This window comes from Lithobates pipiens, unplaced genomic scaffold (assembly GCF_037356315.1).
Source record: "Lithobates pipiens isolate NorthernLeopardFrog02 unplaced genomic scaffold, aLitPip1_a1.2 Scaffold_18, whole genome shotgun sequence".
NCBI lineage: Eukaryota > Metazoa > Chordata > Amphibia > Anura > Ranidae > Lithobates > Lithobates pipiens.
In genome coordinates, this window is record NW_027507758.1 from 42790860 (window position 1) to 43079217 (window position 288358).

The following is a 288358-nucleotide window of genomic DNA, read 5'->3' on the forward strand; positions in this document are numbered from 1 at the left end:
TTGAAAAGGATGTTGGAGGATTAGAGAAAGACCGTAAGGACCCTGGTGATGAAAAGAAAGTGTCGGAAAACAAGGATGGCAGTGAAGAAGATAAGCAAGCAGAGGACAAAGAAATATTTGGAAATTCCAATGGCGATGGAGAATTTTGCAGCAGAGGACTCTGGGACAGAAGTGGAAGAATACGTTGCCAAACATGTACCACATCCAAGCACACCCGAATTTGAAAGTGGCTTGGAGCACCCTGTGCATAGTGACCTAAAAAATTTGTAGTGACAAGAGAATAGTGAATCAGCCCAAGTTTGATTCGGTTGGTTGAAATCCGCAAAAACCAAACTTAGGCCCCTTTCCCAAAAAAAGTTCCCAAAAACTCCACTTAACTCAGTTTTTTCTCAGCATGGGATCTGTGCTCTGATCACACGTCGAGCTGAGCGGAGTGGCCGAATGACAGGTCCGTGTCCACTATGTAGAGCGGACATGGACACAGCCCGCTGCTCTATGGGCAGTCAGATGTAAATGGACTGGCTGTTCGCTTACACAAAGCTGACTTCTGATCCGATCCAGGCAGACAGACGGGAGAGGGGCTATTTAATGCGACTTCAGGGATGAAATAAAAAAACACCAGTCCAGTAAATGTCTGGAAGATGCTGTATGTGGTATTATACACCTTAGGCTGGCATGTTTTGGATGTAATAATTGATTTTCTTTTTTTACATTTTTACGTTTAGCTTTGCTTGAAAAAAAAAAAAAACTTGTTTAAGTAGTTTGACTGTTATACCTGATTTTTCATCAAATGGTAATATGCCTGAATTGACTGAAGGAAGTAGTAGCTGCAACAGATCTAAAAGCTACAGAATGGTTAAATTAAAAAAAATTAAATAAAAACTATAGCCCTCAATTTCCTGCTGACCAATGGCAAAAAGTGTAACTACTTCCTCTCTGGAGCAAATTTAAAAGTCCCTCACCGGTGCTCCTGGCCCCTCCCTCCTGACGAGTGCCCCCCACAGCAATAAGCTTGCTATGTGGGCACCTGAGCTCTGTGTGTCCATTCAGACACGGATCCGGGGTTCGGCTCTGCCCCCTCTCTCTCCTTATTGGCTCACTGGCTTTGCTGTCTCAGCCAATGAGGAGGGAGTGTCCCGGACAGCCAAGACTCTCCTGCAACATCGCTGGATCAAGATAGGACTCAGGTAAGTATTAGGAGGGCTGCTGCACACAGAAGGCTTGTTATCTTAATGCATATAGTACATTAAAATAAAAAAAAACCTTCTGACTTTAGCACCATTTTAAAATCTGTATTTTTGGCTAGTAAATTTCCTAAAATCTCCAAAGATATTATATTTTATGAAAGCCCTGTTGGCCCTGTAGAATAAGAAGATGGTAATTGCAATTTCTATGTATTAAAATATTTTGGCAACTGTTTATCAAATCTATAATTTTAGGAAAAAAATACACTAAAATGTATTTTAATGCACACAAATACTGTATAAAATTAAAAAAAATGAGATTGTGTTGAGTAAATAGATACAAGATCTGTCAGTCCTTAGTACTATGTGTGCCCATGAAACAAAAAATGACAGTACCCAAAATTATCAAAAGGCAACTCTTAAAAAATACCTTCAAAGCTCACCAATTTAGAATTATCTGTAAATAAACTACCTAGATTATTTTTTTCTCGCTAACTTTGCAATACCAAACATGTGTTGTTCAATTGATGTTTACATACATATGCATGCCCTACGCTTGCAATTTTTAAAATATTTTTTACATTTACCTTAATTAATATCGCAAGGGGCTAACAAGTCCCCTATATGATAGCATTGGTCAGGTAACAGGTTCGCTTTATGGAGATTTTACACCCCTAATTTCTCCCCTGAGCTCTGTTATAGCTGACCGAGCACAGAACTGTGCTAGATCATCTATTTACCCAGCTTTTTTTTATCAGAGTATTGTCAGCAGTGATTAAGAAATGCTCAGAGTGGATTTTGGGGAAGGGGCTTGAATTGGTTTTAAATCTCAGAAGCCGTGATTCACATTATTTAGTTACATAACTGAGGTGAAACTCTCATGACTTCGATATTTCGAACACCAGGTACACAAGTAACATTGATATTGATTGCGTTCTACATGTCCATCTCTTTTTTCTCTCTCCCAGGCCTCTGTGGGATTGTGATTACAATCATCATGTTATGTGAAAGTAAAAACACAAAGGGATGTAGGAGGCACAATGGCTCTGGGGTATCGGATAGTATGACTTGGACACAAAGGGTGGATTCTCAAGTTTAGGGACACTATGTGCTCTATAAGGCAACAAAGAAAAACTAAAAGTCAACAAGGTAGATTGCTTTCCTTGGAAGAAGACATGAACCTTTTACCACCCTTCCACCCCACAGCTGATATCCAGGTATCCTTACAACACACAACAGTATGGGAAGATGAGTGGGCTTATGTAGTGCTGGATGTTACAAGTCCTGTTTACTGGAAGGTACAAATCTGAAAATGTCATGAAAAAGTGATACAGCCCCTGTCCTGCTGTCTTACGGTGATTCTTGATGAATTTGGATAATTATATGGGTAAGTTTCTTAATTCTATGTGTTATTTTTTACTGTGGTTACTTTTTAAAATTGATATCCTTATTCTAGGTTCTTGTATTCACCATTTGTTTTCTTAAAGTGTTTCTGTTACATGCTAAGATGATCACTGTACAATAATTTAATACAATGTGGAAATCCTATTTACATACACATAGTTTTGATGAGGGCTCTCCAATGGAAAAATCAATATTTCTTCTGTCCAAATTCCAAACACTGATGAGATCTACATAGGGGGTTTGAATCCTTCAATATGGACCTGTGTCTGATCTTTAATTAATAATTGATAATTAATTCCCAATCACGATACAGATACTGTTTTTACCATAACGTGATAAAAATTTAAATTGTTAAAAAAAAAATTTGCTCCAGAGGAGAAGTAGCTACACTTTTTGCCATTGGCCAATCTGTAGGAAGTTGAGGGCTATAGTTTTATAAAAAAAAAAAAAGTTAACCATTCTGTAGCTTTTAGATCTGTTGCAGCTGCTACTTCCTTCAGTCATATTACCATTTGATGAAAAATCAGGTATAACAGCCAAACTTCTTTAACATTCCTGGTGGTATGATTATTTTGGATTTTAGGTGCTAAAAGCGGTACAATTATTTTGCATGGAAATTTGGCATTTTATATTGTAGTCCTGTAATTCTTAGGAATAACTTACTTAAATCTGTCCAAACAAGAGTCTAGCATCCCGGGTATGATAAAGTTTGAAAAATGAAATCATAAATTCTAATATAATAAATAACTATAAATAATTATACCAAATAATAATATAACAATAATAAAAATGATTCAATAATGTAATCAAATCAAAAACACTGACATTTGCTCAGTGGCAGAATTGTTACGGTCTTTACTTTTCAATATTTGATGACGGATCTCCCCACAAATTGCTATCGCTCAATTCTGCGAGTGATTACAATTTATTATCGCTGTTTTCTAGCTGGTCTAAAACCATTTTTGATGTAAAGGGACAGTTTTGTTTGCTATGGACAATCTCCAGTTTCCAGGCATAAATAACAGTTTTTATAAGCTAAAACTGCATGCAGGGCACTGGGCAGAACACTAGGGACAATTGGGATGTGAAATAATTACATACAGCAATGTAATCTGTAAGATTACATTATACTGTACATAATGTGTGTGTTTCATTTTTTGAATTTGGCGCTGCTCTCCGTCCCCGTGTGTCGCAACGCTCGCAGGGAACGGAGCTCGGCTCCGTGATGGATCGAGCGAGACACGGCTCGCTCGTACAGCGCAGGGACATCGCTGGATCCAAGGGACAAGGTAAGTAAACCTCTCCCTGCATTCAGCGGTGCGGTCCCGAGTCTGGCTCGGGGGTTACCGCTTTTGGTATAAAAATTCCACCCTGAGCCAGACTCGGGAATACCGCCAGGGGGGTTAAAAAGCTATACTCATCAGTAACATATTATATTATCTCATTAACAAACACCTGCCAGTCTATAATTTTACAGTTAAAATGGAAGGCAGATATATTGAAGCCCCAGCGATAAAATTTCAAAATTAACCACTTCAGCCCCGAGCCTCTTTTTGAGATTTGTTGTTTTCAAGTTAAAATCATTATTTTTTTCTCTTTGCTAGAAAATTACTTAGAACCCCCAAACATTATATTTTTTTGTTCAGACACCCTAGACAATAAAATGGCGGTCATTGCAATAATTTATGTCACACTGTTTTTGCGCAGCAGTCTTACAAGCACAATTTTTTTGAAAAAAATACACTTTTTTTGAGTTAAAAAATTAGACAACAGTAAAGTTAGCCCAATTTTTTTCTATATTGCGAAAGATAATGTTATGCCGAGTAAATTGATAGCCAACATATCACACTTCAAAATTGCGCCCGCTCGTGGAATGGCGACAAACTTTGGCACTTAAAATTCTCCATTCATATATAACGAGGGTTGCGCTAATTTTACTTTCTATTATATTAACATATTTCCAAAGACACATTCGATAGAGTCTAAGCCCTGTGATTCAAATTATGAACCTGTGAATAGGTTAATACCACTACCAAAAACACACCGCTTTTACAAACTATAAACCCAAAAAATGTGATGGTACCACTGCAGGGTATGCCTGTCAACTAGGTCACCAACCTCTGCACTGGTATCAAATATTTAAAAGAATATATATATATAATTTATCCTACTCAGACCACAAATAACTAAAATACCCAAAATTATATAGGGTTGCTGTGAATCAAAGTAATCCACAAAAAACAGCTCCAACAATGTGCAAAAATACTTTTTGTAAACCACATACAGTATAAACCAAACTATAGTATAATATACTATTAAAGTGGGAGTGCGCCGGGAGTTCCGCCATTTTTTTTTTTTTTTAAAAGCCAGCAGCTACGAATACTGCAGCTGCTGACTTTTAAAATAGTGACACTTACCCGCCCAGCGCGCCCACGATGTCGGCACCCGAAGCCGATCTCTCGATCGTCTCTCGGGTGCTGCCGCCGCCATCTTGGCTATGGGAATCAGGAAGTGGAGCCTTTCGGCTTCATTTCCCGGTTCCCTACTGCGTATGCGTGAGTCACGCTGCGCAATAAGGATGGTCCCCGCTGTCTCTGGGATCCGTGTGTTTCCCAGCAGGCAGCGGGGGGACTTTCGGAAAGGGGCGTGGATTCTGCGGAAAGGGGCGTACCTTCTGCAGAATCTACGCCGGAAGTGGGTGCAGATACCTGTAATGTACAGGTACCTGCACCCCCCTCCCCCCTGAAAGGTGCCAATTGTGGCGCAGGAGGGGGGGGGATTCCAATGAGCGGAAGGTCCACTTTAGGGTGGACCTCCGTTTTAATGTCACAAAGTGCATTAATTCCTCCTGTAAAAAAAGTGCATGGTGCATAGATATATATAGTGCATGAATATAAACAGTCCCTTCAGCGCCTACGAATTTCTCAAATGGTGCTTCTGTCTCAACCCAAAGTGCTTTAATACAAACACCGACCGAGTGTTTCTACCACCACCGAATAGAATGGCCATTCACCAGACCTAGTCTGTACTTTTGCCTTTGGTTCATTTATAACCATTCCTTCACTGATCACATCAATGGTTTCTCCTCACGGAAAATGTAAAACCTCTGGTACTAGTTGACTCAAAGAGATATACAAAGGACCATCATAGCGTAGCAAATAAATGCAAATTTATTAAAAATTTGTTTAAAATCAATCAGATGTGCACTCACATAGACCAGTGCCCCGGCCGGCACCAAGCTAGTCCAGCAATGTACGTGGAAGCAAATCTAACTCTCCCTCTGCTCACAGCCTTCAATGGTGACCCGTGGTTTTCCAGGAATATGTCCCAGCCTCTCTTCCAAATTAGATGGGGTTCAGACGGCCGCTACGCGTTTCGCAAATCGGTATTGCGTCATCAGGTGGCCAAACATAAAGGGTGCAATGGAGAAAGATGATAATACCAGTTCACTCAGTATCAGTTATGCTGGCATGCTCAACATGTTTCGCAGATATTCACTGCTTCTTCAGGAGCTTTGTTTGCACAGTATTGTGTTAAAGGAACAGAGACTGTATATAATACTATAGAATGAGAAAGAGAAATAACACATTAATCATATTAGTTGTTATTAAATGAATTATCATTATGGTTAATGTGTTATTTCTCTCATTTTATAGTATTATATACTGTCTCTGTTCCTTTAACACAATACTGTGCAAACAAAGATCCTGAAGATGCTTTGAATATCCGCATTAAAGTCCACTGGGCTCAAATTACAAACCTATGTTGGAATAATGACCAGGTGAATTAAATAAAAACAATTATTATATTTATTCAGTTTAATTATTTAATTACACAACTTAGCAGTGAAAGGGTCCAATGAACGATTTACCCAAGAGTCACCATGAGTTTGCCATTCTCTGTATTTACAAAACACATTCTACATTCTACATCATTATTTGTAGTCACATCCACCCTTTCTAAAAAGATTCCAGATTTATTCCCATTGTTATTAGATGTTACATTTCAATATTTATTACATTTGGTACAAATACTTGCCTATTAGTCATCCATATCGATTTCCTTTTCTATGGAGCCCGGTACTGCTCTTTTGTCTAAATGCAAATTTGGCACAGATTTGCCTAATTCTTCCCTGATTTGTAATCTGTAATATGTTTTTATATATATATATACACACGATTAAAAATAATTCACATCAGCATAGTATAGCCAGGCTATTTGTATTTTTTAATAGAGTGGGAAAGTTTTTTTATCCCAGTGACCATTATCAGTGCAACTGGAGGTGAGGGAAATTCTAATAATCGGAGTTGTCATCGGGGAAGGAATAGAGGAGAAATCTTCCGATGGCAACACTTGTTTAGAAGTCAACAAATCTCACTTCCTGTTGTGTCTTCAAGACATGAAATAAAGGAAAATATCCCCAATTGTGCACAGACAGAAAAAAAAACTTGACGTGGGGTTTAAACATTTCTAAAAAGAACAAGTTTTTGCTTTAAAAATAAAAAGAAGTGCAGCACGGTTTGTTTGCGCTGCACTTCTTATTTTTTAGTTACCCTAAGGTGTTGTGATTACCCCTAAGTGTTCAGCTGGCAAACAATTGTTCTTATTTTTCTATTGTGTATTTGCCCTGATTACTTCTGTTTAGGGATGAGCTTCAAGTTCGAGTCGAACTCATGTTCGACTTGAACATTGCCTGTTCGCCTGTTCAGCGAACAGTGAACAATTTTGGCTGTTCGCAGCAAATTCGAAAAGCCGGAACACCCTATACAAGTCTATGGGAGAAATCTAAAGTGCTCATTTTAAAGGGTAATATGCAGGTTACTGTCCTAAAAAGTGTTTGGGGACCTGGGTCCTGTCCCAGGGGACATGGATCAATGCAAAAAAAAGTTTTAAAAACTGCCGTTTTTTCAGGAGCAGTTATTTTAATAATGATTAAAGTGAAACAATAAAAGTGTAATATTCCTTTAAATTTCATAGCTGGGGGGTATCTATAGTATGCCTGTGAAGGGGCGCATGTTTCTGGTGCTTAGAACTGTCCCTGCACAAAGTGTCATTTGTGCAGGAAAAAAAGTCTTTTAAAATCACTTGCGGCTAAATTATCGGGTCTCCGTAATACAGAGAACACTCAATGAGTGTTCTCTGTATTAGCCGACAATTCATTCATTCATTGATTAAAAAAAAAAAAAGCGTGGGGGTTCCCCTAAATTCAATTACCAGGCCCTTCAGGTCTGATATGGATATTAAGGGGAACCCCGCATCAAATTAAAAAAAAAAAAATTGACGTGGGGGTCCCCCTAAAAATCCATATCAGACCCTTTATCCGAGCACGCAACCTGGCAGGCCGCAGGAAAAGAGGGGGGACGAGAGAGCGGCCCCCCCTCCCTCCTGAACCGTACCAGGCCACATACCCTCAACATTGGGAGGATGCTTTGGGGGTCTGTGACCCCTCAAAGCACCTTGTCCCCATGTTGATGAGGACAAGGGCCTCATCCTCACAACCCTGGCCGTTGGTTGTGAGGGTCTGCGGGCAGGGGGCTTATCAGAATCTGGAAGCCCCCTTTAACAAGGGGACCCCCAGATCCCGCCCCCCCCTGTTTGAAATGGTAAGGGGGTACAAAAGTACCCCTACCATTTCACAAAGAATGTGTCAAAATGGTTAAATAAGACAAACACACTTTTGAAAAATTCCTTTATTAAAAATGAAAAAAATAAAAAAAAAAAGATTCCAGCGGTGCTAATCCACTCTTGCTATCCAGCGACGAATCTCCGGGGTCCAGCGATGGATGATCATATCCAGCGACGGGGGATCTCTCAGTCCAGCGCTGTCCATACATCCTTCTTCTGTCTCCACTCCGGAGACACTGCAGAGAGCCCAGCGCTGACATTTCTTATATTAGGAGGGCGGGGCCACCCGTCACCTGACCCCGCCCCCTCTGACGCTGGTGAAGGGAGCCAGGGGTTCCCCAGTGACGTATGGGTGACCCCGCCCCCTCTGATGTAACGGAAACCTGCGTTACATCAGAGGGGGCGGGGTCACCCACACGTCACTGGGGAACCCCTGGCTTCCCTCTCCAGCGTCAGAGGGGCGGGGTCAGGTGACAGGTGGCCCCGCCCTCTTAATATAAGAAACGTCAGCGCTGGGATCTCTGCAGTGTCTCCGGAGTGGAGACAGAAGGAGGATGTATGGACAGCGCTGGACTGAGAGATCCCCCGTCGCTGGATATGATCATCCATCGCTGGACCCCGGAGATCCGTCGCTGGATAGCAAGAGTGGATTAGCACCGCTGGAATCTTTTTTTAATTTTTTTAATTTTTTATAAAATAATTTTTCAAAAGTGTGTTTGTCTTATTTAACCATTTTGACACTTTCTTTGTGAAATGGTAGGGGTACTTTTGTACCCCCTTACCATTTCAAACAGGGGGGGGGCCGGGATCTGGGGGTCCCCTTGTTAAAGGGGGCTTCCAGATTCTGATAAGCCCCCCGCCCGCAGACCCTCACAACCAACGGCCAGGGTTGTGAGGATGAGGCCCTTGTCCTCATCAACATGGGGACAAGGTGCTTTGAGGGGTCACAGACCCCCAAAGCATCCTCCCAATGTTGAGGGTATGTGGCCTGGTACGGTTCAGGAGGGAGGGGGGCCGCTCTCTCGCCCCCCCCTCTTTTCCTGCGGCCTGCCAGGTTGCGTGCTCGGATAAAGGGTCTGATATGGATTTTTAGGGGGACCCCCACGTCAATTTTTTTTTAATTTGATGCGGGGTTCCCCTTAATATCCATATCAGACCTGAAGGGCCTGGTAATTGAATTTAGGGGAACCCCCACGTTTTTTTTTTTTTTATCAATGAATGAATGAATGAATTGTCGGCTAATACAGAGAACACTCATTGAGTGTTCTCTGTATTACGGGGAGCCGACAATTTAGCCGCAAGTGATTTTAAAAGACTTTTTTTCCTGCACAAATGACACTTTATGCAGGGACAGTTCTAAGCCCCAGAAACATGCGCCCCTTCACAGGCATACTATAGATACCCCCCAGCTACGAAATTTAAAGGAATATTACACTTTTATTGTTTCACTTTAATCATTATTAAAATCACTGCTCCTGAAAAAACGGCCGTTTTTAAAACTTCTTTTTGCATTGATCCATGTCCCCTGGGGCAGGACCCGGGTCCCCAAACACTTTTTAGGACAGTAACCTGCATATTAGCCTTTAAAATGAGCACTTTAGATTGTGAACGTTCGAGCCCCATAGACTTTAATAGGGTTCTAAAGTTCACACGAAGTTTAGGTCTGTTCGCAGGTTCTGGTGCGAACCGAACAGGGGGTGTTCGGCTCATCCCTACTTCTGTTATAAAATGTTTGCTTTAGCCTCAGTTCACATATATGTGATGTGGGAAACGCAGCTAATCCTTGGCATTCATGGGATCTGCTGTAGGTGTCAAAGTTAGATTAATGACACGCCAAAACAGCTGTGCGTTTGCCTGAATCGGATCGCATGGATGTTTACATTAAATTCTGGTGCGGCAAAAAAAAGATCCTACGCCATTTTGGTGCGAAAGCAGTGCGATTTGAGCCATGCAAAATGCATGGCTCAAATCGCACAGACATTGCATGTGATGTCTGTGAATTCATGGCAGTGTGAACCTAGGCTAACGCCTCGTACACACGGTACGATTTTTGGCAGGGGGTTGTCCTAAAATCTTACCGTTAGTATTCTCCTTTTGACAATTGTTGTCCAAATGTTGGAAGACTGGCTAATCGGGGGACAACGATTTGACATCAGATTTTTGTATGATCAGTACACAAATCCGTCACACAAAAGTCGAAAGTACAAACAGATATGCTTGGAATCAATGCTCACCAAACACAGAATTAGCAGAAGGGGCCCAAAGGGTGGCGCTGAAGAGCTAAAATTCCTCGTAGTACGTCACTACATTTGTGTTTGTGGCACAACAATTGTGTACCGTTAATATGCTATACAAGATCCTGGCACCATGGGCGTCTGCAGAACTTTTTTTTGGGGGGGGCGGGCATCATTTTAGCGTCACCCATGCACCGCCCCTTTTCGACAATGTAATTATCACATTATCATGGTCAGAGACTGCAGATGAAGTACCGTCCCTAGGATAAGTAATGGATAATGGCCAACAGACCCTCTTACCAGACCCAGCAAAACTACAGCAGTGATCCCTCCGGCTGGACGATCGCTCACTCTGGTCAGTAGTGTAGAATGTCTGTACCCTGGTAGTGGCTCAGTCTTTCTCTCTCTGGTGGTGCTGGGCAGTGTGTCTCTCTCTCTGGTGGCGCTGGGCAGTGTGGCTCTCTCTCTGGTGGCGCTGGGCAGTGTGGCTCTCTCTCTGGTGGCGCTGGGCAGTGTGGCTCTCTCTCTGGTGGCGCTGGGCAGTGTGGCTCTCTCTCTGGCTACCGCCCAGCACACTCCTTATTCTTTGTCCTGTAGTGCTCTCTCCCTCAGCTTTTTTCCAGGCTGCAGTCTCTCAATCTCTCTCTTGATTGAGCTGTAGCCTCCTCCCTGTGGAAAATGGGGCCGCCAATCTTTGGGACTACATGTCCCATGATGCTCTCCTCTCCTAGTCTCATTTGATTGGCCCTCAGTTATGGCCAATAGGAAAGGAACGAAGCAGGCAGGAAGCTGGGCAGGGGAACCTGGTGAGAACCGCCATCTCTTTTCCCTGACAGGAGAAAGGGGGGGTGAGTGGGGGAAACCTCTGATAGCCTGCAGCTCACCTTTCTCCTGTCACAGTGCCCCCGAGTTCACTACTGGACTGAGCAGGGAAAAGAGCCCAAAGTCACACCACACTGATGGAGGGGCTTGACAGCACCTTAATGGTGACACCACCTGACTGGTGGTTGGCACCCGGGTGCGGGCTGCCCGCTTCCCGATAGCAATGCAACTGTGCTGAATTTAAGATCCGATCCCTGATTCCGGGGGGGGGGGGGCACTTGACCCCCCCTTGCCCCTACCTGGGGACGCCCATGCCTGGCACACGCCCTTTTGACAAAAATCAGACGCTCCGTTGGCCAACAATCGTACTGCGTGTACGAGGCTTTACATGTACTTTAAATATTGTGAGATAAACTGTGGGATTGATTTACTAAAACTGGAGAGTGCAAAATCTAGTACATTTTAACCCAATGTGTTAATCCAAACCATCAAGCAAAATAACTTTTATATGAATTTTTTTTTTTTTTTTTATGTTTTTCTACTTAGATGCAGATACCTGGATTTGGGATAGACACTGATTTATTCTATTTAAGGCTGGTGATACTTTGTGTCAAGCTATCTCTAATCTGATCAATATATACAGTGCCAACGTTCACGTGATAGCATGTCAAGAATGATGTGTCAGTAAGTATACCTATTATTACGGTTTCCTAAATTACATTTTCATTACTTACAGAGTCTCACAGAATCTTAAAGTTGCACTCTGGACATAATAATAGCTACAAATTATATGTACCCTCTTTACTGTATGTGTACCAAAGGCCTTCGCAAACCCAGATAATATGCTTGAAAATTAGTAATGACATGTTCACTCTGCTGCATATAGCTTGTGCTAAGAACAGAGTAGTAGGAGGGACCCAGAAGGCTCTTCCCACTACAGACTGCCTGCAGAAAAATACAGGAAGGGGCGGAGACAAGACCAGTCACCCTGCACAAGCAGAGAAATCAGCAGTGAGCGGTCTTTATTACAGGATGCTCCTACACACAGTCAAAGCTTCACATTGTTATAATGCACAGATCAGGAAAGAATACACAAAGCACACCAAGATTCATGCAAGAATGATGAAAAAAAATAGAAAGTGTAAAAAAATGTTAAATAAATATGGCGCACCCCCTTAGGGGCGGCAGATCAATTGGGATCCCCCACAGAACACAACGAGGCCCACAGATGTATGCTCACCCTTGCAAATACACACAGCCCATGGTAACAAGGTAAAAGGCTACCTGGGCTGTGAATCTGTGCACGGGGGCTTGATTTTACCAAAGGATTGTCAAGGTGAAGCTGTAGTCAGGGATTCCAGAAGTCAGAGTTAACGATAAACAGAGCCAGGGTCAGATGCTGGGGCCAGTCTTGCAACACTGCAACTTGAAACCAAGAACACAGGAACCTTTGGCAATACAAGAAACAATGAACTGACACAGTCCTCAGAGTGAGGCAGTGTTTTATACCCAGCTGATTAGATAAACTGCCTCAGCTGAACCAGGAGTGACAGATAATAATTGCAAAGTAAAATCCAGAATATAGCCCTCAGTGCTGCATGCAGGACAAAGCATAGCTGGAAACCAGGCTGAATAATGAACTGAGGTGTGGCTCAGAGGCAATACAACAGGAGCAGTAAACAGAAAGTTATGGGTTCAATACCTCTTTGAGCCACATGGAGTGTGACCATGCCTGGCCGTTTGCATGGCACAGTGGGAACTGTGACACACCACCAGCCTACTCAGCACTATATCTCCATATTCCACCTGACTGCCCCTGCTGGCCTGGATCATGCCTATTTATGAGGTAAGTCCTGCCCCCTGACAGCCCTTTACTGGAGATTGGCTGGGGGCCCATCCCAGGCAAGCTCCTCCTGCCCACCAGCTCTAGAATATTCTCCAATGTCCCATAAACAGGGGGAGGAGCTCTCAGGATGAGTCATCCAGCCCTGCGCCACTGAATAGGCTTAGCCATGAGCTAATCAAATTTTTCCTGCACTCACTAGTGGGTGCTACATAAAATAAATAAATACAAAACAATACAATCAATAATTATTGACAATCCAGTATAAGCTTAAAGCGGGAGTCCGCCGGGAGTGCGCGTTTTTTTTTTTTTTTTTTTTTTTTAAAGCCAGCAGCTACAAATACTGCAGCTGCTGACTTTTAAAATAGTGACACTTACCTGTCCAGCGCGCCTGCGATGTCGGCACCCCGAAGCCGATCTCTCGATCGTCTCTCGGGTGCTGCCGCCGCCATCTTGGGTATGGGAATCAGGAAGTGGAGCCTTTCGGCTTCATTTCCCGGTTCCCTACTGCGCATGCGCGAGTCGCGCTGCGCAATGAGGATGGACCCGCTGCCTCTGGGATCTGTGTGTTTCCCAGCAGGCAGCGGGGGACTTTCGGGAAAGGGGCGTAATCTACGCCTCTTTCCGCAGAGAGCTATCCAGGAAGTGGGTGCAGATACCTGTACTGTACAGGTACCTGCACCCCCCTCCCCCCTGAAAGGTGCCAATTGTGGCGCCGGAGGGGGGGAGGATTCCAATGAGCGGAAGGTCCACTTTAGGGTGGACCTCCGCTTTAATTGAAAAATCAGATTTGATGCTGTGAATGCTGCCTGTCTACTGTCTCTTTCTGCAACTTTCTGGACTCCCTTTATGCTTTGCTTCTCAATTTCTAAAGACTACATATCCCATGGTACCTTGCTGCCTGCCAGCAGTGATTTCTGCACTGACTCACAGGGCATAGTGAATATGTGTCACAGATTTTAAGAAAGTAAATGTGTGGGGATCTTCACAAAGTAAGTTTACAAATTTCAAGATGGTTCAGATTGATAAGAGTAGGCCGGAAATAAGTGAAATAAAATGTGGAAATTAATATATGATTTTGAATTATGACTATAAATACACTTTAAAAGATCATGTTGACGTTTTGTTAATTTATAGATGAGAATAAGGGGAGTGAGGAGTGCAATATGTTCTATAGAAGCCATTGACCGGAGGCTACCCCATACATCAGATCTCCAAGAATTTATACCCCATTGAAAGTATTTTATACCATGAATAAAACATCAAATACTTGCTTGTTCACCCTGGCAGTGAATACATTTTCTTAATGAATGGTGTGTATTATAAATGTCCTAGTTTTGTTTTGTTACTGAGCAGGCAATTGAAGGCTTATTTACGGAGCTTCCTTTTATTTGTCATAAGAATAAGAAATTGATACACTTGTCACTAAGTATTAAAGTAAAGGGATTCCTTTCATCTGTGCTCCTATGCTACATATAACTGCAATATCATAGAAACCTTTCTCTTTTTTCTTTTTCTTTCAGGTATCCATTATTTCTGCTGACATGGCTGTGGGTGACCGCCAATTACGTCTTTGCACGTAAGGACAAAATCATTTTGTGATTTATACCCCTGTAGTTGCTGTCAGTTGGCTACATAAGAATTTCAAGCTCATTTAATTTCTATTATGTTCCCCTGTTCACTGGGAATTTGCTAATTTTTAAACTCTATTACCAAATTGGAGCAATCCAGTGCGAAGCGTTGGCGGTATGTCACGAGTTAACCTGCATTATGTTAAGGCAGCTTATTCATTTGAATGGGCTGAGAATACACCAAAATGGACTTAAAGTCGGATCTACACTACTTTTTTCCCATGCATGCTGCATTGCTCTGCACTGTGGTGTGCTGCCATGCAGGTGTGTTGTTTTTAAATCCTAACTCCAACTATCACTTTAAATAGTTAATTTGGGCCAAGTTGCCAAAAAGAAATGTTTCCTTAACTAATATTTGCACCCGCTGTCGGTGCTCTATAACTGCAGTGGCAAGTGATGCTCCATTTTTTTTTTTTTTGGGGGGGGGGGCCTTGGCAAACAGCCCCCCCCCCCGCCAGGTCTGCACTTACCCCGTCCAGGTCATGGCTTCCCTGGCTTCTCCTCCCATGCCAACCCGGTCTTAAGATCCGCTTTCTGTCCTGATTCGCCAGCAAAAAGCCTGAAGACAATAGCTAATGTTGATTCGCTAATGTCAAAAGTGGGTGAGCTCAGGGCGTAGTTTTCTGCCCCCCCCGAGCCCAAGCTTTTTGAAGCCAATTAGAGCCTCAGGCTCTAATCATGTGCTTCAAAAAAAAAGAAAAAAACATTGTAGAAATCTATGCGTCTGGCAGCCTACATGGTAATTAGGGGGTGTGCGTATGGAGATTAGGGGCTGCACCCCTGCGCCCCTTATGGCCCAGCCACTGCTGACTGTATGTAGCACCAGCTAAATACAGTATACAGTGCTGTGTTCCAGCAGGGGTACGGGGCTTCTTATCCCATTCCCAAGACAAAAATTAGTCAGGCTGAGTGCTGCTCAGCCATTCATAAGAAGCTTTGTACTTTAGCAATTAATACAAGGCTTCCTCTGATTGTCAGAGGTGGGCAGATAGTGTAAAAAAAACTCTACTTCAGCCAATCAAAAGAAGGAACACAATGTCTCAGGAGAGAAATAGGATAGAATAGAATTCAAATTTTGAATAGAATAAATTTGACTTTGAATAGAATACTGTCGAATAGAATAGAAAATAAGAGAATAGAATTAAACTATAATGGAATAGAAAAAAATAGAACAGACTAAAATAGAATAAAACTGAAATAAATTTGAATTTTGAATGCCGATTACAATTTGAATGCCGAATTCAAATCAAATTCAAACTGAATTTGAAAATGAAGAAAAGAAACAACTTGCAAAAACGAATTAAAGCAGAACTCCAGCTTTTCCTTCTCAAAACAAAAGATGCATTGTGCATGTAAATGAATGACAACCCCACTGTCATTTTATCTGTATCTTATCTCATTTAGCTGTAAAAAGGAAGTTTGTGTGTCTGTGGTGTCACTCCTACTCCTGGCTGAATTTCAAAAGTTATGTGACTTCCTGTTTCCTTTCTTTATCAGTCCTGGTACTACATGTCCCATCATGCTTTGAGCCTCTGTTGTTTTATAGCGGGCTATGGGAGTCACTTGTAGTAGTTCTGGGAGTTGATGTGGGGGGGTCCGAATACAGATCACTCTCCAGTCTGCAAAGCAGGTGTAAATGTGTCATTCCTGGCTTGCAGCATACCAAAGAGTAATGCCTTATTGCAAGTCTACAGAGGAAGGGCTATGGGAGGTTATTATGAAGGTGTTTTCTTCATATGTAAATGAATCAGATCTCAGAGAGCTGGGCGCCAGGAGGGCGGGGTCTGAGGGGCGGGACTCTCTGTGCTTACACTGATTGGCATGTTTGACTGAGCAGGATTGAATTCTAATTGTCATCCATTCCATCCAGCCCAGCAGCAGCACAGCTAGCTTTCAGGATAGTCTGTGTTTGAAGGGGTTTCCTTTTGAATAATGCTGTGATCTGTGGGGTGGGACTTGGGATGTTTGGACTCCTCCTGTATTTATGACTGGGTGAGATTGAAAACTAATTAGAATGTATTCCATCCCACCCACCATCAGAGCTGCGAAGGAAGTTACATAATTTGCAGACTCTGAAAGACTACAGAGGGGTGTGTTCTAGGCTACAAATTGAGCAGGAAGTGGCTGTAATGTCCTCAGTCTACGCCCAGACTATACAGAGTGTCACATGGTACAAAACCGCAACTAAACCCAGAATATCAGAGAATCTGCAAACAACAGAGCAACATGGTACTGAGGTATGGGCTATACTGGTAGTGATAGTGATAGGGGGCACGAGTGAGTTAATTAAACAGCTGTCAAACAACAAGTTGTACTTTTAAACCATATGCAACCTGATAGACTTAATAAAGTGCTCTTCCTGACGTACGTTGAGGCGCATTCCGGTCACGTCACTTCTGGGTCCCAAACTTCCGGTTTATCGTACTGTGGCAGTGCAGCGCACGCTAGCCCATGAGTCCAGGGCAGCCTACAATCCATGCCAAAGTACTACATGCAAGTGTCCTCAGTGCGGGGAGAAGGCACTTTTAAATGTAAGAAGCCAATTGGCATTTGTTATACATGATATTTTTTAATAAATGGTTTTACACTATGGCACTTTTTCCATCTTATTTTTGATGGGTTACCCCGGTGTAGAGGAGGTTGTAGTTTGAAAGGTACCATCTCCAGCTACTACAGAAGCAAGGTTAAAGACCCACAAACAAAAGCCCATTGTGACCTTCTTTTTAGTTAAAGAGGTCATGGTCTTCTGGTGAGTAGGACATTTAATCACACACATCGGGTGCAACTGCCAAGTGTCCGTAAATCCTAATGGTGTTTAGCTTTGAAAATATCACAGAAGTGCCTATGGACTTTGAATCACTTTATTAATTTATGATTTGTACATTGTTGTATCTGTTATTACTTTGCACAGAGCACTTTATTAAGTCTATCAGGTTGCATATGGTTTAAAAGTACCACTTGTTGCTTGACAGTTGTTTAATTACTCAATAGCGCCCCCTATCACTATCACTAATCACAAAATCACATAGCTAGCATTGTCTACACTTTGAGGGGAGCAGATTTTATATATATAGATAGATATATATATATATACATATCTATATATATATATAGATATATCTATCTATCTATCTATCTATCTATATATATATATATATATATATATATATATATATATATATTACATTTTTTTTCACATTATATGTAACACTATTAAATTCACTTAATCCATAGCGCGAGGTCAGTACAAAATTATATATATGAGCTATGTTTTGACTGATCATTCCATTTAGTTCTAGTGAAAAGAAAGTGGGAGTTTAGCAAGATTTAACTAAACAAGATTATTTAAATAATGAATCTAAACAACACGAAATACAATTTAAGAAAATAGGAAGAAAAACAATTGCATATATCCTCCACAATTCTGATTGCGGAGGCAGGGGGAATGTTAAAGTGGAACTAACTTCTTTTTCAGAGTTTAGTTCCACTTTAGTTCCTTCTGTTTCTCTGGGGCCCAACAGTTCAGGAACATATCCTGATGGGACATTGACATCAAAACAGAAAAAAACTTTGGGCTTTACCCATTCCCTAATTTATACAAAGCTAAAAAAAGGTTTTGGCTTAATCTGCACTTTGAAAAGACAGCTGAGTTTATTTTTTTATCAAGTAAGACAGACAGAAAATTATATTTCAATATTTTATTTGACTAGTTGATGTATTCTCTGTTCCAGAGAGCAACATGTGCACATCAAGAGGTCTCCTATGCCATAAAGATGCTGAGTGCATGGGCACAGCCTCTGGAGAATACTTCTGCGTCTGCAAAACTGGATATTCCGGTAATGGAGAAACATGTGTGGACGTTAACGAATGCACCACCTCACTACATCAGTGCCACCAGCAAGCCACGTGTGTGAACACTATCGGTGGCTACAGCTGCCTCTGTAAAAGTGGATACACCGGAAATGGATTTAATTGTACTGACATCAATGAGTGTGCCACCACTAATGGCGGGTGCCATGCTGATGCAACTTGCACCAACACCCCTGGAGATAGGAGCTGCCAGTGTAAAACTGGATTCACAGGAAATGGAGTCAATTGTGTTGATGTAGATGAGTGTAAGAAGGTTAATTTATGCCATTGGAATGCTACTTGCACAAACAGTCCTGGATCTTATGTGTGTACTTGCAATGCTGGTTACAAAGGGAACGGCAACTACTTGTGTCTGGACATAGATGAATGTGCAGAGGCCCCTGGGCTTTGCTCTAGGGCTTTTGGATTCAGTGGGTGTAAAAACTTACCTGGCTCTTACCAATGCACCTGTTCATCTGGCTACCAGAATACGGACAACAAATGTGTGGATATTGACGAATGTGCCGATAAGATCTGCAGCCCATTTTCCATATGTACCAATTCTCCTGGGTCCTACAGCTGCATCTGCAAAGAAGGATTTAATGGGAATGGCTTGACCTGTGTCGATATAAATGAATGCCTTACAGAAAACAGATGCCATGCTCAAGCCAACTGTGCCAATTTCCTTGGTAGTTTTAACTGCACATGCCGAACTGGTTTTACAGGCAACGGATTTGTCTGTTCTGATATTGACGAATGCTTTCAAGTTGGTATCTGTCCTGCAGAGTCCACATGCCGCAATACACAAGGCTCCTATTGGTGTGAATGTGCTTCAGGCTTCACGCTCAACCAAACGAAATGTGTTGACATTGATGAATGCAAAATTGGACGTTGCAGTCCTTATGCGTCTTGTCAGAATTACCAAGGAGGCTTCACATGTTTATGTAAAAATGGGTTTGCAGGAGATGGGTTAACTTGTACAGATATCAATGAATGTACTCAAAACAATGGAGGCTGTCACGCCAACGCACAATGCAGTAACTTACTGGGTGCCTTCAGTTGCTCCTGTGCTAGCGGGTACTCTGGCGATGGGGTAAAACAGTGCCAAGACATAGATGAGTGTGCAGTTAATAATGGGAACTGCTTGTATGGAGCCGTTTGCCTAAATTCACCTGGCTCTTATCGATGCCAGTGTGCCACTGGATTCCAGTCTATCAACAATACCTCATGCCAAGATATTGATGAATGCAAGACTGTAAATGGAATTTGTCCACTTAACGCACAGTGCTTTAATACATTTGGGTCCTTCTATTGCCAATGTAAATCTGGCTTTACCAATAACAATGGACTTAGCTGTAATGACATTGACGAGTGCCAAAGCAACCCTTGCCACTCGCAAGCTGCCTGCACTAATACTTTTGGTTCATATGATTGCACTTGTAACAAAGGATATGAAGGGAATGGTTTCAATTGTACTGATATAAATGAATGCAAGAATGCACTTACCTGCCATCAAAATGCAATTTGCTCCAATTTCCCAGGGACTTACCATTGTCAGTGTTTGCAAGGCTTTGCCGGAGATGGTTTCCAATGTGAAGACCTAAATGAATGTTCATTAAACAATACCTGCATCAACGGCACAGTGTGCATAAACTCTGTTGGTGCTTATGTTTGCTCATGTCTGAACGGAACACTTGCAATCAACGGCAATTGTGTTTCTCCAAGCTCTGCCTGCACGCCATCTTGCCACCCCAACGGCCTTTGTCATAGCACAGGCTATGGATACAAGTGTGTATGTGACGTTGGCTATCAGGGCAGTGGAGTGGCATGTATGGACACTGATGAATGCCAAACTGATGTATGCAAAGACGATAAAACCCTTTGTGTTAACACTCCCGGGTCTTACATGTGTATCTGCAAACCAGGATTCAAGTTTAATGACTCGATCTGTCTAGGTAAGTAATCATCTTAAGCTATTTTAAGTTGTTAAATAGAAAATACAATCATTTTGGTCATTTCTTTTTTTTTTTGGTTAGTAATTCTTTATTTAAAGTTTTCAAAATACAGAAAAATAAAATCAGGGTAGGAAGGAGGATAATAAGTAACAGTAAGCCTACGTCAGTGGCTTATGCCATATAAAACTTATAGTTAAAACGAGACACTATAATAGAAGCCAAAAATGGTAGCTCAAACAGTCTTTCGACGTATGAGTGGTCTAGAAGTTGGGGGAGTCCTCCCCCAATAATCGTGGAAAATATTCAACCAACATGAGTAAAAGAAATCTCAAGAGACACAGGGTTGGCCCATCATTTCTGTGGACTTAATGGAGTTAGACCACATGGCAGGGATAAAATAAATACATTAAGATAAATAAATAATTTGAATAGATGGGGAGAAGCGTGAGGGGGTAGGGATGAGGACTGGATTGGTTGATTGGGAAGTGGAGGGGGGAGAGAAAAGAAAAAAAAATACTTTGCAGTTGGAGCACGGTGGCTCACTGGGTGGCCCACTGGCACCCCAAACCAGCAAAGAGACAGTAAAGTACCTTTTTGTTGCAGCCCCTTTGTTTACCCAAAGGACATCTAAACTTGAGGGTGGAATCAGCAAGTGAGGTCAGCAGAGTAGGCAACAAAAAGTGGAGTCAAACCAGAATAACCAAGTTTTATGAAATTATACTTCCTTATAGCAGGAGGATGCTAGAATTTATTCCAGGGTGCAAATTTCATGAATTTTGAATCACTAAATCCCCACAGGAGGTGGGATCAGCTGTTTCCAGAATAGGGGGTAGGCTTGTGCAATTCGTTTCGTAACGAATCGAAATTCGGCCGAATTTTGCATCTTTCGGACATTCGGATGCATCCGAATGTCCGAATAAAAAAATAACAAATTACAACGAATACGAAAGAAATATAACGAATGAATTCGAATGAATTTGACATGATTCGAAATTATTTCAACCGCATTCAAAATTATTTCAACATGATTCGACATTATTTCAACTGCATTCGAAATGATTTCAACATGATTCGACATTATTTCAACCGCATTCAAAATTATTTCAACATGATTCGACATTATTTCAACCGCATTTGAAAATATTTTGTGACCCGACTTTAGGGCCATGTATCTCGGGGTCACTTGGTGCTAGAAATTTGGATATGTTGTAGAGCTAGTATTATTTTGTTTGCATACCAAATTTGGGGTTTCTAGCTATAAGTGACCCCGAGATATGTGGCCCCAAAATCGGGTCGCAAAATGTCATTCTCTGCTCTATTAACTAATAACATTTTGCGACCCAAATTTGGGGCCACATATCTCGGGGTCACTTATAGCTAGAAACCCCAAATTTGGTATGCAAACACAATAGTACTAGCACTACAACATATCCAAATTTGAAGTGTCTAGCACCAAGTGACCCCGAGATACATGGCCCTAAAGTCGGGTCACAAAATATTTTCGAATGTGGTTGAAATAATGTCGAATCATGTTGAAATCATTTCGAATCCGGTAGAAATATTTTCGAATTTCGTTGAAATATTTTCGAATGTGGCCGATTTTTCGAATTCGGTAAAAAACTAAACGAAATCCGAAAACGAATTTAAGGAAGTTAACGAATATAACTAAACGAAATTAATGAATTAACGAATTAAAACGAAACCAAACTAAACAAATTTTTTCCTTTTGCACATGTCTAATAGGGGGTGGCCAGTTTTATTATTTTCAATTTACACTAATATCGGCTTTTATAAATATATATGCATTCTTTTTCTTATAAATAAACATTTAATACATGAAAAAGGATTCCAGGAGCACTGGGGGTTAAAGTGTGTGCAAACTCCAAATTGTGGGTGTGCAAATGCTAAATTTTTGGTATATAGCAAAACATTTTTTAATATGCCCTCAGAGTTCAAAGTTTTAAATCTCTTTTGTTTGTGTGTGACAATGCTAAATGACAAGCTTCCAATGCAGTGGTTGCATTGTTATCCTACATCATGCGAGTGTCTGCAATGAAATTACAGGCAGCAGAGCCAACACATGGCCTGCCCAATAGTCTCACTGCAATCGCAATCCATGCAGCCCAGCAGTATAATAGAGATTGGAGAAATGGCGGTAAGGTGACCTGGGTAAAGTTGGTATCAGTGGGAGAAATGTCTAGGGATGTATTTGCAAAAATTTACATAGCTACAGTATATGTCCAGCTGCTGGTAAATTCATTCTCTGTGAATGGTCAGGATGAATATTGTTATTCTTCAGGAATAGAGTGATTTAGGAAAATAAGGGCCTCGTTCACACGAGTGTGATCTCAGATGTAACTTGAGTTTTAATAGGATCCTATGACAATAGAAATCACATTGTTTTCAATGGTGGCCATTCAAATCAATGCAACTAAGCACAGTGGGATTTTAGAAAAGGTTCCTGTACTACTTTGGTGTGATTCCAGCACGATTTTGGCATCATAGAATATGAAAATCACATCCACGTAGCATCCAAGGTGCACTACATAATCACACTGAAAATCGGATCAAAATTGCATCTCAGGAGTGAGAACCTAGCCTTGGGCCACTAGATGGAGGTGAAGCTAATAAATACTTATTTCTTATGCTCATAAACTGCCTCGGATAATGCAGTATTTTCATGATTTACCTATTTATATGGTTAAAAAGCATTCGACCTGTAGAGGAAATAGCTTGAGAACACTCAATTGTATTATTATTTTTTTCTAAATGTACAGACAAATAGCTTCTTGGTAACAACTAGACCTGCATTTACATATTAAAATGAAATGAAATTAGATAGAATACGATTGGCAGATCAAGTGTGTCAATTCTATTCTATCAATTTTGAGGAATTTCACGTTTAACCACTTGCCGACCAGCCGCCTTCATTAAACTGTGGCAGATCGTCTTGTTCCTGTGAATCGCGTAGCTGTACGTCGGTCCGTTTTACAACTATAGCAGGCACGCGCGTCCGCCGCACGGCGGGGGAGCTGATGCATGTGGGAGGCTGGCCACGATGTCTGACGGCCACCTGCGATCGCTCCACAGAGAGCCTAAACGGGGATCTGTCAATGTAAACAAACAGATCCCCGTTCTGACAGGGAAGTACAGTGATAATCTCTCTCTGTACTCCCAGTCAGTCCCTTCCCCACACAGTTAGAAACACCTCCCAGGGAACACATTTAACCCCTTGATCACCACTAGTTTTAACCCTTTCCCTGCCAGTGACATTTATACAGTAATCAGTGCATTTTTATAGCACTGATCGCTGTATAAATGTCACTGGTCCCAAAAAAGGGTCAAAAGTGTCCGATCTGTCTGCCGCAATGTTGCAGTCCCACTAAAAATTGCCGTTCTCCGCCATTATAAGTAAAAAAATAAAATCATAATAAAAATGCCATTAATCTATCCCCTATAACTTTTGCGCAAATCAATGTACACTTATTACGATTTTTTTTTTTTTACCAAAAATATGTAAAAGAATACATATTGGCCTAAAGTGATGAAGAAATTATTATTATTATTTTTTTTTTTGCTGATATTTTATTATAGAAAAAAGTAAAAAAAGATTGATTTTGTTTCAAAATTGTCGGTCTTTTTTTGTTTATAGAGCAAAAAATAAAAATCATAGAGGTGATCAAATACCACCAAAAGAAAGCTCTATCTATGGGAAAAATAGGACATAAACTTTGTTTGTGTACAGCGTCGCACGACCGCGCAATTGTCAGTTAAATCAATGCAGTGCCGTATCGCAAACAATGGCCTGGTCATTAAGGGGGAAAATTTTCCGGTCCTTAACCCCCCTGACGGTATTCCCGAGTCTGGCTCTGGGTGGAATTTTTTTACCATTAGCGGTAACCCCGAGCCAGACTCGGGACCGCATCGCTGGATCCAGGAGGAGGTTTACTTACCTTCTCCCTCGGATCCAGCGTTGTCTCCCCGCTGTACGAGCGAGCCGTGTCTCGCTCGATCTATCACGGACCCGATTTCCGTGCCCTGCGAGCGTTGCAACGCATGGGGACGGAGATCGGCGCCAAATTCAAAAAGTGAAACACACAGTATACATACAGTATAATGTAATCTTACAGATTACATTGCTGTATGTAAATATTTCACATCCCCGTTGTCCCTAGTGGTCTGTCCAGTGCATGCAGTTTTATATAATAAAAACTGTTCTTTCTGCCTGGAAACTGGAGATTGTCCATAGCAACCAAACTGTCACTTTACATCAAAAATGGTTTCAGACCAGCTAGAAAACAGCGATAATAAATTGTAATCACTCGCAGAATTGAGGGATAGCGATTTGTGGGGAGATCCGTCATCAAATACTGAAAAGTAATGCCAGTGACAATTCTGCAACTGAGCAAATTTCTGTGTTTTTGATTTGATTACATTATTGAATAATTTTTATTATTGTTATATTATTATTTGGTACAATTATTTATAGTTATTTATTATATTATAATTTATGATTTCATTTTTCAAACTTTTTTATACCCGGGATGTCTGCTAGACTCTGGTTTGGACAGATTTAAGAGAGTTATTCCTAAGAATTGCAGGACTACAATATAAAACGCAAAATTTTCATGCAAAATAATGGTACCGCTTTTAGCACCTAAAATCCGAAATAATCGTACCGCCAGGGAGGTTAAGTGGTTAATATGTAAATACAGATCTATCTGTTACCAAGATGCTATCTGTCTATACATTCAGAAAACCTATATATTTCAGATATATTGTATATCCTACACATAGTTCTATCCTTTCAACCTGAAATCCAAGCAAAACAAAAATTGTCCAATAGATGAGCTAAAGGATTGACAACCATTTTGATGTAATAATTGTATGAATGTTTGATGTGATTATGGCATAACTATATATATAAATAAAGTGTTTATTTCTTACAGATATTGATGAATGTTCCACTGGCAGCCATAATTGTCACCCCTATGCAGATTGTCTCAATACAATGGGCAGTTTTCAATGCAATTGTAAGAGTGGATTTCAAGGGAATGGAACCAGCTGCTCAGGTAAATAAGTTTATATGCTCTGTGTTCTCACTATTACCCTTGAAAGAGGAAGTAAACCATGATGAGTTTACTTCCTCTTTTATTCCCTGCAAAGGCAAAGCATAATGGACTACTATGCATCGCATAGTAGTCCATTATGTGTCACTTACCTGACACAGGAGCCAATGAAGTCTCCGCTGTCACCTGTAGTCCGCCGCATCCATCTTCTTGGTGGGGTCTCGCAGCTCCGCCGTTGTCATTCGGCGAAGCCGTCACTCCCGCGCATGCGCAAGGGAGCCGACACGCGCGGCAGCTCCGACGTTGAGAATGCCGCGCTCAGTGCGTCTGCGCGCCGCTGTCTACGGCGCATGCGCCGTAGACAGCGGTGCCTTTTTTCGGGCAAATATCTCCTAAACCATATAGGTTTAGGAGATATTTCTTGGACCTACAGGTAAGCCTTAATCTAGGCTTACCTGTAGGTCAAATTGGTTTGTAAGGGTTTACAACCACTTTAAAGGCCAACTCCAGGCAAAAAATTTTTTTTTCACATGCAGTGGGGCTGTGCCCACGCTGCACAGGTCAATTGCTTGTTTTGTCTAAGGGTGGGCAGAAAGCATATACTCACCTGATCCTTCAATCGTCCAGAAAACAGCACTCCCAGGGATCAAGTCCTGGTGAAAAAATTGTGGGAACTCCCACCCAAGATCCACTCCCCCACCAAAAAAAATAAAAATAAATCACGCTCATATGCACGAACACTTCAAAAGTGGTATTTTTCATCCAATTTTCGTATTGTGTGTATGAAGCTTGACTGTTAGTACATAAAAAACAAAACAATCCTCAATAAACATAAATACGGTAATTCTCTGAATAATCAGCATTCAATTGTGCTTCCATGCAAATGTGAACATCATGTTCTGATCTTTATTGGGGAATGTTATTTTGTATATAAAGTGTTTATGTGGTGAGTTTACACTTTTCATTGAACAGAGTTTGGATAACACAGGGTTAAAGGGAAAGGTCATAAATGAACTGCACATTATCTGGACAGAATGCTTGGGGAGATAATGATGTGTTCCTGCTTAGGAGATGTATGTTAGCTTGGGGGGCTGAAAACTCTGCAGGGCTCCAACACACACTCACTGCTATTCCAACCCTTCACATATTTCCACATAAACTTCCCTCCTGGCATTAAACTTTGCCAGGTATTGTGCTCAGCTTACCACCCCAAACTGATGTTCCTCCCTCAGCTCACCTCTCTCCCTGCATGTCCTGTGAGCAGAATAGCTGTGCTCCTCCTCTGGGTTCTCTCATCATATGGCACTGAAGATAGAGGAGGGGGGGATTCAGCAGGACACACAGAGCAAGTATGCAGGAGACTGGGGGGGGATGAGGAGACAGGAAATCAGGAGGGGCCAGCGGGGAGGAGCGCATCATGAGAGGTCTGACTAAATACAATCTCTTAGCAGCAGGGACCTGATCTACCCATCAGCTAGCTGTGATTGACAGGTAGATCGAAGAGGAAGCTGTCATGGGTCCCCCTACTGGCAATGCCTGAATGGTCAGTCCACCCCTGGTGTGCGGCACTTACTATTGCGAGCCGTGTCGGCAGCTGCTGGTGTAGCACCTGCTACACAGCTTACATACTTCAAAGTCTTGCAGGACACGGCTGCTAACGGGAACTGAGTTCCTGTTGTGGAAAAAGTACAGGAACTCCGTTCCCATGCGTTCCCGCATGACTTGAGCCCTGGGCACTCCCCCACGGTTAACACATGCAGTGCGGGTACAGCCAAACTGCATGGGGGAAAAAAAATGCCCAGAGTTATGCCCTGTACACATGGTCGGACTTTCCAATGGAAAATGTGCGATCGGACTGTGTTGTCGGAAATTCCGATCGTGTGTGGGCTCCATCTGACTTTTTCTGTCGGAATTTCTGACACACAAAGTTTGAGAGCTGAATCTAAAATTTTCCAACAACAAAATCCAATCGTTTAAATTCCGATTGTGTATATACAATTCCGACACACAAAGTGCCATGCATGCTCTGAATAAATTTACGAGATGAAAGTTATTGGCTTCTGGCCTCTTTATAGTCCCGTCCTACGTGGTTTACGTCACCTCGTATCAGATTTTCCGACAACTTTGTGCGTCCGTGTGTATGCAAGAGAAGTTTGGGCCAAAATCCGTTGCAAAAAATCTGATGGATTTTGTCGTCAGAATGTCCGACCGTGTGTACAGGGCATTAGGCTTTAAAGTTGAAATGCAAGCCAAAAGATAAATAAATACAACCAAAATTATTTTACTTGTATTAATTTGTAATTCTGTGCAGCCAGTGTGTTGTGAGCAAGACACATCTTCATTCTTTAAGAACTTTCTGCAGACTACTCTGCAGTTGAGCAATATAGCCTAGCCTTATGTATTAATTAGCACTACTGATGTACCTCCAACTTTAGAAAAGGTTCCTGTACTACTTCAAAGCGACTTCTATCCAACTTGTGTCTATAGACTTTAATGGAAGTCGCCTCCAAGTTGGATCCTCAATCCTCATCTTAATTGATGTGATTTGGATCCAACATTACAGGAAGATTACCCAGGCATTCCCAGAAGTTGCTTCAAAGTCGCACCAAAGTCACCTCGCAAAGTCGCACTGAAGGTTGCATGACTTTCAGGTCGCTGCAGAGTGAACCAAGCCTTAGTGTTGCGGTCCAAGGGATCACAAAAGGCTGATATCTAATCAGATTTGGGTACTGATGCCAATTGTACATGAAAATACATTTGATAATTTTTCAATGAATATAGAATTGGACTCAATGGTGTGTTTATTTCTAACTGCTATAGATCTGTCAGAAAACATGAAATCAGACCAAGACAGAAGTACAGTTAAATCACACTTGTTTAATAATAAAAGTAAATAGAACAAACGTAGTCAAAACATAGCCAGAGTTCAGGAACCGGAACAGATAGTCAGACAAGCCAAACGTCGGGGAGCCAGAGATGAGCGTAGTAAAACAGCAAGCAGGATCTGGAGCCAGAAGGGATGTCAGCCAAGCAAGTCTTTCAACAGGAATGCAGTAGAGCATCTCTGTGATGTTGACCAAGGCGAAGGCAGAGATCCTCTGCGCTGTATGGCTTAAGTAGGCAGGACTGACGAGCAGGATATCACCAATAGCTGAGTACCTGTGGAGAGATAGGAGCTGGCAGTTAGCCGACAGCTGAGTGGCCAGCTCAGAGAAGGAAGGGCTGAGCCCAACCCTGAAAGGTCCTAATTATTAGGTATGGTTTCGCCTTTAATTCTTCAATAAATAGCTGTGTGCGTAAAGAGTTATTCCACTCAATACCGATATTTCAGGTTTTGGTACATGCTTGTGTTGTGGTGTTGCTGCTCTGTGATAAAAAAAAATAATATATGATACAAGTTTTATTTTTGTCTTCTTCAGCATATCCCACTCTACCCATTTAAAAAAGCTGACTTTGCTGATGCAATTGATGTGCTGTATAAAAGGGATTGGTGCTTTTTACATGCCTATTGGTACGGTATGGTAGGCCTGGGAAGTTCCCCAAAACACAGGAATCCTTGCTTAGATGCAACTATTGGCAGGAGGCTCAGATGATGGAGCAGGAGTGCAGATGGATCCAAGTTGGTGTCACCAGATCCCACAAGTCAGGCAACCAGTGAGGCAGATTTTCTGGCATTGAAGGAATATAATTCAAAAACTGTTGTTAACTGGCAACATTCTAGTAAATTGTCAGTGTTCAATTGAACTAGCTGTTGGGAAGAGACACCAATCTCACAAAAGGGGTTAGATGATCCATTGTAAAATAGACAGACAGTGTTTCAGCATCACTCCAGAGTTCTAGCATTCAGCATCAGAGAGAACAATTGTGGAGAATTCACCAGTGAGTGCAGGGAGGTTCTTTCAAAGGAATCAGTGGGGTTGATTTACTAAAGGCAAGTAGGCTGTTTGCTTTGCACAGGAAAGTTGCACTTTGTAAGGGAATTTTCACCATAGCTTAGTGAATGTGGTAAAATTTCATTTTGCAAAGAATACCCAATCACCTGCTTGCACATGATTGGATGATGAAGGTCAGCAGAGTTTCACTTCATTCACTAAGCTTTTGGGAAATTCCCTTGCAGAGTGAACAGTCTATTTGCCTTTAGTAAATCAACCCCAGTGAGTTCAAGAGAGCTCTGTGTCTTCTTTATCACCTGGTTGCAAAACAGAGAGTGGACTAATTGCTGCGTGTTTCCAGATGGTGAACTGAAATATGCTGGGACTGGTGAGCTGCTGCTGTGGGCATTTACTATTTGCTGCTAGAGAGACTGAGCCCTTTAGGAACTGCCCATAGAGACCTGTGTGAAGGCAACTGCCAGCTTGACCTTTGTCAAAGACATCGCTAAAATCATGCTACTCCTCCGGCAGGGAGGAGAGTGAAGAGGTGCACAGGACCTTGGCCACCCTCTGGAAGCATGTCTTACTGAATTGTGGCGACCAGGAGAGAACCTCAGCACGGAGCCAATCAAAAGAGGGGTTGTGCCTCTGTAACCAACAGCGCCACCTAAGGTCTGTCCGTGACAGGACCTCAAGGTTAGGGCGTTCCCTGGACGAGTAGGACAAGACTTCAAAAAGTGACCTGCCTGGCCACAATAAAGGCACAATCTCTCCCTCCTCCTAAGGGTTCCCTCATCCGCAGAAAGATGCATGAAGCCCTAGTGGGTTCATCTTCACAGACCGACTCGGTACCAGGAGGCATAGGATGGCGAGGGAGCCAAGGGTGGGACTGCAAAGTTCGGAGAGAAATGTACAGGAGGCTTACGCAAGCGCTCCTTAAAAGGAAGTCTTTCTCTGAGTCTGGAGTCAATGAAGATAGCAAACGTGATCAACTTCTCCAGCTCAGTGGGTATATCTCGGGCTGCTATCTCATCCTTGATGGTATCCTAGAGACCATGAGAAAAAGCAGCCATGAGGGCCTCCTTGTTCCAAGCAACCTCTGCTGCCAGAGTACGGAAATCAATGGCGTAGTCGGCAAAAGTTCTCGTACTGTTTGATGGACATGAGGCACTTGGCAGCAAAATCGGAGCGTGCGGGAACATCAAATACCCTTTTAAAGGAGGCCACAAAGTCAGGGTAACTCAAGACAACAGGCTTTTGTGTCTCCCATAGAGGGTTTGCCCAGGCCAGGCTCTCACAAAGCAAAGATATCACGAAACCTACTTTGCTTCTGTTCCTGGAAAACGCCTGGGACAGCATCTCAAAGTAGACTGGAGCAGCAGCAGGGACGACCTACAACACAGGTTGTACTGGAACAGCCACAGTGGGAGATTCCAGGTGAGCCGTGCTACTCTGGAGCGTTTGTAACGCCATGACAAATTGACCCATGCGGTGATCCTGCTCATCCAATCTGGAAAATATATTACCAGCAAGTGGATTGACTGCATCTTCTGAATTCATAGCCTTTGCCTACTGTCAGAAACCATGAATTAGACTGAGACAGAAGTACAGTTAAATCATACTTGTTTAATAATAATAAAAAAGGTAAACAGAGAAACATAGTCAAAACATAGCCAGAGTTCGGGAACCGTAAACAGATAGTCAGACAAGCCAAAGCCAAAGCCAAAAGGTAAACAGAGAAACATAGTCAAAACATAGCCAGAGTTCAGGAACCGGAAACGGATAGTCAGACAAGCCAAAACATCAGGTAGCCAGAGATGAGCGTAGTAGAACAGCAAGTAGGATCTGGAGCCCGAAGGAATGTCAGCCAAGCAAGTCTTTCACAGGAACACAGGAGAACGTCTCTAGAGATGTGACCAAGGTGAGGGCAGAGATCATCTGGGCTGGACAGCTTAAGTAGGAAGGACTGACGAGCAGGATATCATCAACAGGTGAGTCATTGTGGAGAAATAGGAGCTGGCAATTAACCGACAGCTCAACGGCCAGCTTAGAGAAGGAAGGCCTGAGCCCAGCCCTGACAGTGTGGGTGTTTGGTGTGTTCCTTGGCCTTCATGATGCTGTTTGTTCACTAAGGTTCTCTAACAAACCTACGAGGGTTCACAGAACAGCTGTATTTATACTGTGATTAAATTACACACAGGTGGACTCTATTTACTAAATAGGTGACTTCTGAAGGTATATGGATCCACTAGATTTTAGTTAGGGGTATCAGAGTAAAGGGGGCTGAATACAAATGCACGCCACACTTTTCAGATATTTATTTGTAAAAAATTTAGAAAACCATTTATCATTTTCCTTTCACTTCACAATTATGTGCCACTTTGTGTTGGTCTGTCACATAAAATCCCAATAAAATACATTTACGTTTTTGGTTGTAACATGACAAAATGTGGAAAATTTCAAGGAGTGTGAATACTTTTTCAAGGCACTGTAATTCCAGTCTAGTGGTGCATAACTCTGTTCTAAGTTGCCTTAGCATAGTGATTATATGGTCTAGCAGATTGTGTCTGTACCTACCTTCTGTATGCTCATTAATGCTCAAACCACCATTTACTCTCATCCACACCCACTCATTCAGTTCATTTAGCACTAGATGGCCTTGTGTCCCTTTCCTGATACTAGTTCACAGTCAGGGGTAAAGGTATTCATACCCGTGTTCCTTTAAGTGCTTGTAGTAACATTCACTCAACCAGGTGCAGGGGGGGGCTGAAGGTGTTCTTGGAGTAAAGGCACAGAACAGAGAACCCAAATTATCAAGAGGCTCTTTTGGGGTAGCGCTACATACTATACCTTTATTTTTGTGTACTGTCCTCGATTTTTGTCTCTTTATCCCCTAACTATCAATCTACCATCTCAGTCCAAGAATCTGAAGGCACCATGGAGATGCTTCAACCCAGAGAAATTTTGATAGAAGGATTCTATTTTAGTCTTCCTAGCTGTCAGCCTCCCTGTCTAATACAAATTGCTGATGGCACTGATGGTGCAGCAGTGCCAACCCCTGAAACAATTGTTCATAAAATATATTTTTCTTCATTATCTATTGCCATAAATAGCAGCATCCCTGCTTAGTTGGTTTTCCCTATTATCTGAAAACATTTGTAGATTAGTCTTCAGCATAACTACTGGTAAAGTGAAATGTCAGAATGCTAGAAAAACATATTTCCTTTGTTTATCTACAAAAAAATGAACAAAAATCCACAAAAAATTAGTAAAACATTTAATATAGAAATCTGGATTGCAGAGGTGATAAGGGATAAATCAGTTATTTTTTAGCAAAGGCACACAGTAGTGTCAAAGGGACTGTGATGGTTTGGTAACACTGCTTCCAGCACGGGTAAGGTGCTTATACTGCAGAAAGGTTATTCACCATTCAGGATTAGTTTAGGTTAGGGGATCAGTTTAATGTTATGATCATGGGTTAGGGGTTTATTCCAGCGCTAAGGTTTGGTTTAAAGGCGTTAGGTTTTAGGTTTAAATAGATGTAAATCCTAATAGAAAGGGCATGGATTTTCTAATGGGGGTTATTTACGAAAGGCAAGTCCACTGTGCACTACAAGTGCTCTTGAAATTGCTCTGCAAGTGCTTTTGGAAGTGCAGTCGCTGTAAACCTGAGGGGTAGATCTGAAATGAGGGGAAGCTCTGCTGCTTTTATTATCCAATTATGTGCAAGCTAAAATGCTGTTTTTTATTTTCCTCGCATGTCCCCCTAAGATCCACAGCGACTGCACTTCCGAGTGCACTTTCAGTGCAATTTCAAGTGCACGTGCAAAGTGGATTTGCCTTTGGTAAATAACCCCCAATGTTCCATAAAATATTGTCATTTTATTTAAATAAAACAATCAAAACCTGTCTAAATGCACTCATGTAATGGCTGCATGGCATTTCTGGCATTTCTCAGAATGTGTTTCCTAATGATGACAACAGTGAACCGTACCTGCATAATGTGTATTAAAATGGCCTCTTTTAGTCTCTATCGGAAACCTTTGGCAGGGTGACAACACAAGAGCACAGCTATGAGGCAATGTCAAAGTGTGGTCATCTTTTAACAAAAAAGGCCTGAACAAGGAGCTTAATGACAAGATCTCCATTTATTATTTTATAAATATCTGCTGTTCTAAAAATATTAAATTGGGACCTGGTTGAGCGGCGGATGTAACAGGAGGTGTACTCTGCTCTCTCCGCCGAAGATCCTGCTAAGAATCTTTGGGGGGACCTGTTAAAGCACTCGTTTGGCACTTCAACCACAGCGATGGACTGGTGAAACAAAGCGGCATACTTGGGGCAGTAAACTCCAAAAAAGAAGATGGTAAAATGCTTACAGAAGCCCGTTCCTTCCCTGACCTGGCGATCCAAGATGGCGTCCGGACACAGAGCAGGTCAAAAGACAGGTACAAGGAGGCATCGCAAAAGTTTTTCTCCAAATCCACACCGAAGGTACAGCCTGTCTCCTCCTCCTACCGAGAAGACAACTCCAGAGAACAATCTGATGCTGATGACATAGTACCACTGGAAGAGCTTGCTTGGCTGTAGACAGAGTGGGACACAGTAAGTGTACAACACCTCCCTCACACTGCATCATCCCCATCCCCGGGGGAAGACCTGGAGCCCACACTCAGATATTATGGCAGCGGTTACTAACTGCACCACCTCCATTGCTGTACTGACTGAAGAGACAAAAGGGGTGAAAACAGAGGTGTCATTCATCAGGCATGACCTGCAAAAATTAAGGGAGAGAGCAGCAGCCTTAGAGGGATGGGTTAGCACTGTGGAGGATGGCATGGAGCCTTTAATAAGAGATGTAAAATAAAATGAAATGATGACTGCTCAACATGCTGCTCGGTTGGATGATTTAGAGAACAGGAGAAACAACTTATGGGCCATACATATTCCTGAGTGGGCCAAAGGGAAAAACCCTGTTGCTTTTATTGAATCTGGTTACTCACAATGTTTTGGATTGGGAATCGTTCACTCCTATGTTCTCAGTGGAGAGGGCCCACAGAGTGCCCATGCGCCCCTTACAGTCGGTCCATCCTCCTCACACCTTCCTGTTTAAGCTGTTAAACTACAAAGGCAGAGATGTGATTCTTGCAAAAGTATGAAATTTGAGTGGCATGATGGTTATAGATAACACGAAAATGTCTTTATTTCTGAATTATTATGCAGAAGTGCAGAAGCAGGGGGCGAAGTTTACGGATGTAAAGTGATGTCTTAGATCCCTCAATCTGCAATACGTCATGCTTTTTCCAGCCAAGCTGAGAGTCGTGGCCAATGGCACATTTCTTTGAAAAACCTGCAGCTGCGACATAATGGTTAGACAGGGAGGAGAGATCACTGAGGGCGCATACGCCTCCAAGACCTGCTGCGTCATGATTCGCTGCAAGTGCTTTCATCTTTCTTCTGCTATGCTCAAAACTAAAAGGTCACCTACATACATATGGGGAAAAGGCAGAATACAGATGGAAAATTTTCTTTAACTGATATTCAGTTAACATATTCTGCTGTTAGAGGAGTTCAGCACAACACCTTTGAACTCCCACTGTTCCCCTTATGGAAGTCCCAGGAGGACAGTTGAATCCTGAAGTTCAGATGTGGAGGTCTCAATTTGACCACATACAGTTGTTTGCAGTTAATACTTGGTTTTGTTGTTTTTTTTCTTTTTCTGTGCTAACCCGTCTGCAGATACCATGCAGATTTCTAATTACGCACCTAGATGCCTATTCTTCTGCCGTCCATGTGTTGACCGAAAGCTACGGAGAGACTTGATGTGAAAGGAGGACAATAACAACACTCCAGATGCTTTCATCGCTGAATGCTTGGGTGGCATACTTTGGCGCTATCTTTTCTGCTGGCAGCTGCCCGCTATCTCCTTTTTCCTCTCCTCATGGCTAACACTGTACGAATACTCTCCTGGAATGTTCGGGCCTTGGTAGCTCTGTGAAATGGCTGGCTATATTTTGAAATGCAAAAATATGAAATTACTTTTGACATTGATTAACATGGTAAAGTTTCTTGTGTTGGGATTTTAGTGATTTGATTTACATAAACTTTAACAGTTAGTGGGAAGTTAAGAATTAATGACTCATTTTAGAGGTTATAAAATAAGTCATGCTTGGTTTGTTAGAATCTGGACCCCCACTAGTCCTTAATGATAGGCTTGCTATGCAGAAAAACATGTTAAGGTTGTGTTGCTAGAGCCCTGCTGTCAAGAGTTGTTTTTATTTCAGTAAGGACTCCAGTAACCTGGTAAAGGTCACATGTGGACCTTTTCTTTTCTGGATGTGCAAATATTTAAAGTGGTTGTAAAGGCAGAAGGTTTTTTATCTTAAAGCATTCTATGCATTAACCACTTAAGGACCGCCGCATGTAAATGTACGTCGGCACAATGGCACCGACAGGCACAAGCACGTACATGTACGTGCTTGCCTTCCAGCGGGTGGGGGTCCGATCGGACCCCCTCCCGCTGGCTGCGGTGGTCCGTTTCACTTCAGGAGCGATCTGGGATGAGGGGATGGCCGTTGGTTTCTGGCCATCCCCTCTCGATCGCTCCTGGCGAATGAGAAGCTTCCCCCGACTGTGTAGTGTAAACACAGGCAGGGAGGAAGTGATGTCATTCTCCTCGGGGCGGTCTTTTTGACTGGACTGTGAGGAGAACACATAGTAAGTGCACCAATCACTACACTGACATGTAGGTACACATAGGTACACAAATCACCCCCCAATAACCCCCCCGATCGCCCTCTGATCCCCCCCCTCCCAGTCACAGTGTCACTGATTGCAGTGATCATTTATTTACTGATCACTGCATTTAGTGTCAGTTGTGACAGTAAAAAGTGTCAGGGCAGTTAGTGTTAGGTCCAGGGTAGCCCCCTACCACCCCCCAATCAAGGTTTAACCCCCTGATTGCCCCTAGAGTTAACCCTTTCACCCCCTTTTTCCAGTGTCACTAAGCAATCGTTTTTCTGATCGCTGCATTAGTGTCACTGGTGCCGCTAAGTAGCTAGTTATTTTTTTAGGTTCACCGCCAGGTTTTTATAGCATTAGGTACCCCCATATACTACCCAATAAAGGTTTTAACCCCCTGATTGCCCCTAGAGTTAACCCTTTCACCAGCGATCACCGTATAAGTGTCACTGGTGACGCTGGATAGCCAGTTAGTTATTTAGTTATTTAGGTTCCCCGTCAGGTTTTTATATAGCGTCCGGGACCCCCATATACTACCTAATAAAGGTTTTAACCCCCTGATTGCCCCTAGTTAACCCTTTCACCCCCTTTTGCCAGTGTCAATAAGCGATCGTTTTTGTGATCGCTGCATTAGTGTCACTGGTGCCGCTAGGTAGCTAGTTATTTTTTTAGGTTCACCGCCAGGTTTTTATAGCGTTAGGTACCCCCATATACTACCTAATAAAGATTTTAACCCCCTGATTGCCCCTAGAGTTAACCCTTTCACCAGCGATCACCGTATAAGTGTCACCGGTGACGCTGGTTAGCCAGTTAGTTATTTAGGTTCCCCGTCGGGTTTTTATATAGCATCAGGGACCCCCATATACTACCTAATAAAGGTTTTAACCCCCTGATTGCCCCTAGTTAACCCTTTCATCAGTGATCACTGTATAAGTGTTACGGGTGACTCTGGTTTGTTAGTTTGCTTTTTATAGCATCAGGGCATCCACCATTTATTACCCAATAAAGGTTTAACCCCCTGATCACCCGGCGGGTGATATCAATTAGGTTTTAGGGTCAGGGTCTACGTCGCCCCAGGCAGCACTAGGTTAGTGCCAGTACCGCTAACACCCACACGCAAAGCATACACCTCCCATAGTGGTATAGAATCTGAACAGATCAATATCTGATCTGATCAGATCTATACTAGCGTCCCCAGCAGTTTAGGGTTCCAAAAAAATGCATTGTTAGCGGGATCAGCCCAGATACCTGCTAGCACCTGCGTTTTGCCCCTCCGCCCAGCCCACCCAAGTGCAGTATCGATCGATCACTGTCACTTACAAAACACTAAACACATAACTGCAGCGTTCGCAGAGTCAGGCCTGATCCCTGCGATCGCTAACAGTTTTTTTTGGTAGCGTTTTATATTTAAATCCTGAAGGCAGTGCTTGGTTTTCGGGGTCCCGTACGCAGCTAGGCTCCCAAAAAGTCCCCCACATGTGGTATCCGGGAGAAGCAGCAGAATTTATTTTGGGGTGTAATTTCACTTTTGCCCATAGCATGTGTGAGCAATATATCATTTAGTGACAACTTTGTGCAAAAAAAAATAACAAATTGTAATATTCCTGAAACTTGTGGCAAAAAAAAAAAATTCAATGGGCTCAACATGCCCCTCAGCAATTTCCTTGGGGTGTCTACTTTCCAAAATGGGGTCATTTGGGGGGGTTTTGTGTTATTTTGGCATTTTATGGCCTTCGAAACTGTGATAGGTAGTGAGGAGTGAAATCAAAAATTTGCACCCTTAGAAATCCTGAAGGCAGTGATTGGTTTTCGGGGTGCCGTACGTGGCTAGACTCCCAAAAAGTCCCACATACTGTATTTTCTGGCGTATAAGACTACCTTTTACACGTAAAAAAAATGCCCAAAAATTGGGGGTCGTCTTATACACCGGGTATACAATACTGCCCGATGGATGTCAGCCCCCAAATGTCTGATAATACTGTATGTGGCTTCAGCTACAAACAGTATACGCCGCTGAGCCAATCCCGGCGAGCGATGTATTCTATTAATGAATACAGAGCCTGCTTGGATTGGAGTAACAACCTCTGCCAATCCGAGCAGGCTACATAGAGTAGCCTGCTTGGATTGGCTTTGAGAGAGAGGGAGAGAGGCAAGGGCTGATGATGCTACAGCCTCTGCCAATCCAAGCAGGCCTTGTATTCATTAAAAGAATACACCGCTCACCATACTTCCCTGGGTAAATCCATTCACTGATCTCCTACTACTATACATCCTGCTGTTTGCCTTTGAGGTCCCAGGCACCCAAGAGGGACAGGTAAATCTGGGACATATGACAGGGGGGTTATTAAATGCATTTTGGTGGACGATTCCCATAGAATGTAACCCAAAAGTGGTATAGGTTTGGGTAGTGAAAAATTCTACTTTCCAGAGTTGTGGCATTCAATAGATCTCTGTTTGTGTTATTGTTTGATTTACTTTATGACATATCACAGCATGGCGGATGAGTAGTTGGCATTCTTGCTTTGTGTTTTTTAATGGTTCTAATGTTTTTTTTAAATGGTGTTGCCTCAGAAGGGGGGTAGTCTTATACCACGAGTATTGCCCAAAACCTATGTTTTCACTTGAAAAATAGGGGGTCGTCTTATAGGCCCAGTCGCCTTATACGCCGGCAAATACAGTATGTGGTATCCCCGTACTCAGGAGAAGCAGCAGAATATATTTTGGGGTGCAATTCCACATATAACTATGGTATGTGTGAGCAATATATCATTTAGTGACAACTTTTTGTAAACTTTTTTTTTTGTGTCATTATTTAATCACTAAAAAAAAAAATATTCAATGGGCTCAACATGCCCCTCAGCAATTTCCTTGGGGTGTCTACTTTCCAAAATGGGGTCATTTGGGGGGGTTTGTACTGCTCTGACATTTTAGCACCTCAAGAAATTAGATAGGCAGTCATAAATTAAAAGCTGTGTAAATTCCAGAAAATGTACTCTAGTTTGTAGACGCTATAACTTTTGCGCAAACCAATAAATATACGCTTATTGACATTTTTTTTACTAAAGACATGGGGCTGAATAAATTTTGGCCTAAATGTATGACTAAAATTTAGTTTATTTGATTTTTCTTATAACAAAAAGTAGAAAATATCTTTTTTTTTTAAATTTTCAGTCTTTTTCCCTTTATATCGTAAAAAATAAATATCGCAGAGGCAATCAAATACCATCAAAATAAAGCTCTATTTGTGGGAAGAAAAGGACGCAAATTTCGTTTGGGTACAACATTGCATGACCGCGCAATTACCAATTAAAACAGTGCAGTGCGAAATTGTAAAAAGACCTCTGGTCCTTAGGCTGACAATTGGTCCGGGGCTTAAGTGGTTAAGATAAAAAAGCCTTCTGTGTGCAGTACGCCCCTCAGCCCCTCTAATACTTACCTGAGTCCCATCTAGTTCCAGCGATGTTGCAGGAGTGTTTCTGCCGTCCGGAACTCCCCTCCTCATTGGCTGAGACAGCTGTGCAGTACCATTGGCTCCTGTTGCTGTCAAAGTCAGTCAGTCAATGAGGAGAGAAAGGGGGTGAGGTCAGGTTGCGGCTCCGTGTCTGAATTGAAATAGGGGGCTGTGGCTCGGCTCGGGTGCCTACATAGCAAGCTGCTTGCTGTGGGGGCACTCAAATGTAAAATGGAATCCTATTGGTTGCCATAGGCAACATTTGAAATCTAGAGTTCTTTTCTTTTCAAAGATGTGTCTACAAGTTTGGCTTTAGCACCAACAGAGTACAGTCAAAGCCATATACCGGTTAGCATGTATACCAAAAGAACACTTCAGTCATTTTGTTTGGCTATAGAGGCAAGTCAAATAAGCAGAGTGAGTCTTCTGTCTTAAACAAAGACTTTTATTGCAAAATACAGGAACTACTATTACTGATCTTCTCATAAAAATGCTAATTGTCTATATGTTGTGTCAAAATTAAGAAGATGCTCTTGAATTACTTTGAAAAGGAGCTGCAAACTTAATAAAATTCTTAAATGTTTCTAAAGTTCTCTGACTTTTCTCTCATCCCGGGACTGGTCTGTCAGGAGGAAAAGTGTGAACCCTATCATCTCCTACCCTTCAAGGATCTTATCTGGTCATGCTTTAATACTACTTTCACCTTACCCCAGAAAGTTAATTCAAGAACATCCCTCTACCACTTTTCCCTGCCCACACCCACTCTTCCCTTTGTTCATATTATAAATACTTACCACACCTTTACTGATTCTATTATATACTAATAAAATACTTAAAGTGGTTGTAAACCCTTACAACACACTTTGACCTACAGGTAAGCCTAGATTAAGGCTTACCTGTAGGTCCAAGAAATATCTCCTCAACCTACACGGTTTAGGAGATATTTGCCAAAAGAAAGGCACTGCTGTCTATGGCGAATGCACCATAGACAGCGGCGCGCAGGCGCACTGAGCGCGACATCGTCAATGACAAAGATGCCGCGCGCGTCGGCTCCCGTGCGCATGCGCGGGAGTGACGTCATCGCGGCTTCGCCGAATGACAGCGGCGGAGCAGCGAGACCCCACCGAGAAGATGGATGTGCCGGACTACAGGGGACAGCGGTGACATCGCTGGCTCCTGTGTCAGGTAAGTGACACATAATGGACTACTATGCGATGCATAGTAGTCCATTATGCTTTGCCTTTGCAGGGAATGAAAGAGGAAGTAAACTCATCAGGGTTTACTTCCTCTTTAATTGTTTTGTTCTTTACACGATTGCAATCATTTTGTATATGTTATACCACAGTGGTCATCAACCCTATCCTCGGGGGCCCCCCACTAACAGGCCAGGTTTGCAAGATAACTGAAATACATCACAGATGATATCATTTGCTGCTCAGTGATTGCCGTATTCTAGTCTGCATCCCCTCAAGGTAATACATAAAACCTGGCCTGTTAGTGGGCCCTGAGGACAGGGTTGATGACCACTGTTATACCATATACAATGTATGTCTAGGCTGAACTTTTATACGGCAACTCTGCTTTTTGATATAAAATAGAATTTATTAAAAAATATTTGTAAAGTTCCAAGCCATTGTAATACCAGATTCCAATTATAACAAACTGGAGATAACCTTCAAATCTGAAAATTAGAAACCCTGTCATTTTTTTTTTATTGCTGTCTATGCCCTGGTATGTTGATTCATCCCCACTATTTGTCCTGACGACCATTGTCTCCAAAAAAGAAAGTGATGGGAAATTCAAAATGTTAGAGTTGTCACAGGAGGTTAGGAGAAATCCTTCAACAAACCTGTCCATAGAAGGATTGAAATGTGTCTGGCTCAGCAGGGACCAGATTTCAATCCATGTGTGGCCACCTCTGCTCAACAGAAATTGTCTGTTGTATTGACTTCTGTCAAACAGGAATATTGGAAAACTTCTGTCAATCAGCAGCTGCAGCCCTGATCAATGTATTCCGACAGTGGAGAATCCCTGTCCCCATACACTTTTATATTGAGTTCATAGCCTCCTTTGGAGTTTATAATTTATTTCTCACAAATCTCTGCATATTCTTGTAGTGCTGGCATAGTGCAACTGCAATTAGATTGGTATCTATCTTCATAGATTATTTTCTATATTGTGTATTGAACTAACATTAACCAATATGCTTTACATAATTCACAATTTTAACCTGACTCTATACATTGCGATTTTAAATGACTTACTATTTTAGGGTTGATTGCAAAGATTTCATTTATTTATAGTATTGTTGCTAAGAAATATATTTATACAGTATACTGTATATCCTATACATGTATATATGTACATGTCTGCACTACAACTATAACATTAGGGAGTCATTTAAGACTATACAAAAAGCCCTTCATGATGTTATCATACATTGTTTGTATTTGTGAAAATTATGGCATCATTTCCTGACGCTTATTTTGGTAACAAATTATAGACTTTGATGAATGCCAGACAAAAAATGGAGGATGCCACCCATCAGCTACCTGCACAAACACGCCTGGAAGTCACAACTGCACGTGTCTGAATGGATTCACAGGAAATGGCATTGACTGCTGGGACATTGATGAATGCAAAGACAGTAGGAACAACTGCAGTGATTATTCAAAGTGTACCAACAGTGCAGGTTCTTATCAATGTGCTTGTCTTATCGGTTTCCAAGGCAATGGAATCAACTGCACCGATGTGAACGAATGCTCAAATGGTCATATTTGCGGTAACAACTCCCAATGTGACAACACCATTGGCTCTTATTTATGCTTTTGCCACTTTGGATATACATTTGCTCATGGCACCTGTAGAGACTTAGATGAGTGCATTAATCAGACTATATGCCATGATAATGCCAGCTGCATTAACACAGATGGGTCTTTTCAATGTATTTGTAATAGTGGATATTCCGGGAATGGCAGCCATTGTGAAGACATTGATGAGTGCAACTTAGAACCTTTAGTGTGTCCAGAGAACTCCACCTGCTTCAATAGCCTTGGATCTTATATATGCCAGTGCTGGGATGGTTATAATAATAATGGAACAACATGCATAGACATTGATGAATGCTTGGATCCCATCAATTGCCATCATTTCAGCTCATGTTTTAATAGCCCTGGCTCATATTCTTGTATCTGTGGTATTGGTTTTACAGGAAATGGCTCCTATTGTGAAGACATAGATGAATGCATGCAGTACCACCAACCAAGCATCTGCCATAATAACTCTTACTGTGTCAACACAGTTGGTTCATATCTATGTCATTGCGACTTTGGTTTTCATTATACCAAAGGTGTTTGCATAGATATCGATGAATGTGACTTAGGCATATCAACCTGTGATATGCACTACAAATGTATCAATACCGTTGGGTCTTACAGTTGTGAGTGTGATATAGGATTCACCAACAGCAGTGAAAGTTGCATCGACATTGATGAGTGTCTGTATAATTACACAGAGTGCCATGAAAAGGCTTCTTGTTACAACGCACTTGGGACTTATGTCTGTATATGTCTATATGGCTTTACAGGAGATGGTAAGATGTGTCAGGATATTGATGAATGCCTTGACGTTTCCACTTGTTCTGATCACATGGTCTGTGCTAACACACCAGGCTCCTACCATTGTTCTTGTGACAAAGGATATAAAACCCAAGGCAACACCTGTGTAGATATCAATGAATGCCTAAACAAAACTCTCTTTTGTGACACCACTTCCATCTGTGTAAATCTACCTGGATCTTATTATTGTACATGTCCTCCGGGGTATAATCAGAAAGACAACTCATGCATTGACGTAGATGAATGTTCAATGGCTGGAAGCTATTGTGCCAAGCAAGCTGTATGTGTAAACTCTCCAGGATCATACATCTGTAGTTGTGTTGAAGGATTTTTGTCAAGTGGAGATATCTGTACAGACATTAATGAGTGTATGGTAGGAAATGAAGGTTGTCACTCAAATGCCATCTGCAGAAATACAATAGGAAGTTTCTCTTGCGAATGCAAGCCTGGATTTCATGGTGATGGACATCAATGTGACGATATTGATGAATGCGCCACTGCTAACATCTGCCAGGAAAAGTCAGACTGTGTCAACCTACTAGGGTCCTACGAATGCAGAAGTAATCGTAGCCAGAGTTCCCTCCTTAATTCGGTCTCTGGTGTGTGCTTTTAATCTTATATACATGAGTCACTTTTGATCAGAAACCAGATTTCTAGGTATATTGCCTAATATAATATATCGGTCAGGATACAGCTATATCTGATTTATACATGCATAGACCAGAAATGACATGTGGTTAGAGAGTCGTCAATTATTGGAAAATGCAGACTGTGCAGGGACCTGCACATTATTTCTTTACAATTTACTACAATATATGTAGTTAGTGTATGGTAGCACTCCTGTTCCTAAAACAATGCAAAAAAAAAAAAAACATTGCTTATACATATTGCCATGGATATATATTATCTTAAGGTTTCTCTTCAGGGATGGAGTGAACTTTTTCTTTAGGAAAGTTTCTTTGTTAACTAGGCGGTGACATTTATAAAAACATGAGGGATAAGTAGTAGTATTGTTAACACTGTAAATATGAAGACTTTATAACTGATAAGAAAGTTTCTCAATTTTAATAAGATATGTAATCCTTTATAAAAGTTACTTTTTACTGTTTCAGCTGGTTGGATCACCCACTTAAAGCGGAGGTCCACCCTAAAATGGACCTTCCGCTCATCGGATTCCTCCCCCCCTCCAGCGCCACGATTGGCACCTTTCAGGGGGGAGGGGGGTGCAGTTACCTGGATAATCCAGGTAACTGCACCCACTTCCGGGCTAGCTCTCTGCGGAAAGGGGCGTACATTACGCCCCTTTCCGCAAGTGCCCGCCCCCTTCCGCAAGTGCCCCGCTGCCTGCTGGGAAACACACAGATCCCAGAGGCAGCGGGGACCGTTCTCATTGCGCAGCGCGGCTCGCGCATCCGCAGTAGGGAACCGGGAAATGAAGCCGAAAGGCTCCATTTCCTGATTCCCATACCCAAGATGGCGGCGGCAGCACTCGAGTGTCGATCTAGAGATCGGCTTCGGGTGCCGACATTGCGGGCGCGCTGGACAGGTAAGTGTCACTATTTTAAAAGTCAGCAGCTGCAGTATTTATAGCTGTTGACTTTTAAAAAAAAAAAAAACGCGAAGTCCCGGCGGACTCCCGCTTTAAAGACCAGGCCTATTTTTCAGACTCAGCGTTTACAAGTTAAAAACACGTTTTTTTGCTAAAAAATTACTTTAAAACCCCCTAACATTATACATTTTTCCTAACACTCTTGAGAATAAAATGGTGGTCATTGCAATACTTTTTGTCACACCGTATTTGCCCAGTGGACTTACTAGCGCACTTTTTTTGGAAAAAATTCACTTTTTGGAATAAAAAAATAAGACAACAGTAAAGATATCCCATTTTTTTTATATTGGGAAAGATAATGTTATGCCGAGTTTGATACCCAACATGTCACACTTAAAAATTGCGTCCGCACATGGAATGGCGTCAAACTTTTACCCTTAAAAATCTCCATAGGTGACGTTTAATAAATTCTACAGGTTGCATGGTTTGCGTTACAGAGGAGGTCTAGGGCTAGAATTATTGCTCTCGCTCTAACGATTGCGGCGATACGTCGCACGTGTGGTTTGACAATCATTTTCATATGCGGGTGCTGCTCACGTATGCGTTAGCTTCTGTGCGCAAGCTCATCGGGACAGGGTGCTTTTAAAAAAATAAAAATCTTATTTATTTTATTTATTTATTTATTTTATTTTATATAATTTTATTTTATTTTACGCTGTTTATTGTGATAGGAAAAAAGCATGACAGGACCTCTTAAATATGACATTTGGGGTCAAAAAATCCTCAGATCTTATATTTGGACTTAAATGCAAAAAACAAAATTGTAATTTGAAAAAAATTACAACAAAAAAAAATTTTCTTTTAAGAGGTATGGGCGGAAGTAATGTTTTGACGTTGTTTCTGCCCTGCTATGGTATGGAGACGGGTGGGGGCCATCTTAGCTTCACTCGTCTCCATACCAAGGAAGTGATAGGACCCGATAGCTTACCTCTCCCACCATTGATAACGGTGATCTGGTGGCGAATCCGCTGTGGAGACCACCATTATCGTAAACAGAACCCCCGGCTCTAAAGATGGGTACCTCTGTTGTGGCAGCAGCTGCTGCCGTTACCAAGATATCTATCTTCAAACTGCGGACATATATGTACAGGAGTCGGTCGGTAAGTGTTTTACATTATACAATTTTCTTATTCAATTTCCTCTAGATTTACCTTCAACTTTGTAGTGCTTAGGTCTGATCTCATATTATATTGTTCTGGTAAATCTAAAGCAGAATTGTACAAGGAAATTGTATCGTGTATGGCCAGCTTTAGTAAGGAGAAATTATTACCCTGAAACTGTACAGCAGTTAGCATAAGGTGTCAGCTGTTGGTTTAATGCTGGGGCCCTGCAAACATTCAGAACCTGCCAGTAGCAATGTCTATGCCTTGTGGCTAGTGAGTGGCGACCTAGCCTCTCTCAGCCCTCCAGGCAAAGACATGAAAGCCAACATTAGCCCTGAAGCAGGCAAGCCTCCTAGGCTTCCCCTCTGCAACCCATCTGTCTAGCCACTCAGCAGGGAACCGATGCATGGGAAATATGAGGCATGAGAAGTGCTCCTAAGCAAATTGTGGGTGTTCACAAAAATGCAGAGGTAGATTTAGGGGCATGATTATCTACCCCAAACTCTACCCCAAACTCTACCACACTCCCACCACAGCCACCACTTCCAAAAGAGTCTGCAGTACCCGTTCACCGGCAGGTCTTTACAAACTCTTAAAATATCACCCTACTTTCAACCCAGCTGGTCTTCAAATACGATCAAGCAGGTCTTCACAACCCTTCTATCAGTATCCCACTCCAGATGCCCACAGAGTACTTGTCTCTTTTACTCAGTGTTATCACCGGTGGGGTTGTATATGAACAGGAAGGAAGGTTTTCATGTTACAAAAATAGGAGCCAGTGACACAATTGACCTCACCTAACTATAGCAGACACAGATTCTTCAAGCAAGGTGGCCTACCTGTGGTGCTTTTAAATTGTGCTTGTACAATTATATTTACACTTATGCTTATTTCAGGCTCTTGCAATTACACAGGTAAGTAAATATATTTTCAAAAATATTTTCCTTCCCTTTTTTTTATATTCAGTGAATCCGGAAAGTATTCACATCGCTTCACTTTTGCCACATTTTGTTATGTTACAGCCTTATTCCAAAATGGATTCATTTTCTTCAAAATTCTACAATCAATACCCCATAATGACAACGTGAAAAAAGTTTGTTTGAAATCTTTGCAAATTTATTAAAAATTAAAATTGAAAAAAATAACATGTATATAAGTATTCACAGCCTTTGTGCAATATTTTGTTGAAGTACTTTTGGCACCATTTACAGCCTCAAGTCTGATACTACAAGCTTGGCACACCTATTTTTGGGTAGTTTCTCCCATTCTTCTTTGCAGGACCTCTAAAACTCCATCAGTTGGATGAGAAGCGTTGGTGCACAGCCTATTTTCAGATCTTTCCAGAGATGTTCAATTGGGTTGAAGTCTAGGCTCTGGCTAGACCACTCAAGGACGTTCACAGAGTTGTCCCATCTTGGTTGTGTGCTTAGGGTCGTTGTTCTGTTGGAAGATGAACCTTCGCTCCAGTCTGAGGTCCAGAGTGCTCTGAAGCAGGTTTTCATCAAGGATGTCTCTGTACACTGCTGCATTCATCTTTTACTCGATCCTGACTAGTCTCCCAGGTCTTGCCGCTGAAAACATCCCCACAGCATGATGCTGCCACCACCATGCTTCACTGTAGGGATGGCATTGGCCAGGTGATGAGCTGTGCCTGGTTTCCTCCAGACATGATTCTTGCCATTCAGGCCAAAGAGTTCAATCTTTGTTTCATCAGACCAGAGAATTTTGTTTCTCACAGTCTGATGGTCTTTCAGGTGTCTTTTTGCAAACTCCAGGTGAGCTGTCATGTGCTTTTTACTGAGGAGTGGCTTCCGTCTGTCCACTCAACCATTCAGGTCTGATTGGTGGCGTGCTGCAAAGATGGTTGTTCTTCTGGAAGGTTCTTCTTGCTTCACAGAGAAGCACTGGAGCTCTGTTAGAGTGACCATCGTGTTCTTGGACACCTCCCTGACTAAGGCTCTTCTCCCCTGATTGCTCAGTTTGGCTGGGCGGCCCGCTCTAGGAAGAGTCCTGGTGGTTCCAAACTTCTGCCATTAAAAGATGATGGAGGCCACTGTGCTCATTGGGACCTTGAATGTTGCAGTCATTTTTCTGTACCTTTCCTCAGATCTGTACCTTGATACAATCCTGTCTCGGAGGTCTACAGACAATTTCTTAGACTTCATGGCTTGATTTGTGCTCTGACATGCACTGGTAACTGTGGGACCTTATATAGACAGGTTTGTGCCTTCCAAAATCATGTCCAAACAACTGAATTTACCACAGGTGGACTCAATATCAATTTGTAGATACATCACAAGGATGATCAGTGGAAACACGAGGCACCTGAGCTCAATTTTGAGTGTCATGGCAAAAGCTGTGAATACTTATGTACATGTGATTTTTTTCGTTTATTTTTGATAAATTTGCAAAGATTTCAAACAAACTTCTTTCACATTGTCATTTTGGGGCATTGTTCGTATAATTTTGAGGAAAATAATGAATTTAATCCATTTCGGAATAAGGCTATAACATAACAAAATGTGGAAAAAGTGAAGCGTTACGAATACTTTCCAGATTCATTATATATATACAGTATATACATATATATACAATGTATATATATATATATATATATATATATATATATATATATATATATATATATATATATATATTTGTTTATTTAATTTTTTTTTTTTTTTTACAGACAGTTTGCTGTACCCATATGGCAATAATGTTGGGGACAAAAAGGTTAATGCTGATGGGAGAGATGTCAATTCACAGTTTATCATACCACCGATGGGATTCCCATTCCTTGGACAGACATATCATAAAATTTATGTAAGTTTTGTTCGCTTAACTATTACAAATACGGAAACTGTGTAGGCATGATGTACCTCTTTTTAAAAAAAATTATTTTATTTATTCAAACATAGGACATGCATACATAGGAGAGAAAAAAATAAAAATAAAAACTTGACAGATTTAAACATACTTAAATCAAAATTCTATATTGTCAAGCCGTAAATTAAATCAGCCTCTAAAATAACTCTCAGTTAATCTCACTCTCATCTTTGTGCTGAGTGCAAATTATGTTTTTGGAGTTGTTGACTTCTTAGATGATATATTTGTTCATGAAATACGATCATTTATGGTTCCAATTGGATTAACGTAAATAGGCACTGCTACGTTATACTGTTTACTCCCTGATTAACCTAAAAACCACAGACAAACTTGTAAGACACCAGAAATGGTCTCCGCAATTCAGACAGCAAAACGCCAAATAATATAGCCACAATATTTTATTAGATATTTAGCTCACAAAAGAGCCACTGGTCAAAGCCAAATCATTAAAAAAATTGTACGTAGGGCAAGAACCGTGTTCACATACCAGAAAAAGATATCTACAGCTTTTATAGACGTATAGAATTGTCTATCTTATTGCATGGAAATTACGTTTCTCCAAACTGTTTTAACAATATTAAAGCACATTGAATAGATCAGAACCCCTGATTTTCAAAGGAGTCAGTTGAAGTGGTACTGAGATTGTCAACTATGAGCTTCCCCTGTGAACACCCATTTACAAGCTCCAGTGCCAGTCTGGAACACATAGCAGTAGTACTACTTTCATTGGTACTGTAACAGAGTAGTTGGCCCTTTTAGGTTAGTAAAGAATAACCTTCTTGATCCCCTTCAGTTCCGTTCCCCTGGATTATGCCCTCAACACTCCACAGAAACTGCTCTCCTAAAAGTCACAAAGTCAAAAAACAGCAAAAACCAATGGACACTATTCTATACTCCTACTTCTGCACCTTTCGGTTGCCATTAATACAGTTGACCAGCCCCTACTCCTCAAAAATCGTACTCCTTTGGTCTACATGGCTGTGTTCTTTGTTGACTCTCATCCATCCTATCCCACGGCACCTTCAGGGTTACTTACAATTCTACTTCATCCTTTTCCATTCTCCATTGCGCTCCCCCAAGGTTCTGTTCTTCGACCTCTCCTGTTCTCAATCTACACCTCCTCCCTGGATCAGCTGATATCATTTCTACGCTGATGACACCCAAATCTATTTCTCTACCCCTCAGATCACAATATCAGTTTCCTCATGCATCTTCCTTGTCATGCGTCTCCTCATGCATTACTAATTTATTGACCGACATATCAGTCTGGATGTCACACCACTTCCTCAAACTCAACTTATCCAAAACCGGGCTCATAATATTTTCTCCCCCATGTGCCCCTTCCCTGACTTCCCTGTCAAGATCAATGGCACCGCCATCAACCCATTACCGCATGCCATGGTGCTAGCTGTAGTCCTGGACTCTGAACCCTCCTTTCGGCCTTATATCCAGTCACTTTCCAAAGCTTACCGCCTCAGCCTCTGCAACATCTCCACAATACGCCCCTTTCCAACCAATGATGCCACAAAGCTCCTAATCCACTATCTGGTTAGCTCTCACCTCTGACACTCCCTCATCATTGGTGTACCTTTATATAGGCTATCCCCTATTCAGTCCATCATGAATGCTGCTGCCAGACTCATCCGCCTTACAAACCGCTCAATGACTGCTACCCCTCTCTGCTAATCCCTTCAATGGCTGACACTCACCCAATGAATTTAGTTAAAAATACTAACAACTTACAAAGCCATCCACAACTTGGCCCCCAGCTACATCACTAACCTAGTCATAAACTACCAACCTAATTGTTCTCTTCGTTCCTCCCAAGACCTCCTGCTCTCTAGTTCCATTGTCACTTCCTTCAATGCTTGCCTCTGAGACTTTTCCCGAGCCTCTCCAATCCTACACCAATTTGTCTGACTATCTCCAGCTCTATCCACTTTTATGCGATCCCTGAAAACTTTTCTCTTCAGAGTAGCCTATTCTGCCTCCATCTAACAACTGTACTTTTATTTTCTCCATCAGCTCATCTCCCACAGTTATTACCTTTTTATATCACTTGACCCTCCTTTCTAGATTGTAAGCTCTAACGAGCAGGGCCCTTTGATTCCTCCTGTAATGAATTGTATTGTTACTGTAGTGCTGGCCCTATATGAATCCTGTATAATAATAATAATAATGTAGCAAGGTCCCGGGCCTCATTTGGTATAATGAGAACCTCGAGGGCCAGAGATAGCTGATCTCCTTCTGTATATGGTGGGTTGTGAGTCATAGTGGGTGCAAAGTCGTTAAAGTCATTGGGCGCCAGACACTTCTTGAATGCAAAAGATATTTTTATTTCTCTAATTAGAACTTTGGGAAAGAGGGTTAGGGCTAAGACACCCTTAGGTAGTTGCAAGATTAATTGTCAGACTCCGAGACTTCAATAGGAGGACAACCATGCAAGAAAAGGCATCCAGCAAGACGCAACATTGCATGTGTAGGAATGATGTCTCCTATGGCAACAGTCTTTAACAAGTTCCTAACACAAAGTGTAACAGTTCCTTCCCTTCTACTATTACTTCTTGCAGTTCTTCAGATCACTGAGCTCCCAGTCTCTCTCACTAGACTAGATGATTCTCTGCCACAGAATCCCTTGAGCTCCTCTAATCTTCACCGTAGTATCTTCCTCAAGCGTCACCCCCCGCCTCTCTGCTGGGTCCCTAGGTTGGCACTCAAGATACCTCTCAAGCTTCATCCCACTGGCCTGCTCGGTCCCTGGCTTGACACACAAGGCTGCTCTGCAAGTGTCACCTCTGCTGGCTGGGTCCCTGGCTTGATACCTACTGAAGTTTCCAGATTCTTCACTGTCCCAGTTTGGTGAAAATACTGCTCCAGTACTTGCTTCAGTTATTCACTGTGGTCCCTGGTAATAAGGTGGTTGGTCTCTTGGTGGTGACAGCTTCCCCTCTACCTCCAACCATGACAGATTCTCCAGTCAGCAGAACCGTCACTTCTGGTTGGACTGCAAGCCGCAGTCCCAACCCTGTGCTGCTCTCTTGCTTCTGGACAGGCCCTAAGACAGCCTAGCAGCCAGATGTGCCTGGGATAGGCCCAATCTCCAGCCTAGCAGCCCAGGCAATACAACACATGTCCACCCAGACAGCTGCTCAGGTGGCATAGAACACTGATCGCCTGACCCCACAAAATATATAGGTTCTCCCAGCAGGCCAAAGGATCCAAGGAAACCCCTGCCCATTGGCTGAGATACCCAATGCATCCATAATCTTACCTTGCATTGCCCTGCTCTTATCTAATGCCACCAAGTACCTGGCCACCTAGCTGCAAAAAGAGAGTGCAGCAGTGCCAGACTTAGGAAGAAATCAGATGATCCCTAACAATTAACCAAGGTAGCTACTCCTGGCAGGTAAATTTAAGAGTAACCCTACCTAAACTCCAGGGTGCTACAATAAAAATAATAATAGTTAATATCCATCTGAACCATTCAGCTTCCTGCCCCTTGTGTGTCACTCCTAGTCTTATCTTTAAAGAAAGTAGAGGAAGGAGTGCTGAGTTCCAGAACCCTCCAGTACATGTAAAAGGGCTCATTATTTTTCATTATTGAGCCTTTTCAGGAAAGGATAATGTTGCAGTGGGTCAGCTCACCATGAGCTCCCCTGGCGCGATATAGGACTGTGAGAATTACAAATTTTATGGAATCAGTAAATATTAAATGGGCTCCTGCGCTCTATATGGAATTAGGGAGTAATAGTCTGGTTAACTGGATGCCGCAAACACTTACATGAGACACCTACTCATGTAGTCAAACAATGAAGAAAAAGGGGGAGCACTTTAGTTGTGGGTCATATTATTTCTCACGTTGTCCTGGGTTTTTTATATACCGTATATACTCGAGTATAAGCCGAGATTTTCAGCCTCTTTTTTGAGGCTGAAAGTGCCCCCCTCGGCTTATACTCGAGTCATCGCTGTCTGTCTGCCCGATCAGCGTGTCGAGCAGACAGACAGCGGCCATTCTAGGATTCAAAGGCCGCGCCTCCGTCTCCGCCTTCGCCTGTGATAGGCGGAACACTGAATTTCCCAGCAGTCTGTGTTCCGCCTATCACGGACGTCCTCTCATCCTCGTCCGTAGTATGAGGATGAGCGGACGTCCATGATAGGCGGACCACTGACTGCTGGGAAATTGAGTGTTCCGCCTATCACGGACATCCGATAGGCGGAACACTCAATTTCCCAGCAGTCAGTGGGAAATTGAGTGTTCCGCCTATCACCGACGGAGGCGCGGCTTTTGAATCCTAGAATGGCCACCGACGAAGAGCTGCGGGACGGGCCGGGACGCAGGCCGGGCCGGGACGCAGGCCGGGACGGGACGCAGGCCGGGACGCAGGCCGGGACGGGACGCAGGCCGGGACGGGACGCAGGCCGGGACGGGACGCAGGCCGGGACGGACACAGGCTGGACGGACACAGGCTGGACGGACACAGGCAGGCTGGACACAGGTAGGCTGCACGCACACACACACACACACACACACACACGGATGCATGCACACACAGGGATGGATGGACACACACGGATGCATGGACACACACACACACACACACACACACACACGGATGCATGCACACACACAGGGATGGATGGACACACACACACACGGATGCATGGACACACACACACACGGATGCATGGACACACACACACACACACACGGATGCATGGACACACACACACACGGATGCATGGACACACACAGGGATGGACGACACACAGGGATGGACAGGCATGTCTCACCCTCGGCTTATACACGAGTCAATAATTTTTTCCAGTTTTTTGGGGGTAAATTGGGGACCTCGGCTTATATTCGGGTCGGCCTATACTCGAGTATATACGGTATTTGAGTTTAATTTTAACAAAATAGTTTTTTGGGGCTGGTTCTAAGCTTTCTAAGGTGATCACACACCATTAGGTTACACTCTATTAAATTTTAACAATTTAGTTTCCTTTTAGTTTTAATCTAGTACTCCACTCCTTCTGGAAGTGCAACACCACTCCCCCTTTTTCTTAACATTTTATGGAATGTTAGGACATTGTCAGATCAGTGGCGTGGGTACAGATCTCTCTCTTGCCAACTTCTCTTTAATGCCTCAAAGACATTTTCAACATGTTCACTTGTACCATCATCATTTGGTATGACTATTATCCTTTTCCATAGTAAAGTTGGGACCCCTATTATTGAGGAACCTAGTGTGGACTTTTTTATTACACACCAAAGGGGGATAACTCTCAGGCATAGACTTCTTTCTGGGGACAGAGCAGGATGTGATTTTCAGGTTATAGCAAACATAAGGATAGTGGCCCTGAGTTCTGGTCAGGCCAGACTGGACCTATCCCTGGACATCCCAGAGGTGAAATAATGCTGCGTACACACGACCGTACTTTTCCATCAGAATAAACTCTGACGGTCTTTCCGACTGAGTTTCCGACAGAGTTTCCGACCGAACTGACTTGCCTACACACGATTACACCAAAGTCCGTTCCTTTCAAACGTGAAGACGTACAACAGGACTAGAAAAGGAAGTTCAATAGCCAGTAGCCAATAGCTGCCCTTGCGTCGTATTTGGTCCGTCGTACTAGCATACAGACGAACAGTTTTCCCGATAGGAATTGATTGCCTCGGAAAGATTTAAAACGTTCTATTTCTAGGTCCGCCAGACTTTTAAAAAAAAAAAGTCAGCTGAAGCCCACAGACGATTGGAATATCCGATGAAATGATTCCGTTGGACCCTTTCTGCCGGAAATCCGATCGTGTGTGCGGCATAAGTGTATTATTACCCTGTTATAACCAGAGTTCCTGGGAGAGCCTATGCTATGGATATGTAAGGTGCAACAAGGTAGACTGAGAAAGCAAAGAAAACGTTAATTATGTCTGCATGCGCCTCGGTTATACAACAGTACTATTTCTACTATTATTGGTACTATTAGAATTGCTATTACTGCAGCTACTTTAAAGTGCTTGTAAACCCTGACAACACACTTTGACCTACAGGTAAGCCTAGATTAAGGCTTACCTGTAGGTCCAAGAAATATCTCCTAAACCTACACGGTTTAGGAGATATTTGCCGAAAGACAGGCACTGCTGTCTATGGCGCATGAGCCGTAGACAGCGGCACGCAGGCGCACTGAGTGCGGCACCCGTCAACGGCGATATGGCGCTCGTGGTGGCTCCCGTGCGCATGAGCGGCAGTGACGTCATCGCGCCTTCGCCGAATGACAGCGGTGGAGCAGCGAGACCCACCGAGAAGATGGAAGAGCCAGACTACAGGGGACAGCGGTGACATCGCTGGCTCCTGTGTCAGGTAAGTGACACATAATGGACTACTATGCGATGCATAGTAGTCTATTATGCTTTACCTTTGCAGGGAACGAAAGAGGAAGTAAACTCATCAGGGTTTACTTCCTCTTTAAGTATATCTAAATACTGTATATCTAAATAGTTTCTGTTTGAGAAGGTTCGGCTGTACTTTCCCAGTCATTTAATGGAAGACAATTTGGTCCCCTCTAATCTTACAGTTATTAATTTTATTGGTACTAAACATGTTATTACTGGTTATACTGTTACAAAAAAATATTCAGTTTATTGATCCTGCTGCTAGAAATATTATTACAATTATTATTACTATCGTACGTGTTTTATAGAACAAAGAATGCAGGTATAGAATGCCAGGATTCATGGTGTTTCTATATTAGTTTTCAGATAATGGACTGATCCAGTTTCAGCTTTGGAACATCAATGAAAAATATTTATTCCCCAATCCCTTTGATAAAAGGTTCTGGGGAGATGAGAAGGTGGCCATGCTCGCTGTCTTCTGGGATGATGCAGATCTCACGTTAGGAGATGGGGCACTTTGGTACCAGGTATGTGTGTTGATCTAAGAGTGTCACCAAAATATGTTCATGTGTTGAGCGTAGTCACACACATTCAGTTTCAAAACAGTTTCCTTAAATGAATGTATAGCCCAAACTTTTTTTTTTTGAACAGATGTCCCCATTGGAAGATTTCTCTTGACCTCCTGTTCTGTAATAACTATAGCATTTTGTATTTCCCATCACTTTTTGTCTTAGGGAAAATGGCCATTAATAAAGAGGGTAATTTTCTCCAGCGGGGACACAGACAGCAATAAAAGCCTGGGTTTTAACCCTTCCCTATCCAAAATGATAAACAAATGTTCCCCCTGACCCCAGTATGTGTATATATATATATATATATATACACACACACACATCATTACTTTGACATTTAATACCAGGGTTATGGCAGCAGCTATCTGCCATAACCCCAAATCATTTCTTTCTGTGGGCGATTCAGCATCAGATAAAAGTGATCCCTGTGGTGCAATTGCTGCGGGATCACTTTTAGAGGCCATGGGAGAGGTGAAAGAGGCAGTACTGATATGCAGCACTGATGAGCACTGATAGATGTCACTGATGGACACTGATAGGTGGCACTGATGGACACTGACAGGTGGCACTGATGGACACTGACAGGTGGCACTGATGGACACTGACAGGTGGCACTGATGGGCACTGATAGGTGGCATAGATAGGTGGCACTGATGGGAGGCACTGATGGGTGGCACTAATGGGCACTGAAAGGCAGCACTGACTTGCATCACTGATGGGCACAGAATAGCCTCAGTGATGGGCACAAATTAGCATTACTGATAGGCACAGATTGGTGTTACTGATGGGCACAGACTGGCATTACTGCTGGGCACTGGTGGGGCACTGTTGGGGCTGTGCGTGATCATGGTGAGACTGGGCGACATCATATGATGTCGCCCAGAACAAATTGGACTCCCCCCCCCCGCCATTATTTGTCTATACGGTGGGCGGGAGGCAGTTAAAGGATAAGTTCACCATTTGTAACATGTTACATCCATATTCAGGGTGTAACATGTAACATGTTACAAATCCACCAGTCCCTGGTTCCCCGATATCATGTCTCCCTCTGCTCTCTGCCAGAATCTGCAGAGAACGCGGCCGTGCAGGACTCCGCCTACATCACTTATTTCTGTGAGTTGAAAAACTGCAAGATGCCTTTGCGGTTGTCCTCTTGTAGTTCTCAATGAACTACCACAGCACTGTTGAGCGATGTGGTAGTTCATTGAAGCTTCCTGTTAATTTGCAAGTGCTTGGCCATTCAAAGTACAGCCAAAAAGCTTTACACACAGAGCCTGCAATAGCCCTGCATTGCACCCATGATCTATTGATCTTGGATGTAATGCTTTCCAGGCTCCCAAATAAAAAAATAACAAATGCACAGTTTTTTACCTGCAAAAAGATGTGCATTTATTCATATTTTTAAAAAGGTGAACTTATCCCTTAAGCTATGACAAAAAAAAAATCATAGAAGCTGACTGGTTTCTATGCAGCGCTGAACCAGATTTTGCACTCTCCAATTTTAGTAAATCACCCCAACCTGTATTTAAGATTTCAGATAAAAGTGTACAAGCAGTTCAATAGCATACAATATACTGTACAGTATAATGGCATACAACTGGATGGCTATGTTTTATTACAATCCGTTGTGGAATTACTCATCAGAAATTTTAGGTTTTCTTGATATAAGGAGTACAGGCAATGGAGGGAAGAGTTTGATGTGTAAAGCTGCCCACATTGTAATCTCTAATGCCCTGTACACAAGGTTTTTCCGACAGAAATTCTGCTGAAACTGTCTTGCGTACACACTATCACACCAAAGTCCGACCGGCAAGAACGCGGTGACGTACAACACGTATGACGGGACTAGAAAAAGGAAGTTCAATAGCCAGTAGCCAATAGCCTCTGTCTGGTACTTGCTTCAGAGGATGCGTCGTTTTTGGTCCGTCAGAAAAGCATACAGACAAGCGGTTTTCCCGATAGGGATTGGTTCCGTCGTAAATATTTAGAACAGGTTCTATTTCTAGGTCCGTCAGAATTTTCGATGTAAAAAGTCAGATGGGTCATACAAATGATCGGAATATACGATGAAAAGCTTCCGTTTGACTTTTTCTGTTGGACATTCCGCTCGTGTGTACGCGGCATTAGTAGTAGAGGACTTAATAGTATAGGAGGAGAGTCTTAAATGCTATAGTAGTGGCATCATAGACTGTTCACATAATGTAAATAATGAGGGCAATGTATTCCTTTTTTCTTTTCTTCAGCTGCTTCTTATAATTGTTATTCATTATTAATTATTATTAGGGATGCACTTAGGGTTGCCACCTTTTCTTCAAGCCAAACCTGAACACTTTGGACCTGGAGGAGAGCTGGCAAACAGTGGGTGTGGCCAATTTGCGGTTAGTCCGGTCTGAATAATGTGTCCGGATTTTAGGTAGACTGAAAACCAGACACATGATTCAAAACCCGAGCTGTTCAGGTGAATCCCGGACAGGTGCCAATTGTAGGTGTCATAATACAGGGGTCAGTGTCATCCCCCTTTGTAATACAGGGGTTAGTGTTACCCCCTTCATAATATAGGGGTCAGTGCTATGCCCTCCATAATACAGGGGCCCCTCCAAGAGGACCCCCATTAGAACATAATTCCCTTATATCAGAAAAGTACAAGTGGGAGCCAATAATTTTACAAGTTTGTTGTGCCACATCCAAAATTATAGACCAAAATTGGAACACCCCTAGTGGTGGACTTGTTAGGCACGTACAATAGATCAAAATTTTCTGAAGATGCAAAAAAGTTTTTTTTATTGAAAAAATTAAGAAAAGTACATAAAACACGATGTGCATAAATACACTGATACTCTGTATATACACTGATTACTTGAAATACCCTACACGTTTCGGAGAGACTGAATCTCCTTCTTCAGGGGCATGTATAAATGTAAGAGGTGGTCTATTGAAACAAAACATTTAATATATATTAAAAAGAGTTATTTGTCTATAAAAGAACATACATATATTATATATAGTGTATAATTGACTATTGTGATAAACACTTACATATTTAGAACAGTGTGTTGAATAGACATTCCATAAGATTTGTAATTAAAAACATGACAGAAAACCAGGGTGAATGTTGCCGATGGTTATTTTCCCTTTCGAAGCCTTCTAGTGTGGTCGCCCAGGCAGAAATGGCTGAAAGAGCTGCAGGTGTAAAAAATAGACCTCCCTGTAGTGCTAATGGACGTTTGGAGCCGAGAAAGACACTGGGGCAAGGCCGTCGGTCCTAAGTGGAAAATTAAAATGTATTTTAAACTTAAAACGGGAAAGGCAGGGGAAAAGAGAAAGAAAAATCCTCTCTCTCCCGTATAGTTCTATGTACAAGAAATTCCTTTATTATAGAGAAGAATAAATAAATAAATAAATGTATAGACAAAACAGTCTTTTTTTAGACATCCAAAAATAAAGATTTTTTTTTCAAAGAATATCCTACCTGAAATACCGTAGATATTATAGTAGTAATATTAGCAAGCGGGGGTTGCTCCTAAAAAAATTAAATTGATACATTTATTATGAGGTTAATAAATTAATACAGGGTGAGGTAGGACTCTGGGAGCAAGCGGGCACGATTATCCACAGTCCTGCCCCGACTCCTCCGCTGGGCCAATCACAGACCCTCATGTCCGCTACATGACCCATTCAGCCAATCACAGGACACCCGCTGCCCATTGCTGAGCTGGGCTCAGAGTGCACTGATGTTCCAGGCACTGTGGGACAGTGATAGCGGGCATGGGATGTGCAGCGCCCCTCTAGATGTTGCCGGGGCCAGAGATCCGGCTGCCACTAGCCATAGGACGGTGGTATGTGTGCCTGGGTTTCCGGCGGGTGGAAACCCAGGCACATGTGCCAAAACTCGGACTGTCCAGGTCAAAACTGGACAGGTGGCAACCCTAGATGCACCATTACCATTTTTTAACATCGAGAACAAGTACTGATACGAGTACTCGCTGATACCAATTGCCGATACCAATTGCCGATACCTATCGCCTGGGAAGAGTAGGTAGAGGGCTGGTTTGGGAGGTGGGTGGGGGTTTAGGGAGTTGGGTGAGGACAGGCTGGGGAGGTAGAGGGGTAAGTTAGGGCAGGGTGGGGGGGTTAATAGCTGCACAGTGGGGGATTAGATCGCTGGTACACAACATTTTTAACAGAGAATTTCTTAGAGAGAGCAGCAGAAGGGAATGAATCAATAGGTAGGCTGTGCTGTGTTCTCTGCGGGTCTCCTCCAGTATCAGCCTGAAGCTGCATAGCTGAGTTTGTGTCCTGCTCCTTCCTCTGCCTATATTTGTCTGGACTTCGTGTGGTGGGGGTTGAGGGGAGAGAAAACTCCTCTAAACTTGCTGTGTTCGCTGCTGAACACCTCAGAAGCATTGAGCTAAGCGGCCTCTTCTTCGCTGGCCAGACATGCCCCCTGTTGACAGCTGAAATGTCATTGGTTGTTAAGGACATGGCGGCTCCGCTCCTTAACATAATAATTGCTGCCATTCTTTTCTTTACATTTCAGCTGATAGCTGGGAAATCCTGCTGACAGCTGAAAGAACCAAGCCAGAAGGTATCGGTTTTGGGTATTGGTACATTTTCACAAGTGCCGATGCCCGCGCAAATGCCTATTATCAGCACCGATACCGGTATTGGTATCCGTGCAGCCCTATTTATTATTTCCAAATGAACAGCAAAACAACCTAAAAGATTCTACCTATTTAGGGTTTTAAATCTTGTTACATTTACCCTCATCCAAAAATTTTAGGACTACCAGATTTATGTATCGTCACACATCATATCTGGACACATTTCTGCAATGAAAAGCCCAAAAAAAAAAATTTGATAAAACATTACATGGTTTTGTTTTATACTTTCCTTCAGATATATTCGGAGAAAGAGCAGAAAGACTTTTATTCGCAGATAATATTCAACAGAACCAATGAAGAAGTGAACAGATACTTCTACAAGAACATCACCTCCAATTTTACTGCAAAATGGATACTGAAAATAACATGGGACCAAGTACTGGCAGTTTCTTTTCAGAAAGTAATGCTCCAAGAGGTAAAGGACCATTGTCTACAAAATTGTAATAAATATGCTCTCATGCTGGTACATTAGTCATTAAGATCATGGAGAAGAACCAAAACTAGGTACAGACATAGAAGTTCTTATCTGCACTTGCCCTAAAACTCAGAAGCATATCCATTAAAGTGGTTGTAAACTCTCCCTCACAACTGTGCCCTATGTAAATCAGCAAAAAAAAAATCAAATGAACACTGCTTGCAGATATCTCCTTACTTGCTGCTTAGTATTGTTGTAATCCTTTTTGTTGTTTAGAATGACGTCACTGAGCATGCCCAGATCTCCCCTGATTTATGGCACACTCTCTATGTGCTTGTCTATCTGTTATCAGGACTTCCTACGGCACACAACACTGAAGTCCCAGGAGACTGCATAATCGCTCAGAGCTTCCTCCTACACACCATATGACCATGTGACATCACATGCAGTGTAAACCTGGCCATTACTGCAGTCTTATCAGCTGAAGCTGATAAGACTGACAAAGGCAAACATTACACAATCGGCACAAGTAAATACTATGAAATAAAACAAGTCAGCCATGAGCAGGGAAGCAGGGTTGCCATAGAAACGTTGGATTGGGAAGGATGCTTGGTTAACAGTACAGGAAGTGCTCAATGTAAGGGCGGAAATACACTCCACTGTGGACTCAGATAACAATAATTAAGATGGCGCTGCCTAAACCCCTGGAAACAAGTTTCTTTAAACGGTAAGTAATATGCGATTTGGGCTGGATTACAGTGGCTATAGTTTGATAATTACTTATTATAATAAACTAAATGAAAAGAAGCATCAGAGTGGGAGAGTTTACTTCCTCTTTAAGACAGTGCAAAAAGAAATGACCATGGGTGAAATTGTTCCTTTTATCAGTTTGCAGCAGACAGAATAGTAAGGTGATTGCCAGCTGGCTGCCATGGGTTCAGCATGCAGGGTAAGCATGCATTGGGCTTCCTTTTTTTTTTGTTTATTTCACTTTTTTGCTTTATTAAATATTTATGTCCAAATGATAGACCTGTAAGCTGCAATATGTAAATATTTTTGCTTTTGGGTTTTTAGATAAGCTTAAAATTGTAACCCGTCATCTATTTAACATTTATAAAGGAAAAAGCCTTGTATCTGTCCCTTCTGGAATTGGATATTTCAGATTTATAACAAGATCTATGATGAATCTCTCACTTCCTCCCCTAAAATTGCTCTTCTACCTATCATCATGGGCTCAGTAAAATCCCAAAAATCGAATCTCCTAAGATTCTTCCTTTCGGCTACACGTCTGCTTATTACTAAATTTCAGAAGGCTGATGTTACTCCCCCTCTCCATATGTGGGCTGATATACTTAATGACACCATGCTCATGGTAGACATGTGCGCCGTCAATAAATGTGCTTTGTTTCATTCCGTTCCGCTTCGTATTAGCCATTAATTCGTATTTCGTATCCGAAATTCAATTTGGATTCGTACGAAATATGAATTTTCGTTAAATTTTCGTAACAATTACGAACGTTCGTTATGAATTTATCATTATGAGGGGCTTCCACCATCCCTGTGCTGTGCTGACTTCCTGGGTTTTTAACTTCATCATAACGAAAAATCGTAATTAACAAACATTCTTATTTTGTCCGATTCTGAATCTCCCATCTACTACCAGTACCAGTCTCCTACTCCCATATTAAAAAAGGTCATTTTCCCAACGCTCACTCAGCAACAGAAGAAAACCTCTGATTGGTCAACAAAACACCAGTCACGTTTTCGTGTTAACGGAATTTGGATCCGAAATTCATAAAAGAAATTTCCTATTTCATACAAAATTCGGAAGCATAGCAATTCGTATTTTGGATCCTCTCGAATGTATGAATTTACGGAAATTCATACGAAACAAATCGCACTCTCGATTCTAGCTCATGGAGGAGATGCGAACTAGAGAAATGGATACGTGGGAGAGGCATAACAAGTTATGGTATGTGTGGCTTCATTATTCCACCTCTGATAAACTGCAGAAGAGACTCCCTGCCTGACCCAAATATGTCCCACTATGATGCTTTAGGTTGTCAGTTTTTTAGGCGGATCTGAACGGTCACTCCATACAGCTCTATGGAGCATCGGATGTCAGCGGCGACATGTCCGCTGACATCCGATCTGCTCCCCGATCCGATCTGTTCTGCAAAATCCAGACAGCAGGCACGTCTCAGGAATATAACATTTTGGGTTAACATATTCTTTAAATACCTGACCTCTAGGCTAGCACCCTTAGAGCCCGTTCACACAGGGGCAACTCAGGATCCGACTTCAGGTCGCCCCTAGTCGCCTCAAGTTGCGCTACATGTAAAAATCAATGTAAGTGAATGAGAGCGGTCTTAATGCACACTACTGAAGTCGCTCCGACTTCAGAAAAGGTTCCTGTACTACTTCTATCTGACTTCTAGGGGACTGGTACCCATTGATTTCAATGGAAGTCGCCTCCAAGTCGGATCTCCTTCTATATTGAGGCGACTCTCACAGAATAATCAGCTCTCTAGAGGGAACTCCACGCCAAATTTCTTAAAAAAATCGTGGGTCCCCGGGAGCATACCAGGCCCTTAGGTCTGGTATGGATTTTAAGGGAAACCCCCTACGCTGAAAAAACGGCGTGGGGTCCCCCCCAAGATTCATACCAGACCCTTATCCAAGCACGAAGCCTGGCCAGTCAGGAAGGGGGTGGGGACGAGCGAGCGCCCCCCCCCCTCCTGGACCGTACCAGGCCGCGTGCCCTCAACATGGGGGGTTGGTGCTTTGGGGAAGGGGGGCGCCCTGCGGCCCCCTCACCCCAAAGCACCTTGTCCCCATGTTGATGAGGACAAGGGCCTCTTCCCGACAACCCTGGCCGTTGGTTGTCGGGGTCTGCGGGCGGGGGGCTTATCGGAATCCGGGAGCCCCCTTTAATAAGGGGGCCCCCAGATCCCGGCCCCCCACCCTATGTGAATGTGAACATCGTACCCCTACCCATTCACCTGGGGGAAAAGTGTCAATTAAAAACACAACAAAAGTTTTAAAAGTAATTTATTAATCAGCTCCGGGGTCTTCTTCCGACGTTGGGGGGGGGGTCTTCTGACGACTTCTCCGCTCTGTTCGGCCTCTTCTCCTGGTGTCCGGCCTCTTCTCCCGCTCTCCGGTGTCTTCTCCCGGGCTCCTCCGCTGTCTTCTTGGAGCTCTTTTACTAGCGGAGGAGCCCGGTCTCCTCCGTCCTCTGTCCCAGGGCATGCTGGGACTGTGACGTCATAAAGGGCAGGGTCACCGTGTTACATCACTCGGTGGCCGCGCCCTATACCTATATAAGTTGCCACGCACGTCGCACAAGCCAGTACAGCGGAAGACAGCGTCGGGTCAACATCGGAAGAAGAAAGAAGAGAGAAGAGGGAAGAAAGAAGAGGGAAGAAGGAAGAAGGACAGAGGATGGAGGAGACCAGGCTCCTCCGCTAGTAAAAGAGCTCCAAAAAGACAGCGGAGGAGCACGGGAGAAGGAGCCGGAGATCGGGAGAAAAGGCCGGAGAGCGGGAGAAGAGGCCAGACACCGGGAGAAGAGGCCGAACAGAGCGGAGAAGTCGTCAGAAGACCCCCCGACGTCGGAAGAAGACCCCCGGAGCTGATTAATAAATTACTTTTAAAACTTGTGTTGTGTTTTTTATTGACACTTTTTCCCCCGGTGAATGGGTAGGGGTACGATGTACCCCTTACTCATTCACATAGGGTGGGGGGCTGGGATCTGGGGGCCCCCTTAATAAAGGGGCTCTCAGATTCCGATAACCCCCCCTGCCCGCAGACCCTGAAAACTAACAGCAAGGGTTGTTGGGAAGAGGCCCTTGTCCTCATCAACATGGGGACAAGGTGCTTTGGGATGGGGAGGCCGCAGGGCGTCCCCTTCCCCAAAGCACCAACCCCCCCATGTTGAGGGCACGTGGCCTGGTACGGTCCAGGAGGGGGGGTGCTCGCTCGTCCCCACCCCCTTCCTGACCGGTCAGGCTTCGTGCTCGGATAAGGGTCTGGTATGGACCTTGGGGGGGGACCCCACACCGTTTTTTCGGCGTAGGGGGGTTTCCCTTAAAATCCATATCAGACCTAAGGGCCTGGTATGCTCCTGGAGGGGGAACCCATGCCATTTTTTTTTTTATTTGGCGTGGAGATCCCCCTTGAGAGCTCATTCTCTGATTGGCCACGGCCAAAGTCGCCTGGCCTCGGGCGACTTAAAGTCGTGTTGTAAGTCGCCCCAAGTCGTGTTGCCCCTGTGTGAACCGGCTCTGAATAGCTGCTGAAGTGCTCTCACGGGACAGGAGTATGGCAGTGGTGGAAGAATAAGCACTGAAGTGAAAGTTTTTGTTTGGCTAGTGAAGATAATAACTGGAATCTTGTAATATGCATTCTTAGGCAGACCATACACAGGTCAAATTGTGAATTTTCTTTCGTATTTCGTACCATTAGTGGGCTGCAGCAACAGTCGATTTTTGTGCGGCCATCGAATTAGAGTAATCGGACATGTTGGAAATTTTTTGAAAAACAAACAATTTTCTAATCAATGATGGGAGAATCGTGCGAGAAATGTAATCGAAAAAGAAATGCGCATGTACAAGAAAAGAAAATTCCCGGAAATAAGATCTCCTCTTTTCCAGCCACGAAATTTTTTTTTCTGTAGCAACATGAGGTGAAATTGAAGGCTTGGTTGGCCGAATTTCGAAATCAATGGTGGCATCATCAGATCACAAAAAACAAGATTTTTCTGATTTTCAGAGAAAATTCTTTTGAAATTCGACCATGTATGGCAAGCCTAAGATAAGACTTTTGATTTTTTTTTAACTGCCAGCTGATTTTCTTTAACAATATGTGTAAAAAAAAAAAAAAAATGATATTGTTTCTAACTTTATTTCTATGATTTCCTTCTGCTGTGTTCAATAAACATAGACTAACACCTTCCAGTGTATACTGACGACAGACGGGACACAGTCCTTTGCATTCATGAAATATTACAATATGTCATGGAGTCCCGGACAGCGAGTATATCACAGAGCCCTGATTGGGTACACAAACGGTGAAGGTGTCTACTACAATGATCCACAAGCAATGAAGAACAATACGTATGGGCCAGCGGGACGGTACCGGCTTCACAGGGTTTTAGGAAACACGAATAGGACCGGACTGTGGGCCTATCAACTGGACCCCCCAATTAATGTAAACAAGACAAACTACCACAGGAAGTGCTGGAGATGGTATTACTCCGAGCCGGATAGTTCTTTGTGGGAAGATGGACTGCCATCTTGCCCATGCCTGAAATCCCAGACCGCTAAAGACTATAATTTTATTCCTGAGATCCTTCCATCCTTCGGCTCTGATCTGGTGAAGACATTGCGACGGTTACAGGGCAATGGGACAACCTTCCAGTCGACTCTCCCCAACCGGTATGCCGCTGGACACAGATGTGTCTATGACTCGGAAGGATATTTGATAAACGGATTCAAAGACCGATACTTTATATACGACTCAAATCAGGATGGTGTTCAAAATCACATAGGTAGGTCTGTGATATATGCTTTTCTGAATTCTAGAAGAAAATTGCTGAGACTCACATATTATAAGTCCAGAAAAAGATGGATCATACATTTAATTCACGTTTTTAAAAAACAACTTGACAAAAAAATTTGTAAAAAACAACCAGTTCATGCAAAAAGAGGCATTTTCGCCTAACAAGGTTTTTCTCACGAGACTCATTATATATATATATATATATATATATATATATATATATATATATATACATATATATATATATATATATATATATATATATATATATACACACACATATATATATATATATATATATACATATATATATATATATACATATATATATATATATATATATATATATATATATATATATATTAAATGATAAGAAATAGTCAAACAATGTTCAAATATCTCTCCCTCAACGCCCACGGAAAAAATGTTTGCTAATACAATACAATACTCGAAGCAGCTACTATCATAGAACTAAATAATCATAATTATGTCAAAGAGAAAAATATTTCTAAAACATTAGCAGCACTATAAAAAACACTCAGCAGGTGATTAAGAATAACATTGATTGACTTTAACATAAAATCCACTATATGCAGGTGCAATGGAAATAAAACACTCGATCAAAGTTCATTATTGTGCAGAGGTGACTGTGCCATAAATTATCATAGAGAGAAGCTTTAGTAGCAATTCCAATGTGGAACGAACTCCTTCACCACACCACTTGTGCCACAACCCTGCCGGTATTCCACTTACCAGACCCAGCTGGTTTACACATTTGTCAGTCAAATAAACAAACAATCTCAATTCACTGGACGCCTCCCATCTATATTATGCTCATCATCAGCAAGACGATCGCGGATACCCACAATCGTCTCACGGAGCTGAAGAACGGGGAGATGCTAATGTAAACAAGCATCTCTCCTTTCTGCCTAGTGACACTGTCACTGATCACAGCTCCCTGTGATCGGGAGCTATGATCAATGAAGTGTCGTTCGTGGCCCATCCCCCTAACAGTAATAAACACTCCCCAGAACACACTTAACCCCTCCCCCTAGTGGTTAACCCCTTCCCCGCCAGTGTCATTTTACAGTAATCAATGCAATTTTATTGCACTGATCGATGTATAATGACAATGGTCCCAAAAATGTGTAAAAATTGTCTGATATGTCTGCCAAAAAAAAAAAAAATATTAATAAAAATGCCATAAAACTAACCCCTATTTTGTAGACGTTCTAACTTTTGTGCAAACCAATCAATAAACGCTTATTGCGATTTTATTACCAAATATATGTAGAAGAATATGTATCGGTCTAAACTGAGGAAAAAAAAAAAATTTATATATTTTTTGGGGATATTTATTATAGCAAAAAGTTAAAAATAATGCGTTTTTTTTTCAAAATTGTCGCACTATTTTTGTTTATAGAGCAAAAAATAAAAACTGTAGAGGTGTTAAAATACCACCAAAATAAAGCTCTATTTGTGGGAAAAAAAGAACGTCAATTTTGTTTGGGAGCAACGTCGCAGGACCGCGCAATTGTCAGTTAAAGCGATGCAGTGCTGAATCGCAAAAAGTGCTCTGGTCTTTGGCCAGCAAAATGGTCCAGCAGAAGACCAGCTGGTAATCAGCAGAAGATCGCTGGTGCCATGCAGGTCTCCTGCAGACCTGTCAGTGTATCTGTGTGCCTGTACATCATACGGGTAAGACTGATAGGAAGACTCAATGAATTACACACAGCACACTACAGCGTCATGGTAGTTCATTGAATACTTCAAGCTGACAGCGGCAAAGAATGTCGGGACTTGTATTTTTCCATTCACAGAGGACTGTGAATGAGTGACATGTCAGCGCAGACGGAGACCAGCTCAGCCACGTTGTTTTTTTAAATTGTGACAGCTAGCGCGGGAAAGAAGATCCCCACTGGCTGTCAGAGCAGGGGATCGGGGGGAAGTGGGGGCTGGTCTGTTCGTAACATGTTACATGTTACACCCTGAATATGGGTGTTACACATAACATGTTACGAAACGTGAACTTATCCTTTAACCACTTTCAGACCGGACCATTTTGCTGGTAAATGACCAGAGGTCTTTTTACACTTTGGCACTGCGCTGCTTTAACTGGTAATTGCGCGGTCATGCAATGTTGTACCCAAACGAAATTTGCGTCCTTTTCTTCCCACAAATAGAGCTTTCTTTTAAAGGTATTTGACTGACTCTGCGATTTTTATTTTTTGTGATATAAACGTAAAAAGACCGCAAATTTTGAAAAAAAATGATATTTTCTACTTTTTGTTATTAGAAAAATCCAATAAACTCAATTTTAGTCATACATTTAGGCCAAAATGTATTCAGCCACATGTCTTTGGTAAAAAAAAAGTCAATAACTGTATATTTATTGGTTTGCGCAAAAGTTGTCACATCTACAAACTAAGGTACGTTTTCTGGAATTTACGCAGCTTTTAGTTTACGACTGCCTATCTCATTTCTTGAGGTGCTAAAATGGCAGGGCAGTACAAAACCCCCCCAAATGACCCCATTTTGGAAAGTAGACCCCCTAGGGAAATTGATAAGTGGCATGTTGAGCCCATTGAATATTTTATTTTTTTGCCTCAAGCGATTGAATAATGACAAAATTTTTTTTTTTTTTTTTTTTTACACAAAGTTGTCATTAAATGATATATTGCTCACACATGCTATGGGCATATGTGAAATGACACCCCAAAATAAATTCTGCTGCTTCTCCTGAGTACGGGGATACCACATATGTGGTACTTTTTGGGAGCCTAGCCGCGTACGGGGCCCCGAAAACCAAGCACCGCCTTCAGGCTTTCTAAGGGCGTAAATTTTTGATTTCACTTCTCACTACCTATTACAGTTTTGAAGGCCATAAAATGCCAAGATGGCACAAAATCCCCACAAATGACCCCATTTTAGAAAGTAGACACCCCAAGCTATTTGCTGAGAGGCATGTTGAGTCCATGGAATATTTTATATTTTGCCACAAGTTGCGGGAAAATTACAAACTTTTTTTTTTTTTTTTTTTTTTACACAAAGTTGTCATTAAATGATATATTGCTCACACATGCTATGGGCATATGTGAAATGACACCCCAAAATAAATTCTGCTGCTTCTCCTGAGTACGGGGATACCACATATGTGGTACTTTTTGGGAGCCTAGCCGCGTACGGGGCCCCGAAAACCAAGCACCGCCTTCAGGCTTTCTAAGGGCGTAAATTTTTGATTTCACTTCTCACTACCTATTACAGTTTTGAAGGCCATAAAATGCCAAGATGGCACAAAATCCCCACAAATGACCCCATTTTAGAAAGTAGACACCCCAAGCTATTTGCTGAGAGGCATGTTGAGTCCATGGAATATTTTATATTTTGCCACAAGTTGCGGGAAAATTACAAACTTTTTTTTTTTTTTTTTTTTTTTTTTTTTACACAAAGTTGTCACTAAATGATATATTGCTCACGCATGCTATGGGCATATGTGAAATGACACCCCAAAATAAATTTTGCTGCTTCTCCTGAGTACGGGGATACCACATATGTGGGACTTTTTGGGAGCCTAGCCGCGTACGGGGCCCCGAAATCCAAGCACCGCCATCAGGCTTTCTAAGGGCGTAATTTTTTGATTTCACTTCTCACTACCTATTACAGTTTTGAAGGCCATAAAATGCCAAGATGGCACAAAACCCCCACAAATGACCCCATTTTAGAAAGTAGACACCCCAAGCTATTTGCTGAGAGGCATGTTGAGTCCATGGAATATTTTATATTTTGCCACAAGTTGCGGGAAAATTACAAACTTTTTTTTTTTTTTTTTTTTTTTACACAAAGTTGTCACTAAATGATATATTGCTCACGCATGCCATGGGCATATGTGAAATGACACCCCAAAATAAATTCTGCTGCTTCTCCTGAGTATGGGGATACCACATATGTGGGACTTTTTGGGAGCCTAGCCGCGTACGGGGCCCCGAGAACCAAGCACCGCCTTCAGGCTTTCTAAGGGCGTTACAGTTTTGAAGGCCATAAAATGCCAAGATGGCACAAACCCCCCCAAATGACCCCATTTTGGAAAGTAGACACCCCTAAATTTACGGGTACACTAGTGAGACTAGGTAATAAATGGCGGGTGCCCTGAAACTATAAAAAAATAACTAACCAACCAGCGTCACCTGTAACAGTTATATGGTGATCACTGGTGAAAGGGTTAACTAGGGGGCAATCAGGGGGCTTTATGCGGTAGTATATGGGGGTCCCTGGCGCTATAAAAAGCTGCGGCGAACCTAAATACCTACCTGCCTAACTAGCGTCACCTGTGACACTAATACAGCGATCAGAAAAACGATCGCTTATTAGGCTGGGTTCACACTGGAGAGATGCAGGAACGCCACGAATCCGCGGCGGGTTCCCGCATCGCATGCCTCCCGGCGGCAGTTCACACTGCCCTATGCGAACTGCTGGGAGTGTCAGTGAAATGTTAATGACACCCCCAGATCAGTTCGCATATCGCAGTGCGATCTGCAAACTTGGATCGCATGGTGTGAACACCCATGTGATCCGATTCTGCTGCGGACCAAAAAAAGGGTCCCGTGCGAGTTTGCGGCGGGTGCGGCGGGTGCAACGCGAATTCAGCCATACTCTCTGTATGGCTGAACTCGAATCGCACAGAGATCGGATGTGATTTGCACTGCAGTGCGGTGCGAATCACATCCGTTCTCATAAACCGCTGCAATGTGAACCCAGCCTTAGTGACACTGGCGACGGGGGGTGATCACGGGGTTAAACCTTTATTGGGGGGGTTAGGGGGGTACCTTAGAACTAAAGGGGGCTAACCCTAACTGCCCTAACAGTTATTACAGTCACAAATGACACCCGCCGTGTGATCAGGGGGTTAAACCTTTATTAGGTAATAAATGGCGGGTGCCCTGAAACTATAAAAAAATAACTAACCAACCAGCGTCACCTGTAACAGTTATATGGTGATCACTGGTGAAAGGGTTAACTAGGGGGCAATCAGGGGGCTTTATGCAGTAGTATATGGGGGTCCCTGGCGCTATAAAAAGCTGCGGCGAACCTAAATACCTACCTGCCTAACTAGCGTCACCTGTGACACTAATACAGCGATCAGAAAAATGATCGCTTATTAGGCTGGGTTCACACTGGAGTGATGCGGGAACGCCACGAATCTGCGGCGGGTTCCCGCATCGCATGCCTCCCGGCGGCAGTTCACACTGCCCTATGCGAACTGCTAGGAGTGTCAGTGAAATGTTAATGACACCCCCAGATCAGTTTGCATATCGCAGTGCGATCTGCAAACTCGGATCGCATGGTGTGAACACCCATGCGATCCGATTTTGCTGCGGACCAAAAAAAGGGTCCCGTGCGAATTTGCGGCGGGTGCGGCGAATGGCTGAACTCGAATCGCAGAGATCGGATGTGATTTGCACTGCAGTGCGGTGCGAATCACATCCGTTCTCATAAACCGCTGCAATGTGAACCCAGCCTTAGTGACACTGGCGACGGGGGGTGATCACGGGGTTAAACCTTTATTGGGGGGGTTAGGGGGGTACATTAGAACTAAAGGGGGCTAACCCTAACTGCCCTAACAGTTATTACAGTCACAAATGACACCAATGCAAAAAAAAAAAAAAATGCATTGGTGTCACTGTGACTGGGGGGGCAGGGGTAATTGGGGGGGTGATCGGGGGGTAAAGGGGGGGTGTGAGTGTGCCTGGCATGTTCTACTGTGTAGTGTAGTGCTTGTGCAACTCACCGATGCTCTCTCCTCGGTGCCGGAACGAAAAATACCGACACGGAGGAGAGATTACATCACTTCCTCTCCTGTGTTTACGTTACAGGAGAGGAAGTGATGCAATGCTTCACTCCCATTCGTCAGGAGCGATCGCGAGGGGGTGGCCATGAATGAATGGCCGCCTCCTCATCACCGATCGCTCCTGCATGGATACCGACCGCCGCAGGCACCGGGCGGGGGCCCGGTCGGGCCCCCGACCCGCGGGAAGGCAGGGACGTACATGTACGCCCATATGCCTGCCCGTGCCATGCTGTCGACGTACATCGTCGTGCGGCGGTCGGGAAGTGGTTAAAGTAACGCCACTCTTGTTAAGAGAAAAACACTCCCCTCTGGGTGATCTATGTACATTGCAAGGATTTTAACACAATTTGTTTAGGATTCCTACCTTTTGTTATTCTGAAGAAATAGCTGTTTGTTTCTCTGTGTCCGTGTGCTAAGTGAAACTGTATGAGAGCACCTTCACAATTATCAACCAGCTGCTGCACCTGCAGGGCTCTATTGAGGAGAATTGCTGGGTCTGCATCCCTTTAGATTGGATCTTCTTTGGAAGTAAATAACCAAAAAATTTGATTTTTGTTACAAGGGATGCCAAAAATCTGACTTGTATTGTGCAGACTTCTGGGAAAATCAGTGAGCCAATCACACAAGCAGGAAATGACATATCTAGGGGGTGCTGTGTACACTATCTGTATACAAAGCACCTCCAGGTAGCCATATCGCATTTTACAGAAAATTACAGTGCTACAGATTGAAAAGGAAATTTTTATTAACATTTAATTACAATATGACTTGTGTCGCAATTGTATATGCTATATTATTTTATAATGTGCTAATGTTTTTCGCAAAAGTGGAGTTACCCTTTAAATTGATTTTTCTTTTTTTTTTTTTTCTTTCTAGAATGTATATTTAAAGCATTATCATCATGTAATAACTGTCATTTTTTCACAACAGATAAAGATCTGCTCCCTTTCCAGTGGTGCTGTATTAATACCCCTCTGTGCCATTTATTCTATGAGAGAAGACCCCCGGTATCCTGTTCAGACTATACATCACCAGGCCTGGGTACGTCATTTATGGCATGTGTCACAGTCACACTTTGTTCTTTAAGAATTGTAAACATTTTAAGAATTTCAGTTCTTTAACCACTTTAACACCGGACCATTTTGCTGGCTTATGACCAGACCACTTTTTGCAATTCGGCTACTGCGTCGATTTAACTGACAATTGTGCGCACATCCGACGTGGCTTCCAAACAAAATTGACGTTCTTTTTTTCCCACAAATAGAGCTTTCTTTTGGTGGTATTTCATCACCCCTGTGTTTTTTATTTTTTTGCGCTACAAACAAAAAATAGCGACAATTTTGAAAAAAAAAGCGCATTATTTTTAACTTTTTGCTATAATAAATATCCCCCAAAAATATATACAAAACCATTTTTTTCCCTCAGTTTCGGCCTATACGTATTCTTCTACATATTTTTGGTAAAAAAAATCACAATAAGCGATTATTGATTGGTTTGCGCAAAATTTATAGCATTTACAAGATACAGTAGGGTATTGTTTTATGGTATTTTTAATAACAATTTTTTTTTACTAGTAATAGCGGCAATCAGCGATTTTTATTGTTATTGCAACATTATGGCGAACACATCGGACATTTTTGACGCATTTTTGGGACCATTGTCATTTATACAGCAATCAGTGCTATACCAATGCACTGATTCCTGGTAAATGACACTGGCAGTGAAGGAGTTAACCACTAGGTGGCAGTGTAGGGGTTAAGTGTGTCCTAGGGGCGTGTTGCTGACTGTGGGGGGGGCGGGGCTGTGTTGTACACATCACTGATCTCTGATCATAGGGATCATAGGGAGCAGAGATCAGTGTCACTGTTTCTAGGCAAAATGGGGAGATGCTTGTTTACTTCAGCATCTCCCTGTGAGACGATTGCAGGTATCCCTGCGGCGATTGAGTCCATGGGACCACGATCGGACTCACGGAGGTCCCCACCGGTGGCGATCATGCGATCACACGGCAGCAAATTTAAAGGGACGTACCCATATGTCCATTTGCCTGTCCGTGCCATTCTGCCGACGTATATGTGTGTGCGCCGGTCGGGAAGTGGTTAAGAATTTTAGTAGGAAAAACATCCGTGATTTACTAAAAATTGGTGCACAGTCCTGTGGTGGCTCGTCCATTAGGGGCGCCCGGGCGCCTCCCCCTCTCTCCACTCCACCCCCTATATGCAATGCGTAGTATGAATCTATCCACGGCCACCCCTATTCATGCATCTGGCCCCTTTCAGGGCACCGGGCGCATGAATTATAGTGGCCAGGTTTTTCTTTTTTTGAAGCACCTGATTAGAGCCAGTGGCTCTAATCGGCTTCAAAAAAGGGTGGACTCGGGTTGCAGAGCATGCGAAATGAGAGCCCACCCAGGTGTGTTACAACAGCGAATGAATATTAGAATACTGTTTGCGGCCTCCCTCCCCCAATGTTAAATTCCACTGGTGCACACAGAATCTGGTGCAGCTGTGCATAGTACCCAATCAGCTTCTAATTTCAGCTTGTTCAATTAAACTTTGACAATAACACCTGGAAACTGATTGGTTACTATGAGAAAATTGAAAAATGGACTTTAACGGCACGTATATAAAAATATAAGCAATTTTTAATGGTTCACATAAATTACAAATGTATACAGTACACATTTAATAAAACACATCAATTATACATAGAAAAGCACCCATTGATTAGCCCAAGAAAAATGCCACGTGTATACTTCCTGTGGGTAATTTTCTATGTATAATTGATGTGTTTTATTAAATGTGTACTGTATACGTTTGTAATTTATGTGAACCATTAAAACTGTTTTATATTTTTCTATACGTGCCGTTAAAGTCCATTTATCCTACCATTCAATTTTCTCAATTTATTAGGATGTGGCACATGTATACTCGGGCTGTTTTGATTCCCTCCCCAGGGCACAGCACTCACATTATTTTACTGATTGGTTACTATGCACAGCTGCACCAGATTCTGTGTGCACTGGTTTTAGTAAATCTCCCCCACTGTAAGGCCCCTTTCACACCTGAATGTTTTGTAGCTTGAAGCCAGAAGCTACAAAACGCTTGAGGGGAAAAAAAATCCATTATTCTTTATGGAGATGGTTCACATATCCACTCCAAGTCGCCTGAAGCCCTACGCCCAGGGGCGTAGCTATAGGGGTCTCAGGGGTCTCAATTGTGACCGGCCCCATGCAGCTCCCCTGTGCACCTGATAGGAGGGGCAGTGGGGGTGACAGTTTCTCTGTATGTCAACCCCGCCACCCCTCCTATCCAGTCTCTGCAGCCAGGTCTATGCGCAGTGTTTGGCTCACCATGCCTCTACCTTAGGAACTTTTGCTGAGCCATAAACCAGTCATGGGGGGAAGGGGATCCAGAGAAGGCCGAACTACAAGTCCCTGAAGAGGGGGGAGGGGCAGAAGAGCCCATGAGGGTCAACAAAGTATTAATTACACCCAACCACCTACTATAACTGACCTAGGATGCTCTGCCCCTAGATAAATAACAAAAATATAAACCACTGACACCAGTGGCAGTACTGCCAGGGCAGGAAAGGTCTCCCTTGCAACTGTACCCTGGTGTTCTGCCACTGTGGGGTGACCCCATGACAGCAAGAAGGTGGCCCACTGTAGAACATGTGAAAGAATCCCACTACAGGACTGTAAAAAAGGGCTCTGCGACAGAAGTAAAGGGCCTCTGGATCAGCAACAAGGGCCCCGAGCCCAGAGGGAAGGGCCCCAGCTGGGGGTCAGGGGGGGCTCTTCATGGTTTCTTGCACCGGGGGCCCTGAAGGTTCTAGTTATGCCTCTGCCTACGCCTGAAGCTCAAACAAGTTCTGGACCCTTTTTTGTCGCTCGAATCCGGAAGATTTGGAGTAGATGACAAAATTAAAAAATATAGCAACAAATGCTGAAACAGATGATAATATTTCCTATTGGCTAATAAAAAAAATAGCAAAACTCAAAAACGCCAGAAAACGCTGCATGGAAATGCGCAAATACACACGACAAAATGCGCGACAATGTGCCAGAAAAACGCTCAAAACCGCTACGCTCAGTTGTGAATGGGGCCTTAAAGAGGAAGTAAACTCTCCCACTCTGATGCCTCTCTTCATTTAGTCCATTATAATAAGTAATTATCAATGTATAGCCACTGTAATCCAGCCCAAATCGCATATTACTTACTGTTTAAAGAAACTTTAAAAAACTTATTTCCAGGGGTTAGGCAGCACCATCTTAAGTATTGTTTTCTGAGTCCACAGAGGAGTGTATTTCCGCCCTTACATTGAGCCCTTCCTGTACTGTTAACCAAGCCTCCTTCTCAATCCAACGTTTCTATGGCAACCCTGCTTCCCTGTTCATAGCTGACTTGTTTTATTTCATAGTATTTACTTGTGCCGATGTCTAATGTTTCCCTTTGTCAGTCTTATCAACTTCAGCTGATAAGACTTCAGTAATGGCCAGGTTTACATTGTATGTCATGTCACATGGTCACATGGTGTGTAGGAGGAAGCTCTGAATGATTCTGAAGTCTCGTGGGAGTTCAGTGCTGTGTGCCATAGGAAGTCCTGATAACAGAGAGATAAGACATAGAGAGTGTGCCGTAAATCAGGGGAGATCTGGGCATGCTCAGTGACTTCATTCTAAAGAACAAAAAGGATTACAACAATACTAAGCAAGTAAGGAGATATCTACAAGCAGTGTTAATTAGGGGTTTTTATGCTGATTTACATAGGACAAAGTTGTAGGGGGGGGGTTTACAACCACTTTAAGTCTACAGCACGCTGCTTCCTTTACCGTTCCTGTAATATAGTGATTTAAGATTCTGGATGTTTTCTATTCTTTTCAGGGCAAGTGTATGGGACTTTGCATTTCACAATGTTTGATGGACAAGAATACACATTTAAAGGTCTCGGGGAGTTTGTCATTGTCAGGCTTTCATCCGCCAAGGGAGCTAACGTCTTCACTCTTCAGGGTCAGACAGAGAAACGCGAGAATGGATATGGAAACACCACTGCACTTATACGATTGGCCGCTTTCTACCAAGGCACACTCAAGGTAAGTGACTAGCGCCCTCAAACATCTGTAGACGTCTTTCAGCATTTTTCTCGTCCACTGATGTTTATCTCATTGTGTGGGATGCAGGTGGAATGGCGAATCTCTGAAAACAGGAAAGATTTGCTTGCTTTAGTGGATGATAAACAGGTGGAATTCAAGAAAAGTGAGTATTTATCTAAGCGTTATGGGGTAGAATATACTGTATATTCACACTACAAAATAGGCCAGAGGGGGAACATTTTACAAATAATGACAGTACATCAAATTGCATATAGGAACTTTGGTTAATTAGAATCCCTGCTTTCTAATACGTTTATCTTATAGTTCTCAATATGTAAAAGCACACTATATAAAAACATACCCAAATTCACAGCACCACTCCAGGTCCACACCTCTTGCCTTCTGTGAACAACGCGCTATAGCCAGTCTCTTCAATGCCTTGGCTGAGGGAAGGAGGTTCTCACCCAAGATTTGATGGTACATGGCCCCGTCCATCGTCGCTTTAATGCGGTGAAGTTGTCCTGTCTCCTTAGCAGAAAAACACCCCCAAAGCATAATGTTTCCACCTCCATGTTTGATGGTGGAGATGGTGTTCTTGGGGACATAAGCAGCATTCTTCCTCCTCCTCCAAACACGGCAGGTTGACTTGATGCCAAAGAGCTTGATTTTGGTCTCATCTGACCACAACACTTTCACCCAGTTCTCCTCTGAATCATTCATTAGCAGACTTCAGATGGGTCTGTACATGTGCTTTCTTGAGTAGGGTGACCTTTACGGCACTGCAGGATTTCAGTACTTCATGATGTAGTGTGTTACCAATTGTTTTCTTGGTGACTATGGTCCCAGCTGCCTTGAGATCATTGTCAAGATTCCCCCTATGTAGTTCTGGGCTGATTCCTCACCGTTCTCATGATCATTGAAACTTCACAAGGTGAGATCTTGCATGGAGCCCCAGACCAAGAGAGATTGACCATTATTTTGTATTTCTTCCTTTTGCAAAAAATCACAACTCTCGTCACCCTCTCACCAAGCTGCTTGACGGTGGTCTTGTGGCCCATTCCAGCCTTGTGTAGGTCTACAATCTTTCCCCAGACATCCTTGGGCAGCTCTTTGGTCTTGACCATGGTGGAGAGATTGGAATTGATTGCATCTGGGACAGGTGCCTTTTATACAGGCAACAAGCTGAGATTAGGAGCACTCCATTTAAGAGAGTGCTCCTAATCTCAGCTCATTACCTGTATAGAAGACACCTGGGAGCCAGAAATCTTGCTGATTGATAGGGGTTCAAATACTTATTTCACTCATTAAAATGCAAATCAATTTATAACTTTTGAAATGCGTTTTCTGTATATTTTTGTTGTTATTCTGTCTCTCACTGTTAAAATAAACCTACAATTAAAATTATACACTGATCATTTCTTTGTCAGTGGGCAACCATACAAAATCAGCAGGGGATCAAATACTTTTTTCCCTCACTGTAGAAAGATGAAAGCCGCACTCCAGTGTTAGCTCCTTCTGACATTTTTATTCAGTTGGCAACAAAGCAACTGTATTCCAGAGTTAATTTCATAGACTAAGTACAAAGAAGTATAGTAGACTAAAATACAACTAAATCAATTCAGGTGACTAAAATACAACTAGAACTAAAATGGCATTTAAGAGACTGACTAAAACCATGGCTTTTTTTTCAGCTGGAACTAGTGGAACTTAGTTCCACCACCTCTGGCTCAGGCCCTCTACTTACATAAAGGGAGCAAAGATCCCCCCTATTCAAAATAGTAGCACTCAACGAATAGATATCGGGAGGTGTGATGAAAAATTAGACTACATCAACGCAAAAAAATAAAAAACAAATAGATATCCACACACCTGCATGAGTTAAACTACAATTATTTATTTTGCCTAAAATACCAATGTACGTAGACATGTGCACACTGAAATATTTAGCTTCAGAATTTCGCTTTCGTCTGAAAAATACATTTATTTAGTTACTTCCGAAAATCGTTTTTATTTATTTTGTTTAGTTAAAAATGCATTAGTCCGAAAATCCTAAATAATTAAGGTTAAATCTGTCATTGAAGGCTTATCGTGTCTGTCGAATGTTCTAAGAAGATTCGACGGAGCATCTAAACTGTACGTCGAATGTTCCGCCTACAAGCTATAGTAGAATTCAAATGTTGTATGACACGAGTAATAATTATATTTATTGATTATTATTACTTGTCAACCAACATTAGAATTCTTCTATAGCCCATGGGTGGATCATTTGACCATAAATGTCCGCTCGTGGTGACTGCTTCGTCGAATCTTCATGTAGAATCTTTTTTCACTATGTCGAATAATCTTGGACTAATAGAGTTAGGTTAGGCACATTTAACCTTTTTTGCTATTGTCTCTATAATGTCGAATCTTTTCTCTCTATGTAGAATAATCCTGGACTAATAGAGTTAAGGTTAGGATTCGGTTTTTGGATTCTGCACATTCGTTATCGTTTTACCAAAAATACCCGAAATTCGGACGAAAATGCATTTGGATGAAAACTAATGTACATGTCTAGTACATAGAAAAAAACACCAATCCCTATATCCCTCTATATGTTAGGCCAAGGGGAGAGGTCCCCAAGAGAAAAGAGAAAAGGGGGGTTCTCCCTTAGGGTCTAATCCCACCCAACAACTAAAAACACAAACTGCATAAATGGTGTGAATGGAGAAATCCCTCAGAAAAAGGAGGGGGCACACAAATCACACAGTCTACAGACCTTATCCCTCCCCTAGTATAAAATACCCCCATATAGGTCACCCATAGGACAAAGATAATGCAAACATTTCCTAATGTGGGGCAGTGTATTCCCGAAAAAATGGGTTATATGTCACTGTCCCACAATGGAATAAGGCACAGCCTAAGATGCACTGAATGAGACCCACCGAAGGGCTCCCAGTCGTCAGTCAGTCAATAATTAAGTGCATATATTATACATCCTACTAGTAGTCTTATCCTGATGGATAGTGTATAATTAGAGAAGAGGAAGCGTTTTCAAATACTCCAAAGATTGTATGCAATAACAAGTTGTTAAATTTTCACCAAGTGTGACGCAATAGTATTATTTTCATATTTTGTTAGTCTGAGACTATTCCCACAGCCTGCAGGTAATACTCATGATTTTCCTTAGTACACACATGTAGCTTGTCTAATAGCTTCACAGTCACTGGTTTATGCAATTTATCATCAATCGAAATCAGTCTGTTGGTGTATGTCCAATCATCTCCAATTGCCAACCAAATAATAGTTTTCTTGATATTTCAATGTATGTCTGTATATATGATGTTGGCTCTCGCCCTCCTCACATTGAAAGTAAGCTAAGAAAGACACTGTGCAAAAATCTCAGAGTATTACAAGGTATAAAGCAATGTTCATAAATATTGTAGTAAAATATTACTAGTTACTATTAAAATATTACAGTCCCCTTTCAGGAAGTGGAAAACCGCTTGACGTCCATGATGGTCAACGAACAAATGTCTAGTATACTCAAAGACATGTGTAGCACTGACTCCCGAAGGAGTGGCTGATTTGATTTGGGCCTGCACTCTAGTAACAAAACCCCACTAATTTGCTTCAGTCCCATTGACACAGCTGTGGTGCAATACAATACAGTAAAATATAATATATCACAATATACCTATATTGTCCTCTCAGGATCCACTGGCTCCACCTGCTGAGAGAAAATAATACTCCACACAACGAGATACTTAACCAAAGTATATTTTACTATATGTATATTTTCAAATAGGTGATTACAACAATTGTACTGTCATCTAACATAGATTGACAGGACAATGAACTTTGGTAAAACAGTTACAAACAATATATATATATATATATATATATATATATATATGGGAGCACCCCCTACTTTTGTAGCTATGCTTGACATCTCACTCAGTCTTTATCTTCAGATCTTTGCTAGCAAGGGTAACTCCATATAAATTTGTAATCCAAGGTTAAAGCAGTTAAAATTGAATTAAGGTTGATTCTAGTACTGCTTTCACAAATATAATACAGTGCTTGAAGTGTGGTAGTAAGTAGGCCTTATGCCTGCCTAGAGTCAGTTGCTATACTCCTTCTCCGTGGGACTAGGTATCCCAGCGAGGCCTGTATGTAAGTCTGACTAAGTACAATGGTTTAGAAAACAATGAGTAGCAACCCACTCACCAACTGAATCGGGAACCCTGGTATGGTAACTTTGGTCTGGTAGTTGCAGCTTGCTTCTGCGTCAGCCGGTTCCGTCACTCCGTCCCATAAGAGTTGAAGCTGTTATAGCGGCAAAGGGTGGGCCAACTCAATATCAAACCCTACGGACTAAGACCTGGATGCCATTAAAGTTCATGTGCGTGTAAAGGCAGGCTTTACCGCTACTTTTGGTAATATAGCGTATGTAATTTTAAGACTGTTATTGTTGTTATTCTTGAGAGTTTTGATCACTGGTAAGGTCCCATCTTTCACCTTTTTTTGATTGCCAATCTTAGTATAGGGTTGTGATGCCGCACATATCCATCTATACTTATTACTTTGAAGTAAAAGAGATATGACCTGCCAAACACCATAGTGACAGAACCTCCATCCCTATTATATATAAAACAGGAAAGGAAATTTGACTTTGAATGAGGAATGTCACTGTTACAGATATTGTACAGGTCATCATTATATAAATGTCTTATTAATCAAATGCAAATACAAATACTATTTGTATTTGATTAATAAAACATTTATATAATAATGACCTATGCAATATGTGTAACAGTGATGTTCCTCATTCAAAGTCCTACTAATTTCCTTTCCTGTTTTATTATTTTGAAGTATCTATCTATATTTTGCCTTGGGTCACACGTGTTTTAGAACATTCGAAAGCACATGTCAAAACACAAAGGTGCAAATTGAGCCATTGATATTGAACAATGTTTTCATCTTTGAATACGTATTCCATCTTATTTTGCAGATGTAATGTACTTCAGCCAAAACAGTTTTTCTCTCCTAAAAATAGAAGAAAAAAGGATTGCGATTGTGTACAGCTGTGGTCTGCAGGTGTCTGTGGGAATGGGCGAAGGCGCCATTTTGCAGGCCGTGGTTCTTCTACCGCAGACGTTCCTCCGTAAAACTCTTGGCCTGCTAGGATTATGGAGCGCAAGTAAAGATGACGGCATCACGCAGTCCAATGGACTTGTTTTGTCTTTCCCGGGGAATGTCCTGCCGAATGAGGAAAACCTTTATAATTTTGGCCTTTCATGTAAGTTTTGTGAAGTACCGTGGGAGCTTTAACATATGGATTTAAAAGAGGCAGCTGGGTAATCAAAGAACGAGTATTCTCTGCTAATGAGATGCAAAATCACTGAATCATTAATGAAGACAGGGTGTAATTACTTCACTTGAAAACCGTAGACAAGTGCACGGGTGTCCATAAATTATATGTTTGAACATGTCAATGGGCATTTTTCTCATATTTACATTTCTCAGTGTAAATCCAGGGAATGTTTCTGTGTATGACTCTATTATTATAGCATGCTCCGTGAAAATATTTTTTGCAACCATCCACTGATTGATTTTGCTTTTTGCCTGAATTTTTTTTTTTTTAAAGTCAACTTGTGACCAAAAGTGGTGGCTGGTGGGAATCTTTTTTGGGAGGGGTGGCAAACAGTATGTCACCCCCCCCCCCCCCCCCCCGGGTTGGTCGGTCGGGAGCACTTACCCCATCACCGGCGACTTCCGCCTACTTGGCAGGGGCGGTGACGGCGGCCTCCTGTTCTTCATCACCGACGGCTTTTTGTTCTCCTGCTCTCCACGGTGGTGGCTTCTGTCTTCTCCCTCCTTAGCGGCCAATCAGTACTTTTCTCTTTTCTCTCACACCCCCGTTTCTGATTGGCCGGATTGAGGAGCAGTATTTATTCGCTGTTGTAACACACCTGGGTGGGCTTCAGGACGCATGCTCTGCGACCCTAGCCCACCCGATTTTGAAGCCTATTAGAGCCTCTGGCTCTAATCGAGTGCTTCAAAAGTACACCCCTGCTGCTGTAATTCATGCGCCCGGTGACCCAAAAGGGGCCAGATGCATGAATAGGGCCATGGCGGCCATGGATAGAATCATGCTATGCTGGAGAGAGGGGGCGGCACCCGGGCGCCCCTAATGGATGGGCCGCCACTGGTGACCAGATAAAACACATGAAGCTTGAAAACTGGGGACACACATAGGGCTAGAGATGCTGCACACCCTAAAAATGTGCCACAAAGAAAAGTTGGAAGATCCCCATGATTTTAAGCAGGCATCATTTTAACTACTTCAGCCCCAGAAGAATTTACCCCCTTCCTGACCAGAGCACTTTTTGCGATGCGGCACTGCGTCGCTTTAACTGAAAATTGCGCGGTCGTGCGATGTGGCTCCCAAACAAAATTGACGTCCTTTTTTCCCCACAAATAGAGCTTTCTTTTGGTGGTATTTGATCACCCCTGCAGTTTTTATTTTTTGCGATATAAACAAAAAAAGAGCGACAATTTTGAAAAAAACGCATTACTTTTTAAATTTTGCTATAATAAATATCCCCCTCAGTTTCAGTATTCTTCTACATATTTTTGGTTAAAAAAAATGTTAATAAGCGATTATTTATTGGTTTGCGCAAAAGTTATAGTGTTTACAAAATAGGGAATAGTTTTATGGCATTTTTATTAACATTTTTTTTTAAATGGCGGCAATCAGCTATTTTTATTGTGACTGCAAAATTATGGCGGACACTTTGGATATTTTTGACACATTTTTGGGACCATTGTCATTTATACAGCAATCAGTGCTACACAAATACACTGATTCCCGTGTAAATGACACTGGCATGAAGGGGTTAAGTGTGTCCTGGAGCGTGTTTCTAACTGTGGGGTGGGCATGGCTGTGTGTGACGCGTCACTGATCTCTGCTCCAATCACAGGGAGCAGAGATCAGTGACACTGTCACTAGGTAGAACGGGAGATGCTTGTTTACATTAGCATGTCCCCGTTCTTCCTCCCCGTGAGGCGATTGTGGGTATCCCCATGGCGACCGAGTCCATGGGACTCGCGACCTGACTCACGGAGCTTGCCGCAGGCATGCGCACCTGCTGGCCACCTCTTAAAGGGCAATGTACAGGTACGTGATTCTGCCTGTACGAGCCCTTCTGCCGACGTATATCGGCATGAGGCGGTAGGGAATCGGTTAAGCCTGTTGCCTATTGATAATTCTCTGCATGGGACTCAATGTCTCTATCACATGGGTGGCCAGGGGCGTTGATAAGGCAGTACAGCCAGCCCTCCTATACTGGCCCTGGGCCCCATCAGTTCAAAAGAGGGGTCTGGCCCCTGCTGAGCAGGAGGGCCAGCTGTCCTTTCTTATTGTAGACACTGATCCTCTTCTGCCACCCCTGCAGCGCTGCCAGCTTTTCCTCCTCTCCCTCCCTCCGGCTGCACTGTAGGGGGGTTGTTTCTAGCATGTGCGATCCTTCCAGCTGCTATCCGGTCCCCCCCTGTGTGCCCCTTTCCCCCACCGCGCTTCTGGCTTCCCTCCTCTCCCGCTGGCACCTGCTGTGGGCACACAGCGGGATGTTTCAGGATGGAAAGTAAGGTAAGGGACCAATAAATATGTAATTTACTGGCCCCTTCATTTCCCGAATGAACACCAATCACTGAGTACCAATCACTGCTATGTCCTTTCATCACTGAAGCATAGTATGCTTAAGTTTGTGAATGAGCTGGAAGCCTCAGAGCGCTTTCTATTCGTTCACCCGTGCAGCTGAGGCTACAGAGAAAGGGACTGATAAATTAATGTCAGGTAGGCTGTATGGGGCCCTGTTATTTCTAACAGCAGCCCTGTAGGTGGCAGTGCCTACAGCCTTCTGAAAAGCGATCTGCAAAGGATCACATTCCAGAGGGCCATATAGCCATGTCTGCCATCATTCAGGAGGTGATCTTGCTGCCTCCTGAATGTCTGTTTCTTTGTTTTGTTTTTGTAATCTCAAGAAGAATTTTGTATTATACCGCATGGCAACCACATGCCTCAGTGGGCTAGTTTGACAGGTGGTGCCACCTATCAAACTCCACAAATCGAGTTAAAATGGTACCAGTCATGAACTAAAGCAGTCGCCGTATATGTACAGCCCCATCCTGCTGTAATGTTAGAATTTTGGAGGGTGGCCAGGGGGGTTGTGGTAAAACTGTAGCCCATGTCAAACAGTCCTTATAGTATATATTAATATATATATATTTTTTATTATTATTATATTATAGTATAAAATATATTATGTATAACATTTTTTTTCCTCCCAGGGGTTGTGCCAGCTCCTGAAAGCCTTTTGGTGTCTAAACAAAGTGTGGAGATTAGGAAAGCCTTTAAACCAACTTTCACTTCAGCTTTATTGAGCACAGCCGCGCCAACAGCATTGCGAGATGCAAATGAGACATGCTCAGGATTAATCCAATGTGTACACGACTACTTGATGTCCAATAGCAGCGCTGTGGGGCGTCAGACAGCAAAGGCCTTTAATGACTTTAAACAGATGGTAACATTGTATGGTAAGAACCCCACCCTTTCATCAAATGCTTCACTGCTTGGTGGCAAGGATTAGTCCACCGAAAGCACATATTTCAGTCTTGGGCTAATGCCGGTGATCAGAACCGCTCATCATACCTTATTATGCATCTGCATATGAGTTCCCAGCTCAACCTACTGAGGAGGATATTAAAAGGGGGTATAAGGGTGTTCTCATTGCAAGGTTCATCATTTAGTTTGCAACACACAAAATAAAGCAACAGGAGAAGTAAAGCTGGCCACTGATCGGCTGAATAAAAGACAAAAAACAGGTTCCTCTGTCCATCTCGCTGTCAGAATACACTGCTCAATTAGCTTTAGCCAGGGCTGGATTAACATAGGGGCTTTTGGAGCTGCAACTCAAGGCCCCTACCTTAATATAGGCCTAGCCACCTTAAAAGAACAGACTGCTCATGGAAAGCAATGGGCTAACGAGGAGAGATCTCCCCTGATGGACCCTGCATTCCACATCCACCGCCTGGGCAGGGTGGTGGGATTGATAATGGGCGCCACAGCAGTCCTAATGGAAGCCTGGAGCACACCAATGCTGGGCTCCTACAGAAGTCTGGGGCTTCCATAGTGTTAGTCCTGCATGGCTGCACACTTTTAGCTCAGGGTACATGCCAATGCATGGACCTTACAAGGAAACCTGGCAAATCAAATTCCAGGCTTCCCTAGTGTTACACCTGTCCCAGGGGGACAGAAACAAAGGTACCGAGCAGTTCTGGTTCGGTCCAAAACAGTGACTGCGCCCTTTTGAACTTGGGCACACGCCAGCACAAGCTCTTGGAAAAGAAGAAGGGTGCCCAGTAAAAGGTCCAACAAAATCTTCAGCACCAAGCGTGTGATGCTCTTAATCCAGCCCTGCCTGTAGCCGTAGACTGACAGAAGTTTTCCAGTATGTCCCTTTGACAGAATTCGTTCAAACATCTGATGTCTGTCGAGCAGGGACAGCCACACACTGAACGCAATTAGAATTTTAATCAGTCTATAGCCAGCTTAAAGGAAGTAATTCATAATGAGCTAGTACCAAATGCATACTATCCACAGATACATGGAGAGCCTCTCTAAAGAAACCTCAGTGATGGAGAGAAGAAACAAAGGGTTATGGAAATGTAACATTGGTGCAGACATCTTACACACAGGGCAGGAAGAACAGTACATTTCTACCTCTTTTCTACTTCAGATTTTCTCTGCCTGAAATGCCCTCCCAGAATGTACACATGGCCCATTCCCAATATCAACTTGGGGTAAAGTTTCGTAAACACCAGTTGCTCAATGGGTTAGGCTCCATGCACATTGTCTTAAAAAAATGCTGCTTCTACAGGAGTTTTGTGTTCTCCCTGTAGAAGCAGCTCAGTGTTATCCTGTGTCCATGCACATTAGGACGTTAAGGGGCATATTTTGAGCTCAACGTTTAGAGGGAGAAAAAAAAACACTCTCCTAAACTCATCTAAACTTTGTACATAAAATGCTCTATATACGCGTTTTTTACTCTGAGAGAACAGGTGTTTTTTTTAAGCCCAGTGTGAATGGAGTCTTACATAGTTACATAGTTAGTTGGCTGGAAAAAAAAGACACAAGTCCATCTAGTTCAACCAATAAAAAGGGTAAGACTTTACAACCTTTTTTTTTTTTTTTGAAAAGCCAGTGGCGTTTGAAACACACCCAAAAACTCCACCCAGTGCCAAAAAAAAGTGCACACACACAAAGTTACACAAAACATGCAACGGGTGTACTATGGTTCTCCCTAGGAAGGACCTTAACCAGATCCCTCGTTAGGCTCCAGACGGGGACTGAGGTACTCAATATGGCCAGATGGACCCCGTGTCTGACCCACCCAAGTACTTGATGGGGCTCCCCTGAAGGGAGACCCCATGAGAGAGGGCGAACCAAGCCAGAAGGACATGTCCACGCCCTCCAAAGACTTTCAGGGTAGGCCCAAGGACCCACACCCTACCAGTCACACAGTGACAAACGTGTACACAATCAACAAAAACATACAAAAAAGTGACAACACAGGGGTAAATAAATAAAAGAAAGTGAGGAGAAGGCAGTAAGAGGAGGAAGTAACTGTTATCATATCTGTACATATACATTATATAGTATTATCGGTAATAAATACATTTCTTGTGAAAAATTCATAAATAAATATTATCATATTTGTAAATAGGTATATAACTAGTATCATCATGTTCACAAATATATGCATGGTAAGCACATGGCAATCATATGACATAATCAATTCACATTCAAGCTGGCAGCCTAATTCGTAATTAAAATGATTAAAAGTGTAACATATCCAGATATTCCTAGTGGGGCACATATCTACATCCATTATATCCCGACGCGTTTCTGTGTAGGAACACTTCATTTATTATCATTACTTATTGACAAATTCTTACTCCTACAATAAAATTTCTCTGCATTGATATACACGCGTCAACCACCTTATTTAAAGCCACAATTTCCCTCTCTTTGTTTCCTTGAACCCAGGATGCATTATATGCTCCTCATTTAAAAACCCAATTCTCTCCATACAGAGCCCCAGTCTATGAACTCCACCGCCGCTCCCATCGCTCCTGCCTAATTACATTTGGGAAATACTAGCCCCCCCCATGGTGGAAAAAGGGGGGCAAGTGTTCTCTACCGAAAAACTGACAGGAAAAAGAGCCACACAAATCTAGACCAGAAGGCATTCCTGGTCTCAGGGAACCTCTGCTAAAAAAAATACTGTATCTACAACTCATGATACATTAGTGTGATGGTCCTTACTCATGTGGACATTGGAAAGAATAGCCAATAGCTATTACAGATATATCCTTACAGATATTTAAAAAGATCATTGGTTTCAGTGAGAAGGCTGAAAGTGCCATTGCTCAAGGAACCCCTAGCAACAACTGGAGGAACCCTAGGGATCGATGGAACGCAGATTGAGAAATCCTGGTTAAGAGACTTGAATTAGAAAGAATATCTAGCCCATTTGGACCTTATTCTTCCAAGACTATCTTGCCTCTATACAATGCCAAATTGACCAAACTCTTGGTATAACCATGTTTTTCTTTATATTATATTAGGTAATGGAGCTCCAAGACTTCTTGATCCGTCCATACTTCAGCTGAAAGTAAATAATACATTCAAGGTGATATTTAATGCATATGATCCAAATAATGACACAGTATCGTTTTCACTTGTACGGCCCATTCCACCGGGAGCTTCCATTACAATGAGTAAGTCATGGTTTTACCACAAAATAAGCAGATCATGGATTATTTGTTATTAGAACTGTTGTTGTTGACTTTACCTGCTTCCCAGTTAAGAGTTTTTTTAAAGTATATCTAATACTTGTCAGGTTTAATTACCATCTGTGTCCCTGTTACTAAACCTACAACAGTAAAATCAATGTGTATATGCAGTAAAGCATGCTTGTTATACTGACTGTGGAACCTAAGGGATTAATCCTCTGCATTGTGTAAAAAGGCTGTTTGATCCTGTCTTCTCTGATTCTTCCTTTTTTCCCACAGTCCCCAATCCATCTCCTGATAGTACAGAGACTTGGGAGGCACTCTGCACATGCTCAGTTTGGTGTTTATTGCTATAGAGTTTTTTTTTCCTTTTTTGGGAAGGTGGAGGTGATGGACACAGGGCCATCAGCACTGGGTCATGCAGCCTCCTAGGACAGTCAAAGGAGAATGAAAACTCCTTCTACAAGCTTTACCCAGATATTGATAGAAGTCACAAGACTGCTATATACTGCTGATGAGAAAGGGTATTTAGCAGTTTATATTTACTAAAATAATTGCATTTCCATGCTCTGTGTACTGTGGGAGACCATATATAGTGAATGCAGGGTCCTGGGTTTGTTAACACTTTAATGTCTCTATTTATTCTGATGACCATTAACATAGTACAAAAAGTAATGGGTAATCAAAAATGTTACAGTCATCGAAAGAGAAATAGAGTGGAAAGCTTCCAATGTCTAAGCCCTTGTACACACGGTCGGAGAATCCGTCGGAATGTGTCCTATCGGACTGTGTTGTCGGATAATCTGACTGTGTGTGGTATGCATCGGACTGATTCCGTCGGAATATCCGTCGGACTCAATTTTCCAACTTGTTGGAAATATTTTCCGACCAACTGGTTCGATTGGACATACTCCGATCATGTGTAGAGAATTTTGATCGGACCAAGTGCCACGCATGCTCAGATCAAATTCATACATCAAAGCTATTGGCTACTAGCCTGAACGTAGTCCCATCGTAACGAAATTACGTCATCACGTTCTGAGTGATCGGATTTTTCGACAACTTAGTCCGACCGTGTGTACGCAACAGTTTCGGACAAGATGCGACGGGCAAAATCCGACGGACAAAATCCGACGGATTTGGTTGTCGAAATCTCCGACCGTGTGTACAGGGGCTAAGAGGGAATTTTCCCCTCCATACCTTTCATGTCTACAGAACCAGAAGTATTGATAAATTGGTCCAAAAGTTACCTAGTTAGCAAAAGAAAAACCCAATCCAATCCATAGCCACAAAACGATATACAGTACATCCACTTTCTATGCACAAAATTATTACCTTTCAAAGGTAGTGCCATGTTTGCTGGACAAGTTGGTCTGTTAAAAAAAAAGTTGAAAGAGAAAAGACTTACTGGCAGGATCACCAGGTGATAATAAAGGGAAACGGCAAAAATAAAAAAGGAAATAATGCAGCAACCACATCTAGGAACTGGTAAGCTAAATATTATACGTTTTTAAGGTTTACTTCAGCTTTAAAATATGTTTGAACTTTGCTTATAACATAGCAGTACACTTTTATTTGGCAACTTTTTTTTGGTGAAATTGGGTTGAATGTAACATGATTTATTTTGATATGACTTTGCCAATTCTCTTCAAAAATCATCAAACTACAGTTTCATATCTATGTTCCTGGAAGGATAAAACAGTTTTGTTATATACAAAGTTTTATTTATAGGATCTGTTTGTATTACCAGGTGGTCAGTTTACATGGATGGTCCAGGATTTAAGACCTACACAGCTAACCATACAGTTAAATGATCATCTTTCTGGTTCCATAGTCATCCCAATGGTTCAAGTCTGCAGATGCATCAATGGTGGAACATGTGATTACAGCATCATTGTTGAAAACTATTATGACATTAAACATCAGGTAATTAGGCTGGTATTATGAAAGCTTAAGCTATAGCTATTGTCATGAAAAGCAAGTCTTAGGATAACAGCTACCCCAAGGGATCCAAACTCAAGTACAATGAAAATATCATACTTTTCGATCACACTTTTTCCAGACAGATTTACCTTGGTAGGGTAACCATATTTTCATTATTGTTGGGTACAGTCCCTGCTTTCCCAAAGATTTCCCTATTGTAAAATATCCCTGATTGTGTGAACATTAGATCTTCCCCTTTGCCTTCATTACAGACCTCAAACTGCTCTACTGTTGATGCAGGCCACTTAGGAGAAAATGCTAATTAGGTTTTTATATATTTTTTCTTTATTATTTAAAAAATATATATACATATATTTTCCTGTTTTGTAGTCAAATCTGAATCATAGGATTATATTACATTTACAGCCATGAGCTGTACGATTTCTAATAAGGCCTCTTTCACACTGACGTCCCGTTCAGGCCCGCCTGTCAGTTTTTCAGGCGGACCTGAACGGGTGCTCCATAGAGCTCTATGGAGCGTCGGATGTCAGCGGTGACATGTCCGCTGACATCCGACCCGCTCCGATCCGAAAAAGTGTAACGGAGGAAAAAGCTATTTTTCCATCGGATCGGATCGGATGACGACGGGCACTGCGGTCCGTCGTCATCCGATCTCCCATAGGGGAGAGCGGCGCTGTGACAGGTCCGTCCCTGCGCAGTGTGCAGAGACGGAGCTGTCATCTCCCTGCTCAGCGGGGATCGGCGGAGTGATCCCCGCTGAGCAAACGGATATCCACGGGGCGGATCAGAAGTGATCCGCCCCGTGTGAAAGGACCCTTAGAGAGAGAGATAATCTGAAAGAAAACATCCTATGCTTTCCATGATCTTTTAGACTATGTTTGTGGGCATTTGTGCTTATCCAGCCAAAAGGAGCAGTTATGAGGTTAGGTACTAATTGTGGATAAGAAGAGTTGGCTCACAATTTGCATTTTAATTTATAGCCAAAGGTTCAGTAGAGTGGACATTATTGGTATACACTTGGGTCTTTGGGTCTTTGGGCTCAATTGTCCAAGAAGAATTTGCAACCATACACATAAAGGACTAAGGACTAAGTATACTTCTGTTTGTCCAGGTTGTTGGCTGTATCTGTCCAGATGGATTTTCTGGAACATTTTGTTCGAACCAGACCATGCCATGCCGTGGAGAACCATGCTTCCCTGATGTACCCTGCTTGAATCAGAAATATGGTACTCAGTATGTCTGCAGTAAATGTCCACCAGGAACTGTTGCCAATGGTAGAGATGGCGAGAAGTGCTTTTTAAATGGTAAATATATACATTTCGTTTCCTATATTTCTTGTGGACACTTTTGGTGGGATCTCTACACTTTAGTTTATGGGGCTGCACACCTGCTGCAGCTATAGTGAAAAGTTTGCGCTCTCACTGTTGCAGATTTTTTGCATAATCTTTAGTTTATGTTTTCAAAATAACATACATTGAGAAAAGCAAAACACAACAAATCAGAAAGAAGAAAAAACAATAAGTGCCCAGAGGGCACATAGGGGGACAAGGGAGGACATTGTGTTACAAGAGCAAAGAAACCACTGATACATTCAGTTAGCTAGCCTCATATGACTTCATCAAGTTATACCCCAGCCATAGGGGGCCTTATGGGTATTTCAACCGTTGTATCAAAACAGGATTGCGTTCTCACATATAGGGTATAAGACCTTGCGCGCTGCATCCAATATAACCCAAAGTGAAATGGTAGGGGAAGGGGAGAAGGGGGATGAGCATGCCTGAGAACAAAGAACAGAACTATCAAGCAGCACAACAGCAGTAGGTGCAAATCTGTAACTGTTAGGCCTCATGCACACGAGACGCAGTTAAACGCGCGTTCAGATGCAGTTGGACAGTTTTTTCAACTGCCCCTGAACTCATTCAATGTTATCCTATGTGTCCATGCACACAGTCTCGTTTTTTTCCGTTTTTATGCAGTTGTGTTTAATCTCGTTTTTCCAGAAGCAAAAAAATGCGTTCAGAAGCAAAAATTTCCACGTTTCAGACGCAAAACGCGGCAAAACGCGGTAAATCACGGTAAATCACGCAAACGCGGCAAAACGCGGTAGCGGCGTTTTGCCGCGTTTGCGTTTATATGCGTTTTTAAAGGTGACCTTTTTTTTTACATTAAAAATCTCAAAAATGATTGCAAATGATGAAAAACCAGTAGAAAAATATTTTAAACAATTGCAATTGCAAGTGGACAATCCACAACTTGTGGCAAGTGACATGGCAGGTGGCAAGTGACGTGGCAAGTGGACAATCCACAACTTGTGGCAAGTGACATGGCAGGTGGCAAGTGATGTGGCAAGTGGACAATCCACAACTTGTGGCAAGTGACGTGGCAGGTGAAGTGGCAAGTGACGTGGAAAGTGGACAATCCACAACTTGTGGCAGGTGACGTGGCAAGTGACCTGGCAGGTGACGCGGCAAGTGACCTGGCAGGTGACGCGGCAAGTGACCTGGCAGGTGACGTGGCAAGTGGAAAATCAACAACTTGTGGCAGGTGACTGGCATGTGACGTGGCAAGTGGACAATCCATAACTTGTGGCAGGTGACGTGGCAAGTGACGTGGCAAGTGGACAATCCACTTGTGGCAGGGGACGTGGCAAGTGATGTGGCAAGTGGACAATCCACTTGTGGCGGGGGATGTGGCAAGTGACGTGGCGAGTGGACAATCCACAACTTGTGTCAGGTGACGTGGCAAGTGGACAATCCACAACTTGTGGCTGGTGATGTGGCAAGTGATGTGGCAAGTGGACAATCCACTTGTGGCAAGTGACGTGGCAAGGGACGTGGCAAGGGACGTGGCAAGTGGACAATCCACAACTTGTGGCAGGTGACGTGGCAGGTGACGTGGAAAGTGATGTGGCAAGTGGACAATCCACAACTTGTGGCAGGTGATGTGGCTGGTGACGTGGCAAGTGGACAATCCACATCTTGTGGCAGGTGACGTGGCAGGTGACGTGGAAAGTGGTGTGGCAAGTGAACAATCCACAACTTGTGGCAGGTGATGTGGCTGGTGACGTGGCAAGTGGACAATCCACAACTTGTGGCAGGTGGCATGGCAGGTGACGTGGAAAGTGGACAATCCACATCTTGTGGCAAGTGACGTGGCAGGTGATGTGGCAAGTGACGTGGCAAGAGGACAATCCACAACTTGTGGCAGGTGACGTGGCAGGTGATGTGGCAAGTGATGTGGCAGGTGATGTGACAAGTGGACAATCCACATCTTGTGGCAAGTGATGTGGCAGCTGACGTGGCAATTGACGTGGCAAGTGGACAATCCAAAACTTGTGGCAGGGGACGTGGCAGGTGACGTGGCAAGTGACGTGGCAGGTGACGTGGCAAGTGATGTGGCAAGTGGACAATCCACATCTCGTGGCAAGTGACGTGGCAGGGGATGTGGCAAGTGACGTGGCAAGTGGACAATCCACAACTTGTGGCAGGTGACGTGGCAGGTGATGTGGCAAGTGATGTGGCAGGTGATGTGACAAGTGGACAATCCACAACTTGTGGCAAGTGACATGGCAGGTGGCAAGTGATGTGGCAAGTGGACAATCCACAACTTGTGGCAAGTGACGTGGCAGGTGAAGTGGCAAGTGACGTGGAAAGTGGACAATCCACAACTTGTGGCAGGTGACGTGGCAAGTGACCTGGCAGGTGACGCGGCAAGTGACCTGGCAGGTGACGTGGCAAGTGGAAAATCAACAACTTGTGGCAGGTGACTGGCATGTGACGTGGCAAGTGGACAATCCATAACTTGTGGCAGGTGACGTGGCAAGTGACGTGGCAAGTGGACAATCCACTTGTGGCAGGGGACGTGGCAGGGGACGTGGCAAGTGACGTGGAAAGTGGACAATCCACTTGTGGCAGGGGATGTGGCAAGTGACGTGGCGAGTGGACAATCCACAACTTGTGTCAGGTGACGTGGCAAGTGGACAATCCACAACTTGTGGCAGGTGATGTGGCAGGGGACGTGGCAAGGGACGTGGCAAGTGGACAATCCACAACTTGTGGCAGGTGACGTGGAAAGTGATGTGGCAAGTGGACAATCCACAACTTGTGGCAGGTGATGTGGCTAGTGACGTGGCAAGTGGACAATCCACATCTTGTGGCAGGTGACGTGGCAGGTGACGTGGAAAGTGGTGTGGCAAGTGGACAATCCACAACTTGTGGCAGGTGATGTGGCTGGTGACGTGGCAAGTGGACAATCCACAACTTGTGGCAGGTGGCATGGCAGGTGGCGTGGAAAGTGGACAATCCACATCTTGTGGCAAGTGACGTGGCAGGTGATGTGGCAAGTGACGTGGCAAGTGGACAATCCACAACTTGTGGCAGGTGACGTGGCAGGTGATGTGGCAAGTGATGTGGCAGGTGATGTGACAAGTGGACAATCCACATCTTGTGGCAAGTGATGTGGCAGCTGACGTGGCAAGTGACGTGGCAAGTGGACAATCCAAAACTTGTGGCAGGTGACGTGGCAAGTGACGTGGCAGGTGACGTGGCAAGTGACGTGGCAAGTAACGTGGCAAGTGGACAATCCACATCTCGTGGCAAGTGACGTGGCAGGTGATGTGGCAAGTGACGTGGCAATTGGAGAATCCACAACTTGTGGCAGGTGACGTGGCAGGTGATGTGGCAAGTGATGTGGCAGGTGATGTGACAAGTGGACAATCCACATCTTGTGGCAAGTGACGTGGCAGCTGACGTGGCAAGTGACGTGGCAAGTGGACAATCCAAAACTTGTGGCAGGTGACGTGGCAAGTGACGTGGCAAGTGACGTGGCAGGTGACGTGGCAAGTGACGTGGCAAGTGACGTGGCAAGTGGACAATCCACATCTCGTGGCAAGTGACGTGGCAGGTGATGTGGCAAGTGATGTGGCAAGTGGACAATCCACAACTTGTGGCAGGTGACGTGGCAGGTGATGTGGCAAGTGATGTGGCAGGTGATGTGACAAGTGGACAATCCACATCTTGTGGCAAGTGACGTGGCAGCTGACGTGGCAAGTGGACAATCCAAAACTTGTGGCAGGTGACGTGGCAGGTGACGTGGCAAGTGACGTGGCAAGTGACGTGGCAAGTGGACAATCCACAGCTTGTGGCAAGTGACATGGCAGGTGGCAAGTGATGTGGCAAGTGGACAATCCACAACTTGTGACAGGTAACGTGGCAGGTGATGTGGCAAGTGGACAATCCCCAACTTGTGGCAAGTGACGTGGCAAGTGACGTGGCAAGTGGACAATCCAAAACTTGTGGCAGGTGACGTGGCAAGTGACGTGGCAGGTGATGTGGCAAGTCACGTGGCAAGTGGACAATCCACAACTTGTGGCAGGTGACGTGGCAGTTGGACAATCCACAACTTGTGGCAGATGACATGGCAAGTGACGTGGCAGGTGATGTGGCAAGTCACGTGGCAAGTGGACAATCCACAACTTGTGGCAGGTGACGTGGCAAGTGACACGTTAAATACAAGTACACTGCAGCTCTCACAGCTGCTGCTACTCACTCTGGTCTCACAAAATTGCTGAAATAGTTAATTTTTGAGCTGGGGAGGGTCTATGATGTTAGCTTAACTAAACGCTTCTAGACGCAAACGCGGTAAAACGCGGTAAAACGCCGCTAAATCGCGGTAAAAATCGCGGCAAAACGTGCGTTTCTAAACGCCGGTTTCAACATGTGTCCAGCAGCGTTTGCATCTGCGTCTCGTGTGCATGAAGCCTTAAGTACACACGATCGGAAATCCCGCCAGCAAAAGTCAGATGAGAGCTTTTGGTCGGAAATTCCGAACGTGTGTATGCTTCATCTGACTTTTTCTGGCGGAATTTCCGACCGTGTGCATGCTCCATTGGACTTTGCTGGCGTAATTTCCGCCAGCAAAAGATTAAGAGCAGGTTCACTATTTTTCCGACGGAAAAAATTCAGATCGGAAATTCCGATCGTCTGTAGCAATTCTGACGTGCAAAATTCCTACGCATGCTCAGAAGCATTAAACTTAATTTTCTCTGCTCATTGTAGTGTTGTACGTCACTGCATTCTTGCCGGTCAAAAGTTCAGAGAACTTTTGTGTGACCGTGTGTATACAAGCCAAGCTTGAGTGGAATTCTGTCGGAAAAACCATCCAAGATTCTTCCAACGAAAACTCCGATCGTGTGTACGTGGCATTATAGAGACCCTAGGGGTTTAAGTTTCACAGGTCTCACCCTCCAAGAAATGATGTACCATCATCCTCTAATAAGCCTGCCTGGGGTTGGCGGTAGGTGGTGTCTGCGTCATATTAGACGTATAATGTATCCAAGTGGCCCATATAGCGTAAAATTGGTCATACCTGTCCTTGCACTTCGCCATCCACTCCTCCGCTGCCATAATAGAGTTGAGTAGACGCACCCAATCGGGTCGCCCCAGAACATGGGCTGACTTTTGATGTATGGGAATCAGACCCCGGGCAGCGTTTTAAGAGGTGTGGGAGAATCAATTTACGGTAAAGGCTTAGAGCACGTGCAGCAAGAACTCCAATGGGGAATTCTGCAAATCTACATCTAAAATAATAATAATAATTTTTATCTGGGCCCTGATATCCTGCTAGAAGGGCCGAAGCCTCGGCCATTCCCACCAAACATGCAGGAAGGTGCCTTGAAGCCCACAGCCCCTCCAACAGGCAGCAGAAGCCATCGGATATATCCTAGCCAAGGTTTCTGGGACCCTATACCAGCAAGTCAATAGCTTAAAGCTATTTTCTTGCATCTTAGTGTCCATCGAGCTCTTGTGAGTGAGATGATATAAATTACTCAATTGAGCCTCCATAAATGTATGCTGCAGGTCCCTCTCCCATTCTCGTATGTATATTGGCTTACCCTGGGACTCTGCAGACTGCAACATCTTGTAAAGCACGGAAATAGAGTAAGGAATGGGGTTTACAGATTTACATAGCCTTTCAAATGGTCAGGGAGGAGGGAGGTCCGACAGGGTAAGGCAGACTACTGATAAAGTGTTGTAATTGGCTATAGCGCCATTCGTCCATCGGGAAGTGGCCGAATTGGGAGCGTAGCCAGTCCAAGAAGACTAGGCCTTGCTCGTGTACAAACCTCCCACGTCTCCCTGTCCCTTTCCCACATGCGGAAGTAGGAGAGGTGCTCCCCTGGGGTGAACCAGGGGAAGCCCCCAAGAGGTGCAAGCAGGGACACAGGCTGCAAAAACTACCCCCGTGTGTTTAGTGTATCCCATAACTTTAGCATGTGGACAGAGACCGGCGACACAAATCAGAAAGGCCTCAGCAGTCCAGGGGGAGCCATGGAGAGTGAGACAAGTTACATCCGGCCAGGAATTTCTCAAGGGGAACCAAAGATTTAGTGGCAGTATGATGTTACCAGTCGAGAATCCTTTGCAGGGCAACTGCCTCATAGTGCCTGCATATGGAGGGAACCCCAAGCCTCTTAGGACGTTGCAGTGTGTGGAGGGCCAAGCGGGGTACACGACCCTGCCATATAAATTTTAGGAACAGGCTGTTGATGGCTGAGAAGAAAGATCTGGGTAGCGCTTTAGGTATCATCTGAAGGTAGAAAAGAATTCTAGGGAATACATTCATTTTCAGGATACTGACTCAGCCCATCCATGAGAAGGTGGTACGATCCCATTGCGAAAGATCAGCTTTAATCGTGGTGAGTAAAGGGGAAAAGTTACACATATATAGTTGTGCAAATATAGTTGTGGAAGGTAAAAGCCCAGATATTTTAATGGGGAGCAACACCACGTGAAGGAAAAGGAAGCTTGTAGTTGGGAGCGCATTGCAGCAGGAATAGCAAGGGGCAGGATCTCCGATTTACTATAGTTGATTTTAAAGTTGGAGAGAGAATGCAATCTCTGTAGTTCTGCCATAATGTTGGGAAGGGAGATCAGCGGGTCTGTGATGTAAAATAGAACGTTATCAGCATACGCCGAAAGTCTATGTTTTGTCGCCCCTACCATGAACCCCTTTGATGTTAGGATTGGACCATATTATATTAAGTAGTGGTTCCAGGGTGAGGGCAAATATTAGGGGGGACAGAGGGCACCCCTGTCTTGTCCCATTCCGTGAGGAAAAGAGTTAGAAAGCATCCCGTTTACCTTTACCCGGGCTTCTGGGGAACTGTATAAGGAACCTAGCCAACTGAGCATGTTATCTCCTAGGCCCAATCTGGATAATACCGCCTGAAGATAGGCCCAGTCCACCCAGTCGAAAGCCTTTTCAGCATCCGTGGATAATAGGAGACAGGGTGAGCTGGGCCGCTGCAGGTTCACCCGGTGAATCAGTTGTATAGCTCGGATGGAGTTGTCCCTAGCCTCCCTACTCGTTCTCACTGTTGTAGATTTAATTTGTGTTTACTGTATGTCATAGAGAATGAAAGAGGAGGAACCCATGCTGAGTGGGATCGCTCAAAAAACTCCCAGGTTGACAGGAGGAGGGACTGGATAGATTCTCAGGGAAATCTCACTGTTGTAGTCTTTAAGATACCTAAAAAGCCAAGTGTTGATTCAGCCCACCAGCTTGTACCACCTACAAGGTAAAATTAAAGTATCAGTTTTTGGTAGATTGACCCTTTATTAGTTGGAGCCACGTCTTGGCTAGGGCAGAATAGTAGACGTGATGGCTGTCCCATATCTTGAAACCCACAAATAATGAACATAAGCATTTGAGTCATAAAAAAAATAAGCATCTCTCAGTAATTTCTGGAAGCACTGTGAGCCCAGAAACTGCTTCAGTGATAAGCAGGCTTATGTAAGCAATACTGGTTCAATGGGGCAAGACTACTACCAACTTTTCTTCCTGAAGCTGGTATTAGCAGTTCAGAGCAGTACAGATTTTGAGGCTCCCAGTGCGCTTGAAAAGCTACTGTGTGTGTGTGGCCTGCCTTTCATTATTTTTACAGTCCAACTATATATTTTTTCTACTTTTGAATAGAGTAGGGATGAGTTAAAGCCTCTGTCAAGTTTTTAATGTCTTTTTTGGAGCCCACTGTAGACATTATGTAACTTCTTGGTCAGAAGATGTTCAAAAAGTAGTACAGAGAGCAATGCTTGTTTTTAGTACAATAGGAAGGTTTAAAACGCCGGTCATATAGGAAGCGGGGTTACCTCTCACTTCCTGTTTAGTCATTGCCCCCTACTCTACCCTAAACTAAATGTTTTGAGTAAAGTTTGTCTTTAAGCACCCACCGAAACCTAACTGAACCCTTTTATGTTTAAATTTTGCCTTTTCTCCTGAACAGGGCCTCTGCCTTTTCTTGCTCTTTCCTGTAACAATCTCTGATCATACCTGTATGACTTAATTAGATGCTCCCATACTCATCTTTAAGAATATGGACTGTTTTGTTAAGTATGGATATGATGTCTAATTTTCTTATAGTTGTTAACCTCCATATTTGTACCTGCAGATCTGTGTTTGCCGCCTTATCCATACCCTTGCCACGAAAATGCTGATTGTCTCAATTCCAATAGCTCATATACTTGTCGCTGTAAACCAGGGTTCACTGGCGATGGCAAGAATTGTTCAGGTACATTTGACTGTTCGAGTAAAAACGATAAATGATATAAACATAAGTTCTGTGGGAAGAATGGAGCAACTACCAATCATGGGGCTCTACTGCAAAAATGTAATGGGGCCCACTCACCTCTTGGTTATCCCACCCCTATCAAGTTAAATCTCTGCAGCATGTGACATTTTCGCCCCTAAAAACAATTATCTTCATCACTAGTGGGCAGCAGTCTATATATTTATACCTCCAACTTAATGCTGACTGGTGTTGGCCTCCACGTTCCAATTTTCATCCCTTTTATATAGATTGCAGAGGTGTGCATTTATTAAAATTATGATAACCAGCAACCAGCCATTAAAAGAGGAGTATGGGATCGATAAAAAGTAGACATTTTATATTATTATTATTATTCACGATTTATATAGTGCCAACAGTTTACACCGCGCTTTACAATGTAGGGGGGGGGGGGGGGGGGCAGCACAATTACAGTACAGTTCAATACAGAAGGGAAAGGAGGACCCTGCTCGTAGAGCTTACATTCTAAATGGAGGGGGTGGTGGTACAAAAGGTAATAGATGCAGGGAATGATTTGATGAGGGGTGGCTCTGGGACAGTTTTTAGGTGGGTGTGGGATAGGCTTCCCTGAATAAGTGAGTTTTCAGGGATCTCCTAAAGGTGGACAGGTTAGGAGCTGATCGGATATACCGGGGCAGGGAATTCCAGAGGATGGGAGAGGCTCTGGAGAAATCCTGAAGGCGATCATGATAGGAGGTAACAAGGGAGCTTTATTTATTTATTTATACTCACCTAGGTCAATCCAGCGTCGGTCCGATACTACATCTGTCCCCTGCTGCCTGTAAGACTGAAAACTGAGCGATCAAAGAACGCTGGTCGCTAAGTTCTCGGTCTTCATTAAGCACAGGGTGGTGGCTGTCAGTCACCGACTCTCTGCTCTGCCCCTCCAGTGCTCACTGGAGCATCAGGCTTTTGAGGGGATAGAAGCAGCTGCCAGCAAGACATTTGGGTGGATCCCGACATTAAAGTCGGGATTCATCCAGAGCCTGGACTGGCTAAGTTACCTCAGCTGACAGCAGACTTTAGCCCACTGTCAGCTTAATATGGGTCACAGGAGTGCAGAACTCAGCGAGTGCACTCCTGTGACCCACAGGGGAAGTAGGGCCAAATGAGCTTTGATGCTACTCCACCGTTATAAACAAATTAGGGCTAACAAAGTGTTAACAAGCAGTAAAACATGAACTTAGTTAAAATTAATTATGGTAATTATAATTAGTGTAGCGGTACCCCACTGGGGCTGCTGAGTGATGTGGCCCACCTGTCACCCTGCCCAGCCCAGCATTCACTTCCAGATACTCCAGGACAAAGAATCAGTCCATCAGCTTTATTTTATTTTATTTTATTGTGGGATTAGAACTTGGATGTTGTTAAGGAATTCATGGGATGCCCAGAAAATAATTATTATGGTTTGGGACAATTCAGATATTCTCCTCCTGCACAACACTTGCTGCAGATTACCTCTCCTTCTCTCTCCAGCACAATTCTTCAGGCGCAGATAGCATATGGCTAGGCCTAACTCTGGTTCCAGCCAGGCCTTAGCAGAGAGTACCTTTTTACAGGCAGGGACAGCAGACCCCTATGGTGTAGCAAATAAAGTTCCATTGCTAGCTGCCCTCTTTGGTGGACTACTGGTCCCAGTCAGCCCTTTGCAGACCCTGCCAGCCCTCCTGACTGCAGCAGCCCGACTTCCCTACCAATAACATCACAGTCTCTTCCGCTGCCTCTACATCCATCTCTGACTGCAAACTCCCAGTCCTCTCCGGCATGTCTCCCTCAGCTATCCTGACTGTGCCTGCCACTCACTGACACCTGGTGAATCCCTCCTGGAGATTGCCCGGCAGTATTCCCCACTGTCCTCTTCTGCTTCTGTTCAGGACACCCCTTGGGTTATGTGGGGTTCCTGTTCAGCTTCAAGCCCCTGACCCAGGGTCAACCCCCCCCAGAATGGGGGGCTTCCTCAAAGGTCCAAACAACCGAATACTCCATCTCCAGTTCTTCCACCCAAACAACTCTTCCTCAGCTGGGCTTACTCTAGGTATTTAAGGAAGCCTGCCCCCTGCCAATCCAGGTTGGGGATTGGTCAGGGCTCCTTAGGGCACCCCAGACAGCTCCACCTTTCTTCCCCACCTTTCTTTTAGAAGCACTGACAAAAATCTCAACTCTAGCACCTACCTAAATAGAGGGTGCTACACTAGTTAATTAATTAAAATGACTAAAATACATATTGTAGTAACAGTATTGTTAAATGTATTTATATCATAACATTTTTTTTTTTAAAATATATTGTTTTCAGAGGTCAGTCATACAGTAGTGCTCACAGCCATTCCTGGGCGAGACAGCATGACCTGGCTGTCAAGCTGCTTATTATAGAAGATGAGCAGCTTTCATATTTTGGACTTGGTTGGGCTGATCCTGCTCATCAGGGGCCATTGTCAGTACTCCAGTCCTGATACAGACAGTGGAATCCAGCTGTTGAAGTGACAGCCGTGTTCTGCAGGACTCCAAAGGCAAAACATGGCTCAGCTGTCAAATTTACAGCAAAGCTTTGCTGATCACACCAGAGCCCAGTGCAATCTACAGGCATGACAGTTCTGCATAGCCTTGCTCCCAGGTCCTTGGTTGGTAGTTCCACGAATGGCTAAACTAAAGCCCAAAGCAGCCATTCTAATTTAATGCTGTAAATAAAAGAAATCAAATTGGTTGCTAGCAATAAGCCTCTGTGTTTCTTAGGTCCAGTTTTTATAGCTCAGGTCCTGTAAATCTATGAGTTTTAGAAAACACTATTTCTCTCTAAAGTGGAAGCGGAAAAATGAAATATCTGATATTACTTAAACAGAGAAATTACCCGTCTGTCCCTGGAGATGTTTTCCTTGGTAGAAAAATGAAAAATGCAGAAGTTGAAGGAAATTAGTATTTCCTGTCAATAAAAGAAGATACGTGAGGTTACCGTATATTTTTCTTATCTGAAATGTTATGTTTAGTATAAATGAATGTTTTGAACAAAAAGTGGAAAAGGTTTTTTTTTTATTTTTCAATGGGCACATAAGGCTAGGCTTACACATATGAGAATTGGATGCGTTTTGATCCACATCCAATTCGCAAGACATTTGAAAGAACATTGCTTTCTATTCTTCAAATATATCCGGTGCAGATGGAGTGCGGATTCAGTGCGATTTGAAAAAAGGGTCCTGTCAGTTTTTTGAGCAGTGGGGTCCGGCTCAGGTGCGAATTCAGGCCCATTGACTTCTATAGAAAAACACTTCTGAATCGCACGTAAACTGGATCTAATACTGATGTAAACTGGACCTGATACTGATGTAAATTGGACCTGATACTGATGTAAACTGGACCTGATACTGATGCCATCCTGACCTGATCTTGATCCAAAACTGATCTGAAACGCTAAACAACTACTTTGTAAATTAGCATGTGAAAAAGGAGCCTTAATTCGCACCACACATGTGTTAACCCAGCCTTAGAGAATTTGGTGTATTTTCACTAGTGATAACAAAGACAACAGGTAACATGAATAAGGGTTCTTTCACACGGGGCGGATCAGTGCTGATCCGCCCCGTGGATATCCGCTTGCTCAGTGGGGATCGCCGGAGCGATCTCTGCTGAGCAGGAAGATGACAGGTCCGTCTCTGCGCACTGCGCAGGGACGGACCTGTCACAGCGCCGCTCTCCCCTATGGGAGATCAGGTGACGACGGACCGCAGTGTCCGTCTTCACCCGATCCGATGACGTATGGAAAAATAGCTTTTTCCTCCGTCACACTTTTTCGGATCGGAGCGGGCCGGATGTCAGCGGACTTGTCACCGCTGACATCCGACGCTCCATAGACCTCTATGGAGCATCCGTTCAGGTCCGCCTGAAAAACTGACAGGCGAACCTGAACGGATCGTCTGTGTGAAAGGGGCCTAACATTGATTATTTCATGACAATGGCACCTGAAAGTGGGTGGGATATATTAGGCAGCAAATGAACATGTTATCCCTGAAGTTGATGACTTGAAAGCAGAAAAAATGGGTAAGTGTAAGGATTTGAGGGACTTTGACAAGGCCCAAATTGAAATGGCTAGACGACTGGGTCAGAGCATCTCCAAAACTGCAGCTCTTGTGGGATGTTCCCAGTCTGCAGTGGCCAGGACCGACCAAAAGTGGTCCAAGGAAGGAAAACTAGGGAACCGGCGACAAGGTCATTGGGTGGCCAAGGCTCATTGGTGTACATGGGGAGTGAAGGCTGGCTTGTGTAGTCCGAATCAATAGAATAGCTATTGTGTCTCAAATTGCTGAAAAAATTCATGCTGGTTACAATAGAAAGGTGTCAGAGCACACAGTGCATCGCAGTTTGTTGTGTATGGGGCTGTGTAGCCACAGACTGGTCAGGGTGCCCATGATGACTTATGTCCATAGCCAAAGGACCTACAATGGGCACGTAAGCATCAGAACTGGACCATGGAGCAGTGGAAGAAAGTGGCCTGGTCTAATGAAAATCATATTCTTTTACATCATGTGGATGGCCAGGTGTGTGTGTCTATTATGTGGGGAAGAAGGCAAGATGGTGGAGACAGTGAGATGCTTTGTCTAGTGGAGTCCATGCCTCAATGAGTCAGGGCTGATTTAGCAGAAAAAGAGAGACCTACCCAATATTAGGTGGGTGGGTGGTCATAACGTTATGGCTGATCTGTATGTGTGTCTGTATAGTGCATTCATTTATTATTAAGTTACTGTATTTATATGTAGTTTGCTGTTGCTTACAGCAAAGCCATTCTTTAAACCAGTGACATATATAAATGACAACTTATTTTTTTCTGACTTTTAGATATCAATGAGTGCCAAAGTCCGACTGCATGTCCAAATGCTAAATACGAATGTATCAATAGCCTCGGTTCATTCAAGTGCTCTTGTCGCTACAAAAGCATTGATGACATACAGTGTGGTAAGTATTGCAATGTTTAGGGGAAACTAGTACATGGAAGTATGGCCTAAGCCAGGGGTCTCCAAACTTTGTACTTCAAGGGCCACATCATATATTTTACAGATGTTTGTGGGCCAAAAAAAATGTTATTTATAAATTTTCAGCCATGGAATAGAATAGAGTTTAAAAGGCTGCCATCAGCAAGGCTCCTCGGCTCTAAATGAAGGGCCTCGTACACCAGGGCTAAATATTTAGTGTGCATGAGACCTTTCAGAGTCGCCCCACACATTTGTGTCCCCATTAGTGGCTCCCTTCCCATCTCTGTCCCTATCAGAGCCTTCCTGCCCATTTATGTCCCCACAGATTCTCCCCACACAATTGTGTCTTTGTCAGACTCTCCGTACACATTTGCGTCCCCATTAACCCCCCTTGTTCATATACAGTTGTGCTCATAAGTTTACATACCCTGGCAGAATTTATGATTTCTTGGCCATTTTTCAGAGAATATGAATGATAACACAAAAACTTTTCTTTCACTCATGGTTAGTGTTTGACTAAAGCCATTTATTATCAGTCAACTGTGTTTACTCTTTGTAAATCATGACAACAGAAACTACCCAAATGACCCTGATCAAAAGTTTACATACCCCAGTTCTTAATACCGTGCATTGTCCTCTTTAACGTCAATGACCGTTTGAAGTCTTTTGTGGTATTTGTGGATGAGGCTCTTTATCGTCTCAGATGGTAAAGCTGCCCATTCCTCTTTGCAAAAAGCCTCCCATTCCTGTATATTCTCAGGCTGTCTTGCATGAACTGCGAATTTGAGATCTCCCCACTGTGGCTCAATGATATTGAGGTCAGGAGACTGAGATGGCCACTCCAGAACCTTTACTTTATTCTGCTGTAGCCAATGACAGGTCGACTTGGCCTTGTGTTTTGGATCATTGTCATGTTGGAATGTCCAAGTACGTTCCATGCACAGCTTCTTGGCTGATGAATGCAAATGTTCCTCCAGTATTTTTTGATAACATACGGCATTCATCTTGCCAACAATTTTGACCAGATTTCCTGTGCTTTTGTAGCTCACACATCCCCAAAACATCAGCGACCCACCTCCGTACCTTTCATCATAGGCCTTGTTGACTCCTCTACAAATGTAGTGGCCAAAATGCTAAATTTTGGTCTCATCACTCCAAATGACTTTGTGCCAAAAGGTTTGAGGCTTGTCTCTGTGCTGTTTGGCGTATTGTAAGTGGGATACTTTGTGGCATTTGCATAGTAATGGATTTCTTCTGGCGAATCGACCATGCAGCCCCATCTTTCTTCAAGTGCCTCCTTATTGTGTATCTTGAAACAGCCTCACCACATGTTCTCAGAAGGTCCTGTATTTCACCTGAAGTTATTTGTGGGTTTTTACTTTGCATCCCGGACAATTTTCCTGGCAATTGTGGCCGACATTTTAGTTGGTCTACCTGACCATGGTTTGGTTTCAACAGAAACCCCTCATTTTCCACTTCTTGATTAGAGTTTGAACACTGCTGATTTGCATTCTCAATTCCTTGGATTTCATGTTTTATACAGTTCTACTTCCTTTTCCTGCCGATCCTTTGACAATTCTTTTGCTTTCCCCATGACTCAGAATCCAGAAATATCAGTGCAGCACTGGATGAAAGATGCAAGGGTCTGTCAGGAGTCCAGAAACGCATTGACCTTTTATACAAACACACTAATTACAAGCAAACAGATCACAGGTGAGGATGGTTACCTTTAATAACCATTCAAACCCCTTTGTGTCAACTTTTGTGCATGTTATAAGGCCAAAATCACCAGGATATGTAAACTTTTGATCAGGGTCATTTGGGTAGTTTCTGTTGCCATTATGATTTAAAAAGAGTAAACAAAGTTCATTGATAATAAATGGCTTCAGCCAAACACTAACCATGAATGAAATAAATGTTTTTGTCTTATCATTCATATTCTCTGAAAAATGGCCAAGAAGTCATAAATTCTGCCAGGGTATGTACACTTATGAGCACAACTGTATGTCCCCATCAGAACCCCTGACACACACTTGTGCCCTCTCAGAGCCACTTCCCCACACCCATTAAAACCCCTCCTGCCCATTTGTGTCTCCATCAGAGCCCCCACATTTGTGTCTAACATCAGACCCCCACCACACTTGTTTCCCCATCAGAGCCCCCCAGCACACTTGTATCCCCATTAGAGCCCCCCCTGAACATTTTTGTCCCCATTAACGCCCCTCATGCTTGTGTCCCCCATCAGAGTCCTCCTCCCACATTTGTGTCCCCCATCAAAGTTCCCCCCACATTAGTGTCCCCATCAGCACCCCCCCACACTTGTGTCCCCATCAGAGCCCCCTCTGCCCACTCATGTCCCCATCAGAGCCCCCCACACTCATGTCCCCATCAGCATCCCACCGGCACTTGTGTCCCTATCAGAGCCCCCCCCCACATGTGCCCCATCAGTCTCCCTGCACCGCCTTCTATTTTCCCCGTAGATCAGTGTCTATTACCGCTGTAGTGCTCCTCTGAAGGGCTGGCTTTAGTGCAGACCTACTGCACCTCCCAGCTCCCGCCCCACTGTTACGCAGAAACGCTGTATGTGAAATGACAGTGGTAAAGGATGGACACAGAATTTAACTGCGGGGCGGGAGCCAGGAGGTGCGGCATATCTGCACTGAAATAATTTGGGCTTTGCTGGGTTTCTCAGGTTGCAGGACTTGCACTGCACACACCCTCAAAGCCTGTCAGAATGCAGAGAAACCCCCCGCAACCCAAGCAGAGTCTGGGAAAAATGTCCTAGCGGGGTTTTTTAAGGGAAAGAAGTGGAATGTTATGCAATGGCCAAGTCAATCACCTGACCTAAATCCGATTGAGCATGCATTTCACTTGCTGAAGACAAAACTGAAGGGAAAATGCCCCAAGAACAAGCAGGAACTGAAGACACGCAGTAGAGGCCTGGCAGAGCATCACCTGGCAGAGCATCACGCATAGACAACCCAGCGTCTGGTGATGTCAACGCGTTGCAGACTTCAGGCTGTAATTGAATGCAAAGGATTTGCAACCAAGTATTAAAAAGTGAAAGTTTGATGGATGATTGGTAATCTGTCCCATTACTTTTGGTCCCTTAAAAAGTGGGAGGCACATATACAAACTGTTGTAATTCCTACACTGTTCACCTGATTTGGGTGTAAATACCCTCAAATTAAAGCTGAAAGTCTTGTTCGTTTCATTTCAAATCCATTGTGGTGGTGTATAGAGCCAAAAAGATTAGAATTGTGTCGATGTCCCAATATTTATGGACCTGACTGTAAATCCTAAAGAATGGGAGAGTAGAGGGTGTGATCTACAGCAGTGATTTCTAGACTGCTTGCCTTTATTCGGCCTTTGGGGCACCGTTCCGCTCACTGAATGATGGGGTACGATCCTTCTTACTGAAACAAACCTGCCCGCTACCCCCCCCCACGTGATATGGATGGCGGCGATCAGTTGTACCCTGATACCACCCTTTTTTGAAGCCAATTAGAGCCTCAGGCTCCAATCATGTACTTAAAAAAATAAATAACCCTATTGATATCCATGCGTCCGGCACCCTGCATGTAGATTAGGGGCTGGACACATGGATTAGGGGGGTGGCACCCCTGCACCCCTAATGGATGGGCCGCCACTGGATGGGACACCATTCTTCCTACTGACACCAACAATGGGCTACTAATCCTCCCACTGACACCAACAATGGAGTACTAATCCTCCCACTGACAACAACAATGTTACTACTCCCCCCACTGGCACCAACATCCGGCCCCCCTAAAGTCTGAAGGACAGCAAACTGGCACTTTATTTAAAAAGTTTGAAGACCCCTGATCTAGAGCCTGATTTGTATTTTTAATATGTCCAAATTTTGTTCTTCCATTTGAGACCTAAAAGGCAGCTTTTAACTCATCAAAAGTGAACATTTTATACTTGGATTTGACCCTTAGGGCCGGTTGACATCACAAAAACTCCAGATCCGTTCCGGATGTTTTTCTGCATGCATGTTTTAAGGGGTTTTTGGTGAATTCCGTTGTGTTTTTGTTGCGATTTTTGATACATTTAAGATCCTTTTCCTGATTTTAAATTTTTTTTTTTTTACTGTACTGGGGTCCAGTGCATTTTTAATGCATTTTACCGCATTCCAGTACAGTCCAGTGCAGGAAAAATGCAGCATGTTATACTTTTTCTTCTGGAACTGGAACTGACTGTACTAGTATGAACTATGCGAGCGAAAAACCATATAACCTACTTTCCATGCGTTTTGGATACAGAAAAAACAAAAACACGATGGACTGCATGTGGTGTGAACTGCTTCTTAAAGTGATTGTAAAGTCTCATTTTTAATTTTTTTTGTTAAAAATAACGCAGCTCCGCGTATCCATTCGAACATGAAGCCATGGCCTAGCCCTGATTCCCCGCTTTCCTCACTGGCTTACTGACTTTGATTGACAGCAGCGGGAGCCAATGGCGCTTCGCTGCTGTCTCACCCAATGAGAAGGGGGGGGGGGTCCCAGGCAGCCAAGATTCTCGTATAACATGGATCAAGATGGGGCTCAGGTGACTTTAAAGTCACTTTAAAATAAATGTAAAACCTCACCTTGTAAAACAACCCATTCAGTTTAAATAGAAGTGAAAGGCAAAACATTTGTGTGTAGATCTACAAATAAATTATAAATACCTTTTTTCCCCCCTTTTTTTTATAAGTGATCTCATTCCCTCTGTTCTCAGCTGCACAAGAGCTGGGGGGAGGAGAAACATCAGTTCACTGAATTTCCCAGTGACTGGCTGTGCAGGTGGGGGGGGGGGGGGGTGTCATTACAAGTCTGGTCACTGGCGGAGAGCAGGCATAGCTAGAGAACTGACCAGAGTGTATTCTCCTGCTTAGTGTGGTCAGTTTTTAATAGAAAAGCAGAGGAGCTAGCAGGAAAACCAGGGCTTTCACATAAGGGAAGCAATACAAAGAGAATAGGAGACTTTCTCAAACAAATTCATGGTACAGCAGGCACACATATCAGGAATGTGAAAAAAAACATATTCTTTAAATAAAGACAATAAAAGTATATTTTATGGTGAAAATAGGTGTCTATTTTTTTCATGTGCTTTGCATACAAATCAGCAAAAACTAGCTGACAGAAGAAGGGGAAGAAGGTGTTAAAGCTGATTTTCATGACAGACACATACTTACATTGGTCCAAGCTGGGCCTATTCATCTGAAAGCCTAGGTTCACACCTATGCGTTTTTTAGTGCATTTTGCAGAAATGCACTACAGTCCATTTAACACGGTTTCCTATGGTACACGTTCACATCTATGCGTTTTGCAGCCAGTGCGTTTTTGGAAAGGGTCAGGGACTTTTTTTTTCTCTCAGCAGATTATGTTTTGCGTGTAATAGACTTCAATGGACCCGCACCAAAAACGCAAGTGCTGCATTTTTGATGCAATTTTTATGTGCATTTTTAGTGTTTTTTCTCTTTAACAAACTATAAGTGTATAGCTCGTTGTTATGACGCAAGCAGGGAAGTCGGCCTCCACGTCCTTAACTGATGAGTCATCAGCTGTCAGCGGGGTTCCCCACTGACAGTTGAATGTAAAAACAAGAGTTTCCGGGAAATAAAAAAAATTGGCCAAAAAATGGAATGCCCCCCCCTCCCAATCCATACCTGGTGTGGATTTTGAGGGGAACCCCACGTCAAAATGAAAAAAAGAAAATGGCTTGGGGTCCCCCCCAAAATCCATACCAATAAATATTTGCTTTTCTAACATTGAACTGCCTTTCCACCAATCAGCAAGCGTGGGTCTAACACCCATCACCATCACCTGATTGGCTTAAAGCAGTGGTCATCAACCCTGTCCTCAGGACCCACTAACAGGCCAGGTTTACAAGATAACTGAAATACATCACAGGTGATATCATTTGCTGCTCAGTGATTGCAGTATTATAATCTGCATCTCCCCTAAGGTGATACATAAAACCTGGCCTGTTAGTGGGCCCTGAGGACAGGGTTGATGACCACTGGCTTAAAGGACATATATTGAAAGCCTAGCAGGAAGAAAGAAGAGACGCCTGGAGGACACAGCTCACCGCTGCCTGACCCGCTGCCTGTCCCAAAGCTCACCGCCCTCACCCGCTGCCAGACCCAGATCCTAGCATGCAGCCAGACAGGTCAGGAAAGGGAGGGGACAAGCAAGCCACCTCCACCCCCCCCCCCCCGAACCATACCAGACCACATGCCCTCAATGTGGGGGGGGGGGGTGTTTTAGACCGGGGGGTTTTACCCCCCAAAGCACCTTGTCCTCATGTTGATGGGGTCATAGGCCTCTTCCCCACAACCCTGGCCGGTGGTTTTGGGGGTGTGCAGATATACCTTCAACTATGTAGTGCAAGGGCCTGCCTGATTGCATACAAAATGAAATAGTTTAGGTCTGACCTCATATTATTATATGATTTGGGTAAATCTAAAGGAAAATTGAACATAAAAATTGTATAATGTATGGCCAGTCTTAGCCTAGTATGGGCGGCGTACAAATGCTTTTTAATTCCCCATCAGCTAAAAGAAGTGACCCTTTATTTGGTTAGTGTATTCCCCCTCCCCCCCAGAAGACAGTTATTACTGAACCTATATAATTGCAGAACTAATCATGTCCCAGATTGTCACTCATTTAGCAAGTTTTACCAACATGTAATATGTCTCCGACTCTATTTAGAGCTCATTAAATATTGTTGAATTGTTTCAACATGTCACTCACCGGCTCTGTTTTCCCGCAGTAAGTGGCGTGTGCTCGCACGGCTTGTTTTTAATTTATTCCAGAGCGTTCTTATATAAAGTTCCATATCGAAAAGTGGGGCACAACACATTCTCCGCAGCGTGAAAAGGCAACACTGGAAGGGGTTCTGCTATTTAAAGCTCAGTAATTGAAAGCTTTAGCTGCATTAGTTTAACTTTCGGCTCAGCGAGTGGTTTTTAGGTATATTAAGCGTACAGAAAAGCGTGCTATTTAAAGTGCCGCTATGCCCGGGATACACGGCTTTCACAAAATGCTTTATGTAAAAAAGGGGGTTTAAATAACATTCATAGATCTGTATGTAAAGGTATAAGGAGGTTATCGGAACAGAAGCTGATTAAAATAAAAGTGGAGTAGCCGGGGGCTCTAGGCTTCCATGAAACAATGATTTCCTGTCCGGTGTTCCCGCAGAAGAAAAATGCCAGCTGTCATTTCAGCGCCTCTATTTATCTCCAGTGGCAGCTTTCGTGGAGGTATGGGCTGCCCAGAACACTTACAGAAATGCCAACTAACTCAATTTTTCTTCCAGAATAACGGGATTGTTGGGTTAAAGCAGAATTTAACTGCTCTATATATTTTTTGTAAACAGGCACAGGCTGCATATGATGGGCACAGTGGCTGCATATGATGGGCACAGTGGCTGCATATGATGGGCACAGTGGCTGCATTTGATGGGCACAGTGGCTGCATTTTATGGGGCACAGTGGCTGCAATTTATGTTTTTTTCCAGTATTTATTTTGAAATTTTCAGTTTTTTTACACCCCTCAAAAATTTTGAGCACCAGTCGTCACTGCCAGGAAGGGGGGGGGGGGGGTAGGGGGGTGAGTCACAAGAGGGCCAATGAGAGCTGCAGAGCTGGAGGTGTGCCGTTGTGTGTCTGTGATGGGCACATGCTACACACAATGGGCACAGACTGCATATGATAGGCACAGGAGCTGAATATGATGGGCACAGTGGCTGCATATGATGGGCACAGTGGCTACATTTGATGGGCCACAGTGGCTGCAATTGATGTTTTTTTCAGTATTTTTTAAAAAAAAATCAGTTTGTGTGCACCCCCAAAAAATTTTGAACACCACTGCCAGGAAGGGGGGGGGGGTGAGTCATAAGAGGGCCAATGAGAGCTGCAGAGCTGGATGTGTGCTTTTGTATGTCTGTGATGGGCACAGGTTGCATATGATGGTCACAGGCTGCATATGATGTGTACAGAGGCTGCATATGATGGTCACAGGCTGCATATGATGTGTGCAGAGGCTGCATATGATGGGCACAGGCTGCATATGATGTGTGCAGAGGCTGCATATGATGGTCACAGGCTGCATATGATGTGTACAGAGGCTGCATATGATGGGCACAGGCTGCATATGATGGGTACAGACAGGGCTGGACTGGGACAGAAATTTGGCCCTGGAATTCATCTAGACCGGCCCACTTACATTTTGAGTGTCCCATCAGAACTCCTTTACATCAGAGTGTCCCATCACCAGCCCCCTTACAACAGAGTGTCCAATCAGCACCCCTTACATCAGAGTGTCCCATTACCAGCCTCCTTACATCAGACTGTCCCATTACCAGCCTCCTTACATTAGAGTGCCCCATGAGCAGCCCGCTTACATCAGAGCGTCCCATGAGAAGCCCCCTTACATCAGAGTGTCCCATCAGCACCCCCTTACATCAGAGTGTCCCATCAGCAGCCCCCTTACATCAGAGTGTCCCATCGGCAGCCCCCTTACATCAGAGTGTCCCATCAACAGCCCTTTTTACATCAGAGTGGCCCACTGAGCCATCGGCCCACCGGGAAATTCCCGGTAGTCCCAATGGCCAGTACATGCCTGGGTACAGAGGCTGCATATGATGGGCACAGGCTGTATATGATGGGTACAGAGGCTGCATATGATGGTCACAGGCTGCATATGATGGGCACAGGCTGTATATGATGAGTACAGAGGCTGCATATGATGGGCACAGGCTGTATATGATGGGCACAGAGGTTGCAGAGCTGGAGGTGTGCCTCTGTGTGTCTGTGTAAATCCGGGAAGTGAACAGGCAGCAGCTTCAGCCCACAGTTATAATGGATGCAGCCAGACTCAGTGGAGGGAGATTTCTGCAGCATATTTAGCAAGTACAGAATCACAGTATATATAACATAATATGCAAATTGGTTGGAGGGAAGCTTCAGAATGGAAAATATGTTTTTATTACAAATGATGTGAGCAGACTGCATTTCCTCTTTAATTGCCCTGTCATCTATTGTTCATGAAATCGTTTCTTACTGCGTTTTTTTCCTACATACAGTGGGGACCATGGACAGCGTATGTAGTCACCCTCTAACAGCAAATCAGATCACAGCAGCAAAAATAGAATCTGGAGGAGGATGAGAGCAATAGAAGGGATTTTTTGAGTGCGAAATACATGTTTGAATATCATTTTTTTAAATCCAGAGTTTAGTGTCACCGGTGGAATTGTAACATTTTAGTAAACACATAGCGCTATTAATTAGTTCCCATGATACCTTGATAACGTCCCTGCACTCCCTGCTGTTACCGTGTTTCTTTGTATAATGTAATCTGGCTTAAACAGATAACATAGAAATACTAAATATAACTCAGCTAGATGCTGTAGATAATGCTTAACCTATTTTTACCGATGACTTCCTGTGGGATTAACATGTTATGGCTGATGGTTTTATGTATTCATGTTTTTATTTTTCTCATTCCAGGTGACTCAACAAATCCACCAGGTATAAATGAATATCTTCTGTATTTTATTGCAGATATGAAATGTTGTTAAAGCGGATTTTCACCCTTAAAACAATCATTCCTCCTCTCCATCCTCCTCCGGTCCTCTACACAAATAGGGCCCCACGCTGGTTCAGCAGGGACCGGCTGAGTTTTCACCCATAAGGTCCCTTTCACACGGGGAGGACACCGGCAGCAGATCCGCCCGCTCAGCAGAGGATCAGATCCCGGCAGGTGACCGCTGACATCCACCACTCCATAGAGAAGAATGGAGGTGCTAATCGGGGTCCCCTGCAAGGTGCGTTCTGGGGAGGATATCATATGATGTCTATCCAAAATGGCAAATGCCCTACTCGGGCCTATAGACAATTGACGGCCAGTTAACCACAATGGCCATATAGGCCCCTTTCACACAGATATTCAGATCAGGTCCGCCTGTCAGTTTTTCGGACCTGATCAGAACTTCCGTGTGAAAGGGGCCTATATAGCCATTGTGGTTAATGGGGCATCATTTGTTTATAGGTCCAGGTGCCATTTTGGGTGGATGTCATATGATGTCCTCCCCACAACACACCATCGCAAGGGGCGGGCTGCAGTGTGCTCTCTCACCCACAGTGTCCACCGGACACAGCCAATGACAGATCACTGTTCTGAGGCTCTGCCAGTACCATGCAATCGTAGCAGATCACATGACAATTGTACACAATGCATGGTTTACATTGACATAGCTCCCAACTGTCCCTGATTTCGAGGGACTGTCCCTGATTTTGAGAAATGTCCCTCTGGAATAGTAGTGGTATAAAGGAATAGTAGTGGTAAAAAAAAAGCCCTTCTGGATTTAATTAACCTTTTTTTTAAGGGGGTGTGGCAGGGGGGCGTGTTCTATGCCTACTTACGTTTGTTAGTAGGTGTCCCTCATTCCCATCTCAAAATATTGGGAGGGAATGCATTCATGCCATTCATTGTTTACTATTGGGTTGCACTCTGTAATTGGTCACAGCAATCACATGTTACAGACAGGGCCAATCACAGCCCATCTGTACCATGAGATTAGCTGTGGCCAATTACAGCTAATCACAAGAATACACAGTGAATGAATCAATCTCATTCAGAAAAATGGTTGCTTAAAACAATAAATATCACTGTTATAAGCGATCATAATGTGTAAAAAAAAATAAAAATAAATCACCTCCCCAGAGTAGTACAGTGCTAATATGGTAATACTGTATTACTCTGGCCACAGTATGTATAAAAAAAGTTTTAAAAAATGTAGTAAAAAAGAGAAAAATATTTATATGTTGATGCTGTACTGACAGTATGTAAAAAATAAATAAAAATAGTAAGAAAAACATTTTTTTTTTAAATTTATTAATTTCCCCCAAAATTGTGCCAAAAATTACAATTTAAAAAAACTCGCCATGCCTCTTTCTAAATTCTTTGGATTGTCTAATTTTGAAAAAGGGGTCATTTGGGGGGTATTTGTATTGTCCTGGTGTTTTTGGGCCATCATCATCAGGATTCATCAATCAGAATTGATCAATTTTCATATATATATATATATATATATATATATATATATATATATATATATATATATATATATATATATATATATATATATATATATATATATATATATATATATATATATGTGTGTGTGTCATAGTTTGTGGACCCTATAACTTTCCTACAGACTAAATAATAAACACTGATTTGAATTATTTTTTTACCAAAGAAATGTAGCAGAATCCATTTTGGCCTAAATTTATGGAGAAAGATTATTTCTTTGCAAAATTTTATTACAGAATCAAAGACAAATGGGTTTCTTTTTTTAGTTTATTTAGCAAAAAATAAAAAAATAAAAACCCAGTGGTGATTAAATACCACAAAAGGAAAGCTCTATTTGTGTGAACAAAATAATACAAATGTCATATGAGTACAGTGTTGCATGACCGCGCAATTGTCATTTAAGGTGCAACATCACTGAAAGCTAAAACTTAGCCTGGGCAGGAAGGTGGTGAAAGTGTCTGGTATTGAAGTAGTTAAACAGGACTTGACTTCTGTTTTACTGCCCTGTTAGTATTTCCACACTCAGTCAACTCTGAACAGGCAATAGACTGCAGCACTGATCTATGCATTCTGGCAGCAGGATGTCTACCCACTTTAAAGTGGTTGTAAGCCCCACTTGGTCATTTTTACCTACAGGTAAGCCTATAATAAGACTTACCTGTGGGTAAAATGAATATCTCCTAAACCTCCACAGTTCTCACCCATTTATGGGCAGCTTAACTCTAACCTTTACCCTAACACATAACCCTAAACTTTAGCTTCAACATTGACCTAACCCAGCGGTCTTCAAACTGCAGCCCTTTGCTTTTATCTGACCCTTGAGCAGTGGTGGCCCGTCCATTAAGGGCGCACGGGCACCGCCCCCTCAATCACACCACCCCCCCCTATATGTATCAGGGATAGATCCATGCATAGCATGAATCTATTCATGGCCACTGCGGCCACCCATTGTTCAGGTGTCTGGCCCCTTTTAGGACACCAGGCGCCTGAATTCTAGTGGCAGGGGTGTTTTTTTGAAGCACCTGATTAGAGCCATAGCCTCTAATAGACTTCAAAATAGCGTGGACTCGGAGCATAGAGCATTTCGCTCGGAGCTCACCCAGGTGTGTTAATATTTGCTTTTCTAACACTGAACTGCCTCTCTGCCAATCAGCAAACGCGGGTCTAATGCCCATCACCATCACCTAATTGGCTTAAAGGACAGGTGCTCCTATTGAACGCCTAGCAGGAATTAAGAAGAGATGCATGGAGGACACAGTTCACCGCTGCCTGTCTCACAGCTTGCAGCCATCACCCGCTGCCTGACCCTCCACCAAGATGGCGTAAGTGCCGGTTAGACAGCGAGCAAGCGGGCGGAGGGTCACAGTGGCTGCATTTGATGGGCACAGTGGCTTCATTTAAGGGGCACAGTGGCTGCATTTGATGGGTACAGTGGCAGCATTTGATGGGTACAGTGGCAGCATTTGATGGGTACAGTGGCTGCATTTGATGGGAACATTGGCTGCATTTTATGGCACAGTGGCTGCATTTGATGGGCACAGTGGCTGCATTCGATGGGCACAGTGGCTGTATTTGATGGTCATATTGAATGCATTTGATGGGCACAGTGGCTGCATTTGATGGGCACAGTGGCTGCATTTAATGTCACAGTGGCTGCAATTGATAGGCACAGTGGCTGCATTTGATGGGCAGAGTGGATGCAATTGATACACAATGACTGCATTTGATGGGCACAGTGGCTGCATTTAATGTCACAGTGGCTGCAATTGATGGGCACAGTGGCTGCATTTGATGGCACAGTGGCTGCAATTTATGGGCACAGTGGCTGCATTTGATGGGCACAGTGGCTGCATTTGATGGGCACATTGGCTGCATTTGATGGGCACATTGGCTGCATTTGATAGGGACAGTGGCTGCATTTGATGGGCAGAGTGGCTGCAATTGATACACAGTGGCTGTATTTGATGGGCACTGTGGCTGCATTTAATGGGCACAGTGGCTGTATTTAATGTCACAGTGGCTGCAAGTGATGGGCACAGTGGCTGCATTTGATGGGCACAGTGGCTGCATTTAATGTCACAGTGGCTGCAATTGATGGGCACAGTAGCTGCATTTGATAGCACAGTGGCTGCATTTGATGGGCACAGTGGCTGTATTTGAGGGGCACAGTGCCTGCATTTGATGGCACAGTGGCTGCATTTGATGGGCACAGTGGCTGCATTTGATGGCACAGTGGCTGCATTTGAGGGCACAGTGGCTGCATTTGAGGGCACAGTGGCTGCATTTGATGGGCACAGTGGCTGCATTTGATGGGCACAGTGGCTGCATTTGATGGGCACAGTGGCTGCATTTGATGGCACGGTGGCTGCATTTGATTGGCACAGTGGCTGCATTTGATTGGCACAGTGGCTGGATTTGATGGCACAGTGAGGTTGGAATTGATGTTTTTTTTTTGTATTTTCCAGAAATTTCCAGTTTGTTTGCACCCATCCAAAAATGTTGAGCACCAGCCACCACTGCCCTTGAGACATAATTCCCACCACTGACACCAACTATTTCTCCCCTAATATCAAAGATTGTGTGTTTTTTACTCCCACTGGGCAGAGTGTGCCACCCCCAGGTCTGAAGGACAGACAACTGTACCTTTCTTTAGAAAGTTTGGAGACCCCGGGCCTAACCCATATCCTGATCCCTAACACTGCCTTAACCCCCTTTGCAACTGGACCTGATAACCTGGGCCTAGGTGGATCTGCCTGGGTTGGGGCTGCGAACAGTTTTACAATTTTTTTTCTTGAACTTTGCGGCAAACCCTATTGAGGTCGATGAGTGAGGTGAATGAATGTGGGGCTAATAAGCACACAATTGTCAAAAAAAGACATGGCAATACAGGCACTGCCATAGGAGACATGTACAAACAAAAATTTGAAAAAATTAAAAACATAAATTTTTACGGAATTTTTATTTCTGCCAACACACACTGAGAATACTGTTACTATAAGCCTTTTTTTTTATAGACAGGGGACTGATTTATCCATTCCTTCAAAATATTGACTAGGTCAAAGGCTATACACTGAGATATAGGTTGTTCCTTATTTGTGGGGACAAACCTTTGACGTTTTTGTCTCAAAGTTTGCGTATTGCCAATCCTAGGGTTTCTCCACAAGTAGTAGTGTAGTTAGTGGCAATTTGCAAACCAAGATCTCATCCCTAACCATTACTGAAAAATACTGATCCACAAAAAGTAAGCAAACCTAAATAAATAAATAATATATACCCATGCACATGCAGACAGAATGATACTGTAAGATTTTCACGGACGATCAGCAGCGATGCCGCTGTCACGTTGACTATAAATTTCGGCAGGCCTCCTCTCCAGCTGGAGGACTGCAAATGTCTAACGCCTTGTGTTCTTCTTCTGAATTTTCCACGATAGAGACATCTCATGGATTTCCTATTTATAGGTTGGAACATATTTAACTGCACCTTGAACTGGGCAACATGGAATTTTACAGGAAACGCTTCCAAGCTAAACACGGCCACTTTCCAAAAATACGCCAGACAGTATGAAAAAACTGTAAGTATGAGTTAATGAGTTCATATCTACCTTTATGAAAAGGATTATGAGAGCGTGAGCTGGATTCTTCAAAGAACGCGGGTTATATAAAGCCCAAATCTGCTGCATTAGTTGGGAGGTTATGAGCGGAGAAAGTGAGGTGTGGTTGGTGTGGTCAGTATGAGTTTCCTTCAAGTTTATTTTGCTCTGCTCTTCTACTACCTACATTGGGGTTGATTTACTAAAACTAGAGAGTGCAAAATCTGGTGCAGCTGTGCTTGGTAGCCAATCAGCTGTTCGATTAAAGCGGGCCTTCACCCTCCTGAGGAAGATCCTGCCTCTCCACCTCTCCTCCCTTCCTCTGGCAGGATTGGGCAATTTTTTTTTCTTTTATTTACTTTTTTTTAGTATTTTTAAAGTCCACCTCTCCACCTCGCCTCCCTACGTATGTCACTTGCCTTAGGCGAATGACACGCACACTGCCCGCGGTGACTCCTGGGATATGCACGTCACATTCCAGGAGACATAGGCTTTCATTGAAGAACAGGAAGAGGGGGCGGGTCTATCGGTGGATCATCGGGAGGCTGAACCTGGAAGAGCAGGCGGGTCTCTTAATGAATTCAGGTAGAACATGGCTGGGAGGGACAGAGCAGTGGCTGGGCATGAGATGATCTCAGTGGGTCAACGCTGGATCCACTGGATGGGTGAGTATCTGAAATGTGCAGATACCACCGTCAGGTAGGTGCTTTTCTACGCCATGTGTTGGGGTTGATTTACTAAAACTGGAGAGTGCAAAATCTGGTGCAGCTGTACAAGGTAGTCAATTATCTTCTAACTTCAGCATGTTCAATCACAGCAGGTCTTCACCCTCCCGAGGAATATCCCACCTCTCCACCCCTCCTCCCTTCCTCTGGCGGAATAGGGCAATTTTTTCTCTTTTGTTTACATATTTTTTTATTTTGAAAGTCCGCCCTGCCTCCCTATGTATGTCACTCACCTTAGGTGAATGAGGCACAAACTACCTGCGGTGCCCCTAGGATATGTACGTCACTTACTCCAGGAAGCATAAGCTTTCATTGAAAAACAGGAGGAGAGGGCGGGCCTATCGGCACGTCATCGAGAGGCCCACCCGCTGAACCCGGAAGAGCCGATGGGCCTCTCCATGATGTCAGAGAGAACATGGTGGGGAGGGACAGAGCTGTGGCCGGGCATGAGATGATCTCAGCGAGTATCTGAAATGTGCTGATACCACCATCAGGTAAGTGGGGCAAAAAAAAAATGGATAGGTCGGCCGGAGTTCCTCTTTAAGCTTTGATTTAAAAAAAAAAACTGATTGGTTTCTATTCACAGCTGCACCAGATTTTGCACTCTTCAGTTTTAGTAAATCACCCCCATTGCATGCTTCTTATGGTGGCCATACACGTTTCGGTCTCTTACAATAGGGATAGTCAATCTATAGTCCACGACCCATTCACTATATGCCACACATAGAGAAGTTGATTTTGATTGATAGCTATGATAGGGTCATATCCACAGTGCAGGGGCGTGCAGTCAGGGGAGGCACCTTCAAAAAATACAAAGTCCCGCTATAAGTCTCTGATCCCCGCCATTACAAGTAAAAAATTAGGAAATAAATAAAAATGCCATAAATCTACCCCATAGTTTGTAGACGCTATAACTTTTGAACAAACCAATCAATATACACTTATTGGGATTTTTTTTTACCAAAAATATGTAGCAAAGTTACATACTGGCCTAAATTTATGAAGAAATTCGATTTTTACAATTTTTTTATTGGATATGTTTTATAGCAGAAAGTAAAAAATAATTTTTTTTTTTTTCAAAATTGTTGCCTTATTTTTGTTTATAGTGCAAAAAATAAAATCTTCAGAGGTGATCAAATACCACCAAAAGAAAGCTCTGTTTATGGGATTAAAGGACATAAAATTTTATTTGGGTACAGTGACACACGACTGTGCAATTGTCAGTTAAGGTAACGCAGTGCCATATAGCAAAAAAGGGCCTGGTCATGAAGGGGGGTAAACCTCCCGGAGCTGAAGTGGTTAAATGAAGACCATCTGACCTGGAAAGAAAATAGTCTAGTAACGTTTTATTTTATTTGCTGCTCTGATTTAAATGCTATTCTTTGCATTGACAGACCCTAGACCCACTCTTTCTAGACAGTATGGTCACCTGCTGACTTGGCACTATCCACCAGCAGCTTAACTTTTTTAATAAGATACAGAAGTTAAATCCAATGCAATTATACTTTAGCTTTTTGCAGTATAGGAGATGCTTTTCCAGTCTTTTGAATTGTGAAAGGACAATGAGCTTCTAAGCCCTGTGTCTGCAAAGTACTAACACTGAGGCTTAGTTCACATATGTCCAGCTGCAGTTTCAGTGCAGTTTTTAAAAGGAGTCTGGTGTGGTTTTTTTCACTGGTTCAGGTGCAAATTTTTACTTAAAATCGCACCTAAACCACACTGAAAAATGCTCAGGACTCTTTTTAAAAATGGACCGTGGCCAACCCGCAGATATGTGAATCGTCTCCACAGAGAAGGCTGCCGGTTCACATGTCAAGCGAATTGAATGCAGTTCAAAATCCAATTTGCATATACAGTGGAACCTTGGTTTACGTGTAACAATCGTTTTGAAAGACGAGCAATTTTTTTTCTTAAATTCTGACTCAGTTTGCGAGTGTTGTCTCGCAAAACAAGCAGAATTCAAGCTAATTTGCGGTGCAATACCGCATTTGGCTAGAGGTGCCGGGGCGCTGGGGACACTGGAAGCGGTTCAAAGCCGTTCGGAAATACTCGTAATGACTTGTAAATACTCAGAAACACTCGGAAATACTCCGTTTCCAAATGTTTCCAAGCCTTTCCGAGGCTTTCCGTGTTCAGCTGAGCTGTTCCTGAGTATTTCCGAGGCTCTCCGGCGCCCCCCCCCCCCATCTCTGGCCACATACGGTATTGCATGTAATAGAAGTCAATGCAGAACAAATTATCTTCGTTTCCATTGACTTCTATGGGGAAACTCGTTTGGTATGCGGGTGTTTTGGATTACAAGCATTCTCCTGGAACGGATTATGCTTGTAATCCAAGGTTCCTCTGTATGTGAACCAAGCCTTACTGATGAAACATGGAAGATTTAGGGAGGGTCTAGCTTAGACTGAGCTAACTAGCACTAAACAGGAGGGGAGGACAGATGGATATACCAAATCACATAAGTAAACATGTTGTAGTGGTTCTAAGCTGATAATAGATGTCAGCGTAGTACAAAATAATAATAACCTGATGCAATACAACACATAAAAATACATGAAAGTTGGTCAGAGCCCTGGCATTTGCATAGAGCGAATGTTCATGCAGTGTCCAGGAGGAATAATTGTAAAAAAAAAAAATTAAAAATACAAATTTTATTTGTAAATTGTATTCTTTGTTGTACTGCAGATCTAACAATGTTTTCTTTATATATTTGCAGCTAGAAAATATTATGTTCTTGGGATTTCAGAACAAGTTCTACAATGTGCAGTTCAAGGAATCTCTGATAGGAGGATCATTTGAATACAGGATCAATGTTTCCAGCGATACCCCACACTGGTTTGTTAAGGATTACTTAGGCCGAGTCCAAAGTCTCTATCAGATCGACAAATCATCAGTGGAAGGTACAATGTGATCCTCATTCTTCATTCCTTTTTTTTAATCTATTAGTTTTATCAAAATTTCCAAAATCTGATACATTTCCAAAATCGGATAAATCTGCCAGTTTTATTAAAGTGGAACTTCACCCTTCCTGACGAGTTTCCTCCTCTCCATCCCAACCCCTCCGCTGCACAGCTATCAGGGTTTTTTCTTCTTCCTCCATTTCTTTGTTTATTTTTTCACAAAGCCTGATTTCTTTCTGTCCACTCTCTTGTCATTCGCCTAGACCGGGCATGTCCAAAGTCCAATTGCGGCCCACATTCCTGGTTTAATGCACCCCCTGATGATTTGGATGTATACCGTATTTATTAGACATGTGCATTCGTTTTCGTCCGAATGCATTTTCGTACAAATTTCAGGTATTTTCGTTATCGTTTTGACAAGCGATAACGAAAGCACAAAATCTAAAGATCCGACATAAATAAATTCTTTATTTTCATTTTGACACAGTTCGATACAGATAGATTTGACGTGACTCTGACAATAACAATCTGTGTCTATTGAACTTGTATCATAAGATTCCATTCATTTACACGACTTCCAGCACGACTTTGGGAGGCAACTTGGACACGACTTGAGTGTGAATCACAGCGCGACTTACAACACGACTTTAATGTAAAAAAAAACGGCGTGGGTTCCCCTTCAAGAGCATTCCAGGCCCTTCAGGTCTGGTATGGGTATTAAGGGGAACCCCGCGCCCAAAAAAAAAATGGCGCGGTGGCCCCCCTCAAAATCCATACCAGGCCCTTCAGGTCTGGCATGGATTTTAAGGGGAACCCCACGCCAAAAAAAAACAAAATGGTGTGGGGCCTCCCCTCAAAATCCATACGAGACCCTTATCCAAGCACGCAACCTGGCAAGCCACAGGGAAAGGGGGGGGGCGAGAGAGCACCCCCCCTCCTGAACCGTACCAGGCCACATGCCCTCAACATTGGGAGAATGCTTTGGGGTCCATGTTGATGAGGACAAGGGCCTCATCCCCACAACCCTGGCCGGTGGTTGTGGGGGTCTGCGGGTGGAGGGGCTTTTCGGAATCTGGAAGCCCCCTTTAACAAGGAGACCCCCAGATCCCGGGCTCCCCCCTGTGTGAAATGATAAGGGAGTACAAAAGTACCCTTACCATTCATGGCACATGTGAGGCTGCTATCATGGCAATTGTAAAGCTGCATTCATGGCAATGGTGAGGCTGCATTCATGGCAAAGGTAAGGCTGCAATGATTGCAATTGTAAGGCTGCTTTCATGGTAATTGTCTCACAATTGCCTCACAATTGCTATCAAAGGAAACTGGTACAAAACAGCAAAAATATGTATATATATATTTTTTTAAATGGAGCTGTATTTTCCTTGATGTTACCATAACCCTAACCTACCTACCACCGCCCTACATTTACTGCAGCAGGGCGGCCCGCATGCGCAAATCACGTACTTGTATGTGATTTTGTGCATGTAATTTAGGGGGCAAGCGCACGTCGCTCCTGCTGTTATTGGACATGGCGGGAGCCAATCAGCAAGTCCGGCGGCCACGATGACCACCACAACCCGCTGATTGATCACAGGAGAGACGGATCAGCAGTGTGCCGATGTAAACAAGGTACACCATTGATCTGTCAGTGAGGAAAAGTGAAAAACCGTGATCGCCCCCTAGTCTTAGTCCCCTCTCTGCCAGTGTCAATTATACAGTAATCAGTTCCTTTTTTATAGCGCTGATCACTGTATTGGTGTCACTGGGCACTATCCAAGACTCTTTATTCCACCCATTCACTAGTCATAACACAGTGTAGGGTGAAAAACAGCAGACCTCTCTTTATTCAAGCACATGTTACAACAGATATATACAGTTAGGTCCATAAATATTGGGACATTGATACAATTCTAAGCTTTTTTTTGGCTCTATACACCATCGCCATGGATTTGAAATGAAATGAACAAGATGTTCTTTAACTGCAGATTTTCAGCTTTAATTTGAGGGTATTTTCATCCAAGTCAGGTGAACGGTGTAGGAATTACAACAGTTTGTGTCTCCCACTTTTTAAGGGACCAAAAGTAATGGGACAGATTACCAATCATCCATCAAACTTTCACTTTTTAATACTTGGTTGCAAATTTTGTGCAGTCAATTATAGCCTGAAGTCTGGAATGCATAGACATCACCAGACGCTGGATTTCATCCCTGGTGATGCTCTGCTAAGCCTCTACTGCAACTGTCTTCAGTTCCTGCTTGTTCTTGGGGCATTTTCCCTTCAGTTTTGTCTTCAGCAAGTGAAATGCATGCTCAATTGGATTCAGGTCAGGTGATTGACTTGGCCATTGTATAACATTTCACTTATTTCCCTTAAAAAACTCTTTGGCTGCTTTCAGAGTATGCTTTGGGTTATTGTCCATCTTGGTCTCATCTGCCCATAGGATGTTGTTCCAGAACTGTGAAGGCTTTTTTAGATGTTGTTTGGCAAACTCTAATCTGGCCTTCCTGTTTTTGAGGCTCACCAATGGTTTACATCTTGTGGTGAACCCTCTGTATTCACTCTGGGGAAAGTCTGCAGTTAAAGCACATCTTGGTTTCAAATCCATTGTGGTGGTGTATAGAGCCAAAACTATTAAAATTGTGTTGATGTCCCAATATTTATGGACCTGAATGTAACTCAGAGACACTCCCCCCTGCCCTTGGATTCAGTGCAGGGTAAACTGTCCAATAACAATAGACACATGTCATGGTTATGCAGTGATCTTCCTGTGTTTGCTTACCTCCCCTCATGTGTTCAGACTAAGAGGCCAGCCACTTCCACCTGGTGGTTTTTATAACCTCTCCTCTAAGCATGGCTCCACCCCAGGCCCTATCAGGGAGCCCTATATTAACCTGTGCACTGCAGGCCATCAGTGCTGATCAACCATTGTGTATTCCTTTGTGTGTTTGGCTTCCTGTTACCTGCCGTGTGCTCTTCTGTTGTTCCGTTACCGACTTTGGCGTGTCTCGACTATCCCTGTTTGCCTGTGATCCTGACCTTTTGGCGTGTCCCTGACTTTTCTGTCTGCTTGTGGCCCCGACCTTGGCTTTGTCCCTCACCATCCTTATCCTCCTGTTGCCTACTGTGGGTGTGAGCTGGGGGACCCTGGGGGTCGCAACCTAGAGCCAGTTGCAGCCAAGTCCATCCTCACCACTCGAGGCTCTGGTGAACACCTGCTGGCTCTTAAACTCTGCGCCTCAGGGAATCTTACGCTCTAACCCCAGTGGGACCTGTCTCCCGTCTGCAGCAGTCAGCCGTAGGGTCCACAACCTTGTGGTGCACTCCTGATCCCTACGGTGTGCATCTATCACCTCGCCTCAAGGTGACCTGACAACACACAGGTCAGGTGTATTCAAACTTCTCATCAGTAAAGTCTTATCAGCAGGGAGAGCTGTTGGAGGAATCCCCCCTTCACAGAGATACACATCCCATAATATACTTTTCTTCCAAGGCAGACAGACACAATAAAACAGTGGAATACAACCACACCCCAAACAATCCCAGCAAAGAGTCCACAACAGTATGAGACAACACACTATATACATATATACAACAATCCAGTGTGGCTAGCACTAGCACCGATCATAGTGGGGTTCTCAGTCACCCTGTGCCCCCACCCTGTGCCCCTAATGGACACAGGGTGATTTACACATAAGAGGGGTCGGGGGAGCTGGACACAGAGTTTCCAGAGCTCTCCGTGGTAAACTGAGTTCCACAAACCTCCCACCTAAAGTGACTCCCATCACAATATATATATATATATATATATATATATATATATATATACACGCACTTGTTCTTTTTTTGACCAGTGTTAGTTTAAAAATAAATAGTGCTACTGCAGAAAAAAAAGTGCATTTTATTCTGGAATTTACACTATAATTATGATTCTGGTACAAAGCAGTACAAACTTTTTTTATAAATGAAATTAAGTGTTTTTTTGTCTTGTTTTTTACTTTTTAAAATGTGAAATGTGTAAATATATATGTTAAATATGTAAAAATATTAACAAACAAAAATGTTTACATATTAATGGTTAATAAAATAGAAATGAATAAATTAAAAAAACGCAGGAAAATAATAATTGAATGGATAAAGTGTTAATTAGGGTTGATAAGAGTAAATTAAGGGTTAATAAAGGGTTAAACAGTGAAACATTTAAAAAAAAAAAAAAAAAACTTGTCAGGTTTCTTTAACCACTTCAGCCCCGGACCAATTTTCAGCCTAAGGACCAGAGGTCTTTTTACAATTTCGCACTGCACTGCTTTAACTGGTAATTGCGCGGTCATGCAATGTTGTACCCAAACGAAATTTGCGTCCTTTTCTTCCCACAAATAGAGCTTTCTTTTGATGGTATTTGATTGCCTCTGAGATTTTTATTTTTTGCGATATAAATGGAAAAAGACTGAAAATTTGGAGAAAAAAATATATTTTCTACTTTTTGTTATAAGAAAAATCGAATAAACTCAATTTTAGTCATACATTTAGGGCAAAATTTATTCAGCCACATGTCTTTAGTAAAAAAAATGTCAATAAGCATATATTTATTAGTTTGCGCAAAAGTTAAAGCGTCTACAAACTAGAATACGTTTTCTGGAATTTACATAGCTTTTAATTTACGACTGCCTATCTCATTTCTTGAGGTGCTAAAATGGCAGGACAGTACAAACCCCCCCCCAAATGACCCCATTTTGGAAAGTAGACACCCCAAGGAAATTGCTGAGGGGCATGTTGAGCCCATTGAATATTTTTTTTTTGTCCCAAGTGATTGAATAATGACACCAAAAAAAAAAAAAAAAGTTTACAAAAAGTTGTCACTAAATGATATATTGCTCACACATACCATAGTTATATGTGGAATTGCACCCCAAAATATATTCTGCTGCTTCTCCTGAGTACGGGGATACCACATATGTGGGACTTTTTGGGAGTCTAGCCGCGTACGGCACCCCGAAAACCAATCACTGCCTTCAGGATTTCTAAGGGTGCAAATTTTTTATTTCACTCCTCACTACCTATCACAGTTTCGAAGGCCATAAAATGCCAAAATAACACAAACCCCCCCCCCCCCAAATGACCCCATTTTGGAAAGTAGACACCCCAAGGAAATTGCTGAAGGGCATGTTGAGCCCATTGAAAATTTTTTTTTTTGTCCCAAGTGATTGAATAATGACACAAAAAAAAAAAAGTTTACAAAAAGTTGTCACTAAATGATATATTGCTCACACATGCCATAGTTATATGTGGAATTGCACCCCAAAATATATTCTGCTGCTTCTTCTGAGTACGGGGATACCACATATGTGGGACTTTTTGGGAGTCTAGCCGCATACGGCACCCCGAAATCCAATCACTGCCTTCAGGGTTTCTAAGGGTGCAAATTTTTGATTTCACTCCTCCCTACCTATCACAGTTTCGAAGGCCATAAAATGCCAAAATAGCACAAAACCCCCCAAATGACCCCATTTTGGAAAGTAGACGCCCCAAGCTATTTACTGAGAGGCATGTTGAGTCCATGAAATATTTTATATTTTGCCACAAGTTGCAGGAATATTACAATTTTTTTTTTTTTTTGCACAAAGTTGTCACTAAATGATATATTGCTCACACATGCTATGGGCATAAGTCAAATTACACCCCAAAATAAATTCTGCTGCTTCTCCCGAGTACGGGGATACCACATGTGGGGGACTTTTTGGGAGCCTAGCCACGTACGGGACCCTGAAAACCAAGCACTGCCTTCCGGATTTAAATATAAAATGCTACCAAAAAAAACTGTTAGCGATCGCAGGGATCAGGCCTGACTCTGCGATCGCTGTAGTTATGTGTTTAGTGTTTTGTAAGTGACAGTGATCGATCGATACTGCACTTGGGTGGGCTGGGCGGAGGGGCAAAACGCAGGTGCTAGCAGGTATCTGGGCTGATCCTGCTAACAATGCGTTTTTTTGGAAACCTAAACTGCTGGGGACGCTAGTATAGATCTGATCAGATCAGATATTGATCTGTTCAGATTCTATACCACTACGGGAGGTTTATGCTTTGCGCGTGGGTGTTAGCGGTACTGGCACAAACCTAGCGCTGCCTGGGGCGACGCAGACCCTGACCCTAAAACCCAATTGATATCACCCGCCGGGTGATCTGGGGGTTAAACCTTTATTGGGTAATAAATGGTGGGTGTCCTGATGCAATAAAAAGCGAACTACCTAACCAGAGTCACCCGTAACACTTATACGGTGATCACTGGTGAAAGGGTTAACTAGGGGCAATCAGGGGGTTCAAATTTTTATTAGGTAGTATATGGGGGTCCCTGGCGCTATATAAAAACCTGACGAGGAACCTAAATAGCTAACTGGCTAACCAGCGTCACCAGTGACACTTATACGGTGATCGCTGGTGAAAGGGTTAACTAGGGGCAATCAGGGGGTTAAAACCATTATTGGGTAGTATATGGAGGTACCTAGCGCTATAAAAACCTGGCGGTGAACCTAAAAAAATAACTAGCTACTTAGCGGCACCAGTGACACTAATGCAGCTTTTAGAAAAATGATCGTTTAGTGACACTGGCAAAAGGGGGTGAAAGGGTTAACTAGGGGCAATCAGGGGGTTAAAACCATTATTGGGTAGTATATCGGGGTACCTAGCGCTATAAAAACCTGACGGTGAACCTAAAAAAAATAACTAGCTACCTAGCGACACCAGCGACACTAATGCAGCGATCAGAAAAATGATCGCTTAGTGACACTGGCAAAAGGGGGTGAAAGGGTTAACTCTAGGGGCAATCAGGTGGTTAAACCTTTATTGGGGGGTGGTAGGGGGCTACCCTGGATCTAACAGTAACTGCCCTTGACAGTTTTTACTGTCACAACTGACACAGAATGCAGTGATCAGTAAATAAATGATCACTGCAATCAGTGACACTGTGACTGGGGGGGGGGGGGGCGAGGGGGATCGGGGGGCGATCCGGGGGGGTGATCGGGGGGGGGGGGTTGTGTGCCTGTGTTTGCCTATGTGTTAGTGTAGTGTTGGTGCACACTTACTGTGTCCTCTGCTCGTAGTCCGGTCAATAAGACCGCCCCGAGGAGAATGACATCACTTCCTCCCTGCCTGTGTTTACTATACACAGTGGGAGGAAGCTTCTCATTCGCCAGGAGCGATCGAGAGGGGATGGCCAGAAACCAACGGCCATCCCCTCATCCCAGATCGCTCCTGCAGCGAAACGGACCGCCGCATCCAGCGGGAGGGGGTCCGATCGGACCCCCCACCCGCTAGAAGGCGAGCATGTACATGTACGTGCTTGTGCCTGTCGGTGCCATTGCACCGACGTACATTGCCATGCGGCGGTCCTTAAGTGGTTAACTGACATCATCTGCGGATCAAAGATTATCCATTTGACTTGCAGATGAATAAACAGAATGATACAAAAGTAACATTATGTTACATTGAAGCTTTGACTGAGCAAGGGTTATGTATGAACACTGTCATACTGGCTTTTTTTGACAGCTGAAGCTTCCAACCTTCTCTGTGTACAGAGCAATACCAGCTTTCATTTATCAGACCCCAATTACTGTTTATTGGGAAGTGGGAGCAGGGCAGATGGACTGAACATACTGCACATGTCACAATGATGACCTTTTTTTGGGCATGTGTAGCACGCCCAAAGTCTTGAAGTAGTTAAAGACCCTGTAACAACTCCTTAGGCTTTATACACACTGGATTTTAAGAGCCTGGCGTTTTGTTGCAGTTGGAAGGCAGAGGCACACCATCCAGTCCGGCTGCCTGCAGCCTGTAAGCCCTTGTACACACGGTCGGACATTCCGACAACAAAATCCGTCGGATTTTTTACGACGGATTTTATCCGAAAGTTGTGTTGCATACACACGGTCGGACAAAGTTGTTGGAAAATCCAATCGCTTGGAACGTGATGACGTTCGGTCGTTGTGACGGGACTACGTTGCGGCTAGTAGCCAATAGCTTTGGTCTCGTAATTTGATCTGAGCATGCGTGGCACTTTGTCCGATCGGAATTCTCTACAATCGATCGGATAAAGTCCGATCGGATCATGTTGTCGGAAAATTTTATATCCAGCTCTCAAACTTTGTTGGTCAGACATTCCGATGGAGCCCACACACGGTCGGATTATCCGACAACGCGGTCCGATCGGACCTTTTCCGTCGGAATGTCCGACCGTGTGTACAAGGGCTAAGACTTTATTAGAGGCTGAAAGCTGCTGCAGCTGGGTGGTGCACAGAATAGCACCAATGTTTAGGGCACTATACATGCAGAGAAGAATGCTTGGGAGTAGAACTACTTGAGAACATAGTCTTATAACAGTCAATGTTGCCAGCATTCACATGGAACGAATGTACTGCTGTTTCATAGGAACGAATACCTCTGCAAATGTTTTTAAAAATACACCCTCAAGTCTTGGAGTTCTTTGTGTAGCTATGATGTCACATCTTGTAGTGTGGTAGTGCAAAGGCTAACTGCTCAATTGGAGTGGATGGGGCAGGTTAAGACATTTGGCAGAAAGGAAGAGCGAGGATTATAAATCCAGCAGTCTGCACAACCTGTTTTATAAGGACACTGACTGCAATGAAAACTCAACAGAAGCTCTAAAACAGGGGTCTCAAACTGGTGGCCCTCCAGCTGTTGCGAAACTACAACTCCCATGAGGCATTGCAAGGCTGACAGTTACAAGCACGACTCCCACAGGCAGAGGCATGATGGGATTTGTAGTTTTTCAACAGCTCGAGGGCCGCCAGTTTGAGACCTCTGCTCTAAATCTTACCCAATCTATCCAAAACAAAAACAAAGTTTTGCTATTTGCTGTGTGGTGACCCTCCTGTTGTATAATGCTAATGTATTACAATATTCTCATTTCACTGTACATTAGATGTTGATGAATGCTTCACCGGTGAGAACAACTGCAGTAGCACCTCCCTGTGTGAGAATACCTATGGAGGATACCGATGTGTGTGTAACACAAGCATGAAACTGGAAGGGGACAACTGTGTGTCTGGTAATGTGATTATGTCTGATTTACAAAGGGCTTATTTAGATACCCAGAGTAAGGCATTGGGCTCAGTGTAAAATTACAGCAGCCTTCAGAAATTTTTTAGGTAATACGAAGGCCTTATTTAAAATTGAGGATGGTGGTAACTGTGCCTGATTAGTAAAGCTGGCCCTGTAGATCATTTGAAAACTGTCATTTTTGGGAAAAACGTTCAACTTAGTTAAAGGGGCCAATTTCACAATCACTTTAGAGCAAATGAGCAGACAAATGGAAAACTCTAAGCCCTTGTACACACGGTCGGACATTCCGACAACCAAATCCGTTGGATTTTGTCCGACGGATTTTGTCCGAAACTGTTGCATACACACGGTTGAACAAAGTTGTCGGAAAATCCGATCGTTCAGAACGTGATGACGTTATTTCGTTATGACAGGACTGCGTTCAGGCTAGTAGCCAATAGCTTTGGTCTAGGAATTTGATCTGAGCATGTGTGGCACTTTGTCCGATCGGAATTCTCTACACACAATCGGACAAAGTTCGATCAGATCATGTTGTTGGAAAGTTTTATAGCCCAGCTCTAAAACTTTGTCCTTCGGATATTCCGACGGAAACATGGTCCGATCGGACATTTTCCGTCGGAATGTGCGACCATGTGTACAAGGGCTAATGGTAGCAAACACATTTCTATGTTGAAAGAAATCACCGGCAACCCAAAGCTTATAAGCTTCTTATAAGAATTTTCTTAGGCATAATAGCAGTGTACAATCCACAGAAAATTGATGCATTTCGGCTGAAATTAGTTTTATGTGGACTGTACACTGCTATTGTGCCAAATTCTTATAAGAAGAAGCTTTGGGTTGCCGGCGATTTCTTGTATTATGGACTCACAGTGAACTACACAGCCAGTGTACAAACTCCGCTCATCAACTTCCATATAGCAGTAGAGCTTGGGTGAGTCTTTTCCTTACATTTCTATGTGTTTAATTTCCTCCCTGACAAGAAAAGTCCTAAGTACATGTAATTGTTAAAGGTAATCTGGTTCGCCAATGGAAAACTGAGAAATTTACATAGTACTCGAAAGAAAAGTTGTCCCAAATTACTTGAGTCCATGTAAGCACCATCAAATGCTCGGGCATATGCATTTGAACCTTTCTTGCTTGAATGTTCGAACAAAAATCTACAGGTTTAAGGCCATATTAAAGTGGAATTCCTGGATAACCCTAACTACTCTTAAATTGAATGGTGTAATAGTAGAATGGTGTAATGGTAATCTTTTGTAGACCTCTTTGGTGATACAAAAGCCTCAGTAGACAGCTATGGTAGTACAGCAGCTTCAATTTATAGCTTTAACAGCAAAGTGGCCTTCACAGATAACAATGGTGATACAGAGGCCTCCTTAGACAGCTATGTTGATATAGTGATTTCCAATAAATGTATTTGAACCAGTGATCTCAGTAGAAACCCATGGTCACTACGTGGCATCATTAGTAAGCTGTAGTAATACAGGAGCCTCAGTAGTAGACCATAGTGATACAGTGGCCTCAGTAGGAAGCAATATTGATACAGTGGCCACATTAGTAATACAGTGGCTTCATTAGGAAACTATTTCTGACACAGTGGCCTCAGTATGAAGCCATAGAAATACAGTGACCTCAGTAGTAGTCCACAGTAATATTAGGGCCCCAGTAGGAAGCAATATTGATACAGTGGCCTCATTAGTAAGTCATAGTTATATTGTGACCTCAGTAGAGGCTTTGGTAAGTCATAATTGTAGAATGGCCTCATTAGCAAAAATTTTAGTAATACGGTGGCCTCAATAGTAGTGCATAGTGATACAATGGCCCCAGTAGGAAGCTACAGTGATACAGTGATCACATTAGTAAGCCATAGCCATACAATAGCCTCATTGTTAGTCATACTTACTGTATACGGTGGCCTCAGTAGGAAGCCATTAGTTATACAGTGGGTTCAGTCATATTCTATAGGGATACAGTGGCTTCGACAGTAAACCATAGTTCTAGAATGGCCTCAATCATAAACTATTAGTACTACACAGGCCACAGTAAAAATCCATAGTGATACAATGGCCCCAGTAGGAAGCAACAATGATACAATGACCACATTAGTATGTCATAGTGATACAGCATCCTCAGTAGGAAGGTTTAGCGATACAGTTGGCTCAGTAGTACTAGTACTCCATAGCAATGCAATGGCCCGTTAGAAAGCCATAGTTATACAGTAGCTTTATTAGAAAACCATTTGTGATACAGTGGCCACAGTAGTGAGCCACAGTGATGTGTGGCCTCAGTAGAAAGTCATACATTTCCTACAGGGCAAGCAAAAAAAAATAAAAACTGTTATGCCGCGTACACACGATCGGACTTTCCGGCAGACTTAGTCCAATCGGACTGGAATCCGTTGAACAATTCGATCGTGTGTGGGCTCCAGCTGACTTTTTTTCCCAAAAGTCCAACGGACCTAGAAATAAAACATGTTTCAAATCTATCCAACAGACTAAAAATCGGGAAAACCGTTCGTCTGTGTGCTAGTCCGACAGACAAAATACTAAGCAAGGGCAGCTATTGGCTAGTGGCTATTGAACTTCCTTGTTTAGTCCTGTTTACGTCATCACGTTCAAAACAAACGGACTTTCGAACTGACTAAGGCCGCGTACACACGGGCGAATTGTCTGTCCAACTTAGTCCGCTGAACAGTGTTTCAGCGGACAATCCGCTCGTGTGTGGGCTTCAGCGGACTTTTTCAGCGGACAGTCTGACGAACAAAGTCTTACGGAATTTCCGTAAGACAGTCCGTTCAAACTTGGTTTTGTCCATCCAAACTTGGTTTCAGCGGACAGTCCGCTCGTGTGTAGGCAAGTTGGACGGACTAAGTATGGCGCATGCTCAGAAAGGGTTTACACGGCCGAAGGTTGCATTGCAGTGTATAGGACGTCGTTTTTCTAGTCCCGTCGTACGTGCTGTACACGTCATCACGCACGCTTTCAGCGGACTGTCTGCTCATCGTGTGTGGTCAAGTCCGTTCATGCTAATTTTGAACGGACTGTCTGTCGGATTGTCTGCCGAACTTAGTTGGGCAGACAATCCGCCCGTGTGTACGCGGCCTTAGTCTGGTCGTGTGTGGCCAAGTCCGTTTCGTTCAGAAAGCCCATCGGACCTCCGCCGAAAGTCTCTCGGGAAGACCGTCGGACCTAGTCCATCGAAGAGTCCCGTCGTGTGTACGCGCCATTAGTGGTTACAAGGGAAGGTCCCACCATGGTGACTCACACTTTTAAGCTATGCTAGTAGTTCTCCTTCTCCTATTGTATTATGTTACTGCTGTACATGTTTTCGTAAGCAATTTTGCTTATTTTCTTTTAATGTAATGATGTGATGTATTGTAATGATGTGTCCATAAAAATGATTATTGTGATTGTTTTTTTGTATAAATACCCTACATATGAAATACTATGTAATATATTTATATCATCCTTTTGTTTCTCAGCTTACAAGTTAGAGTCCGAGCTGTGGAACCCCACCAATACTTCTGGAGACCGTGAAAAACTAATCCTTGCCTTAGCTTTGGGATTTGGCATCCCTCTGGTTCTGCTATCAGTCCTGCTAATATATTGTATCTGCTTCAAGAAGAAGACCGGAGAAGCGATGTAAGTTGGAAGTTAATGTTCCCATCCCAAAAAATAATAATAATAATGTGGTCTATGCCTCAGACAGTGTTATGTATTGATGAAAGTTCTTGAAGCAGTCTACCTTACACCTTTTTGTCCTTAGTTACCTTTTACGGATAACTTTTACTGAGCACGTATGTATTTACAGTGCATCCGGAAAGTATTCACAGTGCTTCACTTTTTTCACATTTTGTTATGTTACAGCCTTATTTCAAAATGGATTAAATTCATTATTTTCCTGAAAATTTTACAAACAATACCCCATAATGACAATGTGAAAGAAGTTTGTTTGAAATCTTTGCAAATTTAAAAAAAATAAGAAACAAAAAAAAATCACTTGTACATAAGTATTCACAGCCTTTGCTCGATACTTAGATGAAGCTCCTTTTAGCCTCAAGTCTTTTTGAGTATGATGCTACAAGCTTGGCAAACCTATTTCTGGGCAGTTTCTCCCGTTCTTCTTTGCAGGACCTCTCGAGCTCCATCAGGTTGGATGGGGAGCGTCGGTGCACAGCCATTTTCAGATTTCTCCAGAGATGTTCAATTAGGTTCAAGTCTGGGCTCTGGCTGAGCCACTCAAGGACATTCACAGATTTGTCCCATAGCCACTACTTTTTTTTTATCTTGGCTTTGTGCTTAGGGTCATTGTTCTGTTGAAAGATGAACCTTTGCCCCAGTTTGAGGTCCAGAGCACTCTGAAGCAGGTTTTTATCAAGGCTGTCTCTGTACATTACTGCATTCATTCATCATTCCCTCGATCCTGACTAGTCTCCCAGTTCCTGATGCTGAGAAACATCCCCACAGCATAAGGCTGCCACTACCATGCTTCACTGTAGGGATGGTATTGGTTAGGTGATGAGTGAAAGTTTCCTCCAGACATGATGCTTGCCATTCAGGCCAAAGGGTTTAATCTTTGCTTCATCAGACCAGAGAATTTTGTTTCTCATGGTCTGAGAGTCCTTCGGGTGCCTTTTGGCAAACTCCAGGTGGTCTATCATGTGTCTTTTACTGAAGAGTGGCTTCTGTCTGGCCACTCTATCATACAGGCCTGATTGGTGGAGTGCTGCAGAGATGGTTGTTCTTCTAGAAGGTTCTCCTCTCTCCACAGAGAAACGCTGGAGCTCTGTCAGTGTGGCCATCGGGTTCTTGGTCACCTCCCGGACTAAGGTTCTTCTCTACCAATCTCTGGCTGGGCGACCCGGTCTAAGAACAGTCATGGTGGTTCCAAACTTCTTCCAATTACGGATGATGGAGGCCACTGTGCTGCAGACATTTTTCTGTGCCCTTCCCCAGATCTGTGCCTCCATACAATCCTGTCTCGGAGGTCTACAGACAATTCCTTGGACTTCATGGCTTGGTTTGTGTTCTGACATGCACTGTTAACTGTGGGACCTTATATAGACAGATGTGTGCCTTTCCAAATCATGTCCAACCAACTGAATGTACCAAAGGTAGACTCCAATCAAGTTGTAGAAACATCTCAAGGATGATCAGTGGAAACAGGATGTACCTCAGCTCAATTTTGAGTGTCATGGCAAAGGCTATGAATACTTATGTACATGGGATTTTTTTGGTTATTTATTTTGAATAATTTTACAAAGATTTCAAACAAACTTCTTTCACATTGTCATTATGGGGTATTGTTTGTAGAATTTAGAGGAAAATAATGAGTTTAATTCATTTTGTATTAAGGCTTTAACATAACAAAATGTGGATAAAATGAAGCGCTGTGAATACGTTCCGGATGCACTGTACATCAATTGAAGTGTATGGGTTGTCTGGCTTAAAATTGAAATATGAGCACCATTCAAAAATTAGCAAAACACACAATGTAACCATCGTGATTATGGCTTCTTATGGTGATTTACTAGCAGAATGTAGTATTTGCTTGGGTTGCTGCTTAAAGCGGAGTTCCTAGATGGACCCATGTTTATTAAAAGTCAGCAGCTACAAAAGTGTAGCTGCTGACTTTTAATAAACAGATCCTCACCTGTCCCATGGTCCAGCAATGCAGCCGCCCGAAGCCTCTGTTCTCCCCCCCCCCCCCCCCCCGTCTGTCCTCGACGCTGGCAAATGCTATGATAGCTTGTGGCTTCACATGCACAAATCACGCTGCGCGTCCTGAATGGCTGGGCAATTTTCTGGGACCTGTGACATGTCCTAGAAGATTGCAGGGAGGGAGGAGGAGAGGAGGAGCTACGGGCGGAAGTGGGAGCTGGGTACCTGTGAAAACTAGCTACCCGCTTCCCCCTCCAAAAAAATTGCATGCCAAGTGTGCCATGTCAGGGGGTCAGGATACCTTAAAGCAGAAGTTCTACTTTTGAGCTTTAACCACTTAAGAACCAGGCCTCTTTCTGAGATTTGTTGTTTACAAGTTAAAAACGTGTTATTTTGCTATAAATTTACTTAGAACCCCCCAACATTATACATTTTTTTCTAACACCCTAGAGAATAAAATGGCGGTCGTGGCGATACTTTCTGTCACACCGTATTTGCGCAGCGGTCTTCCAAGCGCACTTTTTTTGGAAAAAAATAAAACATTTTAAATAAAAAAATAAGACAAGAGTAAAGTTAGGCCAATTTTTTTTATATTGTGAAAGATAATGTTATGCCGAGTAAATTGATACCCAACATGTCACGCTTCAAAATTTTGCCCGCTCCTGAAATGGCGACAAACATTTACCCTTAAAAATCTCCATAGGCGATGTTTAAAAAATTCTGCAGGTTGCATGTTTTGAGTTACAGAGGAGGTCTAGGGCTAGAATTATTGCTCTCGCTCTACCAATCTTGACGATACCTCACATGTGTGGTTTGAACACCGTTTTCATATGCAAGCGATACTCACATATGCGTTCGCTTCTGCACGCTAGTTCGGTGGGACTAAAAATTATTAGTTTTTTTCTTCTTTATTTTACCTTTTTTTTTTTTTTTTTTCACTGTTCTTTTAAAAAATAAAACCTTTTAAAAAATAAAATTGTGTCACTTTTATTCCTGTTATAAGGAATGAAAACATCCCTTGCAATAGAAAAAAAAAGCATGACAGGACCTCTTAAATATGAGATCCGGGGTCAAAAAGACCTCATCTCATATTTACACTAAAATGCAATAAAAAAAAATAAAAAGATTTATTTAAATGACAACATTTTATTTATTTATTTATTTTATTGCATTTTAGTGTTAGGCCCCTTTCACACGGACGATCCGTTCAGGTACGCCTGTCAGTTTTTCAGGCGGACCTGAACAGATGCTCCATAGAGTTCTATGGAGCATCGGATGTCAGTGGTGACATGTGTGACGGAGGAAAAAGCTATTTTTCCATCCGTCATCGGATCGGGTGACGACGGACACCGCGGTCCGTCGTCACCTGATCTCCCATAGGGGAGAGCGGCGCTGTGACAGGTCCGTCAATGCACAGTGTGCAGAGACAGACCTGTCATCTTCCTGCTCAGAGGAGATCGCTCCGGTGAGAGGATATCCACGGGGCGGATCAGCACTGATCCGCCCCCTGTGAAAGGACCCTTAGTGTTTTTTAAAAAAATGGCCCTTTAAGAGCTATGAGCGGAAGTGACGTTTTGATGTCGCTTCTGCCCTGCAATGATATGGAGACTGGTGGGGGCCATCTTCCCCTCACTCGTCTCCATGTCAGGCTAGGGAGTGGATCCGATTGCCGGCGGCTCCGGTAAGCGGCGGAGGGCACCTGGAGAGTGGCGGAAGGGGACCACTCCCTCACTGCCGATAAAAGTGATCTTGCGATGAATCCACTGCAAAGACCACGTTTATCTTGAAGAAGAGGATACAGGGGTTATGACAGCTAGCTGCTACCATAGCAATGATATCCCTCTTCAAAGTACTGACATATAGGCGCTGGGCTTCCAGAAGTGGTAAATTCCATTATCATGGGGGATTCACTATTGGAGTTGTGTAGATGGACACATACAGTGTGCCTTCAGATACATTGTGACTTCATAGGTGCTTCTGACCTTCATTCAGGAACCTTTTAAGCTGATTCAAGCTTAATGTGATGTGACTATTATATACACTGACTCACACATTTTACCATACAGAGAAATGATTTATTATTGTGAACACAGTAATTGGTATCATTTTGCTGTCTTGTAAATGTACCTAAAATAGTTCCTGTGGCATTGTGTAGCCAGTGTGTGAAAGTTCTCAGTGAATCATAACACACGCTTACACTGCGCATAGAAATGGCCTTTGTAGTGTAAATGTGTTGTAAAGCGCTGCACTATATAAAATGTTGTACAAAATGTTGTATAAATGTTGTATAAAATGTATATGTTGGAGCTATATAAAACCTGTATAATATAATAATAATAATAATAATAATAATAAATATGATCTGTGGATTTGGGAGCTTGGCGAATTCCATAGCGCTAAATATGTTTGGTGGAATTTTTCCTGAATACGAGATCTTCTTGTACCATTAATGGCTGCTAGGGGTAAGAAAATATCTCAACGGTTGTTTAAGATTCCTTTAAGGTCTCATTCACACAGGCATGTGATTATATGCATTTATGGGACATTTCTAAATGCATATATTGTAAATACATGTAATCATTTTAACCGCTTGCTGACCAGTTATACTGCGGCAGGTTGGCACGGCTGCGCAAATTGCCGTAGCTGTACGTCAGCCGCTCTAAGAGCACTAGGGGGAGGCACGCGCCCACGCCGATGATCGTGGCCGGCGGCCTCACTCTCCAATGGCGACCCGCAATTGTTCCAGAGAGAGACAGATCGGGGATCTGTCAATGTGCACAGAAAGATCGCTGTTCTGTCAGAGAAGTAGAGAGAGATCTGCTGTTCCTAGTGATCAGGAACAGCGATCTCTCTCTGTACTCCCAGTCAGTCCCATCCCCCCACAGTTAGAAATGCCGCCCTAGGGAACATTTAACCCCTTGAGCGCCCCCTAGTGTTAACCCCTTCCCTGCCAGTGACATTTATACAATAATTAGTGGCTATTTATAGCTCTAATCGCTGTATAAATGTAAATGGTCCAAAAAAAGTGTCCGATCTGTACGCCACAATGTCGCAATCCCGCTAAAAATCACTAATCGCCGCCATTGCTAGTAAAAAAAAAATTGATTATAAAAATGCCACAAATATATCCCCTATATTGTACCCTCTTTATGAGGACCAGTGACACCAGTACAATGATCAGTGCATATTTTTTAGCACTGATCACTGTCTTGGCGTCACTGGTTCCCAAAAAGTGTCCCTTAGTGTCTGATTTGTCCGCCACAATATCTCAGTCCCGCTATAAGTCGCTGATTACCACCATTAATAGTAAAAATATATATATATATATATATATATATATATATATTTATTATTATTTTCGCTTTTTTTTTTTTTTTTATTGTCGGTATTTTTCTGTTTATAGCACAAAAAATAAAAACTGCAGAGATGATCAAATACCACTAAAACAAAGCTCTATTTGTGAGGAAAAAGGGACATCAATTTTGTTTGGGTACAGTGTTACACAACTGCGCAATTGTCAGTTAAAATGACGCAGTGCCGTATCGCAAACAATTGCCTGGTCATTAAGGGGGCAAATCCTTCCAGTCCTTAAGTGGTTAAATTGAATATTGCACATTGTGGGGTTGATTTACTAAAGGCAAATAGGCTGTTTACTATGCAAGAAAATTTTCTCTAAGTTTAGTGAATAGGTTGAAGCTCTGCTGACTTCCACCATTCAATCACATGTAAGTGATTGAATATCATTTGCAAAGTGAATTATCACCACATTTGCTATGCTAAGGGAAAATCCCCTTGCAAAGTAAACAGCCTATTTGCCTTAATTAAATAATAGCCCATGTGATCACATACATTCAAGTGCATTCAGTTAAGCTGTGTTTATAGAAACAGAAATCTTTGCATCCTTGGGCAAATTAGATAATCTGAACCAGCCTTTCCCAAACGTTTAAAGTGGTTAATAGTCTAAAGGCAGAAGGTTTTTTGCCTTAATGAATTTTTTCTGGGTGCGGCTCAAGAGCTCTTTCTCTCCTCATTGGCTCACACAGCAGCCATTGGCTCCTGCTGCTGTCAATCACAGCAAGTGAGCCAATGAGGAGAGGCCGGGGGGCAGGGCTGGGCAACACTCTGTGCATGAATAGACAATGTCCATTCATAGGAGCGCAGCTCAGGACCAAACCTGCTTGCAGGAGGCTTGCTATTGGGGGACACTTGGCAGGGGTTAGGGGCCAGGACCGCTGTCGGGAGACCCAAAAAGAAAAGGATTGGGGCTGCTCTGTGCAAAACCATTACACACAGCAGGTAAGTATAGCATGTTGTTTTTTGTTTTTTTTTGGTTTTTGTTTGTTTTTTAACCTCTTCAGCTCCGGAAGGTTTTACCCCCTTTATGACCAGGTCATTTTTTGCGATACGGCACTGCGTTACTTTAACTGACAATTGCGTGGTCATGGGACGCTGTACACAAATAAAATTTGTGTTATTTTTTTTCCCCACAAATAGAGCTTTTTTTTGGGGTTATTTGATTATCTCTGCTATATTTTTACTATTAATGGCAGGAATCAGCAACTTATAGCAGGACTGAGATATTGTGGCAGACAAATTGGACACTAAGTGACACTTTTTGGGGACCAGTGACACCAATACAGTGATCAGTGCTAAAAAAATATGCACTGTCACTGTACTAATGACACTGGCAGGGAAGGGGTTAACGTTGGGGGCGATCAGAAGGTTAAATGTGTTCCCTGGGAGTGATTACTGACTGTGGGGGGCTTTGACTGGGGGAATGTAAAGATCTGTATTCCTGCTTAGCAGAAACACAGGATCAGCACATTCCCCTCTCACAGAATGGCAGTCTGCCTTGTTTACATAGGCAGACCGCCACTCTGCCTTTCTCCCAAACGAACCACCGATTGGTTCCCACTGTGTCCAATCACAGCAGGAGCAAGTCGCCAGTGGTGTGCGTGCACCCGGAAGTGTCAGAAGTATGAGATTTGGGTACGGGATCTGGTGCAGAGCGGCCATTCTGCCGCAGTAAATCTATGATCGGCAGCCCGTATTCACAACCTTTTATAATCACTTTAACCCCTGAGAAAACCATGAAATAATTCTCAGGTCTCTACTAAAATCAGTCAATCTGGGCTCATTGGGAGAATATCCCTTACATTGGTGGACAGTGGTCAGGAATGCCCCCTCCCCCACTACAGTGGTAGGCAGAATGACACCATTACCATGCATGGGCCATCAAATGGGAGGTCAAATAGCTACAGCTCAAGGAACCCCTAGGATTCCTTGAGCTGTAGCTATTTAACTTCTGGAGGAACCCAAAGGTTCCACAGAACCCTGATTGAGAAAGGCTGCTCTAAGCGCTTGTATTTAATTCAGCTTTAGCTTAGCTTTGTTTTGGAGAAATTGCAGGTATGAGATATCCACACACAGGGCATCTGCCAAGCTTCAAAAGAGCACCACCGAAGCATCACTAAAGCTTCATCAAAGCTTTGCTGAAGCATCACCAAAGCTTCATCAAAGCACCACTGAAACTTCACCAAAGCACCACCGAAGCTTCATCGAAGCACCACTGAAGCATCACAAACACATCATAAAAGCATGTTGAAGCGGTAGGTGCTTTAATGTGCTTTGAAGGCAAAGCAAGTGTAAATGAGCTCTAAATGCATTGTGTTTTATTTCCAGGATTGCCTCTGCACCACCTGAGAACCTGGTCGGCAACGTATACGACACCGACGTCTACTGCTCACAGCCAACTCTCTTCTACAAAGTGCACTTCACCCAGCCCAGAGAATAAGACCTAAAACAACAGCAGAACCCAACAAACACCTACTACCTCAATGGAGTGTCGCAGAAAACATGATGGCAACATGAAGCAGATGAACATCTAAGGACATCACTCTACCCTATTAGTAGACATGTGCCCTGCCGAAAGATTTGTTTTCGTTTCATATGCTTTTGTCTTTTCTTTTTGTTTTTAAAGTCATTCATTAAGATTGAAATTCATTTTTTCGAACAAATTCGTAACTTTGGAAAAATTTGCATTTGTTACGTTCCACTCTTTTAGATGCGGTATTCGTTATTTCGATCATTCGTAAAAATCCGAAATTCGAAAATTCGAAAATGCAAGAATTCAAAAATCTGAAAATAAGAACGAAAATCTGAAAAATTTTAAAATCTGAAATAATAACTAACTAATTATAACTAACTATTAAATTATAGGTATTGGAATTTCCTTTCAATTTTAAATTTCAAATACGAATTTATTGCATATTATCTGAAAAAACGAATTCCGCATCTAAATGAATGGAATGTAAGAAATTATTAATGATAAATAATAAAAATTATAAATGTTTTAAATTATTATTATTCATTTGTTACGTTCCATTCGTTTACATTTGCTATATGGGATAATTCAGAACTTCGGATAAATTCGTATTCGTTATGTTCACTAATAGCCAAATTTGAAAGGAAATTCCAATACCTGTAATTTATTAGTTAGTAATAGTTATTATTAGTTAGTTATTATTTTGGATTTTCAAATTTTTTTTTTTTTTAATTTTCGTTCTTATTTTTGGATTTAGATTCTTTTTGAATTTTCATATTTTCATTCTTATTTTCAGATTTTTGAATTTCAGATTTTCATATTTCAGATTTTTGTTCTTTTCAATTTTTGAAATTTTGGGAAAAATTTGTTAAATGGGTTTTCGTTAATTTGAATATTTACAAATTAATTAATTTGTTGAATTGCGTCGAAAAACTAATTTGGAACAAAATGAATTGCACATGTCTACCTATTAGTCAAAATCAGTAATTTTCTGTATCCAGTAGTGGCAGCTACTTATGTCAGATCCATTTTTTGATATTTCAGGCTTGCACCTTGCTAGCAAGTTAATTCACTTACTGTTTTTTTCATATTTCTGCGGGTCTCTAGTTATACTACCATTACAATTCAAATGGATTCTTCATCATAACATAACAATAACATAATTATGATGTTAATGACCTGTTATGATGTTAATGACCTGATTGTGTGATGCACAGGTAGATAGCAAACACTTATTTTTAGACCCCTAAGAAAGATAGAAAGGGTTAATAGTAGACATGTGCCATTCGTTTCATTCCAAATTAATATTCAGACGGATTTTTTGTTATTCAGAGATTTGGATATATCCGAATACCCGAATTACAATATAAACAAATTTCACCGAATGCTCCGAATACCGTAAACTAAACTGCGTCCTAATTTCGGAGATTCGGACTGAAATTTGAATCTAATTTTACACTGAACTCCAGTCAAATTCTAACTACTCATATTGCTGAAATCAAAGCCTGTGTGTGTTATTAGAGCACCATTATGAAAGAATGCTGTTTTTGTTAGGCCAAAGGTGATTTAAACCGTCATTGTAATCATTTGATGAAGATCTTTCTTTTGTTTATTCACTTTGCTTCATTCAATTCGAAAACAATATAACATTTTAATTTCGAAAAAATTTGTAAATTCTAAATTTCCGAATACGCATTCCGAATGCGAATTGAACAAATCAACCTAATTGAACTAAATTAAATAACTAGATAAACTAAACCAAACAAAACAATTTTTTTCGTCATGCACATGTCTATAACGACCTTGTTGTGGCGCTGCCGAAGTGCTTTGCAGGCACTTCGGCAGCACTGCCCATTCATTTCAATGGGCAGGGGCAGTGCGGGAGCCGTGTATACACTGCTCCCGCACCGCCCCCAAAGATGCTGCTTGCAGGACTTTTTTTCCCATCCTGCAAGAGCACCGCCTGTCAGAAACCATGAAATCAGACGAGACAGAAGAACAGTTAAATCACATTTGTTTAATAATAAAAGTAAAAAGAACAAACATTGTCAAAAACAACAGCCAATGTTCAGTAACCGAAACGAATAGTCAGCCAGGCCAAAAGTCAGGGATCAACGTAGTGAAACAGCAAGCAGGATCTGGAGCCAGAAGGGAAGTCAGCAAAGCAAGTCTTTAAAGAGGAACGCAGGAGATCGTCTCTGTGATGTTGACCAAGGCGAAGGCAGAGATCCTCTGGTCTGGACGGCTTAAGTAGGCAGGACTGACAAGCAGGATATCATCAACAGCTAAGTAACTGCGGAGAGAGATGGGGGCTGGCAATTAGCTGACAGCTGAGTGGCCAGTTCAGAGAAGGAAGGGCTGAGCCCATCCCTGACACCGCCCCAGTGTGGAAGCACTCAGGCTTTCACACTGGGGTAGCTTGAAAGGCACTATTTTTAGGGCTAAAACGCCTGAAAAGCGCCTCAGTGTGAAAGGGGTCTTAAGGAAATGTGAGGTCTATACCTGCTTTTCGCTCACAATCTGTAAACTAACGTCCACTTATGACCTGTGCTGAAGATACCTTAATCTATGTCACGCCTTTGAAAGCTAGCAGCTGTCAAACCCGGCTGTCACTGAGAGCTCAGGTCCTCATTAACGGGAACCAATAAGAGTGGATCCCAGTCATGTGATCACATGCAAGCTGTCAGGGCTGGGCTCAGCCCTTCCTTCTCAAAGCTGGCTGCTCAGTTGTCAGCTAATTGGCAGCTCCTATCTCTTCCCAGTTATTCAGCTGTTGATGATATCCTGCTCATCAGTCCTGCCTACTTAGGCTGTTCAGCCCAGAGGATCTCTGCCTTCACCTTGGTTAGCACCACAGAGACTATCTCCTGCATTTATGTTTAAAGACTTGCTTTGCTGTCATACCTTCTGGCTCCAGATCCTGCTTGCTGTTCCACTACATTGATCCCTAACTTCTGGCTTGGCTGACTATGCGTTCCGGTTACTGAACTTTGGCTATGTTTTGACTATGTTTGTTCTTTTTACTTTTATTATTAAACAAGTGTGATTTAACTGTACTTCTTTCTCGGTCTGATTTCATGGATTCTGACACAAGCTGAAGGCTTCATTCACAAAATTATTTCAGCTTGGAGAGGCTACTGCAGAATGAAGATGGCAGTGTAGCTCTACTTAAAGCAGAAATAAACCATCCTATCCTTTTCAGCCAAGAGGGCTACCATCTTGGCCTCTGTTTCATCTGCAACTGCCCTGGTGCTGCACATGTGATCATTTATGACACCAGCCATTTGATGGTTTGACAGTTTGGTTAAAAGCACAAGCAAATGTGACAGGTAGCATTCCCAGCATGCCAGGAATGTAACTGTTTATTTGAAACCGTTAACTTTATGGGTTTAGTTCCGCTTTAATAATCACCTACAATCATTGTATTAAAGGAAATACATTAATTGAAACATTAACATGTTGACACTGCTAAATTTGGCCAGGGCAACCGAAACATCAGGGACCTTGGGGCAGGAAGAGAATAATAAATGATAGAATAGTGTGCAGGTTCCTAAGGCCGGCCATGCATGTGTCAAATTCCTAAATAATTTTCTTTAGAAATTTTTTTTTAAGAATTTTTGTCCGAATTTAGCACCATTAGTGAGCCGCAGCAATGGCTGATTTTCTTGCAGCCATCAGATTTGAATGATCGGCATTGTTGGAAATCTTTTTGAAAAATGAACCATTATCTAATAATCCATGTTGGGAGAAATGTGTGAGAAAAAGAAAAGGCGCATGAGCACAAGAAAAGAAAATTCCCAGAAAGAAAAGGAGATTTCCAGCAACAAAATGTATTTTTTGTAGCAACATGAGATGAAATTGAAGTCTTGGTTGGTCAAATTTCTAAATCAATGGTGGAAAGAAAATTAGATTGAAATTCGACCCATGTATGGCCTGTATAACTCTAGGCCCGTGGTCTGGAATTTAGAGGCACACATTTGTCCATCAATTGTCTGCCCTATAAACCACTTGAAACACTAAACTGGTGATAAGTTACTTTTCTAAAAAAAATGTATTGTTTTTTTTTGGCGTGTAAGCTTTAATTTCATGAACTTTGACACTCGAATATATGCTGATTCAATGTAACCTTTAAACTTTAACATTGAGCCTTGGCCTTAAACATAGAGTAGAACACCAGTCAAGTCATATGCTTTTACTCTTGGTTCTGCCTCTTTCATTTAACATGGTTTCCTATGGATCTAGCTCACATCTGTGCATTCTGAGCAGGTGGGGTTTTTTTTGGAGAGGGTCAGGGACTTTTTTTCCCACAGTAGATTGCGTGTAATAGACTTTAACCACCTTCAGACCGGACCATTTTGCTGGTAAATGACCAGAGGTCTTTTTACACTTTGGCACTGCGCTGCTTTAACTGGTAATTGCGCGGTCATGCAATGTTGTACCCAAACAAAATTTGCGTCCTTTTCTTCCCACAAATAGAGCTTTCTTTTGATGGTATTTGATTGCTTCTGTGATTTTTATTTTTTGCGATATAAACGTAAAAAGACCGCAAATTTTGAAAAAAATGATATTTTCTACTTTTTGTTATTAGAAAAATCCAATAAACTCAATTTTAGTCATACATTTAGGCCAAAATGTATTCAGCCACATGTCTTTGGTAAAAAAAAAGTCAATAATTGTATATTTATTGGTTTGCGCAAAAGTTGTCACATCTACAAACTAAGGTACGTTTTCTGGAATTTACGCAGCTTTTAGTTTACGACTGCCTATCTCATTTCTTGAGGTGCTAAATTGGCAGGGCAGTACAAAACCCCCCCAAATGACCCCATTTTGGAAAGTAGACCCCCTAAGGAAATTGATAAGAGGCATGTTGAGCCCATTGAATATTTTATTTTTTTGCCTCAAGCGATTGAATAATGACAAAAAAAATATATATATTTTTTTTTACACAAAGTGGTCACTAAATGATATATTGCTCACACATGCTATGGGCATATGTGAAATGACACCCCAAAATAAATTCTGCTGCTTCTCCTGAGTACGGGGATACCACATATGTGGGACTTTTTGGGAGCCTAGCCGCGTACGGGGCCCCGAAAACCAAGCACCGCCTTCAGGCTTTCTAAGGGCGTAAATTTTTGAGTTCACTTCTCACTACCTATTACAGTTTTGAAGGCCATAAAATGCCAAGATGGCACAAAACCCCCACAAATGACCCCATTTTAGAAAGTAGACACCCCAAGCTATTTGCTGAGAGGCATGTTGAGTCCATGGAATATTTTATATTTTGCCACAAGTTGCGGGAAAATTACAAATATTTTTTTTTTCACAAAGTTGTCACTAAATGATATATTGCTCACGCATGCCATGGGCATATGTGAAATAACACCCCAAAATAAATTCTGCTGCTTCTCCTGAGTACGGGGATACCACATATGTGGGACTTTTTGGGAGCCTAGCCGCGTACGGGGCCCCGAAAACCAAGCACCGCCTTCAGGCTTTCTAAGGGCGTTACAGTTTTGAAGGCCATAAAATGCCAAGATGGCACAAACCCCCCCCAAATGACCCCATTTTGGAAAGTAGACACCCCTAAATTTAGGGGTACACTAGTGAGACTAGCTAATAAATGGCGGGTGCCCTGAAACTATAAAAAAATAACTAACCAACCAGCGTCACCTGTAACAGTTATATGGTGATCACTGGTGAAAGGGTTAACTAGGGGGCAATCAGGGGGCTTTATGCGGTAGTATATGGGGGTCCCTGGCGCTATAAAAAGCTGCGGCGAACCTAAATACCTACCTGCCTAACTAGCGTCACCTGTGACACTAATACAGCGATCAGAAAAACGATCGCTTATTAGGCTGGGTTCACACTGGAGCGATGCGGGAACGCCACGAATGCGCGGCGGGTTCCCGCATCGCATGCCTCCCGGCGGCAGTTCACACTGCCCTATGCGAACTGCTGGGAGTGTCAGTGAAATGTTAATGACACCCCCAGATCAGTTCGCATATCGCAGTGCGATCTGCAAACTTGGATCGCATGGTGTGAACACCCATGCGATCCAATTCTGCTGCGGACCAAAAAAAGGGTCCCGTGCGAGTTTGCGGCGGGTGCGGCGGGTGCGACACGAATTCAGCCATACTATCTGTATAGCTGAACTCGAATCGCACAGAGATCGGATGTGATTTGCACTGCAGTGCGGTGCGAATCACATCCGTTCTCATAAACCGAACACCCATGCGATCCGATTCTGCTGCGGGCTAAAAAAAGGGTCCCGTGCGAATTTGCGGCGGGTGCGGCGGGTGCGGCGGGTGCGGCGGGTGTGGCGGGTGCGGCGAATGGCTGAACTCGAATCGCACAGAGATCGGATGTGATTTGCACTGCAGTGCGGTGCGAATCACATTCGTTCTCATAAACCGCTGCAATGTGAACCCAGCCTTAGTGACACTGGCGACGGGGGGTGATCACGGGGTTAAACCTTTATTGGGGGGGTTAGGGGGGTACATTAGAACTAAAGGGGGCTAACCCTAACTGCCCTAACAGTTATTACAGTCACAAATGACACCAATGCAAAAAAAAAAAAAAAAAAATGACATTGGTGTCACTGTGACTGGGGGGCAGGGGTAATTGGGGGGGTGATCGGGGGGGGGGTGTGAGTGTGCCTGGCATGTTCTACTGTGTGTGTAGAGTGTTGGTGCAACTCACCGATCCGCTCTCCTCCGTGTCGGAACGAAAAATACCGACACGGAGGAGAGAATACATCACTTCCTCTCCTGTGTTTACATTACAGGAGAGGAAGTGATGTCACGGGGGATTTCTATTCGTCGGGAGCGATCGCGAGGGGGTGGCCATGAATGAATGGCCGCCCCCTCGTCCCGGATCGCTCCCGGACGAAAACCGACCGCCGCAGGCACCGGGCGGGGGCCCGATCGGGCCCCCGACCCGCGGGAAGGCAGGGACGTACAGGTACGCCCATATGCCTGCCCGTGCCATGCTGTCGACGTACATCGTCGTGCGGCGGTCGGCAACTGGTTAATGGACCCAAACCAAAAAAGCAAGTGTTGTGTTTTTTATGTTTTTTTGCCGGTTTTGTTGCTAACATGAATGTATGACAATTTTGTTCAACATTGGCACCCAAGTAGTATCAAAGTCACATCAAATCAAATCTTTATTTGTCCACAGTCGCATGCTAGGGCTATGATTAAGGGCTAGGGTAAGGGTTAAATGTTATGGTTAGGGTTAAGGGCTAGGGTTAGGGTTCAGGGCTAAGCTTGGGCTTAAATGTTAGAGCTAGAGTTAGGGTTAGTGGTAATTGTTGGGGTTAGAATGATAACAGTTACAGCTAACCCTAATGATTACCGCTAACCCTAACTCTAACCCTAATATTTAAATCCTAACCCTGGCCCTTAACCCTAACCATCACATTTAACCTTAGCCACTAAACCAGCCCTTGACTATAACCAGTGGTGGCTGGTGCTCCTTTTTTTTGGGGGTGGGGCGGCATGTAGATTAGCATATAGATTAGGGGCCAGACGCGGATTAGGGGGGCGATGCCCCTGTGCCTCTTATGGACAGGACGCCACTGACCATAACCCTAACATGCGACTGTGGACACATAAAGGTTCCTGCACTACTTTGATTCAACTTTGATGCTACTTAAGTGCCAGAGAGTGTAAAGTCACATCAAAGTTGCACTCCATGAACAGAACAGTCAAACTTTCCTAGTAGCCAACGAAAACCTCAAAACACATAAAAAAATGAAGCCATTTGCATAGGATCCATAAGACCGTAGCAACTATTGTAGTAGCATTGACTACTACAGTGATTCTCCACTTCCACAGCATCTCCTTGGTTATGGAATATGTAAATTTACAGTACATTGGTCCAAGCTGGACCAACGTAACCAGGGCTCAAGTCCTGCGGGAACGCATGGGAACGATCTACCTTTCAATCACAGCTAGCTGATGGGTAGATCAGGTCCCTGTTCCTAAGAGCTTGTATTTTGTCAGACCTCTCGTGATGTGCTCCTCCCCGCAGGCCCCTCCTGATTTTCAGTCTCCTCATCCCCCCCCCCCCCCCAGTCTCCTGCATACTTGCTCTGTGTATCCCGCTGAATCCCCCCTCCTCTATCTTCAGTGCCATATGATGACAGAACCCAGAGGAGGAGCACAGCTATTCTGCTCACAGGACATGCAGGGAGAGAGGTGAGCTGAGGGAGGAACATCAGTTTGGGGTGGTAAGCTGAGCACAATACCTGGCAAAGTTTAATGGCAGGAGGGAAGTTTATGTGGAAATATGTGAAGGGTTGGAATAGCAGCGAGTGTGTGTTGGAGCCCTGCAGAGTTTGCAGCCCCCCAAGCTAAGATACATCTCCTAAGCAGGAACACATCACTATCTCCCTAAGCATTCTGTCCAGATAATGTGCAGTTAATTTCTGACCTTTCTGTTTAACCCTGTGTTATCCAAACTCTGTTCAATAAAAAGTGTAAACTCACCACATAAACACTCTATATACAAAATAACATTCACCATCAGAACATGATGTTCACATTTGCATGGAAGCACAAATGAATGAATGCTGATTATTCAGAGAATTGCCGTATTTATGTTTATTGATTTTTTTTTATGTACTAACAGTTAAAGCGGTTCTTCACCCTAAAGGGGAAGTTCCGCTAATCTTATCCCTCCCCCCCTCCGGTGCCACAATCGGCACCTTTCAGAGGGGAGGGGGATGCAGTTACCTGGATAATCCAGGTAACTGCACCCACTTCCGGCCAGACCACCGCAGACCCCTGCAGACGCTCCGCCCCCCCCCCCCCCGTTGTGTTCTGGGAAACACACAGTTCCCAGAGACACAGCGGGGGACCATAAGAGACGCGCAGCGCCACTCGCGCATGCACAGTAGGGAACCGGGCAGTGAAGCCGTCATGCTTCACTTCCCGATTCCCTGACAGAGGATGGCGGCGGTGGCAGCAGCGAGACGAGCGATCGCTCGTCATCTGCCGCCGACATCGCTGGAACCTGGGACAGGTAAGTGTGATTTTATTAAAAGTCAGCAGCTGCAATATTAGTAGCTGCTGGCTTTTAATATTTTTTTTTTAGGTGCAGCTCCTCTTTAAGCTTTATACACACAATATGAAAATTGGATGAAAAAATACCACTTTTGAAGTGTTTGTGCATATGAGCGAATCAATTTTTTTATTTTTTTGGTGGTGGAGTGGCTTTTGGGTGCGAGTTCCCACACTTTTTTCCCCAGGACTTGACCCCTGAACGTAACTATGCAATATTAACCATACCTGGAATTTAGCTTTAAGTGATGTGTGCAAAACACGTCAGGTTTTCTCATTTAATGTCTGTTTATCTGTGTTTACCTATGCATCTACACAGTAAAGCTTATGGCTGAGCAAGACAAACAGGCGAAAAAAGCTGCTTCATTTTACTGGAATTTTGTTGAACATTCCAGGACCAGGCAGGGCCTATAAAGTGATCCTGTGGAATTTGGCTGAACCTCCTACACTTAGCACTACCTTCATGGCAGTGGCTTGACCAGGAAAAATTGCCACTCCCTATATAGGAAGTCCATAAGAGACTGTATGGTACCCATATTTTGGCTTTGTGGGAGATGCTCTAAGAAACATAAAAAGTTGGTGTGTGTGATTGAAGTGTAAAGTTACCCTTTACTTGGGAAACTGGAGTTAACCTTTAACACCTATAAAAGAAATCAAGAGAAACACGTCCTGCTAAAAAAAAAAGGCTTAAATACAGTATCTACCTCTCCATTGCATTACCTACCTCCGGGGGCAAACATTTTGTTGCCCCCCCCCCACCCCCAGCATTCAATATTGCTCTGCACCCCAATATCCCAAAAAAACAAACACACAACTAAACTTATCTCAAGAAACTTTAATAAGTAGGCATAAAGAACTGGTCCACACTCACGGATTGGTTGCTAGAAGTTACTGCACATCCTTACAACTCACTGATTGGTTGCTAGATGTTACTCCACTTCCTTACTGCTCAATGATTGGTTACTAGAAGTTACTGCACATAATTACCACTCACCCATTGGTTGCCTGCTTATATCAACGTGGCCAGGAGAGCAAGCAGAGGGATTGTCTGAACCCCCTATTTATTGTTATTATTATTTTTGTTAATATATAATAAGATATATAATAATAATAAGATATATGGCGCCAACAGTTAGGGCCGGTTCACACAGCGAGGCGCGGCGAGGCGTCTCCGACTTGCCTCGCCGCGACCTGCGGGGACCTCAGCGGCGACTTGCAGAGGACTTCTGTATAGAAGTCAATGCAAGTCGCCCCCGAAGTCGCCCAGAAGTAGAACAGGAACCTTTTTTCTGAGTCGGAGCGACTCGAGTCGCTCCTCTCAGAACGGTTCCATTGTACAGAACGGGGGCGACTTGCGGGAGCGAGGCGAGGCGAGTCGTGTCGCCTCGCATCGCCTCGCTGTGTGAACCGGCCCTTAGAGCTTACAATCTACAAGGGAGGGTCAACAGGTAATAACTGTGGGAGATGAACTGATGGAAAAAACCCACTACACTGGGAAAATATTTGTGGGCAACGTGAGCTCAAGGGGCAGCTGCTTTGCGTCCCGCAAAAATGACTGGGCCCGGGGGAACTGCCCCTTTTGACCCCACATTAAAGACATTTTTGCCTACCTCTCCTCTGTAGCTTCAGTCAGTCTCTTTGGCATTTCACAGTTCTAGAAGCATTGGATTCTGTGTCCCCTGCTGCACGCCATGGTTCCTTCCCACAACCCCTATGTCACTGCTGAATCCTGTAAAGACATGAGAACTCAGAGGGTGGAACTTTGGAGCACTGCAGGGAACACATAAATCTGACACTCCTGCAAGTGTCCAGCGCCAAAGAAATTGATAAGTGTCTGCAGTGCTGAAAAGGATCAAAAGTAGGAGACACAAGGCTTTAGGTCAGTATTAGAGACAGGCCACTTTCATCTTGATCAGGGGTGGGCAACTCATTTTCAATTAATTCTGTAACTTATTTCTGCTCAGTATTAATTCTGGACCTGGGAAGCTCCATTAAAAAAAAAAAACAACAGAGGTTATAACCCTCCCTTGCTCTATACAAAATAGAAAACAATTATTTGACTTTAGTTCTACTGTAAGGATTGTTAAGATGCATTATTATTATTATTAAGGCTAAAGAACCAAATTCCTGCATATGCCCAGTTATGAATGTTTAAAAGGTCCAACATGTTATAAGTATGCATTGTGTAATTAGTGCTTGCTTATAATCAGATTCTTAATTCACCTGGGATCTGCAATTATAATCGCACATACAATGCCTTACAGCAAATATCAAATCTAAAAAAGAAAACTATTGTTGAAATCACATTGCTGCTGCAAACCAGAAAATAACATACCCTTTCCCTATTAACATAATAAAAGCCTTCTGTAGCTTTGATTGAAAATAGAAGAATGCATCATCAGAAGTGAATAGAGGATGTTAATGTACCAGAATAATGAAATATGACAGTCCAGTGAACCCCACTAACTACGCAATGAAATGGCATGATTTATACAAACTCTGCACTCTATGACTGTTGACGAATAACTCGAAATACTTCAGTAACTTCATTAACTTTCATATTTCCAGTCCTCATGTAAAGGTCAATGCCACTGAGAAAATAATAATAAGTAATAAGGAAATAAAACCATCACTGGTTTACAATAAATAGGTCCCATGGTAGCATTCATTCCATAATATATATATATATATATACATATATATATATATATATATTTATATTTATATATATATATTATATATATATATATATATATATATATATATATATATATATATATATATGTGGTATATATATATATATATATATATGTGTGGTATATATATATATATATATATATATATATATATATATATGTAAAAATATACACACATACACACACATACAAAAGGAGTCTTTTTATAAAAAAAATGCTGTGTGATTGACCCAAGCATCTGCACAACCATCACAAATAATCCCCGCAATATGTTTATTTTTAGGTGATTAATAAAAAATGAATCTACACTAACTAAATAGTAACGTCAGATAATGTGCAAGTGCAAAAATGTATACAATACAAACAAAATAAAATGCTGTGCTAAAAAAATAAATATAAAATGCTTTGCAGTATAAAATATATGCAAAGTACTATAATTCTATGCCAAAACACAAATGGTGATAAAAGTCCTATAATTGTGAAAAGTCTGTGCTCAGTGTTGAAAATCCACAGCAAGGTGATGATGCACAATGCGTGATCATGACCCCCTCCACTGGTTCCCCAAGGGTGTGCTCACACCTTAAAGTTTGGCCCTTGCTACAAAGGCTAGCATGAGCCAATATTAAATGGATTCAGTCTCAATAGGAAAGGAGATAATCAAAACACAGTTCCCCTCTGAGTAGTAATCTTCACGGACTCAGCTAAATCATACAACCCCTCAAAGAAAACCTGAATGCCTTTTAACTGAAAAGAGTAAAACACTACATAGCGCTCACTGTCATCTTCATTATTAAGATAAGTAAAGATAATATATTGCACTCACTTGCAAATAGGAACAGTACAGGCACCTCTATGACTGTAACAGCACATGTAAAGATCACTGGTTGAATAAAATTTAAGTCTCCGCTCAAGAGTAAAATATGCAAGCAGCCTGCAGTGTCTCCAAGTCTGTCTCCTAGATTGATAAGCTCTGCCCAACATGTTTTGTCAACATGATGTCATGTGCCCAGGATTGAACTTGGTTCCATCTGTCTCTGGGCTGCGGCTCTGTTCGCTCTGCCACTGCGAAACCTGAGTCCTGCAGTATACAACTTCCATAGCACCTCTGCTCCTAATACTCTCTAGCCCCACCTGTCTTCCAGCTGCAATAAATCCTCAATCAAATCAGCTTAAATTGGAGGATTTCCTGTGGACTGTGCCCATTTGTTGTATAGGCTTCCCTGGGTGTGTGATATACTGCTGATCTACTGAACTTCTGAACTTTGACCTCTGTCTGTTTCCTGGATTGCTCTCTGCTTGATGATCCTACATTAGTCTGCCAGCCTGTATATGACCCTGCCTGCTTTCGACCATGCTTCTGCATTCTGACTTTGTACCTTGCTTTCAAGATTTGTTGCTGATCTGGCCTGCCTAACTATGCTAGATGCCATAACCACTATCCAAAGCTCCACTCTGGACTTAACCTTTTACAGGTACCTTACACATGATGTCATGAGGTGCCTCCACATGTGATTTTACAGTCATGGAGGTGCCTGTACTGTTTATATATACAGGGGAGTGCAATATATTGTCTTTACTTATCTTAACAAAGAAGATGACAGTGAGCACTATAGAGTGTTTTTTTTTTTTTCTTTTGAGTTAAAAGGCATTCAGTTTTTCTGTGAGCAGTTTTATAATTGGGCTAAGTCCATGAAGATTGCCTATTGAGAGATGACTAAATCCATCTACTAATATTATTTTTTGGCTCATGCTGTTTTGGCCTTTATAGCACCTTTAGGGGAGTGCACACCCTTGGGGAACTGGTGGAGGTATCACAATCTTTTATTGTGCCTCTCGTTGTTGTGGATTTTCATCGCTAACCACAGACTTTTTCATGATTATAGAACTGTTATCGCCATTTGTTCTTTGGCATGGCATGATTCTATTTTGCATATATTTTATACCATACAGCATTTCATATTTATTTTTTGGCACAGAATACTATTTCATTTGCACATTATCAGATTTTACTGTTTAGTTGTGTAAATTCATCTTAAGCGCTGCACCTTTTTTTCACCTATTTTAATTTACATACACTATTGTGTGATAGTGGCTATTATATATCGGTTTCTCATATTTTTTTTTCACTTGTTTTATTTCCTATGATTGTCAGCTCTATCTAGTGGTCATGATTGAAGCACCACAAAATGTGATCCGACCTTCAATGCGATTATGTAGAGCTACTTGGATAAGGTCTGCATATTCTACGGGTCAAAATCATGCTGGAATCACACCAAAGTAGTACAGGAACCTTTCCCAAAATTGTTTTGGGCTGAGTCACATTGATGTGAACGGACACCGTTAAAAAATAACGTGATTTTCATTGTCATTAAACTCTTAAGTTGCCTCTGAAATCACACTAGTGTAAACCAGGCCTAAGGGATTTCAGGAAAATATTACATTAGAACCACTAGATGGAGATGATGATCAAACGAAATAAACATTATAGGCAAAATACAAGTCGTGACAACTGTGCAAATGCTGAAGGCAATTGGTTTAAGTAAATTAAAAGCACTGTAGGTATGCATTTGACCTACTTGATTTTGTTAGGCTTTCACTTTCAATGTTTTAAGCTGATGACAGGGTCTCTTTAAACACTAATATCACTTTAACGTGGTTGTAAACCCTTTACAACCACTTTTTATTACAGGTAAGCCTATAAAAAGGTTTACCTGTAGCTACCCAGGATATCTCCAAGACCTGCACGTTTTAGGAGATATCCCCTGACCCCTGTATTTGCATGAGCACATGAGCACATGTGCACTAACACAATCTGAAGCAACGGCATGTATGTGCCGTTGCTTCAGTGAGTGTGCCGTTACCGCGCGCATGTGCGGGAGTGATGACATCGCGGTTCAGGCCAATCACCGCGCCGGAGCCGCGCTACCCGAAATGAACCCCTGGGAGTGATGTCGGCCGCCGGAGCGGTGTACGGGCACTGCAGCGAAGGGCTTCGATCTCAGGTGATTATTATATAATGAGCTAGTATGCTATGCATACTAGCTCATTATGCCTTTGTCTTGCAGGTGTTAGTTTTTTTTTGTTTTGCTTTTTACACCCACTTTAAAGTTTGCATTCCCAGTACCATTTCACATCGTTCAAGAAAACTGGGAAACAATATTATAATTAAACACCAGAGGGCGCCAACTGGCTTTCCAAAAATTTAACATTGGGGTCTATTTAAACTACCAGATACAAATCCTTTTCATTTTTCCACTCCTTCCCAAAAAAAAAAAGTCACAAAAAAAACAATTAGTCTGCTGTCAGGAAGTTTGTGATCACGTGTGATCCTCCGATTTCAAAGGAAAGTCAATGTATGAAGGGGAAAAACCTATCTGCAATATAGATTCTGCTGAATCATTTTCATGTTTGTTGAAATACGGTGGAAGCAAGCAGAGGGTTTGTTGACTGCAGCTTTATAATAAGGAGAAAATTATGAATTCAGTATTTCACATACAGTAAAAAAAAAAAGTTAAATATTGATTTTTTGTCCCTAAAGTAGCCAATGACAATTATAATGTTAAGGAGGAACGTTGATGTAAAGAACAGTTTTCCTGTAAGGAGGGGCTGGTGGGAGCCAAGCCATACCTGTGTTAATCAAACACTAAATAATAAACATATGTGTACATAAAATTGTGATCAATCATAAAATTCCATCAACATGATAGATAATGTCCAAATAGCCAAAATAAAGAAAATAATTTATGTCCAAAGAAGGTCCAGTGAGAAGGTGATTTCAATAATCCAATGAATGGGTAACTGTAGGGATCCTCCACCAACACCAAGCACTCAGCCTACTCACCAGATGAAGATGATCCCTATTACATAGATCATAACAGCTTTGGAAAATGGGATATTTCTGAAGATCCGTCTCAGCAAGCCCAGTGATACCTCCGATCCATCAACTAAGAAGAGATGGCCATACGTATCCAGGTCAGACATGAAATAAGGGACAATCTCCCATGGTGAAGTATATCATAAAAAGGTTTATTCGATAAAAAGTGAATCAAAAAACAGAAGTAAAAAACATACAAATGGAGGCAGGGATGCTATTCTGAGATCCACTTGTGTTCCACGGTGGGAGGAAGTTACATATCATGCTTGACCATACCAACACGTTTCATCAGTACGCCTGACATTATCAGGGGTCCTGGGAGTACCTGGTTGCTAGGCCTATCCAGGAGTAGGAGAAGCAGCGCAGGGTTGGGACTTCAGGCTTGGAGTCCGACCAAGTTGCAGAGGTTCAGCTGGAGACGGGGGAACCAAGTTGTTGCTATTGGGAACGATCATTCTGGTTGCCAGCAACAATCACAGATCAAGGCCAGAGGTAAAGGGAAGGAAGTTGCCACTAAGGGACCATCCTTCTTGTTATCAGAGGCCAGTTTATGAAAGTCTGAAAGAAGTACCAGAGCAGTTTTCTCCCCAGCCGGGGGCGGCGAAGAAGTGGGAAAGCTTAAGCAAGTGCCAAGCCAGTGACGCAGCGGGTTAGCGGGGGTGACGCTTGAGGAGAATACAGCAGGGTAGCTGTGGAAGAGCTCAGAGTGTCCAGTGATGTCTGGGATCTTGAAGTCTAGTGAGAGACTGGGAGCTCAGTGAGTGAACATCTACAGTGGGATACTGTGGTGTAAGAAGAGATCTATACCAAGTTACTGTGAGTTACAGGCAAGGATCACATCTGCATAAGGGTGTCCTGGCCCTAACCCTCTCTCTTCCAGTTCTTGTTAAGAGACAATAAATCTCTTCTGTTCGCATCGAAAAAGTGACTGGTGCCCAATCATTCCATCTTGCATTGCACCCATTATGCCTAGTAACCCACTCTACAAGGAAGGATGTCAGCTCTCCCTGATTCTGGAGGCCACCATTAGGCCTTTGGAGGTCAGGGCCAGTGCTACAGAAAATATTAAATTATAAAAAAATGTAAAAAAATTAAATGGTAATAAAATAACAAAAATAAAAAACTACTGACACTAGCGGGGGAGCTACCGTGGGGGAGTCCCGGCTGGGAGTTAAGGGGGCCCTATATGATTTTTTGCACCGGGCCTGAAGATTCTAGTTACGCCTCTGAGGTGAGCATTGGGAGAAGGTCATAATGGTGATAGACTGCAGAAGGTCTGGAAGGAGCAAAGGGGATGTTTTGGATGATATTTTGGGATCAGGTTGGTGATGGTGCTCAGGGCAGAGCTGTAAATAGCTTTGTATGTATTTGTTAGTAATTTGAATTTTTTCCATTGGGGAGGTGGAAGCTTGTGCAGAGATTAGTAGAGACGGTGGTGGGCACTGAGTCGTTGGTAAGTTGGATGAGTCTGGAAGTAGCATTCATGATGGACTATTGAAGAGGGGGATAGCCTGCCTAGAGGTAAGTCAATGATGAGGGAGTTGCAACCTTGATGGTGTCATTGGTTAAGAATGGGTTTATATCGGAAAAATTAGGGAAGTGAAGGTGGCAAGATTTGGACAGTAATTGGATGTGAGGGACTACAGTGCCATATATCACATTTCTTTTAAAATGGAAGCTGTCATTCTCTATATCCCTGTACACATTCTAGACTTCTAGGGGGAGTGAAGCTGAAAATAACAAGCTTCACTCTGATTACCCTACAACTGCACTGCAGCCTATGAACCAGAGAATGGCTGTGTTCATTCTTCTTACAAAAAAGCTTTGAGCTCACAGTTCACTCTCCACAAATTGCAGAGTAAAGGAATTTTACACAACGATCCACAGGCCAAGTATAGATCTCATCTAATGCACAGTACATGCTGTGAACAGAAGGATATCACCGCTTGTATAAAAGAGAGGCTGTACATTAGAAGTGTTCTCAGATGGGGTGGGTCACCACTGGAAACAGCAGAACAAATGTACGATTACTTCAGTGCAAACTCCAAGTTCTACATTTATTCTATATTAATGTAAAGCAGAGCACAGTGAAGCTGACCAAAATATAATTGATCCACTGATCACTGTGGCTCTCTCACTAAGCATTAAAGGAGAACTAAACTCAAGAACAAAAATGCAATATGTTGCAGCTTACAGTCCTTTAGATGTGGTGATTGCATTTGTTCTCTTGTTTGCCCCGCAAGACGTCATCTATGATGAAACATGTTGAGCGGAGCTTGCTGTGACATCACCACGCCTACCGGAAGTGAACCGGAGGTACGCCGGTTAAGTGATCTCTGTGGTTTTGGATGTTTTTTTACAGCACTGTTTATTGCTTTACCCCTGTGAGTGCAATTTTTAGCTTTTATTTTTAATAAATATATGCAGTTTCACACAATGTGAAGCATGTGATCTTCTTTTTCTGGGTACTCCTGCATGCACGGACCCCTTGTGGTGGATGCTGTGAAGGAGATTTTTGGAAGGAGAGATAGCAGCTTTCCAGTGATGTGATTTCCAGAAAAATGGTGCAGAGGACCAATGTGGATTTTATGCATAATATGAGTTTGACTCTTGTTTGTTCTGAGAGTCATTGGTATCTGGTAAGCAAATTTGGATCCCCCATGCCTTGTGTCTTCTTACAGACTGAAGACTGAAGAGGGCTGCTGCAAGCACAAAGGTTGGGAGCTACCCCAGTGTCCTCTGTGCACATAGCCAAGTGCTCCTTGCCAGGGTATGCTCCTGCACCCTAGGAAACCCCAACCCCGAAAAGAGAGAAAGAGAGATAAAAATTTGGATTTACCATCCCAGTGCCCTGCAAAGAGTATGCTGAATTCTGCATTTCCTGAAAAATATCTGGCCCCATAATACATCTGTAGGGTGATGCAGCGTGGTGCGGAGGCAATAATTCACACAGGCAGGTGCAATAGAAGACTTGTATTGAAGCAATGCAGTAATAGTTCACAACAAAGCCAATGGGAGGGCTATTCAGCCGGGTGCACTCAGTTTCCAGCAACGTGAAGGAAGCAGATTCTAGCTGGAATGGCATCTATTGAGAGGCAACAGAATATGGCCTAGTTGTCTAGTGCCCAATCAGGAAGGTGTCCAGAATAGATGCGACCCTACGCTTTCCCTCCTCATCAGGAACCTTTCCCTAATGCAAGTACTGTCTCTAACAGATGGGGTACCTTTGCCTACTCTGTCCACTCGTAAAATGCACGTCAAGCCTGGGAGCCAGGGACTTAAATAGGATCTGCCTGACCCAAGATGACCGCTTGATTTACATGGGGTGGCAGCATCCAACTGGATCACTTCCCCAGTGACCCAGGAAACCATAGAAGAACCATGTTCTTCCTGACCTATTCTCTGGCCGAAGTGTAGCTGCAGAACAGCGCCACCCGCAGGAGAGAAAGTAGACTTCACCTGCCTACACACCAATAATTGTGGCCTCCAATAGGATGTAGAAAACTGTTATTTAGTTGTTTCAAAGATCACCAAAGCCATGTTCATACTTATGTCATTTATGGTCATTTACAGTATATAATTTCAGACGTTTGTTTAGACATCACCTAAAGTACTAGAAGGGAAGAACAGAATGTCTTGTAATATTCTAATCTATAAGTCATCTTACATATAGCTGCCCTCTTGTACACCCACTCATCTTCTTAGTTTTACAGCTAGAAAGTTATTTATTATAGTTTAAAATGTATTCAAATTTTAAGTGGTTTTAAAGCCTAAACATTTTTTACTTTAATGCATTCCAAATTTAGCCATAGAATTTGCCAGGGGCGCCGGCGGGGACCCAAGAAGAGGAGGTTCAGGGCCACTCTGTGCAATTTCATTGCACAGAGCAGGTAAGTATAGAGATGGTTATTGTTTATGGAGGAGCAGTGCGGTTCTCGTTCTGGGTGGACATCATATGACGTTGCTGTAGAACGGCCGCTCTCGCATGCCCGTGGGGGCACGCGGCACTGGTGATCGTGTCCGCTCCATGTTTCTAGGACACAGCGTGACCTCGAGATCTGTAAAGAGCCGATGACGTGGCTCTTTAACCTTGTGATCGCCTGTGTCCAATTACTGCCGGTCACATGTAAATGCGGAAGTGGTGGTAATCGGCTCTCATTGCCTCATACTGACAGAGTGTGAGGTGAGGAGAGCCGATCAGCGGCATCTCCTTGCAGGGAGATGCCAAGACAGGTATTCAGGGCACTGATCATCAATGCCCTGATTAAAGTGCCAGCAGTGCCCAATCATTGCCACCAGTCAGTGCCTATCAGTGATGCCACTCAGTGATGCCTTTCGGTGCCCATCAGTGTCTGCTCATCAGTGTCTGCTCATCAGTGCTGCCCATCAATGCCTCCCATCAGTGCCACCTGTCAGTGCCACCTATCAGTGCCCACCAGTGCCACCCATAATTGCAGCCTATCAGTATTTATCAGTGCCACATATCAGTGCCCATAAGTGCAGCATATTAGTGCCTCCTCATTAGTGCCACCTAATCAGTGCCCATAAGTGCTGCCTCATCAGTGCCCATAAGTGCCATCTCATCAGTGCTGCTTCATCAGCGCATATCAGTGAAGGAAAAAAAAAATACTTATTTACAAAATTTACTGACAGAAACTAAGAACTAAGTTTTCGGTCTTTTGTTTTTTGTAAAAAAACAAAAACTCAGTGGTGGTTAAATTCCACCAAAAGAAAGCTCTATTTGTGTGAAGAAAATTATAAAAATTTAATATGGGTACAGTGTAGTATGACCGCACAATTGTTTTTCAAAGTGCGACAGTGCTGAAAGGTGAAAAAAAAAGAAAACGGGCAGGAAGGGGGTGAAAGCGCCCGGTATTGAGGTCTTTACAATCACTTTAAACAATTTTCACACATAAAAAAAGCTGGAAGAACACCAGGCTTAAGGTGACACTGAATGATATCCTTATTCTCCAATAATAATCCGTACACATCGGCCTGAAAAGTGCTATTGGCAGCAGCGTTTTGTGGGCGCTTTTAACCCTTTATTTGGCCACTAGCAGGGGTTAAAAACGCCCCAATAACGCTAAAAAAACGCTGGTAAAGCGCTGCTAGTTTAAGCAGCGCTTTACGAGCGTTTTCCGGGCGCTGACATTGTGAAAGGGCTCTTAAAGCACTTGGGCTTTCACATTGGGACTGCAGATGAGGCTTCTTTCAGGCGCTTTACAGGCGCTTTTTTTTCACGCTAAAGCGCCTGAAAAACGCCCCAGTGTGAAAGGGGTCTGTGAAGGTCTGCTTAAAGTGTGGAGCGGCATTATATTAATAATAATAATTGGGATAACTCCTCTAAACATAATAAATCCATATGGACTTCATTCATACAAAAGGAACCAAGCACTAATTCTACTACATGTAACAAAACATTTCTATTGACTTTTCTCCATCAGCTCCAGTGACCGAGTCTTTCCAGCAGTCAAAGCCAAATCAATCATTACTGAACACCCTCCCATCCTGTTTTCTCATGTTCTTATGGAAATTGCCACAATGATAAGAATTCCTCCCACCAGCGTTTTTCTATGTCACAGTATGGGACGGCTAATGCCAGAACATGACAGCTGCCATAGTTTACGCATGCACAGTTGGAGCCGGACTCCTGGGTCTGGGCAGGTCTACACATTGAAGAACACCCTTACTTTTAACCCCTTTCACTCTCCAGCCTTCAATATACATCAGCTAAACTTGGGATCAACCCTTAAAGCTGAATTCCAAGTATGAATATTTTATACATAGTTACTTTAGTCCAGCTTGGATCAATGTAACTATTTATATACCATGGAAAATAGAAATCCACCGCTCCAGGCCAGTCCACCAAAAAACTTTGCTTGTCCTCCAGACAAATAGGGGTCCCAGGAGCAGGCTGATTGCACAAACCAAATAGATTGAGAATGGAAAAACTCTGGACAGCCGCACTCCGGATCGAATAAAGTAAAGCCATGCCTTTATTTTCTCAAATGAAAAACCTCACATCACACAAATCACAGCAGCAAAGGGAAAAATATAGAACAAAATTCTAACGCGTTTCACGCTGAAATTAGCGCTTACTCATAGCTGGCACGGTTTACTTTATTCAATCCGGAGTGCGGCTGTCCAGAGCTTTTCCATTCTCCATCTATTTATGTACCATACCTGGCGGATGCTCCTGGAAGCTGGAAATCACTGTAGTAGGCAGTACTTCTACAGTGATCTCCACCAGCTTCGGGGTCCTGTGCTGGAGGGCTTACGTGGCCGTGCTGCATTGTCAACAACGGAGGTAACCAATCAATCCAAAACATTCTCTGATTGCACAAGGTAGAAAGATGGGGATGTCACAATCTCTACCTTGTCCAGTCTGGGAACACCTTGCATTCATTGAGAAAATGCAAAGTGATATCTGAATGGCGCCCATGCTGAGCAGGCGGTCTTCTGTGTTCACAGTGCAGCAGGTCAGCTGCTTTTTTCGGGAAAAAAAAAAAAAGGTTTCATGTGGCTCTTCACCCTATGATAATAATACTTCAAGGCCACAATCCCCTGCCGCATCAGTGGACAGCTAGGATTTGTCACTAGAGGTGCCTGCCAGATTGACCTTATGTTCCAGAAATTCAGCCAACTGCTAAACCTTCTTTCAGTTCAGATGGAATGAAAATGGGGATTTTCATTTGGCAGTGACCGAAAATACAGAACTAGGAAAACTTCTGATCGTAGATATTATTCCGGTTGAAGATGTTAATAAACCCATCAATTTTTTAATACTTTTGTAGCGGATGACATTTGGGATCAAATGTCACACGTATGTAAATTTAGTTTTTGCCTCAGAACATTAGGGGTTCTGAGGGTTAATTGAGTAGGTAGGCCTTAACATCAGTCTGGCCAGGCTGTGTTTGGAAGTTCTGCCTGGTCATGTGAACGGTGAGGTGCCAGAACAGGCCAGAACCAGGTCTGGTTGGATGTTTGGGTAGCAGCCTTCTCGGAGCCAATCAGTGGGCGTGCCATGGCCCGCTGAGGAGTCTGGGAGGGGGTACTTAAGCAGGTGTGGGTCACGTGTTTGGGGTTCCGGAGTTGTTCGTGAGACCCGCGTGGTCTGTTCTGGTTCCAGGACCAGGGTAGCCCCGTGAGGGGTCCCGGTCACGGGGTGTTCGACATCCCACAACATGTTCCTGTTAATGGCCCCTGATAGACCTGTGTGGTCTGGGTTAGGGATCCGTCTGTTCCCGAGTCTCGGAACCTGCTGGTCCGAGGCGCAGTAACTGAGGGAGGATTCAAAGTGTCCGGGTGTGCTCTCGGCTTGGAGGGGCACCACAGCTTGTGGAAGTGACCGGGGGAGGACTCTTTGGAGGAGGGTTGGCAAGTGGCATCCTGAGAAGTGCCTGGTTACTGAGTTGGGAAGGACATTGACAAAGCCACACTTTTCCAGTACCATTGAGGAAACGGGAAACGTCCCAGGTACGGTGGAAAGAGGTTCCTGTTCACCCTTAGTTTATTGTTCAAGTTCTGAGTCAACGTGCTGACTTCATCGGTCTCTGGCTAGAGATCTGTTCAGCCTTGAAGTACCCAGCTGCGAGTGGCTACTCTCTGAGTGGAAATAGAGACTTTGCTAAACCTGCAGTTCAAGGTGCCTGAGTTTTTCACTGTGCCCTCTGTTCCCTAAGAGACTGTGTTATTTGAAAGTTCTACTGCATAATAAAACCTTTTTAAAAGGACTTTATCTGTGTCAGTGTTCAAGTCATTGGGTATCAACCCTGGGAACCCCTAGAAGTGGAAGAGCAGGCCAAGAGAAGGTAACCGGTAAGCCCATTAAGTCAAGGTCGCCCAGCAACAGGTTATGGCCGCTACACTTTACAGCAGTGCTATAAAGTGCAGCCCATTGTTTGCTTTTATCCAGCCCTTGGGGCACTATTTCATCCACTGAAACCAACAAGGGGTCATAATCCCCCCCCCAACTGAGCCCAATGAAAGGGCACAATTTAAGTATGGGGCACAATTCCTCCCAATGACACCAACAATAGGGCACAATTCCTCCCACTGACAGCAACGATAGGGCACAATTCCTCCCACTGACACCAAAAACGGGGCATTGTTTTTTCCCACTGCTCTCAGGACCTTTTCTTCTCACAACAGTCCGCCCCCCCCCCCCCCCCCCCTAAAGTTTGAAGCACAATAAACTGGTGCCTTGTTTAGAAAGTTTGGAGACCCCTGCTTTATAGTTAATCTGCCTTGGCCAAAAATATTTCAAAGGGAACAACAATGCTGATGTGTGATGGCTACAAGTTCCTTGTGGAACCTTGGAATCAATATGGTGCCTCCACTACCTCTCTTGGCACCAAGACCTGGCCCTGGTCAATTTTTGTTTCAGTTTATTTTCAGTTGATTTAGCAAGTAGAGGTTTAACAAAATTATCACCTGTGCAGGGGCTGTGTTGGTCAATCAAAACATTCACAATTATGCATAGGTAGTGTGACAGCGCTGTGCCATGTTATGGTGTCAGAAGGGTTAGTGTCTGAGTGCAGAAAATAAGTTTTGCAGTTTTTTTCTTGAATTGGTAACGCCTGGATTCCAGAGGCTTTGTAGAGACTAGAGAGGGATGAAAGCAGGAGCCATGTGCAGCCCAAGTTGGGCAGTTGGTTTGGGCAGTTAGCAAGGTAGAGAAAAGATCACGCTCCAGGTGGGTGTGTTGAGAACGACACTCTCCTCGTGGTGGAAGCAGCAGGTGCAGGCTAAGCAGGTAGCAATGAAGAAGGAGGATCTGCACAGCCGCAGTCCAATATAAACGCCTTTATTGTATAAAATAACAAAAGTTACAACAGCAGGGTACAGAATGAATTAACTAACGCGTTTCACACTCTCAATAATACATAGTCATAGCTACATGTGTAGCAAGGTCCCAGGCCTCCTTTTTGGTCTAATGAGAACCTTCAGGGTCAGGGATAGCTGACATCCTTCTGTATGTAGTGGGTTGTGAGGCATGGTGGGTGTAGAGTAGTTAAAGTTATTGGGCGCCAAACACTTCTTGAATGCAAAAGAAAGTTTATTTCTCTTAACAAACATTTTTGGGGGCAAGAGGGTTAGGGTCAGGAAACCCTTAGGTAGTTGCAAGATTAGTTGGCAGACTCCGAGACTTCAGTAGGATGACAGCCATGCAGGGAAAGGCATCCAGCAAGATGCCACATCTGCATGTGTCAGAATGCTGTCTCCTATGACAACAGTCACTCTTTAACAGTTCCAAACACAAAGCTTAATGCCACGTACACACGATCAGCAAAAGACCGATGAGAGCTTTTGGTCGGAAAATGCGATGGTGTGTATGCTCCATCGGACTTTTGCTGGCAAAAGATTGAGAGCATGTTCTCAATTTTTTCAGTCGTAAAAAGTTCCTATCCGAAAATGCGTTCTTGTGTATGCAATTCTGATGTGCAAAAACTCACGCATGCTCAGATTCAACTAAGAGACAGAAGCTATTGGCTACTGGCTATTGAACTTCCTTTTTCTAGTCCCGTCATACGTGTTGTACGTCACTGCGTTGTTGACAGTTGGAATTTGGTGTGACCGTGTGCATGCCTCCGACCACGACAGGTTCTCCGGCCGACAGAACTGTCACTTTTGGTTGGACTTCAAGCCACAGTCCCAACCCTGCACTGCTCTCTTGATTCTGGATAGGCCCTCAGACAGCCTAGCAGCCAGATGTGCCTGGGATAGGCCCCATCTCTGGCCCAGCAGCCCAGGCAGTACGACACACGTCCACCCAGACAGCCGTCCAGGTGGCACAGAAGATAGATCACCTGACTCCATCCAAATATATAGGCTCTCCCAGCAGGTTAAGGGAATCAAGAAAGCCCCTGCCCATTGGCTGAGATACCCAATATACCCATAACCTGACCTTGCATTGTCCTTCTCATATCTAGTACCACCAAGTACCCGGCCACATAGTGGTAGAAGAGAAAAGTGCGACAAGGCCAAACTTAGGGAGAAATCAATGGATCTCTAACAATAAACCAGAACAACTACTCCTGGCAAGTAAATTTCAAGGAGCAACCCTGCCTGAACTTCAGGGTGCTACATATGTATTTACTTCTAGCAGGTTGGCTTTGGGGTTTCTTCAGGCATTGGATATAGGTTGTTTGGTCACTATAAAAAATTTGCTATTTTTTGTTGAGGATTAGTGAGACCTAGAATTGAATGGTGGTTGAGGGCTAGCCTTGGATATTTAGGAATAATAATGTAAAACAAAGTTTGAACAAGAACAACTTCTAGACCAGATCACAATATTAGGCCTCTTTCACACAGCGATCCGTTCAGGTCCGCCTGTCAGTTTTTTAGGTGGACCTGAACGGACGCTCCATAGACATTCTATGGAGTGATGGATGTCAGCTGTGACCCCGCTCCGATCCGAAAAAGTGTGACGGAGGAAAAACCTACTTTTCCATCCATCTGTGGATCGGATCGGGTGACAACGGACTCTATGGTCTGTCTTCATCCGATCTCCCATAGGGGAGAGCGGCGCTCTGACAGGTCCATCCCTGCACAGTGTGCAGAGACGGACCTGTCATCTGCCTGCTAAGTGGGGATCGACGGAGTTGCGGTAATCACAGGCAATGAGACATTGCCCAATCTCTACATCGGGGCAATGTCTCACTGCCTGTGATTAGCGCAGCACTGCACCGACTTCCTGGCGGGCTCTGCACGTGTTCCATGCGAACACGCCTGAGCTCATCCCTACTCTGCAGCACTGAGATACTTTAATTGAAATACAATTGTATTCAAGAACAATCAGATTGTGAGATTACATGGTGAAAATAGATATGCGATAATTTATGATCAAAAGTTCCAATCGTATCTTTCCTTCCCTGTACATGGCACATCGATTGAATGGGTTGTTGACTATAGATTGTTTTTGCCTCTCAGAGGAGATCAATCGGAAAAGAAATTGATCATCTATCGATCTGTGTATGGCCACCATTAGACGGATTATTTCTGTTGAAGATCGTTTGGAAAAGAAAACAATTTGGTTGAATCGCCCATCAATCGGCTAATAAAACCAAAGCGTGTAGGGCTTTCCATGGAAATCCATTTCCTCATGCGTGGCATATCGATCATTTGGGTTGTCAAGTATTATTCCTATCGGAGGAGATCAATCGGAAAATAAATTAATAATTTATGAAAGTGTGCATGACCACCATTAGAGTTCTCCTTTATAATGCAGAAACTGATTGCTGGCGTTTATTCCTCTATGTGGTGCAAACAGTTCTTCTCATCATAAACGACCCCGGCATCCACATTGGCCTCCGTGTTGCGATCTCACTGTTTATATTCTGTTTTATAGTCAGTGTTTTCAAGCATTAATTAAAAGATCACCTCAACTTAGGAGGTTGTGTTGCTAGGCAGCTGTTATCTGTGTATAATATGACTGTGACCCGCAGAGATACCGCCACATTGTTTTCTGTACTAGCTAATTGTTCCATTGTCACATGGACTTGCGCATTTTTTCCCCCCCCAATCACTAACTTCAGTTTTATTGGAGAGGAAGATACACAAGCCAGGAAAAATAAAACAGACGTAAAAGGGACAGTATACTGTATTTCTGTGATTTCATATTTGTTTTATTTTCATGGCAGATTTTTTTCTAAATTAAATGTTGATGTGTTTTTGCTCTTCCATATTTTATTTGCAATATTAAACAAAGAGAACAGCAGATCAGCCACCAGAGGGAGCTCTTAATGCAATTTCTTTGTCACATAACTTTAAAGCTGGCAAGAGACGCCAACGGTTCAAGTTTGAGATTCGAATTATGTATGGGCAGGCGGAATGTACCCAAGTTGGTACAACTAGCCTGTTGGATGTTACATGCCGTTATAGATGCTAGCAATAATCACTGTCTTCTCCTGGCGGGGATGGCTTCCCCTGCCCCCCTCCCTGCCACCAGAACACAGTGGCTCTGCGGAAGGGATTCCCCTCTCATCTGTGTTGATAGGGGAATCCAGCAAATTTCCAGGAAAATTGCTCCATCTGTGGCTGGCCTAAGGTCTCTTGTGGTTAAGCCCCATGTTTACTGTCCCCTCAACCACTCCCTCTTTAATTGGAAAGGCAGTGTACATATGCCATGGTCACGGCGAGAACTATACCCCCCTGTCGCATTTGGCAGGCACTATTGTCCATCGAACACTACTCATTCAAATAAATAGGGCCACGATGCAACCACCCGCAATGCGCACAGATGCGGCATTGTAGCTACAGCAGGTGGTACAGGGTTGCCAACCGTTTGTAAATGTATGGACAGTTTGTAAAAAACGGGTGATTTACAAACTGTTTGTAAATGTTCATTACAGACAGCGGCTGCCCATATAAAAATGTGCCAACTTCAGAACTGTGCATGCTCGGGTGGGCTCGTATGGAGGACAGGCGTACTGTGACATCATGGTGCCACTTGATGCCTTTTATGAATTGCCGGAGGGGAGGCCGGGACTCAGGATCAGGAGCACCGCCGCCCTGCCAGGACTGTGTCACTGGAGGAGTGGAGGTGGTCTCCGGAGAAGAGGACAGATGTGGGGATGAGAGGAGCCACTTTGAGAACTGCACTTGACTGCCCTCCACCTGAGCGAGCAATGGAGGAGGTCAGTGACAGTCCACTCCAGCCTCTCATGGTATCCTGGTGTGCCGTGCAGGCTTGGTTAATGTGGGGTGTGTATGTAGATTGTTCCACATTCACTGCTGGGAGTGGTGATGAGGGATGGAGCCCATACTGGCTCCTTTTGTGACTCAAGGGAGAGAAAGGAGGTGATCCCTCTGCAGCACCCAGGATCACCTTCTCTCTCTCCCTTGAGCTCCAGTGGCCACACAAAGTGTGTGTGTGTGTGTGTGTGTGTAGAGGGAGGCCTCCCTTACAAGTCCTGACTCACGGCCCCTGGTAGAGCTGAAAGGAGGCACAGGAGCGCAGGACAGCACGAGTGCCTGGCAGGATCACAGCTAGTATGCAGGTCTGGTGCTCCGGGCGTAGCTGGGATAGCAGGAACAGCAGGTGGAATGCAGCAGACTGGAAGTTGAAGCTGGGAGGTGGGCACTCACAGGATTCGGATGGATGGTCCCAAGGATTGAGACACAGGAAGGTCAGGCAGGCTGGGTCATACACTGGAAAGCAGTACTGGAACAGGTGCAGAAGGCAGAAGGAAGGTCACTAGGCAAGCGGGGTCAGTAACAAACTGGTGCAGATAAGCCAAAGGATCAGGCAGGAGAGAGGTCGTAGATAAGCCATGGGCAGATGCAGGCGGATGGCAAGGATAGTCACAAGGCAAGCGGATGGTCTCAAGAACGGATCAGGAGCACAGGAAACTCTCAAGGAATGCTGTACATCAGGCAGCAAGATCCCTCTGTCATGACAGGGTTTAAATAGCGCTTCTGGCGCCAATGGCCATGCGCCCGCCCGCACACGTGCACGCAGGCGCACAGCCGTGCGCATGGAACTGTTGCTCTCAGCAAGCCTTTCCTGACAGTAAGGTTGAACACTGATATAAAGGTTCTCATTTATGTCAGTAAAAAAATGGCTCTGTCAGTAAATTTCATTTTGGGAGGTTAGCAACCCTGGCATCTCCTCAAATGCTCTCTGAAGGCACAATGAATGATCACCGTATTATTTGTATTTTGATTATCTTCTATGGTCAACTGCTCCATTTAGTGACCATAAAACATATTTTCATGGTGTATGTATACCACATTATGGTCACTAGATGTCGCTGATGACCATAGAAGATAATCAAAATACAAACAATACAGTGATCATTCATCCTGCCTGACCCAATGTTTAACTGGTTGCTGACCGCCGGCAGTCATATGACGGCCCCCCGTTTAAACAGGGAATGCGCGCGATCGTGCGTGCGCATCCCTGTTTCTTCGGTGGAGGCGTGTCACGGAGACACCGCTCGCCACCGAAGGGGGTGAACAGTCATTGGTTATGGCTGTTTACCACGTGATCGGCCGTGATGAAGTCACGGCCGATCACAGATGGTCACACCCCGACTGTGCACGGCGCATGCACGCGATCGCGAGCGCGCTGCGCGTGCACTTCGGCGGCGGCGTGTTCCCCGGGAACACTGCTCGTCACCGACGCTGGTAAACAGCCATTGGCCGGCTGTTTACCCACATGATCGGCTGTGATCCTTTCACAGCCGATCACTAAAATGTAAACAAACCGCGGTAACGAGATGTTACCGGGTTGTTCTCCTCCTCACACACCGATCGTGTGTGAAGAGGAGATTGCAGTAACATCTCGTTACCGCCTAGTGTACACCAATCACACTGATTGCCCCCCCCCAATAAAGAGGACCTGTAACCACCCCTCATAGTACCTGTCAATCACAATCCATCAGAGTACCTGTCACAGTCCATCAGAGTATTTGAGTACCTGTCCCAGCCCATCAGAGTACCCGAGTACCTGTCACAGCCCATCAGAGTACCCGAGTACCTGTCACAGTTCATCAGAGTACCTGAGTACCTGTCCCAGCCCATCAGAGTACCCGAGTACCTGTCACGGCACATCAGAGTACCCAAGTACCTGTCACGGCACATCAGAGTACCTGTCACAGTCCATCAAAGTATTTGAGTACCTGTCCCAGCCCATCAGAGTACCCGAGTACCTGTCACAGCCCATCAGAGTACCTGAGTACATGTCCCAGCCCATCAGAGTACCCGAGTACCTGTCACTGCACATCAGAGTACCCGAGTACCTGTCACGGTCCATCAGAGTACCCGAGTACCTGTCACGGCCCATCAGAGTACCCGAGTACCTGTCACGGCCCATCAGAGTACCCGAGTACCTGTCACGGCCCATCAGAGTACCCGAGTACCTGTCACGGCCCATCAGAGTACCCGAGTACCTGTCACGGTCCATCAGGGTACCTGAGTACCTGTCACGGTCCATCAGAGTACCCGAGTACCTGTCACGGTCCATCAGAGTACCCGAGTACCTGTCACGGCCCATCAGAGTACCCGAGTACCTGTCACGGTCCATCAGAGTACCCGAGTACCTGTCACGGTCCATCAGAGTACCCGAGTATCTGTCACGGTCCATCAGAGTACCCGAGTACCTGTCACAGACCATCAAAGTACCCAAGTACCTGTCACAGTTCATCCGAGTACCCTAGTAGCTGTCACAGCCCATCAAAGTACCCGAGTACCTGTCACGGTTCATCCGAGTACCCTAGTAGCTGTCACAGCCCATCAAAGTACCGGGGTACCTGTCACAGTTCATCCAAGTACCCGGGTACCTGTCACAGCCCATCAGAGTACCCAGGTACCTGTCACAGCCCATCAGAGTACCCGAGTACCTGTCCCAGCCCATCTGAGTACCCGAGTACCTGTCCCAGCCCATCTGAGTACCTGAGTACCTGTCCCAGTCCATCTGAGTACCCGTCACAGTTCATCTGAGTACCTGTCACAGTTGATCTCAGTACCCGAGTACCTGTCACAGTCCATATGAGTACCTGTCACCGCCCTTCAGAGTACCCGAGTACCTGTCACCAGGCCATCAGAGTACCTGAGTACCTGTCACCAGGCCATCAGAGTACCCGAGTACCTGTCACCAGGCCATCAGAGTACCCGAGTACCTGTCACCAGGCCATCAGAGTACCAGAGTACCTATCTCCAGCCCATCAGAGTGCCCGAGTACCTATTTGCAGCCCATGTCTCATAGAATATACGTTGGGGTGTTTGCTTTCCATAATGGGGTCATTTTGTCGGTAATTTCACTGTCCTGGTGCTCCAGGACCTTCAAAAGTGTGATAGGTAGGAATGAAATGAGACGTGTCATTTATGCTCCTAGAACGCCTGAACATACTACTTCAATGTTCGAGCTCTCTATGTGGCCAGGCTGTGTAAAAGTCCTACACATGTGGTATCGCCATACTCAGGAGGAGTAGCAGAATGTGTTTTGGGGTGTAATTTTTGCTATATACATGCTATGTGTTAGAAATATCTTATAAATTGACAATTTTGTGTAAAAAAAAAAATGCGTTTAAATTTTTTTCCACATATTCCAAAAACTTCTGGAAAAAAATTAACCGTTCAAAAGACTCATTATGCCTCACAGATTATATGTTGGGGTGTTTGCTTTCCAAAATGGGGTCATTTTTTGGGAAATTCCATTGTGCTGGTACTCCAGGGCCTTCAAAAGTGTAATAGGTGGCTGTGAAATGAGATGCGTCATTTTTGCTGGTAGAACGTCTGAAGGTACTACATCAATGTTGGTGTTCTGTATGTGGCCAGGCTGTGTAAAAGTCTCACACATGTGGTATCGCCGTACTCGGGAAGAGTAGCAGAATGTATTTTGGGGTGTAATTTGTTGTATGCATATGCTGTGTGTGAGAAATAACCTGATAATATGACAATTTTGTAAAAAAAAATAATAATAAAAAAAATCTTCATTTTGCAAAGAATTGTGGGAAAAAATGACAACTTAAAAAAACTCACCATGCTACTTACTTAATACCTTGGAATGTCTACTTTGTAAAAAGGGGTAATTTGGGGGTTATTTGTACTTTCCTGACTTGTTAGTGTCTCAAGAAATGAGATACACCTGATGTACTGAAGGCCTGATCAGAAGTGATCAATTTTAAGTGATTGGCACCATAGTTTGTAGACTCTATAACTTTCACAAAGACCAAATAATATACACTAATGTGGGTTATTTTTACCAAAGATATGTAGCAGTATAAATTTTGGCCAAAATGTATGAAGAAAAATTACTAATTAGCAAAAATTTATGACAGAAACAAAGAAAAAGGCATTTTTTTTCACAAAATTTACGTTTTATTTTATTTATAGCACAAAAAATAAAAAACTCACTAGCAGGGCCGCTGATAGGCCAGTACAACTGGCCCTGCTGTACCGGGCCTGACCAGCAGGGGGGCCCGGGCAACCTGAACTGCAAAGTCAATTTTTAATGAAAAAAAAAAAGATTCTCCTCCACCGATCACCGTCCGCAACCCCCCCCCCCCCCGCCATCAACACAGTGCTGACTCTGCTCACCGCTACATGGAGAGATAGCGGGTTGTTTACTGATTGATCGGAGCTCACTGATAGCTCCGGATCACAGCCAGGGACAGCTGCTCAGAGCCAGCGCTGACACTTCCATCCTCCCCTCACAAGCAGGAAAGGAGAGAGAGTTGCTAATGCTGCTGCTCCTCCTCCTCCTTCCGCCCACTTCTCCTGTCTGCCCCGCTGACCCATCAGGGGATGAAGCCAGTGTCGGACCAAGTCCCGAACTTCCGGCACTGCGCTCCACTCAAGGAGGATTCTTAGCTAGGCAAGTCTGTTCCTCCGCTCGGTGCCTCTCTCCCCGCTCCACCTCTCAGCTCCGCCCCCCCATCTTCGGCTCTCACGGTTCCTTTATTCATGCTGGTAAGGCAATACAAATGATGTGGATCTTAAAGAGGGCAAGGGGTGCTGCTATAAGGGGGGTCTCTAGGGGGGGGGGTACTCTGATGTAATGGGTATCTTTCTTTTCTTCCACTCCCCCTGTACCACTTACCCTCCCTCTGTGCTGTGCCCTCCAGCTCCCTCCTTTACCTTACTCTTTTGTCCTGTGCCCACTTACCCTCCCATGTACTGTACCCTCCTGCTGCTCGGTCCTGTGCCCACTTACCCTCCCCCTGTGCTGTGCCCTCCTCCCCCCTGTACTGTGACCACTTACCCTCCCTCCTGTACTGTGCCCACTTACCCTCCTCCTGTGCTGTGCCCTCCTCCCCCCTGTACTGTGCCCACTTACCCTCCCCCTGTGCTGTGCCCTCCTGCCCCCTGTACTGTGCCCACTTACCCTCCCCCTGTGCTGTGCCCTCCTGACCTCTGTACTGTGCCCACTTATCCTCCCCATCTTCTGTGCCCTCCTGCTCCCCTGGTACTGTACCCTCCTGCCCCCTGTATTGTCCACTTACCCTCCCCCTGTACTGTACCCTCCTACCCCCTGGACTGTGCCCACTTACCCTCCCCCTATGCTGTGCCCTCCTGCCCCCTGTACTGTGCCCACTTACCCTCCCCTCTGTGCTGCGCCTTCCTGCTCCCCCTGTACTGTCCCATCCTGCCCCTGTACTGTGCCCACTTACCCTCCCCTTGTGCTGTGCCCTCCTACCCCCTGTACTGTGCCCACTTACCCTCCCTCCTGTGCTTCTACCTTCCTGCTCCCCCTGTTCTGTAAACTCCTGCCCCCTGTACTGTTCCCACTTACCTCCCCTGTTCTGTGCCTTCCTGCTCCCCCTGTACTGTACCCTCCTGCCCCCTGTACTATGTCCACTTACCTTCCACTGTACCCACTTACTCTCCCCCTGTGCTGTGCCCTCCTGCTCCCTCCTTTACTATACCCTCCTGCCCCCTGTACTGTGCCCACTTGCCTTCCCTGTGCTGTGCCATCCTGCCCCCTGTACTGTGCCCACTTACCCTCCCCCTTGTGCCGTGCCCTCCTGCTCCCCCTGTACTGTTCCCTCCTGCCCCCGTACTCTGTCCACCCCCCCCCCCTGTTCTGTGCCTTCCTGCTCCCCCTGTACTGTACCCTCCTTCCCCCTGTACTATGCCCACTTACCTTCCACTGTACTGTGCCCACTTACCCTCCCCCTGTGCTGTGCCCTCCTGCTCCCTCCTTTACTATACCCTCCTGCCCCCTGTACTGTGCCCACTTGCCCTCCCTCCCTATGCTGTACACTCCTGCCCCCTGTACTGTGCCTGCTTACCCTTCCCCTGTGCTGTGTCCTGCTCCCCCCTGTACTGTGTCCAATTACCCTCCTTATACAGTTATTTATCACTTGAATTATTTTTCCCATTGTGGGTGTGAGTGGGGCCTCATGCCTAAGTTTTGCCTAAGGCCCCACAAAGCCTAGAGCTGCCTCTGCCCTGCCAATACACCTGAAAACTATCTACAGTAAACTATCTTTAACGAGACCTGGCTTGTTGTTTTTTTCAACCTTTGTCATTTGTTTAATCTCCCTAATTCAATTTCAAAATACCATTTTATTTATTCATTAATGGTTTGTATTACATATAGATATTAACGAGGTCTGTTCTCATCTGAAAACAGTATTTCTTTTGGATAATCAAACCTATAACTGGCTGGAGAAAAACAAATATTACTTGTAGACAAACCTACACTTTGTTTCAAGGCGGGGTCTGGGGAGGGGCAATGGGTGGGGCCAGGGGTGGGGCTGAAGGAGGGACCAGGGGCGGGGCCAGGGTGGAGCTGAAGGGGGGCCCCATCAAGTAGGCTGTACGGGGCCCCATGATTTCTATCAGCGGCCCTGCTCACTAGTGATTAAATACCACTTAAAGAAAGCTCTATTTGTGTGGAAAAAAGGACGCAAGTTTCATATGGGTACAGTGTTGCATGACTGAGTAATTGTCATTCAAACTGTGAGAGCGCTGAAAGCTGAAAATTGGTCTGGTCAGGAAGGGGGTGTAACTGCACTGTATTGAGGTGGTTAAAGTGGACCTCCAGTCATTTTTTTTTCAACTTTCCATCTATTAAATCTTCTAAATGCAGGTCCTCTTTCAGACTTCCACGTGGCAATTTTCTTATACATAGACCCCTTAGAGTAGATCTAAACCTTAAAGTGGATGAAAACCCAATGTCATCATTTCTAAACTACTGCCATAGGGGTTATCTAGAAGGATATACATGCCTCCTGCATGTATCTTTACCTGTGAAATGTCTCCCTTCTGTCTGCTATGAGACCCGAAACTGCAGATTCTGTGGGTGGGTCTGTTGTCTGGAGCTCAGTGGGTGGAGTCGTGATGTCAGTAGACTCCCCGCCACCTCTACACTCCCCTTATCAATATGCATTTTCTCCTGTGTATTTCTTACACTGAACTTCTGCTATGACCTCTAACATCCAGTATAAAGACAGGAAAGTAACCACATGACAATCATGCTGAGGTGTGCAACATCCAATCCTGGCAGAGCAGCAGAAGAAAGGAGTGGGAAGGAATTAAAAAAGAATGCATGTCTCTTAGACTAGTGCACGAGATATGTAAATCACCTGTCACTCACAGCAAAGGGGAGGATTTGACAAAGTTTTTCTCTGTTTGTCAAGATTTAAGTCACTGAACAATAAAAGAGGATTGCTCAGAGCTGGATTAACTCTTTGTGGCAAGACTCAAATGATAGGAAATCGTATACTCTACATTATGACACCCAAAAAAAAAACTTTTTAGCGGCGATTTACCGTCATTTATAGCAGGGCGCTTTTAACCCCCTGCTAACGGCCAAAAAAGGGTTAAAAAGGCCCACAATGCGGCGCTTTGCCGGCAGTGCCTACTGATTTAAATGGGCAGGGGCGCTGTAGGAGCGGTGTATACACCGCTCCTACAGCTCCTCAAAGATGCTGGTTGCAGGACTTTTTTATAGCGCCCTGCCAGCGCACCGCTCCAGTGTGAAAGCCTTTGGGATTTCACACTGGAGTGAGAGGAGAGGCTCTTTACAGGGGCTATTTTTAGTGTTAAAGCACCTGTAAAGCGCCTCAGTGTGAAAGCAGCCTAACTGCATTGTATTTATACAGCGCCAATAATTTACATATTGTACATTCACATCAGTGCCTGTCCTCGAGGAGCTTACAATCAAGGATCCCACACACACACACACACACACATATGCACACACACACTCGCCAATTTAGGCAGAAGCCAATAAACATAGCATGCCACTGGAGTGTGGGAGGAAATGTGTGTATCTTGAGAAAACCTACGCAAGCACAGGGAGAACATGCAAACAGTGTAACAGCTAACGTGTATTATAAACAAAGTTGTTTTAGTGTCACCTGCACACCATTGCTCAGGCTTCCTGACAGTGGTGGCTGGTGCTGGAAGATTTGGGGGGGGGGGGGGGTGCGGGTGGCACCTTCCAGATCTGTAATCACCTTATGGCAGAGTTCCCCAGGACTGTCCGACGCTGCAGCTTCTGTCTTCACCCGGTCCTCTTTCTGGGTTCTGAATTCCCGGGAAGCCAGGAGCCGATTCGCTGGCATCGCAGGGGTGGAGGGCAGAGCACTGCGCCCTGAGGAGAAAATAAAACTGGCAAATTGGGGCTTTGGGATGTGGTCATGTGCCTGTAGGGGGGTGACAGACCTGGTAAAACCGTATATTTCCAGTGCCGCACACAGTGCTGGAGGGGGGGGGGGGGGGGGCAGCGTCCCTGCGCTCCTTGTGCACTGCCCAAAACTGCTTCCTGACAACACCCCTTTCTAAACTACAGAAGGCCTATTTACAAATCGGCATAGACATTCCTTCTGTGTAATTCAGGCAAAAACAAATGTTCTTTATGGTATTTTCTCTTCTGAATGAATGTTATTTTATAATGGGCTGCAGTAAAATATCACATTATGGCCACTAGATGTGAGAATTCTAGAGGGATTTACATGGTTATTTGCTAATTCCCTCTAGTGTTCTCTAGAATTTGTTACATTGTACCTCTTGTTTAAATGACAATGCATTAGCACAGTGAGACTAGTTGTCACCTATTAAAGTGGTAGTAAACTTACACTACTTATACCTACAGGTAAGCCTATATCTCCTAAACCTGCACGGTTTAGGAGATATTCAGAATGCTTGCAGCCGGTGACGTCACTGGTGCATGAGCTCTGAAGGTCATACAGAGCTCATACCATAAATAGCATCTCCTGTGTGGGACAGGAGCGGCCGATCCATAAGAGCCATAGGGCGCCGCCCTCCTAGTTTGCAAGCAGGGAGCCGGACTGATAGCTTTTTGCGGCTCTAAATTGGCTTGAAAAAAGGTTGGGCTTGGGGCTCAGAGCACTGCGCCCGAACCCACCCACTAGTGACACTAGCAAATCAATATTTTCTATTGTCTTCCAGCTTCATCTGCCGGCCAATCGGAGCGGGAGGTGGATCGGGTTGGCCTGGAGGAGAAGTCTAGGAAGCTGTGGCACCACTACCATAGAGGGGTGATTGTGGACATGGGGCCGGGTTTGTTTGCTGCCCCCCCAAAAAGTTTAGTACCGGTTGCCAATGGTGCGGGAGTGACATCACACCCCCAGCCACTCATGAACCCAGAAGTTGTGAAGTCAGAAAGAAGACCAGGGGAAGATGGAAGCCCTCTCAGGAGTGACAGCGCGGCACTGGTGGGCTTCGTTTTAAGGTAAGTTTCTCATAATGTGCTAGTATGCCATGCATATGGCATTGCCTTGCAGGGAATGTTCTTACCCTCCCTGCTTCTCCTCCTCATCCAATCATAGGCATCCATAGTGACATGCCTCCATCCCCAATTGTACAAACAGAAAAAAAAATGCAATGGTCACGGGACTTTAAATGAGACAGGTCACTCAAAAGTAGTAATCAAACTCCTGATGAAGTGGACAGGTATCCAATGAAACGTGTAGAGTATTAGGATGTCAAGATATTCTCTCTGTTACAATTTGTGTCAATCATGTATCTTTTATGTATATATCATCATGTATCAGAACAAATATGAATTTACTTTATCAAATAATATATACATTTCTTATATGGCAGCTCTTTTATATATTTAATATACGTTCTTATGTTGGAAATTGTCATCATGTACTGTTTAATTATGAAGTTTTAATAAATGTGAAATTATTTGTACTTTATGCAGTATAGGTTTAATACTTTTGAGTGACCTGCCTCATTTAAAGTCCAATGACTGTTGCATTTTTTTCTGTTTGCTCATCCAATCAGAGAACTCTTTGCATGCATTCATTCAGAAAATGTGTTCTCGGAATGGCAGACCTCCGATATTCAGACTACAGCAGGACAGCTGCTTGGCACAGATCCCTAGAAGCTAGAGGAGATCATTGGATTAGCAACCTCTACTACAGTGATTTGCAGCTTCCAGGGGATCCCACAAGTATGGTATGTGCATAGTTACATTGATCCAAGCTTGACCAATATAACTTTGTATAAAATATAGACTTGCACTGTTTGCGTTTCATTCGTTTTTGTTTTTTGTTTTTTCGGGTCATTCATTATGATCGAAATTCGTTATTTTGAATAAATTTCTAATGTCAGAAAAATTCAAATTAGTTATGTTCCATTCGTTTAGATGCGGTATTCGTAAATTCAGAAATTCAAAAATCCGAAATAAATAATTAACTAACTAATAATAACTAACTATTAAATTATAGGTATTGGAATTTCCTTTCAAATTTGGCTGTTTATGAAAGTAATGAATACAAATTTATCCAAAGTTACAAATGACCCGAAATAACAAATGTTGCATCTAAATGAATGGAACGTAAAGAATTAATAAGAATTAATAACAATAACATTTTTATTATTTGTTACGTTCCATTCATTTAGATGAGGAATTTGTTATTTAATATAATTCGTAACTTCGTAAAAATTCGTATGCGTTACATTCACTAACAGACAAATTTGAAAGGAAATTCCAATTCCTATAATTTAATAGTTAGTAATAGTTATTAGTATTAGTTATTATTTCGGGTTTATGAATTTTCGGAAAAAATTAGTTTAACCGCTTCAGCCCCGAACGATTTTACCCCCTTCCTTACCAGAGCACTTTTTGCGACTTGGCACTACGTCGCTTTAACTGACAATTGCGAGGTTGTGCGACGTTGCACCCAAACAAAATTGACGTCATTTTTTTTCTACAAATAGAGCTTTCTTTTGGTTGTATTTGATCACCTCTGCAGTTTTTATTTTTTGCGCTATAAACAAAAGAAGAGCGACAATTGTGAAAAAAACACAATATTTTTAACTTTTTGCTATAATAAATATCCCATTTAAAAAAAAAAAAAAAAAACTAATTTTTTCCTCAGTTTAGGCCGATACGTATTCTTCTACATATTTTTGTTAAAAAAAAAATGCAATAAGCGTATATTGATTGGTTTGCGCAAAAGTTATAGCATCTACAAAATAGGGGATATATTTATGGCATCTTTTTTTTTTACTAGTAATGGCAGCGATCTGCGATTTTTTTCATGACTGCGGCATTGTGACGAACATATCGGACACTTTTGACACATTTTTGGCACCATTCACATTTACACAGCGATCGGTGCTATAAAATTGCACTGATTACTGTGTAAATGTGACTGGCAGGGAAGGGGTTAACACCAGGGGCGCTGCAGTGGTTAATATGTTCCCTGTGGGAGTGATTCTAACTGTGGGGGGAGGGGACTCACAAGGGCAGGAGACCGATCGGTGTTTACATACACAGATCCACGGTCCTGCTGTGTTCCCGGGCAATCTAGGGTCCCCCCGGCAGACATTGCGGCCGCCGGGCACACGCACCGAGTCCCGAGCGACGCGCGGCCGCTAGGCGGCCAGGAATGGGAGGACGTCATATGACGCCCGCCCAGGATGGGAGTCATAGGACTATGGGTGGGTAGGGAAGTGGTTAACGGGTTTTGGTCAATTAGAATATTTCTGCATTTGTCGAATTTCATTGAAAACTGAATTCGGAATGAAACTAATTGCACATGTCTAATAAAATATTCATACCTGGAACTCTTCTTTATTAACATATGGAAATTAATATTTTTCATGCTAAAAATCCTTTAACATCTTTTGTTCACGTTTTTGGATATCCTAACATAAATCATTTTTGTTTTTTGAAGCGTATGATCGAAATGAGCTAGGCCTTATAATCACAGTGATTGACATCTCCTAACACGATCATTTTCCATGCAGCCATTTGTAAATCATCTATTTCCATGTTCAGCAAGATTTACTTTAATCTAGCTGCTAATTAATGCTTGCTGAGGGTGTAGATACACAGTCAGGTATTTTAATGAGCCGGGCATTTACAAATTAGTGTTATGTCTTCCAAAATTACAAATGTACGCATTATAGTTTAGTAAGAGCCGCTGTCCCTGGTGTCCATGAGGGAAGTTTATATGTGTCTTAAGAGACCTTATCCACTTTAAACAATGTTTAATCATCACCTGCATTTATTATCAGACATTATGTACAGTAATGGAAAATTCTTCCACCTTTCAATCTATGGTTGAACTCACCCAGTAAAATAAGCCTCTTCATAGGTGTCAGTATTAGTGACCGCTAGCAATGGCATAAGTAAAAACGATGATAACCCCCAGCATTTGCACCAGTGGCTGTAATAACCCCTAGCATTGGTGGCAGTGATTGCAAAAATTACCCCCAGCATTGGTGTCAGTGATTGCAATAATAACCCCCAGCATTGGTGTCAGTGTTTGCAATAATAATCCCATAGCATTGGTGTCGGTGGTCACAATAATAACCCCCAGCATTGGTGTCAAAGACCACATTAATAACTCCCAACATTGGTGTCAGAGGCTGCAATAATAATCCTCAGCACTGGTGTCAGTGGCCACAATAACCCCCCCCCCCCTCCAACACTGGTGTCAGTGCCTTCAATAAAAAAACTCCACCATAGATGTCAGTGATTGCAATAATAACCCCCAGTGTTGGTGTCAGTGATTGCAATAATAACACCCAGCATTGGTGTCAGTGATTGCAATAATAACCCCCAGCATCTGTGTCAGTGATTGCAATAATGACCCCCAGCATTGGTGTTAAAGACCACAATAATAGCCCACAGCACTGGTAGCAATGGCTGCAACGAAAATCCCCAGCACTGGTGGCAGTGATTGCAATATAAACCCCCAACATGTGTGGCAGTGGCACAATAATAATCCCCAGGATTGGTGTCAGTGATTTCAATATTAACCCCAAGCATTGGTGTCAGTGGCTGTAATAATAACCACCAAAACTGGTGTCAGTGGATGCAATAATAACCCTCAACATTGGTGTCAGTGCGGAAAAAATAATCCCCAGCATAGGTGTCATGACCCCCTCAAAGTCCTGTGATCTGTGTGTACCATCACACTGCTGGAAAACTGCCTTGTGATTATTTTCTCTGCCTGAAGAGCTGTATGGTCTGCAATATACGTAGTACCACTGCCATTGCTGCCTATTCAAGTTTTATAATATAAACAAAGTTTAAATAACATCATGTGATGTCCACCACCCCTCTCTGCCAATCATTCCACTGGCTTCCAATTGCCCAACAAATAACCCAAAAACTAAAAATTCAAAATACTAACAAATTGATAACATACAAGGCCATTCACAACTTATATCCAAATATCACCCAAACTGTCCTCTCCGCTCCTCCCAAAACCTCCTAATTTCTACCTCCCGTGCTCATCTCCAGGACTTCTCCAAAGCTTCTCCCATCCTCTGGAACTCTCTACCTCAATCTATCCAGCTATCTTTTTCTCAGATGATCCCTGAAACCTCCTCACTTCAGAGAAGCCTATCGCACCTCCACCTAACTACAGAACATTTTAACTCTTCCATCAGCTCATCCCTCATTATTACCTTTTGTACCATTTGTCCATTCCTATTAGATTGTAAGCTCCCATGAGCAGGGCCCTCGTACCCTGTTGAAATCAATTGCATTGTAACTGTACGGTCTCCCTTTATATTGTAAAGCTCTGGCCAAACTGTTGGCATTATAGAAATCCTGTATAGTAATAATAATGTGCTGACTTCCAGGGCTGCTGATAAGGCAGTACAGCCAGCCCTCCTGTACTGGGCCGGGGCCCCATCAGTTCAGTAAAGTGGGGCCCAGGCACCCGTTGAGCAGGAGGTCTGGCTGTACTGTCTTATTGCAGACATTGATCTTCTTCTGCCTTCCCCTGCAGTGCTGCCGGCTTCTCCTCTTATTTCCCCATCCGACTCCGGGATTGGTTCTAGCACATGCACCCCTTTCAGCTGCTGTCTAGCCCCCCCCCCGTGTGCCCCTTTTCCCCACAGCCTCCGGCACCTGCTGCGGGCACACAGGGTAATGTTTCAAGATGGAGAATAGGGGAAGGGGCCGATAAATATATAATTTACTGGCCCCTTCCTTTCCTGAATGAACACAGTGAGCAATCGGTATCAATCACTTTGTGAATGAGCGGGAAGCTTCGGAGCACTTCCTATTTATTCAACTGAAAAGGATGGATAAATCTCTGTCTTCAGTCGTGGTGATCCATTTTTTTTGGGGGGGGGGGCAGCAAATAAGCCCCCCCAGTCCGGTTGGTCGGTCGATCGATCAGTAAAACCCCTCCATCGGATGCTCTTTCGTCCGCCCCTCCAGCCCCGCACTTACCCCCATCTAGGTCACGGGCAGCTTCGGCTCCTTCCTGCGTCTCCTCCTTGGCGCAACTTCCTCTTCGGCGGCCTCACCCTGCATCTCGGGTTTCACGCTGGCTTCTTCCTCTGCAACTTCCCTCCACCTTCCCTCGGCAGTGAATACGATAGCTTCTCCTCTCGACCTATCGGGTCTTAAAACCCGCTTCCTGACTGGCTTGGAGAAGAATGTTAATTCACTATTGTCACACAATTGGTTGGGCTCAGGCCACAGTGCTCTGCACCCCTAGCCAACCCTTTTTTTAAGCCAATTAGAGCCTCAGGCTCTATTCATGTGCTTCTAAAAAAAACAAAAAAACAATTGGAATCAATGCGCCCTGCATGGAGATTAGGGGGCCGGGTGCATGGATTAGGGGGGCAGTGCCCCTATGCCCCAATGGTCCTCAAGGCCTGAAAGTGACTGTCAGGTAGGCTGTATGGGGCCTTGTAATTTCTAACAGCAGCCCCGCTGACTCCTGTCAATCCTCGAGTACACCGATTAAGCCCTGCCTACAAACTTCTGTGTCTTAACCGCATGCCCGACCGACAGTTGTACTGTGGCAGCATAGTTCGGCTGCGCAAATCGTCATTATGCTACGTCGGCAGCATAAACGGCCACTAGGGGTCGATTGTGCACCCCCCGCTCGCTCCACGAGCCGATGCGCGCTCCCGCAATGGCTCGGGGCACACGGAGAACCGGCAGCTGTGTACACAGTTTCCGGTTCTCTGAGCAGGAAACTGACAGATCGTCTGTCCATACAGAGTATGAACAGCGATCTGTTAGATTCCCTGAACAGTCCCATCCCCCCTTCAGTTAGAACACAAAATAGGATACATATTACACCCCCCCCCCGCCCCCTAGTGTTAACCCCATTTTTACAGTAATCAATGCAATTTTAATCGCACTGATCACTGCATTAATGCCGATGGTCCCAAAAATGTGTCAAAATTGTCCGATGTGTCCGCCATAATGTCGCAGTCACGATAAAAATCGCTGATCGCCGCCATTACTAGTAATAAAAAAAATGATTAATAAAAAAGCCATAAAACTATCCCCTATTTTATAGACGCTATAACTTTTGCGCAAACCAATCAATAATCGCTTATTTTAACCAAAAATATGTAGAAGAATACGTATCGGCCTAAACTGAGGAAATTTTTATTTTATTTTTTTATATATTTTCGGGGGGATATTTATTATAGCAAAAAGTTCAAAATAATGCGTTTTTTTTTCAAAATGTGCGCTTTTTTTGTTTAATAGAGCAAAAAATAAAAACCGCAGAGGTGATCAAATACCAACAAAAGAAAGCTCTATTTGTGGGAAAAAAAGGACGCCGATTTTGTTTGGGAGCCACGTCTCACGACCACGCAATTGTCAGTTAAAGCGACGCAGTTCCGAATTGCAAAAAGTGGTCTGGTCTTTGGCCAGCCAAATGGTCCGGGACTTAAGTGGTTAATGAAGAGTTAAGCTGCCTGCGGAGGGTGCCAAGTCAACAGATGACCATACTGTCCAAACAGGCAGTATGTCAATACAGAAAGCGTTACTTGAAATGGAACATACATTTTTATCACTATATAAATAGTTACAATAAATAAAAAGAACAATAAGTGAAGTTATCTTTTATAACGCAATGCTTTTCAAATGCTCTGCAATAAACTAATACCAACACCAAGCAGCAGGTGGCAGTATTGGCAGCAATAGATTGTATATGGAGGGTAAACTGTTCGCTCACTGTACTGGTTCTCTGTTGATTTCCTAATATTGATGCATTTTCTTGCAATGCTAATAACACACAAGTAATAAGCAGGATATAAATATATCCGGCTTTACTAGTTATACATTACACCCTTCATAATGCAGCTGTTGCGTTGCTCGCTGTGGGTGATATGGCTTATCTGCAGGACAGTATACAGTCAGATGTCACGGATGAGCTATAAACAGTCATTTCTCCCATAGATCGGGGTGTATTTTATTTGCAGAGGAGGTGATTTCCACTTGCCGGGTTGGTAATGGGATACCACTGTGCAGCCATCAGCCTTGCAGTAATCCCAGCAGACTTATCATACAAGGTGTTGTTGCCAAGGCAACCTGCATTTAAATGGCTGTGTAAAAGATGCCGGAATTAATTGTGACGATTAAAGAAGATACACAGAACATGGAGCTGAGTCACTGTGGGGAAAAGAAGGTTTACACAGCACACAGGCAAAGTGATGAATAAATCGCACATTACCGCTAACTGCCCTGTACATTATGGATGGACAAATGGCGGCCCAGAGGCCACATGGGGCGCTGATGGATGCAGCCTGAGTCATGAGCAAGCATTGGTAGGGATTGATCAAGATTTGAGCACACAGAATCTGCTTGCCAGCCAAACAGCTTCTACCTGGCAGTAGGGTCATACAGTGCCATTGGTTGTTATGGTGCAGACGGCTCACTGCAGCTCAGTAACATTGCCCTGTATACACAGGGAAGTATTAGTGAGCTGGTTACTAGGATGCTGGTGGCTTAGCCGTGCTGCTTCGGTGGTTGTTATGGTGCAGGCAGCCACCTACACCATACCAATCACTGACGCTGCATAAATCTCACATTACCGCTAACTGCTCTGTACATTACGGATGGACACATGGTGGCCTAAAGGCCACCTAGTTCACGCATGCAGCCTGAGTCATGAGAAAACATTGGTGGGGATTTATCAAGATTTGAGCACGCAGAATCTGCATGTGAACCAATCAGCTTATACCTTCTGTTTGCTCAATTAAGCTTTGAAAATGAAAGATGGATGCTGACTGGTTGCCACGCACATCTGCTCCAGATTCTGTCTGCTAAAGTCTTGATAAATTCCCATTCATTATCATTATCCACTCTAAGCCCTTGTACACATGGTCGGAGATTCCAACGGAATGTGTCCTATCAGACCGTTTTGTCGGATATTCCGACTGTGTGTGGTCTCCATCGGACTGTTTCCGTTGGAATATCCGACGAACCAACTTTTCCAACTTGCCGGTAAAATTTTCTGACAAAATGCTCCGATTGGACATACTCCGATCATGTGTAGCCTACTCCGACGGACAAAGTGCCACGCATGCTCAGATCAAATTCCTAGACCAAAGCTATTGGCTACTAGCCTGAACATAGTCCCGTCGTAACGAAATAACGTCATCATGTTATGTACAATCGGATTTTCCGACAACTTAGTCCGACCGTGTGTATACAGCATCACTTCCGGACCTCTTCCGGAAATAATCCGTCGGAATTACTCCGACGGATTTGGTTGTCGGAATCTCCGACCGTGTGTACAAGGGCTTTGACTGCTCAGGGTATTGGTGCTTTTGTGACCAGACTGATTCGGGTCAAGGATTTCCTAGCTTTCACCAGAGGGTTGCAGAGCATGGGCAAACAAGTTTTCTGTGCTGAAATGACATCAACCTTCACAAAGCTTTATTATCCCAGGACTAAATCCAAGACCAGGCCTTACTTTCAGCCATAAAGGGTTCAATCATAGAGGGGGGCACTTGGGAGTTATGTAGCAGTCAGTCTTTACTTTTCCATTTGACACCAAGTATTTCCAGAAGGAGTTCAGCCAAGTTGTCAGGGATGTGCCACCAATGAGGCAAAGTAAAGCTACTGACTCAGGCTACACCGAGGTTGTCCATACCAGGTACTTTCTCCTTACAGCAGCCAGGGGCGGACTGACAACTCATGGGGCCTATGGGCAATAGGAGATTGTGGGGCCCCCGGGCAATAGGAGAAGATTATGGGGCCCCCAGGCAATAGGAGATTATGGAGCCCCCAGGCAATAGATTATGGGGCCACACAGTATATATACACACACAATATACACACACACACACTGAAAAGGTACTGGAGAGGCTGGGCAGCTATAATCTTATGATTTTTTTAAAAACACATATATTTACATACTGTCCCTGGTTTTATTGAGGCTGGCAACCCTGATGGGGCCCCTGAGTGCCATGGGGCCCTCGGGCAGTGCCCGAGTGCCCGAATGGTCAGTCCGCCCCTGACCGCAGCTCAGTAATGTTAACCTGTATACACAGGGCAGTGTTACTAAGTCGGTTGCTAGGATGTTGGCAGTAGAGTCATACAGTGCCATTGGTTGTTATGGTGAAGATGGCTCACTGCAGCTCAGTAACATTGCCCTGTATACTCAGGGAGGCATTAGTGTACGGGTTACTAGGATGCTGGTGTCTGGGCCATGCAGCTGCATTGGTTATTATGGTGCAGGCAGCCACCTAGACCATAATAATCATTGACACTGTATGGCCCAGCCACCTGTTTCCTACCAACCAATGAAGCTGAGTGGCCCAGCCAACGGCACCCTAGCAATTAAAGACACATAGTCGCTCAGCATTTTTGGTTGTTATGACACTGGCTACCAGGTCATACAGTGCTATTGGTTGTTATGGTGCAGGCGGCTCACTGCTGCTCAGTAATAATGCCCTGTATACATCAGGCAGCATTGCTGAGCTGGTTTCTATGCTTTTGCCTTAGATCTCCATAATGCTAGTCTTCTCCTGGTGAACGGTGGAGACGGATAGCTAGGGAGGGAGTTGGAGCACTGATTTCCTCACTACCGGAAGACCCATCATCTAACCCGGTACTACACAAAACGACTAGTTGCTGTAGTTCTTTTACTCTTCGGTTACCCATGCCAACTATCTCCTCTTCTTAGCCTTGTTGGTTAACCCTTTTTGTTGTGGTGCTACACATACCCCATCGTGCCATTACAGACCCAAGTTCTCTAGGAATGATCCAAAATGCACCTCTTTGAATAACTTCAGACCAGGCTAGTGGCAGTCGCACAGCTTTTACTGAAGACCTGAGATAACTAAGACTAAGCTTCCTTTCCCTAACTAGTTGTGGCTGCCCCAGCATACCTGCATAGGTAAAATTTTATTTTGGGTGTAGTCCATGATTGGAAGAGCCAGAGTAGATGTGTCCATAGTCAAGGGGATCCCAAAGAGTCAGTGCTTCAATGGTGGACCACAGGTCCCAGCAAGCTTCTGCAAAGTTCTTGTTCTTTTGCCACTTAAAGGCCATGGATGAACTGGGATCATCCACCCTGGACAACCAGGCACAACATATTTTCACAGGCACCTCGTGTCAAAAAACATTCTATGTTTTTGTTGTTTATTGAGGGTAATAACTTGGATGGGGATGGGAGGTTATGGGATGCCCATTTGACTTCAGAACAAACTTCAGGGACAACTCTCCCTAAATACAATAAAACAAATACTGCAGCTAAGTGTCAAATCGTGAAAACAAAATAGTATACAATAATACATAAAGCATTCTTGTGGCAAAAAATTGCATTGCAAAAATAGTCTCTTATAAAGTGCTCGGTGCTCCAAAAAAGTTTAAAGTACTGAAGTGCTTCATGTAAACATGCTGTGCCATGTGCCACACTCCCCTCTCTTATCCCCACTCACCAGAAAAAATGGACCCTCAGCTTTGAAGTGGCGTCGTTGGTTAGGAAACCAGAAATATGTCAACGTGTTTCACCCCTCCTCCAGGGCATCATCAAGGACATCACATTTCCGGATGATCAAATATATATATATATATATATATATATATATATATATATATATATATATATATATATATATATATATATATAAAGATCCCCCTTTCTAATTAACCAATAGAGTGATGACAGACCCCAACTTCCTCTAGCCAATTGACATCACTTCCTGGGTATAATTTACAATTCGTGTCCTTGCAATAAAACACTATATATTAACCACTTGCCGACCGCCGCACGACGATATACGTCGGCAGAATGGCACGGGCAGGCATATGGGCGTATATATAAGTCCCTGCCTGCCCGCGGGTGGGGGGCCCGATCGGGCCCCCCCCCCGGTGCCTGCGGCGGTCGGCATTCCTTCGAGAGCGATCCGGGATGAGGGGGCGGCCATTCATTCATGGCCACCCCCTCGCGATCGCTCTCGACGAATGGAAATCCTCCGTGACATCACTTCCTCTCCTGTAATGTAAACACAGGAGAGGAAGTGATGTATTCTCTCCTCCGTGTCGGTATTTTTCGTTCCGGCACCGAGGAGAGAGGTTCGGTGAGTTGCACCAACACACCACACATACAGTAGAACATGCCAGGCACACTCACACCCCCCCTTTACCCCCCGATCACCCCCCCAATTACCCCTGCCCCCCCCAGTCACAGTGACACCAATTGCTTTTTTTTTTTTTGCATTGGTGTCATTTGTGACTGTAATAACTGTTAGGGCAGTTAGGGTTAGCCCCCTTTAGTTCTAAGGTACCCCCCTAACCCCCCCAATAAATGTTTAACCCCGTGATCACCCCCCGTCGCCAGTGTCACTAAGGCTGGGTTCACATTGCAGCGGTTTGAGAACGGATGTGATTCGCACCGCACTGCAGTGCAAATCACATCCGATCTCTGTGCGATTCGAGTTCAGCTATACAGATAGTATGGCTGAATTCGTGTCGCACCCGCCGCACCCGCCGCACCCGCCGCAAACTCGCACAGGACCCTTTTTTTGGTCCGCAGCAGAATCACCCATGCGATCCGAGTTTGCAGATCGCACTGCGATATGCGAACTGATCTGGGGGTGTCATTAACATTTCACTGACACTCCCAGCAGTTCGCATAGGGCAGTGTGAACTGCCGCCGGGAGGCATGCGATGCGGGAACCCGCCGCGGATTCGTGGCGTTCCCGCATCGCTCCAGTGTGAACCCAGCCTAATAAGCGATCATTTTTCTGATCGCTGTATTAGTGTCACAGGTGACGCTAGTTAGGCAGGTAGGTATTTAGGTTCGCCGCAACTTTTTATAGCGCCAGGGACCCCTATATACTACCGCATAAAGCCCCCTGATTGCCCCCTAGTTAACCCTTTCACCAGTGATCACCATATAACTGTTACAGGTGACGCTGGTTGGTTAGTTATTTTTTTATAGTTTCAGGGCACCCGCCATTTATTACCTAATAAAGGTTTAACCCCCTGATCACCCGGCGGGTGTCATTTGTGACTGTAATAACTGTTAGGGCAGTTAGGGTTAGCCCCCTTTAGTTCTAAGGTACCCCCCTAACCCCCCCAATAAAGGTTTAACCCCGTGATCACCCCCCGTCGCCAGTGTCACTAAGGCTGGGTTCACATTGCAGCGGTTTATGAGAACGGATGTGATTCGCACCGCACTGCAGTGCAAATCACATCCGATCTCTGTGCGATTCGAGTTCAGCCATACAGATAGTATGGCTGAATTCGTGTCGCACTCGCCGCACCCGCCGCAAACTCGCACGGACCCTTTTTTTGGTCCGCAGCAGAATCGGATCGCATGGGTGTTCACACCATGCGATCCGAGTTTGCAGATCGCACTGCGATATGCGAACTGATCTGGGGGTGTCATTAACATTTCACTGACACTCCCAGCAGTTCGCATAGGGCAGTGTGAACTGCCGCCGGGAGGCATGTGATGCGGGAACCCGCCGCGCATTCGTGGCGTTCCCACATCGCTCCAGTGTGAACCCAGCTTAATAAGCGATCGTTTTTCTGATCACTGTATTAGTGTCACAGGTGACGCTAGTTAGGCAGGTAGGTATTTAGGTTCGCCGCAACTTTTTATAGCGCCAGGGACCCCCATATACTACCGCATAAAGCCCCCTGATTGCCCCCTAGTTAACCCTTTCACCAGTGATCACCATATAACTGTTACAGGTGACGCTGGTTGGTTAGTTATTTTTTTTATAGTTTCAGGGCACCCGCCATTTATTACCTAGTCTCACTAGTGTACCCCTAAATTTAGGGGTGTCTACTTTCCAAAATGGGGTCATTTGGGGGGGGTTTGTGCCATCTTGGCATTTTATGGCCTTCAAAACTGTAACGCCCTTAGAAAGCCTGAAGGCGGTGCTTGGTTTTCGGGGCCCCGTACGCGGCTAGGCTCCCAAAAAGTCCCACATATGTGGTATCCCCGTACTCAGGAGAAGCAGCAGAATTTATTTTGGGGTGTCATTTCACATATGCCCATGGCATGCGTGAGCAATATATCATTTAGTGACAACTTTGTGAAAAAAAAAAAAAAAAAGTTTGTAATTTTCCCGCAACTTGTGGCAAAATATAAAATATTCCATGGACTCAACATGCCTCTCAGCAAATAGCTTGGGGTGTCTACTTTCTAAAATGGGGTCATTTGTGGGGGTTTTGTGCCATCTTGGCATTTTATGGCCTTCAAAACTGTAATAGGTAGTGAGGAGTGAAGTCAAATATTTACGCCCTTAGAAAACCTGAAGGCGGTGCTTGGTTTTCGGGGCCCCGTACGCGGCTAGGCTCCCAAAAAGTCCCACATATGTGGTATCCCCGTACTCAGGAGAAGCAGCAGAATTTATTTTGGGGTGTCATTTCACATATGCCCATAGCATGTGTGAGCAATATATCATTTAGTGACAACTTTGTGAAAAAAAAAAAAAAAAATTAAAGTTTGTAATTTTCCCGCAACTTGTGGCAAAATATAAAATATTCCATGGACTCAAAATGCCTCTCAGCAAATAGCTTGGGGTGTCTACTTTCTAAAATGGGGTCATTTGTGGGGGTTTTGTGCCATCTTGGCATTTTATGGCCTTCAAAACTGTAATAGGTAGTGAGGAGTGAAGTCAAATATTTACGCCCTTAGAAAACCTGAAGGCGGTTCTTGGCTTTCGGGGCCCCGTACGCGGCTAGGCTCCCAAAAAATCCCACACGTGTGGTATCCCCGTACTCAGGAGAAGCAGCAGAATTTATTTTGGGGTGTCATTTCACATATGCCCATAGCATGTGTGAGCAATATATCATTTAGTGACAACTTTGTGTAAAAAAAATAATAAAATTATTTTTTTGTCATTATTCAATCGCTTGAGGCAAAAAAATAAAATATTCGATGGGCTCAACATGCCACTTATCAATTTCCTTAGGGGGTCTACTTTCCAAAATGGGGTCATTTGGGGGGGGTTTTGTACTGCCCTGCCATTTTAGCACCTCAAGAACTGAGATAGGCAGTCGTAAACTAAAAGCTGCGTAAATTCCAGAAAACGTACCTTAGTTTGTAGATGTGACAACTTTTGCGCAAACCAATAAATATACAGTTATTGACTTTTTTTTTACCAAAGACATGTGGCTGAATACATTTTGGCCTAAATGTATGACTAAAATTGAATTTATTGGATTTTTCTAATAACAAAAAGTAGAAAATATCATTTTTTTTCAAAATTTGCGGTCTTTTTCCATTTATATCGCAAAAAATAAAAATCGCAGAGGCAATCAAATACCATCAAAAGAAAGCTCTATTTGTGGGAAGAAAAGGACGCAAATTTTGTTTGGGTACAACATTGCATGACCGCGCAATTACCAGTTAAAGCAGCGCAGTGCCAAATTGTAAAAAGACCTCTGGTCATTTACCAGCAAAATGGTCTGGTCTGAAAGTGGTTAAAATGACTACACTATACATATGTGGACGCCTCTTACACCTACATGTAACAACAATTGTAACATATGGATACGAACATAAAGATAAAAATAAAATGAAAGTAAAAATGAAAATAAAATTTAAAAATATTAATAATGATGAAAATAAAAATAAGCATTAAAATAAATATAAATAAAAATGAAAATAATATCTGAAGAGTAAGGCCGCGTACACACGGGCGGACTGTCTGCCCAACTTAGTCCGCTGAACAGTGTTTCAGCGGACAATCCGCTCGTGTGTGGGCTTCAGCGGACTTTTTCAGCGGACTGTCGAACGAACAAAGTCTTACGGAATTTCCGTAATTTTGTCCGTTCAAACTTGGTTTTGTCCGTCCAAACTTGGTTTCAGCGGACAGTCCGCTCGTGTGTAGGCAAGTTGGACGGACTAAGTATGGCGCATGCTCAGAAAGGATAAGGATTTACACGGCCGAAGGTTGCATTGCAGTGTATAGGACGTCGTTTTTCTAGTCCCGTCGTACGTGCTGTAGACGTCATCGCGCACGCTTTCAGCGGACTGTCTGCTCATCGTGTGTGGTCAAGTCCGTTCATGCAAATTTTGAACGGACTGTCTGTCGGATTGTCTGACGAACTTAGTTGGCCAGACAATCCGCCCGTGTGTACGCGGCCTAAGTGTAAATTCATGAGTGAAAATATAATAATACATTTTCAATCAAAATCAATAAGCTATGTATAATAATTGATTTTACCAGTTGAATAAAAAACAATTAAGATCAAGTTCTATATGCAACCCAAGCTGACTCATAGTACCCAGCTGATGGATCCATTGGGTTTCATTCTGTGAAATGGCCTCTTGAGATTTAACCCTCACCAGTATGCCTCTACTCCTATCTATTCCACAAAAGGTCATCCTCTCGGGTCTCTATTGTGGAATAATCTGAAATGAATGGATAAACTGTGGTTCCAATAACCCTTTTTGATTTTGCTGACATGTTCTCTTAACCTTATCCCCAGCTTCCTTGTGGTTCTTCCCACATATTGGAGACCACAAGGACAAGCCAAGAGATAGGTAACATGTGTGGTTCCACAGGTGATGAATTTCTTCATTTCAAAAGACTTTACATAAGAATGGGACTCAAAATGTGTGGTTTTCCTTTTCCTATACTTAGAGGTCCTACAAATTACACATTTCCCACAACTAAAAAATCCCTACTTTTAAATCTAAAGAAGTGGAGGATTTCTTGGGGGGATTTATAACATTGTGGGCCAACTTCATACGTAACATTGGGGGTTTAGTGTAAATAAATTGGGGTTTGGTGGGAACTGCCCACCTGGCTGCAGCTGCCCCTTTTACTAGCCCTCCAGGCTAACTTCTCCCCACAGTCCTCCAGACGGACAATCACTAGCCCACCCAAGAGATCTCCCAGACAAGCTGTGCTGCTCCCGCTGCCCTCTCTCCTTGCTCCCGTGCCTCCAGGAAGGGATTCCTCCAGGTGTTTTGGTAGGATCCTTCAAGCATCAAGCCCCAGCCCGAGGTCACCCCCCCCCCCCCCCCCCAGACTAGGAGGCACTCTTCAAGGGCCACGACAGCCTCCTCAGCACTCCATCTCCATCTTTCACCCAACTGCCCCTGCTGGCATGGCTCATGTCTATTTATGAGGTAAGCTCTGCCCCTGATGACCCAATGCTGGGGATTGGCTGAGACCTTATAAATATGCATGGCAGTCCCTCCTTACTCCCGCCCTCCAGCTCTGGCAGTTTCTACAAACTCCCAGACCAGAGGGAGGTGCCAGAGTGAGCTGCCAGATGAGTCACCCAGCCCCTGCGTCACTAAACCCTGACCCAGATTCAGTAGCTCAAGCTTGGCCCTGAGCCAAAAAAGGATTTCCTACACTAACACAAACCTACCTACACCTAGCACACTAGAGGTTGCTACACCCGCTTTTGCCCACAAAACTGATCAGGGAAGGCAGCAAGAAATATGACCCCCTTCGCCGGGACCTAGGCAGCCAAGTAACTAACTAAACACACAGTACTTTAGGGAACCTGACTACAAGCTTATCCATATTGCACACTGTATCTGGTAAAAAATACTACCTCCTAGGGATTCCTGGCACAAACTTGACTCTTCCTTAGATTGACCTCTACCCTCCCCAACCAAAATCCCACACACTTTTGAAAGAAAAGTTTCATTTAAATGCTTCACCTAAAAATTAGCAAGTTAAGAGCAGAATCAGTGTGTTGGGACCTGACCCGGGACTTCACATTAAAGTGGAGCTTCACTCTCTCTATCAATATGGGCTATTTTTAATCCTTAAACTGCTAACATTAGTAAATAGATAGGAAGGTATATTATATTTATGTGTTTTAAACTTTTTTTTACATTTCTTTACGTACTTTCTGTTTCCATGCCTAGGCAAATGATGGCATACATCCCAGGAGTCTTCAGGAAGGGAGGAGGGTTTTTAGCAGCTGTCAGAAACCATAAATCAGACCGAGACAGAAGTACAATCAAATCACACTTGTTTATTAATAAAAATAAAAAGCTAAATAGAAAAAGTGTAGTCAAGCATATCCAGAGTCCAGTAACCAGATCGGGTAGTCAGCCAGTCCAAAGTTCAATAACCAGATCGGGTAATCAGCCAGGCCAGAAGTCAGCGATCCAAGTAGAGCAACTCCAAGCAGGATAAGGAGCCACGAGGGATGTCGGCAAGCCAGTCTTGAAACAAACCGCCGGAGATGGTTCCTTGTGATGTGACCAACGCAAAGGCAGAGGTGAAATGAGCTGGAAGGCTTTAAGTAGGCAGGTCAGATGAGCATCATCGGAAACAGCTGGTAACTGTGGACAGAGAAAAGAGCTGGCAATTAGCCGTCAGCTGAGCGGCCAGCCCAGAGAAGGAAGGGCTAAACCAGCCCTGACAGCAGCTAAGCAGACCCTCCTGCCTGCATGCCTGAGCTAAGTGTAGATGGATTCCAGGAAGTAAGTGCTATGGCCATGGCAAGAAATGCAGGGGGGGGGGGTGTTTTAAAGTGACTTCTGAACAAAATAACGTATGGAGACATGGGTGGATAGTGGAGTTTGCGTTGAAGATTAAAAATGAATTAAATAGCGTTTTTGGTTTGTGGTGCTCATTTATGGTTTATTTTATGGTTACACAACTTATCACATTGCTATAATCTTTTTATATTGACTATTAACTGAAGGACTTATGAATAAATGGTTGTGGAACAAATCATCTGAGTTTACATTATTTCTTATGGAAAATTTGCTTTGATATACAAGTGCTTTGGATTACAAGCATGTTTCCGGAACGAAAGGTTTCAAGGTTTTACTCTACATGTAAAATTTATGTAGGGGGATTTGTTTAATCTCTGCGTATCATCGGAGGCTGTTCACTTCTCTGGATATAGGAGAGGGTTTACATCCATTTTAAGCCCCATACACATGGGCCAAGTGTCAGGAGACAATAAAAAGCAGCCGACATTTGGCCCATGTGTATGTCAGCTGGTCCAACATCACACTGCTATGATATTTTTAATATCGACTATTTACTGAAGGATTTAGGAATAAATGGTTGTGGAACGAATCATCTGAGTTTCAATTATTTCTAATGGGAAAATTCCAATGTATGAGAGCGCTGATTGGAGTGCTCTGACAAGGGGGGCTTCCGTCCTGTACTAATGTTGGATCGTTAGTACAATGGCTCTTACCGCTGGGTTGAATGAACAAAAACTATTAACACACGATCAGACTTTCTGACGGGAAATGTTCGATGACAGGCTGTTGGCGGTGTGTGTGTATGATCCATCGGACAATTGTTATCGGACTTTCCGCCAACAAATGTTGGTTTTCAAATTTTCCGCGGACAAATGTCTGTTGTTGGATTTTCCGAGCGTGTGTACACAAGTCCATCAGACAAAAGTCCAAAGTACAAACGCGCATGCTCGGAAGCAAGTACGAGCCAGAAGCGGTCGGTTTTGTAAACTAGCGTTTGTAATGGAGAATTAACATTCGTGACGCGGCAAATTATGAAAGTCTCTTCTTCTTTAATGGGATAATAATGAAGCTGCTTTGCTGGTGATACTGATGGAGTTATTGCAAACTAATTTTCAAAGGCTTTTTTTTTCTAGTGATATCAAGAATAATATTATTATGCTTTTTTTTTTTTTTTTATTTGGGCAAGTCACCACAACACCATTATCCCGTAGTTTTTAAGATCAAAGATACAACTATGTTGGTGTGCCTTGTTAATTTTACATTGTATTTTTTAAAATGTAACTGCCTACTCCCAAACTGTCATTTGAAGTAAAACACATAGCCAAGTATTATTCTACGCAATTTTTTTATTGTGCATTAAAAAAAGAAAACAAATAAAATTAGACATGCTATCTGCCAATAGAACTTAACCAAAAAGTGCTTCTATGCATCCAAAAATATAGAAAATATACCAAATCAAATCATTATTATTCAACCAAAAAAATAATGTCAAAGCAATATCTCTAATAATAAATAACACATTATCTCCTCCAATTCCACAGAATGTCATGTTGACGAACGGCAGTTCAAAAAACGAACTGAATAGCATGAAATGAAAAGTGCGAAATGAAAAGCGTGAAAAGAAAAGCGCGAATCACTCACCAAACTTCTACTAACATGAAATTAGCAGAAGGAGCCCAAAGGGTGGCACTAAAGAGCTGAAAAACAACATAGTAAGTCTAGTACGTCACTACGTTCGTAATTGTTGGCCAACATTTGTGTGACCGTGTGTATGCAAGACAAGTTTGGGCCAACACCCTTTGGACAAAATTGCACGGCTTTGTTAGCCAACAATCCGATCACGTGTACGAGGCTTAAGTGTGTGTCTGGCTCTAGTACTAAAGATTTACAGTCTCTAGTCTTAAATCCAGCCTAAGCACAAGTTTGCCAATATGGTAAGCAGAAAAAAGAAGATTTTGTACAGCCCATACTTTAGGAAGAAAACTCATAAATGTGGGAGAAGCGCCTTGGAATCTGGCTGTAGTTTAGTTTAGACAACGCAGAGTAATGTATATTGGTTTAGCACAGCTGCAGCATTTGCTGGCTTGCAGACTAATGCCACGTGCACGCGACCGGACTTTTTGATAGACTTTGTCCGGCGGACAATCCGACGGACTTTGCAGCTGAGGTCCGCCGGACTTTCAAACGAACGTACTTGGCCACACACGATCACTCCAAAAGTCCGACGGGTTCGAACGTGATGACGTAGAATAAGGAACTTCATAGCCAGTAGCCAATAGCTGCCCTAGCGTCGGTTTTAGTCCATCGGACTAGCACACAGACGAACGGATTGTCCGCTAAAAGCCGAGTCCGGCAGACAAATTTGAAGCCAGTCTTATTTCTAGGTCCGCCAGACTTTTTAGAAGAAAAAGTCTGCTGGAGCCCACATATGATCGAATTGTCCGACGGACTCTGGTGCGCTGGAAAGTCTGATCGTGTGTACGCGGTTTGCTGAGATCATCAAAATAGTTGCAGCCAGGAAAAGTGTGTATGAGGGAGACGGAGAAGAGGTTTATGGTCAGGAAGCGCAGAAGATACATCATGAACACGGGATGGACAGTAGGATGTTAAACAATAGTTCTGCCAAAGATAAAGATGTTCGGATGCCAAAGTTGAAAGCACAAGTTGGACTTGACTTCCTGACGCCTGAAGAGGATTATAGACTTTCTTTGAATCTTGTTTAGAAGAAAGTAATAAAAAAATAGTTTAATATGTTTACTGTTAAAAATGTAGAGATGTTGGAGTTTGAGAACAATTAAGATAACTGGGATAACATTTCTGCTCCCATTTTACTGCACATCGTACTTTCAGTCCAATCGGTTTCTCTAGTCAGCAAAAGCATTTGGCAAAGTTTCTTGGATAATTAAATATACTCTCCGGTCAAAACTGAAGAACAAAGTATGAAATGTTGATTCCCAGTGCTGGAGAGAAAAAAAAAGGGTTTAACATGGACTACTCCAAATACGTTACCATGTGACACCAGTGGAATTGAGGAAGAAATACCAGAAATTAGACAAAATAAGATAAAAATTACAATTTTATTCAAATAAAGTTAAACGTTAGGAACATTTATTGATAACCAGCCATTTCACAAGTTTGTGGCACAGACAATATTATAATAAAGTTATACCCAGCCCCCCATTCAAAGGAGCCAGGAATCCAAAAGCTTGTGCCCAAGTTGGTGGTATTTCTCTTTCTCTACTAGTTTTGTGGGGTCACCAGTACGGTTTTTGTATATTGAAATCATATCCCCTCTCAAGCGTCTCTTCTCCAGAGAGAATAAGTTCAGAGCTCCCAAACCTTTCCTCATAACTAATATCCTCCTGACCTTTTATCAGCTTTGTTGCCCTTCTTTGTATTCGCTCCATTTCCAGTACATCCTTCCTGAGGACTGGAGCCCAGAACTGGACAGCATACTTTAGGTGCGGCCGGACCAGAGTCTTGTAGAGAGGGAGAATTATCATTTTATCTCTGGAGTTGATCCCCTTTTTAATGCCAATATTCTGTTTGCTTTGTTAGCAGCAGCCAGGCATTGGCACATGAACCTTAATGGCATCCAAGTCTTAGTCCATAAGGTTCAATATTGAGTTGGCCCACCCTTTGCAGTTATAACAGCTTCAACTCTTCTGGGAAGGCTGTCCACAAGGTTTAGGAGTGTGTCTATGGGAATGTTTGACCATTCTTCCAGAAGCGCATTTGTGAGGTCAGGCACTGATGTTGGATGAGAAGGCCTGGTTTGCAGTCTCTGCTCTAATTCATCCCAAAGATGTTCTATTGGGTTGAGGTCAGGACTCTGTGAAGGCCAGTGACGTTCCTCCCCCCCAAACTCGCTCATCCATGTCTTTATGGATGGTGCTTTGTGCACTGGTGCGCAGTCATTTTGGAAACAGGAAAAGGCCATCCCCCAAACTGTTCCCACAAAGTTAGGAGCATGAAATTGTCCAAAATGTCTTGGTATGCTGACGCCTTAAGAGTTCCCTTCACTGGAACTAAGGGGTCAAGCCTAACTCCTGAAAAACAACTCCACACCATAATCCCCCCTCCACCAAATGATTTGGACCAGTGCACAATATTGAACCCTACGGACTAAGACAGGGATGCAGTTGTATAGTCTTTTTTATAAGTTTAACCTACAGGTAAGCCTATAATAAGACTTACCTGTAGGTAAAAAAATATCTCCTAAACCTGTACTGTTTAGGAGATATTCCCCTTGCAATGCGCCGCTGACTGCAGCGGCGCATGTGCACAGGGGATTCTCGGCTGAAAGTCCAGCAGATGCCGGACCCTGCCAGAAAGAAATCTCCCGCGCTTCTAGAAGAATGGTCAAACATTCCCATAGACACACTCCTAAACCTTGTGGACAGCCTTCCCAGAGGAGTTGAAGCTGTTATAGCTGCAAAGGATGGACCAACTCAATTTTGAACCCTATGGACTAAGATGATATCACGGCTCCGGCCACTCAGAGCGCCGGAGCCGCAATACCCGGAAGACACGCCGAGGGGAACATGTCAGCTCCCTCAGCGTGGATCGGGCGAGATGTCGGGGCCTTGTTCTAAGGTAAGTATTTCATAATGAGCTAGTATGTGGTGCATACTAGCTCATTATGACTTTTCCCTAGCAGGTCAAAAAAAAACAAAAAAAAAAGTCAGTGGGTTTACTCCCGCTTTAAAGTTCATGTGCGTGTAAAGGCAGGCATCCCAATACTTTTGGTAATATAGTGCAGTTATAAAATTCGTTTATCGTTTTCAGACTCCCTGACTCCCAAGGGTGATGAATGGACCAGATTTTGGTTCATTGGAAAGATTTTCTATGTACATTATCATCCCTGGATCTCCAATGCAGCAACAAAATGGATTTCTAGGAGACGAGGAACGAGTTAAATGCACAGGCATCATTTTTTGTAAGGTAACAGTTTACAGCGCAGTTTCCGTTTACTAATGCACCGAGGAAAGGAGGAGTGTTTGTGCTGCTGCAAGGCTTTTAGATGGAAAATCCAGTACAGCATTAGACAAATTAAAACGTGTTTGAATGACAGTTCTAAATTTATAATGGCAATCAATTTAGTGCCTGGCCAACCAGCTCCTCGCCTGAATATTGTGCTGCATTCCATTACTGCTCTGCAGGTTTCCTGAGAAGCCCGCGGTAATTGCTGCTCTGCATACAGCATGTCATGTGCATACAACTGCGGGAGCCAATCAGAAGCCACGCCGCGCTTTGTACACCGCGTTTTTCAGACAATAACTGCAAGGTCAGTCTGGACAACAAAAGTGCCGGATTTCCAATGACTCAATCCTACAACCAACTTCATGTGGGAGGACTTTACGCTCAGCCTCAACTAATGCGGGTCTGTTTTTGCAAATAAGGTATTTTTAAACGTCTCTGCAAAAACGACTTCACGCTAGAGAAAGTTCACAGGGAATTTCTGCTTGGTGGGATGCCTTCTGAGGCTTAAAGAAACAGAAAACCTCTATACAACTTACCTCTGCCACTTCACTATCTATATTACATAATTCAATTAAAAAAATTATATTATTTATAAATGAATATACACTATATTACCAAAAGTATTGGGACACCTGCTTTTACACACACATGAACTTCAATGACATCCCAGTCTTATGCCGCGTACACACGAGCGGAATGTCCGACAGAAAAAAAAAAAGTCAGACGGAATCTTTTCATCGTATATTCCGATCGTGTGTATGCCTCTTCGGACCTTTTTTTTCGAAAAATTCTGACGGACCTACAAATAGAACATGTTCTAATTATTGCAGACGGAACCAATTCCTATCAGGAAAACCGTTCGTCTGTATGCTGTTCCGACCGACCAAAAATGACGCATGCTCAGAAGCAAGTACGAGATGGAAGTTTTGGCTACTGGCTATTGAACTTCCTTTTTCTAGTCCCGTCGTACGTGTTGTACGTCGCCGCGCTCTTGGCGATCGGACTATGGTGTGACCGTGTGTATGCTAGACAGTTTCAGTGGAATTCTGTCAGAACTCCGTTGGAAAAACCTTCAGAGTTTATTCCGATGGGAAAACCGGTCGTGTGTACAGGGCATTAGTCCGTAGGGTCCAATATTGAGTTGGCCCAACCTTTGCAGCTATAAAAGCTTCATCTCTTATGGGAAGGCTGTCCACAAGGTTTAGGAGTGTGTCTATGGGAATGTTTGACCATTCTTCCAGAAGCGCATTTGTGAGGTCAGGCACTGATGTGGACAAGAAGGCCTGGCTCGCAGTCTCCACTCTAATTTGTCCCAAAGGTGTTCAATGGGGTTGAGGTCAGGACTCTGTGCAGGCCAGTCAAGATCCTCCACCCCAAACTCATTCATCCATGTCTTTATGGCCCTTGCTTTGTGCACTGGTGCGCAGTCATGTTGGAAAAGGAAGGGGCCATCCCCAAACTGTTCCCACAAAGTTGGGAGCATGAAATTGTCCAAAATGTCTTGGTATGCTGACACCTTAAGAGTTCTCTTCACTGGAACTAAGGGGCCAAGCCCAACCCCTGAAAAACAACCCCACACCATAAACCCCCCTCCACCAAATTATTTGGACCAGTGCACAAAGCAAAGTCCATAAAGACATGGATGAGAGAGTTTGGGGTGAAGGAACTTGACTGACCTGCACAGAGTCCTAACCTCAACCAGATAAAACGCCTTTGGGATGAATTAGAGTGGAGACTGCAAACAGAATGTGGCAGAACAGCCACTATTCAGTCAATTTACTCATGCAGGAGTATTGCTGTTGTTTTTTGCCTACATAGGTGCCTGACCTTACAAATGCACTTCTGGAAGAATGGTCAAACATTCCCATAGACACACTCCTAAACCTTGATGACAGTCTTCCCAGAAGAGTTGAAGCTTTTATAGCTGCAAAGGGTGGGCCAACTCAATATTGAACCCAAGGACTAAAGCCTCATACACACGGTCGGATTTTCTGCAGACAAAGCATCAGACTGTGCCTGGATTTTGTCTTGCATAAAAACGGCACACAATTGTCAACCAACAAACACGAACATAGTGACATACTAGCCACACTACGAGCTGATAAAGAGGAAGTTCAATTGTCAGGAGCCACCCTTGGTAATTTCGTGTTAGTAGAACTTTGTTGAGTGTTGATTCCCGCTTTTCATTTCTCGCTTTTCAGTTCGCTTCTGAATGCCCATTCTTCAACCAGCCATGTTGCGGAAACGGAGGCGATAACGTGTTATTTACTATTGGCCTTATTTCTTTGACCCAAGTCCAGTCCAGGAACAGGAGGAGGAGGATTTCTTGGACTAAAAATTGGTTGCTTTATTAATTGTGACCAATTATGTCATATGCCTTTGCTGCGGGAGCTCCAGGAGAATAATCCAGATGTTTTTCGGACCCCTGCTTTCACCAACTCTTGACATTGTTGACCCCCTATATTAAGAAGCAGGACACATGCATGAGGCTTTTATTTTATTTTTTGGTCGAATAATGATTTGCTTTGTTATCTTTTCTATATTTTTGGATGCATAGAATGCACTTTTTGGTTACGTTCTATTGGCAGATAGCATGTCTAATTTTATTTCTTTTCTTTTTTTAATGCACAATACAAAACTTGTGGAGAATAATACTTGGCTATGTGTTTTACTTCAAATGACAGTTTGGGAGTAGGCAGTTACATTGAAAAAATACAATGTCAGATTAACAAGGGACACCAACATAGTTGTATCTTTGATCTTAAAAACTACGGGATAATGGTGTTGTGGTAACATACAAAAAAAAACAAGCATAATAATATTATTCTTGATATCACTAGAAAATAAAAGCCTTTTAAAATGTGTTTGGCAGAACTCCAGCAGTGTCACCAGCAAAGCAGCTTCATTATTATCCCATTAAAGAAGAAGAGAATTGTGCGCTGCATTTGGAGATTTCATAATTTGCCACGTCACGAATGTTAATTCTCCATTACGAACGCTAGTTTACAAGACCGACCGCTTCCAGCTCGTCCTTGCTTCCGAGCATGCGTGTTTGTACTTTTGACTTTTGTCTGACGGACTTGTGTACACACGATCGGAAAATCCGAGAACAGACATTTGTCCGTGGAAAATTTATAAGCCTGCCATCCGCCATTTTTCAAATCTGACAACAATTGTCCAATGAAGCGTATAGACGGTCAGATTTTAGGCCAACAGCCTGTCATCACACGATTACCGTCGGAAATTCTGATCGTGTGTACAAGGCTTCAGACTGGGATGCCATTAAAGTTCATGTGTAAAGACAGTTGTCCCAATACTTTTGGTATTATAGTGTATAAGCATATAAAATTATTAGAACAGAAAATATGATGGTGGCTACAGTGTAATTAAAATCCTTCTGACTGCAGGAAAAAAAAGTGAAAGAAAACCTTTAGGGCCTATTCATATGTTCACACTGCAATGTGGTGCATTATAGCAGAACTACACTGCATCTGAACACCAAAGAGATCTGCATTAAACAGTCAAGGTATGCACTAATAAGAGATAACAGAATCAAGTGGCAAAAAAAAGGGGGTCACACAGTCAAAATTATATAGCAAAAAGCCCAGATCTGTACCTTACGGGTGGTCATGAGAAAACATTATGGTTTTGGAGATAATTATCCATGTGCAAAGCTGAGGAGACAAAATACAGGGGAGACCCAAGACATAGAATCATTTCAGCAGATCAGCATACTAAATTAATGTGAAATACAATAAAATAGAACTTTTACAATACATCGGGAGACATTGCAACCGGATGGCCCACATAGCCCAGGAATGGGACCATGAGGAGAGTGTGATGCAAGCAAGGATACGCACTATGTCTGGATGATATAGCCCGTTGCCAAGCCAAGGATACGTGGAAAGGGTGATTACCAGAGAAGAAGGGGGTCTGGGGATCAGGTGTCCCCCGAGTGCAAAAGAGAGAAAAGCAAGAGAGTTAGAGAGGACATTTACAGGTAGGGCCTCTCACCCAGAAAATAGGACTAGTTCCAGAAAGTCAGTCTGATTGGGCCATTTCCTGAAGATAGGCATCTGTGTATACAAAATGGTAAGAAAAGAATGGCTGCACACCACAGGAATTTTCCAACGATTTTATTCCAAAAATAGCAAATGATAGCCAACAAAGACAGAGTGTCCGAACCCAGGAGGTGTGCGTGCGTTACACACTGACCTCAGTGCTTCTTTAAACTATGGCACCTTCTGTGTTCGGACACTGAATCTTTAACATAATGGTGCCAGGGTCTCCAGGTCTCATGGAAGGTCTCCTCCCGGTTGTGCAAGGTAGCGGTGAGATCCTCCATATCTCTTATGCCGCGTACACACGAGCGGACTGTATGGCGTACTTAGTTCGTCATACAATCCGACGGACAGTCCGTCGTTCTTTCGACTGAACGGACTTGACCACACACGGATGCACAAACAGTCCGTCGAAAGCTTGCGCGATGACGTGTACAGCACGTACGACGGGACTAGAAATAGGAAGTCCAAGACACAGCAAAGCACCCTTCCGCCATGTAAATCCTTTCTGGGCATGCGCCATTCTTAGTCCGTCGAACTAGCCTACTGACGAGCGGATTGTCCGCTGAAACCAAAGTACGACGGACAGAGTTTCGAAAAATCCGAAATTCTTAGTACGCCGGACTGCACGCTGAAAAAGTCAGCTGAAGCCCACACACAAGCGGATTGTCCGTTGAAATGTGTTTCGACGGACTAAGTACGCCATACAGTCCGCTCGTGTGTACGCGGCATTAGTTAATTTACTTTAGCAAACCATGGGGATATAAAAGGGGGGATCTCCAACAGAGGGGGATGCTTGCCTTGGCCACATTGAGCAACTGGATTGTAAGGGAGGGCTTGTATTTCTTAATCGGTCTCTTTGAGAGAGGAAGCAGGCAAGCCACAGGGTTCCCCTATAGATCAACATACGTCAGGTGTTTGATTGTGCAGATCACTTTGCGTCAAAAAGGCTCAAGCTTGGGACAATCCCAGAAGATGTGCAGCATCGTTCCCTCAGCATTGCCACATCGCCAACAAAAGCTGGGGACAAATTGGTGTAGAAGGGTAGGCACTCTGTACCATCTGGTCAAGATCTTGTAACAGGTCTCCTGAACTCTAGGGCTATGGAGGAGTTTTGGGCAAAATGGAGGATCTTCTCCTTCTGAGAGTGCTTGAATTGGGTGCCTTCCGTCAGGCGAATCAATGAGGCATACTTCATTACTGGTGTGTTCTAATCCCTTGTAAATTGGAGTTTTGACAGTTCTCTTCCGGCAGTCAGAGTAGCCCGGTTACACCCCCTCCAGCACGTCAGTTTCGGCATGCACACCTCCAGCCCAACAGTGCTTCTTGCTGCACGGTGGAACTTACAGAGCTCCTGACATCTGGATGACTGTTTTTGCCCAAAGGTATAATACGCCATCACAGCCACGCTAGGTATGATGTAAGCGCTATTACTGATGCACCAACGTACTGAAGGGGCCATTACATATTTTTATCCAATGATCATATTTAAGATTAATTGCAATTAAATTGTCGGATGTCCACACTATTGAGAAATGGCTTTGTGTGGGTTTTAACGATGTTTAATAAACTTATGGTCTTATCAATCCTTTCAAGCCTCCAGTCGATTACATTTACTAATACCGAGCCATGATAGTGGATACTTCAAGTGTCAGTTTTGCGATATATTGAGGGTCCTAAGCGCTTTTATAGAGATATCATTTGTTTGCGTTTCTTGTCTACTCCCAAGTGGTTTTATCTCCAGCAGCTATGGGCAGCTTCATGGATTGTACTGTTCATTTGCTCTTTTATTGGCACCAGATCCCCTGAGAAACTTACAGTTTATATGAGAAAGCCGCTTCTCCCCTCCTGAAGACTACTGGGATATATGACATAATTTTGGCCTAGGCATGGAAACCAGGAAGCAACTGAAAAATAAATGAATAAATAAATAATTAAAACAAGTAAATATAATATATCTTCCTATCAATTTACCAATGACAGCAGCATAAGGATTAAAAATAGTCAATGGTGATTAACAGAGAAAAGTTTCTCTTCATGCTGTTCCTGCAGGTGTAATACATGTAGCGCACCACCCTTAAGGGTCGCAGATGAACTGGGATCCCCCACCCTACACAGCCAGGCACACCAAATTGCCAGAGTCACTCCAGAGACAGAGAGCAGTCCGTGACTTTTTTTTGTTATTTATTGAGGGTTAATAGTTTGGATAGGGATGGGAGGCTATGGGATGCCCACTTGACTTTAGCAAAACTTCAGGGACATCTTTCTATATACAGTCTATACACAGATCCAACTTCTTCCTCCAGTACACTTTCTTGCAGACCCCACCTGAATCACTGTTTGGACATCTGACAAAACTCAGTCAGATGTTTGAGCGATGGCCCATTACAGGCAGGAACCCAAGACCTCTTGTGGTGTAGCAAAAACACAATGAAACAGCCTCCTGTGACTGCTGATCCCAGCATTACCGCTTCAGGCACTGCCAACCCACCTGGCTGAAGCTGCCCCTTTAACTAGCCCTCCAGACTAACTTCTCAATGACAGACCTCCAGATTGACTCACCAGCCCACCTGGCTGACTCTCATGAGATCTACCAGGGAAGGGATGAAGACTTGTAAGTCCCCAGTAGTGCTGACCTGCTTCCACTGTCCTCTCATTGCTCCTTGCCTCCAGGAAGGGCTTCCAGCACCCAATCCCCGGCCCAAGGTCACCCCTCGGAAACTAGGGGGCAACCTTGAGGGCCACCGACAGACTCCTCAGCACTATATTTCCATCTTCCACCTGACTGCCCCTACTGACATGACTCATGCCTAGTTATGAGGTGGCCTGCCCCATGCCAGCCTTTTTACTGGGGATTCGCTGAGACCCTCATAAATATTACAAATAGCTCCTCCTAACCTCCACCCACTAGCTATAGAAGTTTCTATAACCTTCCAGACACAGAGGGAGGCACCAGAGGAGCTGTCAGGATGAGTCATCCAGCCTTGACTCACTGAGCCTTGACCCAAATTCACAACTCAGGCTTAACCCTAAGTCAAATAAATGTACCTACACTAACAAACCTACACTAACACCTAACACACACTAGAAGGTGCTACACATATTTGTGGCAGCAGGGTGGGTGGGCCGTGGGCCCTAAAGTGAAACTAAAAGCTAAAAAGTTCAAAATTGAGAACAAACAGGCTTTTTATTGCAGAAGAGACATGCAATGGGGTTTATTTACTAAGCCTGGAGAGTGCAAAATCTGGTGCAGCTGTGCATGGTACCCAACCCGCTTCTAACTTCAGCTTGTTCAATTAAGCTTTGACAAAAAAAAACTGGAAGCTGATTGGTTTCTATGCAGAGCTGCACCAGATTTTGCCCTCTCCAGTTTTAGCAAATCAATCACAAATTCTCTTCTGCAATAAATTACGGTTACCAGCCTATTCGTAATCCTCTATAAAATGTGCACTGAACTCAGTTTACATTCCAGCGCATTACCAGTGTTTCAGGATCACTGCACTCCTGTGCATGCGCAATTGTAATGTCATCCTGCACCAGCCAATCAAAGCCGCTGAAAACACAAGGCTGAAGCAAGAGCGAAGATGCTGGCAAGTTACCTTATGGGAATTGGACCATTAGAACTAAGGCAAGAATGTGTGCCTTTAGTTCCGCTTTAAAGCAAAACTAAACCCATCAATTTAACTTTCCTATTTCCTAAAAATAGTTACATTCAAGGCATGCTGTGAATGATAACTCTCACAGTTGCTTGTCCTCTTAACCAAACGTTCAAGCCATCAAATGGCTGGTGTCATAACTGATCAAATGTGTATTAAGACGGCTACTGCAGATCAAAAAAAAAGGCTAAGAGGGCTGCTTCCTTGGATGTAAAGGATAGGAGGGTTTAGCTCCACTTTACCAGCCGGCTACCAACCATGGGGCTCTGCTGCTGCGTGCTTACAGTCAGGCTGCTGTTAGAAATCACAGGGCCCCATACAGTCAACCTGACAGGGCCTCCTTCCCCTGTCCGGGCATAGATATATCAATCCTTTTCTCTGTAGCCTCAGCTGCACAGATGAATGAATAGGAAGCACTCTGAAGCTTCCTGCTCATTCACAAACTGAAGCATAATAAACACAATAGCCTCCCAAAATGGTTGTGCCTATAGATGGACAAATGTACGCAAGAACAAATCATTCATACAGAAAATGAAAGATGGGTCAGAAAGTGATTTCTCTGACCACTCATCCATGTCATCGGCAGTTTCTTTTCAGGGAATACCCCACCCTAGGGATTGTAAATCTGGCTGCTGCACTCAGGGCAATTGGGGTAGAACTGGTGGCAGCACCTCACATGGGGTCTACAACCGCACGCCTATTCCTACGAAACACAAGGACCCTCCATCTAAGGATGGATGCCCTGATCGATCACACAAACATCAAGGTATGGGCAGAGGGGATGGCTCAGTTAGAAGGAAAGATATCCCAGACAATAGGAAACTTTCCTTAGAACCAAATTACAGTGATGATGATTTTTTTACTCCTACATCCAGACGATCAAACCTTATGCCGGCCATACACGGTTCGAATTTCGAAAAGAATTTTCTTTCGAAAATCGTATCTAAGAATTTTCGTATGAATTTCGCACCATTAGTGGGCTGCAGCAACAGCCGATTTTCGCGCGGAAATAAAATGTGAGGAATCGGACATGTTGGAAATTTTTAGAAAAACAAACGATTTTCTAATCAATGATGGGAGAATCGTGCGAGAAACGTAATAAGAAAAGAAAATGTACGGAGATAAAAGAAAATGTACGGAGAGAAAAGAAGATTCCCAGCCAAGAAAATTCTTTTCTGTAGCAACATGAGGTGAAATTGAAGGCTTGGTCGGCCGAATTTCGAAAATCAATGGTGGCATCATCAGATCACAAAAGAAACACACTTTCTGATTTTGAAAAGAAAATTCGTTTGAAATTCGACCGTGTATGGCCTGCATTACAGACAAACATAGTACAGAAAAAGATGGATGCATTTGTAACACGGAGGATAATGCATTTGAAATCATCAAACACCCTATATATTTTCACCAGATGAACTGGCTATGTTAAAGCTGGGACTCAATTTCTGTCCTGGGAATGATATGGATCACTTTGACATTGTGGAGGATTTAAATCTATTTGCTCATAAGTTTAACTTTAAATACAAATTCGAAGGCTCTGGACCCTCGAGTCATGAACTCTCAGAAGGCAATAGGCATTTTGAGCGACAGGAGTTCACTCGCTCGGAGTGCAGAGCCTTAAAAGCTCTAAGCCCTTGTACACACGGTCGGAGAATCCGTCGGAATGTGTCCTATCGGACCGTGTTGTCGGATAATCCAACTGTGTGTGGTATGCATCGGACTGATTCCGTCGGAATATCCGTCGGACCCAATTTTCCAACTTGTTGGAAATATTTTCCGACAAACTGGTCCGATAGGACATACTCCGATCATGTGTAGAGAATTTTGATCGGACCAAGTGCCACGCATGCTCAGATCAAATTCCTACATCAAAGCTATTGGCTACTAGCCTGAATGTCGTCCCATCGTAACGAAATTATGTCATCACGTTCTGAAAGATCGGATTTTTCGACAACTTTGTCCGACCGTGTGTATGCAACAGTTTCGGACAAAATCCGACGGATTTGGTTGTCAAAATCTCTGACCGTGTGTACAGGGGCTAAGGGAACTGGCAAGGCAAAGTGGTGAAGTGAACTTTGAAGCACTGATGAGAGGTAAGCATTTTGATGATTTAGGTATTCTTGATAGTGAATCACCCGTTTGGCCAGCAAATTATAAAAACAAGTCAACACGCTTTCACACTAGTAACAACCCCAGAGTTAATCTATTTCTACAACTGGTAGTGAGGAATTTGGATAAACTTAATTCGGATAGAAAATTTAAATCCGACTCAGAGAAAGAACAGCCCTTAAAAAGCTCCAGGAACATGATAATATAGTTATTAAGCCCTCCGATTGTTATTTTAACTCAAGATTCCTATGTATAGATGTTGGAAAAAATTCTGTCCAACGCATCTTGGTATAAAAAAAGTCCCCCCTAATGAAAATTCAGTTTCAGGACATGTTCAGTAAATTGTTGAATTTGGCTTTCTGTCGTGGTATTATTACCAAAGACACTAGGGACTATTTAATCATTAACCACTTCAATACCGGGCACTTAAACACCTTCCTGCCCAGACCAATTTTGAGCTTTCAGCGCTGTCGCACTTTGAATGACAATTGCGCGGTCATGCTACACTGTACCCAAATGAAATTTTTATCATTTTTTTCCCACAAATAGAGCTTTCTTTTGGTGGTATTTGATCACCTCTGTGGTTTTTATTTTTTGCTAAACAAATAAAAAAATACCGAAAATTTTGAAATTTTTTTTTTTCTTTTGTTTCAGTTTCAAAACTTTGCAAATAAGTACGTTTTCTCCTTCACTGATGGGCACTGATGGGGTTACACTGATGGGCAATGATAAGGTGGCACTGATGGGCACCGATGAGGTGGCACCAATGAAGTGGCACTGATGAGGTGGCATTGATGGACACCGATATGTGGCACTGATAGGCGGCACTGATGGGTGGCACTGATGGGCGACACGGATGGGCACTGATAGGTGGCACAAATTGGCACTGATAGCTGGCACAGATTGGCATGGATGGGCATGGATAGGTGGCACAGGTGGGCATGGGTTAGTCGGCACAGGTGGGCATGGGTAGGCGGCACAGGTGGGCATGGGTAGGCGGCACAGGTGGGCATGGATGGGCACTGATAGGTGGCATGGATGGGCACTGATAGGCGGCACAGATGGGAACTGATAGGCGGCATTGTATTATAATATATTGTACTAATGGATGCCAATCAGTGCCAATCAATAATGCATGCCAATCAGTGATGCCCATTGTGGGCACTGATTGGCATCCATTATGGGCACTGATTGGCATCCATTGTGGCACTGACTGGAATCCCTGGTGGTCTAGGGTGGCATACCTTGTCCTGGGCATCCCTGGTGGTCTGGTGGCGTCCCTGGTGGTCCAGTGTGGGCATCCTCGGGGGGGCTGTGCTGATAATCGATCAACACAGACCCCCCCTGTCAGAGGAGCAGCCGATCGGCTCTCCTCTACTCGCATCTGACAGACGCGAGTGAGGAAAAGCCGATCACCGGCTTTTCCTATTTACACTGTGATCAGCCGTGATTGGACACGGCTGATCCGTCGTCGACTCTTTACCGAGATCGTAGTTGCCGGGTGTCAGACTGACACCCCGCAACAACGATCGCCGCGATGCGCGCCCCCAGGGGCGCGCAGCGGCTCATAATCCTGATCACGTCATATGACGTCCGGTCAGGATTATGCAACCACTTTGCCACCGTCTATTTGTTATAGGGCGGGCGGCAAGTGGTTAAACATCCAACCATATCTACATTTATCCCAAGACACATAAGAATATAGTAAATCCTCCTGGTTGCCCCATTGTGTCAGGGAGCCAGCATCATTGTGGAAGATCACTTACACCCACATGTGGAAAGCCTGCCCACCTACCTCAAGGACACCATTCTTTTACTCAATATTCTTGATGGTTTGCACGTAGACACCAATACTCTTTTGGTGTCCATTGATGTTAAAGCCTTATATTCCAGCATCCCTCAGCAACTTGGGCTAACAATGGTGAGATCCTTTCTGGATGAGAGAAGTAACAATCTATCAGGATTACAACATATTTATTTTGGAATTACTGGAGTTTATTCTAACACACAATGCGTTTATTTTTGACTGTTTCCACTACCTCCAAATGCAGGGGGTGGCTATGGGCACTACATGTGCCCCCTCTTATGCCAAGCTATATCTGGGGGGTGGGAATGGACCATTTTTGTATCTGAGGACTTGTCGATGTACTTCAGCCACATTTCATTATAGTGCAGGAACATCGATGATATCCTTATATTCTGAAATGCCCCTAAGGGCATGCTATTTGAGTTTGTGGACAGACTCAATATCAATTATCTGAATCGTCAAACATCCAGATGGATTATAGCTACAAGCCTTTTTAGGAAACCTATGGCAGGGAACTCCCTATTGCATGCGGGGAGTGCTCATCCCACATCTTGCTAAGGGCATACCCGTAGGGCAATACCTACGGATCCGGAGGAATTGCACTGCTGACCGCGATTTCAAAATACAAGCTCAAACTTTGAAGGAGAGATTTTTTTAAGAGGGGCTATATTCACAGAGCCCTGAAATAAGCCTACAAAAGGGCACTGGAGAGCCCGTGTGAATATCTACACTTGCAGGAGGATCCTCAACCGGAAGAAGTTAAAATTAGACCAATCCTCAAATACAATAAACAACACAATGATATAATGACTGTCTTACAGGAACATTGGAATTCATTGACTGAGGATAAAACTAACAAATGCTTTGTTGATTTTAATCCATGTATTACCTACAGAGATGTTAGAGACCTTGCTCTCCTCCCCCTTCCGTTTGAGGATGCCCTACAGATGCTCAATAGGGTTTAGGTCTGGAGACATGCTTGGCCAGTCCATCACCTTTAACCTCAGCTTCTTTAGCAAGGCAGTGGTCATCTTGGAGGTGTGTTTGGGGTCGTTATCATGTTGGAATACTGCCCTGCGGCCCGGTTGCCGAAGAGAGGGGATCATGCTCTGCTTCAGTATGTCACAGTACATGTTGGAATTCGTGGTTCCCTCAAAGAACTGTAGCTCCCCAGTTTAAGCAGCTCTCGTGTAGCGCCAGACAATGACACCCCCACCACCATGCTTGACTGTAGGCAAGACACACTTGTCTTTGTACTCCTCACCTGGTTGCCACCACACATGCTTGGCACCATCTCAACCAAATACATTTATCGTGGTCTCATCAGACCACAGGACATGGGTCCAGTAATCCATGTCCTTAGTATGCTTGTTTTCAGCAAACTGTTTGCTGTCTTTCTTATGCATTATCTTTAGAATAGGCTTCCTTCTGGGACAACAGCCATGCAGACCAATTTGATGCAGTGTGCGGCGTATGATATGAGCACTGACAGGCTAATCCCCCCTTCAACGCCTGCAGCAGTGCTGGCAGCATTCATACATCTATTTCCCAAAGAGAATCTCTGGATATGATGCTGAGCACGAGCACTCAACTTCTTTGGTTGACCATGACGAGGCCTGTTCTGAGTGGAACCTGTCCTGTTAAACCGCTGTATGGTATTGGCCACTGTGTTGCAGCTCAGTTTCAGGGTCTTGGTAATCTTCTTATAGCCTAGGCCATCTTTATGTAGAGCAACAATTTTTTTTTTCAGATCCTCAGAGAGTTCTTTGCCATGAGGTGCCATGCTGAACTTCCAGTGACCAGTATGAGAGAGTGAGAGCCATAACAGCAAATTTAACACACCTGCTCCCCATTCACACCTGAAACCTTGTAACACTAATGAGTCACATGACAACGAGGAGGTAAATGGCTAATTGGGCCCCATTTGGACATTTTCAACTAGGGGTGTACTCACTTTTGTTGTCAGCGGTTTCGACATTAATGGCTGTTTGTTGAGTTATTCTGAGGGGACAGCAAATTTGCACTGTTATACAAGCTGTACACTCACTACTTTACATTATAGCAAAAGTGTAATTTCTTCAGTGTTGTTACATGAAAAGATATAATAAAATATTTACAAAAATTTGAGGGGTGTGAGATATATATATATGATATCCTTACTAGGGGGATCACCATTTAAAAGCCATTTTTTTACAAATTTTTGCTCTCAATAAACACAATGTACTATGCTTCAGTGATAAATTGACACGGGAGTTATTGGTACTGTACCAATCGCTCACTGTGTTCATTCAGGAAAGAAAGGGGCCAGTAAATTACATATTTACCGGCCTCTTCCCCTACTTTCCATCTTAAAAGATCACCCTGTGTGCCCACAGCAGCTGCCGACGGGAGAAGAGAGGAGGGAAGGTGGCAACACTGTGGGGGAAAGGGGCACACAGGGGGGCCCAGACAGCAGATGGAAGGGGTGCATGTGCTAGAACCTATCCCCCCTGCAGCCAGAGGGGGAAAGAAGAGAAGAAGCTGGGAGCACTGCAGGGGGAGGCAGAAGTGGATTGGTGTATGTAATAAGACAGTACAGACAGACCTCCTGCTCAACAGGTGCCTGGGCCCCTCTTTTGAACTGATGAGGCCGGGGTCCACTTGCTGTACTGCCTTATCAGTGGCCCTGCTTACAGTGATCACAGCAAGCTTTAACCAACAGCACACAGTCATTGTTTATGTTTGGAAGCCAACCACAGTGGTCACGTGATTAGGATTCCACTTCCTGCCCTTAAGATCCACTTAAAGGGCGCTGGAAGGCATCATCAAGGGGTTAATGATTGCGCATTAATGCACATTATTTTGTCTTTTAAAAGGCAGAGAATGAGCTGCCAATGCACCACAACGCAGCAAAAATTTGACTTGTACAGCTCAGTTTACATTCCAGTGCACTACCAGTGTTTTGGGATGACTGCACTTCTGTGCATGCGCAATAGTGACTTTATCCCACAGCAGCCAATCAAAGCTGCTGAAAACACCCGGATGAAGCCAGAGCAAAGATGCCTGCAAGGGACCTTAGAGGCATTTTGTCTCCTATAAGGCTACCAATGCACCGCAGCGCAGCGAAAATTGGATTTATACTATTTTACATAACACACTATAATACTGTGCATTTTGGTGTGTTGGATGAGTGTGTAATTTATAATAAATGGCACTGGCAATGGCGCTTTTTTTCCTGTTATAAGCTAATCATGTTAATCAAAAGCAGGGTCTTTGCCCCACATCCCATGCCTAGCACACACATTGGTCTTTGCCCTTCATCGCCCCCCCCCCCCCCTCCCCTTCCAGTGGGATGGCCATACGTTACATAAATACCCAATTCATGCATGTTTTAATATTATTATTATCAATATTATTATAGGCATTTACTGTATATAGGGCCGACAATTTACACAGAATTTTGTGTACTGTGCATTCACATCAGCCCCTGCCCATGAGGAGCTTACAATCTAAGGAAAAGCCGTTTTCTGTTATCTGCTGATGTAAGCTTATTTGTTTGCATTAATTTATATATATATATATATATATTCATATTCTTTTTTTTAATATATATTGTAAGGGATCTTCCCGGGGTAGGGTGTGTTTGGACACAGTTCACAGCAGACTTGGAATTTATAAAGCAGATCTTGGCGTTTATTCGTGGTACAAACAGTCCAGCAAACAAAATATACAGCAACACCGTGCTTTCTAAGTACAACAAAAATAAAAGTCCTAGCCCGGCTGGGCGCTTACTAACAGGTTCTGCTCACCTATCTGACACTTACAAACACAGCGTCTTTCGCCTGGACATCGCAGGGTGAGTTTTAGCTCCAGCAGTGGCTGTGCTTGCAGCTTCCTTCAACACACAGATTGTTCATTCCCTGGCTGAGAAGCCATCACCTGCAGACCCTACAGAGCCTTTAGCTTCCCAGGCTAATTAGGATCCAAGCTCACCTGATCCCAAACCCAGAACTGGATCGGGGGATGTGGAATGACAGGTCCCTCTACCAAACCTACCTGCCATTCCATATAAACCCAGGCCCGGCAAAATTAAATAACAACTCAGCAGCATATCGCTGCTGAGAAACTGATCCATCCTGGATTTACCATCTCACACTGTGTAGCAACCTAGGTGAGATGTACACCCCCTCGATCACTTCTCCAGTGACATGTCTACATATCCCCCCCCTCTTTTTCAGACCGGAGGGCTGAGCCTTTTGTCCCCACAGACAACTTACCCTTGACAATGCGTCAGCATTTGCCTGTAATTTCCCTGGCCTGTGTTCCACAGTGAAATTAAAGTTTTGTAGGGAGAGAAACCATCTAGTCACTCTTGCATTTCTCTCCTTGTTTAACTTCATCCATGTTAGGGGGGTATGGTCTGTCACCAACTTGAATTTCCTGCCTAGCAAGTAATACTTTAAAGATTCTAGGGCCCACTTTACTGCCAAACATTCTCGCTCCACAATGGCATAATTTTTCTCGGCCGGGGTTAGTTTTCTACTCAAGTACGTCACCGGATGCTCCTCACCATTCACTACTTGTGAGAGTACTGCACCTAAGCCTGTGCTAGAGGCATCTGTCTGGACCAGAAATTCTCGCCTGAAATCGGGGGTGACTAACACAGGTGGTTGGCACAAGGCAGACTTAAGGCTTTGGAAAGCCTCCTCGGCCTCTGGGGTCCACGTGACCATTGCTGTCTTTCCGCCCTTTGTCAAGTCAGTTAGCGGAGCAGCAACTGAGGCAAAGTTCGGCACAAATCTACGGTAATAACCCGTAATACCCAGGAAAGCTCTAACCTGTTTCCTTGTCAGGGGTCTAGGCCAATTCTGTATTGCCTCAATTACCCCCAGAGCAAGCATACGTTTTACCTCGGCAGATACGGCTTCCCTACGTGCCTCGGGTATCCTATAGGGCTTAAGGTTTACTCTGCTTCTAGGCTCAGTTTCAATGTGATGATGGATGAGGTGTGTACGCCCTGGGAGGTCAGAGAACTTGTTTTTGTTTTTCTGTAAAAATTCCTGAGCCTCCTGTTTCTGTGACACTGATAGAGTATCACCTACCTTGACTGGAGGGATTGGTTGTGACAAATTATTAACAGTATTTGTCGCCCCCAAGGATTCCCTGTCTTTCCAGGGCTTGATCAAGTTTATGTGATAAACTTGGAAAGGCTTCCTTCTACCTGGTTGGTGCACCTTGTAGTTCACCTCACTGATCTTTTCAACAATTTCATAAGGACCTTGCCACTTCGCCAAGAATTTACTCTCAACAGTGGGGACTAGTATAAGGACCCTATCGCCTGGGTTGAATGTCCTGATTCTTGCGGACCGGTTGTAAATTCTACTTTGGGCCTCTTGAGCTCTCTGGAGGTGTTCCCTTACCAGGGGCATTACAGTGGCTATACGGTCCTGCATTTGTGCTACATGCTCAATAACACTCTTGTATGGGGTGGACTCATTCTCCCATGTCTCTTTTGCAATGTCTAGTAGACCCCTAGGGTGATGACCATAGACCAACTCGAATGGTGAGAACCCTGTGGACGCTTGGGGCACCTCCCTAATAGCAAACATGAGGTAGGGTAATAAATGATCCCAGTCACGACCATCTTTTGCCACCACTTTCTTCAACATATGTTTCAAAGTTTTATTAAATCTCTCCACCAATCCGTCCGTCTGGGGGTGGTATACAGAGGTACGGATGTGTGAGATTTTAAATAGTCTGCATAATTCCTTCATTACTTTCGACATAAATGGCGTACCTTGGTCAGTTAGGATTTCTTTGGGGATCCCAGTCCTAGAGAACATATAAAACAACTCACGTGCAATTGTTTTAGATGCAGTGTTTCTTAAGGGTACAGCCTCAGGATAGCGGGTCGCATAATCCAGGACTACCAAAATATACTGGTGTCCTCTAGCTGACTTTACAATGGGACCCACTAAATCCATGGCAATACGCTCAAAAGGCACCTCTATAATAGGGAGCGAAACCAAAGGACTGCGAAAATGTGACACTGGGGCACTAACCTGACATGTGGGGCACGACTCACAGTATTTTTTAATGTCATCATATATGGCCGGCCAAAAAAACCTCTGGAGAACCCTCTCTCGCGTTTTGTCAGTCCCCAAGTGTCCCCCAAGAACATGGTTATGTGCCATGTCAAGCACCTGACGCCGGTACGGCTTAGGTACCAGAAGCTGTTCCACAATCTCATCTTTAACCTTATTGACTCTATAGAAAAGATCATTAGTCACCGAAAAATGTGGAAATCTTTTTTCAGCATCTGGTTCCTGAGGTACCCCGTTCATAACAGCAACCTGCTCTCTCGCATTTTTGAGAGTGGGGTCCTGTAATTGTGCAGTCCCAAAATTATCGCTAGACACCTCTAAGTCTAGTATATTTTGCTCAGTGGGAGGAGCCTCCTCCTCCCCAGCCAGGACCTGCAAAGGAAAACAATCATTTTCATCCTGCACATTTTTATCATTCACAGTGGACAAGGCAACCCCCTTAGAGGTATCCTCACTCCTTTTGGGGATTTTTCTTTTTTCCCAAAGAGCCCAGAATAATGGAAAATCGCGCCCCAATATTACATTATGCATGAGGTTTTTAACCACACCCACTTCATATTGTACGGTGCCTTGTTCAGTCCCGACTTTAGCCAGCACTATAGGGTACACTTTTGTATCACCATGTATGCACACAACACTCATATGCTTTTTAGACTCTAAGTCCCCAGTCACCAGGCTAGCATGCACCAAGGTTACAAGGCTTCCTGAGTCCATTAACGCTTTAACAGGAAAGTCATTGATTGTGATGTCGCAGATTTGCGGTTCAGTCTCTAGTCCAGGAACTGCAGCACAAGATGGTTCCGCAAATAGCGACTGACGCCTGCTAGCGTCACATTCCATGGGTTCAGAGGTAAGAGGGCAATGGGCCGACACGTGTCCCGCCTCATGGCATCTCCAACACTGGATAGGGCCTGGTCTCTTTGGCAAGGAGTCCTTTTCAGAGCCCCTTAGCCACCCGGGACCATCACCAGTCTTTTGTCCCTGAGACACCACTTGAGCCCTTTTCCCCCCATCAGCACCCCTCCACACTCCCCCAATAGATGGAAGTCTCTTACCAGCTGACGGCACAGATCTGGCGCTCCGGGGAGGTGAAGATGCTGCAGGAACATCACGGAGGTAGTCCTCAGTCGCCTGGAACCTCTCCACAAGGTTGACAAGTTCGTTTGCATTCTTAGGATCACCTTGTCCCACCCAGCGTTGCAAGTCAGTAGGAAGGGCTCGGAGGTAACGATCCATCACAACCTTCTCTAGGATTTGTGCAGGAGTAGAAGTGTCTGGCTCCAACCACTTTCTTGCCAAATGGATTAGGTCATACATCTGGGACCTCGCTGATTTGTCCAGACTGTAGCTCCAGTTGCGTACCCTCCGGGCACGGACTGCAGTAGTAACTCCTAGTCGGGCAAGCATCTCCTCTTTTAGCCGAGTATAGTCCTTAACCTCTTGCTCACTGAGGTCATAGTAGGCCTTTTGAGGTTCACCTGTTAAATAGGGCGCAATTACCTCTGCCCACTCAGCGGCTGGTAACTTCTCTCGCTCAGCCACGCGCTCAAATACTGTTAGATAGGCCTCAACATCGTCCTCAGCAGTCATCTTTTGCAGCGCTTTCTGCACAGTCCTTCTCCCAGAAAAAATCTCTGGAGCGGCTCCCTCCATTGTGGGTGGATTAGCAACCACAGGCGCCTCTCGATTTACTATCAGGTGCTCGATAAGTTGTTGTTGGCTTTGGCGCAAAGCTTGCAACTCTTCCTTATGCATCCGCTGTTGTGCAGCCATCATCTGCTGTTGTGCAGCCATGGACTGTTCATGTCGTCTATTGGCCTCTGTCTGCGCCTGCTGTTGTGCAGCCATCATCTGCTGTTGTTCAGCCATGGACTGTTCATGTCGTCTATTGGCCTCTGTCTGAGCCTGCTGTTGTTGCAAACTCACTTGCATAAACTGCTTCAGCATCTCCTCCATGTTGCTGGACTGTTTTTGGAGTGTAGTTGCAGCTTTCACCCAGGACATCAGCAGCTGTAGCCAAGTCTGTCCACACCGTTGCCTCTAGCAACCGCGTTGCCCGCATTCTCCACCAATTGTAAGGGATCTTCCCGGGGTAGGGTGTGTTTGGACACAGTTCACAGCAGACTTGGAATTTGATAAAGCAGATCTTGGCGTTTATTCGTGGTACAAACAGTCCAGCAAACAAAATATACAGCAACACCGTGCTTTCTAAGTACAACAAAAATAAAAGTCCTAGCCCGGCTGGGCGCTTACTAACAGGTTCTGCTCACCTATCTGACACTTACAAACACAGCGTCTTTCGCCTGGACATCGCAGGGTGAGTTTTAGCTCCAGCAGTGGCTGTGCTTGCAGCTTCCTTCAACACACAGATTGTTCATTCCCTGGCTGAGAAGCGAACACCTGCAGACCCTACAGAGCCTTTAGCTTCCCAGGCTAATTAGGATCCAAGCTCACCTGATCCCAAACCCAGAACTGGATCGGGGGATGTGGAATGACAGGTCCCTCTACCAAACCTACCTGCCATTCCATATAAACCCAGGCCCGGCAAAATTAAATAACAACTCAGCAGCATATCGCTGCTGAGAAACTGATCCATCCTGGATTTACCATCTCACACTGTGTAGCAACCTAGGTGAGATGTACACCCCCTCGATCACTTCTCCAGTGACATGTCTACAATATATATATGTAAATATGTTTTTAATAACAAGCTGTATGTCCCTATCTCACATACATACATACATACTAGGGCCAATTTTGACAGAAATCAATTAACATACCAGCATGTCTTTGGAGTGTGGGAAGAAACTGCTGTACCAGGAGGAGATCCAAGCAAATGCAAAAAACATGCAAACTCCATGCAGATAGTGTCACATTTGGGTTACATTTGCTAATTATAGATAAAATGCAACTATTAAAGTGGTTGAAAACCCTTACAAACCACTTTGACCTACAGGTAAGCCTAGATTAAAGGGATTGTAAAGTGATTTAAAAAAAAAAAAATAACAAACATGTTATACTTACCTCCACTGTGCAGCTCGTTTTGCACAGAGTGGCCCCGAACCTGCTCTTCTGGGGTCCCTCGGCGGCTGTCTCGGCTTCCTCCCGCTGGTGCTTCCCATGTTCATGCGAGCTCCCTCGCATGGTGAGAAGCATCTGCGGGCGCGCTCCCGTGATACAGCCGGCGGCTATAGCCGCTCGCTATATCACACGGCCCCTCCCCCCGGCGCTCCGCGTCAGTGGATGCGATTGACAGCAGCGCGAGCCAATGGATGCGCTGCTTTCCATCCATCCACTCCAGCCAATCAGCAGCCAGGCTGAATGGTGGAAAGGACGTCGGGAGACGAGTGCGGGATTTTCGAGGGGTGAGGTAAGTAAAACGGGGGGGGGCTGGGGGCGCAGGCAGTGTCAGATGTTTTTTCACCTTAATGCATAGAATGCATTAAGGTTAAAAAACATTTACCTTTACAACCCTTTTAAGGCTTACTTGTAGGTCCAAGAAATATCTCCTAAACCTATACGGTTTAGGAGATATTTACAAAAAGACAGCCACCGCATGCGCCATAGACAGCAGCGCGCGGGCGCACTGAGCAGGCCACAGATCGCGGCGATATGCAGCTCGTGTCGGCTCCTGTGCGCATGCGCGGGAGTGACGTCATGGCGACGCCGGCGAATCATAGCGCCGGAGCAGCGAGACCCGGAAGTCACTCTGGGATACATGGCAGCGGCGAAGATGAAGACGGAGGACCGCTTCGGGGGCTTCGTTCTCAGGTATATTATTCATAATGAGCTAGTATGCTATGCATACTAGCTCATTATGCCTTTGCCTTGCAGGTTGCATTATTTTTTTTTTTTTTAAATAGCCTTTACTTCCTCTTTAAAGCACATTAAAAAAAGGTCATAGGTTTATAAAAATCTGTCCATTGAAAAAAAAAAAACTGGGTTATTATCCCCTTGGGGCACAATATGATGTGTGTCTTATGCCAGGGATATAGTGGAGAGTGATATTTGCAGACAATGACTGTCCAGTAATCCTGCAGAACCAAATGTCATTCTGAAGTTTTCCTTTTCCTACCGTGGCAGCTAACATAAAACAATAGACAGCATTAGAAAGTCATATAAATGTCACATGTCTCCTTTTCTCTGCAGGTCTGAGAATCATTTTGTAGCTTTGAATATTACTAATTGTTTTTTTTTTAACCACTTAAGGACTGGAAGGATTTGACCCCTTAATGACCAGGCCATTTTTTGCGATACGGCACTGCGTCGCTTTAACTGACAATTGCGCGGCCGTGTGACATTGTACCCAAACAAAATTGATGCCCTTTTTCCCCACAAATAGAGCTTTCTTTTGGTGGTATTTGATAACCTCTGCATTTTTTTTTTTTGTGCTATAAACAAAAAAGACCGACAATTTTGGAAAAAAAAAATATATATATTTTTTACTTTTTGCTATAATAAATATCAACCCAAAAGAATAAAAAAAAAATGTCTTCATCAGTTTAGGTCAATATGTATTCTTCTACATATTTGTGGTAAAAAAAAAATTCCAATAAGCGTATATTGATTGGTTTGCGCAAATGTTATAGCGTCTACAAAATAGGGAATAGATTTATGGCATTTAAATTTTTTTACTAGTAATGGCAGTGATCAGCTATTTTATGTGGGACTGCGACATTGTGGCAGACAGATTGGACACTTTTGACACTTTTTTTGGGACCAGTGACATTTATACAGCATTCAGAGCTAAAAATAGCCACTGATTACTGTATAAATGTCATTGGCAGGGAAGGGGTTAACACTAGGCAAGAAAGGGGTTAAGTGTCCCATAAAGAGGTGTTTCTAACTGTGGGGGCAATGTAGTGACAGGAGGAGGAGAGAGATCGCTGTTCCTAATTACTAGGAACAGATCTGTCTATCCTTCCCTGACAGAACGGGCGTCAAACAAATGTTATCAAGACTCCTATATTATTTCCACATATGACAACAGGAAAGCAAGAAATGGCCAATCGGTAGACATGGAAACCCCCCTTCCTCAGGGCATAGATAATGTATCAAAAGGTGTCTAATGGACCCAAAGCAAAGCTCCTAGTTAAAGATCTATGACAGGAGAATAATCAATGACTGATTGTGCCTAAATCACAAAGACCATATTGCTTTACCTCTGATGCTGGCACGATCTTATGTGACTCAACTACACAGGGACTTCTCAATTTCGGATGACCTCTAGTATTTGGGGGTCTCCCCCATATACAGTACTATAGCCTTCGCCGATTAGGCTCAATTAATTCATTTTTCCCCTGCAAAGTAAAAGCATAATGGGCTAGTATGCATCGCATACTAGCCCATTATGTTGCACTTACCTGCAAAAAACCCGTGATGTCCCCGCTGGAGGCCGCATCCATCTTCACCCCTCTTCCGTCCGAGGCTGTGGACTCCGGCTCTGTGACTGGCCGGAGTTGCGTGACAACACACCTATGAGCGCAGGAGCCAACGGTCATGGCACGGGCCCTTTAGAAACGGCACGATACTGCCCTTTCTTCAGTGCCCATGCACTGATGATAACCTCAGGAGACCCTCCCAAATGCCCACAATGCATGAAAAACAAGTATTATTAACGATCTCAGACATTCTGTGAGTGAAGAGAGAGCAGTGTGCTTTAACTGTGGATCTCATCTCTCTCTCTCTCTCTCTCTCTCTCTCTCTCTCTCTCTCTCTCTGTCCCTTTCTCTCTCTCCCCCCTCTCTCTACCCCCCTCTTTCTCTCGCCCTCTTGCCCTTTCTCACTCCCCCTCTCTCTCCTTCCCACGCTCTGTCTCGCTCTCTCTTCCCCCTCTCTCCCCTTCCCTCTCCCTCCCCTCAATCCTTTTCTCTCAATTCTTCCCACACTCTCTTTCACTCTCTCTCTCTCCCTCACTCTCTCTCTCTCTCTTTTTCTCTCTCCCTCCTTCTCCTGCTCCCCCCTCCCCCTCTCTCTATATATCTCCCTCTCTCGCTCCCTTTCTCTCTCCCCCTCTCTCTCCCCCCTCTCTCTCTCGATTTCTCACCTGCTCTCTCCCCTCTCCCTCTATATCCCCCTCTCTCTCCCTCTCTCTTTTCTTTTTAAAATAATTTATTGAGAATGATACAATATAACTTAATAATACAAGTTTTAACATTTTATTGGGCTATCAAACTTGAATAAAGGAACTTCTCAGTTATTAATTTGGAATAACAACAGTACAGTTACCGTATAGAGAGTAATATGGGAATCTTTTATCAGTAAATATATGTGAAGAATATAATCATAACAATTAATAAACCTGGTATAATTTGCCTCTCCCTCTCTCTCTACCCCCTCTCTCTCCCCCTCTTTTCCTCTCTATTTCCCCCTCTCTCTCCCCCTCTCACCCTCTCTTCCTCTCTATTTCCCCCTCTCTCTCCCCCTCTCCCCCTCTCTTCTTTTCTCTCTCTCTCCCCTTCTCTCTCCCTCCCACTCTCGCTATCTCTCCTCCTTGCTCTCTCTCTCCCCCTCTCCCTCTCTCTATCCCCCCATCTCTCCCTCCTTCTTTCTCTCTCTTTATCCCCCTCTCTCTCTCTCCCTCTCTCTTTCACTCTCGCTCTCTCTCCCCTCTCTCTCCCACTCTTGCACTCTCTCTCCCCCACTCGCTCTCCTCCAGATATATCTCCCTCTCTCTCTCTCCCCTCTCCCTTTCCCTATCCCCCCTCTCTCCCTCTTTCTCTCTCTCTCTGTCTATCCCCCTCTCTCCCTCGCTCGCTTTCTCTCTCCCTCTCCCCCCCTCTTTCTCCCCTCTTTCCCCCTCTCTCTCCCAATCTCTCTCTCTCTCCCCCTCTCTCCCTCTTTCTTCCTCTCTCTCTATCCCCCTCTCTCCCTCCCTCTCTCCCCCCTCTTTCTCCCCTCTCTCCCCCTCTCACTCTCTCTCCCAATCTCTCTCTCCCCCCTCTCTCCCCCTCTCGCCTTCTCTCTCCCCCCTCTCTCTCTGTCTCTCTCTCCTTCTCCCCTCAAAAACACGCATAAACATAGGTTACAAGCATTTGGCGTTTGACAAGCCGGTAAACTACAGTCCTGAACGCGATTCTTCTGCTTTCAAAAAAATGTCTGTAAACTCAACTGCCTCTAAACGACTATAAACGACTGAGTGTAACATGTACACATAAGATAACATTGAGGAGAGTTCAAAATGCTCCCAAATGTGAGTTTAGCAGCTGCAGTGTACATGAGGCCTTAGCTGGAGTACAGCCCTAATTTACTTATGTTACTTATTACAGGTACTTATATAGCGCCTCAATTCACATAGTGCTTTACATATATATTGTATATTCACATCAGTCCCTGCCCTCCAAACCAATCTAAGGTCCCTAACTCAGATTAATTTGTTAGTGTATCTAAATCTGCTAGTCTAGCTAACAGCCCCCCCCCCAGTATGAGAATGCTGCTGTCCAAAGGAAGTCATCCAGGGGACTTTTTATGAGGTGAGTATGATTAGCGAATAAACATGCCAAAATATATACAATAACATTTTTATTGAAAGCTGTCATACAAGATGAACAGTCAAACCCAGCCGATTTAAGTAAACATACTATATATGACATATCAAGTACAATAGCATAACAATTAATACAAATACAGGCATTAATAATTCCCTACGCGTTTCACGAGACAAGGCTCGCTTCTTCGGGGGTGAATGCATGTATGATATATCAATAGACTTTGGCCAAGTCACCAAATGTCAGATTCCCAAACAGAGGCCGCAACAAACATCCAGCTCAGGAGCTGAGGAGGCGGAGCAAATGGTACCCCCAAGAGGGCACAGCCGGAGGACAGACATGGCATGGGTGAAGATGTAAATCCCTAAAGGTCTCATGTAGATCCCTAAATGTCTGGAAAATATCAGCTGAATACCGTGAATGAATGAATGAGTGTGTGTTCCCCCTCAAAGAATAGGAACTGCAGTGTGTGAGTGCAGAGCGTGAATGAAAAAAATATATATATATATTGCACATTCACATCAGTCCCTGCCCTCCAGGAGCTTACAATCTAAGGTCCCTAACTCAGATTCATTTGTTAGTGTGTCTAAATCCATCCCTCCCAACCTTTTGAGATGGGAATGAGGGACACCTATCAGCAAAAGCATGGACACACCCCCTGTCACCTCCCCTTAAAGCAGAATTGTGCAAGAAAACAAGATTGGTTAAACCCACAAGTGCTTTTTTTTGCCACTACTATTCCTTTATATTGGCTTTTGGAATTTACAAATGCAGCAATTTAGAAAGGTTTAGCGCTGGAAGGTGAAAGGTTTAGTGCTGGAAAACTTTTTTTTGATAGATAAAAAGTACATTTTATATACAGCTATATAGATCAGACCAAAATGAGGGACAAGTGAGGGGGAATGAGGGACAGAGGGACATTGTTGCAAATCAGGGACAGTCCCTCGAAATCAGGGACAGTCCCTCGAAATCAGGGACAGTCCCTCGAAATCAGGGACTGTTGGGAGCTATGCTAAATCTGCTAGCCAAGCTAACACCCCCCCCCCCCCCCAGGGGCAGACTGACAACTCATGGGGCCCCCGGGCAATAGGAGATTATGGGGCCCCCAGGCAATCAGACAGCATGGGGCCACACAGTATACAATCACACAGTATACACAGACATGTTTCTATTGGCTGAGAAGGTACTGGAGAGGTTGGGTAGATATAATCTAAGAATTTTTAGACCAAAAGGATGTCGGTAAGGGACATTTCAGAGACAGATGTAAAAAAAAAACACAGATTTTTACATACTTTCCATGGTTTTACTGAGGCTGGCAACCCTGATGGGGCCCCCTAGTGGCACGGGCCCTCGGGCAGTGCCCAAGTGGCCCAATGGTCAGTCCACCCCTGCCCTCCCCCCCCCCAGTTTGACAATGCTGCTGTCCAAAGGTGCCCCCTGTGCTCCTTCATCCAGAGTGGGAGCATTATAATACAGGAGCTGTTTCTGGCCAGATCACCAAGTGAAAACAGAGGGGGGGGAAAGAATAAAAATTTAAAACAAATGCAGCCACCACATCTAACGATTGGTAAGCTACATTATATAACATTTTTGGTTTTGGGTTAAAGAGGAGGGCCGTTTAAAAAAAAAAAAAGTCAGCAGCTGCAAACACTGCAGCTGCTGACTTAATAAACACACTTACCTGTCCAGGGCGCCCGCGAAGTCGGCCGCCCGAGGCCGACCCGTCCCTCGGCTCTCGGGTCCCGGCGCCGCCATTCCCTCTAAGGGAAACAGGCAGTGGAGCCTTATGGCTTCACTGCCCGTTTCCTACTGCGCATGCGCGAGTCACGCAGCACTTTCTGAATGGGACGCGCTGTGTTCTGGAACACACAGTTCCCAGAACACAGCGCGACCCATTACCCAGAAGACGCCGCGACGAGGAGGAAGAGGAAGATTAGGATTATGTGCCTAGCAACAGGCATTTCTGGTAAGTAAAAAAAAAAACATTTTTTTCATTTTTTTTTTTTTAGATTTTTTTTGTAATTTTTAATATTTTTTTGTTTTCAGGGTGGCCCTCCACTTTAAATACCGCTTTAATTTCCTGAAACAGTCTTCAGGGTAAAGCAGCTATGTGGCATGAGGGCCATTGACAGAAAGCAAAGTATGTTTGCCCAGTAATAAAAAAAGACAGGATGACAGTAACTGGCTGGAAAAATGTTTTTCCCTTTTTTGATTGGTGTATCTTTAATATGACAGCTTGTGCTGACACTTGGAATTAGTACTAAAATGGCACCGAATGCCTAGCTTTTATTAAATCTGCAAGTCATGCCTGCAGGACAAGGGAAAAATAAACCCAAAAAAAAACCACAGCAGTATTCTATCAGTCAGGTGTCCTTGCTGTAAATTGCTCCCGTAGTACATTCCCTGCAATGGTTTTATAGGAGACGCTGCTGCTGCACCTGTCTGCTGTGAGTGCTCATTCCACCCAGCTTGCTGCAATGCACCACTTATATAGTGAAAGCATTCATCCTCCTAAGGACGCACTGCTAACCCATCTCCAAGATCTGTCTGCATGTCTCCTCTGACAATTAGACCTAGAATGTACTGCAGCACACTGCTCATTTACCAGATAGCAGTGAGCTAATGAAGTACGTTTTTTTTTTTTTTTTTTTTTTGCCTAGCTGGAAAGCAACGTTCTAATCGGGTTTGACAATTTAAAGCCTCTAAATCATTAATTCTATGAAAAAACATAACTCGATGCATAAATGGCAGCTTCGTTTATAGATATCCTCTTTACTTAGCTGTCAGAACAAAAGGTGAGCCTTTTATAGAAGACAGTGACGGACATATTGTCTGCGCTCGTATTGCCGCATAAGGGCCTCCGAGGACAAGAGGCTAATTAGGGTTTCTATCAAGGGATAGAGATACTATCGATAGTTTCAGAAGGAAAGCCCAGTTCCAGTTTCCTACCCCATCAATTTAATGTTTTTTTTTTCATTTTTTTTCTTTTGCTTATGTAGCACCCCTCTTACACCCCAAAGGCAGGATAGCACCTCCAGAAGCGGGGTGGGCTAGCATTTCACCCCCCAGGGCCGAGACCATGGCTACAATGGGCATAGCTCTCAACTGTCCCTGATTTGTAGGGACTGTCCCTGATTTGGAGCAATGTCCCTCTCTCCCTCATTCCTCCTCATTTGTCCCTCATTTTGGTCTGATCTATATAGATGTAGATAAAATGCACTATTTATCTTTTAAAAAGTGTTTCCCAGTGCTAAATCTTTCATCCAATTTCTAAATTGCTGCATTTGTAAATACTAAAAGCCGATATAAAGAAATAGTAGTGGTAAAAAGCACTTGGGTGGACCAGGGGGGGGGGGGGGGCTTTAAAATGGTGTTTCGCCTAGGCTGTCAAAAATCCTTACACCAGCCCTGGGTCCTTCATGCCCTGAGCTCATAGGAAATGGATTGATTGGCTCTCCTTGGGGAAGGCTGGTGCTGGATGGGCCACTTCTGCAGGAGACAGTGCCTAAAAGCCAGTATTTTATATGTTTTGTTAAAATGATAAGATGATAAAAAAAAATCTGGAATTGACCTTTAAAGCACATCTGTAGTAAACCAAAATGCTACAAACCCCTTCTCCAAGCTTACTAGTCATCCTCCGGTGTACAAACTTCACCCACTGGCAGTGACCTGCTGAATGTCCTGGTATTTGTGAGGAAGATAAACTTGTACGGTCCCCTGCCCTCACGGTTTAAACCTTGGGGTGTGTAGCACTTCACCAAGCTACAGTGCTGTCACATTGGGGGGGTGCATAGATAGCAGGCTCCAATATATCACCTTTCAGGAAAAGCAGAAATTTGCACCGGTCTTTGTAGAGGCAATTGGAGCAGTGGACGAAAGTGGAGGCAATAAGTAAAGGCCTTGGAGTGTGCCCACTACACAGCAAGAGGGGTTTCAGGATTGTGTGATTGAGTGAAAAACCACATTAAAATTTAAGTGGAACATGAACAAGACTTACAACACAAGAAACAAAGTAAATGGGGAAGTTGTATTACATCCGTCACACTCCTTACCGGCTCTCCCACTTCAGTAGGATCGGATGCTGTAGAGCATTGGTGGATGGCTCCACCACACAACCATCATAAACAGGGATCTTCATCAGCACACCTTGGTATAACGATATTAATCTCCTTTATTCACATAAGGTAACAGACATTACAGGCTGACATTTCAGGACCAAAATTATCCCTTTTTCAAGGCATGTAAGGGAGATAGCCACCGTGCAATGCACTGGTGAGAACCTGGCTAGAGGGCATTTATGGGGCAAACATGATAATGCTTGGACCAATTTTAGTCTAGGTGCACAACAAACCTGTGTGGACCATGGATTTAGAGTCAGACCAGGAGTAAAAAGCTATTAATGCTGTCTTTGGGCTGACATCTTGAAATTGGCTTTACTACCCAGTGAGACAAATGAGTGAAATCTTAGCCTTTCCAGGCATCTCTGGCTGCATGCTCATTCCAGGTCAATGGCTCACTAGGTAGAAAAGCCTAAATGGGAAAGAATGCCTTGGGCTCTATATCTCACAGATACCCTTTAATACCTTAAACCTGACCGTTACCTGATATCCAGGGCTGAGAAGAGTGCATTGAGCCACACAGCTCAAAACATATGAACCTGAAGGTTCAGTTCATAAAAATTCACTGTGCGAATGTCCCAGCATTCGCACAGCCGTCACGAAAAATCCCTGAAATATGTCTAATATGTTTATTTCCTATGATCGTCAACTCCATCTAGTGGCCATAGTGCAGAATTTTCTTGAAATACCTCAAACAGGAAAACACCCCATCATAGCCATTAGATGGAGGTGATGATCATAAACAAAATGGGAAAAATTCAGGGAATATTCATGACAGCTTGTGTGAATGCCTGAGACATTGTCAGGGATGGGCTCAGCCCTTCCTTCCCTGAGCTGGCCGCTCAGCTGTTGGCTAATTGCCAGCTCCCATCTCTCTCCACAGGTACTCAGCTGTTGATGATATCCTGCTTGTCAGTCCTGCCTTCTCTTGGTCAACATCACAGAGACAATCTCCTGCGCTGCTGTTTAAGGACTTGCTTTGCTGACATCCATTCTGGCTCCAGATCATGCTTGCTGTTTCACTACGTTGACTTCTGGCTTGGCAGACTATCCGTTCCGGTTACTGGCTATGTTTTGACTATGTTTGTTCTTTTTACTTTTATTATTAATAATTAGATATAGTGAAGAGCAACACTTTAAACATAACAAACAAAAAGGAAAAAAATAAATTAAAAAAAAATAAAGTCCAAGTGTGAATCCAATTTATAGATAGTCCAGTACCCAGTGCTCTACATGTATATCATATTCCAGCTTCTTGTGACAAGTGATCATCCAACACCAGTGGAAATGCCTGCTCCCCTCACACAAGGTAATTGCATGCTCATCAGGTCAATCTCACCCGACAGGTATTCCATTTTCAAGGCAGAAACCTCCTCACTCCTCTTCCAAGAGACTTTGGGAATCGGATCCTTCTCCTCCCATCAGTCCCACAACATATTACGTGGCATAAAAGTCCCGCCAACATAGTGCTTTCCATTTAAAACAAATATATTATCCCCCACTTTAAAATATACTACTGAGGAAGCCCAATAGGAGGGCGCAACACGTCTAGGAGGGTGGAGCTGAGCCTGTGACATCACGCCACCACCGTGGCTGAGTCTGGAGTGGTGAACTGACTGGCAAGTAGTAATATAAGTGCAGTATTTTTGATATTCTTGTAAGTGTATTGTAGGTGGGGGATAATACATTTGTTTTACATGGAGAGCACTATGTTGTTGCACTTTTGTTCCATTTAATATGTTGTGGAATTGACAAGGACAATTCCCAGAGTCTCTTGGAAGAGGAGTGAGGAGGTTTCTGCCTTGAATAAGGAATATCTGTCAGATGAGATTGATCTGATGGTTTAATTACCTTGTGTGAGGTGAGCAGGCATTTCAACTGGTGGTGATGATCATTTGTCACAAGAAGCTGGAATATGTTGTACATATAGCGCACCGGTGCTAGACCATCTATGTTATAAATTAGATTCACGCTTGGACTTTATTTTATTTATTTTTTATTTTTGTTTGTTTATGTGTAAAGTGTTGCGCTTCACTCTATCTAATGAATATGAATATAAGTGGGTATTGTGAAAACATCTTGTTAGTGTTATAGCTGGCAATGATGGAGATTTGATGATAACATATTCACAAATATACTGTATGTGCACAAGATTTATGTTTCTCTGAGTGGTGTATAATATTTGGTATTTTATAGTGGTTAAAGCGGTTGTATAGTCCTTTTTGTGACTTACCTGTAGGTAAAAAAAATATCTCCTAAACCTGTACGATTTAGGAGATATTCCCCTCGCAATGCGCCGCTGACTGCGGCGGCGCATGCGCACAGGGGATTCCCGGATGAAAGCCCGGCAGACGACGGACCCTGCCGGGAAGAAATCTCCCGCGGACCAAATGTCGGGGCCTCGTTCTAAGGTAAGTATTTCATAATGAGCTAGTATTTGGTGCATACTAGCTCATTATGCCCTTTCCTTTGCAGGTAGGAAAAAAACAAAAAACACATCAGCGGGTATACAACCGCTTTAACCTAAAGTCACCCCAAACACAGTGTGTTTGCATGCACCGGACTGGTTGCAGTGTGTTTTTTTAAGTAGTGCATGCACTACTTTTGGTGCAGACCAGTGCAATTTCAGCCCATTCAAATGAATAGGTTGAAATCGCACTGCATCCAGATCATATGTGAATTGCACCGGAAGGCACAGCGGTCCTGAATCACTAGGTGCTGTGCCATGGCAAACTGAACATTGCCCGCAGCCTCTATTTGCTTCAAAGAGCAAAAGCTACTTTCTTATTTTAGTTTGTTCGACCCTAAAAAAAAAATTGTGCAGAAAAAAAAAAATCAAAATATTGCACAAGACTATTTGCTACTTGCATAAAGCAGGCGGTACACTCAAGGCAGTTCTCTATCACATCTGTGGAGTCATTAACTACCATGTTGTATACTTTCTTAATACACATGTAGCAAAGTCCTAGGGCCCTTGAGGCCTAATGGTGACCTCCGGGGTTAGGGACAGCTGACATCCTTCAGTGTAGAGTGGGTTACAAGGCATGGTAGGTGTGATGCAAGATCAAATAGTGGGCGCCAGACACCTTTTGAATGCAAATAGATTTATTGTCTCTTAAACAGAACTGTGGGAGAGAGGGTTAGGGCCAGGTTACCCTTAGGTAGATGTAATGTTAATTGGCAGACTTCGAGACCTCTATAGGCAGACAGATATACAGGTGAAGGCCTCCAGCCAGACACCACTTCTGTATGGGTAGGATCGTTGTCTCCTATGGCAGCAATCTTGTAGCTGTTACTAACAGTAAAGTTATTCAACTATCTGCAATATGAACAGTTCACTTTACCCCACACTCACTCACTGTGGGTCTTCACTCAACGAGCTCCCAGTCTCTCTCACTAGACTTCAGATCCACTAGCCACTGGATCCCCTGAGCTCTTTCACTGTAGAACTCAGTATCTTCCTCAAGCATCGCCCCTGCTTCACTGCGGGGTCCCTGGCTTGGCCCTTACAGATACTCCTCAAGCTTCACCCCTGCTGACACGTTAGATCCCTGGCTTGGCACTCACTGATGCTTTCCACTTCTTCACCATGCCTGGCTGGCAAGAAGTCTGCTCCGGTACTGGCCTCAGCTTACTCACAATGACCTCCGTTAGCAAGGTGGATGGTCCCTCTGTGGCGACAGCTTCCCCTCTGCCTCCGACCACGACTGGTTCCCCGGCGGAGTCGTTACTTCTGTTTGGACTACGAGCCTGCAGTCCCCTACCCTGCTCTACTTCTGGATAGGCTCTCAGATAGCCTAGCAGCCAGATGCCCCGGGATAGGCCTTAGGTTTCTGGCCTAGCAGCTCGGGGCAATACGACACATGTCCACCCAGACAGCCATCCAGGTGGCACAGAACCTCAATCATCTGACCTCACCCAAATAAATAGGCTCTCCCAGCAGGCCAAGGACCCAAGAAAATCCATGCCCATTGGCTGAGACACCCCATTCATTCCTAATCTGTCCTTGCAATGCCCTTGTCTTATCCAATGTCACCAGATACCTGGCCATCTAGTGAAAGAAGAAGTGCAGCGATTCCAGAATTAGGGCAAAATCAATTGACCTCTTAACAATTGACTAAGGCAACTATCACTTGGTAAATAAATTTAAAGCGGAGGTCCACCCTAAAGTGGACCTTCCGCTCATTGGAATCCTCCCCCCCTCCGGCACCACAATTGGCACCTTTAAGGGGGGAGGGGGGTGCAGGTAACTGTACAGTACAGGTATCTGCACCCACTTCCGGGATGGCTCTCTGCGGAAAGGGGCGTAGATTACACCCCTTTCCGAAAGTCCCCCGCTGCCTGCTGGGAAACACAAAGATCCCAGAGGCAGCGGGTCCATCCTTATTGCGCAGCGCGACTCGCGCATGCGCAGTAGGGAACCGGGAAATGAAGCCGAAAGGCTCCACTTCCTGATTCCCATACCCAAGATGGCGGCGGCAGCACCCAAGAGACGATCGAGAGATCGGCTTCGGGTGCCGACATCGCGGGCGCGCTGGACAGGTAAGTGTCACTATTTTAAAAGTCAGCAGCTACAGTATTTGTAGCTGCTGGCTTTTAAAAAAAAATAAAAAAATGCGGACTCCCGGCGGACTCCTGCTTTAATAGTAACCCTGCCTAAACATCAGGGTGCTACAAACATGCACCTGCAGATATCAGGGAAAGAATGATACCCCAAGTCTTTACCCCTGCTGATTCATATACAGCTATGCTTATTTTCAGTTAGACAAAGACAGCCATAAAGCAAGCAGGCAACCACACCCCTGCATGCCCTGCAAACACAGTATTGTGGATGTAGACTGAATTAAATGTTAATCCATAAATAACAAGGCTATGTGAGCAATGAATACAGTGTAAAAATTATAAACTTTTAAACATTAAACATTATAACTGTAATAAAATTTACCTAAAACCATTTGCTTTTACTGCTAGCGCACTAATTTTTAACAGTGGCTTGATTGGATATGCCTTTTTGTGAAGACAGTGAGTGATAAGAGGTCCTGCATTCAAATTTTAAGCAATAAGCACTAAGTGCCCATTTTCTTGACGCGTACAAGGCCAAAAAACCTATATATAAGCGGTATATAACACATGCATATCTGTTAATGCCTTGTTGAGGAGGATGAGGAAACTGAATCACTTGAGACTTCCTTTGAAAGCTATTTTTCCTCAACATCCCAGATAATTGCAATACTGTCTGACAGGAGAGGAAGAAAGAAAAACTACATATCACCTCTGCTTATTCAAGCCACACATACAGAACGCACGCGTTGCCTAGCAACTGCACAGGGCGAAAGATTACACATTTCTAACCGGATAAAACAAAAAATAAAGAGGCCTCCGTCTGATGGGAAGTTGCATTTGAGGAGGATAGCCACTTTAACTGGGTGATAAAACATAGTTAATAATATCGAGGAGGTGTTTATTGGCCTATGCTTTGCCTTTATTGCAATTCCAATATGCCTAGCTAAGCAGGAGCACTGCTAGAATCATTAACATGATGTGACATTTTTACTACTTAACCAAGGACAGGGCAAACAGATCCTAATTATTCCCAGACTTTGAGTTTGGAAATAAATACCATCTGTCTTTATGGGACTGAAGACATGAACAGGAAGTTCAGTGCAGGTTCTGTCCCATAATGGAGGAGTTCCAGTCTAATCGAATATTGTTTTAGTCCCACTTTAGACCATGGTGGCCTGTTTTGGGGAATTTTCAAATGTGTTCTGTTAGTTGCGTTAAAGCTTATGTTTATTTTTCTTAAATCAGCACAAGGGAAGGTACTGTAGTTACATGGAATGAGCAGTGGCATCACTAAGTTTGGTGTCACCTGGTGCAGTAAAACATGGTGTCACCCCCCCCCCCCCCCCACGCTCTAGTGGGCCACAGGCCACAGTGCTAGCCCCTGCTAGCCTGTCGCAGTGCTCCCTCAACCACCCCCCCACACTAGCCTGTCGCAGTGCCCCCCCCAACCCCCCCTGCCAGCCTGCCACAGTGCTCCCCCCACCCTCCTCACTAGTCTGCCACAGTGCCCCCCTCCTCCACTAGGAGAAGAGATAGGAATAGGAAGGAGAGAGAGATGGGGGAGAAGAAAAAAAGAGAAATGTGAGACAGTGAAAGAGGTGGGGGGAGAGAGAGAAAGGGGTGAAAGAGAGAGAAAGGGGGTGAGAGAGAGGGAGGTTGAGAGAGAAAGGTGGGGTGAGAGAGAGGGGGGGTGAAAGAAAGAGGGGAGTGAAAAAACAGGGTGTCAGAGAGAGGAGGGCTCCCCAATCCCCCCATATTACACCAGGAGACTCTCCCACCAACCCCCAAAAAAATGACAAAAAACTACACCAGACTCTCACCATCCCACAGCATGCCGGCTCCTTTTTACCAGCTGTGTGTAGCTAGGCTGCTGAGACATGATCACAGCCCGCGACTCCGACCTGCTCTGCCAAATGAGCTACTTCCGGGGATGGAGGCTGCAGCCACTGCCACCTCCTGCTTCTGCTTCAGTCAGCTGTCACAGAATGATGATCCACGGATGATCTAGTTCTCAGCAGTTCCTGGTGTCACCCCTTTGGCAGGTGTCACCCAGGTGCAGTCCACACCCCCATAGCCACGCCATTGGGAATGAGAAGTTCCTCATTCTGTAATGAATACTGTTAGACAGGACAATTTGGTTGGTTAGCAGGCTGGTCGGTAAGTTGAGCCAGGAATTTCTTTGGTTTTGTTTTGCAAGTGTTGCCCTTCCACGTGCTCCTTGCTGCAAAGGCCAGTTATAAGTGAGGGCAGAGGCCATTTGTCTGTACTGCTGAAATATTGGTGAGGGGGCGCACTGGACATCTTTGCTGCCATTGTGCTACAGGCTGGGTGTCCAGTGCGCCTGTGGGTCCTGGGCTACCTTGACTGGGCTTTATAGCTTACGAATGTATTTGCAAATGTGTGCAATGGAAACCCCTATTTTTAACGCATACTGTTAGACAGGACAATTCTGTTGGTTAGCAGCTGGTCGGTAAGTTGAGCCAAGAATTTCTTTGGATTGTTTTACATGTAAAAGGTAAAATTTTGTGCAGCTCTAGAGGAAGAAGAGCCAATGCTTCCTGTATAGTGGCACCTTTAGTTTGGGTGTGAATTTCACGTCACTTTTCACTGTTTTTTTGTGGCCATTGCACAGTGTACATTAGTTTGTATATACCGTATATGAATTTTTATCACCATGAATTTTTGAGCACTGCACAACATTTTACCTTTCACATATCCCTTGATTTACACTTGTCTTAGTGTTGTGCTGGCTGCTATTTGATATACGTTTGCATGTCAGCTCGATATATACCAATTTTTCTTTTTGTTTTGCATGTGTTGCCCTTACATGTGCTCTTTGCTGCAAAGGCCAGTTACAGGTGAGGGTAGTAGCCATTTGTCTGAAAGGAGAAGTGTCCCTTGTGCTGGTGGTTGCTGTCTTAGCTGAATAATCTTCTGTCCTCTGCCCACCCATACCCTCATCTGGAGCTGTGGGGGTTAATATGACCCCTCTCCACCCCATTCATAGAAGCTGTACTGCGTCTAATCCTCCTGGAGGAGACCCCTATGCAGGGGCAAGTTTCTGGAAGGATCTGTGAGAAAGACACCAAGTTCCCAGCTAGGCTTAGGACCTAATCGCAAGCTGAAAATCAAGGCTCAAGTAGGGTTTGGAGAAGTTCACTGGAGAGAGAGAGGAGGAAGTTGGTGTGAAAGAGTCCAGCTTGTGTGAGTCTACATCTCCCTCACTAGATATAAAACAAAGAAGGTGCTTCTAAGTGCAGTATGACAAGGATTTAATATAAGAAAATGGTTAAAAACACTTACAGGAAGCATGAAGTAAATAAGCTCATAAATCCCAAACGCAGACGTCTGGCCGGTTTCCTGTCACAGTCCTGTGGCATATCTCACAACTGACCAGCAGTGATACCAGCGTGGAACTCAAGCACCTGAAAAGCGCATTACAGATCCTTTGCCCACTGATTCCTTGTCAACATCCAGACTGTTCTTTGGAGTAACATGACCATTAGAGGGTCCTATATATATATATATACATATCATTTTTTTTTGCAATCTCCCTCACTGCAAAGACTCTGGTGGATATGGGCAGGAGGCTATATACGCTCACCGGACACTTTATTCGTGTTTAATTGCTTGGTAACACAAATTGCTAATCAGCCAATTACATGGCAGCAGCTCAATGTATTTAGGCATCTCAACGTGGTAAAGATGACTTGATGAAGTTGAAAACGAGCATCAGAATGAGTAAGAAAGGGTATTTAAGTGACTTTGAATGTGGCATAGTTGTTGGTGCCAGACGGGCTGGTCTGAGTATTTCAAAGACTACTGATTTAATAGGATATTCATGCACAGCCATCTCTAGGGTTGTTGATGTCAGAGGAGAATGGGCAGACGTTTCTATGGCTTAGTGTTTGACGCCATCTAGCGGCCAAATATTGAAAATTAACTTAAATAATATTTGGCTTTCAAGCATTGAACTATTTACAGGAAGTGACTGTTATTTACATTGGAGAGTTGACCCTTTTACCCAAGATGCCGAATGACCTACCCATGGACACCCTCTCTTGCATTGCATGCTAGGTAGGAGATAAAAGGACCCTGAGTGCCCATTTTAGGTCTCTTGGGAACGCATGGCCTGCCTGTGAGGACTTGGGCAGAGGCCTCCCGGAGGAAGCCACTTATTGCCTGTGCTGAGCGCAACCCTGCTCGGTTATGTGAGTGACCTGAAGTGCCAGTGACTCAGAGATTGGCTTGAGAGGATCCAGAGACACTCAATTGAGCATCGGAAGACCAGGTCCACCTGTCGGGAGTGACGGAGCCAGCTGACGCAGAGGCAAGCTGCAACTACCAGACCAAAGTTACCATACCAAAGTTCCGATCCAGTTGGTGAGCCGGTTGCTACCCACCGTTTTCTAAACCATTGCAGCCAGTCAGACTTATATACAGGCCTCACTGGGATACTTAGTCCCACGGAAGAGGGGTATAGAAACTGACGCTAGGCAGGCATAAGGCCTACTTACTACCACACTTCAAACTCTGTATTATATTTTTGGAAGTAACACTAGGATCATTCTTAATTCAACTTTAACCTTGGATTACAAATTTATATGGAGTTAGCCTTGCTAGCGAAGATCCAAAGATAAAGATTGAGTACTTTAAGATCTCACACATAGCTACAAAAGTAGGGGGAGCTCCCATACATATATATTGTTTGTAACTGTTTTATCAAAGTTCATTGTCCTGTAATCACCTATTCACAAATATATATAGTAAAATATACTTTGGTTAAGTACCTTGTTGTGTGGAGTAGTGTTTTCTCCCAGCAGGTGGAGCAGGTGGATCCTGAGAGGACAATACAGGTATATTGTGATGTATTATATTGTACTGTATTGTATTGCACCACAGCTGTGTCAAGGGGACTGAGCCAAGTTAGTGGGGTTTATTAGCAGAGTGCAGGCCCAACTCAAATTAGCAGCTCCTTCGGGGTTCAGTGCTACACTGGTTTGAGATGATAGAAAGGCAACAGTAACTCAAATAGCCACTCATTACAATCAAACCATGAAATAGATGGCTACAGCAGCAGACGACCGCACCGGGTGCCACTCCTGTTAGCTAAAAACAGGAAGCTGAGGCTACAGATCATACAGGTTCACCAAAATTGGACAATAGAAGTTCGGAAAAACATTTCCTGGTCTGATGAGTCTAGATTTCAGCTGCAATATTCAGATGGTCGGGTCAGAATTTGCCGTAAACAACAAGAAAGCATGGATCCATATCCTGCCTTGTATCAATGGTTCAGGCTGGTGGTGGTGTAATGGTGTGGGGGATATTTTCTTGGCACACTTTGGGCCCCTTAGTACCAATTGAGCATCATTTAAATGGCACGGCCTACCTGAGTATTGTTGCTTACCATGTCCATCCCTTTATGACTACAGTGTCCCCTTTAGGGATGAGCCGAACACTCCCTGGTTCGGTTCGCACCAGAACCTTCGAACGGACCAAGAATTTGTACGAACTTTAGAACCCTATTAAAGTCTATGGGACTCGAACGTTCAAGATCAAAAGTGCTAATTTTAAAGGCTAATATGTAAGACATGCAACAGACAACACCAGCAATAAGGGGTATCTTTAGGTGTATACTGTGCTGGAGGCACACAACACCCACTCTAACTCCTGCAGATGCCTGTATTAGAGAACACCAGCAATAAAGGGTAGATACAGGTGTATACTGTGCTGGAGGCACACAACACCCACTAACTCCTGCAGATGCCTGTATTAGAGAACACCAGCAAAAAAGGGTAGATACAGGTGTATACTGTGCTGTGCTGGAGGCACACAACACCCACTAACTCCTGCAGATGCCTGTATTAGAGAACACCAGCAATAAAGGGTAGATACAGGTGTATACTGTGCTGGAGGCACACAACACCCACTTTAACTCCTGCAGATGCCTGATAAAATAGCACTGTCCCTGCCTATCTAGCTCTTTCCCTGCACGCCGGAACACACTACACAAGACCGCCACGCTGGCGGACTTATATAGTGTGGGGTGTGTACTAAACCCCACAAGGAGAAAGGAGCGTGCATGTGCCTTACGGACGCATGCTCTGAAACGCGTTGTGTTTCTCCTCCATTTGCTGACGTCACATGCTGTTTCCACAAGCCGTGCTACACTTTCCTCTGTGAGACACAGCCGGGTCCCCCCGCCCCCCTGGCATCTTGCGGCTACCCCAGCATGGAAAGATGAACTCTTGGACACACGTTTTTGACCACAGACATTCTTCCGTGTACAGCTCCTTGTATTGTATATGTAAGTGATACTATTTTGTTTTATGATTGATTAAAGCACTTTAACTGAGCTCTCCTATTTCTGTTTTTTTCTGATGATTCTGAGTCGGCTTCACTCTAGAGAAGAGCACCCCTTTGTGACAGTGTATGTGTCTTCAGTCTGCATATCAAGCAAGAACCAGTGATTGGACATTTCCCACATTTCAAGTATTTTTAATTCTCTTTGTTTGGACACTGGTCTTATATTAATTTCATCTTATTGCTATTAATGTTTTTTATTATTTTAATAAATTTTTTAACTTTTAACTATTTATTTCACATTGGTTTGCTGAGCGCCAGCACCCCTTGTTTTTTTAATAGAGCACCTTTGGGATGTGGTGACAATTCTGCAGCAACTGCGTGATGCTATCATGTCAATATGGACCAAAATCTCTGAGGAATGTTTCCAAAATCTCCATGAAGCTATGCCATGAAGATTTAAGGCAGTTCTGAAGGCAAAAGGGGGTCCAACCTTTTACTAGCAAAATGTACAAAATAAAGTGTCTGGTGAGTGTAGATCAGACCTAAAATGAAGGACCAAAATGAGGGACAAATGAGGATGAAAGAGGGGCAGTGGGACTTTGTTCTGAATTGGGGACAGTCCCTCTAAATTAGGGACAGTTGGGAGCAGTGGCGGAACTACCGCCATAGCAACCCACGCAGTCGCTATGGGGCCCGCAGTCACTATAGGGCCCGCAGCCTAGTGGGGTCCGCTGCCGAATGGGGCCCTCAGCCAGAACCCGCTGCCGAGTAGTCCGGGGCTCGGCATTGGCAAGCTTCTGTCCTGCCTAGAACACCGGCGTCAGCCCCGTCCCAGCGTCGTGACGTCACTCGGCCGGAGGCTCGATGGGCGGAGCTACTGAGCTATGCTATGCTGAGCTACTGCTGAGCTACTGCAGCCTGCATACAAGAGGAGCCAGGCAGCACCGCCGAGGAGGAACCAGTCAATGCCCACACTTAATTGCAGAATTTGCAGACTACAGTTCCAGAGGTACCGTACAAACTAAATTAAGCTGATGCAGTGATGGGGCCAGACTGCATTCTGAACTGTCTGTGAGTTTGACTGATTTTTCTAATATGCAGCATGGCGGGGGGGGGGGGAGGGGGTAAATGTCCTGCACTGGTCACAGTAATTTTTGTATTAATGTCCTGCACTGGACACTGTCACTGATGAATGAATTTCCTGGTCACGGTCACTGATGAATGAATTTCCTGGTTACGGTCACTGATGAATGAATTTCCTGGTCACGGTCATTGATGAATGAATTTCCTGGTCACTGTCACTGATGAATGAATTTCCTGGTCACGGTCACTGATGAATGAATTTCCTGGTCACGGTCACTGATGAATGAATTTCCTGGTCATGGTCATTGATGAATGAATTTCCTGGTCACGGTCACTGATGAATGAATTTCCTGGTCACTGTCACTGATGAATGAATTTCCTGGTCACGGTCACTGATGAATGAATTTCCTGGTCACGGTCACTGATGAATGAATTTCCTGGTCATGGTCATTGATGAATGAATTTCCTGGTCACGGTCACTGATGAATGAATTTCCTGGTCACGGTCACTGATGAATGAATTTCCTGGTCATGGTCACTGATGAATGAATTTACTGGTCACGGTCACTGATGAATGAATTTACTGGTCACGGTCACTGATGAATGAATTTCCTGGTCACGGTCACTGATGAATGAATTTCCTGGTCACGGTCATTGATGAATGAATTTCCTGGTCACGGTCATTGATGAATGAATTTCCTGGTCATGGTCACTGATGAATGAATTTCCTGGTCACGGTCATTGATGAATGAATTTCCTGGTCACGGTCACTGATGAATGAATTTCCTGGTCACGGTCATTGATGAATGAATTTCCTGGTCACGGTCATTGATGAATGAATTTCCTGGTCATGGTCACTGATGAATGAATTTACTGGTCACGGTCACTGATGAATGAATTTACTGGTTACGGTCACTGATGAATGAATTTCCTGGTCACGGTCACTGAGGAATGAATTTCCTGGTCATGGTCACTGATGAATGAATTTCCTGGTCATGGTCACTGATGAATGAATTTACTGGTCATGGTCACTGATGAATGAATTTCCTGGTCACGGTCACTGAGGAATGAATTTCCTGGTCATGGTCACTGATGAATGAATTTCCTGGTCACGGTCACTGATGAATGAATTTCCTGGTCATGGTCATTGATGAATGAATTTCCTGGTCACGGTCACTGATGAATGAATTTCCTGGTCACGGTCACTGATGAATGAATTTACTGGTTACGGTCACTGATGAATGAATTTCCTGGTCACGGTCACTGATGAATGAATTTCCTGGTCACGGTCACTGAGGAATGAATTTACTGGTCATGGTCACTGATGAATGAATTTACTGGTCATGGTCACTGATGAATGAATTTACTGGTCATGGTCACTGATGAATGAATTTCCTGGTCACGGTCACTGATGAATGAATTTACTGGTCATGGTCACTGATGAATGAATTTACTGGTCATGGTCACCGATGAATGAATTTACTGGTCATGGTCACTGATGTATGAATTTACTGGTCAGTCACTAATGAATGAATTTACTGGTCAGTCACTAATGAATGAATTTACTGGTCAGTCACTGATGAATGAATTTACTGGTCACGGTCAAATGATTTTACTGGTCACGGTCACTGATAAATGAATTTACTGGTCATTGATGAATGAATTTACTGGCCACTGTCACTGATAAATGAATTTACTGGTCACGGTCATTGATGAATGAATTTACTGGTCACTGTCACTGATGAATGAATTTACTGGTCACTGTCACTGATAAATGAATTTACTGGTCACTGATGAATGGATTTACTGGTCACTGTCACTGATGAATGAATTTACTGGTCACTGATGAATGGATTTACTGGTCACGGTCATTGATGAATGAATTTCCTGGTCATGGTCAAATGATTTTACTGGTCACTGATGAATGAATTTACTGGTCAGTCACTGATGAATGAATTTACTGGTCAGTCACTGATGAATGAATTTACTGGTCAGTCACTGATGAATGAATTTACTGGTCACGGTCACTGATAAATGAATTTACTGGTCAGTCACTGATGAATGATTTTACTGGTCACGGTCACTGATAAATTAATTTACTGGTCACTGATGAATGAATTTACTGGTCACGGTCATTGATGAATGAATTTACTGGTCACTGTCATTGATGAATGAATTTACAGGTCACTGTCATTGATGAATGAATTTACTGGTCACTGTCACTGATAAATGAATTTACTGGTCACTGATGAATGGATTTACTGGTCATGGTCACTGATGAATGAATTTACTGGTCAGTCACTAATGAATGAATTTACTGGTCACGGTCACTGATAAATTAATTTACTGGTCAGTCACTGATGAATGAATTTACTGGTCACGGTCGAATGATTTTACTGGTCACGGTCACTGATAAATGAATTTACTGGTCACTGATGAATGAATTTACTGGTCACGGTCATTGATGAATGAATTTACTGGTCACTGTCACTGATAAATTAATTTACTGGTCACTGATGAATGAATTTACTGGTCACGGTCGAATGATTTTACTGGTCACGGTCACTGATAAATGAATTTACTGGTCACTGATGAATGAATTTACTGGTCACGGTCGAATGATTTTACTGGTCACGGTCACTGATAAATGAATTTACTGGTCACTGATGAATGAATTTACTGGTCACGGTCATTGATGAATGAATTTACTTGTCACTGTCATTGATGAATGAATTTACTGTCACTGATAAATTAATTTACTGGTCACTGATGAATTTACTGGTCACTGTCATTGATGAATGAATTTACTGGTCACGGTCATTGATGAATGAATTTACTGGTCACGGTCACTAATGAATGAATTTACTGGTCACAGTCAAATGATTTTACTGGTCATGGTCACTGATAAATGAATTTACTGGTCAGTCACTGATAAATGAATTTACTGGTCAGTCACTGATGAATGAATTTACTGGTCACGGTCACTGATAAATGAATTTACTGGTCACTGATGAATGAATTTACTGGTCACGGTCATTGATGAATGAATTTACTGGTCACTGATGAATGAATTTACTGGTCACGGTCATTGATGAATGAATTTACTGGTCACTGTCATTGATGAATGAATTTACTGGTCACGGTCATTGATGAATGAATTTACTGGTCACTGATGAATGAATTTACTGGTCACGGTCATTGATGAATGAATTTACTGGTCACTGTCACTGATAAATTAATTTACTGGTCACTGATGAATGAATTTACTGGTCACGGTCATTGATGAATGAATTTACTGGTCACTGTCACTGATAAATTAATTTACTGGTCACTGATGAATGAATTTACTGGTCACGGTCGAATGATTTTACTGGTCACGGTCACTGATAAATTAATTTACTGGTCACTGATGAATGAATTTACTGGTCACGGTCGAATGATTTTACTGGTCACGGTCACTGATAAATTAATTTACTGGTCACTGATGAATGAATTTACTGGTCACGGTCATTGATGAATGAATTTACTTGTCACTGTCATTGATGAATGAATTTACTGTCACTGATAAATTAATTTACTGGTCACTGATGAATTTACTGGTCACTGTCATTGATGAATGAATTTACTGGTCACGGTCATTGATGAATGAATTTACTGGTCACGGTCACTAATGAATGAATTTACTGGTCACAGTCAAATGATTTTACTGGTCATGGTCACTGATAAATGAATTTACTGGTCAGTCACTGATAAATGAATTTACTGGTCAGTCACTGATGAATGAATTTACTGGTCACGGTCACTGATAAATGAATTTACTGGTCACTGATGAATGAATTTACTGGTCACGGTCATTGATGAATGAATTTACTGGTCACTGATGAATGAATTTACTGGTCACGGTCATTGATGAATGAATTTACTGGTCACTGTCATTGATGAATGAATTTACTGGTCACGGTCATTGATGAATGAATTTACTGGTCACTGATGAATGAATTTACTGGTCACGGTCATTGATGAATGAATTTACTGGTCACTGTCACTGATAAATTAATTTACTGGTCACTGATGAATGAATTTACTGGTCACGGTCATTGATGAATGAATTTACTGGTCACTGTCACTGATAAATTAATTTACTGGTCACTGATGAATGAATTTACTGGTCACGGTCGAATGATTTTACTGGTCACGGTCACTGATAAATTAATTTACTGGTCACTGATGAATGAATTTACTGGTCACGGTCGAATGATTTTACTGGTCACGGTCACTGATAAATTAATTTACTGGTCACTGATGAATGAATTTACTGGTCACGGTCATTGATGAATGAATTTACTGGTCACTGTCATTGATGAATGAATTTACTGTCACTGATAAATTAATTTACTGGTCACTGATGAATGAATTTACTGGTCACTGTCATTGATGAATGAATTTACTGGTCACTGTCATTGATGAATGAATTTACTGGTCACGTTCACTAATGAATGAATTTACTGGTCACAGTCAAATGATTTTACTGGTCATGGTCACTGATAAATGATCTTACTGGTCATGGTCACTGATAAATGATCTTACTGGTCATGGTCACTGATAAATGATCTTACTGGTCATGGTCAAATTCATTTACTGGCCTGGGTACTGTGCCACATGAGTATGGTAATCTGTTTTTTAATGGAATTAGTTAATTTTTTTTGTGGGGGGGGGGCTGTTTGCAGGGGGGCCCCATACAACATTTTGCTATGGGGCCCTGTGATTTCTAGTTACGCCCCTGGTTGGGAGCTATGTCACAGTCAGCATAGAGATCCTGTAGGACAGACATTCAGTGTGTGCAGAGCACTCAGCCACTTTGTGCGGTGTAGCTGAGCCAGTAGTTTGTGAAATGCAGCCAGAAACTGAGGAGTCCTCAAGTTATCCATTCTTAGCCCTTGTACACACGGTCAGAAATTCAGACGGACAATGTTCGATCGGATCGTGTTGTCGGATAATCCGACCATGTGTGGGCTCCATCTGACAAAGTTTGACAGCTGGATATAAAATTTTCCGACAACATGATCCAATCTGACTTTTTCCGATCGTTTGTAGAGAATTCCGATCGGACAAAGTACCACGCATGCTCAGATCAAATTACGAGACCAAAGCTATTGGCTACTAGCCTGAACGTAGTCCAGTCATAACGAACGAACGTCATCACGTTCTGAACGATCGGATTTTCCAACAACTTTGTCCGACCGTGTGTATGCAACACCAGTTTCGGACAAAATCCGTCGGAAAAAATCAGACGGATTTTTTGGTCGGAATGTCCGACCGTGTGTACAAGGGCTTACAGTTTTAGGGTTATCCCATGCTCCCTCCCCCTATCCCAGTTCATTGTTCTCAATAAAAATCCAAAAAGAAACCCCTAGACTGTTCTTTGGAGCCAGTGGAAGAATGCAGGAAATGCTGTGTGCCTGACTGTGTGTGCTCTAAAGGAGGAAATAGGGCAAACATTTCCAGCGGCTCCTTAGGGGGAACGCTACATGTATTTGCTTGTTTAGAGTTCCTCTTTCCAATAGTAGGAAAGCAACTATTTGTATCCCAGTACCTGATAACTAACATTAGGTTTGTGTGTCTATCTCATCCACTTTACATCTGGATGATGGAAAGCTTTATGATGCATCAGGGAGGGCTGAGTTTTTCCCTAGTTCAAACCCATTCAGACAAGTTAAAAATAAATCCGTCACAAGCCTAGACAAATAAAGCAAGATGAAAATGTGCGTAAGCAGAGCAGAGGTTACATTCAGTGAAAACAATCTGTCAAAATGACAAACTGGTGCAGCTTAATCGGTAGCTGAAGTTATATGCAAATCTCGCTTTACATATAGAACCCAAACTTGGTCTCCTCCTTCCTACATCCCCAGTCTCCCTATTGGGAAATGAGGGCACTCATCATAATAATGGACCAACAGGAATGTTCCAGATGTTGCGAGGGGTCGGGATCTCAACAAGTCAAGATTAACATACTATATCATCAAAAGTATTGAGACACCTGCCACCTTACACGCACATGAACTTTAACCACTTTCAGACCGGACCATTTTGCTGGTAAATGACCAGAGGTCTTTTTACACTTTGGCACTGCGCTGCTTTAACTGGTAATTGCGCGGTCATGCAATGTTGTACCCAAACAAAATTTGCGTCCTTTTCTTCCCACAAATAGAGCTTTCTTTTGATGGTATTTGATTGCCTCTGCGATTTTTATTTTTTGCGATATAAACGTAAAAAGACCGCAAATTTTGAAAAAAAATGATATTTTCTACTTTTTGTTATTAGAAAAATCCAATAAACTCAATTTTAGTCATACATTTAGGACAAAATGTATTCAGCCACATGTCTTTGGTAAAAAAAAAGTCAATAATTGTATATTTATTGGTTTGCGCAAAAGTTGTCACATCTACAAACTAAGGTACGTTTTCTGGAATTTACGCAGCTTTTAGTTTACGACTGCCTATCTCATTTCTTGAGGTGCTAAAATGACAGGGCAGTACAAAACCCCCCCAAATGACCCCATTTTGGAAAGTAGACCCCCTAAGGAAATTGATAAGAGGCATGTTGAGCCCATTGAATATTTTATTTTTTTGCCTCAAGCGATTGAATAATGACAAAAAAAAAATTTTTTTTTTTTTTTTACACAAAGTTGTCACTAAATGATATATTGCTCACACATGCTATGGGCGTATGTGAAATGACACCCCAAAATAAATTCTGCTGCTTCTCCTGAGTACGGGGATACCACATATGTGGGACTTTTTGGGAGCCTAGCCGCGTACAGGGCCCCCGAAAACCAAGCACCGCCTTCAGGCTTTCTAAGGGCGTCAATTTTTGATTTCACGCCTCACTACCTATTACAGTTTTGAAGGCCATAAAATGCCAAGATGGCACAAAACCCCCACAAATGACCCCATTTTAGAAAGTAGACACCCCAAGCTATTTGCTGAGAGGCATGTTGAGTCCATGGAATATTTTATATTTTGCCACAAGTTGCGGGAAAATTACAAACTTTTTTTTTTTTTTTTTTTTTTCACAAAGTTGTCACTAAATGATATATTGCTCATGCATGCCATGGGCATATGTGAAATGACACCCCAAAATAAATTCTGCTGCTTCTCCTGAGTACGGGGATACCACATATGTGGGACTTTTTGGGAGCCTAGCCGCGTACGGGGCCCCGAAAACCAAGCACCGCCTTCAGGCTTTCTAAGGGCGTAATTTTTTGAGTTCACTTCTCACTACCTATTACAGTTTTGAAGGCCATAAAATGCCAAGATGGCACAAAACCCCCACAAATGACCCCATTTTAGAAAGTAGACACCCCAAGCTATTTGCTGAGAGGCATGTTGAGTCCATGGAATATTTTATATTTTGCCACAAGTTGCGGGAAAATTACAAACTTTTTTTTTTTTTCACAAAGTTGTCACTAAATGATATATTGCTCACGCATGCCATGGGCATATGTGAAATGACACCCCAAAATAAATTCTGCTGCTTCTCCTGAGTACGGGGATACCACATATGTGGGACTTTTTGGGAGCCTAGCCGCGTACGGGGCCCCAAAAACCAAGCACCGCCTTCAGGCTTTCTAAGGGCGTTACAGTTTTGAAGGCCATAAAATGCCAAGATGGCACAAACCCCCCCCCCCCCAAATGACCCCATTTTAGAAAGTAGACACCCCTAAATTTAGGGGTACACTAGTGAGACTAGGTAATAAATGGCGGGTGCCCTGAAACTATAAAAAAATAACTAACCAACCAGCGTCACCTGTAACAGTTATATGGTGATCACTGGTGAAAGGGTTAACTAGGGGGCAATCAGGGGGCTTTATGCGGTAGTATATGGGGGTCCCTGGCGCTATAAAAAGCTGCGGCGAACCTAAATACCTACCTGCCTAACTAGCGTCACCTGTGACACTAATACAGCGATCAGAAAAACGATCGCTTATTAGGCTGGGTTCACACTGGAGCGATGCGGGAACGCCACGAATGCGCGGCGGGTTCCCGCATCGCATGCCTCCCGGCGGCAGTTCACACTGCCCTATGCGAACTGCTGGGAGTGTCAGTGAAATGTTAATGACACCCCCAGATCAGTTCGCATATCGCAGTGCGATCTGCAAACTTGGATCGCATGGTGTGAACACCCATGCGATCCGATTCTGCTGCGGACCAAAAAAAGGGTCCCGTGCGAGTTTGCGGCGGGTGCGACACGAATTCAGCCATACTATCTGTATAGCTGAACTCGAATCGCACAGAGATCGGATGTGATTTGCACTGCAGTGCGGTGCGAATCACATCCGTTCTCATAAACCGCTGCAATGTGAACCCAGCCTTAGTGACACTGGCGACGGGGGGTGATCACGGGGTTAAACCTTTATTGGGGGGGTTAGGGGGGTACCTTAGAACTAAAGGGGGCTAACCCTAACTGCCCTAACAGTTATTAGTCACAAATGACACCTGCCGGGTGATCAGGGGGTTAAACCTTTATTAGGTAATAAATGGCGGGTGCCCTGAAACTATAAAAAAATAACTAACCAACCAGCGTCACCTGTAACAGTTATATGGTGATCACTGGTGAAAGGGTTAACTAGGGGGCAATCAGGGGGCTTTATGCGGTAGTATATGGGGGTCCCTAGCGCTATAAAAAGCTGCGGCGAACCTAAATACCTACCTGCCTAACTAGCGTCACCTGTGACACTAATACGGCGATCAGAAAAATGATCGCTTATTAGGCTGGGTTCACACTGGAGCGATGCGGAAACGCCGCGAATCCGCGGCGGGTTCCCGCATCGCATGCCTCCCGGCGGCAGTTCACACTGCCCTATGCGAACTGCTGGGAGTGTCAGTGAAATGTTACTGACACCCCCAGATCAGTTCGCATATCGCAGTGCGATCTGCAAACTCGGATCGCATGGTGTGAACACCCATGCGATCCGATTCTGCTGCGGGCCAAAAAAAGGGTCCCGTGCGAATTTGCGGCGGGTGCGGCGGGTGTGGCGGGTGCGGCGGGTGCGGCGAATGGCTGAACTCGAATCGCACAGAGATCGGATGTGATTTGCACTGCAGTGCGGTGCGAATCACATTCGTTCTCATAAACCGCTGCAATGTGAACCCAGCCTTAGTGACACTGGCGACGGGGGGTGATCACGGGGTTAAACCTTTATTGGGGGGGTTAGGGGGGTACATTAGAACTAAAGGGGGCTAACCCTAACTGCCCTAACAGTTATTACAGTCACAAATGACACCAATGCAAAAAAAAAAAAAAAAAAAAAAAAAATGACATTGGTGTCACTGTGACTGGGGGGCAGGGGTAATTGGGGGGGTGATCGGGGGGTAAAGGGGGGGTGTGAGTGTGCCTGGCATGTTCTACTGTGTGTGGGATGTGTTGGTGCAACTCACTGATCCGCTCTCCTCCGTGTCGGAACGAAAAATACCGACACGGAGGAGAGAATACATCACTTCCTCTCCTGTGTTTACATTACAGGAGAGGAAGTGATGTCACCGGGGATTTCCATTCGTCGGGAGCGATCGCGAGGGGGTGGCCATGAATGAATGGCCGTCCCCTCGTCCGGGATCGCTCCCGAACGAAAACCGACCGCCGCAGGCACCGGGCGGGGGCCCAATCGGGCCCCCGACCCGCGGGAGGCAAAGGACGTACATATATGTGCTTATGCCTGCCCGTGCCATTCTGATGACGTAGATCGGCGTGAGGCGGTCGGCAAGTGGTTAATATCATCCCAGTCTTAAGTCTCATATACACGATTGGACTTTCCGACTTGATTGTGTGATGACAGGCTGTTGGCGGTAAATCCGACCGTGTGTACGCTCCATCGGACAATTGTTGTCTGACTTTCTGGCAACAAATGTTGGCTAGCAGGTTTTCAAATTTTCCGCGGACAAATGTCTGTTGTCGGATTTTCCGATCGTGTGTACACAAGTCCGTCGGACAAAAGACGCTGTTTCCGGGAATATTGACGTCAGTTCTGGTCGCTTGGAAGGCATGTTTGGAACGCACGCTGCAAACAACGGTTTTATAAGATCGGCTTCATGCTTAATGCTTGTTTTAATACCTCTTTTTGTAAGTACCCATCTTTTGTTTAAATAAACCCATTTTTGATGGTACTTCATTATTAGTTCCATTTTTTACTTCTGGGTGCATGTCTATCTGGCTCAAACTTTTCATCGAGGAATCCTGGATTTGCTGACCTGACTTTCTACACACCATCCTAAAGACATCCATATCAAGCCTTAATTGACCCTCCAGACTGAAAAGCTGGGGGTCATGTGGATCTGGTGAGTGGGGACACATAAGGGGCTGTTGTGCACCTGAAGTTTCTCAAGCACATTTCTTCTGTTTATCTTGGATTGGAGCACCTTGAGATACTTGTTTTGGACTTTGTGTTGGTTCATTATATTTTTTCACATTTATTTAATTATTATGTTTGTGAGCGCTATATTTATATTTTTCAAAGTACAAACACGCATGCTCGGAAGCAAGGACGAGCCAGAAGCGGTCGCTCTTGTAAACTAGCGTTCGTAATGGAGAATTAACATTCGTGACGGGCAAAATATGAAATCTCCAAATGCAGCGCACAATTCTCTTCTTCTTTAATGGGATAATAATGAAGCTGCTTTGCTGGTGATACTGATGGAGTTATTGCAAACGGATTTTCAAAGGCTCTTTTTTCTAGTGATATCAAGAATAATATTATTATGGGTTTTTTTTGGGCAAGTTACCACAACACCATTATCCCGTAGATCAAATACAAATACATATGTTGGTGTCCCTTGTCAATTTTACTTTGTATTTTAAAATGTAACTGCCTACTCCCAAACTGTCATTTGAAGTAAAACACATAGCCAAGTATTATTCTACACAATTTTTTTATTGCCAATTAAAAAAATTAAGAAAATAAAATTAGCTATCTGCCAGTAGAACTTAACAAAAAAAGTGCATTCTATGCATCCAAAAATATAGAAAATATACCAAATCAAATCATTATTCAACCAAAGAAAAAATGTCAAAGCAATAACTCCAAGGCCAATAATAACACGTTATCTATCCTCCGATTCTGCAACATGTCTAGGTTGAGAAACAAACTGAAGAGCGCAAAATGAAAACCACAAAATGAAAAGCGCGAAATGAAAAACACGAGTCAACACTCACCAAACGTCTACTAACATGAAATTAGCAGAAGGAGCCCGAAGGGTGACGTTAAAGAGCTGAAAAACCACGTAGTATGTCTAGTATATCACTACGTTCGTAACTGTTGGCAAACAATTGTGTGGCCGTGTGTATGCAAGAAGTTTGGGCCAATGCCCTTCGGACAAATTCCACGGTTTTGTTGGCCAATTGTGTGTACGAGGCTTAAGTCCATAGGGTTCAATATTGAATTGGCCCACCCCTTGCAGCTCTAACAGCTTCAACTCTTCTGGTAAGGGCGTCCACAAGGTTTAGGAGTGTGTCTATGGGAATGTTTGACCATTCTTCCAGAAGTGCATTTGTGAGGTCAGGCACTGATGTGGACAAGAAGGCCTGGCTCACAGTCTCCGCTCAAATTCATCCCTAACGTGTTCTGTCGGGTTAAGGTTAGGACTTTGTGCAGGCCAGTCAAGTTCCTCCACCCCAAACTCGCTCATCCATGTCCTTATGGACCTTGTTTGTGGAGGCACTGCAGCCAGAGCACCAGTTCCCGGGCACAAGAATCTGTACTTGTGGTTGAACGTGGGTATTGTATTTCTTTCTACTGGCTGTAGCACTTTGCCTTATGTTCCTACTTTCATTGTAAGCCCAGCTATAAGGTTAAACAGGATGCGAACACCTCCTTCCCTTGTGGCCATCTGACAACAGCTGCTTGATAACGGGCACTTGTCTTGGTTCCAAGCACTTGCACGAGGACAGGCCATGGCAAGAAGAATGCAGAGGAAGCCTCCAATCCAATTGCATTTCTCTTGCCTGTCCTGTTCTTGAAGCAGTGCGTAAAGTCAAGACAAGCACTGGTAATGGACAGCCAGGGAGGAAAGAGGAGCGTCCACTCCTGTCCAATCTTGTAGCTAGGCTTACAAAGCACATAAGAACAGGAGACAACAATGCTATATGTACTTTGTCCCCTGGAGGGACAGAATACTGAATACTGAAAAAAAAAGAAGAGACAGAATACCTTTATTAAAGGATGGCTTAAACCAAAACCAAAAAAATTTAAAATAATTACTTGACCTTCGGAAGATTTACCCCCCCCCCCTTTCATGACCAGGCCATTTTTTGCAATACGGCACTGCATTACCTTAATTTACAATTGTGCGGTCATGCAATGCTGTACCCAAATAAAATGTATGTTATAGAGCTTTCTTTTGGTGTCTTTTGATCACACCACTATATCTATCTTGTGCTATAAACCAAAAAAAAAACAAAAAAAAAAACAGACAAATCCAATAAAAAAAATGTAAAAAATCGAATTTCTTCATAAATTTAGGCCAATATTTATTCTGCTACAAAAAATCCCAAAAAGCATATATTTATTGTTTTGCACTAAAGTTATAGCGTCTACTTATATAGGGACAAGGGGCGGTGTCACATGGCTTTATGTCACATGGGTTGATGTCACATGGGGACTGTGACATCGTAAGGGGGCGGGGTCACCATGTGACACCAACCCATGTGACACCGCCCCTTGTCCCTATATAAGTGGCCGCGCAGCGCGTCCCTGGCATTGTGGCCGGAGAGAGCGTCGAGTCAACATCTCCAGGAGAAGAAGGAGAAGAAGAAGAAGAACGGAAGGCGGCAGCGGCGACAGAAGACCGGGCCACTGCCTGTAAAAGAGCTATAAGAAGGCGCGGTGGCCCGGCAGAAGAACCGAAGAGGGGGACAAGACCCCCGAAGTCGGGAGAAGAGGCCGGCGGTGAGGAAGAAAGCCGGACTCCTCCGCTAGCAAAAGAGCTACAAGAAGATAGCGGAGGAGTCCGGCGAGAAGACCCCCGAAGACGGAAGACCCCCGGAGCTGTGCAATAAAGTATTTTATCTCGTGTGTTGTGTTTTTTTTTGTACTTTTATTTTACAGGTGAATGGGTAGGGGTACATTGTACCCCATACTCATTCACATAGGGTGGGGGGCCGGTATCCGGGGGCCCCCTTATTAAAGGGGGCTCCCGGATTCCGATAAGCCCCCCGCCCGCAGACCCCGACAACCAACGGCCAGGGTTGTCGGGAAGAGGCCCTTGTCCTCATCAACATGGGGACAAGGTGCTTTGGGGTGGGGAGGCCGCGCGGCCCCCCATTCCCCAAGGCACCCCCCATGTTGAGGGCACGCAGCCTGGTACGGCTAAGGAGGGGGGCACTCGCTCGCCCCCCTTTCCTGGCCGGCCGGGTAGCGTGCTCGGACAAGGGTCTGTTGTGGACTTTGGGGGGACCCCCACGCCGATTTTTTTCGGCGTTGGGGGTTCCCCTTTAAGTCCATACCAGGCAGCGGGGCCAGCGACGTCTCCTTCGCGGGCCCTGCCTACCTGGAGACGCGCTCGAAATGAGCGGACTTTCCTCCGCGTGTGTGGGCGAGTCCGTTCATTTCGAAAGTACGGCGGACTTAGTACGGCGGACTTAGTACGCCGTAATAATCTGCTGAAAAAGTGCCGTGTGTGGGCAAGTAGCCCGTTCGAAAATTCCGACGGACAGTTTGGCGGACGTCCGCCAGACTAAGTACGTCGGACAGACGGCTACGTGTGTACGCGGCTTTATACAGTGATCAGTGCTAAAATTATGCACTGTCACTATACTAATGACACTGGCTGGGAAGGGGTTAAACATCTAGGGCGATCAAAGGGTTTACTGTGTGTCTAATCATGTGTTTTTGTGTATTACGTGTGCTGCTTTTACTAAGGGATGTGATGGATTTTATTCCCTGCTTTTCAGGGACATGAAGTCCATCACTTTCTCCCTATCAGAACAAAGATCTGCCTTGTTTACATAGGCAGAGCTCCGTTCTGAGTCTCTGCCAACAATTGGTGGGTGGCGACAGATATCCAGTGCCCGGCATCTGACGATCAGCTTCTGCTGTGTTAATCACAGCAGAAGCGGCCTGCTGGCGGCGTGCCCTGTAGGTGGAATTGCACAATCACATACCGGTTATAAATGATATTTCTGCACAGGAGGGCCGCCCTTTAGCAGTAAATCTGCTATGGGGCAGTTGGGAAGTGGATAATGAGGGACAAATGAGAAGGAAAGAGGGACAGAGGGACTTTGTTTCAAATCAGGGACAATCCCTCAAAATCAGGGACAGTTGGGTGCTATGCTTGGATAGGGATTGGGGGTACATTGTGTAGCACCCTCTATCTAGTGTGGGTAGGGTTGCCACCTTTTCTTCAAGCCAAACCCGAACATTTTCACGGCGCATGGCAATTTTTTTGTAGTACACGCTATAGGATTTTAAAATACCTTAGGTTACCCAAAAAGAGTAGTAATGAAGTGTGCTACAGTGAACAGTGGCTATAGCCAAACTGAATTAACAGTGGGGGGACTTAAAGCGGCATAATTAAATAAAACAAAAGAATTTAGTGTACCCATAAAAAATGATTTGATAAAAGAAATGTCAGTGAAAATAGCCTAGCTTAAAAGTGGACACTGTCAGCCAGTAGAGCAGAGGACGGTGTCAGTAGGGCAGAGGACAGTGTCAGCAGGACGGTATCAGCAGGGCAGAGGACTAGGGATGAGCTTCGAGTTCGAGTCGAACTCATGTTCGACTCGAACATTGCCTGTTCGCCTGTTCAGCGAACAGTGAACAATTTGGGCTGTTCGCAGCAAATTCGAAAAGCCGGAACACCCTGTACAAGTCTATGGGAGAAATCTAAAGTGCTCATTTTAAAGGGTAATATGCAGGTTACTGTCCTAAAAAGTGTTTGGGGACCCGGGTCCTGCCCCAGGGGACATGGATCAATGCAAAAAAAAGTTTTAAAAACGGCCGTTTTTTCAGGAGCAGTGATTTTAATAATGATTAAAGTGAAACAATAAAAGTGTAATATTCCTTTAAATTTCGTAGCTGGGGGGTATCTATAGTATGCCTGTGAAGGGGCGCATGTTTCTGGTGCTTAGAACTGTCGCTGCACAAAGTGTCATTTGTGCAGGAAAAAAAGTCTTTTAAAATCACTTGCGGCTAAATTGTCGGGTCTCCGTAATACAGAGAACACTCAATGAGTGTTCTCTGTATTAGCCGACAATTCATTCATTCATTGATTAAAAAAAAAAAAAAAAAAAAAGCGTGGGGGTTCCCCTAAATTCAATCAAAAGGCCCTTCAGGTCTGACATGGATATTAAGGGGAACCCCGTGTCAAATTTAAAAAAAAAATTGACGTGGGGGTCCCCCCAAATATCCATACCAGACCCTTCAGGTCTGATATGGATATTAAGGGGAACCCCGCATCAAATTAAAAAAAAAAATTGACGTGGGGGTCCCCCTAAATATCCATACCAGACCCTTTATCCGAGCACGCAACCTGGCAGGCCGCAGGAAAAGAGGGGGGGACGAGAGAGCGGCCCCCCCTCCCTCCTGAACCGTACCAGGCCACATACCCTCAACATTGGGAGGATGCTTTGGGGGTCTGTGACCCCTCAAAGCACCTTGTCCCCATGTTGATAAGGACAAGGGCCTCATCCTCACAACCCTGGCCGTTGGTTGTGAGGGTCTGCGGGCGGGGGGCTTATCAGAATCTGGAAGCCCCCTTTAACAAGGGGACCCCCAGATCCCGGCCCCCCCCCTGTTTGAAATGGTAAGGGGGTACAAAAGTACCCCTACCATTTCACAAAGAAAGTGTCAAAATGGTTAAATAAGACAAACACACTTTTGAAAAATTCCTTTATTAAAAATAAAAAAAATAAAAAAAAAATTCCAGCGGTGCTAATCCACTCTTGCTATCCAGCGACGGGTCTCCGGGGTCCAGCGATGGATGATCATATCCAGCGACGGGGGATCTCTCAGTCCAGCGCTGTCCATACCTCCTTCTTCTGTCTCCACTGCGGAGACACTGCAGAGAGCCGAGCGCTGACATTTCTTATATTGGGAGGGCGGGGCCACCCGTCACCTGACCCCGCCCCTCTGACGCAGGAGAGGGAAGCCAGGGGTTCCCCAGTGACGTGTGGGTGACCCCGCCCCCTCTGATGTAACGGAAACCTGCGTTACATCAGAGGGGGCGGGGTCACCCACACGTCACTGGGGAACCCCTGGCTTCCCTCTCCTGCGTCAGAGGGGCGGGGTCAGGTGACGGGTGGCCCCTCCCTCCCAATATAAGAAATGTCAGCGCTCGGCTCTCTGCAGTGTCTCCGCAGTGGAGACAGAAGAAGGATGTATGGACAGCGCTGGACTGAGAGATCCCCCATCGCTGGATATGATCATCCATCGCTGGACCCCGGAGACCCGTCGCTGGATAGCAAGAGTGGATTAGCACCGCTGGAATTTTTTTTTTATTTTTTTTATTTTTAATAAAGGAATTTTTCAAAAGTGTGTTTGTCTTATTTAACCATTTTGACACTTTCTTTGTGAAATGGTAGGGGTACTTTTGTACCCCCTTACCATTTCAAACAGGGGGGGGCCGGGATCTGGGGGTCCCCTTGTTAAAGGGGGCTTCCAGATTCTGATAAGCCCCCCGCCCGCAGACCCTCACAACCAACGGCCAGGGTTGTGAGGATGAGGCCCTTGTCCTTATCAACATGGGGACAAGGTGCTTTGAGGGGTCACAGACCCCCAAAGCATCCTCCCAATGTTGAGGGTATGTGGCCTGGTATGGTTCAGGAGGGAGGGGGGGCCGCTCTCTCGTCCCCCCCTCTTTTCCTGCGGCCTGCCAGGTTGCGTGCTCGGATAAAGGGTCTGGTATGGATATTTAGGGGGACCCCCACGTCAATTTTTTTTTTAAATTTGATGCGGGGTTCCCCTTAATATCCATATCAGACCTGAAGGGTCTGGTATGGATATTTGGGGGGACCCCCACGTCAATTTTTTTTTTAAATTTGACACGGGGTTCCCCTTAATATCCATGTCAGACCTGAAGGGCCTTTTGATTGAATTTAGGGGAACCCCCACGCTTTTTTTTTTTTTTTTTTTTTTAATCAATGAATGAATGAATTGTCGGCTAATACAGAGAACACTCATTGAGTGTTCTCTGTATTACGGAGACCCGACAATTTAGCCGCAAGTGATTTTAAAAGACTTTTTTTCCTGCACAAATGACACTTTGTGCAGCGACAGTTCTAAGCACCAGAAACATGCGCCCCTTCACAGGCAGACTATAGATACCCCCCAGCTACGAAATTTAAAGGAATATTACACTTTTATTGTTTCACTTTAATCATTATTAAAATCACTGCTCCTGAAAAAACGGCCGTTTTTAAAACTTTTTTTTGCATTGATCCATGTCTCCTGGGGCAGGACCCAGGTCCCCAAACACTTTTTAGGACAGTAACTTTCATATTACCCTTTAAAATGAGCACTTTAGATTGTGAACGTTCGAGTCCCATAGACTTTAATAGGGTTCTAAAGTTCACACGAAGTTTAGGTCTGTTCGCAGGTTCTGGTGCGAACCGAACAGGGGGGTGTTCGGCTCATCCCTACAGAGGACAGTGTCAGCAGGGCAGAGGACAGTGTCAGCAGGGCAGTGGACAGTGTCAGTAGAGTAAATGGTGTCAGTAGAGTAAATGGTGTCAGTAGGGCAGAGGACGGTGTTAGTAGGGCAGAGGACGGTGTCAGTAGGGCAGTGGACAGTGTCAGTAGGGCAGTGGACAGTGGCAGTAGGGCAGTGGACAGTGGCAGTAGGGCAGTGGACAGTGTCAGTAGGGCAGTGAACAGTATCAGCAGAGTAAATGGTGTCAGAAGGGCAGTGGATGGTGTCAGAAGGGCCGTGGAAAGTAACAGATTATATATCAGACAGTGCCTGTGCCCCCCCAATAGAGACCTCCATTACAGCGAGACAAAAAAAACTTTACCTTCCAGGAGCCGCTGCAAAGATGTGTGTGTGTGAACCTGTTAGGGGGCGGACTCTGTAATACCATGCCTTCTCCTGCAAAAGCGTCCCTGGTTGCTAGGACACCAGTCTAGTGGCCCTCCGTTCACTGTCTCTGGTGGCATCGGTGCTGGCGGCTGGGTGGGAGAAAGAGAGTGCACAGACAGTGCAGTGTGACCTGGCTGCAGGACATTAGCCCCGCTGGAGCAGGGGAAGAAGGGAGGAGGTGCGTGCTGTTTGGGGGTAGCTGACAGAGGAGCAGGGGGGGTAGCTGACAGAGGAGGGGGGCAAACAGAGAGGAGGGGGGTGGACAGAGAGAAGGGGGGCTGAAAGAGAGGAGGGGGTCTGACAGAGAAGGAGGAGGACTGACAGAGGAGGAGAGATGATAGAGAGGAGGGGAGCTCACAGGAGGGGGGCTGACAGAGAGGAGGGGGACTGACAGAGAGGATGGGAGCTGACAGAGAGGATGGGAGCTGACAAAGAGGATGGGAGCTGACAAAGAGGATGGGAGCTGACAAAGAGGAGGGGAGCTGATGGAGGAGAGGGGAGCTGACAGAGGAGAGGGGAGCTGACAGAGGAGAGGGGAGCTGACAGAGGAGAGGGGAGCTGACAGAGGAGAGGGGAGCTGACAGAGGAGAGGGGAGCTGACAGGGGAGAGGGGACTGAAAGAGAGGAAGGGGACCGACAGAGGAGGGGGGCCGACAGAAGAGGGGGGCCGACAGAAGAGGGGAGCTGACAGAGAAGAGGAGGGCTGACAGAGAGGAGGGGGGCTGACAGAGAGGAGGGGAGCTCACAGGAGGGGGGCTGACAGAGAGGAGGGGAGCTGACAGAGAGGAGGGGGCTGACAGAGAGGAGGGGGACTGACAGAGAGGAGGGGGACTGACAGAGAGGAGGGGAGCTCACAGGAGGGGGGCTGACAGAGAGGAGGGGGGCTGACAGAGGAGAGGGGGGCTGACAGGGAGGAGGGGGGCTGACAGGGAGGAGGGGAGCTGACAGGGAGGAGGGGAGCTGACAGGGAGGAGGGGGGCTGAGAGAGGAGGGGGGCTGACAGAGAGGAGGGGGGCTGACAGAGAGGAGGGGGGGCTGACAGAGAGGAGGGGGGGCTGACAGAGGAGAGGGGGGGCTGACAGAGGGGGGCTGACAGAGGAGAGGGGACTGACAGAAGAGGGGGGTTGACAGAGGAGAGGGGACTGACAAAGGAGAGGGGACTGACAGAGGGGGACTGATGGAGGAGGGGGGTGACAGGGGGGCTGACAGAGGAGAGGGGACTGACAGGGGGGGTTTACAGAGGAGAGGGGACTGACAGAGGGGGGGCTGACAGAGGAGGGGGGCTGACAGAGGAGAGGGGACTGATGGGGGGGTTTACAGAGGAGAGGGGGCTGACAGAGGGTGGGGGCTGACAGAGGGTGGGGGCTGACAGAGGAGAGGGGGCTGACAGAGGAGAGGGGGCTGACAGAGGAGGGGGTTGACAGAGGAGAGGGGACTGACAGAGGAGGAACTGACAGAGGAGAGGGGACTGACAGAGGGGGGCTGACAGAGGAGAGGGGACTGACAGAAGAGGGGGGTTGACAGAGGAGGGGGCTGACAGAGGAGGAACTGACAGAGGAGAGGGGACTGACAGAGGAGGAACTGACAGAGGAGAGGGGACTGACAGAGGGGGGCTGACAGAGGAGGAGGCTGACAGAGGGGGGGTTGACAGAGGAGAGGGGACTGACAGAAGAGGGGGGTTGACAGAGGAGGGGGCTGACAGAGGGGGGGTTGACAGAGAGGAGAGGGGACTGACAGAAGAAGGGGGTTTACATAGGAGAGGGGACTGACAGAGGGGGGCTGACAGAGGAGAAGGGTCTGATGGGGGGGTTTACAGACGAGAGGGGACTGGCAGAGGGGGGCTGACAGAGGAGGGGGCTGACAGAGGGGGGGTTGACAGAGGAGAGGGGACTGACAGAAGAAGGGGGTTTACAGAGGAGAGGGGACTGACAGAAGAGGGGGGTTTACAGAGGAGAGGGGACTGACAGAGGGGGGCTGACAGAGGACAAAGGACTGATAGGGGGGCTGACAGAGAAGGGGGCCGCCAGAGGAGAGGAGACTGATGGGGGGTTTACAGAGTAGGGGGGACTGACAGAGGAGAGGGGACTGACAGAAGAGGAGGGTTGACAGAGAAGGGGGCTGACAGAGGGGGGCTTACTGAGGAGAGGGGACTGACAGAGGAGGGGCTGAAAGAGGAGAGGGGACTGACAGAGGGGGGCTGACAGAGGAGGGGGCGACAGAGGAGAGGGGACTGGGGACTGACAGAAGGGGGCTGACAGAGGAGGGGGGTTTACAGAGGAGAAGGGACTGACGGGGGGGTTTACAGAGGAGAAGGGACTGACAGAAGGGGGGCTGACAGAGGAGAGGGGACTGACAGAGGAGGAACTGACAGAGGAGAGGGGACTGACAGTGGGGGGCTGACAGAGGGGGGGTTGACAGAGGAGAGGGGACTGACAGAAGAGGGGGGTTTACAGAGGAGAGGGGACTGACAGAGGGGGGCTTAAGGAGGAGAAGGGACTGATGGGGGGGTTTACAGAGGAGAGGGGACTGACGGGGGGTCTGACAGAGGGGGGCTGACAAAGGAGAGGGGACTGACGGGGGGGTTTACAGAGGAGAGGGTTCTGACAGAGGAGGGCGCTAACAGAGGAGGGGGCTGACAGAGGAGGGGGCTGACAGAGGAGGGGGCTAACAGAGGAGGGGGCTGACAGAGGAGGGGGCTAACAGAGGAGGGGGCTGACAGAGGAGGGGGCTGACAGAGGAGGGGGCTGACAGAGGGGGGACTTACAGAGGAGAGGGGACTGACAGAGGAGTGGGGCTGACGGGGGGGCTGACAGAGGGGGGGCTGACAGAGGAGAGGGGACTGACAGTGGGGGGCTGACAGAGGGGGGGTTGACAGAGGAGAGGGGACTGACAGAAGAGGGGGGTTTACAGAGGAGAGGGGACTGACAGAGGGGGGCTTAAGGAGGAGAAGGGACTGATGGGGGGGTTTACAGAGGAGAGGGGACTGACGGGGGGTCTGACAGAGGGGGGCTGACAAAGGAGAGGGGACTGACGGGGGGGTTTACAGAGGAGAGGGTTCTGACAGAGGAGGGCGCTAACAGAGGAGGGGGCTGACAGAGGAGGGGGCTGACAGAGGAGGGGGCTAACAGAGGAGGGGGCTGACAGAGGAGGGGGCTAACAGAGGAGGGGGCTGACAGAGGAGGGGGCTGACAGAGGAGGGGGCTGACAGAGGGGGGACTTACAGAGGAGAGGGGACTGACAGAGGAGTGGGGCTGATGGGGGGGCTGACAGAGGGGGGGCTGACAGAGGAGAGGGGACTGACGGGGGGGGGGGGTTTGAAGAGGAGAGTGGTCTGACAGAGGAGGGGTCTGACAGAGGAGGGGTCTGACAGAGGAGGGGGCTGACAGAGGAGGGGGGGCTGACAGAGGAGGGGGGGCTGACAGAGGAGGGGGGGCTGACACAGGGGGGGCTGACAGAGGGGGGGGCTGACAGAGGAGAGGGGACTGACAGGGGGGTCTGACAGAGGAGGGGGCTGACAGAGGGGGCTGACTGAGGAGAGCGGAGGGGACTGGCAGAGGAGTGGGGCTGACAGGGGGGGCTGACAAAGGGGGGACTGACAGAGGAGTGGGGCTGGCATGGTGCTGGGAGAAAAGAGCCACTGTGAGTTGCAGTGTTTAGGATTCATTAGCCTAGCGCTGAATTGACAGGGGCGAATGGACCGGGGGACTGACTCACCACTGTCGCCATTCAACATTGGCAGTGAGACTGGCAAAAATCATTAGCCTTGCTGGAGCAGGGGAAGGAGGGGGGCCCGGGGGAGCGCGCTGCTTGCGGGAGAGAGAGCGCATTCAGAGCAGGCTGCATTTGCCGATCGGCACAGCCACACTTTTGCTGGGGGAGAGATGCCTGAGGTGGGCGGAGGAGAACGCTCAGCACTGAAGCCACACAGGACAGGAGCCGTCAGGGGGGCAGGTGCTATTGTAGAGTGTACATCCAGTGACGGAGGTCGCGCTGCTGGAGGGATACAGGGTGGAGCGCAGCTACAGGAGTGGGGGGCTATGCTGTTGGTGGACTGGAGGTATGATAAACTCTCACCTCCCACACTGGCTGGAGCCTATGCTGCTGTGTCCGGGTTTCAAGAGCAGAGAAACCCGGGCACAGCTGTCAAAACCCGGACTGTCCGGGTCTTTCCCGTACAGGTGGCAACCCTAAGTGTGGGAGCTACAGTGAGATTTTTGTTTTGGTAGTACAGGTAAATTTAAGCAGGCCTAGCCAAAAGTTAGGCCTGTTTGTTTTGATCTGTGGGCTGGGAGTAGCTTAGAGTAGGCTGGTGACTCACAGCTAGTTTCATCTTTTGGTTACCTCCCTTCTGCTTCTAGAGGCTTCTAGAAGGAAGGTAGGGAAGAAAGGTAGAGCTGTCTGGAGTGTTCTAAGGAGACCTGACCAATCTCCAACCTGGATTGTGGGGGGAGGCCTCCTTAAATACCTAGAGTCAGCCCAGCTGGGGAGGAGTTGTTCAGGTTGAAGAACTGAAGGTGGAGTATTAGGCTGTCGGGGCCTTGGAGGGAGCTCCCCTACTCTGGGGGGATGGGGGATGACCATGGGTCAGGGGCTCGGAGCTGAACAGGAACCCCACACAACTCAAGGAGTGTCCTGAACAGGAGCAGGAGGGATCCATCAGGTGTCGGTGAGTGGCAGGCACAGTTGGGAGAGCTGGGAGAGGCATGCCGGAGTGGACTGAGAGTGTGCAGTCTGAGATGGATGTAGAGCCAGCAGGAGAGACTGTGATGTTGCTGGCAGTGAAGTCGCGCTGCTGCAGCTGGGGAAGCTTTCAGGGTCTGCAAGGGATTGACTGGGATCAGCAGTCCACCAAAGAGGGCAGCTAGCACCAGTACTTTCTTTTTGCTACAATGCAGAGGCCCGTGGTCTCTGCATGTACTAAGGAACTTTGCTAAGACCTGGCTAAAACCAGAGTTAGGCCTAACCATGTGCAAGCTGTGCCTGAAGAATTGTGCTGGAGGGAGAAGGAGACATAGTCCGCAGTTCTGCAGGAGGAGAATATCTAACTTGTCCCAAACCATGCAAGAATCATTTTCTGGGCATCCCATGAATTCCTTAACCCCATCCAAGTTATAATCACTCAATAAAAATACAAAAACAAAGCTGATTGACTAGTCCATTGTCTTGGAGTGTCTGGAAGTGAATGCTGGGCTGGGCAGAAAAACGGGTGGGCCACAATCACTTAGCAGCCCCTATGAGGGTATGGCTACAATGGGATGCCCTTAAACTGAAGAAACTTGTAAACTCCAAACAAATGAATGAGTAACTGCTAAAGTCTCTGTCTACTAAAGTCCAACTAAACTATGCTGCACACCAGTTGGAATGCTGGTGCAGCGAAATAAAGATAAAGTGCAAAAAGTCAACGTTGAAGAGTCAGCTCATGTCTCTATTGCACTGCACCTGCCTGCTCTAGTCCCAAAGTAGAGATGTTTGGGTGCTCCTGGCTGTCTTGCACCACTCTAAAACTGTCCCCTTGGTGCCAGACAAGTGCAATATTGCACTACACTGCCTTCTCTGTTGCTTTGGGTGTGGTGACTGGTGTGTACTCACCACCACTCAACAGAAAGTTACTACACTGGCCTTTCTGCTGAACAGGCTGCTTCTGGTTTAGCTTGAGATCTACAGCTAGGCCTAGCTAAGACTATGGCTGATTGGTGTCCTGGAGCTTCCTGATTCTTTCTCTCTCTTTCTTCTTGTTCCCTTTCTTCTGCCCCAGGGGCTAGAGCCCCCAGCACAGGAGTCACCTCCAAGATGGCTGGACCCTGGACTCTGCTCCCAGACTTCCAGGCTTCTGAGTATGTATGGGTTGTCTCCCCACCTTCTGGGCCAGCCTCCCCAGGGATTGGTGGAAACTCCCTAAATATTCAGGCTGCAGCCTCTGTGTCTCCACCCACTATGTTCTGGAAATATCCAGAGAGTTCCAGAAGGTAACAGAGCCACAGTCTATGAAGCTCTGCACAGTCTCCTAAACAATTATCTCTTGCTCCTCTGCCTGAAGGGGAGACAAATTAAATTTACCTACACTAGTAACAGTGAGGGTGCTACACATAAATACATGGAAAGATCAGCCTCATGTTCAGGCACAGGAGTGGTCATGAAAAGACCTGTATCAAGCTATACTGTCAGTAACCAGATCATATAAACATGCAGTATATACCTGCAAATGCTCAACTCCCCAGTAGTGTTGGGTGAGCGGTTCGGCCCGAGCATGAGTTTGGGCCGAACATTTGCCTGTTCCCTGAAACCTAAATTTGCAGGGTGTTCGCCCCCCCGCCGAACACAATGCAATGCACTGAGCGCTCCACAGTACATTCTGGGCCCTGACTGGGCAAAGCTTTTCCCAATCAGGGCGCAGTGTGAGCTGGTTGTTAAGGAGCAGCGGTGTCCTTAACAACGGATGAGTCATCAGCTGTTAATGTGTTTCCTTGCTGACAGCTGAAAAAAAAAAATGCAGTTTAAAAAAAAAAACTCAGTCCCTACCAGGCCCTTTATTAAAAAAATAAAATAAATAGTGTCCCTCAATGTAAATCCATCGACAATCACACCGCCCGTCGTCCCAAAAAAATAACTAAATGCCGACCTAAAATGTTTTTTAAAATAAACGCTCCGCCTTTTAGGACGGCTGCCTGCCAAATGCCTCTGAGCTTTGACAGTTCTTAAATAGGTAAGGTAATTCAGGTTGGCGGGCAGCGTGATTGGCGATGGATTTACAACAAGGGACGCTATTTATGTATTTTTTAATAAAGGATTTGTCAAACACTTGTCTCCTGTTTTTTTTTTTTGTACACTTTTTTGGTGGATGGGTAGGGGTACTATATACCTAATACTCTTTCACATGGGGGGGCTGGAATTTGGGGGCCCCCTTGCCCCCCTGTCCCAAAGCACCCACCACCCCATGTTGAGGGCATGTGGCCTGGTATGGTTCAGGAGGGGGGGAGTGCTCGCTCACCCCCCTCTTTCCTGACCTGCCGGGCTACTTGCTCGGATAAAGGTCTGGTATGGATTTTGGGGGGCCCAGAGCGTTTTTAAAAACAATTTTGGTGTGGAGTTTCGGCAATTGTAACCCCGAATCATTTTAAATGTGATTTGACTTGTTTTTTTTTTTCTTTAGAAATGTCAGTTTTGCTACAGCGTGTTCTGTATATGCTACAGATGCACCGCTTTACAGGCAGACTAAGGGGTCCCCCAGGCATTATATTTAAAGACATTTTTCATTTTTATTGTTGCACTTTAGGCATAATTAAAATCACTGCTCCAGAAAAAACATTTGTTTTTAAAAAAACATTTTCCTTTCATACATGTTGCTTTTTGCATTGCTTTGTTTTTTTTTTTTGCTTTTATAAAACCTAATAAACTACCACACTTAGTCGGTGGTGCTCTTTCCTTGTCTTTTACATACATGTGTAACTGTCTGATTGGACGCTGCTGCCCTAGTTGACCTGGTGGCCATCTTTGAGGTGGGTTGTGCATATAAAACACACTGTCCCTTTTTAGATTGGTGTGCATTCAGCATGTGGGCAGGTTAAGGATAGATATCTCAATGGCTAGAGACAGTTGGAGTAGCATAGGGTCAGGTAGGTTTTTGTCGAGGAGGGACTGTTGCTGTGAACCAACAGTAGTCTTCCTGTGTTGGGCCTGGTTTTTGGTCTGCCTTCCAGCCGACTCCCCTGCTGGATGCTGTCAGGTGTCTCCAGTAGTGATGGACGAACGTTTCGCCCGGCGGTCGTTTCGCGGCGAATTTCCGACATTCGCGGTCCGCACGTTCGAACGCCTTTTTCCGTCGTTCGCCGCGGCGGACTTACGTGTTTAATGTATACAAGAACTTTAACCTTTGGTGACACGTTTATCATGTGATACAGGACAGCCAATTGAGACATGACAGCACATGGACACTTGGACATTCCCCCTAACCTATAAATACACCCGATCCGGTGGCCATTTTACATTCTTTCTTCTGTTACGATAGGGACAGGTTCCTGTGTGGAGTAGGGAGAGATAAACCACTAGCTATTTGGTACACAAAAGTTCTTTTCAGGACTGGTATAGGTGTTAGGTGTTGATAGGTTTGCTGTGCTGCTGATTCTTGCAGCAGCCTGAGTGTCTTTTGTTAGTTTAGAGAAAGGGAAAGGACGGTGTATGCTACAGGGACAGCCAGATTAGTCTTTCATCATCATCATCATCATCATCATCATCATTAGCTGTTACTATCAAGGTCCACAAAAGAGCTGTTCCAGTAACCACTAATGGTTCTCTTTTTTTGCCAATTTGTATAGGGACAGGAAGGAAGCAGTGTTGTCAGGCAGTGAGGGTAATTTTAAAGACTTGCTGTTATTATTAGTTCCACAAAGGTTCTTTTCAGGACTGGTATCAGTGGTACAGTAATAGGCTTGTACATGTATAATATTCTTTCTTCCAAATATAGAAAGGATATTATACTTGACTGCTGCCCTTCTGCTGCAGTCTGCTAAACATTCACAACTCACTTGTTCCACAAAAGTTCTTATAAGGACTGGTAACTTGGTATAGGGTGCTACGGTACATAGGCTTGAGTGCGGTACAGTCTGCTGTTCTGTAAGGACCGCTATCGGTCCACAATAGATAGGGTTGACGTGCACCACTGCTGACCGCTGCCCTATACTGCAGCAGTCCTTCAGCGGTATAGGGACTGACGTACAGTCTGCTAATCACTAACACACAACCTGCTTGTTCCACAAAAGTTCTTATAAGGACTGGTAACTTGGTATAGGGTGCTACGGTACATAGGCTTGAGTGCGGTACAGTCTGCTGTTCTGTAAGGACCGCTATCGGTCCACAATAGATAGGGTTGACGTGCACCACTGCTGACCGCTGCCCTATACTGCAGCAGTCCTTCAGCGGTATAGGGACTGACGTACAGTCTGCTAAACACTAATACACAACCTGCTTGGTCCACAAAAGTTCTTATAAGGACTGGTAACTTGGTATAGGGTGCTACGGTACATAGGCTTGAGTGCGGTACAGTCTGCTGTTCTGTAAGGACCGCTATCGGTCCACAATAGATAGGGTTGACGTGCACCACTGCTGACCGCTGCCCTATACTGCAGCAGTCCTTCAGCGGTATAGGGACTGACGTACAGTCTGCTAAACACTAATACACAACCTGCTTGGTCCACAAAAGTTCTTATAAGGACTGGTAACTTGGTATAGGGTGCTACGGTACATAGGCTTGAGTGCGGTACAGTCTGCTGTTCTGTAAGGACCGCTATCGGTCCACAATAGATAGGGTTGACGTGCACCACTGCTGACTGCTGCCCTATACTGCAGCAGTCCTTCATCGGTATAGGGACTAAGAGTTTTGTCACAGGGTCATTTAAAAAATGACAGGCAGAGGAAGAGGCAGGCCCTTCCGCAGGGGTGGTAGGGGTAGGGCAGGAGCAACAGGCTTGAGCCAAAGTGGGAAGTTGCAGAAGGTGCGTTCAATTACTTTAAAGGATGCACCAGACTTGGTTGAGTGGCTCGCTCAGCCTTACTCTTCTGCACCCTCCTCATCCTCTCGATCTGCACCCTCTTCTTCACTCTCTGCTATGTGCACCCCCAAAGACACTACCACCAACAACACGACCACCACCACCACCACCACATACCTTCCGCTTGAGTCACTGGAATTATTTTCCGATCCATATCAAGAGGACATTTCTGATGCGCAGCCACTCTTGGTATTGGATCAGGAAGAGGAGGTAGCAACAAGCGCTACTCAGCAGTCTGACGACAGTACCCAGATCAGCCCAAGGAGGAGGTTGGTCCCCGGTGTTGCTGCCTACTCCGAGATCTCTACTTATAGCGGTGGGGAAGGTGACGTTGATGATGACGTGTCTAGTGATGTCACGTGGGTGCCCACAAGAGAGGAAGAGGAGGGGAGTTCAGAGGGAGATATGGACCAGCAGATAGGGAGGAGAAGCAGCAATGACTTACATTGCACAGCAGGGACAAAGCAGACTGCAAATGTATCAGGAGCGAGTCATCGACCATGTACGGTCACATCTGGCGCTCCCAGGACACCGGCACATGGCTCCGCAGTGTGGGCTTTTTTTAACGTGTCCGCTGCTGACAATAGCGTTGCCATCTGCAATCTTTGCAGTCAACGCGTTAGTCGCGGTAAGCCCAATACTCACCTAGGGACGACCGCCTTAAGAAGGCACATGAGCAGCCATCACCGAGCCCAGTGGGAGCAACGGAACACACAAAGCCACACTGCAGGCTCTCACCGTCCAGCCTCGTCTTCTACTTCTCCTTCTCCTCTCTCCTCACAATTGTCCTCCACTCCACCTTCCATCACGCCAAGCTCACATTTTTCTGCAAAAAGGCAGGCTTCCGTGGGCCTAATGTTTGAGCGTAAAAAAATGATGACGCCGGATAACCCTCTTGCCCAACGGTTGGCGGCTGGCTTGTCAGAACTCATAGCCCGCCAACTACTGCCATATAAACTGGTGGACTCGGAGGCCTTTCGCAAATTTGTGGCCATTGGAACACCACAATGGAAGGTCCCAGGAAGGAAGTATTTCTCAGAGAAGGGCATCCCAGAGCTATATGGCCATGTTCAGCGGCAAGTGAATGTATCTCTGGCACACAGTGTCGGTGCCAAGATACATCTGACCACAGACACGTGGTCTAGCAAACACGGGCAGGGAAGGTATATCAGTTTTACTGCCCACTGGGTGAACCTTCTGACGGCCGTCAAGCATGTAACCCGTGGCACCCGTGTAGATTTGGTTTTACCGCCACGGATTGCATGCAGGCCTGACTCTTCTTCTCCTCCTCCTACTCCATCCTCCTCCCTCTCCTCCTCAGCTGCCTCCTCCTTTTCCGCTGCTAGCGTCTCTTCCGCTGCACCGCCCAAGCTCCCCAGAACCTATTCCACATGCCAGGTGAGACGTTGCCATGCCGTGCTGCGTCTGTTGTGCCTGGAAGCAAAGAGCCACACTGGCCCGGCACTCCTTTCAGCTTTGCGTTCACAGGCAGATGAGTGGCTAACACCGCTCAATTTGACAGTTGGTAAAGTGGTGTGTGACAACGGTGCCAATCTGCTTAGCGCATTGAAACAGGGCAAAATCACGCACGTGCCGTGCATGGCACACGTCTTAAACTTGGTCGTGCAGCGATTCCTTGTCAAATACCCTGGGGTCCAGGACATCTTGCGGCAGGCAAGGAAAATCTCGGCCCATTTCAGAAGATCTTACACGGCCATGGCTCGCCTTGCTGACATTCAGCGGCGACACCATCTGCCGGTCAGACGTCTTATTTGCGATTGCCCGACGCGATGGAACTCAACCTTCTATATGCTTGATAGGCTGCTCCAGCAGAAACGTGCAGTTAACGTCTACCTGTATGAACTCTGCGAAAGAAACGGTTCTGGGGAGCTGGGTTTTTTTTCACCGCGCCAGTGGCTGCTCATGCGCGACACATGCAGACTTCTGCGGCCATTTGAGGAGATCACCAAACTGGTCAGTCGCAGCCATGGCGCCATCAGTGACATGGTACCTTATGCCTTCTTTCTGGAGCGTGCATTGCGTCGTGTCATTGATCAGGCTGTGGAGGAGCAGGAGCGGGAAGATGAGGAAGTCGCAATGCTGGATGAATTCCCAGGGGGGGCTACTCTATCTGAGACAAGTCAACAACAGGAGTCTGATGAGGAGTCAGAGGAGGATGGTGCCGGGGCGGATGAGCAGGAGCAAGAAGAGCATGCTTTAAACCTTTCTGGGATCCCTGTTGTGCGAGGATGGGGAGAGGAGAATGAAGAGGACGACATTATCCTGGATGATGAGCAGGAGCCAGGCCACCACACCGCTTCCACTTTAGTGCAAATGGGGGCCTTCATGCTCCAGTGTTTTAATAGGGACCCCCGTATAAAAAGCATGAGGGTCAAGGACCAGTACTGGGTGGCAACGTACTTAGACCCCCGGTACAAACACAAAATGGCGGAAATGTTACCGCCGTCGCAGAGGGCTGTCAGAATGCAGCACTTCCAGGCCTTGCTTCGAGAAATGCTGCATTCTGCTTTTGCGTGCGCTGGCAGAGGAGCAATTCCCACTCCCAGAGAAGGATTTGCGGGTACCAATCCAACAGCGCCTGCAAGAAGAGGCCGGTTTGAAGATGTGTTGGTGACTTCGGATATGAGGTCATTCTTTCAGCCGACCCATCGACAGGTGTCATCCGGATCCAGCATCAGGGAACGCCTAGACCGTCAGGTGTCCGACTACATTGGGTTAACGGCCGATGTGGACGCTCTGAGGAGTGATGAACCCCTAGACTACTGGGTGGGCAGGCTTGACCTCTGGCCAGAGCTTGCCCAATTTGCAATCGAACTGTTGGCTTGCCCCTCATCCAGTGTCCTGTCCGAAAGGACGTTCAGCGCAGCAGGGGGGATTGTGACCGATAAGCGTACTCGCCTAGCTCACGACAGTGTTAACTACCTCACATTTCTAAAAATGAATGAGGCATGGATCTCGGAGGAATTCAACACATGTGACCAGTAGACCATGTATATGTCTATAAACTATTTTTTTAATCAAGCACACAGACCTTCTTAATTCATTTGGCTCACTTCCTTGACCCAAAAAAGCACACCGTACTATATGCCCCTACCCTCCTCTTTGAAGAGGTTGAGCGGTGTCATATTTCTACTGGGGCTGCTTATGATATCCCTGTGCTGTGCTGACTTCCTCCTGGGGGTTCTTATTATGAAGGGATCACACTATCCCTGTGCTGTGCTGACTTCCTCCTGGGGGTTCTTATTATGAGGGGATCACACCATCCCTGTGCTGTGCTGACTTCCTCCTGGGGCTGCTTACGGTGCTGCTGTCAGTGCTGTATGTCACGGTGCTGCTGTCAGCGCTGTATGTCACGGTGCTGCTGTCAGCGCTGTATGTCACGGTGCTGCTGTCAGCGCTGTATGTCACGGTGCTGCTGTCAGCGCTGTATGTCACGGTGCTGCTGTCAGCGCTGTATGTCACGGTGCTGCTGTCAGCGCTGTATGTCACGGTGCTGCTGTCAGCGCTGTATGTCACGGTGCTGCTGTCAGCGCTGTATGTCACGGTGCTGCTGTCAGCGCTGTATGTCACGGTGCTGCTGTCAGTGCTCTGTATTACGGTGCTGCTGTCAGATGCCTCTATCACGGTGCATGTGTCATTCCGGTATGTCACGCTGCTGGTGATCATCTCCTGCACCCTCTTCTTTGCCTACCCTGGTCCCTGACCTTCCCTCTCCTCCATTGCCTTCATTAGCTCCATAGTCCTGAATTGTTAGAACAATTTCCCAAATAAAATAAAAATGCTTGTAGTTATCGATCCCAAATTCACCTCATACATGTATTATGTCATTGTCCAGATGGTGGGACTACGTTTTACCCCCTAATAATTACCACGTGGCCGCAAATTCGACATGAAGGTTTGCAAAGTTCGCCTCCCATTGAAGTCAATGGGGCCCGCGGCGAACGTTCGGTTTCGCGAACGTTTGGGTCCGTTCGCATTTCGCTTTCGCGAAACGTCCCGTCGGAAGTTCGTCCATCACTAGTCTCCAGTGTATAACTTACTCTGGTTCATTGTAAATGTTCGGGTCTGGTATGGCGGTTTCTACAGAGTTCGCTGTTCTCTCTCCACATTACTTTGTGAATATACTTTGCTGCATCATCCAGCCTCTGTGTGAGTTTCCTTCCCCTGCGGGCAGTGAGCCTGAACCACACCTACAGGTTATTCATGGTGTATTCAGAAAAACTGGGAGCAAGCCATGTTCAACCCTCTGGGTTAAGAAGAAGAGTAATTATATAGTAGCAAGTGTCACCATTGTTATGAGCAATTGTGTGTGTGAATCAACAAGCAGAAGTAGCAGCCAGCTGACAATGAAAGTGGTGACAGCGGCAGGGGACAGAGACCCTGATAGTGACAGAACAGGTTGTACTTCAAGTTTTCCGCTTAGTGGCTGAGTCTCCATACTGGAGTCCGCTGCAGTACAGGGCCTGCCTGGGGGCCTAACCTGGGGTCATGAGATGCAAGGCCTTGCGGAGTGAAGTATGGTGGCTTGGCTTCCATGTGTGCCCAAGGGTGTAACATGTAATAAGAAGTGTCAAGTGAAGATGTGAGATAAGCTGTTGGAGTAACTTTTTCAGGCACACAAGAGTACACTATTGATTGTTAGGACGCTAGATAGCTCGAGCTGCCTGCATCCTAGTAATGAAGGATGCATGTTGGCCCTGAATGAGTCATTCACAGGCAGCTGCACATGCACGGAATGAACAGCCTTCAGTCATCCAGTGATTACACACTATTGTTTACATGTCTGCTCTGAACAGCGGCTGCAGCCAATGGTGTCATCTGCCTCCTATCAATAAAGGACACTAGAAGACCCAAGCCACCTGCATCATAACAATGAAGAATGCCAGGCAGCAATGAAGGCCACATATCAGTCCAGAATAATTCATTCATAGGCAGCTGCACATGTGAGTAATGAACAGCCTTCAGTTATTCAGTAATTACACACTATTATTTACATGTCGGCCGCCAACAGTGGCCCAGGCCAATAGTGCCTCTTAGCAACAAACAGTGCTAGATGGCTCAAGCCACTTGCATTCTAGCAACGAAGGATACATGTTGGTCTTGAATGAGTGATTCAAAGGCAGATGAACATGTGCGGAATGAACAGACTTTTAGTTATTCAGTGATTACACACTATTATTTACATGTTGGCCCTGAACAGCGGCAGTGGCCAATAGTGCCCCCTTCCTCCTAGCAACAAAGGTCGCTGGATGGCTCATATGACCTGTATCCTAGCAACAAAGGATGTATATCATCCCTGAATCATTCATTCATAGGCAACTGTGCATGCACGGAATGAAAAGCTTTCAGTCATCCAGTGATTGCACACTATTATTTACATGTCTGCCCGAACAGCGGCTGCAGACAATAGTGCTATCTGCCTCCTAGCAAACATAGGAAACTGGATGACTCAAGCCACCTGCATCCTAGCAGGGAAGAACACATATTAGTCATGCATAATTCATTTATAGGCAGCTGCACATGTGAGGAGCGAACAGCCTTCAGTTATTCAGTAATTACACACTATTATTTACATGTCGGCCCTGAACAGTGGACCAGACCAATAGTGCCTCCTAGCAACAAAGAATTCTAGATGGCTCAAGCTGCTTGCATCCTAGCAACGAAGGATACATGGTGGTCTTGAATGAGGATGCATGGTGGTCAAAGGCAGTGGCACATGCGTAGAATGAACAGACTTTAGTTGTTCAGTGATTACACACTATTATTTATAATATAATAGTGACCCCTGCCTCCTAGCAACAAAGGGCGCTAAGATGGCTCATATCACCTTTATTCTAGGAACGAAGGATGTATATCGGCCCTGAATTATTTATTCATAGGCTGCTGTGCATGCGCAGAATGGACATCCTTCATTCATTTAGTGATTACACACTATTATTTACATGTCAGTCTAAACAGTGGCTGCCACCAATAGTGCTGTCTGCCCCTAGCAACAAAGCACTAGGTGGATGAAAATGTCTGCATTCTAACAACGAAGGAAGCCAAGCGGCTTGAGCTGCCTGCATCCCAGCAACGCAGTATGTATATCAGCCCTGAAGAATTCAATCATAGGCAATTGTTGAATGCGTAAAGTGACTAGGCTTCAGTTATTGAGCGATTGCACACTATTATTTACATGTTGGCACTGAACAGCCCAGCCAATAGTGCCGCCTGCCTCCTAGCAACAAAGAGTGTTAGGCGGCTCGAGCTGCCTAACTCCTAGCTTCTGTTGCGTAACATTTTTGCACTGTACGTTATGCACATATAAATGTTAACACCTATATTTAAATGCATACAGTGTAAAATATGCAAAAAAAACTTCTCTCTGAATGTTTATACAGGTGTGAATGCTGCTCTAGAATATGGATCCAAAAGCTGCCATTTGTATTGATTCATTGGCTTTCATAAAGCTACGTTCAGATCTTCCATATGGATTTAAATGCTGCATTTTTGCATCCATGTGCTTGGTTTGCAAATATACAGAAACAAATAAATAAAGGAATTTATATAGTGAATTCTACAGATATTACCCCATATGGTTACCCAAATATTTCTTGTTCTAGTGGGCTTTTAACTTTCTTGTCTTTAATGGAAGATAAAAGTAAGAGCAGCTGCATTAGATAACAGCGAGAGCCGCTTTTAAGACCTAACGACAATTACATATTGACACTATCATTAATGTGACTGATCTGCTTTTTGGTAGACTGCAGATGGTGCAGCTATTCCCATGTTTAATTGAACAGGTGCAGAAGATGTAAAAGGGAGAGAGATTTGCAATATGTTACCGTTATGTTTAAATGTACAGCTTCTGATAACACCACGCCAGATCGTCTCATCGTTTGCACCCTTGGAGTATCTGTACATGGGGTAAATGGTTATTGGATAAGTGCCAGATAAGTGGTGGTATGACTTTTCTTTTGGGTTTTGTTGGCTGTTTCTAACATACACATTGTATATAGTAACATTGCGCTACTACGTAACTATTCAGTGTACATTATAAGACAAGGCTTGGAGACACAATGAGGTTTATTTGCTAAGACCCCTTTCACACTGGGGCGCATGCAGGCGCTACAGCAAAAAAAATAGCGCCTGCAAAGAGCCCTGAAAGAGCCGCTCCTGTCTCTCCAATGTGAAAGCTCAAGGGCTTTCACACTGGATCGGTGCGCTGGCAGGACGATAAAAAAAAGTCCTGCATCATCTTTGGAGCGATGAAGGAGTGGTGTGTATACCGTTCCTGCCCATTGAAATCAATGGGCAGCGCAGCAATACCACTGGCAAAGCACTGCTGCAGCAGCACTTTGCGGGTGTTTTTGACCCTTTGCGACTGGATTTAACCCTTTCTCGGCCACTAGTGGAGGTTAAAAGCGCCAGGCTAGCGGCCGAATAGCACAGCAAAATTTACGGTAAAGCGTCGCATTACCACCGACGCACCCACCCGCCCCAGTGTGAAAGGGTTCTAAAGGCAAATCCACTTTGCACGACAAGTGCACTTGGAAGTACAGTCACTGTAGGTCTGAGGGGGACATGGAAGGAAAATAAAAAACTAAATTTACTTATACATGATTGGATGATAAAATTAGCAGAGCTTCCCCTCATTTCAGATCTTCCCCTCAGATCTAAAGCGACTGCACATGCAGTGCACTTGTAGTGTAAAGTGGATTTGCCTTTAGTCAATCAACCCCATTGGGACACACCTGGTACCCAGTTGGACACTCTGTTTTGCCTCATGCACACTAGGCACAAAAAACACCACTTTTACAGGGCCCCATAGCGTCTTGTTAAGCCAGGGTGCATTGTTCAACTTTGCAGAGGCAAGGAGCTGAGGCTCCAACTCCGTCCTGCCAGCTCCATAAATAATTAGGTTCAATTTACTTCAGATCTACACCTGCTCAGGAGTAACAATTGACACTTTGATCATGAGGCCGCAACTTACCAAAGGTTCCAAGTTTAGTCTATAGGGGATCTTGTCCAACACCTGAGGACCATAGGCAAAGAGGTCCCCTGGCGAACCTCCGTCACTAAACCACCACTCCCAACCTAAACTGACTGCTAGATTTCACTCTCGCTAAGGATATTGGCTGTGCCCTTGCATCTCATAGAGTACGTACGACCAGTCTGGCATAGCACAACAGCAGCATCATGGACTAGACCTGGCTGCTGCAAGATTTCACCTAGATGAGCTTACTTCAAATGCAGATTTTTTTTCACCAAACACGTTAGCAAGATATTTCTTTATTTTAGATATTTTACTGAATATTTTAACAGTGTACACAACCAAAGGCGGCATAGGCAAGTTACAGTCCAAAAACAACTAAGTCCAAAAAGATGGCAGGGTGTATCAAAACTATGGTTGTTACCATTCCCAATTGTGGGGTACCATAGGAGAGGCTTTGCGGTGCTCGCGATGCTGATCAGAGGTGATTGCCTTAACTTCATGTGCTCTCCTTTGCCAGGCCTTGAGTTTAACCCCCATCCACTTACCACCGAAGAAGAAAGCATGTATGTTTCCAATGGTTCATCTTTGATACAATTCCCCCAGACAATCCCTATCCTAGCTATTACTACCCCTTAAATAGAAAGTGGGCAGACTCCTTCCAAAAAAGACAGGGGAATAAGACAAGACTCAGTAGCAGGGCAGTATTCCCTTGCTTCACTGTGAGCTCCAGCCTAGCAAATGATCAGATTGCACCTGGAATACTGAGTAATACACATCAGTGGATTTATTGATTATTCAAGATTGCAGACAGAGATGCAGAGCATTTTATTATGTTATTATGTTTTTCACATGTTGTTATTGTGTGCACTGCTTATTTTTATTTGTTAGTTGGCTGCTTATGGTTACGGCTGACCAACATATCGTCTTCTCATGCCTCTTTCTTAGGTCTCCCTCCACTTAAAAGGCAACTAATGGTTTCTAAACACTATATTTTTGGGTGACATGCTTACATGTGGGTTGCCGTGATTGCACCTCGATTTATCACACGCCAATCACGGCAGATCTGCACTGCAATTTTAGGTGTCATTTTAGGTTCCCCACACAGTAAAACTTTCAGGATAACGAAACTAGTTAATAGAGCAATACAGTGGAATTTCAGAAGTAGGAAGTACAGTAAGAGAAAGGTCGTTTTACTGTGAAGCAATTAAAATGTGAGCAAACTTGTGAACACAGCACTGGGGGGAACATACAGGGAATACATTATGAGTAATTCAAGATTCAGAACAAAATAAAATTAGCCATAAGAAGTAGAAATAAGGCAAAACACTGAAAAAATCGAAGGCTGTCTACAGATATGAGATGAGCGTGTAGAGCTCCTGATCCTTGATAGCTGCTGGTCTTATTTCACCATCCTGGTTTTGGCTGTGATACATTCTCCCTGTCTGTTTGGATAATGTGGCCAGTCTCTGGGTGGAGACCAAACCTGATTTAAGCCAGCCAAGCCTGCAGTCTTATGCGTGTGATATTGTGTTTGTACCATGTGCTCCAAGCTCTCTGTTTGTCTGTCACATCTGCTAGTTTGCTTTTCCTCATTGATGATCTCAGATCAGATATTGACTACTCTTTGAACTCTGCCTGCCTTTTGACTACGGATTTGACCCTATTCTGAACCATGTCTGCCTTGTACCTGGACTGTCATAGAGCCAGTCTGCCTGATTTCCAGCAAGTACCCGTTTGTTGTGCTCAGTTCGCACCTGCTCTGAAGTGGTAGCCAGACACTATAGCATTGTGTATAGGTCCTTGGGGAAACCGATTACTGGTAGGTCTGCTTGCCATATGGGAAAGGGAGCTGCTATAGATGAAGAACACAGAAGCCAACTATAGTGCCTGTCCACCTGCATTAGGGGTAAGCGTGACAGTCGTTCATGTCCAACTGATTTTATCCAGGCCAGGTTTCATCTGTTTTTTTGAGGGATCAAGCAGACATCCACAATGAGGGGTGGAATGGTGTTAGGACCGGTTATAAAAACCTTTTTCAATTGGTGAAGTTCTCCGAAAAAGCAGCTCCAGGGCCATTGTCCCTTCAAAAACATCTTTATTTATGTAGGGTCCAGTCCAGGAGTTCTGTTGTTCACTTACACTGTCTTCATTATTATTCCTTACACACAAGCCTGACACAGATCAAACCACTGTCTTCTTCTTAATGACCATGCCCATCCCAAGTGGAGAGTATTAGGAGCACGGAAGTGTACAAGCACAGGCTGCAAAGTTCAAGCAACATTTCTTAAAATGAAGGTAGGTGTAGGCATGCATGTCCCCTTCCACCTTCCAATGTGACAGCATTCAGTGCATATGCACTCAGTGCAAAAACTATCACATGGGGAAATGCCAAAGCATATGCAAAGACTCTGAGAAGGTCAATATTTGCATAGGAAATTCTGCTGGCTGCTACAACCTGAACACGTTAAAGGTACCATTTGGCAACTTATTGTTGCCTGCTATGAGTATGCTACAATGAACACTGAAAAATACATAGAGGGAGCATAATTTACCTGCTCGGCGCTTATTTATTTTCATCCAGATAGTGGTGCACCAGCCCAGTCCAATATCATTTATAAATTATCCAGCAATCTAAGAACCACTGTTCATGTTGCAGGAAAGAAATTCCCAGAAATGCCCACTGCAAGCCCTTTGCTGTCTCGAATTAAAAAATAGCCAAATGTATTAAAGTGTACAAAAGAACTGAGAAGTTTCTCATAGCCTTTAGCCAGACCTACTATGAAGAAAGCAAAAGGAGACCAAGTTACACAGGATAGTCTTGGAGAAGTATGCTCCCAGGCCCAGTGGGATGCTGAGCAAATCGACAGGTTTGCTTCAATGCCCCTCTCCCCACCAGCACATTCTTTCTTTTGCTCTGCTCTGCTGATAAGAATGAAGACATTGCTCAGTGAGGAGCATTTCACTCCCTCCATGTTACAGTGCTGGTGTTTGACTCAACGCTGTTGCATGCAGGGCTGTTCTGTCAGAAACCACAAATCAGACTGAGACAGAAGTACAATTAAATCACACTTGTTTATTAAATAAAAATAAAAAGGTAAATAGAAAAAGCGTAGTCAAAGCATAGCCAGAGTCCAGTAACCGAATCGAGTAGTCAGCCAGGCCAGAGTTCAATAACCAGATCGGGTAATCAGCCAGGCCAGAAGTCAGGGATCCAAGTAGAGCAACAGCAAGCAGGATAAGGAACCAGAAGGGATGTCAGCAAGCCAGTCTTAAAACAGAACCGGAGGAGATGGTTTCTTGTGATGTGACCAAGGCGAAGGCAGAGGTGAAGTGAGCTGGAAGGCTTTAAGTAGGCAGGTCAGACGAGCATCATCAGGAACAGCTGGTAACTGTGGACAGAGAAAAGAGCTGGCAATTAGCCGCCAGCTGAGCGGCCAGCCCAGAGAAGGAAGTGCTAAGCCAGCCATGACATGTTCTTTCTTTGCTCCTGGAGGCCAAACAAACCTTTTCTCAGAAATCTTCATGCCAGTCTTGTGACTTGCAGGGTCCTCTTCCCCTTTGCCTGTTCTCTAGTGGTGGGTTGTCCTCAATGGCATTCCCTGAATTACTTTATCTGAGAGCAGGGTACCATGTTGAGGCTCCTTCAGGGGGCAGGTCCATGAAGCTTTTCTATTTTCAGAATGTCCTTAATCTTCTGAGTTGAATAATAATGGACATCATTCAACCAAAAAAACTGGGGACGTCTAGTGGTGAAAAGGAAATAGTGTAGGGGCAGCTCTGTAGAAGAGGTCAGTACCACGGCCAAAGCTGTTTTTTTTCTTATATTTGTTTTATTTACACCTCTTGTGGCACTATTTAATAATATAATTGCCTAAATTTGGCTTTATGTACAGTATGTGCTGCTGGGGAGGATGAAATTAAAGTGAATGCAATGCTTTGCCCTAAACATAGTGTGATGAGTGCATAACACACAGTATCTCAAAAAAGTGAGTACACCCCTCACATTTTTTTAAGTATTTTATTATATCTTTTCATGTGACAACACTGAAGAAATTACACTTTGCTACAATATAAAGTAGTGATTATACAACATTGTATAACAGTGTAAATTTGCTGTTCCCTCAAAATAACTCAACACACAGCCATTAATGTTTAAACCGCTGGCAACATAAGTGAGTACACCCCTAAGTGAAAATGTCCAAATTGGATCCAAAGTGTCAATATTTTGTGTGGCCACCATTATTTTCCAGCACTGGCTTAATCCTCTTGGGCATGGAGTTCACCAGAGCTTCACAGGTTGCCACTGGAGTCCTCTTCCACTCCTCCATGATGACATCACAGAGCTGGTGGATGTTAGAGACCTTGCGCTCCTCCACCTTCCGTTTGAGGATGCCCCACAGATGCTCAATAGGGTTTAGGTCTGGAGACATGCTTGGCCAGCCTATCACCTTTACCCTCAGCTTCTTTAGCAAGGCAGTGGTCATCTTGGAGGTGTGTTTGGGGTCGTTGTCATGTTGGAATACTGCCCTGCGGCCCAGTCTCCAAAGGTAGGGGCTCATGCTCTGCTTCAGTATGTAACAGTACATGTTGGTATTTATGGTTCCCTCGATGAACTGTAGCTCCCCAGTGCCGGCAGCACTTATGCAGCCCCAGACCATGACACTCCCACCACCATTATTATAATTATTATTATACAGGATTTATATAGCGCCAACAGTTTACGCAGCACTTTACAATATAAAAGGGAGACAATACAGTTATAATACAATAAAATACAAGAAGATTAAGAGGGCTCTGCTCAGAAGAGCTTACAATCTAATAGGGTGGGGCAGGTGGTACAAAAGGTTGTAGCTGTGGGGAATGAGCTAATGGAAGTGGTAAAAGATTAGTTGGAGACGCAATAGGCTTCCCTGAAGAGATGAGTTTTCAGGGATTGCCTGAAGGTAGCAAGAGTAGGGGATAGCCGGACAGGGTGAGGTAGCGAGTTCCAGAGGATGGGAGAGGTTCTGGAGAAATCCTGGTCTCCTTACTGTAGGCAAGACACCCTTGTATTTGTACTCCTGACCTGGTTGCCTCCACACATGCTTGACACCATCTGAACCAAATAAGTTTATCTCGGTCTCATCACACCACAGGACATGGTTCCAGTAATCCATGTCCTTAGTCGGCTTGTCTTCAGCAAACTGTTTACGGGCTTTCTTGTGCATTATCTTTAGAAGAGGCTTCCTTCTGGCATGACAGCCATGCAGACTAATTCGATGCAGTGTGCAGCGTATGGACTGATCACTGACAGGCTGACCCCCCCACCCCTTCAACCTCTGCAGCAATGCTGGCAGCACTCATACATACATATATATATATATATATATATATATATATATATATATATATATATATATATATATATATATATATATATATATATATATATATATATATATATATATATATATATGTCTAAGACAACCTCTGTTGCCATGATGTGCCATGTTGAACTTCCAGTGACCAGTATGAGAGAGTGAGAGCGATAACACCAAATTTAACACACCTGCTCCCCATTCACACCTGAGACCTTGTAACACTAATGAGTCACATGACACCGGGGAGGGAAAATGGCTAAATGGATCCAATTTGGACATTTTCATTTAGGGGTGTACTCACTTTTGTTGCCAGTGGTTTAGACATTAATGGCTGTGTGTTGAGTTATTTTGAGGGGGCAGCAAATTTACACTGTTATACAAGCTGTACACTCACTACTTTACATTGTAGCAAAGTGTCATTTCTTCAGGGTGTGTGTGTGTGTGTGTGTGTGTGTGTGTGTGTATATATATATATATATATATATATATATATATATATATAAATATATGTGTGTGTATGTATAAAGAAACCGGCAACACCTTTTATCTGCCACAGTTACACTTTAAATTAATATATTATATTTGGCAGAGTAACAATGCGCTAAGTAGCAATGAGATAGTCCGTCAACTCTGGTAAACATAACATGAGCAGGGCACCTTTTACTGATTGATTTTTTTACTCGGCGGTCAGGCTGCTGATTCTTCTAAAATTCATTGCAGATAGCATCATGCAAGAGCTGTTTGTCTTCTGCTTATTCCACCCGCATCCTGTAAACACTTGGCAGAACGCTCTGATGCAAACTCAGTCTCACTGCTAAGTTAAAGGGAAACAGTTATATGTTTTCACTGTGTACCCATTTTGAGTTATTACTTTTACTTTACCTGAAATATGTTGATTTTCTTTCTTCTAGCTTTTTTTTATTTTTATTTCTGTGCTAAATTATTGTACCAGGTTACTGTTGCTGACTGAGAGGAGCACTGGGCGGTGTGTCTTCCAGCCGGCCAATCTCCCGCCACTTCCCTGTTGCGCTACAGAGTGGGCTATGTGCTGTGCGCCTGCTCTCCTCCTCTCTTCTTGTTTCTGCTGTGTTGCTCAGGCAACTGCTGACAGGAAAGGCTATGTGTGAAATCCCCCCGCTACTTCCTCCCCCCTCTCCCCTAGTAGTAGTGGACCAATCAGTGGGAAGCTGAAGAAGGATCACAAGACATGTAGTCCTTAAGACCCCTTT

General features: G+C 44.3%; 1 protein-coding gene and 1 long non-coding RNA gene across 2 annotated transcripts; both read left to right on the forward strand.

The window, feature by feature from the left end:
- The first annotated feature begins 2346 nt into the window (after nt 1-2346).
- LOC143987096 (uncharacterized) lies at nt 2347-14691 on the forward strand. The gene is made up of 3 exons (XR_013276598.1): nt 2347-2571; nt 11816-11953; nt 14636-14691. It is a non-coding gene; the product is annotated as an uncharacterized LOC143987096 (long non-coding RNA).
- A 3789-nt stretch (nt 14692-18480) lies between these two features.
- On the forward strand, nt 18481-145180 carry LOC143986670 (uncharacterized). Its single transcript, XM_077485077.1, has 24 exons — nt 18481-20547; nt 25497-25619; nt 42184-43896; nt 46906-46923; nt 48699-48832; nt 55643-55810; nt 60752-60931; nt 65876-66482; nt 73269-73379; nt 77225-77433; nt 77521-77596; nt 82427-82714; nt 85768-86013; nt 89107-89259; nt 91025-91200; nt 92330-92522; nt 100667-100786; nt 105668-105784; nt 115319-115339; nt 120368-120480; nt 123940-124123; nt 133057-133182; nt 136678-136837; nt 144539-145180. The coding sequence occupies exons 1-24, from the start codon at nt 18483-18485 to the stop codon at nt 144648-144650; spliced, it is 7413 nt and encodes a 2470-aa protein (XP_077341203.1). The 5' UTR covers nt 18481-18482; the 3' UTR covers nt 144651-145180.
- The last annotated feature ends 143178 nt before the right edge of the window (nt 145181-288358 follow it).

Coding starts and splice junctions, on each gene's coding strand:
- LOC143986670 (XM_077485077.1), top strand. CDS start 18,483: ATGTGCACATCAAGAGGTCTCCTATGCCATAAAGATGCTGAGTGCATG. Junction 91,201..92,329: donor ATTATGACATTAAACATCAG/GTAATTAGGCTG, acceptor CTGTTTGTCCAG/GTTGTTGGCTGTATCTGTCC. Junction 120,481..123,939: donor CCAGACAGTATGAAAAAACT/GTAAGTATGAGT, acceptor ATATATTTGCAG/CTAGAAAATATTATGTTCTT.